The sequence below is a fragment of the Lithobates pipiens genome, unplaced genomic scaffold (genome assembly GCF_037356315.1).
Source record: "Lithobates pipiens isolate NorthernLeopardFrog02 unplaced genomic scaffold, aLitPip1_a1.2 Scaffold_27, whole genome shotgun sequence".
NCBI lineage: Eukaryota > Metazoa > Chordata > Amphibia > Anura > Ranidae > Lithobates > Lithobates pipiens.
Window position 1 is genome coordinate 96,668,649 of NW_027507788.1, and position 288,358 is coordinate 96,957,006.

The 288,358-nt window shown below is 44.5% G+C and overlaps 1 protein-coding gene across 1 annotated transcript; it reads left to right on the plus strand.

Moving 5' to 3' along the window:
* The first annotated feature begins 28,544 nt into the window (after positions 1-28,544).
* LOC143934018 (cell adhesion molecule CEACAM1-like) lies at positions 28,545-184,093 on the plus strand. The gene is made up of 9 exons (XM_077457252.1): positions 28,545-28,792; positions 44,726-45,082; positions 107,432-107,686; positions 111,001-111,252; positions 119,479-119,614; positions 132,820-132,851; positions 162,724-162,752; positions 169,608-169,667; positions 178,655-184,093. Exons 1-9 carry the CDS (start codon positions 28,753-28,755, stop codon positions 178,736-178,738), a joined length of 1,245 nt encoding a protein of 414 aa, XP_077313378.1. The 5' UTR covers positions 28,545-28,752; the 3' UTR covers positions 178,739-184,093.
* The last annotated feature ends 104,265 nt before the right edge of the window (positions 184,094-288,358 follow it).

The window sequence follows — 288,358 nt, forward strand, 5'->3', positions numbered from 1 at the left end:
GCTCCAGTGCTGTGATTGGCCGGAGCTGTGATGACGTCACTCCCGTGCATGCGCGTGGGAGCCGCTACTAACGGAATGTTTGCCGTTAGCAGTGTGCCTGCGCACCGCAGACATCAGTGTCTGTCTTTTGCAAATATCTCCTAAACCGTGTAGGTTTAGGAGATATTTCTTGCACCTACTGGTAAGCCTTAAACTAGGCTTACCTGTAGGTAAAAGTGGTCTGTAAGGGTTTACAACCACTTTCAGAGTGGTACCTTTTTGTATTACTGGAAGTGAAGCAACAGGAATCTAACAGTTTTGCAGTAGAGAATTTATACAGGAGGAGTGATAATCTGCAGGAGTGAGTGCAGAGGAAGAGAAGCAATACTCTACATTGGAGATATGCAGGGGAAATAGACTGTGAATGTTAGAAGCAGAGCCGATCTGCCCTTTACGCTCACTACGCAAGCTGCGTAGAGCTCTGCTGCTGTGGGGGAGGGCCCCCAAGGGCGGATTAGCTCTGCTCCTAGAGCTCCAATCTTAATTGGCAAATTCTTATATTGCCGATTATTTTTATTTTTTTTTTGCCACTGTCGCCACTAGAGGTCCGTGGCCGACGGAGACAATGTCTCTACCCGCCGCCATTTTCCCGAAGACCAAAACAAACAATTACTGTTTAGTAATGGCCAGGTGGCTGCCAATAGAATTTGAGCTGTGGCACCGCCCACCTCTGCCCCACCGCCATTTGTCTGTGACCTGATGTGGGAAGGGGCGGGGGTGGGTTCAATTGATATTGGCAGCCACCCGGCTATTTTGTCCCTTTCTCTTTAGTAATGGTGGCGGAGAGATTCTCCACTGCTGGGAATGCCTGATGTAAGGGGGGACTCCATTGGCAATGTCTGATGTAAGGGGGGACTCCATTGGCAATGTCTGATGTAAGGGGGGACTCCGCTGGCAATGCCTGATGTAAGAGGGGACTCCGCTGGCAATGCCTGATGTAAGGGGGGACTCTGCTGGCCATGCCTGATGTAAGGGGGGACTCTGCTGGCCATGCTTGATGTAAGGGGGGACTCTGCTGGCCATGCTTGATGTAAGGGGGGACTCTGCTGGCCATGCTTGATGTAAGGGGGGACTCTGCTGGCCATGCTTGATGTAAGGGGGGGACTCTGCTGGCCATGCTTGATGTAAGGGGGGGACTCTGCTGGCCATGCTTGATGTAAGGGGGGGGACTCTGCTGGCCATGCCTGATGTAAGGGGGGACTCTGCTGGCAATGCCTGATGTAAGGGGGGACTCTGCTGGCAATGCCTGATGTAAGGGGGGACTCCGCTGGCAATGTGATGTAAGGGGGGCTTTGCTGGGAATGCCTGAGGTACGGAGGGACGCTGCTGGGGACACCTGATGGCATCTGGTGGTAGGCAACGTGGCAAGTGACACACTCAGGGCTTCCACTGATTCTGCATTATGGTGAGTTGAATAATTTCATTCTATATTACAATGTAATAATATAAATAATGCACTTCAATCATCCTGCCACCATACCAACCATGGTGGGATGGGGGCATTATTATATGTGGGGTGTATATTATCAGTGGGGGGCACCGGGCAGTATTACTGTATATGTGGGGTGTATGTTATGGGTGGGGGGGGCAGGCTTTGGTGACTAGAGACCCCCTTTACACCAGAGTCACAGCAAAGTGTCAGGTGTGACTGTGTGGCAATGGCAAATGGTTTGCGGGTCAGGTAGAGGGCCCCTTAGCAGAATTTTGCTTAGGGCCCCAGGGAGTTCAGGAGCGGCACTGGTTAGAAGTGTATCATTTTCAGGGCTAAAGCTGCTAATCAATGTTCTACAAATGTGATGACAATTCAAAGAGTGCTATGGGCATCCCATATCTTCCTTTTCCCCAACCAAGTTGTACGCCACAATAAAGCAACAAAACTACGCAAATGACTGCTCATTGTCTCAGAAGTGATAGATGGGGGTCTGGCAGCAGGGTGATTTGGTGGATTGTTGTCAGGAGTGCCCACACCATGGCTACATATGTTAAATACACTGCCTGTATGCCACTAACTAACCTGCCTGCCTAATCTTGCTCAATTTATCTCTGTCCACACACTATACACGGCTGCTATGTAAGCAGGCTTATATTATATATGTGGGGCATGGACATAGTCCCCCCAAGCTATGACTGGCCAAAGGCACCTTGTACTTAAACTGGCCACTCTGTATGTAGCTTCTGACAGGCTGCACACAGAGCCCCGTATCTCTGGAACCATAAGTTGTAGAAGCCCCAAATTTTGACCATTGGTGGGGTGGGACTTCAACTCGAAGCCTCCCCAATGCGACAGTACAAAAACACATATCTCCCTTCAGGGCCTACCTTGACGGCATATTCCTGGTAGTCCAGGGACCTATGTATCACAACACTCACACCCTGAAAGAATGAGGTATGGGTGGAGTGGTATGCCCAGCTTATCCATGGGTATTTCAGGTAGCTCTTAGTGTCTGCCATCAGATGTGTTTCCTGAAAAGATAGCAGGATAGAATTTTTTCAAGCATGTAAAAATCATTGTACGTTTAAAGGGAGAATTTGTTACCGGCCTCAAAATGTGAATTAAGAGAGCCGATGATTGTAGACGCGATGAGATAAGGTGATCAGCTTGGCGTGGACTGCAAAGAATCACACAAACAGCATGAGATATGACCACTGACTTTATGGCTGGAAGTAGTTTAATTTTTACATAACAATACATCTTTTACATTTTTATAGTCACATGTTTATAACCATTAACAATATATATAATACCGATTTTAACTAAAGTATTTTAAAACGTAGTTATAACAATGAACATTACTATATTTTAATAACATATATATCCCTGTTATTCAGTGTTATAGATGATTATCTTTATCTCTCTGGTACATTTTAAGTGTGCAATAATCATACTAGCAATGCATTGCTTTAATACAAATATTTTCATGGTAGTACTCTTTTTTAACCACTAGATGGTGCACATTGCATGTCTGTATGATGCAATACATAAGCTTTACATACAATAGGTTTTTTTCTATATTAAATAACAGAAAACATGTGCTTCTATAAATCTATGCCATTTTCAATAAATCAGGTTTAAATATACCTGTTTAGAACGGTTTAGTGTTTATCATAGACATTTGTTCTGACTAATGCAGTATTTTCATGTTCTTATGCACTTTTCACTTGTTTCTGACACATGCTGTTCTAAACTTCTAATTACAGCAAAACTATATCATAAAATCTGCTGAGACTTTTTCTGCATCTGCTCAAGATGTTTAGGAATCTTTCTATCACAGGTTAATACAGATTAGGAACGATTTAGAGTACATACCTGCAAAGAATCACACAAACAGGATGAGATATGACCACTGACTTTATGGCTGGAAGTAGTTTAATTTCCAATCACATGGTGTGTGGCCTTATATAGACTCTGTTTGTGTACCTTCTCTGCCATCTACTGGTTATTAATAGAATAGAAGGGACATGTTTAGAAATATAAAAAAAAATGAATATGTACTTTGCTTTGGGTGTCTGTTTTGTGACCATATAAACCCCAGTCCGTCACAAATTCATGCCCCTGATATTCCAGGAGATCACCGGAATGCCCATCATTTTAAGTGCATAGTTAGTATCCAAATAGGGCATGCAGTCTCCCTAGTGAAGCAGTAGTCAGCAAGGATGTATTGGAAAATGTGGTAGCTACATAATAGAACATTTTGGCTAAAGAAATGGACACTATTATTTAGTCTAGTCTCTAATCTCCAGCTTGAAAAGCAACATGGTACAACGGTGCCAACAGACAAAACTGTATTGGTGTTGAGGTATCAAGCTTCCAGGTACATAGCAGTCGGGCTAGAAAAAACTGTTAAAGAAACAAAAGAAAAAAACAAAAAGTCCAGAGCCACCAACCAGGCAGGTCTGAAAGCACTAACATAGCTTAATAGTAAGAGGACGGATTGGCGTCTCATAACAATAAGTAACAAATAGAGCCAATCAAGTGTTCATAACCTTCAGACCTTGACACCAAAATAAACTGTTGGATCAGTCCCCATCTGCTCCAACTCGGCAGTGACACAGGGCCTGTTCATTGTGGTCTAGCCATGCGGACGCTTCTCTAGCCGAATCAAACAACCGAGCATGTCCTTCGGCCGTAACATGCAATTTAGCTGGGTGAAGCATGACATAGGGTAATTTCAAGGAACGTAGATGTCTCTTCACATCCCCAAATTTAGCTTGGTTTGTCTGCACCTCAGCAGAGAAGTCTGGGTAAAATGATACTCTGACTCCATTATACTGAATAATAGCACATTAACCAGCACAGTGCAGTACTGCCTCTCTATCTCGGTAATGAAGAAGATGGGCTAGCATTGGTCTCGGGGGAGCTTCCTGATGAAGTGTTCCATCAGGGGTTCAGTGGGCCCTTTCCACTGTGAAAAACGGTGAGAACGCCTCCCTGCCAAAGACATCTATGAACCAGTCCTCCACAAAAGTAGTAGGATCTTTGCCCTCTGTTTTCTCTCGGGAGCCCGACAATACGGATATTGTTTCTATGTAAACAGTTTTCTGTATCTTCTACTCTGTTATTGGTTTCTTGGGCCAGACTTTGAGCTGCCCCAGGCCTCCCTCTCTATAGGTGGCAGCTTATCCTTAATATCACCGACTTTGCTCTCCACTGTTATAGCTGTTTCGCTGACCTTCTGAAGATCTTGTCTGAGCAGTGACACCTCTTCACGGAGGCTTCCAAAGTGGTCTTTCAGGATGTTTACTGAGGCTGTGCACATATGGATAGCAGGCAAGATTTTTGCTAATGTGGGCTGCTCTTGTTCATCCTGTATATCCTCTGGAGTGGAGAGGCAGGGTGTGCTGCATCCACAGCCAAGTTGTTGGGGAGGCTGTCTGTATCCTGACCCACCCTGCCTGTGTATTGCTACCTGCACCCCCATCGCCAATTTCACCCTTCCCACTGTCTGTTGCAACAGTCCCCTGTAATTTGTGGGCATAATAGAGGATATCCTGCAATTGCTCCTTACCCTGGGCCTTCAGTGCTTTTTTATTGCTCCCTTCCTTGAGCTTCTCGTTTGCCCGTGGTTTTTGCTGGGCAAGGGTGGCAGAGGCACCATCTTGGAAGTCCGGGCCTGCCATCTTGGTCTGGCCTTTGCAGATCTTCCCCCATGTACAGAGGGCCATCGGGGGTCCAAAAGGTGTAGTGGGTCAGTAGCCAGCTGGGGATCCGGGGGAGTATCGATGAATGGATCAGGCATGGAGCTGTGAGAAATGTGTCCTCTCACATGCCGGTCTTGGCCACGCCCAACTACGAGTCTTTTAAATGTTATTCAACTATTTTTTTTTCTTCAGGAATGTCATTTTTGCTGAAGCATGTTCTATGCATTATTCAGATGTGTCACTTTACAGGAAGACTAAGAGGACCCCTAGTCACTATATTTAAAGGAATTATTTATTTTTATTGTTGCACTTTAAGCATCATTGACCACTTAAGCCCCGGACCATTTGGCTGGCCAAAGACCAGAGCGCTTTTTGCGATTCGGCACTGCATCGCTTTAACTGACAATTGTGCTATCGTGCGACGTGGCTCCCAAACAAAATTTACGTCCTTTTTTCCCCATAAATAGTGCTTTCTTTTGATGGTATTTGATCACCCCTGCGGTTTTTATTTTTTTGTGCTATAAACAAAATAATTGTTAGTATTTTGAAAATAAAACGCATTTTTTACTTTTTGCTATAATAAATATCCCCAAAAAAGATATAAAAGAAACATTTTCTTTCATCGGTTTAGGCCAATACGTATTCTTCTACATATTTTTTGGTAAAAAAAAATCACAATACGCGTTTATTGATTGGTTTGCGCAAAAGTTATAGCACCTACAAAATAGGGGATAGTTTTATGGCATTTTTATTAATATTTTCTTTTTTTCTAGTAATGGCGGTCATCAGCGATTTTTATCATGACTGTGACATTATAGCGGACAGATCGGACTCTTTTGGCGCTATTTTGGGACCATTCACATTTATACAGTGATCAGTGTGATTAACAATGCATTGATTACTGTGTAAATGTGACTGATAGTGAGGGGGTTAACCAGAAGGGGGTGCTGCAGAGGTTAAGTGTGTCCTAGGGATGTGTTCTAACTGTGGGGGGATGGACTATGTGTGACATGACACTGATCACAGCTCCCTGTAATCGGGAGTGGTGATCAGTGTCAGTGTCACTAGGCAGGATGGGGAAATGCTTGTTTACATCAGCATTTCCTCGTCCTTCCTCTTCGTGAGACAATCGCAGATCACACTCACGGAGTTTGCGACAGGGTCGCGTGCGCACTGCAGGCGGCACGCACGTGACCACGTGGCAGATTTAAAGGGACGTACCTGTACACCAATTTGCCTGTCCATGCCATTCTGCCGATGTATGTATATGTACATGCGGCAATCGGCAAGTGGTTAAAATCACTGCTCCTGAAAAAACAATAGTTTTTGAAAAAAAATAATAATTGCCTTGATAAATGTCCCACAGGGCAGTACTCAGACCCCCATACCCCTTTTACTTGCATATAAGCCTTCGAAATGGGAACTTTTGATTTTTCCTGTTTGGCTCCCATAGACTTCAAAAGGGTGCGCCATTGGGTTAGAACTTTTCCCTTGTTCTGGAGTTCTACTGTGAACCGAACAAGGGGGTGTTCAGCCCATCTCTAGTCACCAGGATAGGAAGTTAGGGAATACTTTCTCAACAGGGGCACAAACAAAAAAGAAAACACATGCCCCTCTTTGCTGACTCAAAATTAAATACAGATGTAGCTGAAGTTGGGCTAAATTTAATGTTTTTAGGGTGCTACACAATTACAACATTATTTGCATTTAGCAGACACAGCTTATATGTATATAGGAAAACATTCTAAAGAAAAACGTAATTTTCTATAAATGTACTGTTATAAAAAGCATCAGCAATGCAGATTTTTAAATATAGGCACTATTCTGTATTTCTAAGAAAGTTTACTCAGAGGGGGTTTTTCCATATACAGTATGAAGTCAGTGTCAATAGTAAATGATTTCCTGACTTAGATGAACTCTAACTGATGATGGACTGTGTATTTATTCATGCTGAGTCTGTTGCTGTAGAAAAATGATAGTCTATTTAAAGGGGATGTTAGTGCTTAGTCAACATTAGTGCTTAATTTCCACATAGAGTATGATCTTTCTCAGGTTTTGGAATAAGCAAAATATATGCTTCCATTCTTTGTGGGGCAAAGGCTCGAGAGGCAGATACAGAATTGAAAGTTCTATTTATGATAGGAATCAATAATTCTTTAAATTTCCTATAAAACCATGGGGTAAAACCATCTGGGCCTGGGCTTTGACCTATTACTAGTGAATCAATTTCATTCTGCACTTCAGCCTCGGATATGGAATTCTCTAACTCGTTTGTCTCTGCTGCCATAAGCATTGGTATGTCTGTTTCTTCTAAATATTGGCGCACATTTTGCCGAAACATTTCAGGATCCATTCCTACCAATTAGTTTGGTATATTATATAATTTAGTATAGAAGGAATGGAATGATTTTAAAATTCCTTTTGGATCGTGCGTCATTTCTCCTGATGCTGTTTTAATTTTTACTATAGAGGTCGTAGATATAGGTTGACGTAATGCTCTTGCCTACAGTCTACCTGGTTTATTTGCATGTTGATAATAGAGCGCCTGGCTTTTATCTTTGAGTCATAGAATCTGTTCATTTAATAATGTTTGTAGTTCTGTCCGTTTATCTGTTAAATAATAAAAATAATAAAACTATTAAATTCTCTGAGGTTGAATTTTGTTTATACAATTTTTCAAGTTTTGAAATATCCATTATAAGTAGGGAAATTTTGTGCCCCCTTATTCTTTTAAAATTTCGCCCTGTGTTTACTCACACAGTTTCGGGTTCTCCGTCTGCCCTGACCGATCACGGGAGCCCGGTGGTGATTGAGACCGCCGGGCACTCGCATCGGCTCGGACAGCAGTACAACTGTGGTGGCTGGTCGGCAAGCGGTTAAACAAACAAGATGGTGACCAGAGGCCTCCTACCAATTTGTGTTCTGGGCAATCCCTGGGAGGCGGCGAAAGGATCCTCCCTCTTGAGCCAGCTCTCTGCAGCTGTAGCAGGCAGTAGTTGCTGGAATACATACACAGACTCTTCTCCCTCACTGCAGACAGTATGTAGGCATATGCAGTCTGAATTCTCCATGGCAGGTGGCACTCAACTGCAGTGGGAATGCAGATGGGGGAGGAAATTGACAGGAACTTGGTTCCTCTCTGATTTCCTCAGTCCGGAGTTATTTCCTTATGTTACACAGCATGTGACCTGGGCTAGCACCTGACTAGTGTGTGTGGGGATTAACCAGAGATTCACTCACATGGACGGCTTTTCTTGTTTCATCTTGGTTATTTAATTGAGCGCTCAAACATAAAGGCCATGTCACTGGCAGACTCCCTACATTCTTCCTCTAGCAAATGATTAGGTAGGGCATCTCTGCAGTACGTAGGCCGTATTACTTATGCAAAAGCCATACATATTGCTGTACTGTGTTGGATTGTTATCTTACCCCAGTATTGCTCATGCCTGCCTAGTACATGTTTTTGCACTGGTTGCTTCTCAGGCGAACGTGGTGAACAAACAGTGATATCCTGTTAATTGTGTTGCTTAACAAGGTACCTGCATTACTGTGATATTGGAAACTTGCCTAACCCATTCCTTTTTAGGGCCCTGGTGGGTACGCAACATCCCAAAAAGTATGTTTTGCAGGTTGAAATATAATTGTATCAGGAATGAGGTTTATGTAGAACAGAGCCTTGTGCTCAAAAGAAAATTTCCTGACAAGGGCTATCCGGCTGAGTTAGTCGAGGAGGCTTATTCTTTTTATCTGAACTCATCCCATTAGCAAGATAAAAGCAGCCATGACAATGCTCAGCCTACCTGTAGATTTATAACACAGTATTATGCCCAGTTTTACAAAATGGAGAGGGTCTTCTTTAAACATTGGGCTATACTGAGACAAGAACCACACCCTAAGAATTCCGTTGGTGATCACCTAAGATTCTCTCATAGGAAAGCCACCAATATAAATAATTGGATTGCACCCAGCAAAGTTTCTGGTCCTAAATTATCATCCCCTACATCCCTCAACATGTTTAGTCATCTTACAGGTATGCATCAGTGTAAGGAAAAACATGAACCACATGCAAACATTGTTCACATGAACAAAAGACCTTTACCGTAAATGGTAAGGTGTACCATATCCGCACATTTAAGAACTGTTCCTCACAATACAATGTTTATTGGTTGACCTGCCCCTGTGAACTTTTGTTTGTTGGCTATACTATTAGAAAATTGTTCGCCTGGTTTGGAGAACATTGCAGGTTCGTAGAAGAGGGTGCCACAAAACATGTCTCTAGACATTTTGCCACCACACACAAAAGATCGTCTATTAACCTAAGAGTTTGGGTTATAGATCCCATACCTAGACATTTCCCCCTCTTTAAATGTATCAAGTGTTTATACAAGAGGGAAACTCAGGAGTCCCTTTTGGCAGGGGGCCCGTGGAACCCAGCTTACCTTAGAGAGCTCTGGAAACCCATTTTCAAGCTCCCCCCGGCCCCTCATATGTATACTTCACCCTGTGTCTATTCGGGGCACAGGGTGACCGAGAACCCCAGTCAGGTCTGCCCTAACCAGACTCCTAGTACAACCACGCTGGACTCAGCATTTCATTTTACCCCTGTTAACCTGGGTTCTATATGTGTGGTTTGTGTTGAAAGAATGAAGGAGCTCTTTCATTTGGGACAGTAATAGTTATGGACCATATCCCTCAGGAAATATGTGAAGATAAATAATTCCACCTTTCAGACTGCTAGACTATTGTAGGAGTGTCTCATAGACCATTTCTCAATAATGGCTGTATCCTATTGTTCTATTGTTTCTGTCTGCCTTGGGAGAAAGCGATTATGGGATATATATGTTTATGGGGATTAGCTCACGAGTTAATGAAATCACTGCCAGCTATTAGTTGCTAGAGGGGTAGGGGATTTCTCCAACAGCTCTATCTACTGATAAGACTGTCTACTGATGTTGAAAAGAGGGAATATACCTGTGTGTCATGTTACTAAATGTACAGTTTACCCGCCCTGTGTCAATATGCAAAGAAGGGAGGATTGTCCCCTTAGTATATACCTCTTTGTACCTGTGTTTTAATAAACAGTTCAGGTTTTTGCCCCCCCCAGACTGTCTTGACAAGTGAATGGGTGAGCTAAGGGATCTTGTATTGTGCTGGTACTGGGCAAGGGAAGCTTATACGGCGAACATACTCCTCTTGAGTACGGGGACAATCCCTTGGCTGGAATTCTCCTTTAATTGATGTACTCAGGTTCCAGCAAAGTTGGCTGAGTCACTGCCTTTCTTTTGAGAGTAGTATGATCAAAAAGTAATATATTTTAAACTTGATAAAGAAGCAGAAGCATTTAAACACGTAATCATTCCCTTCCTGCGGCTCCTTGGCGATGTTACTTACGTGCCAAGGGACAGGAGGAACACGAGTGCCTGTAGATGTTGGTTGCAGAGTTTGTGGTAGAAGTTGTAGACTCAGTGATTCAGGCAGAACGTCATTTCAGGAACTGTAATGATGCTGGGTAGATCAGCCAACATTAAAGGGGAACTCCACCAGGCTTGCAGGTTCTGGATAGGTGGCTTGCTGAGACTTCCAGCAGTCTGGATACAGGAGTGTACTGTGTCAAATAGAGCTTGGATGAGAGGAAGCCAGCTCAGGTACTCAGAGGTTGCTGGAGCCAGACAAGAAACGGGAACAAAGTCAGAGGATCAGCCAGAGTCAGCAGCGAGCGAGTGAGCAGCGATGTACCAGGGCGCCAGACAGGAGCAACGTCAGGAGTAAGCCGGGATCAGGAACCAGCAATAAGTAGTATAAACGGAATCCATAGGTTAGGTCAGTGGTAAGCCAGGTTAGCAACAGATAGTAATCAGGATACAGGCAGGACACAGGGAAAAAGCTGAAGACCAGTCAGTGTTGAGCAATGGTCAGAGCATCCTTTAAATAGGCTGTCTGGTGCCAAAGGGAACTGTGGAGAAGTTCCCGTGAGCACGCACATTGGTGAACCTGCGAGTTCGTATGCGCGTGTGTACCCAATGCAATGCAACCGTTCTCTTACATTGCCCCCTCCTTATGGGCAGCCTCCGGATGACCTTCAGGGACTTCTTTTCTGGGTGACGTGGATAAAAGGCTCACACCATACATGGGGCATGCACATTTGAAGCTGATTCCCAAGAATTCTGTTCTGGGCGTTAGCCCTTCCACTTGATAAGAAATTGCTTTTTGCCATTTTTAATTCTACAATCCAGTACAGCTTCTACTTTGTATTGTCAGAATGTTTATACTGAAATATTAAAAATATATTGTAATTATGAAAATATGCAAATCTTTGATTTGGGAGATTTACAATTTTCTACCAATACCAACAAGAAATTCAAGGTCGTTTATCTGTGCTATTTTGAAAACAAGTGATACAAATGATATTGCTTAAAAATATATATTTATTAACTAAAATACAGTGCAAAATAATATCAGGTATATTTTTGTGATCAAATAAAAGGATATACAGTACTTCTACATATCAGAGATAGATGATTATACAGATAATATTATTCACATTTCTATTATTCAAGTTCTTATAACAAAATACCACATTTAATTCTTGAATAACTGGGTCATATTTGAGACTTGGTAACTTGTGAATATTTTCCCGTGTCTTCACGGGCTAATGTAAGCATACTGTTTCACTTTAAACACGATGTTATCTCTTCTCAGAACAAACAGAGCTTCATCTTACACTCTTAAATGTGCACAAATAAAATTGTTATATTGTGCACAGCTTGATAATTTGATCAAGGCTTCTGTTAAATTTAGAATGAATTTGTTTTACACAGATCTCGATAAAATCATTTTACAAATGTCTGCTTTTAGCTTTTTAAAGACAAATAAAACTGTGTATGTCTTTAAATATTTGGAATTAATTATTTCATACTGCAGTTAATAATACAACTCCAATTTGCTTTGCCATATATTTAAATGGTCTTTGAATTGTTTTTACATATACATTACTATTACCAAAAGGTATCATATGGAAAGATAAATATTTTACCAAAACTCGAATGCAGCGTACACATGATCGGACTATCTGGCAGACTTAGTCTGGCGGATAACCCGCCGGTCTTTGCAGCAGAGGTCCGCCGGACTTTCTGAATGAGCGGACGAGCGGTCCTGCCCCCACACGACCGCACAATCCGCCGGACTATGACGGGAGTCCACCGGACTTTTGAAATGAACGGACTTGCCCACACACGGAGTAAAGTCCGTTCATTTTGAACGTGGCTCCAGGTAGACGGAACTAGCGAAGGAAGTCAATGTTGCCCCCTCCATCGGTGAGATTGACACCTCGCTAGCCCCATCACTTGGTATGGATTTAAAGGGAAACCGCTATTCCTAAAAAAAAATGGCGTGGGGGTCCCCCCACAGTCCATAGCAGACCCTTATTCGAGCACGCAGCCCGGCCGGTCAGGAAAGTGAGTGCCCCCCCACCATAGCCAGGTGAATGGGTAGGGGTACATCATACCCGATACTCATTCACGTAGGGTGGGGGGCAGAATACGGGGGCCCCCTTATTAAAGGGGGCTCCCGGATTCTGATAAGCCCGCCCGCAGACCCCGACAACCAACGGCCAGGGTTGTCGGGAAGAGGCCCTTGTCCTTATCAACATGGGGACAAGGTGCTTTGGGGTGGGGGGGCCGCGCGGCCCCCCTTCCCCAAGGCACCCCCATGTTGAGGGCACGGCCTGGTACGGCTCGGGGGGTATGCTCATCCCCTCCTTTTCCTGGCCGCCAGGTTGCGTGCTCGGACAAGGGTCTGCTGGGACTGTGACATCATAATAGGCGGGGACATCATCCGGTGATTTCCCTATATAAGTCGCCGTGCGCCCGGTCTCCGTCATTGTGAGCGGAGGGAGCGACGAGTCAACATCTGAAGAGAAGAAGAGAAGGACAGAACAGCAGAACAGAAGGCGGCGACGACGACAGCGGCGTCAGAAGACCGGCGTAGTGACCCGGCAGAAGAACCGAAGAGGGGGACAAGACCCCCGAAGTCGGAAGAAGAGGCCGCGGCGAGGAAGAAAGCCGGGCTCCTCCGCTAGCAAAAGAGCTAGAAGAAGATAGCGGAGGAGTCCGGCGAGAAGACCCCCGAAGACGGAAGACCCCCGGAGTTATTTAATAAACTATTTTATCTTGTGTGTTGTGTTTTTTTATTTTACAGGTGAATGGGTAGGGGTACATTGTACCCCATACTCATTCACATAGGGTGGGGGGCCAGTATCCGGGGGCCCCCTTATTAAAGGGGGCTCCCGGATTCCGATAAGCCCCCCGCCCGCAGACCCTGACAACCAATGGCCAGGGTTGTCGGGAAGAGGCCCTTGTCCTCATCAACATGGGGACAAGGTGCTTTGGGGTGGGGGGGCCGTGCGGCCCCCCTTCCCCAAGGCACCCCCCATGTTGAGGGCACGCGGCCTGGTACGGCTCAGGGGGGGGGGCGCTCGCTCATCCGTTGCTGACCGGCCGGATAGCGTGCTCGGACAAGGGTCTGGTGTGGACCTGGGGGGGACCCCCACACCGATTTTTTTTTTTTTTTTTTTTTTTTTCGGCGTTGGGGTTCCTCTTTTAAGTCCATACCAGGTGGCGGGGCCAGCGACGTCTCCTTCTCGGGCCCCGCCTACCTGGAGACGCGCTCGAAATGAGCGGACTTTCCTCCACGTGTGTGGGCGAGTCCTTTCATTTCAAAAGTAGGGCGGATAGTACGGCGGACTTAGTGCGCCATATTAGTCCGCTGAAAAAGTGCAGTTTGTGGGCAAGTAGCCCGCTCAGAAAGTCGGACGGACAGTCTGGCGGGAAGTCCGCCAGACTAAGTCCATCTGATAGTCGGCTACGTGTGTACATGGCATTAGAAGTCTGTCATCTTGAGAAGTTTCAATAGGCAAGTCCCAAGGGGACTCCTTCCAATCTCCCTACATCTCTCCGTCTTACAGTGAGCCATAGACTGCTCCCTGGAGATCTTTCCTTCAGCCTCTATATAGATAGAATCGTTCAGCCATCTTCCAATCTCTCTCCCATCAGACCTCAGATCTGTAGTCTGTAGCTACTTTGATCTCACCCTAAAAATAGGTGTGCATGTGTCTCATTATTATTGTCAAATGACAATGGAGATTCCACATCACCATGACAACATGCATGCGCGGCCATCTTGGATTCTTACTATTTTCCCCTTTAGGGGACAGTGTTGTATCAGAAAATACTTGAAATTTGATTGACATGACCTTCTGACCTTGGCTTGGCAAAACACCATTAATTGTCTAATACTGTCCAACATGTGTCAATTTCCTCTAGTTATTCTGGCGCTTCTTAAAATATATGGGTATGAGAACATGTAGCCACACAATTAGTTAATGGCTTGTACATTCCTAGAACCTGAAGTCACCAGAATATAACTCTTAACCGAAAAAGTTATTCATGAACAAACTCTTCATAGGAACTCATATTTGCACCCTTATAATAATAAACATATTTATATATAAATAACTAATATAGATATACTATAAACATATTATGAAAGAAAAACATTATTTAAGATAAACATAACACAACAGCAATTGTGAATAAGCCCTCTGGTTTCTGTAGCTTATTCTGAAAATACTATTTAGGTTTGTGATCTGTGTTAGTCTGTACCAACTCCCCTTTAGTGATGGCCGAATGGTTCGCCCGGCGGTCGTTTCGCGGCGAATTTTGGCTGTTCGCGGTCCGCCCGATCAGCGGACTATTGCCGCCGTTTGCCTGGCGGACTTCCGTGTTTACTGTGTAAAAGAACTTTGACCTATGATGACACATCCATCATGGGGTACAGGACAGCCAATTGAGACATTACAGCACATGGACACTTGGACATTCCCCCTAACTTATAAATACACCCGATCCGGCGGCCATTTTACATTCTTTCTTCTGTCACTATAGGGAGAGGTTGCTATGTGGAGCAGGGAGAGATTGCAGTGACCCAAATCGCTAGCTATTTGGTACACAAAAGTTTTTTTCAGTACTGGTATAGGTGTTAGGTGTAGTTCAGGATATAGGTTTGAGGCACTGCTGTGCTACTGATTGTTGCAGCAGCCTGAGTGTCTTTTGTCAGTTTAGAGAAAGGGACAGGACGGTGTGTGCTGCAGGGACAGTCAGTTTAGTCATTAGCTGTTACTATCAGGTCCACAAAAGTGCTATTCAAGTTATTGTTCCAGTAGCCTCTGTTTTGTCAGTTTATATAGGGACAGGCAGGAAGCTGTGTGTGAGGCAGTGAGGGTCAGTTTAATCAGTAGCTGTTACTATATTAGGTCCACAAAGGTTCTTTTCAGGACTGGTATCAGTGGTATGGTAATAGGCTTGTACACGTATAATATTCTTTTTTCCAAATATAGAAAGAATATTATACTTGACTGCTGCCCTTCTGCTGCAGTCTGCTAATCAGTCACAACCTACTTGTTCCACAAAGGTCCTTATAAGGACTGGTGACCTGGTGTAGGGTGCTATAGTACATGAGTGAGGTACAGTCTGCTATTCTATAAGGACTGGTATAGGTCCACAATACATAGGGTTGAGGTGCACTACTGCTGACCGCTGCCATATACTGCAGCAGTCCTTTATCAGTATAGGGACTGAGAGTTTTGTCACAGGGTCATTTAAAAAATTACAGGCAGAGGAAGAGGCAGGCCCTTCCGCGGGGGTGGTAGGGGTAGGGCAGGAGCAACAGGCTTGAGACAAAGTGGGAAGTTGCAGAAGGTGCCTTCAATTCATTTAAAGGACGCACCAGACATGGTTGAGTGGCTCACTCAGCCTTACTCTTCTGCACTCTCCTCATCCTCTCGATCTGCACCCTCTTCTTCACTCTCTGCTATATGCACCCCCAAAGACACTACCACCAACAACACCACCACCACATACCTTCCGCTTGAGTCACAGGAATTATTTTCCGATCCATATCAAGACATTTCTGATGCGCAGCCACTCTTGGTATTGGATCAGGAAGAGGAGGTAGCAACAACCGCTACTCAGCAGTCTGACGACAGTACCCAGATCAGCCCAAGGAGGAGGTTGGTCCCCGGTGTTGCTGCCTACTCCGAGATCTCTACTTATAGCGGTGGGGAAGGTGACATCGATGATGACGTGTCTAGTGATGTCACGTGGGTGCCCACAAGAGGAAGAGGAGGGGAGTTCAGAGGGAGATATGGACCAGCAGATAGGGAGGAGAAGCAGGAATAACTTACATTGCACAGGAGGGCCAAAGCAGACTGCAAATGTATCAGGAGCGAGTCATCGACCATGTACGTTCACATCTGGCGCTCCCAGGACACCAGCACATGGCTCCGCAGTGTGGGCTTTTTTTAACGTGTCCGCTGCTGACAATAGCGTTGCCATCTGCAATCTTTGCAGTCAACGCATTAGTCACGGTAAGCCCAACACTCACCTAGGGACGACCGCCTTAAGAAGGCACATGAGCAGCCATCACGTGGGCCTAATTTTTCGAGCGTAAAAAAAATGATGACGCCGGATAACCCTCTTGCCCAACGGTTGACGGCTGGCTTGTCAGAACTTATAGCCCGCCAACTACTGCCATATAAACTGGTGGACTCGGAGGCCTTTTGCAAATTTGTGGCCATTGGAACACCACAATGGAAGGTCCCAGGAAGGTATTTCTCAGAGAAGGGCATCCCAGAGCTATATGGCCATGTTCAGCGGCAAGTGAATGTATCTCTGGCACACAGTGTCGGTGCCAAGATACATCTGACCACAGACACGTGGTCTAGCAAACACTGGCAGGGAAGGTATATCACACTTACTGCCCACTGGGTGAACCTTCTGACGGCCGTCAAGCATGTAACCCGTGGCACCCGTGTAGATTTGGTTTTACCGCCATGGATTGCATGCAGGCCTGGCCCTTCTCCTCCTTCTCCATCCTCCTCCCGCTCCTCCTCGGCTGACTCCTCCTTTTCCGCTGCTAGCGTCTCTTCCGCTGCGCCGCCCAAGCTCCCCAGAACCTATTCGACATGCCAGGGGAGACGTTGCCATGCCGTGCTGCGTCTGTTGTGCCTGGAAGCCAAGAGCCACACAGGCCCGACTCTCCTTTCAGCTTTGCGTTCACAGGCAGATCAGTGGCTAACACCGCTCAATTTGACAGTTGGTAAAGTGGTGTGTGCCAATCTGCTTAGCGCATTGAAACAGGGCAAAATCACGCACGTGCCATGCATGGCACACGTCTTAAACTTGGTCGTGCAGCGATTCGTTGTCAAATACCCTGGGGTCCAGGACATCTTGCGGCAGGCAAGGAAAATCTCGGCCCACTTCAGAAGATCTTACACGGCCATGGCTCGCCTTGCTGACATTCAGCGGCGACACAATCTGCCGGTCAGACGTCTTATTTGCGATTGCCCGACGCGATGGAACTCAACCTTCTATATGCTTGATAGGCTGCTCCAGCAGAAACGTGCAGTTAACATCTACCTGTATGAACTCTGCGGCAGAACAGGTTCTGGGGAGCTGGGTTTTTTTTCACAGCGCCAGTGGCTGCTCATGCGCGACGCATGCAGACTTCTGCGCCCATTTGAGGAGATCACCAAACTGGTTAGTCGCAGCCATGGCGCCATCAGTGACATGGTACCTTATGCCTTCTTTATGGAGCGTGCATTGCGTCGTGTCATTGATCAAGCTGTGGAGGAGCAGGAGCGGGAAGATGAGGAAGTCGCAATGCTGGATGAATTCCCAGGGGGGGCTACTCTATCTGAGACAAGTGAACAACAGGAGTCTGAAGAGGAGTCAGAGGAGGATGGTGCCGGGGCGGATGAGGAGGAGCAAGAAGAGCATGCTTTAAACCTTTCTGGGATCCCTGTTGTGCGTGGATGGGGAGAGGAGAATGAAGAGGACGAAATTATCCTGGATGATGAGCAGGAGCCAGGCCACCACACCGCTTCAAGTTTAGTGTAAATGGGGGCCTTCATGCTCCAGTGTTTTAATAGGGACCCCCGTATAAAAAGCATAAGGGTCAAGGACCAGTACTGGGTGGCAACGTACTTAGACCCCCGGTACAAACACAAAATGGCGGAAATGTTACCGCCGTCACAGAGGGCTGGCAGAATAGAGCACTTCCAGGCCTTGCTTTGAGAAATGCTGCATTCTGCTTTTGCGTGCGCTGGCAGAGGAGCAATTCCCACTCCCAGAGAAGGAGTTGCGGGTACCAATCCAACAGTGCCTGCAAGAAGAGGCCGGTTTGAAGAGGTGTTGGTGACTTCGGATATGAGGTCATTCTTTCAGCCGACCCATCGACAGGTGTCATGGGGATCCAGCATCAGGGAACGTCTAGACCGTCAGGTGTCCGACTACATCGGGTTAACGGCCGATGTGGACGCTCTGAGGAGTGACGAACCCCTGGACTACTGGGTGGGCAGGCTTGACCTCTAGCCAGAGCTTGCCCAATTTGTAATCGAACTGTTGGCTTGCCCCTCGTCCAGTGTCCTGTCCGAAAGGACGTTCAGCGCAGCAGGGGGGATCGTGACCGATAAGCGTACTTGCCTAGCTCACAACAGTGTTAACTACCTCACATTTCTAAAAATGAATGAGGCATGGATCTCGGAGGAATTCAACACATGTGACCAGTAGACCATGTACATGTCGCTCTTCTTTCTTCATTTGGCTCACTTCCTTTTCCAAAAAAAGCACACCGTACTATATGCCCGTACCCCCCTCTTTGAAGAGGTTGAGCGGTGCCATATTTCTACTGGGGCTGCCTTTTATGAGGGGCTCCCACCATCCCTGTGCTGTGCTGACTTCCTCCTGGGGCTGTACCTCTGCTGTGCATATTATGAGGGGCTCCCACCATCCCTGTGCTATGCTCATTATGAGGGGCTCCCACCATCCCTATGCTATGCTCATTATGAGGGGCTCCCACCATCCCTGTGCTATGCTCATTATGAGGGGCTCCCACCATCCCTGTGCTGTGCTGACTTCCTCTTGGGGCTGTACCTCTGCTGTGCATATTATGAGGGGCTCCCACCATCCCTGTGCTATGCTCATTATGAGGGGGTCCCACCATCCCTGTGCTATGCTCATTATGAGGGGCTCCCACCATCCCTGTGCTATGCTGACTTCCTCCTGGGGCTGCTTACGGTGAAGGTGTCAGTGCTGTATATCATGGTGCTGATGTCAGTACTCTCTATCACGGTGCTGCTGTCAGTGCTGTATATCACGGTGCTAGTTTGAGTGCTTTATGTCACGCTGCTGATGTCAGTGCTCTCTATCATGGTGCTGGTGTCAGATGACTCTATAACGGTGCAGGTGTCATTGCTGTATGTCACGCTGCTGGTGATCATCTCCTGCACCCTCTTTGCCTACCCTGACCTTCCCTCTCCTCCATTGCCTTCATGCGCTCCACAGTCCTGAATTGTCACAACAATTTCCCATATAAAAAAAGAATGCTTGTAGTTGTCGATCCCAGATTCACCTCATACATGTGTTATGTCATTGGCCATGTGGTGGGACTATGTTTGCACAGCTATTAATTATTTTGTGGCTGCAAATTTGACCTGTAGGTTTTCAAAGTTCGCCTCCCATTGAAGTCAATGGGGCCCGCCGCGAATGTTTCGGTTCGCGAACTATCGGCCGCGCTCGCAGTCCGCGTTCGCGAAACGTCCCGTCGGAAGTTCGTCCATCACTACGCCCCTTATCTATAAGTGTCAACTATAAGAGATATATAACCTCAGAGTATGGTACCATCCTTACAGACTCACATTATAAGACAGAAAATAACATTTATAACAATGCCTATTCATAGACCATTAACTCCTGATTCAACTCCAGAGCCAAAATGGCTCCTCTCATGTCCAATAAATATGAAAAATATGAAAAATTATACAATATGCGACTATATATATATATATATATATATATATATATATATATATATATATATATATATATATACATACATACATACATACATACATACATACATACATACATACATACATACATTCTTTTAACCCCAAATGTTCTGACAGTATTCCTCATTGCCTTCGAGGAGCCTGGGTCTCTAGCTCCCTGTTTGGAAAGGGATTTGGCACTGTCGGTTTTAGTAAAGAGATATGGAAAACAGGGAGAATCTTCAGATTCTTAGGTAACACTGGCTCAAAGGCCACAGCATTCATTTTTCTCTTCATGGGACAAGACCCCAGATATCTCGGGCCAAGTTTCTTTGAGGGACATCTTCATTTTAGGTTTGCTGTAGGCAACCAGACTTTGTCCGCTGGTTCCAGATTCAAGTTGCCTCTCTTCTTCTTGTCAAAATTGTGTTTATTGTTTATTTGGGCCTTAGAGATGGTGTCCTGTAACAATTCATTGTTGGGATTAAAAAAGCTCAATCTGTCTTGAACAACAAGTTCCACAGACAACTATGATGCCCTATGAGTGACAAAACTGATGGTGGAGAGCAGTCTTATTCCATTGGGTGTCTGCACTCCTTACACGGAAATTGGTCACATAGTCCTTGACAGCCCTTGTTGCAGTCTGCCAAGCCTGAATTCTGCAGTCTAATGGTGGAAGGGATCATCCTATAACTGGGATGTGGGCGAGAAGAAAGAGTCAGTAGCTGCCAAGGCAGGATCATGTTGCTCCCGGAGATGATGAGCCCAGAAAAGGGGTTCATTTAGAAAAAGCATGATAATAAACCCCACCTTAATGTCCTCAGATGAAAAGGTTTGGGGTAACGAGGAGAAATATAGTTCACAGACATTTCGGAAGGTACAGAATTTCTTATGATCTCCAGAAAAACATTCAGGTATAGGCACTCTGAGTTCCCGGAGGAAGAGCAGACTCGCAGAACAGGTTGAAGTCAGTTTGCATGAATGCGATCATAACTGTATGGGGAACAGAGGCTAGTGAGAGATCCATCTTGTTCGGTAGTGACCTTCCATGCGGTTGAGATTTTTTTTTGTAAACTCTGCACGATACATGATAATGCAGAGATTGAACAGCAAATGTCCTCTAAAGGCGAGGCCTCCCTTTCAGACTCCATCCATGGCTGACTGGCACTGTCACGTACCTGGTGGGAGACTGAAATGATGAGGTCGGCCTCCCTTGTATCTTCAGCCCTGGCCCCACTTAGAGGGGAACAGAGGGTGCCAAGGGATAGGAGGAACACGAGTGCCTGTATATGTGGGTTGTAGAGTTTGTGGCAGAAGTTTTAAACTCTGTGATTCAGGCAGAACATCAGGTCAGGAACAGTGATGATGCTGGGAAGATCAACAGAGATTAAAGGAGAACTCCACGAGGCTTGCAGGCCCGGATAGGTGGTTTGCCGAGACTTCCAGCAGTCTGGATACAGGAGTGTACTGTGTCCAATAGAGCTTGGATGAGAAAAGTATCATTTCAGTGTTTACAGATGGCACCAAGCTATGCAGTGGAATAAGGTCCTTACAAGATGTCTCTAACTTACAAGCTGACCTTAAAGTGGTTGTTAGCCACTCTAACTTGTATACACCATCAGCACTGCTTCATATTGCAGTGTCCCCCTCTGTGTGTGAAAATAAATGCTGCAAATACCTAATTTCACTGCTTTCTCCTTTCCTCCTCTCAGAGATGCAGTGGGCGGGGCTGAGATTCCCCTCCTGATGTCAGTCTGGAGAGGAGGAGAGAGCTGGCTGGTCATGTGATTGCAATCTTGGCAGTGAAATTGGATATTTACAGCATTTATATTTATAAATCACACAAAGAGGGGGACACTGCAATGGGAGACAGTGCTGATGGTGTATACAGGTTAGTGTTATGAGAGCAGCAGGAGGGGGGAGGGGCGGCTCCCAAGCAGACAGAGGGGAGGGGGGGATGAGGACACAGGTGCAAAGAGTAAAGCAGATAACAGGCTGCTGATGACAGAGGCACATAAACTGACCACAGTGTCAGGGCTCAGCAGCCATGATACACCGTGGTCATTTTACAGAGGGGTGGGAAGAAACTGGCATAATCAGACAGGTTTTTTAGGTGTTACAGGGGGCTAAATGACACAGGACAAGCACTGTGTCATATAACATGCTTTAAAGGAGCAGGGTCCATTTTATTTATTTTTGGTAAACAAACGCTTTAATGCACTGTTTAATTGGACAACTGTGTGGCAAATGGGGTTTAATGTTAAAAAATGTAAAGTTATGCACTTAGGGGCTAAAAACATGTTCTCCTCCTAGTATGTATGATGCATACATAAGTGGTCCATATAGTAAACTTGGTGTAATGTTATTCACTTCCAGGACATTACAGAGGACAAGGGGGCACTCTCTACATCTGGAAGAGAAAAAAAATAAATGCCCTGTACACGCTGTCGGAAATTTCGATGACAAAATCCGTCGGATTTTTTCAGACGGATTTTGGCTCAAACTTGTCTTGCATACACACAGTCTCACAAAGTTGTCGGAAAATCTGATCGTTCAGAACGAGGTCACGTATGTCGGAACTATAAAGAGGCCAGTAGCCAATAGCTTTCGTCTCATAATTTATTCTGAGCATGTGTGGCACTTTGTCTGTCGGAATTGTATACACGCGATAGGAATTTAAACGATCGGATTTTGTTGTCGGAAAATTTTAGATTCAGCTCTCAAACTTTGTGTGTTGGAAATTCCAATGGAAAATGTGCGATCAGATCGTGTTGGAAAATCCAATCGTGTGTGGGCTCCCTTGGACTTTTTCCATCGGAAAGTCCATCCATGTGTACAGGGCATTATCTTTCACATACGGAAAGACTTCTTCACAGTAAGATCTGTGAAAATTAGGAATAGACTTCCCCAAGAACTAGTTCTGGCCAGCTCATTAATTTGTTCTACTAAAATGCTAAATACATTCCTAAATATAACTGGATACTAAAAAAAATTTCTGTCATTGCTTCCTTCCTTAACTGCTTCAGCCCCAGAAGATTTTATCCCCTTCCTGACCAGAGCACTTTTTGCGATTCGGCACGGCGTCGCTTTAACTGACAATTGCGCAGTCATGCGACATTGCAGCCAAACAAAATTGACATCCTTTTTTTCCCACACATAGAGCTTTCTTTTGGTGGTATTTGATCACCCCTGCGGTTTTTATTTTTTGTACTATAAACAAAAAAGCATGACAATTTTGGAAAAAAAACAATATTTTTTACTTTTTGCTATAATAAATATCCCCAAAAACATATAAGAATACAAATTTTGTCCTCAGTTTAGGCTGATATGTATTCTTCTACATATCCTTGGTAAAAAAAATTGCAATAAGAGCATATTGATTTGCGCAAAAGTTATAGAGTCTACAAAATAGGGGATGGATTTATGGCATTTTTATTATTCATTATTTATTAGTAATGGCGGCGATCTGCGATTTTTATCATGACTGCAACATTATGGCGGACACATCAGACACTTTTGACACTATTTTGGGTCCATTGTCATTTATACAGCGATCAGTGCTATAAAAATGCACTGATTACTGTGTAAATGACACTGGCAGGGAAGGGGTTAAACACTAGTGTGTCCTAGGGAGTGATTCTAACTGTGGGCGGGATGGGCTTTCACTTACATGACAGAGATCACTGCTTCTGATGACAGGGAGCAGTATATTCCTGTCATGTCACTAGGCAGAACAGGGAAATGCCTTGTGTACATAGGCATCTCCCCATTCTGCAGCTACATGACACAATCGCTGGGACAACAGCAGACTTCATGTCTGCAGGTCCCGCGGGCACAGTCACACTGTACATGGCGGACGCGTGCCCGCTAACTCCGCCAATTAAAGGGGACGTACAGGTATTCCCATTTGCACACTGCTGGTATTGTGCCAACGTATATCAGCATGCAGCAGTCGGCAAGTGGTTAAATTGGAGTGCTTGGCGCCAGTTCTGGAACTGGACGTGCACGTGTGCGCAAATGGACACGTCCAGTTAGTATACTGGCAGACGTGCGAGGTCTTTGTCTTTCCACATGTGCATCTCTGTTCTGAACAGCAGCCTGACAGTCTACCCTAAACTAAAATCCTGGACTGATCATTTAAATGGAATCTGCATGGATCTCTGTTGTTTAGTGCTATGTTGAGTTGGCACAATAAGATATTATTAAACACCTATGCTTTACAGGCAACAGTTTTACAAGCACCTATTACCATTTATAGAATGTCTGTATACACACACATTCTATGGATTTACATAGATCATTTATAGCATCAACACTCTTTACTGGGAACAATAGATATATCAAGTTGCTTTATAAGCACAAGGAAACAAGACAAACAATATATCCATTTACAGAGTTAGTTATGCAGTTCCATTGTATAATATAAAATTTTCCTTTAGCTAGAGATTCAACTTTCATGATTCAAAACTTTAAGCACTGCATATACAACATGAAAAAAAAAACTTTTGGCTTTAGATGGAGTATGGAATGGTTTAACCACTTGCCCACTGGGCACTTATAACCCCCTTCCTAACCAGGCCAATATTCAGCTTTTCAGCTTCACATTTTGAATGACAATTACTCAGTCATTCAACACTGTACCTATATACATTTTTTCATTTTTTTGACACAAGTAGAGCTGTCTTTTGGTAGTAGTTGATCACCTCTGGGTTTTTTATTTTCTGCGCTATAAATGAAAAAAAATTAAAATTTTGTAAAAACAAAAAACAAAACAACATAATTTTTCTTTGTTTCTGTTTCAAAATTTTGCAAATTTATTAATTTTTCTTCATAAATGTTGGCCAAAATGTATACTGCTACGTATCTTTGGTAAAAAAATAACCCAAATAAGTATAAATTATTTGTGAAGGTTATAGAGTATACAAACTATGGTGAAAGTCACTGAAAATTGAGCACACTTGATACTTGTACTGTCTCATTTCTTATGACTGGGTAAGCCAGGACAGTACAATACCCCCCAAATTACACCTTTTTAGAAAGTAGACAGTCCAAGATATTTAGTAAGAGGCATGGTGAGTTTTTTGAAGTTGTAATTTTTTTCCACAATTCTTTGCAAAATTAAGATTTTTTTTTTCACAAAATTGTCATATTATCAGGTTATTTCTCACACACAGCATATGCATACCACAAATTAAACCCCAAAACACATTCTGCTCCTCCTCCTGAATATGGCGATACCACATGTGTGAGACTTTTCCACAGCCTGGCCACATACAGAGGCCCAACATGCAGGGAGCACCATCAGGCATTCTAACAGCCTACATTTCAAATCTAATTTTAATTGCTATTACACTTTTGTGAAGCACTGATGGGCACTGTAGTGGCATGGATGTGACATGGATGAGCACTGATGTGGCATAGATGGGGCATGGATGAGCACTGATGTGGCATGAATGTGGCACGGATGAGCACTGATGTGGCAGGGATGAGCACTGATGTGGTATGGATGTAGCACGGATGATCAAAATGATGAAAAATGGGCTCTGGTGAAGACACCGCTGGATTTGTGGATAAGTAAGTGCCCTACTGTAAGCCCACAGTATTTATCAGTAACCAGTATTTTAGTTGGGAGGTTGACTACAGCCAGCATTGGGACCAGTAATTAAAGAGTATCTTTAGTAGTCATTCTCATATGGATTACAGTATTCAAGCCTGATTGCTGTGATACACAATACTATGCTCCTGGCCACCTGGAGAGGTAAGCGCTATATACTAATCTAATTCTGACTTTTGGACCCACTGATTATTTTTGCAGAGAGCAACAAAAACTTGACAACAGTTCTATCCCTTCCCTTCTCCCTATCGAAATAATAAAAAAAGTTTTGCTTTTAACCACTTTAGCCCCAAAAGTATTTTCCCCCTTAAAGACCAGGCCTTGTCCTTTTTCCCCACAAATAGAGCTTTCTTTTGGTGGTATTTGATCACCTCCTGCTTTTATTTTTTGTGCCATTAACAAAAAAAAGCAACAATTTTAAAAATATATATATTTTTTACTTTTTGCTATAATAAATATCCCCAAAAAATAAATGTTTTCATCAGTTTAGGCCAGTATGTATTCTTCTACATATTTTTGTTTAAAAAAAAATCACAATAAGCATATATTGATTGGTTTGCGCAAAAGTTATAGTGTCTACAAAATAGCAGCTAGATGTATGCCATTTTTATTATTATTAATATAATTAATAATTTTATACATTTTTTTTTTTTTTTTACTACTAATGGTGGTGATCTGCGATTTTTAGCAGGACTGTGAAATTGCGGACGACATTTTGGACACTTTTGGGCCATTGACATGTATACAGCGATCAGAGCTAATTTCCCTGGCAGGGAAGGGTGAACACTAGGGGGCGATCAAGGGGTTACGTGTGCCCTAGGGGGGTCTTTCTAAAGCTTTGTACACACGATTTACGGATGACCGAACATCCGTTTTTTTGTGGCATGCTAGTCTCATGTCAAAAGTGAAGAAGTTACTCACAATATGAAAATGTTCATACAACAGAATTCAATGTCAGAAGTGACGTAATGTGTTGAATATTCTTTCGTTTCTGAGCATGCACTGTCTTGCTCTTACGATTTTTTTCATACGATAACAATACTAATGAAATGAAAAATGCATTAGTGCATTGAGGTGATAAACCTCCTGTAATGCTACAGCCCCCCCCCCCCTCGAGCCCCCCGTTTTACTTACCTGTACCCCCTCTATCTAGTCCCGGGGACGATCACACCAGCAAAAGCCAGTGTCTCGGGTCATGATTGAATAGATTGATAGCAGCACAGCCATTGGCTCCCGCTGCTGTCAATCAAATCCAATGACCTGGGGGTCGGGGCTGAGTCATACATTAGGCTTCTGTGGACGCCGACTGAATGACGCAAAAGCACGCCCACAAGGTAACTGCCCGGGAGTGTGCTTCTCCAAGGGGGGTTATCTAGTCACGAGAGCTGCCGAGGGACCCCAGAAGAACAGGTTCGGGGGCCACTCTGTTCAAAACAAGCTGCACAGTGGAGGTAAGTCTGACATGTCAGTTTTTTTTTTTTTTAAATAACAAAGCTTTAGGCTCGGTTCACACAGGGGGCGACACGACTTGCCGTGCCGCGACCTGCCGCGACCTCAGCGGCGACTTGCAAATGACTTCTGTATAGAAGTCAATGCAAGTCGCCCGAAAGTAGTACAGGAACCTTTTTTCTAAGTCAGAGCGACTCGAGTCGCTCCTCTTAGAAAGGTTCCGTAGTACAGAACGGGGGCGACTTGTCAGGTCGCGGCACGGCAAGTCGTGTCGCCTCGTGTCGCCCCCTGTGTGAACCGGCCCTTAGTGTCATTTTGATCCCTAACTATTAAATATTATTATTTTAATTTTTTTCTCATAATAATAAAATAACAAATAACTAAAAACCATAACCCTAATTATTATTATTCATTTTTATTATTATTATTATTTTTTTTTTATTTTTTTTTAAGTCAGCGGCTACAAATACTGCAGCTGCTGACTTTTAAAATATGGACACTTGCCTGTCCAGGGCGCCCACAATGTCGGCACCCAAAGCCAATCTGTCGCTCAGCTCTCGGGTGCTGCCGCCGCCATCTTCAGTATGGGAATCAGGAAGTGAAGCGTTGAGTCGCGCTGCGCAATGCGGACGGTCCCTGCTGTCTCTGGGATCCGTGGGTTTCCCAGCAGACAGTGGGGGGGGGGACAGGAAGTATAGTAAATACCCGCAGATTCTGTGGCTATCTATGCCCGGAAGTGGGTGCAGATACCTGTATTATACAGGTATCTGTACCCCCCCTGAAAGGTGCCAATTGTGGCACTGGAGGGGGGGAGGGTTCCAATGAGCGGAAGTTCCACTTTAGGGTGGAGTTCCGCTTTAAGTATTACTACATATTAGTAATTTTTCTTTTTCCATTTATTTATTCATATATTATTACTAATTCTTTTCTTTTTTTTTTATTTGTGCAGAAAATTGTTCAGAAACACAAAAAAATTTGAATGTGCACAAAAACACGCAAATGGATTGTTTCCATTCATTCCTATGGTAATAAAAAATGTGCAAATCTGTCCAATTTGAGCTACACAAAAAGCTCCTTAATGTTTTTGAGCTTCAGGCGTTTGGATTCAGGCGATTTGGAGATGAGATGTGAATCAAATCCATAGAGAATAATTGATTTTTTTTCTCCTCCATCATTTTGGAGCTTCGAGCTTCAAGCTACAAAATGCTGAAGTGGGAATGGGGCCTTACGAATAATACAAGCACTGAAGTTACAAACTAATAATAAATAGAAATTGTAAATGCAAACAATCTTAGGAGTGTGTGCAACTGGAAATGCTTTGTATAGAAGCAACTCTATACAGAGAACAGCTGACTGTGGAGTATTGCATGACTTCCCCTTTTGCACCTCCCAGATATATTGAGCTGCTCAGTACACAGAGAGTCACACAGACACAAGAGAGACCGAGGAGAACAGGGAAGGGGAAAACACAGATTTACCGATCTAATAAACTCTGCATTTAGACAAAACCATCCAGGAAATCTGAACTGACATTGAAGACAGCAGATGAAGGAGATGCCTGGATTGCAGTGAATGGAAAGTTTGGTGTCTAACTAGTACAGTACGTCTGAGTTGTGAATTAAAGAAAATGATCTCCAAGCAACATCTCAGCCTCTGTGTTGTATCAGGTAAGATCAAGTAGCTCCCAACTGTCCCTGATTTCGAGAAAAGTCCCTCTGTCCTTCTTTCCTCCTCATTTGTCCCTCATTTTGGTCTGATCTATATAATTGTTTATAAAATGCACCTTTTATCTTTCAAAAACTGTTTCCCAGTGCTAAACCTTTCATCCAATTTCTAAATTGCTGCATTTAAAAATGGTAAAAGCCAATATAAAGGAATAGTAATGGTAAAAAAAAAAAAAACCTTTGTGGATTTAAGTAACTTTTTTGGGGGTTAATTTTCCTTTAAGGGGGTGTGGCAGGGGGCGTGCCCTATGCCTACATACGTTTGCTAGTAGGTGTCCCTCGTTCCCATCTCAAAAGGTTGAGAGGTATGAGATCAGGAGTTGGGAAGACAAATAGAGATTCACTGGCTAAATTTAAAAAAATATATATATTTAGTAAAAAAAAATTTCTCTCACTGTTTATTATTCTTCTATCTACTTGTGTGATCTGTTTTATTTATTCTGTAGTTTATGATTCAGTTCTTAAAGAGGAAGCAAAGCCTCGCGGAAGAAAAAAAAAATCCACCCTGCAAGGCAAAGGCATAATGAGCTCATTATTATTATTATTATTATTATTCAGGATTTATATAGCGCCAACAGTTTGCGCAGCGCTTTACAATATGAGGGCAGACAGTACACTTACAATACAAATCAATACAGGAGGGATCAGAGGACCCTGCTCGTTAGAGCTTACAATCTAGAATAACTTAGCTGAGATCGAAGCCCCTGAAGCGACCCTTGTTCGCCTCCTCCGACGCCGCCATCTATCGCAGAGTGACTTCCAGGGCTCTGTGACTGACCGGAGCCGCGATGAACGCCGTTAAAAGCAGCATGCTCAGTTCGCTTGTGCCCAATGTCTACGGTGCATGTGTGGTTATTTCTGAAAATATCTCCTAAACCGTGTAGGTTTAGGAGATATTTCTTGCACCTATGGATAAGCCTTAATCTAGACTTAACTGTAGGTCAAAGTGGTTGTAAAGGGTTTACAACCACTTTAAAGCCCATCTTCAGGCAAAAGGAAACCTGATCACCTGTATTGGATATGCCCAGACACTGCAAGGGTTTAACACTCTTTTAGGGTTAGGAGGCAGCAAAAAAAAAAAAATTTTACTTGCCTATTTTCTATTCCCCCAGCAGCCAGCACTTTCTCCCACACCCTTATGCTTTGGGGGTGGACTGTTCCTCATCAACCTCATGTCCAGTGTAAAGCCCCATACACACGGTCGGACTTGTACAAACTTTTCCGTGGACTTTTGTACAAAGTGTGTTGTCCACAAGTTTGTATTGCATACACACGGTCGGACTTTTTGACAACAAACACGAACGTAATGACGTCACAACGTACTGACGCCGCTTCAAAAGAGGACGTTCAATGACTCCAGCGCCACCTTTGGTCAACTTCTGTATTGTAGTCTGATCGTTTGCAATGGTTCTGAGCATGCGTGTTTGTACCTTGTACAAAAGTCCGATGCTTTTGCATACACACGGTCGGACTTTGCTCCATCGGACTTCTGTTGTCAAAAAGTTTGTCCGTTCGCAGAGCCAACAAAAGTCCGATGAAAACAGAAAAAGTTTGTCCGATGGAGCGTACACACAGTCGGATGTTGCTCCAAAACAGCTAATTTGCATGTTTGTTGTCAAAAAGTCCGACCGTGTGTACGGGCCTTAAGGCTATAGGTGAGTAGAGGCTGCCAGCACCAGTCTCACAGCCTGTAGGTAGCTAGTTGTTCAGAAATGGCCTCACGGGTTGAGAAAGCAAAGACTGACACTGGAGTATTACTGAATGTCACCTCCTAGTCACAGCATGAGCAGGCAAGTATCAGATTATGGAAAGGGATCACCTGCACTCAGGATGACATCCCAAAATTTTAAGTATATATTAAATATGTACAATGCTTTAAAAACAGCCTCTGGTTCACTGCCATAAGCGACTTACCACATCCGTATACAAGTCACCAGGCCCACGGCCATGACTAATACCCGTACACACGATCTGACTTTCTGACAACTAAACCAGGGATTTTTGTTTGCAAGATGTTGGCCAACAATTGTGTGAACGTGGTGACGTACAAGACGAGCCAAGAAAAAGAAATTTTAATGGCCAGTGCAGCTCCTTCTGCTTGATTCCGAGCATGTGTGAACTTTTTTTTTTTTTTTTTTTTTTTAACAATTCGTTTTTATTGAAAATTTTGCATGACTTATACAAGTAGAAAGTGACATATCCAATAAACAGATATACAAACACCTATAATAAGAAAAGGCCATGTTGAGAATAACCCGTAAGACAAAATACCTGAAAATGCCAGTTCTCTGAAATGAAAAAAAATATACATATAACAACCGTAAATATAAAAGCCTAGATTCATTTTCATCTAAGGGAGCTGAGATAGGATATTTAACTAACTGACATACCTCACAAATTAGTGGGAGCTATCCTCACTACAAAGATAAATACTTATGGGTATTCTGCTTAGAGGAACAAGGAAGGTGGGGGAAAAGAAAGAAACGGGGAGTAAAGGAAAAGGGAAGAAAAGGGAAGGGTAGGGATAGGAATAGTAGGTCCACTGACCAAGGTCTGGCGGTCATCTCCAATCTACACTTATGTAACACTCATTAAGATCAAGTAGGCTTGTACCAATCTTTCCATATTCGCCATTTATGCAACATCTTCATTCTATTACCTTGTCTGCTAGCAATTAATGTTTCATATACACAGTGAATTTGGGTGATAGCTAAAACCTCAGATATTTTGGGGGCGTAGTTTGATTTCCAGTGTTTCGCTATCAACGAACGAGCCACCAATAAGATGTGTGTTACCACCACTCTAGACTCAGGAGGAAAGATGTCTATTCCTATGTTCAATATAGCAAGAGCGGGGTTAGGTTTAGTTAGGATCCCCGACACACCGGACACTATACGGAACAGGGAGTTCCAGAAGCTAGTCAGGCTCCTGCAACTCCAGAACACGTGGTACACATTTCCAATGTCTCCGCACATTCTCCAGCAAAGCGGGGACCCCCCACAGACAAATTTGGATATTTTGTATGGGGTGAGGTACCATCGTAGGGCGATTTTTTGTGATAGTTCCCAATGATTGACGGATTTGGGGGAAGCATATACAGCTTGAAAAGCTGCTTTCCATTGTTGGGGTGTGAAGGAAGTATTCATATCCCTTTCCCATAATTCGTATGGGCGAGACTTAGCAAATTCCAATTTGCTTTGGTAGATGTTATAAAAGAGGGAAATCCCACCCCGAGTTAGAAAGTTGGAATTGTAGAACTTCCAAGCAACTTTAGGCAAACGCACATGATGCGTCTTTGCTGCCCTCAAGCAATGCAACATACGGTAATAGGTAAACCTATCCTTGGATGAAAGTCCATATCGTTCCTGAAGTATGTCGAAGGGAATGGGCCTGGCCTCAGTGTATAAGTCGGTGACAAATTTGATTCCCTTGTCATGCCATGCACCCGTAGGAAGGTCGGGGACTATATAGGAGAGAACTTTTAAGGGTACAGGGAGCTCCATGGTCTCCTGCGCCTCTGAGGCCACATTGGTGAGAGTCCTCCAGGCCAACAAAGAGGCCTGGATGGTGGGGGGAAATATGCGCACAGAGTACGGCTTCAGAGAATCTAATAGGAGCAGGTTTGTCAAGTCATCTGTCGGGCACAGGGCTCTTTCCAGCTCGACCCAAGGGGTCGCCCATGAGGGATTGAGCCAATGTTTGACTTGAGTAAGTAATGAGGCCCTGTAGTAGTCTCGAATGTCCACTAGCCCCATACCTCCCGCCCTCCTATGTTTCACCAGTATTGATTTAGCACATCTAGGTTTCTTACCTCTCCATAGGAACTGTCTGAGTATCGCATTAAAGGGTCCAAAATGAACCTCTCCCAGAGGGATTGGGAGGGTACGGAACACGTACAGAATCTGCGGCAATATAATCATTTTAAAGGTGGCTAACCTTCCCGTCCAAGTCAGTTCGGTTTTGTTCAGTTGGACAATGTCAGTTTTGAGTTTTGACAATAAGGGGGAAAAGTTGGAAGGGGCCAGTTGTTTCAAGTCTTTAGTAACTTTGATGCCCAGATAGGTAATGTGTTCTGGGCTCCAACTATAGGGAAACTCCTTTTTCAGTACGGCCTCTAAGGGGGGGGGCACTCCCAGTCCTAAGATTAAGGATTTAGTCGAATTAACTTTATAGAAGGAGATGTTCCCAAATTCCTCCAAGGTCTGAGTGGCTCGCCTAAGAGAGATGTCTGGGGAAGTTAAAAATAGGATAATGTCATCCGCGAATAAATTCAACACATGCTCCCTTTCTCCCACCTTAAAGCCAGTGATGGAGGGGTCAGATCTCACCCTCTCCGCCAATGGCTCGATTAGAAGATTAAAAATGGAGGGGGACAAGGGGCATCCCTGTCTCGTACCGTTTGTTATTGCAAAAACAGAGGACAGCATGTTGGATGTATAAACCTGTGCGCAAGGCGAGGAGTACAAAGCTAACACGGCCGACAGAATCGGGCCTGAGAAGCCAAACTCCATCAACACCTGTCTCATGTAGCCCCAGTGGATCCTGTCGAACGCCTTCTCCGCATCCAAAGATAGGAGCAGAGAAGGCGTCCGACAGGCCCCTGCATGTTGGACAATGTTGATGACCCTTCTAGTGGCATCCGATGCCTGTCTACCTGTAGTAAAGCCCGATTGATCGGGGTTAATAATAGAAGGGAGTATCGGGAGCAGTCTGAGCGCTAATATCTTCGCGTATACCTTGACATCGGTATTAAGTAGAGATATCGGCCTAAAATTCGCCGGGGTAGTAGGGTTCTTACCAGGCTTTGGGATCGTTACAACAAATGCCTTAAGCATCTCTTTAGGGAAAGAGGCCGAGGACACTGCAGCTGCATATACCTGTTGCAGCGTTGGGGACAACTGCTCACCAAAGGCTTTATAATAGTCATTAGATAGCCCATCCGGGCCAGGGGATTTTCCCAGCGGAAGAGTGCTTATGACCTTTTCGATCTCAGACTTAGTGACCGGGGAGTTAAGGGAATCTAGCTGGTCCTTCGTAAGTTTCGGCAGCCTAATCTTAACTAAGAATGCTTGTATGGCGTCGTCAGTGGGCTGAATGGTGTGGGGATCTTTGCTCAGATTATAAAGTGTTGCGTAGTATTCAGCAAAAGATTCTGCTATCTCCTGCGGGTTAACAATTTTCCCCTTGCCTTGAGGCCCTAATAAATACGGTATTCTAGATTTAGTTCTCATTCCTCTAAGCCTCTGTGCCAAGAATTTGCCCGCTCTATTCCCGGAGGAGTAGAAGGACATACGCAATGAGCGCACGTATTTTTCATTTTGTTCAATCAGCATAAGTCTGAGATCAGAACGAGCCCTAGATAACTGTTGAGCTAAATTTGGATCAGTATTAGATTTATTAAGGGATTCAAGAGTTTTTATAGTGGTGAGCAGTTGGTCTACCCTATGTGTCCTCCGCCTCTTCTCTCCTGCACAAATCTTAATCATTACACCTCTAATATATGCCTTATGGGCACACCATAAAACCATCGGGTCATCCACCGAGCCGGCATTACAAGCAAAATAGTCCTTCAGATGCGCTCTGATGCTGGTAGCATGTTCTGGCATTTGAAATATACGGGAATTGGCTCTCCAGATGTAAGCTGGACCAGGGGCGTGACCTTCCATCACCACCATAGATACTGGGGCGTGGTCAGACCACGTAATGTCATGGATGGAGGATTTAGAGATTAACTGCAGCAACTGTTTGTCAACAAGCATTAGGTCAATGCGGGAATACGAGTTGTGCCTGGGTGAGAAACACGTGTAGTCCCGCTCATCGCCGTGCTGACATCTCCACACGTCATATACATCAGCGGCATGTAAGAGAGACTGAAGCTTAGGAGGAGACCTTTTGGCAACCGTAGTAGAGTCCAAAGTAGGGTCAGGGGTGACATTATGATCTCCACAAATAATCAGGGACCCCCATCGAAGATCCTCAACTCTTCTATACAATCTTTGCAGGAACCGAATTTGGTGGGTGTTAGGGGCATATAGATTGACCAGGGTATACTGCTTGCTGTTGAGCTCTCCTTGTACGATTAAATATCTACCTGCAGGGTCCGTGTGGAGCTCTTTTAACACAAAGGAGACAGAGTCTCTAAAAGCAATAAGGACCCCCCTGTGTTTTTTCGGTGCGCAGGACATAAAGATAGTTGGGAAGTTTTTGTGTTGGAATTTTGGTATATTACCAGCTTCAAAGTGTGTTTCCTGTATAAGAAGGACATCAGCCTTGAGTTTGAGGGCCTCTTTCCATGCTGTGGAGCGCTTTGCTGGATGATTTAGCCCGTTTGCATTAAATGAAACAACATTAAAAGACATATCTATTAGTTAGTGGAGGGTACTCACGAAACCCGGAGAATATGGTACCAGTAGCGGGAGTCCATAATTTCTGTACGTTGCTCTCGACAGATGAAGAAGCCGACCAGACCATGGGAGATGCACAAAGGAGGGGGAGAAAAATAGGGGGAGAGTCATATCCAAAAAAAAGGAAACAAAACATTATTAAAAAATCAAGATTCAAGAACCAGAGGGCGGAAATACCGTCCATTATAACGAGGGGGGGAAGAAACGCACTAATGCTCCATAGTGCTACAGGCCCCCATATGTATCCGCATATTTCTCAGCGCAGGGAGGGAACACGTTAAGGCTAACTTTTCCTGGGGTTTTTCTTCTTCTTACGCGACACTGTGTGCCAGCCTTCAGGGGAGTGTGCCACTCTTGACAATGAGGGTTCATCTGCTGCTGTCGCAGGTAGTATGGCCAGGGATCTTAACAGGGCCAAGCCCTCTTCAATGTTGGTCACCACGGTGGTGTTGTCCTCGTGTGTAACCGTCAGTTTCACCGGGTAGCCCCATCTATACGGGATGTTGTGGTTTCTCAGAGCTTTGGTCACCGACACCAACGACTTCCGTTTTTGCATTGTATACTGCGAAAGGTCCGCAAACAGTTGAATGTGAGTAAATTTTTCAGGAGGAACTTGCTGTTTGCGGAACGCCATCATGAGCTTCTCTTTGGTTTGGAAGAAATGCACTCTCATTAACACATCCCTAGGGATATTATCTGGCAAATGAGATGGTTTGGGTAATCTGTGGATGCGGTCCACCTGCATCTCCGCTTCGTCAGTAGAGGGAAGGAATGCGCACAGAAGTTCTTTGGCATATTGCTGTAAATGCGCAGGAAGGACGGATTCGGGGACTCCCCTTATCTTTATATTGTTCCTTCTCGACCTATCTTCAAGGTCTGCGATTTTGCTTTTAAGCCATGCGATTTCATCCGCTTGCTCGTGAAATGCATCAATTAAAGTGTTATGGGAAGTAGCGAAGTCCCCCATTTTGGCCTCTATATGTTCCACCCTGCCACTCATCTCTCCAACTTCTTTTTTAAAGGAGCTGACACACTGCAGCATGTCAGCATGCATAGATGTGCGGAGGGAGAGCAGCATCTCCTTTAGCATAGTGTCTGAGACAGGTTTGTCAGCAGTAGGGAAAGCGTTAAAGGGGTCTGTTAACTCTCTCGTGTCTTCCAGGGAGTCCTGGTCTGTGCTCACCTGTCGGCAGTCTTCTTCCAGCCTTGGCTTGGATTTTACTGGGCTGCAGGAGTTCGGGGTGGATGCCGCTGGAGACCTTCCGCGCTGCGCTCTGTTCATATCGGTGCTCGAATCATCCGACCGGGAACTGCATGAGGGAGGTGGAGGCGAATCAGCTCCGCCGGCGCCATCTTGCTTTAGGCCGCGCTCCGCCGGCCTGAAGAAATCGACCAATTTCTTCGGTTTGGCCGCCTCTTTCCTCCTACGGGACATAGCTCCGGGATCCACAGATGTTCCGGTTACCGGGTATGTATGCGGATTTACGATCCGTCGCTTCGTTGTTAAGGGACCGTCGCTAGAGCGGAGCACACTGTTCAGGCGTCCATTCACTAGCGCGCGGTAGCCACGCCCCCATGTGTGAACTTTTGTGCGTCGGATTTGTGTACACACGATCGGAAATTCCGACAACAACGTTTTGTTGGTGGAAAATTTGAGAAGCAATCGTGTGTATGGGGCAAAAGGATTAATGTCCGAAATGTGTAGGATGTGTTTACGGCATTGTACATGTTTACTTAACCACTTAAGGACCGGAAGAATTTTCCCCCTTAATGACCAGGCAATTTTTTGCGATACGTCACTGTATCACTTTAACTGACAATGCCTGGTCCTCCAACGTTGTACCTAAACTAAATTGATGTCCTTTTTTTCCCCTCTTAAATAGAGCTTTCTTTTGGTGGTATTTGATCACCTCTGCGGTTTCTATTTTTGCGCTATAAACAAAAAAAAGAGCGTCAATTTAGAATCTTTTTTTTACTTTTTGCTATAATAAATATCCCCCTAAAAAAATGTAAAAAACTAATTTCCTCGTAATTTTAATCCCATATGTATTCTTCTACATATTTTTGGTAAAAATTTTGCAATAAGCGTATATTGATTGGTTTGTGCAAAAGTTATAGTGTCTACAAAATAGGGGATAGATTTATGCCATTTTTATTTATTTTACTAGTAATGGCAATGATCTGTGATTTTTAGAGGGACTGCGACATTGCATCGGACAAATCGGACACTTTTAACACATTTTTGGGACCACTGACATTTATATAGCTATAAAGATGCATTGATTACTGTGTAAATGTCACGGGGGGGGGGGGGGGGGGAGCGATAATGGCGTTAAATGTGTTCCCTGGGAGGTGGTTCTAACTGTGGAGGGATGGGACTGACTGGAGGAGGGGAGAGAGATCGTTTTTCCTAATCACTTTTAACAGACGATCACTCTCAACTCCCCTGTCAGAACGGAGATCTATCTGTTTACATTGACAGATCCCCGTTCTGGCTCTCTGTGGAGCGATCATGGGTGGCCAGCGGCCATTATGGCCGCTGACCACGCGCATCAGCTCCGGCATCGCACCACAGGCATGCCCCCTGTCGCTCTTAAAGCATTGACGTACTCCTACAGCGGTTCGCCCAGGAGAGCCAACCTGCCACAGTATAATGACGGGGGGTGGTCCTTAAAGTGGTTGTAAACCCTTACAAACCACTTTGACCTACAGGTAAGCCTAGATTAAGGCTTACCTGTAGGTCCAAGAAATATCTCCTAAACCTATACGGCATGCGCCGTAGACAGCGACGCGCAGGCGCACTGAGCGCGGAATTTCCAACAATGGAGCAGCCGCGCGTGTCGGCTCCCGTGCGCATGCGCGGGAGTGACGTAATCGCGGCTCGGCCGAATGACAGCGGCGGTGCTGCGAGACCCCACCGAAAAGATGGATGCGCCGGACTACAGGGGACAGCGGTGACATCGCTGGCTCCTGTGTCAGGTAAGTGACACATAATGGGCTACTATGCGATGCATAGTAGTCCATTATGCTTTGCCTTTGCAGGGAATGAAAGAGGAAGTAAACCCATTAGGGTTTACTTCCTCTTTAAGCTCTTAATAAAGAAATACTATTTTTTGGATGTCATCCTGAGTGCCGACCATCCCTTTCCTTACATTGGTATGTTGGAGGTGTCAGCAGCCTCAAGGTCTGAGCGTGTGCGGAGCTGTTATGTGGGTAAGGTTGTAACACCCATACACCTGTTTTCACCAGTAACAGATTACCTGTAACCAGTATAGACTCTCCGCAGATGCAGGATGCACTACAACGCATCATGGAAATGGATCCTCTGGCATACCTTCAGTTTCTTGAGTGCCAGGATGACAGAGAGGCTGTGGAATGCCAAACTGAGAGGGAGGCTGATCCCCAGCATGAATTGGGGATGTCTAGGCTCCAGCAGCAGGGACTCAGAACCTCTGGTCCCTAAAGCACAGGGACGCCTCCCGGTGAGCTATGCAGCCAAATTTCCAGTCATGGTAAAGGACAGTGACATGTAGCTACTGTCATTTGAAAAAACTTGCCATCCGTACCATCTGTCCCAAGCACAATGGACCCGGTACCCAATGCCAGGGCTGCGAGGCAAGGTCCTGGATGCTTATGTCGAATTGCCAGCAGAGCAATAAAGGCTGCGATCATCCAAAAGTATCAGTTAACCCCGGAAGTGTACTGGAAGAGATTTAGACCCTTGCAAAGGGGCCTGGGGACTCTTATATGGATGCGGTAAGTTGCTTACGCACCACGTTATGGTTGTGGACAAGAGTCTGAGTCCCTGGAGGATCTTATGATTGAAGATCAACTTTTACACATCTGTCCTACAGACATCAGACAGTTTGTGTTGGAGCCAGCCTCTGCAAAAGCATCAGCAGAACTGGCAGATGCCTATATCAACACTCAAGTATCTGACTATCGCGAGGCTCCTCCAAATGGCTGGAAAGGAGGGAAATCACCTATTGCAACCCTTCCTACACCCGGGAGTCATGTTTGCCAGCAACCCGCACCCGCAGTCTCTGGTGTCACACCAATCACAACTGACACCTGCTGATGCTACACCTGAGGGAAACCCGGACATCTCAAGATGCAGTGCCCTAAGCAGAAGAAGACGATATCACCTGGCCGGCCAGCCAGCAACTCTTCCTCGTGCTGTTTGTCCATAGGAAAGTTTGTGTAACCGCCGCCAACTTTCAGCCAGTTACCGTGGGCAACCAGACCATAACTGGTTTCCGTGACACAGGAGCTGTAGTCACCTTGGTCAGACCAGGAGGTTATAGAAAGAAGGGAGATCATCCCAGGAAAGTTTTTACCCTGACCAGAGTCAAGGTGACTCACACACAAGTACCCTGTGCCTATGTTTGCATTGCATGAGGTGCTGGAAGTGAAATGAGAAAGGTGGGAGTCTCGGCCATGATCCAACCACCATAGGCGTGCACAGGGGGGTGTGCCAAGTGTGCCTGGGCACACCCTAATCGCCGACTGTCTCCTGAGATCTGCCCACTGAGCTTAAGTGAAATGTTGCTTCCAACCAACTGCCTGGCTGCCTGTGAGACAGTTTCACACTGATGGTGCTGCTCTGTGTGTGACACTGTCATGCAATGTAAATGCATGCAGGGAGAGAGAGGAGCTGTCAAAATTCAGTGGTGAGGTCGGGGGTGGGCGGGATTGAGCAGCTATCAAACACCAGCCAATGCTTGGGCTGCTTAAGAGAGAGGGCAGAGCCACATACACTTAGCCGCCGCCTAAACCCCATTTCATTGGCTGATGTTTAATACCTGCTCGGTCCTGCCCATCCCCCGACATCACCGCTGAATTTTGAAAACTCCTCTCTCTGCATGCAGTTAAATTACATGACAGTGTAACACACTAAGCGGCTCTTACAAGCGGCATGATCTTAGTGTAAAACTCCTCTGTCAGTGCTTCCAATCAGTGCCACCTGTCAGTGCCAGTACCGCCTGTCAGTGCCACTCAGTGCTTCCCATCAGTGCTGATCAGTGCTTTCTATTAGGTGGCACTGATGCCCACTGATAGTGCCGCCTATCAGTGGCCATCAGTGCTGCCAGTACAGGGATGTGGAGATGAACTCAGCAGCCAGGCACGTTGTCCATGGGGGGGGGGGGGGGGGCCTGGCCTGGTGGACTGAAATCTGTTGATATTTATTAATGCCACATGCCAATAGTACAATAGGTAGTCGCCACACTACTATTTACAATAAACGAATGGAAGGGGTGGTGGTAGCTTAAGGCCCCTTTCACACGGACGATCCGTTCAGGTCCGCCTGTCAGTTTTTCAGGACCTGAGCGGACACGCCATAGAGGTCTATGGAGTGTCGGATGTCAGCGGTGACATGTCCGCTGACATCCGATCGGATCGGGTGACGACGGACACTGCGGTCTGTCGGCACCCGATCTCCCATAGGGGAGAGCGGCACTGTGACAGGTCCGTCCCTGCACAGTGTGCACGGACCTGTCATCTTCCTGCTCAGCGGAGATCGCTCCGGCGATCCCCGGTGAGCAAGCACTGATCCGCCCCGTGTGAAAGGACCCTAAATGGTTAATTGCTTACTTAATTTAATCTAGTGACAATCACTCTCAGGCTGCTGGCACCTAGATTGGGTCCCACAAGCTGGAAAATCTTTGTGCAGGGTGCAGTAGAGAGTGGCATTGTTATGCAAGTGACAGTGCAGTGTGAGATTAGCCAGTCCTTTGTCACGAGTTGGTGAGGAGGGCAAGGATCTGACACCCGTGTTCGTCACAGGACCCACTTTAAAGTTTATATGCACCACAGCTTAGCTGCAGCATACATACACACTGCATACACATACATCAACATGCACATAGAAACACACATTTCAACACTCTGTCTACAAATACAGGACATACAACATACCTACACACTGCATACAACAAACATACAAACAGGGGTTACCTAGAGTATTTGGCTACAGGGTCAGATCCTATATCTGGCACCCCCACTCACTGTTAATGCCTGTACGCACTCTCTCCCCTTAATACCTGTATGCACTCAGCCCACTCGTACCTGTAGGCACTCAGCCCCCTTTGTACCTGTACGCACTCAGACCCCCTCGCACCTGTACGCACTCAGACCCCCTCGCACCTGTACGCACTCAGACCCCCTCGCACCTGTACGCACTCAGACCCCCTCGCACCTGTACGCACTCAGACCCCCTCGCACCTGTAGGCACTCAGACCCCTCGCACCTGTAGGCACTCAGACCCCCTCGCACCTGTAGGCACTCAGACCCCCTCGCACCTGTAGGCACTCAGACCCCCTCGCACCTGTAGGCACTCAGCCCCCTCACACCTGTAGGCACTCAGCCCCTTCATACCTGTAAACACTCAGCTGCCCCCCCACCTCATACCTGTAGACACTCACACAGAGAGCCATCACAGCTACAGAGCACCTCCTGCACCAGCCACTGCCTTGTCCCGGTGTTTCATCAGATTTGGCAACCCGTCAGATTGTGTAATGGAAGTTGCCGCCATCTTGCTACACCCCACACTCCTCCACAATAAGGATACACTGAGAAGGGGGCAAGCAGACATCTTGTTAAACCCATGGGAGTTTTGCATTTCACACTTCTTTTCCACAGTAAACAGAGCATATATGGTGAAATACAGGATTTAGAAATCCGTCTGACTGTTTACATGTTGAAATAAAAGCAGCGGTGTTTTGTGAGATTAGCAAACCTCTGAGATCAGCAGGTTTGCGGCTGCTTTTAAAATTCAACATTTAAACAGTCTGTCAGATTTCTAAATACTGCATTTCCCCTTATAAGCTCTGTTTACTGTTAAAAATAAGTGTCAAATGCAAAACTCTGGTGGGTGTAACAAGATGACCGCTTGCCCCTTCTCAGTGTATAATTACTGTGGAGGAGTGAGGGGTGTAGCAAGATGGCGGCAACAGAACGTCCCTTCCGTTACAAATTCTGACGGGTCGCCAAATCTGACGAAACACCAGCTCTGATAGCTGGCCTGTTACCCCCCAATGTGTGGCAACTGGGGGGGGGGGGAGCTGCTCCCCCCCCACCCACTTGCATAGAAAACAGTTGTGATCTGTTTTGCTCTTGTGTTATGTTATACGGTAATGCTTCTTGAAACTCGGTTGTTATAAAATGCAGAGGGCATAATTTCTGTTTTCAATTTCTGTTTTAATATAACATGTAGGGGCATTCAATTGAGAGGGATATATATATATATATATATATATATATATATATATATATATATATATATATATATATATTGCCTTTGCAAAAAAATTAAGAACACTTCTTTGTAGTTCTGTAGGTAACTACAGAGTCATAGACCCCTTTCATGGGACCGTTCTGATCAGGTCTGCCTGTCAGTTTTTTAGGTGGATCTGATTGAAAATCAGTGCATTCTTATGGACAGGCGTATGTTAACAGACTTTTTTCTGTTTACACCCACCTACCTCCGGGTCTGATCGGGTCCTCTTAAAAAAAAGAAAAAAAAAAAATATTGGGGGAATCTGCCCCCTTCCATCTACAGGTCCTTCTCAAAAAATTAGCATATTGTGATAAAGTTCATTATTTTCTGTAATGTACTGATAAACATTAGACTTTCATATATTTTAGATTCATTACACACAACTGAAGTAGTTCAAGCCTTTTCTTGTTTTAATATTGATGATTTTGGCATACAGCTCATGAAAACCAAAAATTCATATCTCAAAAAATTAGCATACCATGAAAAGGTTCTCTAAACAAGCTATTAACCTAATCATCTGAATCAACTAATTAACTCTAAACACCTGCAAAAGATTCCTGAGGCTTTTAAAAACTCCCAGCCTGGTTCATTACTCAAAACCGCAATCATGGGTAAGACTGCCGACCTGACTGCTGTCCAGAAGGCCATCATTGACACCCTCAAGCAAGAGGGTAAGACACAGAAAGAAATTTCTGAATGAATAGGCTGTTCCCAGAGTGCTGTATCAAGGCACCTCAGTGGGAAGTCTGTGGGAAGGAAAAAGTGTGGCAGAAAACGCTGCACAACGAGAAGAGGTGACCGGACCCTGAAGAAGATTGTGGAGAAGGACCGATTCCAGACCTTGGAGGACCTGCGGAAGCAGTGGACTGAGTCTGGAGTAGAAACATCCAGAGCCACCTTGAACAGGCGTGTGCAGGAAATGGGCTACAGGTGCCGCATTCCCCAGGTCAAGCCACTTTTGAACCAGAAACAGCGGCAGAAGTGCCTGACCTGGGCTACAGAGAAGCAGCACTGGACTGTTGCTCAGTGGTCCAAAGTACTTTTTTTGGATGAAAGCAAATTTTGCATGTCATTCGGAAATCAAGGTGCCAGAGTCTGGAGGAAGACTGGGGAGAGGGAAATGCCAAAATGCCTGAGGTCCAGTGTCAAGTACCCACAGTCAGTGATGGTCTGGGGTGCCATGTCAGCTGCTGGTGTTGGTCCTCTGTGTTTTATCAAGGGCAGGGTCAATGCAGCTAGCTATCAGGAGATTTTGGAGCACTTCATGTTTCCATCTGCTGAAAAGCTTTATGGAGATGAAGATTTCATTTTTCAGCACGACCTGCCACCTGCTCACAGTGCCAAAACCACTGGTAAATGGTTTACTGACCATGGTATTACTGTGCTTAATTGGCCTGCCAACTCTCCTGACCTGAACCCCATAGAGAATCTGTGGGGTATTGGGAAGAGAAAGTTGAGAGACGCAAGACCCAACACTCTGGATGAGCTTAAGGCCGCTATCGAAGCATCCTGGGCCTCCATAACACCTCAGCAGTGCCACAGGCTGGTTGCCTCCATGCCATGCCGCATTGAAGCAGTCATTTCTGCAAAAGGATTCCCGACCAAGTATTGAGTGCATAACTGAACATAATTATTTGAAGGTTGACTTTTTTTTGTATTAAAAACACTTTTCTTTTATTGGTCGGATGAAATATGCTAATTTTTTGAGATAGGATTTTTGGGTTTTCAGGAGCTGTATGCCAAAATCATCAATATTAAAACAAGAAAAGGCTTGAACTACTTCAGTTGTGTGTAATGAATCTAAAATATATGAAAGTCTAATGTTTATCAGTACATTACAGAAAATAATGAACTTTATCACAATATGCTAATTTTTTGAGAAGGACCTGTATGTGGATTGGATCAGAGGTAGCTGGGTGTAAACGACACTAGGGTCTGTTTATTCCTGGCCGCCCATAGAGCTCTGTCTGTGTCCGCTCTGCAGGAACTGCGCAGACACAGATGTGCCATCCGCCCATTCTGCTCCGATCACCTCACAGGTTAGAATGGATTCTGCCCCGTGTGAATGGGGCCATGAGGTTCATCCACTCCAGACAAATCTCTAATATATTTTAATTGTACAATATTCTTTTAAATTGCTATATATTTTAAATATATGTGATCACTAGTTTTCTTATCTGTCACTGTCTCTTGCAGTTCTCCTCGGTGTGTTGGTGGATGTGTCCGGTGGAATGAGGAGTATTCAGCTGATCCCTCAGAATCCGATCATCGGAGGATCTGTCACTCTGAGTGTTCCTGGGATTACTGGGAGAATTCGTTATTTTATTTGGTTTAAAGGATTAAACACAAGCAACAATGATCATATAATCTTTACATATATTCCTGATGATAAGTCCCCACTGTCTCCTGGACCTCTGTACAATATTAGGATGACACCTCTCCTCAATGGATCTCTACAGATCTCCAACCTAAATAGAATGGATGAGGGAAATTACACGGTGAAGTTACAAGCAGATAATCAAAGCGATACAAGGGTACACCTGAACATCTATGGTGAGTAATACATCAGCGTATTGTCAGATAACATTTTCCATAAGTAAATTTTTTTCCACTTTGCAAGCAAGAAAATGTAGTAATTTTATTATGATTGGCATTAGGCTTGATCTAGAAAATGCAAACATAACCTGCCAGGCAATGTGAACAACCCACACTATGTACAGGCTTATGAGTATTTGCAGCCAGGATAAACACAGTGAGACTTGGGATGGGACTGGGATGTACTGTAGTTTAAAACTAGATCGTTTGGATGTATAATAAAAATATCCATCCATTCATAATAAATTGAAACACAAGGAGTTTTCCAATTATTTTTACAATATGCATTTGCTAGTGAACAGCCAATCACTAATATTCGTAGAAGAGGGATTTTCGTATCAATTAGGCCTCAAAATACAGATTTTACGAAAATGTTTTTTTTTTTGGAATAGTAAAGGGTTTTATGGTGTGTAGTGGTGCCCCCCCCACACAGGAGCTGCTTGGTATATTGGGTTCTCTGTTCTTTTGCCTCAACCCAGTGAATTACTTTGGCCCCTCTAAATCACCAGTGCGTATATAGAACACTCCCTGAAAGTGGAGTTCCACCCAGAAATGGAACTTGCGCTGTTCGGATTCCTCCCCTCCTCCGGTGTCACATTTGGCACCTTTCAGGGGGAAGCAGGTACCTGTTAAATCCGGGTATTTTCTCCCACTTCCAGAGGAAATTTGCAGCACACTGTCTGCCAACTACCAATGCGCCCCCCCCCCCCCCCCCCCGGCCCAGAAGTCAGCAGGGACCAAGCAGAATGCACAGAGCGACTCGTGCATGCGCAGTAGGTAACCAGGAGTGAAGCCAAAAGTCTTCACTGCCTGGCTCCCTTACTGGGAATGGCGGCAGCATCACCTGGGAGTCAATCCAAAGATCGGCTGGAGTGCCAACATTGCAGTCTCCCTGGACAGGTAAGTGTCCTTTATATTAAAAGTCAGCAGCTACAGTATTTGTCAAGAATGTCAAGTGTAAGCACCAAGTATATATAAATGTACCCCTTGAAGTTAGTAAAACGTGAAAAAAAAAAAAAAAAAAAAAACACTACTGTGTACAATATACCTATAACAGATAAATGCAACGTGACCCCAGGTATGGGGATATCACAACAACATGTATGAAAAACAAAAAGGTGAGTATATAAACATTGAAATCTATATATCGATAGGACTAAACGTGTAAATATATATCATAATAACAGAAAAAAGTCCCACTTTACTGTGACATAGCCCCGAAAAAGGGGGTGGCAAAAAAGTGTGTAGTGAACATCAACATAAACATAAACATATAAATAATAAAAACACTAAAGTTCATAAATTAATGAAGCAAAAGGCGTATATAGTGCAAGTCCCAATAAACTTCGGTGTCCACAAGCGTCCCACTTTACTGTGACCAGAAGTAATTTCACCCAGTGTAGCTCCCACCACCTTAAGAAGCACAGGCTTACCAGATGGATATGACCCGGATAGACATATGCCTAAGGGGTCAGTAATAGCTTGTAATCCCAGTTACTGCAACTTTAGATTCAGCAATCCACCATAGGGGGAGTCCAAACATAAATGATTCATTCAGTACGACAGGCTGCGTGTGATCACCGTTTTTGTATATATAGACAGCTCCGGCAACAATTCAGGCATGAAAGTAAAAAGGTAGAGCCGACATAGCGTAATAACGTTTTTCAAAAATTGGCTTTAATAAAAATAAAATATCAAACTCCTATTTCCATTGTAATCAATAAGCATGTCAGAGGAAAAATAGGCAGTGGCGGAGTCCTCCCGACGCGTTTTGACCTACAGGTCATCATCTGGGCACCCTATCCCGCCCCACCCCAGATGATGACCTGTAGGTCGAAACGCGTCGGGAGGACTCCGCCACTGCCTATTTTTCCTCTGACATGCTTATTGATTACAATGGAAATATGAGTTTGATATTTTATTTTTATTAAAGCCATTTTTTGAAAAACGTTATTACCCTATGTCGGCTCTACCTTTTTACTTTCATGCCTGAATTGTTGCCGGAGCTGTCTATATATACAAAAATGGTGATCACACGCAGCCTGTCGTACCGAATGAATCATTTATGTTTGGACTCCCCCTATGGTGGATTGCTGAATCTAAAGTTGCAGTAACTGGGATTACAAGCTATTACTGACCCCTTAGGCATATGTCTATCCGGGTCATATCCATCTGGTAAGCCTGTGCTTCTTAACCACTTTCAGACCGGACCATTTTGCTGGTAAATGACCAGAGGTCTTTTTACACTTTGGCACTGCGCTGCTTTAACTGGTAATTGCGCGGTCATGCAATGTTGTACCCAAACAAAATTTGCGTCCTTTTCTTCCCACAAATAGAGCTTTCTTTTGATGGTATTTGATTGCCTCTGCGATTTTTATTTTTTGCGATATAAACGTAAAAAGACCGCAAATTTTGAAAAAAAATGATATTTTCTACTTTTTGTTATTAGAAAAATCCAATAAACTCAATTTTAGTCATACATTTAGGACAAAATGTATTCAGCCACATGTCTTTGGTAAAAAAAAAGTCAATAATTGTATATTTATTGGTTTGCGCAAAAGTTGTCACATCTACAAACTAAGGTACGTTTTCTGGAATTTACGCAGCTTTTAGTTTACGACTGCCTATCTCATTTCTTGAGGTGCTAAAATGACAGGGCAGTACAAAACCCCCCCAAATGACCCCATTTTGGAAAGTAGACCCCCTAAGGAAATTGATAAGAGGCATGTTGAGCCCATTGAATATTTTATTTTTTTGCCTCAAGCGATTGAATAATGACAAAAAAAAAATTTTTTTTTTTTTTTTACACAAAGTTGTCACTAAATGATATATTGCTCACACATGCTATGGGCGTATGTGAAATGACACCCCAAAATAAATTCTGCTGCTTCTCCTGAGTACGGGGATACCACATATGTGGGACTTTTTGGGAGCCTAGCCGCGTACAGGGCCCCGAAAACCAAGCACCGCCTTCAGGCTTTCTAAGGGCGTCAATTTTTGATTTCACGCCTCACTACCTATTACAGTTTTGAAGGCCATAAAATGCCAAGATGGCACAAAACCCCCACAAATGACCCCATTTTAGAAAGTAGACACCCCAAGCTATTTGCTGAGAGGCATGTTGAGTCCATGGAATATTTTATATTTTGCCACAAGTTGCGGGAAAATTACAAACTTTTTTTTTTTTTTTTTTTTTTCACAAAGTTGTCACTAAATGATATATTGCTCATGCATGCCATGGGCATATGTGAAATGACACCCCAAAATAAATTCTGCTGCTTCTCCTGAGTACGGGGATACCACATATGTGGGACTTTTTGGGAGCCTAGCCGCGTACGGGGCCCCGAAAACCAAGCACCGCCTTCAGGCTTTCTAAGGGCGTAATTTTTTGAGTTCACTTCTCACTACCTATTACAGTTTTGAAGGCCATAAAATGCCAAGATGGCACAAAACCCCCACAAATGACCCCATTTTAGAAAGTAGACACCCCAAGCTATTTGCTGAGAGGCATGTTGAGTCCATGGAATATTTTATATTTTGCCACAAGTTGCGGGAAAATTACAAACTTTTTTTTTTTTTCACAAAGTTGTCACTAAATGATATATTGCTCACGCATGCCATGGGCATATGTGAAATGACACCCCAAAATAAATTCTGCTGCTTCTCCTGAGTACGGGGATACCACATATGTGGGACTTTTTGGGAGCCTAGCCGCGTACGGGGCCCCAAAAACCAAGCACCGCCTTCAGGCTTTCTAAGGGCGTTACAGTTTTGAAGGCCATAAAATGCCAAGATGGCACAAACCCCCCCCCCCCAAATGACCCCATTTTAGAAAGTAGACACCCCTAAATTTAGGGGTACACTAGTGAGACTAGGTAATAAATGGCGGGTGCCCTGAAACTATAAAAAAATAACTAACCAACCAGCGTCACCTGTAACAGTTATATGGTGATCACTGGTGAAAGGGTTAACTAGGGGGCAATCAGGGGGCTTTATGCGGTAGTATATGGGGGTCCCTGGCGCTATAAAAAGCTGCGGCGAACCTAAATACCTACCTGCCTAACTAGCGTCACCTGTGACACTAATACAGCGATCAGAAAAACGATCGCTTATTAGGCTGGGTTCACACTGGAGCGATGCGGGAACGCCACGAATGCGCGGCGGGTTCCCGCATCGCATGCCTCCCGGCGGCAGTTCACACTGCCCTATGCGAACTGCTGGGAGTGTCAGTGAAATGTTAATGACACCCCCAGATCAGTTCGCATATCGCAGTGCGATCTGCAAACTTGGATCGCATGGTGTGAACACCCATGCGATCCGATTCTGCTGCGGACCAAAAAAAGGGTCCCGTGCGAGTTTGCGGCGGGTGCGACACGAATTCAGCCATACTATCTGTATAGCTGAACTCGAATCGCACAGAGATCGGATGTGATTTGCACTGCAGTGCGGTGCGAATCACATCCGTTCTCATAAACCGCTGCAATGTGAACCCAGCCTTAGTGACACTGGCGACGGGGGGTGATCACGGGGTTAAACCTTTATTGGGGGGGTTAGGGGGGTACCTTAGAACTAAAGGGGGCTAACCCTAACTGCCCTAACAGTTATTAGTCACAAATGACACCTGCCGGGTGATCAGGGGGTTAAACCTTTATTAGGTAATAAATGGCGGGTGCCCTGAAACTATAAAAAAATAACTAACCAACCAGCGTCACCTGTAACAGTTATATGGTGATCACTGGTGAAAGGGTTAACTAGGGGGCAATCAGGGGGCTTTATGCGGTAGTATATGGGGGTCCCTAGCGCTATAAAAAGCTGCGGCGAACCTAAATACCTACCTGCCTAACTAGCGTCACCTGTGACACTAATACAGCGATCAGAAAAACGATCGCTTATTAGGCTGGGTTCACACTGGAGCGATGCGGGAACGCCACGAATGCGCGGCGGGTTCCCGCATCGCATGCCTCCCGGCGGCAGTTCACACTGCCCTATGCGAACTGCTGGGAGTGTCAGTGAAATGTTACTGACACCCCCAGATCAGTTCGCATATCGCAGTGCGATCTGCAAACTCGGATCGCATGGTGTGAACACCCATGCGATCCGATTCTGCTGCGGGCCAAAAAAAGGGTCCCGTGCGAATTTGCGGCGGGTGCGGCGGGTGTGGCGGGTGCGGCGGGTGCGGCGAATGGCTGAACTCGAATCGCACAGAGATCGGATGTGATTTGCACTGCAGTGCGGTGCGAATCACATTCGTTCTCATAAACCGCTGCAATGTGAACCCAGCCTTAGTGACACTGGCGACGGGGGGTGATCACGGGGTTAAACCTTTATTGGGGGGGTTAGGGGGGTACATTAGAACTAAAGGGGGCTAACCCTAACTGCCCTAACAGTTATTACAGTCACAAATGACACCAATGCAAAAAAAAAAAAAAAAAAAAAAAAAATGACATTGGTGTCACTGTGACTGGGGGGCAGGGGTAATTGGGGGGGTGATCGGGGGGTAAAGGGGGGGTGTGAGTGTGCCTGGCATGTTCTACTGTGTGTGGGATGTGTTGGTGCAACTCACTGATCCGCTCTCCTCCGTGTCGGAACGAAAAATACCGACACGGAGGAGAGAATACATCACTTCCTCTCCTGTGTTTACATTACAGGAGAGGAAGTGATGTCACCGGGGATTTCCATTCGTCGGGAGCGATCGCGAGGGGGTGGCCATGAATGAATGGCCGTCCCCTCGTCCGGGATCGCTCCCGAACGAAAACCGACCGCCGCAGGCACCGGGCGGGGGCCCGATCGGGCCCCCGACCCGCGGGAGGCAAAGGACGTACATATATGTGCTTATGCCTGCCCGTGCCATTCTGATGACGTACATCAGCGTGAGGCGGTCGGCAAGTGGTTAAGGTGGTGGGAGCTACACTGGGTGAAATTACTTCTGGTCACAGTAAAGTGGGACGCTTGTGGACACCAAAGTTTATTGGGACTTGCACTATATACGCCTTTTGCTTCATTAATTTATGAACTTTAGTGTTTTTATTATTTATATGTTTATGTTGAAGTTCACTACACACTTTTTTGCCACCCCCTTTTTCGGGGCTATGTCACAGTAAAGTGGGACTTTTTTCTGTTATTATGATATATATTTACACGTTTAGTCCTATCGATATATAGATTTCAATGTTTATATACTCACCTTTTTGTTTTTCATACATGTTGTGATATCCCCATACCTGGGGTCACGTTGCATTTATCTGTTATAGGTATATTGTACACAGTAGTGTTTTGTTTTTGTTTTTTTCACGTTTTACTAATTTCAAGGGGTACATTTATATATACTTGGCGCTTACACTTTACATTCTTGACGTCTTCTGAGCTAAAAAGATCCCAGTTTTAGCGTGTTAGCAGCCTTGTTTTCAGTTTTCTTTTCTCAGTTTTCCTCTGTTGTTGACTATTGCGCAGTGTTATTGTGTACATCTAGCTACAGTATTTGTAGCTGCTGACTTATTTAAAAAAATAATAATTTCGCTGGCGGAACTCTGCTTTAAGGGCCGCAAGTAACTGGGATCCCAAACCTTGCACAGCCAGGCACTCCAGATTTAGAGAACAGTCCAGTGGAAATGTGCCGCATTGCAAAGCACATGATTGCATTGCCACTAGCTGTGCTGCATTGGCCTCAGCAACAATGCATGTAACATATGCCATACATTGCAGCTAAGTACTCAGTAATGCATGCATTGCTACAGTGTGTACGTAATGTAAACAATAAAAAAATCGAAATAATAAATAAAGATTTAAACGAAATTGGGCTCAAATATGCCTTTTATTGCATGAAGAAGCAGTAAGGCTACATCTACACTAGCAGATGTCACTGCTGCACCTCTGAAAAATGATGTGCAGTCAGATTGCTTTTCAGAGGCATTTGATGAGGTGCTGAAATGTCACACCACCACTTGTTTTAACCCTGTAAGAGGCAATAGAATGAGTTGCATTTACATACCTCCCAACTTTCTGAGATGACACCTATTAGAAAATGTATGTAGGCATAGGACACACCCCCTTAAGGCTGCATTAACACCTGAGTGTTTCAAATTCGTGCATTTTTACCATGATTTTTGCCTTTATTTTTGTTCAGGTCACCAATGTAAAAAGCAAAAAAAAAAAAAAACACCTGTAATCAGCCCCAAAGAAGCTCATGTTCTTTTTTGAGCTTAAGGTGTTTTTTAGGCATTTTGCTTCAGGTGAAAAAACGCTCAGATGTGAACAGGTGCCATTGAAATGAATGGGATTTTGCTTGTTGGGCATTTTTCAGGCATTTTACAGGCATTTTTCGAGTGTTTTAGGAGCTGAAAATGCCCAGGTGTGAATGCAGCCTAAAGGAGAATAATAAAAAAAAAAATGTGTTAAACCCACAAGTTCTTTTTACCACTACTATATATTGGCTTTTGGAATTTACAAATGTAGCAATTTAGAAATTGGATGAAAGGTTTAGCGCTGGGTAGGGATGAGCTCCGGCGTGTTCGCACACTCCACGTGCAGAGCCCGTCAGGAAGTCAGCTGCAGAGATCAGGAAATGGTGCAGCGTTGCGCTAATCACAGGCAATGAGATGACTTCCTGGCGGACTTTGCACGTGGAGTGTGCGAACACGCCGGAGCTCATCCCTGTCGCTCCGTCATCTCTTCCGATCTCTTCTCCGGCTCTTCTGCCTCCTCCACTCGTCCCCATCCCCTTTCCTGAACCGCTGGGCTGTGTGCTCAGATAAAGGGTTTGGTGTGGATTTTCAGGGGGGACTCCACACCGTTTCTTTTTTTTATATGGTGTAGAGTTACCCTTCAGGATCATGAGAGCACAAGTTGCATGCCAAAGACGGTTCAGTTAATACGATAATCCAACTTTGCTCTGACTTCAGTAATATTCAATGGGCTGAGGTAGGATTATAGTCTGCCCAAAGTAGTGCAGGGACTACTTTGAAGTCAGCACGACTTGAAGTCGTACTAATATGAATGGCTGTCATTGGAAATCATGGGGAATGACTTGTCATGCTACTTTGCAGTCCCAAATCGTGGGACAAGTCGTACAAGTGTGAAAGGGGTCTAACAGGCAAGGTCTCTGTCCCCGACTTACCACTTACTCTCCATGTGTCTGAATGATGTGGAAACTGTTTTATAAGATACCACGCCAAGATGACTTCCAGTGATCTTGAGAGGTTTCAGCTAGCAGTCAGACAGCTGGATCCTCAGAGATACTGGTGGAGTCACTAAGTGGACAATTCTCCCAACAGACTAAATTCCAGCTGTGATAATGACACAGGGCCATATGCATACAAGAGGGGAAACCTGCACCACCTGCCTACTTGTGGTTACATAACATGCCATGAGCAGGGAGGTGCAGTGAGGTTAGTGGCTGGTGAGTCACTGGCTAGTATCAGAGCCAGATACACAGAGGTTACATACGCCACAAACATTATAGAGGAGGTCTTGTGCTAGAATCATTCCTCTTGCTCTAACCTTTTTTTCATCTTTTTCTTATTCATGAAAGTTTCTTTAAAAAAAGAAAGAAAAATGTTTCTTTGAAAAATTGCTACGCAAATACCATGTGATACAAAAAGTTGCAACGACCACCATTTTATTCTCTATAGTGTCTGCTAAAATATATATTAATATTGTTTGGGGGTTCCAAGTAATTTTCTAGCAAAAAAAAAATAAGTAGGATTTTTACATGTAGGAGGGAAGTGTCAGAATTTGCCTGGGTGGCAAGGGGTTAATTACTAGAAGTAATACACAAAGAATTATTATATATTGTTTTTTAAGGTAATTTACTATATTTTTAAAAATCTGTACTTCTGTACTCAAGCAGGTGGCTTAACGGACAAATTACTGAAGCTTGAAGTTATAACATAATTTATTATTTATCTATTTACTGTGAAATTACTGGTTGGAAGTTATAACATATAGCCTATAAATACGGTATGATATAGCTTGATTAAAACAGTAACTTTTCAACAGCAGCAGATTCTCATTCTCCCTCTTAACTGTGTGAGAAAAACATGGGATTGTACACATAAACCCATACACTTACACATAAACCCATGTGTTTTCCCTTGTAGTTAAAGAGGGCTGGGCTGGAAGGGAGCATTTGTCTTTTTTATACACATCCCCCCCCCCCCCCCCTTCTATGGCACTGCAGTGAGAGGAGAGCCTCCACTGCAGCATTTTTATTGGACAGCTGGGACCAATGGTACTTTACCATTGGTCCAAGACTCCATGCTGTCCATTGAGCTCAGTGTCTCTGACAAGAAGTGAGGAGAGGCACTGTGGGCTCATGTTCTCAGTCTGCTGCAAACAGACGGTCAGCTTGTATTTAACCACTTGCCGCCCGCCCTATAGGCAATTGACGGTGGCAAAGTGGTTGCATAATCCTGATCGGACGTCATATGACGTGATCAGGATTATGAGCCGCTGCGCGCCCCGGGGGCGCGCGTCGCGGCGATCGTTGTTGCGGGGTGTCAGTCTGACACCCTGCAACTACGATCTCGGTAAAGAGTCTCCGACGGAGACTCTTTACCACGTGATCAGCCGTGTCCAATCACGGCTGATCACAGTGTAAATAGGAAGAGCCGGTGATCGGCTTTTCCTCACTCGCGTCTGTCAGACGCGAGTAGAGGAGAGCCGATCGGCTGCTCCTCTGACAGGGGGGTCTGTGCTGATCGATTATCAGCACAGCCCCCCCCCCGAGGATGCCCACACTGGACCACCAGGGACGCCACCAGACCACCAGGGATGCCCAGCAAAAGGTAATCCTCCCTAGATCACCAGGGATGCCAGTCAGTGCCCATAATGGGCATCACTGATTGGCATGCATTATTGTTTGGCACTGATTGGCATCCATTAGTACAGTATAACAATACAATGCCGCCTATCAGTGCCCACCTGTGGCGCCTATCAGTGCCCACCCATGCCAGCCATCAGTGCCAATTTGTGCCACCTATCAGTGCCCATCCGTGTCCCCAATCAGTGCCACCCATCAGTGCCGCCTATCAGTGCCACCTATTGGTGCCACACCATTGGTGCCCATCAGTGCCCATCAGTGTAGCCCCATCAGTGCCCATCAGTGAAGGAGAAAACGTACTTATCTACAAAGTTTTGAAACTGAAACAAAAAAAAACATATTTTTTTTTAAATGTTCGGTATTTTTTTATTTGTAGCGCAAAAAATAAAAACCGTAGAGGTGATCAAATACCACCAAAAGAAAGCTCTATTTATGGGGAAAAAATTATAAAAATTTCATTTGGGTACAGTGTAGCATGACCGCGCAATTGTCATTCAAAGTGCGACAGTGCTGAAAGCTCAAAATTGGTCTGGGCAGGAAGGTGTTTAAGTGCCCGGTATTGAAGTGGTTAAACTGGCCATTCTGTATGTAGCTTCTGACACAGCCCCAAAACTCAGCTACCTACCCCCTACTACAGGTCACCGAGCTAGACCCTTGAAGCTTGATCCTTTTTCTCTTTTTTTTTTTTATTGTTCATGGCTCTGCTTCCCCTGACTGCACATCTCTGCCCATGAGCATAGATATATGCTTCGAACACAAATAGTGTTTCGTTTGGAGCATACACCCATGCATGTGAATGACTTAGGCTGCTTTCACACTGGGGCGGTATTCAGGCGTTACAGCGCTAAAAATAGCGCCTGTGTAGCGCCTGAAAAAAACCGGCCCCTTTCACTCCAGTGTGAAAGCTGGAGGGCTTTTACACTGGAGCGGTGCGCTGGCAGGACAGTGAAAAAAGTCCTGCTAGCCGCATCTTTGGAGCTGTGAAGGAGCGGTGTATTCACCGCTCCTATACCGCTCGTACCCATTGAAATCAATGGGACACAGCGCAATACCGCCGGCATAGCGCCGCTATACGGGCGGTTTTAACCCTTTTTCGGCCGCTAGCGGGGGTTAAAACCACCCCGCTAGCGCCCGCAGACCGCCGCTAAAACGACAGTAAAGCGCCGCTAAAAATAGCGGCACTTTACCGCCGACGGCCGCACCACCCCAGTGTGAAAGGGGCCTAATGCAACCCCCAGCCCATAACCACGCACAGTCACATCTTCTAATTAATCTCAAACTGTGTCTGTATCTAGAAAGAAGAGTGATTCTGCAGGCTCAGCACACTTTACAGCTGTATGCCTGAACACTAAAAGGAAATGTAGACCTTGTTGTGAGGGTTTGCAAAACTGAGAAGGATTATATAGTTCCCCTGTTCATACTTATAGCATAGCTAAACCCAAAAACAAAAATGTAATATATTGCAGCTTATCAGTCCTTAGCTTGAAAGAAAGAAAACAAATGCAGCCACCATGTCTAAGAATATCTTTTACATAGCTCCCAACTGTCCCTGATTTCGAGGGACTGTCCCTGATTTGGAGCAATTTCCCTCTGTCCCTCAGTTGTCCCTCATTTTGGTCTGATCTATATAGATGTATATAAAATGCACTTTTTATCTATCAAAAAGTATTTCCCAGTGCTAAACCTTTCATCTGATTTCTAAATTGCTGCATTTGTAAATTCCAAAAGGAATAATAGTGTACACTAAAATACACTCGTGGGTTTAACCAATCTTGTTTGTATAATTCTCCTTTAAAGGGGCGTGGCAAGGGGTGTGCCCTATGCCTGTATACTTTTGCTGATAGGTGTCCCTCATTCCCATCTCAAAAAGTTGTGAGGTGTGCTTTTAACCACTTAAGCCCCGGACCAAATTGCAGCCAAAGGACTAGGCCCCTTTTTGTGATTCGGCACTGCGTAACTTTAACTGACAATTGCGTGGTCGTGCGACGTGGCTCCCAAACAAAATTGGCGTCCTTTTTTTCCCACAAATAGAGCTTTCTTTTGGTGGTATTTGATCACCTCTGCGGTTATTTTTTATTTTTTTAAACAAAAGTAGAATTTTACAACATTTTTTTCCTTGTGCTATAATAAATATCACCAAATTATATATATAAAAAACATTTTTTTTCCTTAGTTTAGGCCGATACATATTATTCTTCTACATATTTTTGGTAAAAAAAAAAATCGCAATTATTAATTGATGGGTTTGCGCAAGAGTTATAGCGTTTACAAAATAGGGGATAGTTTTATAGCATTTCTATTAATATTTTTTTTTTTTTTTTACTAGTAATGGCGGAGATCAGAGATTTTTATTGTGACTGCGAGATTATGGCAGACACATCGGACATTTTTGACGCATTTTTGGGACCATTGTAATTTATACAGCAATCAGTGCTATTTAAATGCACTGATTGCTGTGTAAATGATACTGGCAGTGAATGAGTTAACCACTAGAGGGCGAGGAGGGGTTATGTATGACGTTATGTTTTATTTTTATTGTAGGGGGCGTGGCCTGGCATGTGACTTCACTGATCGTCTTTCCCTATAACAGGGAACAGACGATCGGCGACAGCCACAGTAGGAAGCACGGGGAGAGGTTTGTTTGCACAGACCCTCTCCTCGTTTTTCAGCTCTGTGACCCGATCGCGGGACACCAGTGGCGATCGGGTCCCATGGTCACGGAGCTCAGGACTGGGTCACGAGCGCGCCGCCGGCGGTACGCTCCCAACCCACGGCTGGGCACTTAAAAAGCCACGTACAGGTACGTGATTGTGCCCAGCCGTGCCATTCTGCCAACATATATGTGCAGGAGGCGGTCCTTAAGCGGTTAAGCAAGTACCAAAAATACCTGTTGATATTGCCAGAAATTACCGTATATATCTGTAATTTTTTCCCCTTAAAATCAGGGGAAAATTGTGGGTGCGTGTTATACGCTGATCCCCTGGGGATTGTGAGCCTCTCGGCCATTTTCGGCGGCTTTCAGGGCGCTCTCTGTCCCACATGAGCCGCCGAGAGCGGCTGAGAGCCACCGAGAAAGGCCAAAATTGGCCAAGAGCCGCTGGGGACCAGCCAAAAGCCGCCAAGAACAGCTGAAAGTGACTGAGAATGGGTGAGAGCTACCGAGCGCCGCTGAGATACAAAGGACATCTGGCTCTTTATCTCGGCGGAGCCATTTTTCAACGGCAAGGCTGCAAATGACAATGACAAGGCTGCAGATGGACATGGCTGCATTGATGGGCATTTAAATGTACATTTTTTCCCTTAACCACTTTCAGACCGGACCAATTTGCTGGTCAAAGACCAGACCGCTTTTTGCGTCGCTTTAACTGACAATTGTGCAGTCGTGCGACGTGGCTCCCAAACAAAATTGACGTCCTTTTTTTCCCACAAATAGAGCTTTCTTTTGGTGGTATTTGATCACCCCTGCGGTTTTTATTTTTTGCGCTATAAACAAAAATAGAGCGACAATTTTGAAAAAAACGCATTATTTTTTACTTTTTGTTATAATAAATATCCCCCAAAATATATATATAAAAAAAAAATTTCCCTCAGTTTAGGACAATACATATTCTTCTACATATTTTTGGTAAAAAAAATCGCAATAAGCGATTATTGATTGGTTTGCGCAAAAGTTATAGCGTTTACAAAATAGGGATAGTTTTATAGCATTTTTATTAATCATTTTTTATTATTTTTTTTTTACTAGTAATGGTGGCGATCAGCGATTTTTATTGTGACTGCGACATTGTGGGGGACCCATCGGACATTTTTGGGACCATTGTCATTTATACAGTAATCACTGCTATATAAATGCAGTGATTCCTGTGTAAATGGCACTGGCAGTGAAGGGGTTAACCAGTGGGTGGCAGTGTAGGGGTTAAGTGTTCCTAGGGGTGTGTTGCTAACTGTGGGGGGGGGGGGTTGGGCTTTCATTTAGTGAACATAGATCAGTGTCACTAGTTGCTAGGCAGAATGGAGAAATGCTGTTTACAACGGCATTTCTTCATTTGGCCGCTCCGTGAGACGATCGTGGGGATCGTGGGAGCGCGCCGCCGCCGACGCGCTCCCCATGGCAGGGCGGCAAATTTAAAGGGACGTACATGTACGCCCATTTGCCTGCCTGTGCCATTCTGTCGATGTACATCGTCGTGCACTTGTCGGCAAGTGGTTAAACCTCCCTCCTAAAGATTGTTTCCTTAAAATTCCCTCCTAAAATTGGGGTGTGTGTTATACTCCAATAAATACGGTACGTGTTTTCTTTTTAGTTAAGTGACAAAGACATAAGTGTCTCTCATGTGCACACTTGTGTTTTGGCTCCTTCCATAGATACAATGGAGGAATAAGTGTAGCCACGAAGGGACAGAATTGTGTTGTTTGCTAGTACTCACACTTCATGAAAGAGGAGCAGCACTGTGAGCCAATCAGGGCTCTCCCTTTTCTTCTGTGCTGTAAATCAGTAGTTAGGGCATGTTTACTGGAGGAGAGAGAGCAGACTATAAGGCCTCATGCACACTCAGCGTTTTTGGAAGTTTATACAGCTGCTGTTTTTGGCTGTAAAAACGCTCGAACATCAAAAAATGCTGATAAATGCTCATAAAATTGCGACTTGCTTGCATTTTCTAACATTTTTGATCCATAAAAAAAAAAAAAAGCTAACGCTAAAAAACGCTATTGCAAAAATGTTGAAAAGTGTTGAAAAACTCACTGCAAAGTTACTGCCATTTTTAGAACATTATTATGACATCCAGTGTGCATGAGGCCGTTATCGATATAGTTTTCTTCAAATTTTTACAATCGCAAACTGAAGGCAGGTTAGTGACCAATATTGTATTGTGGACTGACCGCCATCATTGTACGTTAGCTGTTTTAAATGGAATACCGTTGTTATGGCAGCAGCTAGATGCCATAACCCCTGTAACCTCTTCAACAGCAGGCAGTCCGCTTTCAGATATAAGTGGTCTCAGCAGCTGATTCGCCTCTGCCGCTTACCGGAGCCGTCGATATCGGTGGAGACGATCAGGTCCTCTCACCTCACAGGCTTGATGTCGAGTGAGGGAAAGATGGCCCCCCGCTCGGCTCCACACCATTGGATGGCAGAAGCAACGTCAAACGTCACTTACACCCAATGGTTTTAAATGGGACATTTTTTTTTCACCAAAAAATAATAAAAAGACATACATTTTTTTTTTATTGCATTTTAATGTGAATGTTAGATCTGAGGTCTTTTTGACCCCAGATCTCATATTTAAGAGGTCCTGTCATGCTTTTTTTTTATTATAAGGAATGTTTATGTTCCTTGTAATAGGAATAAAAGTGACCCAATTATTATTATTTTTTAAAGGACAGTGTAAAAAAATAAATAAAAATAAAATAAAAAATAAAGTAAAATGCCCCGTCCCAACGAGCTCACGCGCAGAAGCGAACGTATATGTAAGTCACGTCCACATATGAAAACGTGAGGTATCACCGCGATCGCTAGAGCGAAAAAAATAATTCTAGCACAAGGCCTCCTATGTAACTCAAAACTGATAACTTGTAAAAAAATTGTATACGTAGTCCATTTTTAAGGGTCAAAATTTGTCGCCATGCCACGAGTGGGTGCAATTTTGAAGCATGACATGTTAGGTATCAATTTACTCAGCCCAATTTCTTTCATACTGTGAAAGATAATGTTATGCTAAGTTTACGGTTGTCTTATTTTTTTTTTTATTCCAAAAAGTGTTTTTTCTCAAAAAACTGTGATTGTAAGACCGCCATACGGTGTGACAAAGTATTGCAATGACCGCCATTTTCTTCTCTAGGTTGTCTGAAAAACATATATAATATTTGCGGATTCTAAGTAATTTTCTACCAAACAAAATGACTTTAACTACTTAAGGACCAGGCCTATTTTAACTACTTAAGGACCGGGCCTATTTTAACTACTTAAGGACCAGGCCTATTTTAACTACTTAAGGACCGGGCCTATTTTAACTACCTAAGGACCGGGCCTATTTTAACTACTTAAGGACCGGGCCTATTTTTCAGACTTGATGTTTACAAGTTAAAGTCAACAGAGAAAAGATCACAAACTTGGGTTTGCGTTTTTTTTGGGTTGCCTGGATCACAAGAGCAGCTGACTTAAAATACAAGTTCTTTGGTAGATAAAGCAGTTCTTGTATCCGTATTTCATATGTACATTTAAATGTATAGAGTTCAGTTCAGAGGCGTAGCTTGAAGCTTGTGTGTGCAGATACATCCATCGCACGCCACAATACTCAAAGTGGCTTAAGAGTTTTGAGTTCCCAGAGTTCCTCTTTACATCAGAGGACAGGGACCCGTGGCAGGTCACTTGGCTGTATACAGCTCCCTCCCCCACACTACACAGGGCTGGAATCACATTCCATTACACAGTCTGTCAGTCTTCACAGAGTGTATTTGGCTTTTATGTTTCCCTTCTGACCCGTGAAATTCTCTGATCGGAACAGCAGTGTAGTTGCAGTAGGCAGATACACCCTGTGCAGATCATGGCTAACTGGCTGTGTTGTAAAGGAATGTGATTTCAGCCCTGCGGAGAAGGAACAGGTCAGGGGGCTTTGGGGGGGGGGGGGGGGGGGGAACTTAGATCTGGGAGGGAAAGCCATGCGACACAAAATCTGAAGCTGGCAGCCCTTCAGGGGCCCCCTGAAGAGGTGTTAATGGATTTGTTTTAGCAATTTCTGAAGGTTTCTCTGTCGGTGTTGGCAGGTGTTGGGGGAAGGTCACCTCCCGGAGGTGTGTGTCTTTTCTCTGGTTGTCAGGGAAGTGGGGTAAGTAGACACCCCCGGGTGGGGGGTACAGAGAATCCCAGCTGGTGACTAGGAGACACTGAGTAGTGTCATACCTCACCAGTGACATCAGTCCCATCGTGGCTACAGGATGGCACTCTCCTCCTCTTACCTCACTGAGCTTGGTTACAATTCTATGTTTCCAGAGCACAGCACAGACTCTTCCCCATCCTGAGCTGTTCTCACCTTGTGCTCCTCTCCATTCAGGAATTGCCTCACAGCTTCTCCCCAGCCAATAGGAACAGAGGGGTATGGACTGTGGAAGGCAAGTAGCAGTACTGGAGCGTGGCTGTGGTGCCCTAAGGCAGATCGGACCTGAATTTTGTGGAAGATATGATATGACAGGGAGGCTGCAGGGGCCCCCTGGAGCTTGGGGTGGGGTTGTGATTGGGACCCTTGCAACCCCCTTATGCTACGCCCATGGTTGAGTTTAAATAACATATGAGGTATTCAGAGCCAACAGCATTTGGTTTGTTTTCTCCATTCTCCTAGAGGTAGTGATAGTTCACCAAATTTTAGGATTTACTATGGATATATACTTTTACTGAAATTGCAATTTGCTGCATCAGTTATCTTTTGGAGATTCTGGCTATTATAGGCAATGCTACATAATATTGTGCTTATTCCTATGTTTAGTCCTAGGGCCATTTACTTATTCATTTGTTTTGTCTTTTTGTTTCATTCATTTTTATTAAAGTTAAAAATACATACAAGTAAAATTGATGACAGAATTTGCTATTTATTAGTTCGCTTTCTTTCTGATGATTTTTTGCTCAGAAGTCAGGGGGTAATAAGGAAAGTGGACACTGTCTTCTATTTTTTTAGCAGATTCACTGAAATCCATTAATATATGCCAGTCAGTCTACATACAGTATCCCACAAAAGTGAGTCCCCTCACTCAATGTCTTTTAGGTACTAATACTCATTCATGTTCTTACTTTTATATATTGTCTTTCTATATATCACAAAATCTACCTTCAATAACATGCCCCTGCCTTCCTCTGTTGTCTCTGCCTTTATTTCCGGGTTTGCGGTTCGCGTTCATGACAGGCACGGCACGGTGTAAAAAAAAACACTACAATTCCCATCAGGCTTAGCGGCATTGCACGTGCGCGCATGCGCACTCTTTGTTTTTAATTTCACCTGGTTACCGAGGACGAGCAAAGTTCTCGTGTAAAAACGCCCCCAGTTAACACCCATTCCTGCCCACACAGACCATAAATTAATGCCCATCTCCACACACCGCCCCCAGTTAACACACATTCATCTCCACACACCGCCCCCAGTTAACACCCATTCCAGCCTCCAGCAATAGAAACAAAAGCAGCACGGTAAAAGCTATAATCTATACAAAACTATTGATTAATGATAAAATTGTAAATCACCCATTTCCCAGTATATGTAAACCTTACCATGTCTGCGGTTACTATTATATATACATATTATAATTTTTTCATTATTATTATACATGATTTATATAGCGATTACAATTTATGCAGCGCTTTACTATATATATATATATATATATATATATATATAATATATATAAATACATTTTTCTCTGGATTTCAATTTATTTAAAAAAAAACTCATATTATAAATTTGTTTTAATGAAATAAATGTAAACTTTATTGGAATAAATCATCGTATCTTCTGTTATAATTACAGTATAATTACATTTTTCGATTACATATAAAAAAAATTTATATGTAAGAAGGCCAGTATGGTGGCCTGAATTTATGGGAGGAGCCCGGGGGGTATTTAACCAGCCCACTCGCCTGTGGTCTTTGTCGGTTTCCTGTGCGCAATACTACGTCACTAGGCCGACTGCTCGAGTTTCGTTGCCATTCGGATAACTTCTCTCTACTAGAAGTCTCGTGGTTTTCGTTCCCGTTCGTGTTTTGTACAACGTCTCTGGCTCGACTGCCGCAGGTAAGGGTCTCGATTGACCTTCCTTTACTAGAAACATTTATATTTTTGAGTATCGTTAAAACTTGAAATATCTCGAGTCATTCGTTACGAAACCGGGTCGTTTATCACTCAAAATGCACCATTTTCGCAGCGCCCTTCATTTCACGGGCCTCATTTCAGTAGGAATTGCTCGAAGAAAAACTGCACTGTTTTCGTAACTTGTTGTGTTGTCTGCCTCGTCACCGTGTTCCACAGACAAATCGTTGCCAGTCGCATCACACGGCACAACGATTCGTACCTCTGCCACAGCTGGCTCACGTAGGTAATTTCATCATTTCACTCATTTCTGTCACTCACTGCGCTCCGATTCGAATCCAGTCGCATCCGCTAAATGCGCCGATTCGTTCCGGTGTGCCCCTAGTTGCTCGGCCTCATTTCGGTACATGCTCCAGAGCCCGCTCGTTGCTAATCGATCCGGGTCTCTGTCATGGGAATCATTTCACTGTCACCATTACGTTCCGAATCGAAACCAGTCGCATTTCTCAACGCACAGGTTCGATCGACGTGTCCCAGTTGCGTTGGCCTCATTTCAGTACATGCTCTAGAGCCCACTCATTGACGGTCGCAGGCTGCGTCCTCTCCGATTCGTAGCTCTATCATGGGAAACATTTCATTGTCACATAGTGCGTTCAGTTCGAATCCGGTTGCATCCCTGTGCATCGATTCGTCCGGACGGCCCCAGGTATTTTTTCAGCCTCATTTCAGTGCATGCTCCAGAGACCGGTTCGGTTCCAGTCTCAGTTCGGGGCCGGCCGATCCAGGCCTCTGTCATGACAGAAGTCGTTCATTTCATTTCACTGTCACGCTCCGCGCTCCGGTTTGAATCCAGTCGCACCTTCACATGCACCGATTCATTCCGGTTCGCCCCAGGTTATTTCCCACATTTCAGTACATGCTCCAGAGTCCGCTTTGTTGTCAGTCGCACTTGCGACACGACCATTTCGTGCCTCTGTCATGGCAATCATACTTCATTTTTCTGTCACTTACAGCGCTCTGACTCGAATCCAGTAGCATCCGTGATGCATCGATTCGGTTCAGTGTGCCCCAGAGGGAACGGCCACATTTCACTTTCTCCACAGGTTGCCTTATTGTACGGTCACAAATCCAGCACTTATTTACGCTCCCGCATTGGACACAGGTCATCCCATCCTTCATGCAAATGATACGTCGGATTGGGACAGCAAAAAAAAAAAAAAAAAAGGGGGAAAATGATGAACAAATGGTGGTGATAATGAAAGGAACTACGACGAAACTGTCTACTCACCGGTGCACCTCGCTCGTAATAGCCAACCGTTTGCGTCACTCTTCAGTTTACTTGTTAGGCTCCTCACCAGTTTGTCATCTGTTATTTCTCTCTCCAGGTCAGTCAAGTTCAGTAGGTCCACCCTGCACCAGCTTGGACGTTATCTTCCCAGGTAAAAAAAAAAAAAAAGAGAGAGAGGGGAAGGCGTCAAAATGCGACAGCAACCATGCTGGCATATATATATATATATATATATATATATATATATATATATATATATATATATATATATATATGAAGGCCGTGACAATATATATATATATATATATGTATACGCGTTCGCTCCCGCCTTGGCACTCAGCAACAGGTGGATTCACTTAGTAATATAGAGAAACAGTCTTGACTTATGTCACCCTCTATAGGTTCCGGTCGTCCATCCTTCGTCCCCAGAGATAGGACATCACTCCTAGGGCAGGATTCACCTGGAGCCATGTCCCAAGTCGGCAGCGAAGACTTTACCCCCCACTTGTCTCCTCGCCCACCTTCAGTGAGCGACAGCCTGGGGATAGTCCAACCCCTGTAGGACTGTATGCTGACGGCAGAGCTGAGACGCAAGGGCATTCCCTTCCCCGCTACCGCTAGGAAGGCAGAGCTTTTCAGGCTCCTCTCCACCCCTCCAGCTACAGCCGGGCCCAGTACCCCACCTCAGGCTTCTCTTCAGTCAATCTCAGCGGCTATTTCTCAGCTGCACTCAATGGTGTCGTCCTTAAACAACACGGTCACGGACGTCCAGACCAGAGTGACGCTTCTAGAGGCTCACCCAGCCACAGCCGCCCCTGTTCCAGTTACAGTCCCGCTACCACTGTCGACGGGTAACGCAGGGACATGTCCCGTTGTCCACCCAGCACATCTGGTGCCGGCCGGCATAAGGAAGGACATCTTGGACGGCAAGGATATCAACCTTGCCTCCCTGCTTATCTCAGTCCACGACCTGGCTGAGAACAAGGCCTACACATGGGGAGACGTCTCCGTAGTCCTCAAAGCCAAGGATCCCAGGCTGAACCGCAAACTTTCCATCCCAGAGTTTGCCCTAGCTTTTGGGATGCTTCGAGACGTCATTTGTTCAGCATCCCCCGCCAGAAGGGAAGAGCTGGACTTGTACCTCCACACAGTGGTGGACCTAGGTTACAAATACTGAGGCTTCGCCTTCTATGATTACCATCGCTCCTTTTCCGCCAAAGTAGCCGCTAAACTGGCACAGTTCCAATCACCCACGGACTGGAGCCTGATGGACACCGAATTGTTCTGCCGGCATTTTGCCGGCCTTCGTTCACCTCTGTGTGCCATCTGCCAGTCCTCCACCCATACCGCCCCCTGGTGCGCCAACGTCACGGCTAGCCGCCCGGTAGAGTTCCCCTCCACCTCTGGCACAGGCCAAGGCCCATCAGGCCCTACACCGAAAACACAAGTGGACAAGTTTGGGCGTTCGGTCCGAACCATGGGGGGTGCGGCCATTTGTAATAATTACAACTATGGCTCATGTAATTTTAGCCAGTGCCGCCTATTGCACGTCTGTGTCATATGTCACAGAGCGCACCCCAGAAATCTCTGTGAGGTTAAAGCTCGCAAGGGCTCATGACTGAGCCGCAAAGACGTCCTATGCCTGGGCTTCTACCTCTCCATGCACCCCACTCCTTCACTAGCCACTTTCCTCATCGGTGGCTTCACTACAGGCTTCCATACCGGCCTCATCTCCCTGCCCCACACAACCTACGAGTGCGGAAACCTCCGCTCAGCAGCTTCCGACGAGCAGGCCATTGATCAGTTGCTGCATACCGAGGTGGAACGAGGCTTCGTCATAGGCCCCTTCACACAGCCCCCCTTCAATATGTGGAGAGTTAGCCCTATTGGGCTTGTCAAGGGCAAGTTTTCAAATAAAAATCGTTTGGTGTACGACCTGTCTGCGCCTCGTTCTTCCCACATTCCCAGCCTAAATTCCCTGATTCCTTCAGAAGAGTTTTCATTAAAATATGCCTCTGTGGACATGGCGATCCAGGCCATCCTTGAAGTAGGCACAGGTGCGTGGCTGTCCAAAGCCGACATATCCGATGCCTTCAAACTGTTGCCTATTCACCCATCCCTCTGGTGCTGGTACGGCATTAAATGGAGAGATCAATATTATTTCGCCACTAAGTTAACATTTGGCTCCAAGAGCAGCCCCTGGCTGTTCGACACGTTCGCACAGTCTCTTGCTTGGATCCTTCGGCACAAGGCCTGTTGTCAGCAAGTTATCCATTACCTGGATGACTTTCTGTTGATTGAACAGCCAGGCGTACCTCCAAGGGACCTTGGTAAGTTAAGGACCGTCTTTGGGAATCTCAACGTCCCCATCGCCGAACATAAGGTTGACGGGCCCGCACAATTTATCACCTTCCTCGGAGTCAATCTTGACACCAGCGCCATGCAGGCCAGCCTGCCCTACGACAAACTGACCTGCATCAGGGCAGTCCTCCACGAATTCACCTGCACCAGGGGATGTACAAAGAGGCAGCTACAGGCGCTACTAGGCATGCTGAACTTTGCCATGCGAATTATCCCACAAGGTCGCTCCTTTATCTCACGCCTGTTGGTCTGCCTTTCTCAGGCACAAGACCCGGATCAAGTCCTTAGCCTGGATGTCGCAGCTGTAGCAGACTTAGTGTCACGTACCTGATGGTCGAGCCTGGAGTGCAGGGAGCGGCCCCTCGTATCCCCTGGCTATTGAACTCCTGAAGGTGGAGACAGGTATTCAACAGTCCAGAGGGCACAAGTGCCTGGTAGGCGGTATTAGTCCGGGAGGTCAGCTGGGCACAGGTAACAGGCTGGTATAGCGGATGGTACTTGACTGTCGCTGGCAGGCACAAGTGCGGGAACTGGCTGTGAGCAGATGTTCCGTAAAGCAGGAACTCAGATGGGTAGCAGGAACAGCGGAATCAAATACAGGCCGGGTCAGCAGGAGACGATCAGCAAGGTACCAAGGGATGAGGCAGAAGACGTGGTCAAACAGGCAGAGGTCGTAGGCAGGCAGCAATCAATCAGAGTCAAGGAACAAGCCGGATGTCAGGAATCAGATAACAGGTTTAGGATACAAGCAGCACGGATCACGGACACGCTGTAGGCTGGACAGCACAGATGGAAGGGAGCCAGTGACTAAAGAAGGCTTCAGGGCGCCAAGCGAACGTACGACGGGTCAGCGCGCCCTCGCACGTAGACGTGCACCCGTTCGTGACCTACGTGTGCGCGTGCGCGCGTTCGTGTCGACGCGAGTGCGTTCGTTAGCTCTGACGCGCGTTGACGGGGAACGACGGACTCTCCACGACAGGCTCCGGCGGGTAAGGTTTCTATGTCTAGTCGAGACGTTAGGGCGATCGTGACATTGCCCCCCCCCCAAGGGGCAGCCCCCGGATGCCCAACCGAGCCCACTTGTTCGGGTGAGAGTTCTTGAAGGCGCGGATAAGTCTCTTGGCATGAATATTAGCCTCTGGCTCCCAGGAATTTTCCTCGGGTCCGTAGCCCTTCCATTTAACTAAGAATTGGACCTGGTTTCCTCTTCTCCTACAGTCCATGATGGCCTCAACTTCGAACTCGATCTCTCCATCGACCAACACCGGTTCCGGAGGGCAGGAAGTCCTGTCAGAGAAAGGATCCTCAACTGCAGGCTTGAGGAGCGATACGTGGAACACCGGGTGAATTCGGAAAGACTCAGGGAGTTCCAACTCAAATGCCACATCATTTAGCTTCCTTTTGATCGGGAAGGGACCCAGGAATTTTGGACCCAATTTCTTGGAGGGACAGGTTAACTTGAGATTTAAGGTGGACAGCCAGACCCTATCCCCGGTCTTGAGATCCAGCTCCCCTCTTCTTCTTCTGTCAAAGACTTTCTTATTATGTTCCTGCGACTTAGTCAAGGTTTCCTGTAAGAGTTTATTATTCTCTTCAAAGAAAGTAAGTCTCTTCTGAAGCGCTGGCACCGGACATTCAGGAAGATCGCCAGACAAGAACAACGGATGGTACCCGAGATTTGCATAAAAAGGGGACTGTTTGGTGGCTGAATGGACGGAATTATTGTAGGCGAACTCGGCCATAGGTAGCAGGGAGACCCAATCGTCTTGTGAGAAGGACGAGAAGCAACGCAGGTACTGCTCTAAGGTCTGATTCGTCCTCTCGGTCTGACCGTTGGTCTGCGGGTGGTAGGCCGAGGACATGCAGAGTTCGATCTTCAGAGTTGCGCAGAGTGCCTTCCAAAATCGAGATGTGAACTGCACCCCCCTGTCAGACGTGATATTGGTGGGGATGCCATGAAGCCTTATAACTTCCTTTATGAAGACGTTAGCTGTCTCCGCGGCAGAGGGAGTGCCCTTCATGGGCAAGAAATGAGCCATCTTCGTGAACCTGTCGACTACGACGAAGATCGCTGTATGGTTCTCCGAAGGGGGGAGTTCGACGATAAAATCCATGGAGATCATTCTCCATGGTCTATCAGGGACAGGTAGAGGTTTTAGTAAGCCCCAGGCTCTGGACTTGTTGCCCTTACTCCGAATGCAGGTCGTGCAGGTCTGTACGTAACTCTTGCAGTCGTTCTTCATCTTCGGCCACCAGAAGTTACGCCTGAGTAATTCTAATGTCTTGAACGTTCCAAAGTGGCCAGCCATGGGATGGTCATGACAGGAAGCCAGAACTAAGGTCCGAGCTGTCTGGGGGACGAAGATCCTGTTCCCATGCCACATAAGATCATCGCTGGAGGACAGCGGGATACCGGGTGGAGGTGAGGCGCCTCTGGAAGCCTGTTTAACTTGGGAGACCACATCTCCTTGGAGTAAGAGGAAGTTTCCAGCAGGAAGGATGGTGTCACTGAGAGGTGGATCTTCCGGCTGGCTAAACATGCGAGATAAAGCATCTGGCTTCGTGTTTTTGGATCCGGGGCGGAAGGTTATGTGGAATACGAACCGTGAGAAAAAGAGTGCCCACCTGGCTTGACGAGGCTTCAACCTTTTAGCTGTCTTCAGATATTCGAGGTTTTTGTGATCTGTATAGATCAGGATTGGGTGGATAGCCCCTTCTAACAGATAGCGCCACTCCTCCAGTGCCGACTTAATTGCCAGTAGCTCACGGTCGCCCACGTCATAGTTTCTCTCGGCTTCGGATAGTTTGCGGGAGAAGAACGCAACAGGGTGGAGCACGGACTTAGGTCCCTGCCTCTGGGACAGCACAGCTCCGACTGCCACCTCCGAAGCGTCAACCTCAAGGGTGTACGGCAGGGTAGGATCAGGGTGTTTCAGAATCGAAGCTGAAACGAATAGCTTTTTCAGGGCTTCGAAGGCCTCTTGTGCCTCAGGTGTCCAGCGGAACTTGGTGCCCAGCTTGGTTAGCCCGGTAATGGGGGCGATGATGGAGGAGAATCCCTTTATAAATTTGCGATAGAAATTCGCGAAGCCCACAAACCGCTGAACTCCTTTTCTATCGGATGGGGCAGGCCAGTCCTGGATTGCGGTTATCTTCTGGGGATCCATCTCGACCCCTCGAATCGAGATAATCAGACCAAGGAACTGGATACTTTCCTTCTCGAAAACGCATTTTTCTGGCTTGGCATACAGGCCGTGAGAGCGGAGGCGAGTCAGGACCTTCTTGACATGTTCTCTGTGGGTGACTAAAGTGGAGGAAAAGATTAGTATATCATCCAAATAAATGATAACAAACAAATCTAAATAGTCTCTGAAGATGTCGTTCACAAAATGCTGGAACGTAGCCGGGGCGTTACATAACCCGAAAGGCATCACTAAATATTCATAGTGCCCGAAGCGGGTACGAAAAGCTGTTTTCCACTCATCGCCTTTTCTGATACGGACGAGGTTGTAAGCCCCCCGGAGATCCAGCTTGGTAAAGAGTCTAGCGGAACCCAGTCTCTGGAAAAGCTCAGGTACTAATGGCAGAGGGTAGCGATTTTTAACTGTGATTTTATTTAGTGCCCGATAGTCCACACACGGACGTAAGGATTGATCCTTCTTCTCGACAAAGAAGATCCCAGCGCCAGCTGGGGAGGTGGAAGGTCGGATGAACCCTTTTCTAAGATTATCGTCCAGGTAGGTCTTTAGAGTACTTAATTCGGATTCGGACAGTGGGAAGATCCTTCCGAACGGAATTTCTGCCCCCGGGAGCAGTTCAATAGGGCAATCATAAGGCCTATGAGGAGGGAGAGTCTCTGCGCCCTTCTTGCTGAAAACATCGAGAAACGCATGGTATTGCTCGGGTACAGCCTGTCGGGTTTCTTCATCCGCATCCAGACAGAGAAGGACTGACGAGTCACCATTGGGAGTCGGACAACAATGCTGGTGGCAGTAGTCAGAGGGGAACTTGATTACTCCGGTGGCCCAGTTGATGTGCGGATTGTGTGCCCTCAGCCAAGGCATGCCTAGGATGATGGGGAACAGGGGAGACTGGATGACATCCAGGCAGAGGAGTTCTTGGTGGGACCCGGCGATGATGGCGGGTAGAGGACTGGTCTCCTGAATTACTGGCCCAGATTCCAGAGTAGACCCGTCAGCCAAGTATACCGAAAGCCCCTTTTCTCGTGGTCTAAGAGGGGTCCTGTTCTTTCGGGCGAAAGATGAGTCAATAAAGCCACTGCATGCCCCGGAATCAATTACCGCGTGGGTTGATATAGTCCTTCCTGGGAGCTGCAAGAGAACAGGAACAGCTAGATGGGAGATGTTATCTGGCAACATAGGAGACGAGACAGGTGGAACACGGAGGCACTTACGCATCTTCGCCGGGCAGGAACGAACCAAGTGCCCTGGTTCCCCGCAGTATAGGCATAGATTATTGACCCGACGACGCTGGCGTTCTTCCGGGGTCAGGGACGGGCGTAGTAGCCCCAGCTGCATAGGCTCCGGAGCGTCCGATGTGGATGCAACTGGAACAGGCGGAGGTGGGTGACTAGGCACCCGTGGTAACATCCAAACCGGACGGGAAGTCGTGGTGGATCGTTCTTGGCGGCGCTCCCTCAAACGCCTGTCAATCTGGATAGCAATGTCAATCAGGGCCTCCAAGGTCTCAGGAACACCCACTCGTGCCAGCTCGTCTTTCAGGGCCTCGGAAAGCCCCATGCGGAACTGGTACCGCAGGGCCGCATTGTTCCAGTCCGTGTCTGCACTCCAACGTCGGAATTCGGAGACGTAGTCTTCTACGGGTCTGCGTCCTTGTTGTAGGGCATGTAGGGCTGCTTCAGCAGTGGCGGCTAGCTGGGGATCCTCATAAAGCCTGGACATGGCCCGGAAGAAGGTGTCCATGGAGTCTAGGGACGGATCCTTCTGTTCCAACAGTCGGTGAGCCCAGGCCTGGGGTTCATTGCTTAATAGGGAGATGACGAACCCCACCTTCGTTGCCTCAAGGGAGAAAGTTCTGGGCTGTAGGGCGAAGTAGAGTTCGCAGGAGTTGCGGAATGCCCTGAACTTGCTCCGGTCTCCTGTGAACCGTTCCGGGGTTGGGACCCTGGGTTCCGGTGGCAGCATTACGACTGACGGCGGGGCATGGGCCCCAGGAGCCGCTGGTGCAGAGGCAGATAGCGCCTGGATTTGTTCCTCCAGTCTGCCGTAGCCCTCTTGTAGATTCTTAACTGCCTGTGTAAGGCCGGCCAGATGGTGGCAGAGTTCATCCATGGGGGAGGCTCCCTGCGCAGGCTCGGACATGGCTGTCCAGTACTGTCACGTACCTGATGGTCGAGCCTGGAGTGCAGGGAGCGGCCCCTCGTATCCCCTGGCTATTGAACTCCTGAAGGTGGAGACAGGTATTCAACAGTCCAGAGGGCACAAGTGCCTGGTAGGCGGTATTAGTCCGGGAGGTCAGCTGGGCACAGGTAACAGGCTGGTATAGCGGATGGTACTTGACTGTCGCTGGCAGGCACAAGTGCGGGAACTGGCTGTGAGCAGATGTTCCGTAAAGCAGGAACTCAGATGGGTAGCAGGAACAGCGGAATCAAATACAGGCCGGGTCAGCAGGAGACGATCAGCAAGGTACCAAGGGATGAGGCAGAAGACGTGGTCAAACAGGCAGAGGTCGTAGGCAGGCAGCAATCAATCAGAGTCAAGGAACAAGCCGGATGTCAGGAATCAGATAACAGGTTTAGGATACAAGCAGCACGGATCACGGACACGCTGTAGGCTGGACAGCACAGATGGAAGGGAGCCAGTGACTAAAGAAGGCTTCAGGGCGCCAAGCGAACGTACGACGGGTCAGCGCGCCCTCGCACGTAGACGTGCACCCGTTCGTGACCTACGTGTGCGCGTGCGCGCGTTCGTGTCGACGCGAGTGCGTTCGTTAGCTCTGACGCGCGTTGACGGGGAACGACGGACTCTCCACGACAGGCTCCGGCGGGTAAGGTTTCTATGTCTAGTCGAGACGTTAGGGCGATCGTGACACTTAGCAATGTGGGACGAGTTCCTGTCCTCCTGGAACGGTATCTCCCTGTTCATCCCGTCCATCTCACCACAGGTAGTAACAGATGCCACAGCCTCCATAGGATTTGCGGCTATTTTTGGCCACCATTGGTTCGCCGGACCCTGGCCTTCTCAAATACTCTTGATCCCTGGGTTTAGTCAGTCTTCATCCCTTTTCGAGCTCTACCCCATTGTAGCAGCCGCCCAGCCCTGGGGTCATACCTGGACAGGACAAACCGTAGGTTTTACCACCGATAACCAGGCCACGGCCGAAATTATCAACAAAGGCAGGTCTAAGTCTCTCTCCGTGATGTCCTTCCTTCGCAGGCTGGTGCAGCTGTCTCTGCGACATCAGTTTAATGTGTACTGCACGTTTATCCCTGGAAAGCACAACCTTGCCGCTGACGCACTGTCCCGTTTTAATTTCCTGTCCTTCTTCCGGCAGGTTCCCGGAGCAGATACGGTGTCAGCGCCTATCCCACACTGGTCTCAGTTGACCCTGGACTAGAGCCGCATCTACACGGAGCCACTCGGCTCATCAACCAATCACTCGCAGATAACACTTTGAAAGCCTACCAGGTAGCCTGGAAAGCGTTCAATACATTTCTGGTTGCCTCCTCAGTAGGCACCCCAACTGATGCCAGGCATATACTAGCCTTCACCTCGTACTGCCATAGTCAACTGGCCTTGTCCTTCAACACCATCCGGTTATACTTAGCTGGCATACAGCACTACCTCTCATTACAGGATCCTACCAAACCGTCCATCTTCTCATCTCATGCTATCCGAGCCGTCCTGCGAGGCATTCAGAAACGGCAACCACCACACAAGGTCAAGCGGCTGCCCATCACCAGTTCCATCTTCAGGGACATGTCCAACATGCTTATTAGCTACCCCTTCGGTGTTCTCCCCAGTATGGTCATACAGGCGGCCATTTATCTAGCCTACTACGGCTTTCTACGACCCAGCGAATTCACCCATAACACACACAGTCCAGTCCTTAGCAGACGTCATCTGATCCGTCACCAGGACCACTTCATTCTCCACCTCCCGGTTACCAAGACTCAGCAAGCAGGCACCGGCGTAGATATCCACCTCTATAAAACCAACAACGCCTGGTGCCCGGTCACTGTACTTTCACAGTTGCTCTATCTTCTACCCGAGCTCCCGGACTCTGGTCCTCTGTTGCCCTTCCCGGTCAAACCACTAACGAACCACTAGTTCATCAAGCATGTAAGGGTTCTTCTCCGCAATTTGCTCCTCAATCCCGGTGAGTACTCCGGTCATTCCTTCCGCATCGGAGGAGCTTCATCTGCATCCCGGCACGGGGTCCCGGACCACGTCCTCAAAAGATTGGGCAGGTGGAAATCGGCCTGCTTCGCTCGATACATCCCTAACCCACAGGTAGAAATGTCTCGGGCATTCTCCCAACTGGCTCAGTAAGATAAAGCTGAAAACAATAAAAATCTCTTACCCCTACCTAAGTGTTTTTGCCCCCTTATTTTGGTATACCGTCCATTAGACCAGGGCACACTTTCAGGTCCATTTCATATAGGGTATCTTATCATAGACTTGTATTGCTCAGATACGTATCGGACATAGGGCTTCGACCATAAATATTATATATATATATATATATATATATATATATATATATATATATATATATATATATATATATATATATATATATATATATATATATATATATATATATATATAATATTATAACCCTAAATAGTTTAACCACTTCAATACAGGGCACTTAAACACCTTCCTGCCCAGACCAATTTTGAGCTTTCAGTGCTGTCGCACTTTGAGTGACAATTGCGCGGTCATGCTACACTGTACCCAAATTAAATTTTTATCATTTTTTTTCCCACAAATGGAGCTTTCTTTTGGTGGTATTTGATCACCTCTGCGGTTTTTATTTTTTGCTAAACAAATAAAAAATACAGTTTCAAAACTTTGTAAATAAGTACGTTTTCTCCTTCACTGATGGGCACCGATGGGGTTACACTGATGTGCAATGATAAGGCGGCACTGATGGGCACCAACGAGGTGGCACCAATGAAGTGGCACTGATGGGCGGCACTGATAGGCGACACGGATGGGCACTGATAGGTGGCACAAATTGGCACTGATAGCTGGCACAGATTGGCATGGATGGGCGGCACGGGTAGGCAAGGGTAGGCGTCACAGATGAGCATGGATGGGCACTGATAGGTGGCAGGGATGGGCACTGATAGGTGGAACAGATGGGAACTGATGGGCGGCATTGTATTATAATATATTGTACTAATGGATGGCAATCAGTGCCAAACAATAATGCATGCCAATCAGTGATGCCCATTGTGGGCACTGGCATCCATTATGGGCACTGATTGGCATCCATTATGGGCACTGATTGGCATCCATTATGGGCACTGATTGGCATCCATTATGGGCACTGACTGGAATCCCTGGTGGTCTAGGGTGGCATACCTTGTCCTGGGCATCCCTGGTGGTCCAGTGTGGACATCCTCGGGGGGACTGCGCTGATAATCGATCAGCACAGACCCCCCCGTCAGAGGAGCAGCCGATCGGCTCTCCTCTACTCGCATCTGACAGACGCGAGTAGAGGAAAAGCCGATCACCGGCTCTTCCTATTTACACTGTGATCAGCTGTGATTGGACACGGCTATTCACGTGGTAAAGAGTCTCAGTCGGAGACTCTTTACCGAGATTGTAGTTGCAGGGTGTCACACTGACACCCCGCAACAACGATCGCCGCGCGCAGCGGCTCAAAATCCTGTTTCACGTCATATGACGTCCGGTCAGGATTTTGAAACCACTTTGCCAAAAACCACTTTGCCAAAAAGGAGCATCCAGGAGGATGGATGAGCAGACATTGGGATGGATGAGCAGACATTGGGATGGAGGGATGGATGAGCAGACATTGGGATGGAGGGATGGATGAGCAGACATTGGGATGGACATGAGAGAGATGTGAAGCTGGGATGCATGTAAAAATAATATTACTGCCTAGGCAATGTGGTGGAGGGGGGCGTTTTTGTTTTTATTGTGTATGAGGAGGAGACACAGTACATGCTTGCTGGTGCATGAATACAGTAAAGGAAACCATCTAAATAAACTTTATATTGCAAATTGACAGTAATTAAATAGTCCCCTATAATGTTTGGTTAAACATTACCTTGTTGGTTAATATAAAGTTTAGAGGCTGCAGCTGTTTTCTTGTCTAAGGCCCCTTTCACATGGGACGGATCAGTAATGATCCGCCCCGTGATAATCCGCTCGTTCAGCGGGGATCGCTCCGTTGTCCCTGCTGAGCCGGCTGTGGACAGGGCGGTCTCCGCACACTGTGCGGGGACCCCCCTGTCAGCTCTCCGCTCTCCTCTATGGGGATCGGATGAACACGGACCGTCTGTCCGTGTTCATCCGATCCGCTATGCAGACGGATAGAAAAATAGGATTTCCTCCGTCTGCAGAATCGGACAGTAGCGGAGGCGGACGAAATCGGGTGTCTGCGGATGTTCATTCGCAGGCACCCGCTATCCTATAGGGATGAATGTATGCCCGTATTTCATCCGCAAACGGATGGATGAAATACGGACATATCGTCCGCATGTGTGAAAGGGGCCTTAGACTTTAGTTTAGAAGATCTTCCGTTTATGATTCCTAGTCTGCAGATGGCTAGGGGGCGGAGTCAAGGCGGGGCTGTGTAGATCAGTGCAGAATCCTAATAAGGAATAGAAGGAGGTGCTGCATTACTGTGGACACACCCACAAACCACCAGCCCCTGTGTCTCTGTTACGTACAGAGCGTCTCCACGCAGGGCTGTAGTACTAGCCTGGGGGTGAGCACGACTCTTTACCACCACACCAACGGCTCCAGAAACGAGCACCAGGAAGTACTACAGGAAGTGAAGATTTTGAAGAATGACCAGTGACAATTGGAGAGGAATAGAAGGAACAGGTAAGTGAAAATGCTCTGCCTCAGCTTAGAAGAAGATAATTAGCTAATAAAAAAATAACTTTACAACCCCTTTAAAGAGGAAATCAACTCTGATGGGTTTTACTTCCTCTTTTGCTCCCTGCAAATTAAAAGCATGATGGGCTATTATGCATTCCATACTAGCCCATTATGTGACATTTACGTGCAAACAAATCCAGCGCTGTCTCCGTTGCAGACCACCTCCATCTTCACCCTTCTTCTTTCCAGGACTGTGGACTCTGGCTCTGTGACTGGCCGGAGCCATGTAACTTCACTCCCACACATGCACGCAGGAGCCCTCAGTCACGGCACATGCTGGGGAAGAAACGTCACGAAGGTCCGTTTCTTCACAGCGCATGCGCCGATTACATATTTGGCGCACTACAAGGGAAATATCTCCTAAACGGTGCACGTTTAGGAGATATTTCCACTACCTATAAGTAAGCCTTATTCTAGACTTGCCTATAGTTAAACGTCAGGAAGGAGGGTTTACAACCACTTTAACCCTCTTGGGCATGGAGTTCACCAGAGCTTTATAGATTGCCACTGGAGTCCGCTTCCACTCCTCCATGACGACCTCACTGGTGGATGTTAGAGACCTTGTGCTCCTCCACCTTCCATTTGAGGATGCCCCACAGATGCTCAAAAGGGTTTAGGTCTGGAGACTTGCTTAGCCAGTCCATCACCTTTACCCTCAGCAAGGCAGTGGTTGTCTTGGAGGTGTGTTTGGTGTCGTTATTATGTTGGAATACTGCCATGCGGCCTGGTCTCTGAAGGGAAGGGATCATGCTCTACTTCAGTATGTCCCAGTACATATTGGTATTCATGGTTCCCTCAATAAATTGTAGCTCCCCAGTGGTGGTAGCACTCATGCAGCCCCAGACCATGACACTCCCACCACAATGCTTGACTGTAGGCGAGACACACTTGTCTTTGTACTCCTCACCTGGTTGGCGCCACACACGCTTGACACCATCTGAACCAAGTACGTTTATCTTGGTCTCATCAGACCACAGGACATGGTTCCAGTAATCCATGTCCTTTGTCTGCTTGTACTTGGCAAACTGTTTGCAGGATTTCTTGTACATCATCTTTAGAAGAGACTTTCTTCTGGGACCCATGCAGACCAATTTGATGCAGTGTGCTGCGTATGGTCTGACCACTGACAGGCTGACCCCCCACCCCTTCAACCTCTGCAGCAATGCTGGCAGCACTCTTAAGCAGGGGTCAAGTCCTGGGGAAAAAAGTGTGGGAACTCCCACCCAAGATCCACTCCCCCACCAAAAAAAAAAAAAATGATACGCCCATATGCACGAAGGCTTCAAAAGTGGTATTTTTCATCCAATTATCGTATTGTGTGTATGAAGCTTAACTGTTAGTGCATAAAAAAAAACAATCAATAAACATAAATATGGTAATTATTTGAATAAACAGCATTCATTCAATTGTACTTCCATGCAAATGTGAACATCATATTCTGATCTTTATTGGGAATTTTGTATATAGAGTGTGGTGAGTTTACACTTTTGATTGAACAGAGTTTGGATAACACAGGGTTAAACAGGTCATAAATTAACTGCACACTATCTGGACATAACGCTTGGGATAGTGATGTGTTCCTGCTTAGGAGATGTATGTTAGCTTGGGGGGTGGCAAACTCTGCAGGGCTCCAACACACACTCGCTGCTATTCCAACCCTTCACATATTTCCACACAAACTTCCCTCCAGGCATTAAACGTTGCCAGGTATTGTGCTCAGCTTACCACCCCAAACTGATGTTCCTCCCTCAGCTCACCTCTCTCCCTGCATGTCCTGTGAGCAGAATAGCTGATTTACCCTTCAGCTAGACCTAGAACTGATCTACCGGTCAGCTAGCTGTGATAGACGGGTAGATCGAAGCGGAAGCTGTCATGGGGCCCCCTACTGGCAATGCCTGAATGGTCAGGTGTGCGGCACTTACTATTGTGAGCTGTGTTGGCAGCTGCTGGTGTAGCACCTGCCACACAGCTTGCATACTTCAAAGTCTTGCAGGACACGGCTGCTAATGGGAACTGAATTCCTGTTGTGGAAAAGGTATAGGAACTCCATTCCCATGCGTTACCGCAGGACTTGAGCCCTGCTCTTAAGTCTATTCCCCAAAGACAACCTCTGGATATGACGCTGAGCACGTGCACTCAACTTCTTTGGTTGACTATGGCAAGGCCTGTTCTAAGTGCAGCCTGGCCTGTTAAATCACTGTATGGTCTTGGCCACCATGCTGCATCTCACTGTCAGGGTCTTGGCAATCTTCTTATAGCCTAGGTCATCTTTATGTAGAGCAACAATTTATTTTTATTTTTTAAATCCTCAGAGTTCTTTGCCATGAGGTGCTATGTTGAACTTCCAGTGACCAGTATGAGAGAGAGAGCAATAACGCCATATTTAGCACACCTGCTCCCCATTCACACCTGAGACCTTGTAAACTAATAATTCACATGACACTGGGGAAGGAAAATGGCTAATTGGTTCCAATTTGGACAATTTTACTTAGGGGTGTACTCACTTTTGTTGCCAGCGGTCTAGACATTAATTGCTGTGTGTTGAGTTATTTTGAGGGGACAGCAAATTTACACTGGGGAGCATGGGTCCCTTGACCTTACTTATCCCCTAGACCAGTGGTCCCAACCTTTTTGGCAGCAGGGACCACTTTTGGTGTAGCCAGTTTTTCCAGGTTTCAGGGACTGTGGGGTGAAGGGGGTCGGATAGGAAAAGTGGTTCACAGAGTCTAACAACCCTCCTGCACTGCACTGTACAGAAGCACTGTAATATAATGGGGACTGCACTGTAATGCTTACAGTGCAGTCCCCTTTATATCACATTGCCCTTGCAGTCACGGGTCCCCATCCCAATGCCCATTTCAGTCATGGCCCTCCATCACAGTCCTATTTGCAGTCATCCCCCCCCCCCCCCCTCACAGACCTCCTTGCAGTCATGGCTCCCCATCACAGTCTTCTCTGCAGTCATGCCCCCTCCAATCACAGTCTTCTCTGCAGTCATGCCCCCCCCCCAATCACAGTCTTCCCTGCAGTCATGCCCCCCCAAATCACAGTCTTCCCTGCAGTCATGCCCCCCCAAATCACAGTCTTCCCTGCAGTCATGCCCCCCCAAATCACAGTCTTCCCTGCAGTCATGCCCCCCCAAATCACAGTCTTCCCTGCAGTCATGCCCCCCCCAATCACAGTCTTCCCTGCAGTCATGCCCCCCCCCCCAATCACAGTCTTCCCTGCAGTCATGCCCCCCCAATCACAGTCTTCCCTGCAGTCATGCCCCCCCAATCACAGTCTTCCCTGCAGTCATGCCCCCCCAATCAGTCTTCCCTGTAGTCATGCCCCCCCCAATCACAGTCTTCCCTGCAGTCATGCCCCCCCCATCACAGTCTTCCCTGCAGTCATGCCCCCCCCCCCAATCAGTCTTCCCTGCAGTCATGCCCCCCATCACAGTCTTCCCTGCAGTCATGCCCCCCCAATCACAGTCTTCCCTGCAGTCATGCCCCCCCAATCACAGTCTTCCCTGCAGTCATGCCCCCCCAATCACAGTCTTCCCTGCAGTCATGCCCCCCCCCCCCCCAATCACAGTCTTCCCTGCAGTCATGCCCCTCCAATCACAGTCTTCCCTGCAGTCATGCCCCCCCAATCACAGTCTTCCCTGCAGTCATGCCCCCCCCAATCACAGTCTTCCCTACAGTCATGCCCCCCCCATCACAGTTGTTCTTTCAGTCATGATCCCCCATCACAGTTGTTCTTTCAGTCATGGTCCCCCATCACAGTCCTCCTTGCAGTCATGGTCCCCCATCACAGTCCTCCTTGCAGTCATGGTCCCCCATCACAGTCCTCCTTGCAGTCATGGTCCCCCATCACAGTCCTCCTTGCAGTCATGGTCCCCCATCACAGTCCTCCTTGCAGTCATGGTCCCCCATCACAGTCCTCCTTGCAGTCATGGTCCCCCATCACAGTCCTCCTTGCAGTCATGGTCCCCCATCACAGTCCTCCTTGCAGTCATGGTCCCCCATCACAGTCCTCCTTGCAGTCATGGTCCCCCATTACAGTTCTCCCTGCACTTAAGGCCCCCTCCTTTCCTCTTTAAAAGCACAAAGCCCCTTCCAATCTCTGTCTTCCCTGCAGCATCTTACCTTTAGGCAGAACAGAGGCAGTTAGCAGCATGTGTCTATTCTCCCAGGTCTCCTGCCTGAGAAGCTGCAGATCAGGACAGAGTGGGAGCTGCCAAACGTATCATATTAACAAGGGGGTAATTACCCGCTTGTTTTTTTTAAAAGTCTCCTGCTCTTTGTCCCGCCCCCTGCCTTGCTAATAGGATGACATTGCAACTGCATAGGAGATCTGGGAGAATACTAAACTTATGCACAATGGAAAATTTTGTTTAGTCTTGGTTCGCTGTCATTTGTAAAATACATTGTTTCATTCTGTTATATTCGTTATGTTACGTAAATACGTTTTCGGATAATTCATTATTTCTGTAGAATGTCGATATTCGTTATACTGAATCTGGAATCATGTCAAATTCATTCATTATATGTGCTATAATTTCATTTGTATTCGTTGAAATTCATTATTTATGTATGTATATATATATTCGTGATAATGATTCCTAGTTTGGAAAGTCTTTATTGAATCTTTTAACACACACAATGACAATGTCTCTTCTCCTCGGCTCAAATACAATACAACAACCTTCTCACTCAGTTCTCAGGAATGCACTTTTCCAGTAATCCAACCTCCAGCACATAATTAATCAGCTGATTGGACTGTAAGATTTTCTTTGAGTTGATCTTTTGTTTCATTAAATCTTTAACGAATTACCGTATCACGTCAACTTCATTCGTTATAATTTCTTTCGGGTGCAAAATTCTGCCGAAGTTCGATTTATTACAAAACGAATTGCGCAAGCCTAGAGAATACACACAGGTTGCTGAATGGCCCGCGGTCTGTGAGGACTCTGCTGTGCGACGGCCACCCGGTTAACAACAGGCCACGGACCGGAACTGGTTGGGACCCCTGCCCTAAACAAAATGAGCATATAAAGTGTGGCTAGGCCAATGATTGCAAACCTTGGCACCCCAGATATTTTGGAACTACCATGTTGCTCAACTATACTGCAGAGTGCATGAGCATCATGGGAAATGCGCAGCAGCAGCCAGCTAGCCAATTGGCGGCTGACATCTAGCAAAAAAAACTGTCCCACTGGCTGTCTGTTAATTTATATTTTTTTTAAGATAATGTAGGCGGCTTGGGGGGGAAATTTCCACCCTACCCCCCCCGGCCCAGCCCACCGCTGCAGGGGGGGGTTGCTGGGTCTTGGTGGGCTCCCCCACAGGGCGGGGCCCTACACAGCTTGCGTAGTGAGCATATAGGGCGGATCGGCTCTGTATCTATATAATGCCAAGGCTGTGCAAACAGAACTTGTCAAAGATCTTGTCCTGCAGATTGGGAATGCTGATATACTACAAAGTATGTAGTCATAGCTCCCAACTGTTCGTGATCTGGAACAAAGTCCTCCTCATTTGTCCCTCATTTTGGTCTGATTTATGTAGTTGTATATAAAATACAATATTGAAGGACTGGGAAACATTTTTTTAAAGATAAAATTTTTATCCAATTTCTAAATTGTTTCATTTGTAAATTTCAAAAGCCAGTATAAAGGAATATTAGTTCACAACCAGGGCATTTCTTGTTATTTGGCAGTGCGCTACTTTAACTGGCACCTGCGCAATCCTGTAACACTGCACCCAAATTAAATTTATGCCCTTTTTTCACAAAAATAGAGCTTTCTTTTGGTGGTATTTGATCAACAATTTTTATTTTTTTATTCTTTATTATATAAACAAAAAAAACAAAAAAAAAGACTGAACATTTTGAAAAAAAAATCAAGAATATTTCCTACTTTCTTTTATAAAATATATCCAATGAAGTCAAATATCTTCATAAATTTAGGCCAAAATGTATAATGCTACATGTCTTTGGTAATAAAGAAAATCAGAAAAAGTGTATATTAATTGGCTTGTGTGAAAGTTAGAGGTTGATTTCCTAAAACCAAAGCGTGCAAAATCTGGTGCAGCTGTGCATGGTAGCCAATCGGCTTCTAACTTCAGCTTGTTCAGTTAAGCTTCGACAAAAAAAAATAAAAAACTGAAACCTGATTGGAAACTATGCACAGCTGCACCAGATTTTGCATTCTACCGTTTTAGTAAATCAACCCCATAATCGCTATAATTTATGATGTGAATATATGTATATTTGAAAATTGATCAGTCCTGACATACTAAAAACGCCAGGACAGTACAAATACCCCCCAAATGTCCACTTTTTGGAAAGTAGATAGCTTGAGGTATTTAGTAATGCCCTGTACAGACGGTCGGACATTCTGACCACAAAATCCGTTGGATTTTGGCTGAAACTTGTGTTGCAAACACAGGGTTGCACAAAGTTGTCAGAAAATCCGATTATTCAGAACGATGTGATGTCAAACACGTACGTCAGGACTATAAACGGGCCAGTAGCCAATAGCGTTCATCTCTTAGTTTATTCTGAGCATGCTTAGCACTTTGTCCGTCGGAATTTATGCGATCGGATTTTGTTGTCGGAAAATTTTAGATCCAGATCTCAAACTTTGTGCGTCGGAAAATCTGACAGAAAAAGTCAGATGGAGCCCACACACGGTCGGCTGTACTGTCATCATATGACTGGTGTGGCGTTGATCAGGGACACTGACTGATGACAGTATTAAAATTAATAAAAGAAAAAAAATGTAATCTTCTCAATTTATTAAACTTTTTTTTCTTTAAAGTGATTGTAAAGCTTTGTTTTTTGTTTTTTTGTTTTTCTTTCTTTTTTAAATAACAAACCTGGCATAATTACCTCCCACTGTGCAGTTCGTTTTGCACAGAATGGCCCAATCATTCTCTCCTGGGGTCTATCGACAGCGCTATCAGTTCTCACGCATTTTATAACCCCCTAGGAGATGCGCTTTCCCGGGGGGTTACCTTCCGTCAAGCATTTGCGTCCATAAATGCAGAATGTAGGATTCGGTCCCGCCCCTTGGCGCCTGCGTCATTGGATTTGATTGACAGCAGCAGGAGCCAATAGCTGCGTTGCTATCAATATATCCAATCAAGACCTGAGAACCCCGGACAGAGAGGAAGAGTGTGTCTCTGCCGTGCAATTACAGGGCTCAGGTGAGTAAAATGGGGGGGGGGGGGGCGGTCACTGTCAGCTTGCTTTTGATTGTGATCTGTGATTGGCTAAGCTAGTCACATGGCACAGGTAGCCAGCTACCCTGTGACTCCTCTGGACCAATCACAGATCACAAAAGTAACATCAATAGAAAGCCATTCATGACAGTGATCACATGATAGCAATGTGAACAACCTATCACCAATCATAGCAATCGCATGATTCCCAGTTACTGGTAACAGTGATGCGCTGTGTCTGGTGGTAACAGCAGTCACAGGAGGGGCATTCAGCATGCTCCTAAACCACCGCAGGCTCTAATGCATGTATGTATATGTGACTTAGTATTAACTACTTGCCACCCCTGCCACAGTACACTTACTGTGGCGAGGCGGCATGCTCATACTAATTAAATGTATGTTTGCATACAACTAGCATAAGTACCTGAATCTGTCTTGATATCAGCCTGTTATCCACTGCACAGCAGCATTCAGATTGGCAGAGGGAGGGGCAGAACTAGCAGACAATCAGGCTTTACTGCGTACACATGTGCTGGGCCATTCTAACCGTAGGAAAGAGCATAGTGAGCAAAGTTTATGAATTATTAGTTTGTCACTGTTTCTTATTCACTTATGCCGGCCATTTCAAAAGGATTTTCTTTCGAAAATCGTATCTAAAAATTTTCTTACGAATTTCGCACCATTAGTGGGTTGCAGCAACAGCCGATTTTCGTGCAGCGATCAAATTTGAGGGATCGGACATGTTGGAATTTTTTTTAAAAACAAACGTTTTTCTAATCAATGATGGGACAATCGTGTGAGAAATAAGAAAAAAAAATGCGCAAAGAGAATTTACGGAGAGAAAAGATTCCCGGGCAAGAAAATTCTTTCAACATGAGGTGAAATTGAAAACTTGGTTGGCCAAATTTCAAAAATCAATGGTGGCACCATCAGATCACAAAAAAAAACTTTCTGAATTTGAAAAGAAAATTTGTTTGAAATTCGACCATTTATGGCCTGCTTTAATCAACAGTTTGCAGGCAAGAAATTGACAACAGTATTCATTCACCAAGGTGGTGGCTGGAAAAAATGTATGAATAACAGAAGTAGGTATACAGAATAGGGATGAGCTTGATGTTCGACTCGAACATCGGCTGTTCGGCGAACACCGAACGTTATGGGGCTCACGGCCCACAATGCACTGTGCCATCGGATGCCTGTGGCCAATTATAGCTCAGGGGGTTTAGTACACACCCCACACTATATAAGGCCGCCAGAGCGGTGGCCTTGTGTAGTGTGTTCCGGAGTGCAGGGAAAGAGCAGCATAGGCAGGGACAGTGTGTTCTTTTCTCAGGCATCTGCAGGAGTTAGTGGGTGTTGTGTGCTTCCAGCACAATATACACTACCCAATTGCTGGTTTTCCCATCACCCTGTAGGCCATTACTATGTCTGGAAGGCCAACAAGGAGAGGCAGACAGTCATGAGCCAATAAAAGAGGGCAAGCAGGCTCTGTGTCTAGAGAAAACAGTGCTGGTCTTGGACACGGTGCATCGTCATCAACACGCGGCCATGGGACACGCTTGACCTTATTTTTGGCAGCTGGACGTGTTGAGCCACATCATGCCGAAGACTTGGTAGAGTGGATGACCAAGCCCTCTTCATCCTCCTCATCCTCTCTCACCCAGGCTCAGGGTACTAGCAAAGCAGCTGCCAACACGTCCTCTTCCCTCCTCTCAATATCATCATCAGTCACTCCTTCCCTAGACCCACCACGTCCTCCTGAGGAGTCTTCCGAACTGTTTGAGCACAGTGTTGGGTACATGCTCCAGGAGGATGCCCAGCGTTTTGAAGGCTCTGATGATGATACCCAGCTAGAGGAACGCAGTAGCGTGAGCGCAGAGAGAGGGGATGCTCAAGAAGGACAGCAATCTGGCAGTCATGTTCCACCAGCTGCAGCATACTGCCAGGTTTGTTACAGTGATGAAGAGGGAGGGGATGATGAGGTCACTGACTCCACGTGGGTGCCTGATAGGAGAGAGGAGGAGGAGGAGGAGGAGGCACATCTCCAATGAGGCAGGATGCCCTCCGGGGGCCAGCTTAGTGGCAGCACACCGACTGAATCACACCGCAGAGCTCCGCCTGTGCAGGGCGCTGCCTCTGCGCGTTATTCCAAAAGTTCTTTGGTGTGGGCCTTTTTTGAGACGAGTGCATCAGATCACACTGCTGCAATTTGCAACATATGTCTCAAGCGTATCTCGCGTGGCCAAAACATCAGCCGCTTGGGCACCACATGCTTGACCAGACATATGTTGACATGCCATGCAGCTCCTTGGCAAACGTACCCTAAAGACCCACACCAAAGAACAAAGAGGACCTCTCCTTGCTCCTCATCAGCTGGGATCTCCAACCCCACTAGACCTTCAGTCCTCTCTAAAACCTGCACTGAGAGGAATGAAGGTGTAGAATTAGGTGTGTCACAGCCAAGTACTTGCGGGCACTCTGCTAGCAGTACACCCACGTCCGATTGTAGCAGGCAAATTTCCCTGCCCTAGCTGCGGGACCGTCGAAAGAAGTTCACTCGCAGCCATCCACATGCCCAGCAGTTGAATGCTAGCTTGGCTAAATTGCTAGCACTTCAACTGCTGCCTTTTCAGTTGGTAGACTCGGCCCCCTTCCATGAGTTTGCGCAATGTGCGGTTCCTCAGTGGCAGGTCCCCAAACTCCACTTTTCTCACGGAAGGCGATTCCGGCTCTCTACTGGCATGTGGAAGGCAAGGTGCATATTGCCGCTGACTCATGGTCCAGCAGGCATCGACGGGGATGTTGTCTATCTTTCACGGCCCATTGGGTCACTCTTCTGGCAGCTAGGAAGGATGCAGAACAAGGTGCAGTAGTGTTGGAGGTTGTTTCGCCACCACGCCTCTAAATGCTACTACTGGTTGTGACACACCTCTCTCCTCCACCCCCTCCTCCTCTTATTCCTCCATGCCTCTTCCAGTACTCTGTCCTTGGAACCAGCGGTGCTCCATAGGCGTTCAAGGGGCTATGCAAGTAGGCAGGCAAAACAATGCCATGCCGTGCCTGCGCTGGTTTGTTTGGGGGACAGGAGCCACACTGGGGCAGATATTTTGTGAGCTCTGCAGGGGCAGGCCGAGAGGTAGTTGACGCCATGCCAGCTTAAGCCAGGAAATGTGGTTTGCGACAATGGCACCAACCTCCTCTCCGCCCTCCGACAGGGACAACTGACCCATGTGCCCTGTTTGGCTCACGTCCTTAACCTGGTGGTGCAGCGGTTCTTGGGCAGGTACCCGGGCTTACAGGATGTCCTGAGGCAGGCCAGGAAAGTCTGTGTGCATTTCTGCCGATCATTTAGTGCCAGTGCTCGGCTGGCTGAGCTCCAAAAGGAGTTGAACCTGCCCAAGAACCGCCTTATATGTGACATGCCCACCAGGTGGAACTCAACGTTGGCCATGCTGCAGCAGCTGCACACGCAGCAGAGGGCCATCAATGAGTACCTGTGCGACTACGGCACCAGCACAGGGTCAGGGGAGCTTGGTTTTTTCTCACCACCCCAGTGGGGCATGATCAGGGATGCGTCCTGCCACTGTTTGAGGAGGCCACAAGGATGGTGAGCAGTGACAGTGCATGCATCAGTGACACTGTACCTCTGATCCACCTGTTGGAGCATACGCTGCATGGAATAATGGACAGGGCACTTGAGGCAGGACAGAGGCAGGAAGAGGGCCTCTCAAGGCCCCTTTATCCAGTGTTCCTGCTGTCCCACCCATCACACAGGAAGAGGATGAGGAGGAGGAGGAGGAGGAGGATGATTGTGTCAGCATGGAGGTGGAGCCTGCCACTCAGCAGCAGCAGCAGCAGTCTTTTAGGGATGATTTGCAGTCCCAAGAAACCCGTGGACTTGTACGTGGCTGGGAGGAGGTGGCTGTGGATCATGTTGTCCTTAGTGACCCAGAGGACTCCGGACCAAATGCCTCAGCTAACCTACGCTGCATGGCCTCCCTGATCCTGCAAAGCCTGCGGAAGGATCCTCGTATTCTTTGGATCAAGGAGAGGGACCATTACTGACTGGCCACTCTCCTTGATCCACAGTACAAGGGTAAGGTTGCGGACCTTATCTTGCCGTTGCAGAGGGAGCAGAGGATGAGACCTCTCCGGGAGGCCTTGCAGAAAGGTCTGTGCAACACGTTCCCAGAGACTGGGAGGTTACAAACTCCTGGTCCTGGACAACGTGTTGCTGAGGCTTCGGTCACGGAAGGAGCGGTGGAGAAGTTGGCTGTCTGACCGATGCGTTCAGACAATTTTTTAGTCCGCAGCCCCAAGGTATGATTGATTCCAGCAACCATCTCCAGCGTCTGATTTACATGGTGCAGGAATACCTAGGGGCAAGGTCAGACATGGACACCTTTCCCACCGAAAGTCTTCTGGCTTACTGGGTCTTGAGGATGGATCACTGGCCAGAGCTTGTACAGTATGCAATTGAGCTACTGGCCTGTCCTGCATCCAGTGTTCTTTCGGAACGCACATTCAGTGCTGCTGGTGGCTTTGTAACCGATCACAGGGTGCGCCTGTCTACCGACTCGGTTGATCGACTTAATAAAGATGAATCAGTCTTGGATCACCACTAGCTACCAAGCACCTGAAGCTGAAGTAACCGAATGATTTTTTTTGAAATGGCACATCCCTTCTAGACTGCCTATGTTGATGCTGAGTGACTGTCCTGTTATGTTAACTGACTATCCTCTTCCTCCTCAATGATCCCGCTGATATCTTGGAAGAACATTTTTGGTTCTGGGTGATGCCACCAGCCCAATTTTTTAGCCCCTGTTTAACAGGGGAGGGTAATTACAATTTTTGATGCAATGCTTTGCAGCAGGGCTCATTCCTGCACTCCAACTAGAGTGTATGGTAGAGGTTGCAGTGTACAGGCCCAATTTTTCAGACCCTGTTTAACAGGGGCATGTAATACCATTTTTGATGCAATGGTTTGCAGCAGGGCTCATTCCTGCACTCCAACTAGAGTATCTGGGAGAGGTTGCAGTGTTGTGGCACCAGCAAGCAGTGCTTAAGGCCCAATTTTCAGCCCCTGTTTGACAGGGGCATGTAACTACAATTCTTGATATAATATTTCATGGCAGGGCCTGTTCCTGCGACCACTGAGAGTAACTGTGGCACCGGCACCACCACCACAACCACCAAAGGCCCAATTTTTCTACCACTGTTCAACAATGGCATGTAATTACAATTCTTTATATAATCGTTCACAGCAGGGCGCTCCAGTGCCCACCAAGAGTCACTTTGAGGGCTTACAGTGTTGTGGAAACACCAACACCTTAAACCCCCATTTCTGCAGAGCATATAGGGCAGGCCCCTACTTTCAAACATCCAGCTTACAAACGTCTCCTACTTGTAAATGGAAGGAGACAACAGGAATTGAGATGAAAAAAGACGGACGGACAAAAAAATTATACAGGGGTGATAACCCTTCCCTATGTTTTCCAAAAAGCTTAAAAATAGATTTTTTTGACTGGCGCTACACTTTAAAAAAGTACCAGTTCAAAATTACAAACAGATTCTACTTAACACAACAAACCTACACAGTTCCTATCTTGTTTGTACCGCCTGTATACTGCTGTTCTGAGTATATAGGGCCTGGGGTCCCCACGCCTTTCCTTTTTTTTTATTTGGTTACGATGTTCCCCTTAATATCCGTCAAGACCCAAAGGGGCTGGTAATGGGCAGGAGGGGCTACCCATGCCATTTTTCTCAATGATTTTCATCCGCATTGCCGGAACCAGATATTACATTAAAACCGCAAGCAGTTTAAATGACTTTTTTTCCGTTAAATGTCATTTTGTGCAGGGACTGTACTAAACACGGGAAACACGTGGCACTTCACAGGCATACTATAGACACCCCCCAGGCACGATATTTAAAAGAATATTTCACTTTTTTTTTCACTTTAATCGTCATTAAAATCAGTGCTCTCGAAAAAACAGACGTTTTTAAAAAACCTTTTAGGCATTGACCCATGTCCCTGGGGAAGGGGCCTGGTCCCCAAACCCTTTTTAGGACAATATCTTGCATATTAGCCATTAAAGTTAGCACTTTTTATTTCAAACGTTCGAGTCCCATAGACTTCAATGGGGTTCTAAAGTTCGCACAAATTTTTGGTCCGTTCAAAAGTTCTGGTGTGAACCAAACCAGTTCGGCTCATCCCTAGTACAGAACTGCAAATACTTTATCAGATAAGACAGGTCACATGTTTGCATTTCAATTTGGTATTAGCTGTTTGGCTGGAGTTCAGTTTTAAAGTGCCACAAGCATGTGATATGTTATAATGTGCTCCATCAGCTGTGTCAAATGCATGCCTTCTTCCCCCAAAATCTCAAGTCTAAAAACATGTTGAAGACACATGGAAAGCAGTGACAAATGACTGTTAAAGGAAGATCAGATATATTTTTGAGTTGTGGTCTTTAAATGACAGCTCAGGTTTACCTTCTCTATGTTGAGTGTGAGACAAGATGGTGGTGGTCAGTGGGTAGGCACAAATGGCAATGGGTCCAAGCACAGCAGGAGAGCTGTCAATATCGCAGTCTTCAGTTCTGATCCTCTTGTCTTGTGGTGGGTGGGCGGGCACAGAGCCCACAGACAACATGTCTGTACTCTCTGGCTCTCTGCACTAGAACTCCTATAATTTGTGTGCTCTCCTCCGGTATGCCAGAGAATTGTAATCCATGGCTCCATCAGCCCACATTCACTTGCATTATATTTTTACCCTTTTAGGACTACACATCCCATGATCCTTAGTAGATGTCCTCCACCCATTTGCAGGCTTTCAACTGCAGCTGCAAGGAGGAAGGGGGTGGTGGGATCAGGGGATATTACATAGCTTCCAACTTTCCCTGATTTGGAGCAATGTCCCTCTGTCCCACTTTCCTCCTCATTTGTCCCTCGTTTTGATCTAATCTATATAGATATAGATGTATATGTATATAAAATGCACTTTTTATCTTTCAAAAAGTGTTTCCCAGTGCTAAACCTTTCATCCAAATTCTAAATTAATGCATCTGTAAATTGTAAAAGCCAATATAAAGGAATAGTAGTAGTAGTGGTAAAAAAAAAAAAGCCCTTGTGCATTTAATTAACCATTTTTTAAATTGTTGGTTAATTCTCCTTTAAGGGGGTGTGACAGGAGGGGTGGCAGGAGGCGTGGCCTATGCCTACATACGTTTGCTAATAGGTGTCCCTCTTTCGCATCTCAAAATGTTGGGAGGTATGGATGTTACACAGAGCCACTCTGATCACAGTGTGGGAAAGCAGTAGAGAAGTGAGGGGTGAGAGCTGGCTGGTACACACACACACACACGTGATTTACTTCCACACAAGTTACAAAATGCTTACAAAAGTTGTACATTCAGATACAAAATAAATGTTAAATACATTCAAGACGTGCTCAAAGATGGCTGATGTGTCCTTTGTTCTGAGAGCATCTGTAAAATTGTACGCTGAGTTTCTGTATATATATTGGCAGTGTAGTGGAAGAAGTGTGAAAAAGCCCTTCCTGCCAGCAGTCCTTCACTTAAATAAATGTGATCCCTTTGTTCAATTTCGCACCAAATTAACCACTCCCATATTACTTCCATTATCACCTCCCATCTACTCCCCACAATGGTGGGAGCTAGGAGTAAGAAATCCATTTGACCAGCATGTCTAATCAATACCAGACACAAGAAATGGGGGATGATAATCTACCTGCCACAGAATGTGTATACACAATTTGTCAAACAGAATATCCAGGGCCGTCTTTAAGGCAGGTTAAAAGGGGCAGCTGCCCTGGGCCCTGTCATTGTTGTGGGTCCCAAAGCAGTTGCCTCATACTTGGCAGCTGTCCCAGTTTAAATTCCCTTGTCCCTTGAAGTTTTAGGCCCCTTTCACAGGACCGTATGTCCATATTTCATCCATCCGTTTTCGGATGAAATACGGACATACATGCATCGCTATGAGATAGCAGGTGTCAGCGGATGAAAATATGCTCACACCTGATAGCATCCATCTCCGCTATGGTCTGATTCTGCAGACAGAGGAAAATCCTATTTTTCGAATTGTCTGAAGAGCGGATCAGATGAATACGGACAGACGGTCTGTGTTCATCCGATCCCCCATAGAGGAGAGCGGAGATCTAACAGGGCGATCCCTGCACAGTGTGCAGGGACTGCCTTGTCATCCACCGGCTCAGCGGGGATAAACGAAGTGATCCCCGCTGAGCAAGCGGATGTTCACAGGACGGATCATCATGTGAAAGTGCCTTAGTCCCGTGCTCTGTCCTGATATCTCAGTGAGAAGTTCTGTTACTAATGCTGCCCAGCTCTGCCCTATTGTTGTGTACAGATGACTCACCTGCAGACCCTGTGTTTACATGTAAATACCAAGAGTGATATGTAAATAGCGACGGCATCCATATGTAAATAGCAGCTGGCCGCAGCATTCATATGTAAATAAAGGCGGCATATATATGTATATAATGCACCCCGAGGTCAGATGCACCATCATCTATACTGAATGCTGGCCACTGGGGAGGTAATGGAGCATGCTTGAAAATCCTGCCTACAACTGTGGTCATTAAGCCTAATGGCAAATGTGGGGCCAAGGAAGATGTTTTCCCAGGGTCCAATCAATATTAAAGATGGCCCTGAGAATATCAGTTACATAGGAATACCTGTATGGAAATATAAACTTAGAATATCAATCAAAAATGATTTGACAGCTTCTTGAAATTGAAAACTCAGTTCAAATGTCAGATCTGCAAGCCATTAGTTCAAAAGTCCTCTCATATACACAGAATTACAGGGGATCTCATAACCTGTCGCGTACCTGGTGGAGATCGAGCTGGAGAGAGGGCTTCTCTTCCACCTCCTGTCCAACACCCCTGATAGTGGTGACAGGGAGTGAAGGACACAGAGTGGCACGAGGGCCAATGTAGTGGACGGTGCTGGCCGGACCTTGACAGGAATCAGATGGCTGTAGAGCGCTGGACAGGCTCTGAGAATCGGAGCTTCGTATCGCTGGGTCAGCAGATGGAGGCGTAGCTGGGACATAAGCCAGGAGGTCATTAACAGCCGGACAGAGCAGGTACCGAGATGAAAGGCAGAGACGGGACACAGCCCGGGTTCGGTACACAGATGGGCAGCAAGGTACAAGAGCATCAGGCAATAGCAGAGTCAAACACAAGCTGGGATCAGGTAGGCAGGCGGAGGTCAAGGAGAAGGTTCAGGTGAAGCTGGGTCAAGATACTGGAAACAGATCAATGTTCATGTGTCAGTGCTCAGTTTAAATACTACTTGGCGCCCATACGTGCACATGTGCGTGCGCGCGTGCCAATGCAAGTCCTTCTTTACACTGGTGCACCCGTACATATGCGCAGGCACGCGCCTGTTAGCCGGACTTTTCTTACAACCTCAGTTCTGCTTATATGACCGAATTTAGATATAACGAAAATAACAGTCGCCAAAACAGGCATCAGGAGGTGACAGGCTTGTCTCCTGAAAGTTTGCTGGTCACTATTCCACACTTTGAGAAGTGATCCACTGTAGATCACTGTTCAGATGGTTGTAAAACATTACTGTCTGTCTGAAAGAGCCCCAAGTGTGTTACAAAGTTTGTGCAGACTATTCAATACTGTTGTGCTTTTTAAGGACAGTTTCCCGCACAAAATGTATTACCGTATATACTCGAGTATAGGCCGCCCCGAATATAAGCCGAGGCCCCCAATTTACCCCCCAAAAAACTGGAAAACTTATTGACTCGTGTATAAGCCGAGGGTGAGACATGGCTGTCCATCCCTGTGTGTCCGTCCATCCCTGTGTGTGTGTCCGTCCATCCATCCCTGTGTGTGTGTCCATCCATCCATCCATCCCTGTGTGTGTGTCCGTCCATCCATCCCTGTGTGTGTATCCATCCATCCATCCCTGTGTGTGTGTGTGTGTGTGTGTCCATCCATCCATCCATCCCTGTGTGTGTGTCCGTGCAGCCTTGTGTGTGTGTCCAGCCTACCTGTGTCCCGAGCCTGTGTCCCGAGCCTGTGTCCCGAGCCGCCTCCGTCCCGAGCCTCCTCCGTCCCGAGCCGTCGTCCCGAGCCTCCTCCGTCCTGTGCCTCCTCCGTCCCGTCCCGTGCCGTGCTGATGGATCGCCGCTCCAGGATCGCCGCTCTTCTCGGCGGCCATTCTACAATTCAAAAGCCGCGCCTCCGCCTGTGATAGGTGGAACACTCAATTTCCCAGCAGCCTGTGTTCCGCCTATCACGGACATCCTCTCATCCTCGTCCGTAGTACGAGGATGAGAGGATGTCCGTGATAGGCGGAACACTGACTGCTGGGAAATTGAGTGTTCCGCCTATCACAGGCGGAGGCGGAGGCGCGGCTTTCGAATTGTAGTATGTCCGCCGTCTGTCTGCTCGATACGCTGATCGAGCAGTCAGACGGCGATGACTCGAGTATAAGCCGAGGGGGGCACTTTCAGCCTCAAAAAAGAGGCTGAAAATCTCGGCTTATACTCGAGTATATACGGTAAGTAAGATATTTTTAAGATACAAAATCAATCTATATGACACAGTCTATATATGTGAAACTTATTCACGGAGACAAGTGATCATACAAAATAGTTACATTTATTGGATAACAAAAGACAAATATTTTTATGAAATTAAAATATCGATTGCGTCACATGGACACCTTGACAATTAATGGAAACACCCACAAAATGGGAGTGTCGTACTTTGGACTTAATTATCACCATTATCACTTCTCGGTAGAATCAATAACCTTTTGATAATTGACAATTAAACAGAACGTCTGTATTTCACACGTCCAACCGTTACTATACTGCAGGTAAGTAAGTGGTTAACAATGTGAAATAAATTAGACGCTTGTTTGTCAATAAAATTGGCAACTATGCAAAAAAAGAAATTTATAATGAAAAATTAAATTTAGAGAAAAAAATCTAAAAGGCGGTTATTGATTCGGGAGAACGATTTTCAATAATAGAATAGTCAAAACATCAATATTTAAGAGAACATAGATGATATAATAAACAAAATATTTACCCATTCCAATATGGCTATTAGTGTGGATCGTTGGTTACCAGGATTTTTAAAGATGTCTGCCGTGGCATTCAACATGGATTCTCTTAAATTACTTTGTGTGACCTCTGAGTTCCAAGGAGCAGGGATCTTCATGAATGTAAAAGTGTGTATTCATGCATGGTGCATGAGGGTCAGTTTGTCTGGGAGTCTTTCAGTGCCTTAAAAAACCTTAAAAAATAAAAAAGTGGGTCAAATTGACGTTCATTTTCAACCACAGTGATGGGAAAATTTGGAAATAATAGAAAACTGCTTGGTCAAAGGAATTTTCAGACAATGTATGTGGTTTTCATTCAGAAATGACATTCATTTTAAAAACAGAACATTAAAAACAAGTGAAAATTTCAAACAAAATTCTTTCATTCAGCGAATGTACAAAGATTTTTCGTCTGAATATTCTCATCTGAAAATTGATCTTTGTGGCCAGCTTGAGGCTTGGTACACACCTATGCAGTTTGCTTTTGATCTGTTTCTGCAGTGCTTTTTGCGATGCGTTTTTGATTTCTGCCCATGTGATTTTACTGCAATTTGCATTTTTTTGCATTTTAAAAATAATAATAATTTACTGCAAAAACGCATTACATGCTTTTCTGCAGCTTCTCCATTGAAGTATATTGAACCAAAGAAGCCCCGTTTTGCGTTTAAAAGTCCCTGACCCTTTCCAAATTAGCAGCGGCTGATAAAAGCACAGATATGAACGTGTCCCATGGGAAACATTTAATGAACTGTAATGCGTTTCTGCAAAAAGCACCAATAAACATATAGATTATATGTTATAGATTATAGCTATACCAGGTCTAAGACATTTAGTAGCATAAAGGAGTTAAAAATACTAAAATGAGGCCTTTATAGTGTAAAAAAACAAAAACAAAACAAAAAAAACAAACAGATAATCACTACTTTAAGGGGTTAATTTTTTTTTTTACTGTAGAACTGTGAAAGTAATATTTACAGTAGCGATTATTTTCTTTTTGTACTATAAAGAGTTAATTTTAGTTTTTTTTTAACCACTACAGCCCCGGACCAATAAACACCTTAAGGACCAGAGGTCTTTTTACAATTTCGCACTGCGCTGCTTTAACTGGTAATTGCGCGGTCATGCAATATTGCACCCAAACGAAATTTGCGTCCTTTTCTTCCCACAAATAGAGCTTTCCTTTGATGGTATTTGATTGCCTCTGCGATTTTTATTTTTTGCGATATAAATGGAAAAAGAGCGAAAATTTTGAAAAAAATTATATTTTCTTCTTTTTGTTATAAGAGAAATCGAATAAACTAAATTTTAGTCATACATTGAGGGCAAAATTTATTCAGCCACATGTCTTTAGTAAAAAAAATGTCAATAAGCGTATATTTTTTGGTTTGCGCAAAAGTTATAGCGTCTACAAACTAGAGTACATTTTCTGGAATTTACACAGCTTTTAATTTATGACTGCCTATCTCATTTCTTGAGGTGCTAAAATGGCAGGGCAGTACAAACCTCCCCCAAATGACCCCATTTTGGAAAGTAGACACCCCAAGGAAATTGCTGATGGGTATGTTGAGCCCATTGAATATTTATTTTTTTTGTCCTAAGGGATTGAATAATGACAAAAAAAATAAAAAATAAAAAAATTTACAAAAAGTTGTCACTAAATGATATATTGCTCACACATGCCATGGTTATATGTGGAATTGCACCCCAAAATATATTCCGCTACTTCTCCCGAGTATGGGGATACCACATGTGTGGGACTTTTTGGGAGTCTAGTCGCGCACGGCACCCCGAAAACCAATCACCACCTTCAGGATTTCTGAGGGTGCAAATTTTTGATTTCACTCCTCACTACCTATCACAGTTTCGAAGGCCATAAAATGCCAAAATAGCACAAAACCCCCCAAAATGACCCCATTTTGGAAAGTAGACACCCCAAGCTATTTACTGAGAGGCATGTTGAGTCCATGGAATATTTTATATTTTGCCACAAGTTGCGGGAATATTACAAACTTTTTTTTTTTTGCACAAAGTTGTCACTAAATGATATATTGCTCACACATGCTATGGGCATATGTGAAATGACACCCCAAAATACATTCTGCTGCTTCTCCTGAGTACAGGGATACCACATGTGTGGGACTTTTTGGATGCCTAGCCGCGTACGGGACCCCGAAATCCAAGCACCACCTTCAGGATTTCTAAGGGCATACATTTTTTATTTTACTCCTCACTACCTATCACTACCTATCACAGTTTTGAAGGCCATAAAATGCCAAGATGGCACAAAACCCCCCCAAATGACCCTATTTTGGAAAGTAGACACCCCAAGCTATTTGCTGAGGGCCATGTTGAGACCATTGAGATAGGTGAGAGAAAGAGAATAGATATGGCGCTATACCTTATTAAACTCACTAAAAAAGGATATCATAAAACTGTACAAATTTTCCAGCTTGCTGGCTAATATTTTTAAAACCAGGATAGAACTAGATGGACTAAATAATAAAATCAATAAATGATAAAGTGCTGGGAATCAATCAATATTAAATAGTGAATGCAAAGTGAATATAAATTTTCCAGCGTGCTGGTTAGTAAAATGAAATAAAGATGTAAAATCCACAAAAAATTTGATAAAATGAATAAATGAATAATTAGTACTAAAATACCATGAATCAATCAATATTCAATAGTGAAAAATACTCAAAGTGCTTGTGACTGTGATTATGGCACAACCAAATGAATGGCCATAATGGGTGCAAACACACTGTGTCAAATCTCAGAACATGCCAAAATTTGCACAATGAAATAAAAGTAGAAAAAAAACATAAAGATAAGAGAATATCCTCCTCTTTTCTATCACATGTAAACGAGGTACAACATCCCCACGGAAGAACGAGGGATCTCCCCAGCATCACAGCAGAGACAGCCCAAGAAGCGACACAGTGGCTTATACTGTGGAGGCTGATCCACCCCGGACGGGGTCATATCTCTGGTGAGAGCAAAATTCATAAACGTTCACTGCAAACGTTCACTGCGAACGGATATCGAAGTCACTCCCTCCACTTCTCTCTTATACACAGAAGACCTTTTTCACCATCAAATACTCATTTCATGTTTTAATTTTTAATTTTTAACGCTTATTCAATTGGACTTTCACATCTGATTTGTCACCGCAAGATTTTTTTCACTTTCTGGACTTAATTTTTATTCTTATTTTTATTTATTTTTTCTACTTTTATTTCATTTGATTTTATTATTTAGTCCATCTAGTTCTATCCTGGTTTTAAAAATATTAGCCAGCAAGCTGGAAAATTTGTACAGTTTTATGATATCCTTTTTTAGTGAGTTTAATAAGGTATAGCGCCATATCTATTCTCTTTCTCTCACCTATCTCACTGTTCCATCCATTTGGATAGAAACATAATAGAGGCTGCTCTTACCTACATTACATTACATACTCTCTGTATAACAAACTCCATAGCGCATCCTATCCCTTTGTTTTTTATTTCCATGTTGAGACCATTGAATATTTTTTTTTTTTTGTCCCAAGGGATTGAATAATGACAATAAATTTATTTTTATTTTTTTACAAAAAGTTGTCACTAAATGATATATTGCTCACACATGCCATGGTTATATGTGGAATTGCACCCCAAAATATATTCCGCTACTTCTCCTGAGTATGGGGATACCACATATGTGGGACTTTTTGGGAGCCTAGCTGCGTACGGGGCCCCAAAAACCAATCGCCACCTTCTGGATTTCTAAGGGCGCAAATTTTTGATTTCACTCCTCACTACCTATTACAGTTTCGAAGGCCATAAAATGCCAAAATAGCACAAAACCCCCCCAAATTACCCCATTTTGGAAAGTAGACACCCCAAGCTATTTGCTGAGAGTCATGTTGTCTGAACGAAAAAAAAAGAGATTGATCGGTGGGTATGCCCACCATTAGAATACCTCCCTTCATCCACCCACTTCTAATGATGGACATACATGCACTATTTATATATGCCGAAGCATGGGGGCATCCTGCCGCAAAAAAGTTATGCCGCGTACACACGGTCGAACTTTTCCACGGGCAAGCATGCATTGGAATTTCGACCGTATGTACGCGGCATTAGGAGCAAAATCGCTCCTCCACCCCTTATGCCCCCATGCTTCGGCATATATGCTCTTTTTTTTTAACTGTAGTGGTGAAATCACCTCCTACAGCGTTGGAGACGCGGCTTTATGTATCGTGGGAGCAAACGCTGTTGCTGTCAAGATAAATAAATCCGTGCTGCAGCTGAATGGCGTACCTGCTAAGCAAATTATGGTTAACGTTAAAACAAAGTAACATCACAGTATAACAGTAAAACCTTACCATACCATACCTGCAAAGCAAATGCCAAAAAAAACAGTAAAAAAGAAAAAAAATTTTAACACAACCTGTGCCTAAAATATATATATATATGCCGAAGCATGGGGGCATCCTGCCACAAAAAAGTAATGCCGCGTACATACGTTCAAACTTTTCCACGGGCAAGCCCTCCGTCGGAATTTTGACCGTATGTACGCGGCATTAGGAGCAAAATCGCTCCTCCACCCCTTATGCCCCCATGCTTCGGCATATATGCTCTTTTTTAACTGTGGTGGTGAAATCACCTCCTACAGCACTGGAGTCACAGCTTTATGTATCGTGGGAGCAAACGCTGTTGCTGTCAAGATAAATAAATCCACGCTACAGCTGAATGGCGTACCTGAAAACATGAAAAATGGTTAACAATAAAACACAATAAACAGTAAAGTATAAAAAATTAGAGAGAAGAGAGAGAGAGAGAACAATAAAACAACAACAATTTTTGGTTTTTATATTCTATATATTTTTTTTTTTTTTTTATTTTACTTTTTTTTTTTTAATACACTTTTTTTTGAACTGTAACAACTGTAACATTTCGGGTCTCTCAAAATGCGATGGCATCTTGGGAGACTCTGTGTTAGTGTGCCTAGCCTGTGAAATGCTGTACCCTACGCTAATACTTCACTAGTGTGTGGTAGCGTTCAAAACACTCACCAAGGCAAAGACCAGGATTGCCAGGACAGCGTGGACAATAACAACGGGTGTCACGCCTAAATCCGCGCTTGGTACAGACACGACATCTTTTTTGGGGGGCTCGTTGGGTAGGGGTACTCAGGATGGCATAAGAATAATGCCTCTCATGCAGCCGGCTTACTGCATTTGGTTGGGAATGGTGAGGTGCAGAACCGTCTGGATACAGAAGCTCTGTGACAACCTCTCTTTGGAAGAAAAGAAAGGTTAAAGTCCCGCCTGAAGTTTTGTATAGCACAAAAGCATTCAGCAAAGTCAATTGAAATAAGTAAGCAGACACTTTTTTGTACCAGCGTCTGGCCTTACGGGAAGCTAGATACGGCGCCAACAACTGGTCATTGAGGTCCACCCCTCCCATATTTTTGTTATATTCGTGGACACAGAGGGGTTTCTCCACAATACCAGTCGCCGTAGAAATTTGGACCGTCGTGTCTGCATGAAGGGAGGTAAGAACGAAAACATTCTTATTATCCCTCCACTTCATAGCGAGCAAATTATTACACCGATAGCAGGCTCTCTTCCCCCAGCCTAAGACGGGAATCTACAAGCCGCTGGGGAAAGCCCCGGCGATTAGGTCGCACGGTGCCACATGCTCCAATCTGATTATCAAACAAGTGACTAAACAGTGGCACGCTGGTGTAATAATTGTCCACGTACAAGTGGTACCCCTTTCCGAATAAGGGTGACACCAATTTCCACACTATCTTGCCAGCGCTTCCTATGTAGTCAGGGCAGTTCTCCGGCTCTACGTAACTATCTTTACCCTCATAAACCATAAAGCTCTATGCATAGCCTGTGGCCCTGTCACAGCACTTATAGAGCTTGACCCCGTATCTGGTACGCTTGTTGGGAATGTACTGTTTGAATGACAAGCGACCATGAAACTTAATCAGGGACTCATCAACGCAGACAACTTTTTGGGGAGTAAACAAGTCTGCAAAACATTGGTTGAAGTGGTTTATGAGGGGCCGAATTTTGTAGAGCCGATCGTATTCAGGGTCTCCACGATGACGACAAAGTTCATTGTCACTGAAGTGCATGAACCGCAAGATCTGCTCGTATCGTTTCCTGGACATGGAGTTAGAGAACACTGGCATGTGGTCAGTTGGATGCGTGGACCAATAAGCCCGCAACGTCATGAATTTATGTGTGCCCATGTTGAGGGAAAGGCCCAGAAAGGTCTTAAATTCAGAAACCGTAACTGGTTTCCAATCTCTGGCAAGAGACGGCAACTGGGGATTAGCGGCGATGTGTTGACCAGCATATAAACTGGTTTGGTCCACAATAGATCTATAGAGATCTTCCATGAAATACAAAGAATAAAAATCAAGTGGCGTAAAATCATCTGTATCCACCTGAATACCGGGTTGGGCAGTGAATGGGGGAAGTACTGGTGCTGCAGAAGTGGTGGGCACCCAATCAGGATTGGCGAATTCTGCAGGAAGGGCACTATGGGAACGACGGGCCTGTCTTCGTCTTCTTCTTGGTGGCAGCAGGACACTACTTGTGCTTGCCACCTCGCCAGCTTGAACTGCACTTATGGGACTCGCCACGTCACCACGTGATACTGCAGTGCTGGATGTACGTCCAGGGTGTACTAGGCCGCTGGTGCTTGCCAGTTCACCAAAAGGATGAGCGGCGCTAGTACTGGCTCTATACTCCATACGAGGGACTTCCGGTTCCTGCACCTCAACAACATCAGAAGATCGGGTCGGGTACGCCTGACTTTAGCAGGGACCTCTTCTTCGTCGTCAGAGCTATCTGACATGGAGACGCTGTCCTCTACAGGTTCGTATTCTGAGCCTGAATCTGACAGATCAGTGTCTTCCTCTTCACTATCTGTCATGCTCAGAAACGTGTAGGCCTCTTCACTAGTGTACCTTCGCTTTGCCATTTTGGGCTCTAAATTTAGGGGTACACTAGTGAGACTCACAGGTAAAAAAGCACCTAGCCTGTCAGCGACTGTATAAAACGCTACAAAAAAAAAACTGTTAGCGATCGCAGGGATCAAGCCTGACTCTGCGAACGCTGCAGTTATGTGTGTTGTGTTTTGTAAGTGACAGTGATCGATTGATACTGCACTTGGGTGGGCTGGGCTGGGCGGAGGGGCAAAACGCAGGTGCTAGCAGGTATCTGGATTGATCCTGCTAACAATGCGTTTTTTTAGAACCCTAAATTGCTGGGCACGCTAGTATAGATCTGATCAGATATTGATCTGTTCGGATACTATACCACTAAGGGAGGTGTATGCTTTGCGCGTGGGTGTTAGCGGTACTGGCACTAACCTAGCACTGCCTGGGGCGACGCAGACCCTTTCTGACCCTAAAACCAAATTTATATCACCCGCCGGGTGATCAGGGGGTTAAACCTTTATTAGGTAATAAATGGCGGGTGCCCTAATGCTATAAAAAGCGAACTACCTAACCAGCGTCACCCGTAACACTTATACGGTGATCACTGGTGAAAGGGTTAACTAAGGGCAATCAGGGGGTTAAAACCTTTATTGGGTATTTATATGGGGGTACCTGAAGCTTTATAAAAACCTGACGGGAAACCTAAATAACTAAATAACTAACGTCATCACCCCAGATGACGTCTTTTGAGGACGAAACGCGTCGGGACTCCTACTGCAGCTGTGCTTTTTTATATGATATAAGCGCTTGATTCATTGGATACATGTAAGTTCATTACTTGTTTTATTAAATTTCTTTTAAACGGATTTACACTATTGTGGCCCTCATTTCCTTTTTGTATGAGTTCTACAATGTGCGTTGGAATATATGGCGGAAGATTCCTTCACTATTTGAGTACTTGATTGAAAGTTCCCTGAAGAGTTCTTTATGTCGGAGAGTTCTACCTAAAGAGTGTTTAAAGTCTGAGCGATCCTTCGAATATATATTCGTTTGGATCCATCCACGGGGTGTCTGCATGCTGTCTTCATAGAAAGAAGGTGGATGGTTCTTTTCCCTTCACGTGTGGATTGGATCTAAGAGACTTTTTTGTGTATCTCTTTCTGGACTGTTTTGCAACAATTGATGCTTTTTATTTTTTACTTTTTCACAATTCAAACTGTGCACATGTGGTGTGCTTTGAGAAGCATCATGTATGAATGTTATATAATCCTGACATTTACATAATATTGTCATATCACTATGTGGTTATAAATAAGGTCACTTTACTTTCATAGTGCTACACTATAGTTTAATATTTGTAACTAACTGGCTAACCAGCGTCACCAGTGACACTTATACAGCGATCGCTGGTGAAAGGGTTAACTCTAGGGGCAATCAAGGGGTTAAAACCTTTATTAGGTTATATATCGGGGTACCTAACGCTATAAAAACCTGGAGTTGAACCTAAAAAAAAACTAGCTTCCTAGCGGGACCAGTGACACTAATGCAGCGATCAGAAACACGATCGCTTAGTGACACTGGTAAAAGGGGGTGAAAGGGTTAACTGTGAGGGCAATCAAGGGGTTAAACCTTTATTAGGTTATATATCGGGGTACCTAACGCTATAAAAACCTGGCGTTGAACCTAAAAAAAAAACTAGCTTCCTAGCGGGACCAGTGACACTAATGCAGCGATCAGAAAAACGATTGCTTAGTGACACTGGTAAAAGGGGGTGAAAGGGTTAACTGTGAGGGCAATCAAGGGGTTAAACCTTTATTAGGGGGGGTAGGGGGCTACCCTGGACCTAAAGGGGCCTAACACTAGCTGCCCTGACACTTTTTACAGTCACAACTGACACTAAATGCAGTGATCAGTAAATAAATGAACACTGCAATTAGAGACACTGTGACTGGGGGGGGGGGGGGCGGGGGCCGATCGGGGGGTGACTGGGGTGAAATGTGTGCCTATGTGTCAGTGGACTGTTGGTGCACTTACTTGTATGTCTTCACTCCGCGCTGTCCGGTCAAAAATACCCCCACGAGGAGTGTGACATCACTTCCTCCTTCCTGTGTTTACATTTTCACAGGGGAGGAAGCTCGTCATTGGCCAGGAGCGATCGAGAGGGGATGACCAGAAACCAACGGCCATCCCCTCATCACGGATCGCTCCTGCAGTGAACCGGACCGCCGTATCCAGTGGGAGGGGGTCCGATCAGACCCCCCACCCGCTGGAAGGCAGGCACGTACATGTACGTGCTTGTGCCTGCCTGTGCCATTGTGATGACGTACAATGGCAATACGGCGGTCCTTAAGTGGTTAATCCCATGTTACTGGCCGATTAATTGATTTATGAAAATAGTAATCGATTAATTTCATAATTGATTAGTTGTCGATTAATCAATTAGTTGTTTCAGCCCTAGTCTTAACAGAGTTTTAAAACAAAATATTTGGCAGAGTTTCCACTTCAGTTATAAAGTTAGTGAAATATTGTATAACATAAATAGTGCTGTTTTTAAATCCTCATTTAACAACAAAAACAGAAAATAAATAAAAGTCAGTGCTATGGGTGTGGCTATGGGGCACTAAGTGGTGACTATGAATGCGAACCTATCATATATCAGTCGTACAGTATACTGTATAATAGAATATTCGGCGGAAATAATCATATGTGACATTAAATAAAGCAAATCATACTGCAAGCAAAAAAAAAAAAATCCACAAAAAAGAATATATTGTGATCCAAAAAAGTCTGTAAACTCAATAAAGCAATCTTTTTGGATCACAATATATTATTTGTGGACTTTGTTTTTGTTCTCAGTATGATCTGCAGTTAATTTTTGTGTTTTTTATCATATGACACCTATGATTTTTGATATACAATCAGGCAATTTACTGCCCCTCACCTGCCCACTGAAAACCCAATATAGCAGCCAGACATGTTACACATGCTGTAGCTGCGAGGCTTTTCTTCACAACCATGGCAAAATTAACCTGATTTGTCAAGTCTGACAGGCTGTGCCCCCTGTCAAACTCACTCACTGAAATCTATAGGACTACAGTAACCTCGTGGTCATGGCGTGGCATATCAATGCAATATATAGTAATATAATAATGGGGTATATATGGCACAATTAAGTGTGTGTACATAAATGTCTATGCAGGACAGCAAAAAGTTTATGGAGTCCACTTGGAGCATTCAGGGTAACTTTCTGCTGATTTTACTACACCAGATGCAGCACCTTTGTTTGCCTAGAGATACTTCAGTCTCTTCAGATAAGAACAGCAATGCGCAATCTGAGCATAGTATTTTAACAGATTTATTGTGGTGAAAGACCATTGGCAACTCACATTGTGATAGTTAAAATCAGGCTCATCACATAGTAAGGGCTTCCAATGGACAGTCTCACAACAACAGGGAACCAATAGGGATACTGGGTGGATGGATACACCTGCAGGACCAAGAGAACATGCCGGGGGGCACCAAACGTAGTGCAGCATTACTTCGGTAGTGGCACGTTTCTCTCCTTTTTGTTTATGCATGGTTTATTAGTAGGACCCTCCTCAGATCCTGCTTGGAAGAGAAACTGCTGACACAGTGGGGTTGATTTACTAAAGGCAAATCGACTATGCACTTTGCAAAGTGCAATTTCACACGGCAAGTGCAGTATCTCCAGATCTTAGTAAATGAGGTAAAGCTTCACTTTGCAAAGAATACCCAATCACGTGCTAGGAAAATTTAAAAAAACAGCCTTTTTGCTTGTATATGATTGGATGATGGAATTCAGCAGAGCTTTTCCTCATTTACTAAGCCCTGGATTAACTGCTCTTGCAGATTGTAACTGCACTTTGCAAAGTGCACAGTCAATTGACCTTTAGTAAATTAACCCCACTGTGAACTTCATACCACAGCGTTTTTATCTGGACTTTTCTCAAGGACTAAAAAGACTCTCTCTTCTTATGTTTTATCATTTCATGCCTATTGTCATCTTTGGCAGTTGCACTAGTGCCACCCTTTTCTTGCACTTGGACATGTTTACCCTCCATAGATACAGTGGTTAAATAAGTGTATGAAGGGGCAGGAACTGTGTGTTATTTGTAGGATTACCAGGTGAAAATAAAAGGAAAGCACTGAAAAAAACAATGTAGCCACCATATGTTATGTATTGCAACTTACCAGTTCTTACATGTTTATTTTGGAGTTTAGATAAGCCTTTGCTTTGCTCTAGTCAGAGCTTACATGAATTAAAGCATAAGACTTTGGTCCAGCAATGTCACATGGGGTTGCGTACGAACACCACTGGTGCTGTCACATGAGAAAACAAGGAGTGACACATGTTCCCCATTCCTGGAAGAAACAGGATTTTTTTTCCATCTCCTGGTGGCTGAACAGAATGAATGGGGGTGCAAAGGAAGAGGCGTACGCAAGGGGAAGGTTTTAAAGAAAACCTGTTTTTTTTAACCATGCATTGGCAAAGCAATGGTTTGCTTTGAAGGTTTGGTGCAAACCATGCAAAGGAGAAACGTATAATTATGATTTGGTATTAGAATATGTTTCTAAAAACCCTATTTTAAATTTTGACCAGTGTGACTTTGTGAACTCTGTTAATTGTCCCTATCTTCCTCCATCTACAGACATGGTTGGCAAACCTAACATCACAAGCTCCACTTTATTTCCCAAAGAAAATGATACAGTAACCCTCAACTGTACCTCTACTAATGCCGAGCGGATAGTATGGAGCAGGTTCCCTTATGGGGCTACTCTATCTTCAGATAACAGAACTCTCTCCTTCTCCAGAATAAATCGTTCAAACTCAGGAAATTATAGCTGCGAGGCTAGTAACCCTGTCAGTATGGAGAACAGTGATCTCATCACTATAACCGTAGCGTGTAAGTCTGTTTTTCTATACATTATGCTGTTATATACTCCAAAATTTATAGGAAATATTTACAACTTATGGTGTGTGTCAATTTTAAACATTATTTGCCACCCTATTTAGCATAAAGCATGTATAGCCAACATTTTTTAGCTTTTCAATAGAGTAGGGAAGGGTTCAAATCCCTAACAAGTTTTTTTTTACTGTCTGTTTCCCACTGGATAGTTTTCCCTTCACTTCCTATTTGGAGATACAATAAAAATGAGAGAAAATCAAACCAAAGTAAGGAATATTCCCATTTTAGACAGTTGTCCCCAGAAGTTGTGTCCCTATTGGAAGATTTACACCCACCTTCTGCTGTGGTGACAACTCCAACAACGTTTTAGATCTTACTTTTGTCTCAATGACCGTGGACACAAGGATGAAAAAAGGAATGATTCTCCCAAGTGGGGACACAGACAGAAAAAGGACCATGACAAAGGGCCAAACTCTTCATCACTCTTCTAAAATTAAACATTATGTCTTTACTCATACTTTAACTTGTTTGAGATTAGAGACAGAGCACAGAAGCCCCCTAATATTTTACAACTGTCACTTTGCCATCTGTTTGACATCATGCTGTTAAAGCAGAACTGTAGTCATAAAAATATTGTTACTTAATTCAATGGTTCTCAACATGGGGTACCTTGGTACATATTAGAAAGTAGCTCTGTGGCTGCTTCCAAAATGCTGGATCATTGGTCTGCTCACCAGATTGCTACATGAACTGGTCCAAAAGTCATGCTGTGATTGGTGGTTCTAAATGGTTCATCATATTATGGGCAGAGTATACTGTATATGCAAACCTTGCACTGACCATGAGATGGGTAACTGTTCCAGGTTTGGATAAAGACACTGTGTGGTACTCCTATTAAGTGAAGCCTGATTGCCATGCAGCTGACTGCAGATTTTATACATTGTGCATAGAAAGCAATTTGGCTTCATGATTGCGGTGTTGTCAGAAAGTTTAGAGCAGCCTTTCTCAACTTTTTTTTTACCCCAAAGGGACCCTTGACAAAATATTTAAGGTCTTGGGGGACCCTTTCTAAAACGAATTTATTGGAGATTAGTGGGAAGAATTATTTATTTTTTATTTATTACAGATACAGCACCGTCAATTTACACAGCACTTCACATATATATTGTACATTCACATCAGTCCCTGCTCTCAAGGAGCTTACAATCTAAAGTCCCTAACTTACATTCATACATACAGGGGCCAATTTAGACAGGAGGCATCCAATTAAGCTACCAGAATTACCACCCCCCCCCCCCCCCCACATATAGCTAAAATGATCATTTATATCATGCAGCTGATTCTGCCAAGTGGTGTAGGCTCCATAACTATGCAGGCATCATTAAAGTATAATTAAAGGCAAAAGTTTTTTTTTTTTTTTTTTTTTTTTTTTTTTTTTTAGTTTTGGATAAGGAGTGGAGAGGGATTAGAATGCTTGTCAGTTTTTACTGCTCTCTGTGCCCCTATTAGGGAGGTTCACTCTTTCTATTAATCCTATTTACCATCATTATTAAAAGTGAAAGTAAAAGAATAGAGGGGAAACCTTCCAATGGGGACACTAGTTCTGGTGACCTGGGGGTCTCCAAGGAATTCTGTTAATTTCCTCTCACTTCTTGTTTGGCTATGGCACAGGAAGTGAATGGAAATCTCTGCAATGGGACACAGATGGCAAAAAAAAATCTGACAGGGGTTATAAACCCTCCCTTGTGATATACAAAATGAAAAAGTTTTGCCTATAGTTCGACTTTAAATGTAAGGTCAATCAGCTGCAGCCCAAGGAATCCCTAGAAACATCTGGAAGAACCTTGATTGAGAAAGACAGGGTTATAGAGTAAAGATTAAATCAGTTATTCAGAATGTTTTGTTAACTCAGGGTGATGAAGGCAGAGAAGAAAGCACAGTAAGGATACAAATTTAGGAGCTCAAGAGAAAAGCAGACTTGATGTATCTGCGCACATTCACTATCACCTCTGACAGCAAATTACATCAAAATTGGGTAAAACTTACATCCAAAGGTTCATCATTAACTTTGAAAAGGAAAATGCATTTCTTCTGTAAAAACAAATATCTCCATACATATAGTATGCATATATGGACTTAGTAGATAAATAAAAAAAATAAAATTTTTTAAAATTGAGCTCATAGATATTTAGGGTGTAACCGAGGTTGAAAATGTGCTTTGAGGAGATACATTGGTCAATAAGAAACACTCATTTAATTGACCAGAGGAGCTTAAAATAATAATATTTGTGCAGACTCTTTGGAAATAAGGGGTTGCATGTGCAACAAATAACATGTCCTTGAGAAGCTGCTTTGAGGAACCCACAATGTAGATGTGGCAAATGTTACCATTGCTTTCTATTGCTTTGGCAATAATGGTGACAAACCTCTGTCCCTGGCTTCCTGAAATGTACTTTGTGTGCCCATCATCTCTGCAGGTCTGCAATTCAGAAAAAGGAACTCAGGGAAAATGGCAGAACTGACAAGGGTGCCAGCATCGGCAAGGCACAGGAGTGGTGAGCAGGCAGGCATTGGTACAGGCTTTGATGGAGTTATGTTGTTGATAAAAGGCACCAACTATGGGACCTCAAAGGCTTCCTCAAAGTTCTGCCTCTTTGTTCCAGATAGTAAATAAAGGGCACACATTTTTAATTAATAATACTGCTTAATGCTGAGCATTTAAAAGATAATTAAATGCATTTAAAAACATCTGCCAGAAACAGGCTGACCATGCATACCACTGACCGCACACAATTAGCTTGTAATTCCAGTAGTGCCACCACTACACTACGGGTATAGATCAGGAAGCCATCACAATCTGAAACCTCTGGGTGGCCAATGAGCATGATTACTACTACTAATTACTACTACTAGTACTAATTACTACTAATAATAGTGCTTATGGCCTCCAGTGTTGCTGGCTCTGTTTGTGGGGTGCACCATGTGAAAGAGTTTGGCTTTTGTTAACAAATGTAGAGTTATTCTTTAAGCCTGAACATTTAATTTATTGAATTAGCCTGGTTGTGACTAGTTTTATTTAGTACGTCCAAACAATCTGAATATAAGGATATCCGTTTTGATTTATTTTTAATCTATTTGTTTTGATGGTTGTTGCATGTCATGGGGTTGTCTGATTGAACAGGTTGAATAGAATATTGATTGGACAAAGAGGGTATTTTTCCTTTTTTTTTTTAATTATCCTGACCAGTTTGCAACAGATGTAGTATGCTCTTTGATTGTGGTTCTGATGCCAGGGTTTTTTGTTATTGCAGATGGCCCAGAAAACGTGAAAATAAAATCCAAGTCATCTTCAAATTCTTTAATATTATTAGACTGTTCTTCTGATTCTGTCCCACCAGCCACTTACCATTGGAGACTAAATGGGACAGATATAAAAACAGAGCAGAACCAGCTTCAGGTAGCTCAAAAGGAGGCTGAGAATGAGGGGACTTACACATGTGTGGCCAATAATTCCGTGACGCAGCTTACTGCCATGGACTCTATATATGTGAATGCAACATTTGGTAAGTGCATTAATATGTTTTCCAATCCACTCTGGTATTGGGCAACATTGTCTTGACTCCACACAAGAAGAAGCTTGCAAAAAAAAGTGCCTGAAGAAAGAGCTACACTTGTTTTCTAAGACAACCAAGCAGATTCTTTGGAAGAGTTGTACTTCTTGCAGACATATATTAGAGGTCTGTAGTTTTGTAAACATGAAGTGTACCCTAAAGTCAAATTTTTTCCATTTTGGATAGTGTAGGGAAGCAGTAAAACTGCTGCTGTTTTTTTTTTCTTCTATTTGTGCCTCATTAGGGAGATTTCCCTCGATTTCTTGTCTTGTAGACACAACAAGGAGTTAAGAGGAGCTCTTTCCACTGGGAGACACATCAGTGTCCCTATTGGGAGATGTCACATCCATTCCTGTTCTCGTGGCAATCACAGTTTTGGATTTCTCCCAAATTTTATTCTCAGTGACATTGGTGATCAAGACAATTAGAGAGAATGAATCTCCCTAACGTGGACACAGACCGTAATAAAAATGTGACATTTTTGGTTCTAATCCCTCACCACTCTGCAAATCTAAACAAATAAGTTTTGCCTTGTGTTATACTGGATTTTGGATAGCATGACAATGAGTTACAACACTTTTTATTTTTATTTATTGCTGTGTCCCTGATGGGGCGAGTTAGTTTCTCTTTGTTTCACTCTCAGTGACAATAGTCACCAGGACAAAATGAGGGAAAATCCAAAGTTTTGAGTTGTCGCAAGAGCAGCTATAGATAAAAAATGAGGAAGCTTTTTTGTTGTAACAAATTTCTAAGAGGGGATTTCTTTTATTTTGGAGAGACAGTCACTCACTTCCTGACTAGATGACTAGAAATAAAGCAAAATCTCCCCAATGAGACATAGCAAAAAATATGCTGGAGTTGAACAGGAAGTAAGATGGATTCTCTACAAGGTGAGGGGAAATCCCATCTTAGTTAGCAGGCACATGGGGATATCTCCATGGGGATATTTATCTTCACCTAATGTTCCGGTGACAACTGAAAAATTTTGGATGTCCCATCAACTTTGTAACTTTGCATCCTGGTGACCATTGTCACACAGGAAGTAAATCTGCTTAGTTGGGACACAGATGGCAATAAAAAAGGGTTGCAATCCTTCCCTTCTCTATCCAAAACTAATAATACAACACAGTTGTATTTTATTTGTAAAGTTCATAGAAAGATCCATCATCAGAACATTCTTTGTTGACATTACTGAGAGTCAAATTTCTACTGGTGTATGACCAACCTTCGAGTTTGTGTGTTTCTTGGTGGGTCAGTGATGACGTGCAGTAATTCGCATCCTTCTTGTTAATTGTTAATGTTGCAGTTGATTAAAGGGATGACCTCTGGATCTGGTATGATAGTGATGATCAGTGGAACTTGGCAATATATTGTAGACTTTGGAACTTTGTTTTATTTTCACTTGTTGAAATATTTAGTATAGTTTTAGTTAAGTTTAGTTTCATCTAGGTGTTTTTTTTTCTGTCTATGATACATTTATCCCTACTACCATTTCCTATCTTAAAATGAAGATTTGTCATCAAGAGGTGTACTGGCTACACTTTTAGAAGAACTTATTACATGTCTAGCCACCCTGGACTTCTTTCTGTGGTCTGTATACCATGTGACAACACATTTTTAACTCAACCCCTCCTTTTTAGAAAAAAATTTTTTTTGTTCCAGCTGAACTCTATGCCAATATTAAAGAGAGGAGAACAAAGAGAAGAAGCGCCACTTAAGTAAAGCTGTAAAGTTTCAATAAACAAGATGCATTAAAACACTCACATGGAGGTATCTTTATAACGGCATAATGAAGTCCAGTGGAACGTCAGTCTCCTGTACTAACTGGAGACATCAGAGTCTTCCTGTGGGGCTGTGTGCAGCAGAGCCGGAGTCCTGTTCACCAGGTTACTTCCATCTTTCGGGCGGTAACCAAAGCCAGGCTGGAGAGCAGTCAGCAGGCCTAGGAAGAGGGCTGGAACACAGCGCATGGCGGGATGGTGTCAGACGTGATGCAACGCGTTTCAGACCACTAAGCACGCTCTGAAACGTGGTCACCACTGCCACCCCCTGTTCAGGCATCTGGCCCCTTTTTGGATTTAGAGCGGTTAAATTCCAGTGGTGGGTGTTTTTTTTTTTTTTTTTTTTTTTTTTTTTTTTTTTGAAGCATTAGAGCTATAGGCTTCAAAAAAGGTGGACTCAGAGTTCAGAGCATTGTGCTCACAGTCCACCCATGTGTTAGAAAAGCAAATATTAATTTGCTTTTCTAACACTGAACGACCCCTCCGCCAAACCACTCCTTAAGGCTGGGTTTACATACAGTATGTGCGGCCGTGATTCACCGGTTCATGTCTGATTCATGCCTGAATTTCTGCATAAATTCGCACCTGAATTGGACCCAAAAAAAGCACAGGACCCTTTTGGAATCTGCACTTTGGCCACCCTGGACATGCGTGAACCAGCTCCATTGAGAGCTGGTCACGCTCTCATGTCACATGAATAGGATGCGATAAAAAAAAACAAATCCAATTCGCAGATATGTGAACCTGACCTGATGCACACAGCCATTATCTCCACACAGAGATTCTCTCAATGGCAGCAACTCCAACTGCACTCCCCCTCCACCTGCAACTCTCACCAGACCATCATTATAAGGGTTATGTACATCTGGGCACATACCCTGCTGGTTGGAGATTTCTTCCCTCCCAAGGCACTTTGAAATATCCAAACTACGTAGCTCCATCCAGAAATACCAAAATCCGGAGAAATCTGCAAAAGCAAGTTTCTCCATTCAAAATGAATGCTCCATAGCCCTGCACTCTGCAAAGGTGCAAACCTTGTATCCTTTTCCTGACCAACTTAACAGTGACAGAGGCTTGTGTTGTCACAAAAAACATTATATATGTATAGATATACATAACTGAAAAATTGTAGACACTCCTGAAACCTCTTTCTACAAATTCAAGCGCTTATGGAATAAATAAGGCAATATTAAATAATCCGTTAATAATAGCCAATTTAAGGCACAGCCAGCTGCTACTATAAAGGCTTACTCAATGCAAGCTTCCACATAAATTTACATATACACAAAAATTAGATGAAAGCTGGCTAGAGAAACTAATCTGTGTAAGCAGTGCTGGAAACAACTGTAATCAAACCGTAATCCACTGCAGAAATAAATAAATTACTGAATAATGACTATAATAATAAATTAATAAAAGTCTCTTTAACTGCAGTAAAAAGTGTAAGTGTGACAGTTCAAAGTGCAGGTAATGAGCATATATTAATAGTCCCGTGAGTGAGATTGCTAGGAATAATCCTTTCAACCACTGTGCAATCCTGGATCGAGGAGAATATATCCCCTATAGATTAAATTCTTGCCAGACAAAGCTGGAACTTGAGCTTATACCAATGGATCGTTCATGGCTCCGGATCTCGGCTCAGGTTGCTGCATACCAGGACGGGCTGCTGGCGGGATGAACAGCTCTTTTACTTTATGGGCTCGCTCATATAAAGGAAGAAAAGAAAACAGGCTCCATTGCGTAATACTGTTTAAAAAAGTTTATTACAGAATTTCTCCCTTTACAGTATTGCACTTACACTTTTCCTGAATATAAGAGGCATATAACTAGTAACCCTTAAGCCCCAGTATAGGGAAACGGTGCGGTATTCAAACTAGAGCTGAAACGATTAATCGTTATTATCGATAATAATCGATAATGAAAATCAACGATTTTCATTATCGATTAGTTGGTCCGTACCATGCGATCCCGCGCTTCGCCCTAGCTCCGGAGCTGGCGGCCATCTTGGTACACCCGGCGGCGGCGAGCTGCTCGCTGACGCCACCCCCAGCGCGGCGTTCAGCCTGTGTCAGCCCAAGTGAAGGAATTCTGGAGGGGGGTCACGCTGGATGCCTTGCCTGCCCTCATTCAAAACTTCTTTTATGCAGGTACCACTATGTTAATTATTACCTAATCTAACCTAATAACTAACTACTATCTATTAGATAGTAGTTAGTTATTATCTAATCCTATCTAAGCCTTTCCACTTGCTCGGCACAGCCACAGTTGATTTAAATAAAAGGTAAAACACTATCTCTCCCTCCCAATAAAATGCAGCATAAAAACATAGCATATCACTGATGATTTGCGCCAGTAGGCATCCCGAGACTCATCACGGCCGTCTGTTTGGAGGAACTTTGATCGGTGGTGAGCTTGGCGCAAATCATCAGTGATATGCTGACTATGTTTTTATGCTTGTAATAAGCTGCATTTTATTGGGGGGGGGAAATAGTGTTATACCTTTTATTTAAATAAACAATGGGGCTGTGGGGGGCGGGGATAGTGTTATTTTTTTTGCTGATCCGATCCATGACTCTGATCCGAGGAACGATCCGATCCGTGAGTTTTATGAACCGTTGCACTCCTAGTCTGCACCTTCCCCCCCTGCCGGTCCGTTAGAATCCTGTGAGGTGGGGCATTGACACCATGTGAGAGGGGAGGAATGTGTCATCTATACTGGGGGGACACGTGTGTGTGTGTGTGTGTGTGTGTGTGTGTGTATAGATTTCTCCCCTTTTTCATTTTTTTTAATCCGATTAATCGAAAAAATAATCGGCTGATTAATCGATTATGAAAATAATCGTTAGTTGCCCTAATTCAAACCCTGGTATACAGACACAAGGTATTTCTTTCAAAGGTTCTCACTCAATTCAAATGCTTGTCATGTAGCCACGTTCTGTCGCGTTTAGTCATTGGTAGCTAAGGGTGTGGATATACATAGATTCAACTTTTTTTTTTTTTTTTTTTAAGCAAAGTAGAGGATTGAAGCTTGTTGCTGCTCTCTGTACCTGTCCCTTTTAGGAGATATTCCCTCACTATTTTTTGCAGTCATCGCATCTGATATGTTCGATCTTTGATCACCGTGTGATATCTGCCAGGGTCCGTTCAGGCTGCGATGAATACAACCCAACAGCATAGTTCCCAAAAGTGAATGTCTGCATCATAACTGCTTTAAAAAACAACCAGGATCATTCACACATTTTGGAACTTTATATACTCATACCAACAGTTGTCACTATTTACATCTGTCATTTCCCCTGCCAAATCCTTATCAGCACTCAGGAAATGCTATAACATGGAATCCTGTTCATTTTCCTGCCTAGTGTTCATTATATTATACATGTGTTGGTTGGCATGAAACAGAAAATCAACAATGACAGGAAATGTGAAATAACACACTTATCCAATTTAAATGTATATTACTTTATAGTGAGAGTCCATTATACATGGGGTATCCCTTCTGCAAATTAGAAGGTTATCATTAATTCACAGGGCAATTCCTCAACCATTCAAATATACAAGGCTGAGTGCGTTTGGAGTTCAGTCATCTTTACAAAGTAAATCCTGCTTGTATTTCATTTTCTGACATTTTTATCAATACATTTTTATTGACATTTTTCACATTTCAACAATACATTTTGTATGGAGTGACTTTTTTTAAATATTAGCAAAAGTAGATTCCAGAATAGTGGCTGTGTGTCCATAAAGGGCGCGGGAGCGCTGCCCCCTCTCTCCTGCACCACTCTAATCGCCATAGATTCATGCATTGCATTGCATGAATCTATCTATAATCACTGCTGACACCGCCTATTCAGGTGTCCGTCCCATTTTCGGGCACCGGGAATCTGAATTACAGAGGTGGGGGTGTTTTTTGGAAGCACCTGATTAGAGCGATAGGAGAACCGCTGGCGCAATACTGTGCATTCACTGTTCACTCAGCTGTGTGCTAGCAAAGGAATTCTGAATCTGCCTCTCAGCCAATCAGTTTGCCGGGTCTGTTACCGGTCACCTGATTGGCTGAAACATCAGGCGCTGTCATTGGATGCCTAAGAGAGGACGAGACCGGTAAGTGCCGGGTAAGTGCCGGGTGGTATCTGATGGGGCACACTGGCGGTATCTGATGGGGCACAGTGGCGGCATCTGATGAAGCACACTAACAGCATCTGATGGGGCACAGTAGCGGCAAATGATGGGGCACACTGGCAGGATTTGATGGGGCACAGTAGCAGTAATTGATGGGCACATTGGCTGCGTTTGGCGCAGTAGCTGCGTTTGATGGCACAGTAGCTGCGTTTGATGGGCACAGTGGCTGCGTTTGATGGGCACAGTGGCTGCGTTTGATGATACAGTAGCTGCATTTGATTTGTTTTGTTTTTTAAATTGTTTGCGCACCCCAAAAATGTTGATCCCCATCCACCACTGTTCTGGAAGGACTCAGACTAACAGGTTAAGAGACATTAAAGCAGTATTAAACCCAAAAAACAAAATGTATTATAATACATACATAACTTACCAATTTTAACATTTGATGGCTGCATTAGATTCATTTTGTAGTTTTTTTTTTTTTTTTGCTTTATTTTTACCTGGTGATCCAGTCAATATGTCTGTTATTCTGTCTTGAAACAAACCATTTGGGGTATTTACAATAGCCGGCTCTTATTTATTTATGAGTGTAAAAAGAAAAACAAATGTTGATGTAACTGCTTAAATAGTGTTAAAGGATAAGTTCACCTTTTGGAAAAAAAAAATAAAATGCAATTTTTTTTTGCAGGTAAAAAATGTTGCATATTTTTTTTCTGGATCCTGTAAAGCAGGGATGCCCAACCAGTGGCCCGGGGGCCACATGTGGCCCGCGGAGCCTTCTGATGTGGCCCGCGACCTCCTGCTTTGGGATAGCAGGTTCTCAATCCCTGATCATGGGTTGTCGACCTACGATCCCAGAGTATCAGTGTTTTAAATTAAGCCAGCGGTATAGGAAGCAAGCAGCTGCAGAGGGAGCAGAGACACATTTGCAGATGATTACTGTATAGCGCTGGCCCCTGTCCCAAGCAGAGTGATACCAAATGCATTCTGCCTAGGACAGCAACAGCCAGTGATACTTGAATGGAAGACTCCTATTAAAGCTACGTTTATTACTAAAAGCAGTGTATATATGGGCATTTCAAACTGATCCGCAGGTGCAGTGCATTGCACCTTTGGGTTACCTGCACTGAGCCATAGACTTCTGTTATTATCTGCGGGTTTAGTGTGCTTTCAGAAAGTGCACCACACCGGCAGGATATAATAGACATCGATTGCAAAGTGCAGCTAACCTGCAGGAAAGCCACAGGTGCACTGTACTGTACCCGCAGTGCAGGTAAACTGCCGCACATCAGTGTGAAAGCAGACTTTCACATGATCGGTTCAACCCATGCGGACCCTCTATTCACCTCTATGGATGGACTTGTGTCCATTTGCACCCACCTACCTCCAATCCGATCTACTAAAAAAAAAAAACAGAAGGGGATCCCCTTCCATCTGGTTGGATCAGATAGGGAAGCCCACAGAGTGGGCTGTGTCCATGTCTGTTCTGCATATACAGCGCGGACATGGATCGGTCTTCTGCCCACTCCACTTATTGTGGCCCGCGACCAGTTACCAAGTCGCTTAAGTGGCCCTCGCTCTTCAAAAGGTTGGGTACCCCTGCTGTAAAGCATTGCATTAGAGATCAGCAGATAGCTGGTGACATGCAGATCTGCCAGTGTATCTGCTTCCCCGTACATCCTGTACGGCCAAGCAAATACATTCTGACAGGAAGCATGAATGAACTACCATGACATTCCACAGCGCCATTGTAGTTCATTGGAAACTACAAGCTGATAGTCGCACAGGCTGCCAGACCTTTGCAGCCAGAGCCAAAGCCTGTCAATCAGTGACTTGGTCATGTGGGTGGAGCCACGTTTTTTAAAATTCTGACAGCTAGCGGGGAGGGAGAAGAACCCCGCTAGCTGTCACAGCAGGGATCGGGGAGGAATGGGGGCCGGTCCATTTGTAACATGTGTGTAGTAAATATGTGTGTAACGTTACGTAAGGTGAATTTACCCTTTAACTGGAGTTTAGCTTTCATTTTGTTAGATGCACTAGCCAATTAGATTAACTTGACTAACACTCCCCTCTACCAAGGTTGATAATTATACTGTACATGGGTGGCCCTGTTGCTCCTCTATAGAATTACTTCTAAAAATTGGTGATAAGAAGGCTGCTGTTTATAGCGACAAATGTGTTCCACATTCTGTTTTCCATGCCTGCATGTCACAAAAGTTTTGAAAAAATAAATGTATAATGTGTCACTAACCTTCAAAATGTGATCTTTTATCAGAGTCTACAGACCCAAACAATGACAACAATTCAGGGACTCTGGGACTGACCATTGGAATTGTGATTGCAGTCATCTTACTGCTGGTTCTTGTTGCTGCATTAGTGTACCTTTTCGTTGTTCACAGACGGCGCAAAAAGTAAGTCTATTCGACAAAATAGTGTCAAAGTATTAAGTGATAGAAGATGTCCTTGACATTACACCTTGCTATGTTGAGCAGCTTATGCTTGCTGAAATTACCAATAAGTATGGTTTGGCATCAATATCTACCAAGAAGGAGGCCTCACCTACACTGTGTGCACAATTATTAGGCAAATGTAATTTTACCAAATCATCATTTTTATGCATATTATCCAACTCCAAGCTGTATAAACTTAAATTCTTATTGGATTTAAACATATCAGGTGATGTATATGTAGCACTACCTCCGTAGGAGCCGCTTAAAGTGTTAACCCAAAAAATAATAATTCAGATTCTGGTCCCTTAAACCTGCCACTTGCTGTATGCCCCTCTCTAAACTGACCACGATAACTCAGCCTTGATCACCGTTGGTCAAAGTGTGTCCCTCCATCAGACGTAGCTGTCCTCTTTGCTCTCCTCTCTCCCCCCTCACTTCCTCCTTTTCTTCCTGCATGTCAGCATCTTCTCTCTCTCTGTCTCCATGTCATCCCAGCCCCCCCCCCCCCCCCACACCACTATTATTAAAAATAAAACCCCTAAAATTGTCACTGCCAGCCCCTCTATGTGTATATGCATATGTGTGTATAAGAGCTGTTTATGTTCAGGTATTCGTTATATTTGATCATTTGATATTCTTCCATAATGGTTGCCATTTTACTATTGGTGACATTCAACCTGAAATATTATTGTGAGTTTATGTTGTTCACCTTTAAGTGCCTTTATCATATCAGTAAACATACCTTATATTATACCACGATTTGTGTTCTTTCTACTGCTGAGTGTTGCCCTAATACTGCATATTAGGTGTGCCAGAGGGGTTGGAACTGTTCTTGGGGTTGAGGCAGAGTACGGAACCAAATATACTTAGAGTGCTTGTTAACTCTAAAATATTATTCACTGCCAGCCCCTCTATTAGAGGCTGGCATACCACACTATCCAAGTCCTTTGTAAAAAGAGCGTTCTAAATACCTCTTTAGAGCTGTCTTCAGGCCAATCATGTGACTCGTGGCCACTTTACAGCTCCAAGACATCGCTTCTGCAGGAGGTCACGTGATCTCCCTGGCTGACGTCTCGTTTTTACAAAGGACTTGGATAGTTCCGACCCCTCTACAGCAGTAGAAAGAACACAAACTGTGGTATAATATAAGGCATGTTTACTGATATGATAAAGGCACTTAAAGGTGGACAACATAATCTCACAATTTAGAATAATATTTCAGGTTGAATGTCACCAATAGTAAAATGGCAACCACCATGGAAGAATATCAAATGATCAAATATAACAAATACCTGAGCATAAACAGCTCTTATAAACACATATGCATATATACGACCTATGTGAACAGGCAGCAGAAGGGCAGAGGAATGGCTTTCAGCTGTGTCAGACTGCTCTCTTCTATTCCTCAGCACACAGGTACAAATAATGAATGCAATATCATAAACATTCAACAACAGCTAACTGTAAGGAAATTTAACCTGCTATTTTCAGAGTTCTAGGCAAATTCAAGCTCTGAGCACAGTGAAGGCAATCCTTGTAATGGGTAGGGAGGATTTAAGGTAATCCTGTATTTCAAAGATGCAATTCTTTGATCTCCAGATAGTCTTTATGAAAATTGTATGGGAAGAATTCCTGAATAGCAGAGCAAAGCAACTTGGCTGTAATAATCAGAGAAACAGAATCTTCCTGTGTTGACAAGATGCAAATGAGATCACGACGACTGCTGGTTTAAAGGTGAATGAAGACAGTGGTGTCTGTATACAATACATGAATGGATGGCCTTATCCTTTAGCCCTATAGGCAATAGCCAGTGGATGGAGACAATGGTGTCTGTATACAGTGTCTATATGAATAGATGGGCAGATGCCCGCTCACCAAATACTGCAACAGATGAAGCTAGTAGTGATGAAAGTGACTTTACAAGCTTTGATGCCTGGCTCAGGGGATGGCGTTCGACCTCCGCCGCAGGCTACCTGGATCAGCTCCTGTGTGATTCAGATGAAGCAGAAGCGGCCTCCAGGCTGCCGCTGGACAGTAAAGCAGTGCTGTTCGCTGGTGCTCCAAAGATGCACTTGTGGTGACTCTTCTTGTGCAGGCCGCAAATTAGCCTCAGCACCCTCCAACACAGAGCCTCTGCTTGCAGATCGAGGCCAGCATCCCAAGAGAGAAATCTAGGCCTAGCCAAGCCTTTTTATAAGCTCTCCCAGAAATCTGTTCTTCTTCTCTGCCAGCCGGCTGGTAGTTGTAGTTCCCCAGATGTTCAATAGAATGTATCACTTGAGCCCTGAGACTACAGTTCTTTGTATGCTTTGCTTCCTGGTGATAATGCTGGCATGATGTGATGACACTGAGTCTTAGCTGGCACTAGAGGGAAATGGTCTCACTGGAACAATGTTGCTGAGTGTCTTCTGATACTGCAGGTAAGATAGCCAGCTCCCTGCTACATATATTTGTGTAATGAGGGAGGGTGTGGCCTAAGGTGATCAACACCCTATATCAAGGTGTGAAAAAAAATTGGGGCATCTTGCCTATGGAAAAGAAGCTCCCTAATAAGCACTTACTCTGAAAAGTCAAAACATTTTAAAAAATTCAAATCAGGGGCACAAGAAATGTGTTGAGAAAAAAAGGTGCAAATTAATTGCCAAAGATTTGAAAAGAATCAAACGTGAAGCTATCAGGAACCCATTATCCTCCAGTGCTGTCGTTTTCCAGAACTGCAACTTACCTGGAGTGCCCAGAAGTACAACATGGCTAAGATAAGGAAGGCTAAAACCTCGGCACCACTGAATAAGACACATAAGTTGAAACGTCAAGTCTGGGCCAAGAAATATCTGAAGACAGATTTTTCAAAGGTTTTATGTACGGATGAGATGAGTGACTCCACCTCAACTCAGATTCCAGCAAGGTGGACATGGGGTACTGGTATGGGCTGGTATTATTAAAGATGAGCTAGTTGGACCTTTTCAGGTTGAGGAAGGACTCAAAATCAACTCCCAAACCTGCTGCGAGTTTTTAGAAGACACTTTCTTCACGCAGTGGTACAGGAAAAAGTGAACATCTTACAAGACCATGATATTTGATGCATGCGATGGAGCATTGTCCTGCACAAAGTACTCCACAGCTTAGCTAGCCAGTAAAGGCCTTACAGATGAAAGAATAATGACATGGCCTCTTCCTCACCTGACCTAAACCCTGTTGAGAACTTGTGGCTCCTTCTTAAACGGGGGATTTACGGTGAAGGAAAACAGTACACCTCTCTGAACAATGTCTGGGAGGCTGTAGTTGCTGCTACACAAAAAGTTGATCGTTAACAGATCAAGAAACTGACAGACTCCATGAATGGCAGGCTTATGTCTGTTATTGAAAAGAAGGGTGGCGGGGCGTGGCCTGGTGATGTGCTAGAGCAGACGTGTGCTCTGTGAGCTCCGAGGCCGACACCGAGAAAAATACCTAAAATCATCCAAAAATCCATATTTTTGCTACCTGAGCGATGGGCTGGCGGACGGGCAAGTCTCTGCCCAAGAAAGGAGCCTCGACGGGGTCAATTAAACGATTCCTTTCCGTGGAACCGGACGAGGTGGAGGAGCAGGACGACCTAAGCCGCAAGCCGCGGGGTGGAGTAGATCTCGCCTCCCGCGATGGGCCGGACCGGAGGTCGTGCTCGCCCGAGTCCTCGGCGGGCTCGGGCGATGAAGGGGAGCAACATCTTTCCGCCGGAGCGGCGCCGAGAGTGAGTGGTCTCCCTACCACCTCCGATCTCGCCTCCATGCTTCTGAACCTCAAGCGGGTCATTAAGAAGGAGGTCTCCGCAGTTCGTTCGGATCTCTCGCAAGTATTGGTTCGTGTCGAAGAGTCGGAGCAACGTCTAGATCGCCACGCGAACGCTATCCGATCCTTACAGGCGACTACACGACAACTTGCCATTTCGCATCGTGCGACCGTTTACAAGATCGAAGATCAAGAGAATCGTAACAGACGTAATAACGTTCGGATTAGGGGACTTCCCGAAGCGACTGGGGACGACGACCTGTTACCGTCCGTTCGGGGCATTTTCAACAGTCTTCTGGGCCGAGCAACGGACGCCCCCTTGAAGATTGACCGGGTGCACAGGGCACTCCGACCACGCAGTCTTGCTACAGACGTCCCACGGGACATCATTTGCCGGATCCACCATTATCCTGAAAAGGAACTGATTATGCAGAAAGCTAGGGGAGCTAATCCGTTTGATTTTCATGGAGCGATGTTATCCTTTTTCCCGGACCTAGCTAAGGAAACCTTGGATCGACGCAGGGCCCTACGACCCCTCACGGAACTGCTTCGGGCGGCGTCCATTAAATATAAGTGGGGCTTCCCTGCGGCCTTGATCGCCTCTAGAGATGGCAGAACCGCAATACTTCGATTCCCGGAGGAGCTGCCCAAATTCTGCACGGATATGTCCGTTCCTATCCCGGAGCTGCCTGGATGGCAGGACGGCATCCCGCCCCTGCCCGCTGGGGCCGACCAGGGCTGGCAGAGAGTGAGCCGTGCCCGCCGCACTTCTGCACCTGATTACCGCCCTTGAACTGGCAACCTGCCCTTCAACTAGTTTACCTGTTCAGGATGTCTACTTGCATTTGTGGGACATACCGCCTGAGCGCGATTGGGGGGGCTCCCTTACCAAGTTTGTGTGAGGAAGCTGACCGCCTCTGGCGACAACAAGTTTTTGCAATGGCCACGGCTGTGTCACCCTTGGCCATGTGGCCCATACCCCGGTACCTCCTTGGGGGCCTCAGTCTGGATGCGAACATTGCTGTTCTTTTGCCTTATTTAATGGCGTGTTATTTTTCCATCTCCCTCTCTGTGCCTTTGGAGCGTGACTGACTCGCGGTACCCCCCCCCCCCCATTGTGTATCTTACCGCCTTAGCTTCATACCCATATTGTTCTTTCCAGGCGTTTTACCGTTTTATGTTTTGGATGATGTTATCTCTAGATTTTTATGCCTTGGTGTCGGCACCGGACCGCGGGGCGCTACTTTGGACCTTTATGGTGTGGTTTGCGCCCGGCTGCCTGAGTCCCGTCTCCCCCTTTTTGAGCGGGGGCTGCCCGGCGCGGGGCCCTGGCGTCCGTTCCCCTGTTGGGGTGGCGGGCGTGGGGGCCCTGTGGCGGTCACGCGGCCCGCTCTCGCACGGCATGGAAATGCGTGCACTACTAGCTGTTCTCCGACAGCACCTTTTTTGGTTCATTTTGTTTTTCCCACTAAGGTGGGGTCTTTCATTTTCTTGTTGCCTTTCCTTCTCCTTTCCTTTTCTCTTTCACCTTTCTTGTCTATTGCCTCCACCTCCTCTGATCCCCTCCCCCCTATTTGGCGGCAGACCGCCTCTGTATTGCATCAGTAATGTTGTGGTGATCGCGGTTCCTCCTCCTGAGACCCCATGGCTACTGTGAACCTTGTATCTTTTAATGTAAGGGGCCTTCACGCCCCGGGGAAGAGACACAACTTATATAGGGAGCTGGACCGTTTGCGGGGGGACGTGGTCTTCCTCCAGGAGACCCACCTCACGCAGACGACTCGAGTTAGACTGCACTCACGAAGTACCCCACGTGGTACTACAGCCTCTCCGACATTTCTAAAGCAAAAGGTGTGGTCATTGGGATTCGTAGGGGAACCGCGTTCACGTTTGAGGAAATGTTGTGTGATCCTGCGGGACGTTTTCTGTTTCTGCGGGGCACCCTGGGCAGCATGCAGTGTACTTTGGCCACCTTATACTCCCCTAACAAAAACCAGGTGCGTTTTCTGGCTTCCACACTCAACTCCCTGCGGAATTTTGCACGTGGATGCATTCTTCTAGCGGGCGATTTTAAAGGGGTTGTAAAGGTAAATTTTTTATTTTCTACATAGGTTCCTTTAAGCTAGGGCATTGTTTGTTCACTTACCTTTTCCTTTGATTTCCCTTCTAAATGTTTTTTTGCTTTGTCTGAATATCTCACTTCCTGTTTCTCCTCAGTAAACTTCTCACCATCATCCGAGCTGGTGGTTAGTCAGCCAGAACAGCTTACTGAACAGCTTACTGGGGTGAAACAGGAAGTGAGAAATTTAGACAAAGAAAACAAAGAAAAAAAACATTTAGAAGGGAAATCGAAGGAAAAGATAAGTGAACCAACAATGCACTAGCTTAAAGGAACCTATGTAGAAAATAAAAAAATTACCTTTACAACCCCTTTAATGTTCCCTTGGAACCTACTGTGGACACCTCTAGAGGTGGTTCCTCGCTTTCCGGCAGGGGAGTGAGGTATATACGTTCTCGACTCCATGATCTACAGTTGATGGATGTCTGGAGAATTAATCACCCGCGGGAAAGGGACTTTACCTACTTTTCTCCGGTGCACCAAACCTACTCTAGAATAGATTTATGCTTCATTGATCACCAGCACCTCCCGCTCATAGTGAAGTCAAGCATTGACTCATCCCCCATTTCGGACCATGCTCCGATTTCCTTAACCATTAGCGTGGCGTCCGTACCCCTGAAATCCACTAACTGGAAGTTGAACGAGGAACTCATAGCCGAAGAGGCGGATAAAAAGGTGATGGGTGACAGTTTGGAGTTTTATTTTAAGACTAATGTCAGTCCTGAAGTTTCACCGGGAGTGCTATGGGCGGCCCACAAGGTGTATATTAGGGGAAAGTTCATGGAATTGGGTTCTAGGAAAAAGAGAGAGCGCTTAACTCAACAGTCCGACTTGTTGCGTGACATCACAGACTTAGAACGCCGGCATAAGCTGAACCAGACTCCGGCCCTTTTCCACGCCTTAACGGAAAAACGGGAGACCCTGAAGTCCCTCCTTCATTTAGATCACAAGCGACGCGCGCGGATAGTAGCTCACCGATTTTATGAGTGGGGAGATAAGCCCAGTAGGCTGTTGGCCAACTCGGTGCGACAGCGTAAGAACGCGGCGTTTATTGCTAAAGTTAAGACCCCCTCGGGAGACCTGGTGTTCGAGACCCCCCGTATAGCCAAGACATTCAGGGACTTTTATCAGCGCCTGTATCAGGTACACCAGGGTGTCCATGACAGAGAGGCTCGGGGACGCCTTATTGGGGACTATCTGGCCCGTGCCGCCCTCCCGAAACTCTCCGAGGAGGTTTTGGCTTCCTTGGAGGGGGAGTTTACGGCTGCGGAGCTCCTGGGCGCCATGAAAGCTATGGCGCGCGGTAAGGCACCGGGACCAGACGGCCTCACGGTATCTTATTATAGAGCGTACGCTGACATACTGTTGCCGTATTTGACCAGATATGCTAACGTGACCTCGGACGGCGGGGACCTTCGCCCGGAGACCACTCATGCTCACATCACGGTATTACCCAAGGAGGGCAAGGACCCTAGTGACTGCGCGAGCTACCGCCCTATTTCGCTCTTGAATATTGATGCGAAGATTTATGCTAAAGCCATAGCGAATAGGCTGCTCCCCTTGGTGCCACAGTGGATTTCACGGGATCAGACAGGATTCATCCCCGGGAGGGAGGCACGGGATAATTCTCTCCGCACACTTTCCTTGATGGCTTATGTGCGGCGGACTTCCCAGCCCACCCTGTTACTTTCCACGGATGCTGAGAAGGCGTTTGACAGGGTGGACTGGGCCTTCCTTATGGCTACGCTGGCACACTTGGGTATAGGACCCACTTTGCACTCCAAAATAGCGGCGTTGTACCACTGCCCCACAGCTCAGATACGGATTAACGGTACCCTCAGTGACCCCTTCACCCTATACAACGGCACTCGCCAGGGTTGCCCGCTCTCGCCGATTTTATTCGCGATCTCCCTGGAACCATTTTTATCCCTTATTAGGCGAAACCCGAATATACGTGGCGTAACAATAGGTACGACGGAACACAAATACGCGGCTTACGCGGACGATATTTTGTTTTATGTGCAACAGCCTCTGATCACCCTTCCAAATCTTATGTCCGAGTTTTCGGCCTACGGCGCGGTGTCAAATTTTAAAATCAATATGTCCAAATCGGAAATGTTAAACATCTCTGTCCCCGCCAAACAGGTATCTCACCTGAAAAAGAACTATCCCTTTACCTGGCAGTTGAGCTCCATGAAATATTTGGGCATTTAACTTACGCCCTCACTATCGTCCCTTTTCCGCGCTAACTTTCTGCCTTTGCTCAACACACTTAGGTCAGATATCCAAAGGTGGTCCCAGCTACGACATTCTTGGCTGGGTAGAATTGGTCTGGTTAAGATGAACTTGCTGCCTAGGGTGCTCTTCATGCTTCAGATGGTCCCGTTTGGGATACCGGTGGGGTTTTTTACAATCTTGACATCTTTGGTATACCGGTACATATGGAATAGGAGAAGACCCAGGCTGAATAGATCTCTCCTCATCCGCCCTAAGTGTAGCGGGGGTTTAGCTGTACCAGACTTTAAGCTTTACTACAGGGCCATTGTGCTGACTAGGCTCTCTGACCTGAAGTATTGCAAGGACACGAAACTCTGGGTAAACTTAGAAACGGACCTCTGTGGCGCTGAACCTTCCACACTGATGTGGATCCCGAGGAAGTTCCGGACCCTTTTGCCTACCACGTCACCGCTTACACACTCCTCCTTGATGGTGTGGGACTCTATCTGTAAGATGTATGGCTGGTTGTATAACTCCCCCCTGATGCCCCTGGTGGGTCGCGATTTTTTCCCACCGGGTAACATGGACCCTCAGATTCACCCGTGGCGGCTGGGCACTAACACATGTCTACATCAGTTCACCGGCCCATCCGGGGTGTTGCCTCTTTCTTCCATCATGGGTGACTGCTCCATATCCTACATGGATCGATGGAAACATCATCAACTATTGAACTTTGTTCGCATGCTCCCAAAGCCCCTGCGCACCTTGGCGGAGCTTACACCTGTGGAAACCGCATTTGCCGAACCTGGCCCGATTGAGCGGCCGGTTTCGTACTTTTATCAGGCATTGCTGTCCCTCACTTCTACGGGTACTCCCTCCTTCCTACGGTACTGGGAAAGGGAACTACATACGGCGCTGTCTCCGTCCCAGCAGTCACAAATCCTAACCCTGGCTCATACCTCCTCTGGATCCTCTAAGACATCAGAAATGGCGTATAAACTTTTGACCAGATGGCACTACACACCGGTTGTTTTACATAGGTTTTCTCCTCAGTCCTCCCCACTCTGTTGGCGGGAGTGCGGGGAGGTAGCCACTCATGCTCATATTTGGTGGTACTGCCTGAGGATCCGCCCATTCTGGCTGGCGATTTTCTACACGATTAAAGAAATCCAGGGGTGGGAGATACCTAATGACCCGTGGTATGTTCTGTTCCATTGCACGGGGAGGCCGACGGGCCCCTATAAGAGGTCGATTACACCACACCTCTTAAACGCTGCCAAAACCCTCATTCCTCAGTTTTGGAAGCTGAAGACGATCCCCACGCTCCGGCGTTGGTTACTCAACGTGGATACCACATATTACATGGAGGACATGACTCTCTCCCTCCGGGGTAAATCTGAGTTGGCAACGAAGATCTGGGCATGTTGGGTTGCCTTTAAATATTCATCTAGTTATGCAGCCATAATGTCTCAACCAGTGTGATGTGATCATAACTCTTGTTCTTACTATATCAACTGTAATTTTGCAATTGTTTGCCTGAGGGTGGTCTGCCCCCCCCTTCCCCCCCCCCCCCGCCCCCCACATCCCCCCCCCGCCCCCCACATCCCCCCCCCCCCTTCTTTCTCTTTTTCTCTCTCTTTCTGTTTATTTTCCCTTTCCTTTACTCTCCCTCTATTTCTGTCCACTATATTCCCTCTTTTATAATGGAAGAGGTGGGTGTATTTGTCTGTGCCATTGTAACTAACGATATAATGTTGCTGCCCGTGATATTGGTTTATGTATTGATCGTTATGCTTTGTACACGCCTCTCTTCTTTCATAAACATTAATTATAAAAAAAAAGAAAAAAAAAAGAAAAGAAGGGTGGCTATATTGGTCGCTTTTTTAAATTTTTTTTTTTATTTTGTTTGTTTATTTGTAAATTTTGAGTGGCTTGATTATTTTCATCAGTTAAAGTGAGAATAATGAACAAGTGAGATGGGAACATTTTCATTTTTCATTTAGTTGCATAATAATTATGCACACTAATAGTTGCCCAATAATTGTGCACACATACTGTAGATATTCTCCTTAGAAAGCCAAAACCTCACTTTTACTTTCGTAATAAACCTCAAACCTGAATATTTAACATTTTGGATTGCACTGTAGTTGTTCAATAATGAAATGAATTCTAATAATTGTGTACACAGTGTATAAGAATAGTGATAAGACGCTTCAACAGTTTAGGGTTGTTAACGCCAGATCCGTTTGGACCACATTGACAGCTATATCCAGTGCAGCCAGTACTGCATGCAGTACTTTTTTTAGTGCACCGTGTGGTGGAGCAAACAACCATATCGCAATGCAGCTGTGGTGAATATAACTCTATGGCAATGTCACGAGGGACATATCAATAAAGTTCTGTGAAAAAAGTAAGCAGTACAATTCACCAGGATCAACGCATTGACTTGTTTATATCAACTAGCTGTGCTGAACACACGGCCACAAGAAAATTCACACTATAGCTCAGAAGTAAAATATTCTATACCTGGGTCATGTTGAAGAACCTGCTTATGCCAAGAAATGTGTGCTGGCTTCAGTGGCAGCTGATGCTCCATTTTTTTTTTTGTTGGGGGGGGGTGCAGCAAACAAACCCCCTCCCCTCTTGGAGGTCGGGCTCTAGCTTGTGTGTTGGCGGTGATGCCTAGCAGAGACATTGCTCCTATGAGGATGGGCATCTCCCGGAGCTCCCCGAACATACTCCACGGTACCGGCCAATACAGTCGCTTCTCCTCTTAAGACCCGCTTCCTGATTGGCCGGGAGGAGAAGCAGCAAGACAATAGCGAAAATATTAATTCGCTATTGTCACACAACTGGATGGGCTCTGCGTCCCGAGCCCACCCCTTTTGAAGTCAATTAGAGCCTCAGGCTCTACTCATGTAAAAAAAAACATGTGTCCGGTGCCCTGCGTGTAGATTCCCTCACTGACACAAATTTCCAGCTGCTTTTATCTTGTGGGTCGGAGAGCTTGTCAGAAGTTATCATGCTGATAACAGAGGAACAGAGCAACAGAAAGACACAACACTTAGGGCTTTGGAAAGAGATAAGTAAACCCTACAAATATATGTGCCCAGATCAAATTTCATGAATGGGGTTTACAACCACTTTAAAGAATGTTTTTCATGCCTGTAGCATTCAACGGGACTCTTGTTTCATTTTAAGCTCTGTACTACAGAAATGTCAGTTGGAAATTTATTGGGTGCTATGGTCAACACAAACTTTTGTTTTTGTCAACATTTTCAAATATAAGCCCTTATATGCATGGAGATTATACACCAATCATAGATAACATTATGACAACTGATAAGATAATCAATGTTATTCACTTTACCTGTTACAAAGTGGGTGGGGATATATTAGACAGCAAGTGAACATATTGCCCTGATGAAAATTTTTGGAAAGCAGAAAAATCATTAAGTGTAAGGATTTGTATGATTTTGACAAGGGCCATATTGTCATGGCTATGTGACTGGGTCAGAGCAACTTCAAAATTGCAGCTATTGCCGGTTGTTCCTGGTCTGTGGTGGTCAAAAGTGATAGTCCAAGGAAGGAAAATGGGTGACACAGATACAGAGTTTCCAAATCTCAATACAATCAAACATCTGTGGAATTTTCTGGAAAAACAGGTCAGATCAATGGAGACCCTACCTTGAAACTAATAGGACTCAAAGCAGAGTTCCACCCACTTTTTTTTAACTTAATCTTATTTACTATATAATTTGCAATATTTTCTTCATTCATCATTTTATTTTTTAATTTTTTTCCATTCAGCTTACCATGTTTCTAAGCTGTTCCATTTTACTTCCTCCTTCTCCCACCCGTGGCTAATCACATCATTTCCTGTGGCGCACTGTCTCCTGGTATCTTGGTGTCATAAATCGCAGGAGTCAGTGTGGATCGCCGCTGCTCAGCATCGCGAGATTCCATCACAAGATATCTTCATTGCCATCACAACGGGGGGACATTTCCGACAACGCCGTCCGTTGTGATGGCAACATGAGAAGTTTACGGCAACGCGAGCCTTTCATACTGCGTGTGCACGAGAACGACGGGGCATGCTGGTCGCTCAACTACACCGTATTCCGGAAGATCATGCTTGTGGGCTTCACATGCCCACAAGCAATATGGGAACTGCCAGGATAGGAGAATATAAGTTATTTTTTCACTCAAAATCATTAATTGAGCGGCGATATATATACAAAAAATGTGAGTGGTATATTTATAAGTTATGATCGGGCAGCACAGTGGTGTAGTGGTTAGCACTCTCACCTAGCAGTAAAAAGGGTCGCTGGTTTGTATCCCAACCAAGACACTACCTGCCTGGAGTTTGCATGTTCTCCCTGTGCCTGCATGGGTTTCCTCCGGGTACTCCGGTTTCCTCCCACAGTCCAAAGCCATGCAGGCAGGTTAATTGGCTTCTGTCCAAAATTGGCCCTAGTATATGAATGGGGACCTTGGATTGTGGGCTTCTTGAGGGTAGGGAATGACGTGAGTGTGCAATGTACAGGGATAGGGACAATTGTAGACACTCACTCAGGTTGAACTGGATGGACTGGTGTCTTTATTCAACCTAACAAACCATGAAACTAACTATGAAACTATGAAGATATTCACCAAAAAAAAAATCAATATATTGTTGGAACTCCGCTTTAAAGCTAAAGCTACTGACAGCTTGGTGCCAGATAGGGTAGCATACCTACAGAGTTCTAGTGAAGTCCATGCCTTGATGGGCTATGGTGGGTGGTTATAAGGTTATGGCTGATTGGTGTATGTTCTTCCTTAATTTGTATTTTTTTATACCTGAAAATTACTTAGCATCTACCTACAGTGGTTATAGACTGCATTCAGAATGTGGATGGTAGGTGTATTATTATTAATTTATATACAATATGTATGCTGTTTTATGGTCAGACTGCAGTCCTTTGTGTACCAACCACAATCAGCATTTTTAACTAATTTTGATAACTTGCTCAAATGTATTTATGTAGTTTATTGTCAACTAAAATTCTTGTTTTATTTGCAGGCTTTTGAAAGACCAAAATTCAACAATTAAAAGTAAAGAAATTTATCTATCTATCTATCTATCTATCTATCTATCTATCTATCTATCTATCTATCTATCTATCTATCTATCTATCTATCTATCTATCTATCATCACAATTTTATAGAGAATATATTTGCAGATCAAAAAGAAGCCTATAGGCCAGTTCCTCTTCACAAAACAAGAAGTTGTGGCTTTGCGTAGGTCAGTCTGTTGGGAAGGATAGTGTAACACATTTCTGGGGAAGAGACTATGTGAATTTACAATGTGGAATTGGTGGCTGCACACCTACAACTTTGCCCACTGTGTGGTTATTATAAAGTTATGTATGTTCACCAGCATTGTCCTGATTGAGATGAGGAATGGAATAGTCAGGTAACACTGGTTTCAAGGTTGCATTTGGTTCCCATTCTTTGTCTAGGAAAAATTACACCCTACATGCAGCTTTTTTTTATATCAAAGTTGCTGGCATTGCAAGGTGGTGGTGACTCCAATTGTTATTGGAGTACAATGCCTGAATCATGTGCCCCCCAGGTAATTCCAATTTAGAGTTTTGTTCTGAAGAATGGGATATATCCCCCAAAATTCATCAGTTGGTAATAGGATGTTCATTTGGACCCTATGAATTCCATCGAGTGAAAGACCTTTTTGGGTACTGGGTCATGTATAACGCTGTTTTACTGTTTGCTCTAGTGAGTATCTACTCTTTTATCCTTAATAAACCCCTTCCCGCCGAGCATACGCAGATGTGCGTAGTTGGCTTCCGGGGGTTATACCGGGATGATGCCCACACCTGCAGGCATCATCCCGGTACCGTTTTTTAGAGCGGGCGATCGGCTATCCAGCCATAACAACCGATGCGGCTAAAAGCCGCTCATCTGTTATGCCGTAGGAGCGGGAGGGGACGTCCCCCCTCCCGGTGCTCCCGTTCAATCGGGAGCACCGATCTCACATCCGCCACTTCCAGCGGCTAGGGAGGGACTGGAATGAAGCCGTAAGCGGCTTCATTCCAGTCTCCTAATAGTAAACACGGAAGTGACGTCATGACGTCACTTCTTGTTTACTCGGCTGCCAATGGCACCGGTTTTAAAAAAATATACACTATTCAGAATCACCGTTTTCGGCGAGCTGAATACATTGAAGTGTAAAGGAGTGATCAGGGGTCTTTTAGACCCCCGATCCCTCCATAAAGAGTACCTGTCACCACCTATTACTGTCACAAGGGATGTTTACATTCCTTGTGACAGCAATAAAAGTGATCAAAAATGTAAATTTAAAAAAAAAAATATTTATTAATTTTAAAATAAAATAAATAAAAACATTTTTTAAAGCGCCCGCCGTCCCTGCGAGCTCACAAAGCAAAGAAAACGCATATTGAAGTCGCGCCCGCATATGTAAACGGTGTTCAAATCACACATGTGAGGTATCGCCGCGATCGACAGAGCGAGAGCAATAATTCTAGCACTAGACCTCCTCTGTAACTCTAACCTGGTAACTGTAAAAAAAATTTAAAGCGTCGCCTATTGAGATTTTTAGGTACCGTAGTTTGTCGTCATTCCACGAGTGCATGCAATTATAAAGTGTGACATGTTTGGTATCTATTTACTCGACATAACATTATCTTTCACATTATGCAAAAAAATTGGGCTAATTTTACTGTTTCGTTTTTTTTTAATTCATGAAAGTGTCCCTTTTCCCAAAAAGTTGCGTTTAAAACACTGCTGCGCAAATACCGTGTGACATAAAATATTGCAACAATCGCCGTTTTATTCTCTAGAGTCTCTGATAAATATATATATATATATATATATATATATATATATATATATAATGTTTGGGGGTTCCAAATAATTTTCTAGCAAAAAATATGGATTTTAACTTGTAAACACCAAATGCCAAAAATAGGCTTAGTCATGAAAGGGTTAAGCATCGGCTTAATATTTCAGTCCAGGTTGAGCATTGATGGTTACCACACTATGGTGTCAAGATATTACCTTGATGTGTCATTGCTACTTTTCTCCATTACATAGTTTACCCTAGGACATTTTTGCCAGGTGCTCTGATTGGCTGATTACATATGTCACTTGGCTACTCCAGTAGCTTAGCATAAACATGCAGAGACCCTTGCAACACACAAGGTTGCCCTGTTGTACCATCTGGCTCAACAAATTTCCAGTGGAAAATTAAAGAAAGAAAGGTGGGAAATTGTTGGCAAGAAAACAAAGACTGCATCCAATTAGATGGCTGCTTGAATACATTAGTCAGCAGTGAAGATTGCTCTATTCAAGCTGCTTGTGGACAGGTGCAGTCTACTTTCTCCATGGCAGGTGGCACTCTTTTACCCTGGCACTGTTTATGAAAAAGTCAAGAGGAGCAAGGTTTCTCTATGGTTTTCTAGGTCACTGGGGAAGCTATCTGATTGGATGCTTCTGCGCTAGGTGACCTAGCTGCCATCTTGGGTCAGGCAGAGTCTATTTAAGGCCCTGGCTCCCAGGTTTGGCATGCATTTTGCAAGTTGATAGAGTACAGAAAGGTACCCTGCCTGTTATGAACAGTATTGGCTGTTAGGGAGAGGTTCCTGATGAGGAGGGATAGCGTAGGATCATATCACCTTTGACATAATCCCGCTTGGGCACAAGGCAGCCAGGCTGCACTCTCTTTATAGACCCTGTCAATTCGGAAGATACCCGCTCTCTTCTCTTTGCTGGAAACCGTTAGTATGGGTTTGCTGTGAACTGTTGCTTTATTATTTCAATACAAGTTTACCATTGCAACCGACTGTGTGAATTATTGCCACAGCTGCACCCCACTTACATGCTTAGCATGGATTGAGGAATCTACAGATTTTTTTTCTTGAATGAGAGAATGCTAGCTGGGTATGGCTAGTTTATAGATGTAGGTAACTGCAGAGTAGTATATAAGTGCCCTTTATGGTGTTATATTGTTATTTATGTATATAGCTTGTATGTACAACCTGCCAGTATTTGTACCCATACTTTTTTATTTGATGTTTGAGAACACTGACTCTCCCTACTTCTATATTTAAAGGTGAACTCTAGGTAGATATAAATTATGCAAACAAATGCAACTATGTAACTGTTAATACATTATAACATGTATTTTTTTAAACGTAAGCTGTATAAGAACCTGAATCTGACCTTATATCAGTCTTAGCAGTCCCTGTAGAGAAGGACAGGAGTGTAAGAGGAAGAAGGGGCAGTGCAAGGAACCAGTCAGTTCAAGTGCTGACAAGGGGCATGCTGATAGGAAAAGAAACCAGAGTGCAAAATAGATGAGCTCATCAATGTGCTGCTTCTCCTTTCATTGTCCAGTCACAGGCTGAGGGCAAGTCCAGAATGACCTGGGCTCAGAGGAAGTGGGTTGAACTATGCTGGCCATCTGATTAAGGACATTTATTGGCAGAGGAAAAGTACTGCACAGGGGAAATCTCTGCATTGAAGCTGAAAATTGTTGCAAAAGCTGGCTGTTTATCTTCTTATTTTTTACTGGAGTTCTGCCTTAGGGTGTGTTCACACTTTGAGGTTCAGGGTCAGTATAGGCCTTAAAGAACTCTGCAGGGAGACCGTCCTCTCCAGGAGTCTTACCAGCCTGTATGCCACGTACACAAGACCGGACTTTCCGGCAGACTAGATACGACGGAATCAGTCTGTCGGACAATCTGAACGTGTGTGGGCTAATCCGATCGTTTTTCATTTTAAAAATCCGACGGGCCTAGAAATAGAACATGTTTCAAATCTGTCCAAGGGACTCCATTCCTATCGGGAAAACTAATCGACTGTATGCTGGTCTGACGGACCAAAAACGACACAAGGGAAGCTATTGGCTACTTCCTTTTTTAGTCCTGTCTTACGTCATCACGATCAAACCGAATGGACTTAGTCCGTTTGTGTGTGGCCAAGTCCGTTCTTTCGGAAGTCTGTCGGAACTCCGCTGAAAAGTCAGTCGGAAAGGCCGTCGGACCTAGTCTGCCGGAAAGTCCGGTCCTGTGTGCGCGGCATAAGGAACCTACCTCCCTGGATTTCTTTCAAGGTTATACTGGCATTTAGCGATTGTCGTGCCTGATCAGAAAGGATGGGGATTTCAATTTCTTCCAGATAAGAGGTCATCTCCATAGTCTCGAGGAGAGGCAGAGGAGTAGAGGTCAGTGTAATAATTTGCAAATCGAGCAGTGAAAGCCCCTGGGTCAGTCAATAACCTCCCGTAAGCATCTTTAAACTATGGAATATGTGTAGAATTAGATTGCTCTTTGGATGACCACAACGGTAGTCGTCCAGTCCTCTTTCCCTGCTCGAAAATCCTCTGGGACTGGTATAACAGCTGCTTTTTAGCATCTGCCACACGCAAGAGCATCACTTCTTGAAGAGCTACCTGCAGATCACTATACAGACCCTCTATCACCGTTCACTAGGTATCTGGCCTCCAACTCACTGGCCCTGGATTCCAATATAGGAAAGGCCTGTTTGGACTGCCTACAAGTCACACCAATATTTGCTTGATAGTGACCCCGCACATGAACCTTAAAGGTTTCCCAAACCACATCCAGGCTAGCAGTGTTTTTATTATGTGACCGATAATCTCGTATGTGTCCCACCAATACCGGTTCAACCCGAGTATCTGAGATCCGCTGGCAAGTGAGACGCCACATATGTTGATCAACAGTCACTGAGGTGCAGATTTTCACCAGAAGTGGGGCATGGTCTGATATCCCCCTGGGGAGGATAGACACCTCCTGTAATTTGGCCAAAACTGAGCTACTAACATAAACCAGATCTATCCGTGACATTGTGGCATATGTAGCAGAGTGGCACATATAGCGTTTTTAAGGCGTGGGTTTTTCCACCTCCAGACATCAGTAAAACTAAATGTGGAGGCCCACCTGGGCAGTGGATAGTCCATGACCGCATCTGGGATGAATTTATCCCGTTGCGGGCACGGAGTCATGTTAAAGTCTCCTGCAATGATTATATCACACTGAGAAAATGTGGCAGGATATATAAGCCCAACACTGTCATAGAAATATTATAAATCACAGCATGTAGCAACGCATATGTGCCCTCGGGATCCAGGCGCAGGTCCAAAAGCGTAAATGGCAAGGTTTTCCGAACTAGGATACTCACCCCACGGGGATAAGAGGAGTATGTAGCATGATAGTAGTGTCCCAACCAGGGATTTTTTAGACCCAAAATCCTAAGAGTCCCACTTGACTGGAAGCAGGATACATAGGTCTGGTTTGTGAGTTTTTGCTTAAAAACAAGGGACCACTTAATTTTGGAATTTAACCCTCGGACGTTCAAGTATAGTGAAGTTAGGTGAGCCATGAGGGGGGCATCGGAATTAATGCCCATTTGCTGAAGACCTCACTTGGATTCCATAGAGCCCAAACTCATGTCCGAGACATGAGAAGATAACACAGCATTACTGGTAGTATGTCAATACACAGAAATATGATCATTAGTACAGTCATAAAACACAGACCGCACTTCATACTCAAAACGAAACATGGTTCAAAAACCAAACGGGGGTCATGTGTACAACCGTCAGTTCCAAGGAGTGGCGTTACTTCTAAAGCGAGATGCTTGTAAGTTGGGGTAGAAATGTAAGTTGGGGTAGAAACGTTCCCATCACCCTGCCATAGCTCGGGGGGGGGGGGGGGGCACAACACTTAAAAGAAAAGGAATGTTAAGCTGTTGACTATGTTTTTGAAATTATTAACTATATAATAATAATAATAATTAATTAGGAGAAGACAGCTGACATATAAGCTAGAGGAGACTAAGCAGCATAGGAACAATATAAACCAGGTCCCTGGTTAAGTCATCATAACTTCCCCCATTTGTTAGGTAGGGTCAGAAGCTCCAGGTAAGCCATATCAGTAGGCTAGTCACAGGCGATGATAGCAGGACTATTACCTCAGAACCCCAAAAACCACACGATAAGGCACAATGAATAACCACTTGTCTCCTGGTTTCTCCTGATCAGCCTCATTCACTAAGGGAAGGCAGGATGCAGGATCAACCGAGGCCCCACTCTATGAGCCCAAACCAGAGGGAGACAGAAAATGCAGTAAAAATCACACATTTTAATAAAATTGTAAAAATGGTACAACTAGTAAACAGTCAAAACATAGCCAGGGATCGGTAGCTAAATTTGCTAGTCAGAAAAAGCTAGGAAATCAGGAAGCCAGAGATCAGGCGCTGTGAGCAACAGGCTGGCACCATTCTCCACATTTTCTGGGAACGCCCTAAATTACAAACATTCTGGCGACCTGTCCTGAGACTCATCCACAAGTTCACAGACATTTCCTTAGACAATGATCCCGCAGCAGTTCTTCTCAATCTAACTCCCATGTCGAGAAAGCGTTATCATAAATCCTTACTTAAACATCTCCTCAATGCAGCTAGGGCCTGCATCCCAAGTCAGTGGAAGCAGCAATCTGCTCCAACGGTGACCCAGTGGTTCACAAGGGTAAATTACATTGAACGAATAGAAGACCTGACTGCGACAATGAGGGATAAAACGGAGGATCATGGGAACAGATGGTTCTACTGGACCCAGTTTCGCTTTTCGGAAGGATACCTCCGCGAGACTTAGTAAGCTCATGATGATCGCTGGAGATCGCTGTTCCAAACTTTGGCCAGCTAATGAGCTGGCGAGCCGAGGGGGTCTCTTGCTTCCTGAGAGAGGACCCCACCCTATCCACCTTACCCACATTACCCTCTTACCTCTAATTTTCCTTTTCTGCCATTTCATTCCCCAATCTTCTCTTTCCCCTTCTCCCTCCTTTCAGTCCTACTATTTCCCTTCTTAACTTAAAAAAGAAAAAATACGGTATGTTTCGACCCCATTTGACTACTACACAATACTCTTCCCCTATATACAGATATCTAAACTCTTTGAGGGTAGCAGGGCTAGTATCAATAATATTTTAGGTAGTAGAGGATCCTAACGGGATGGAGCTTTAATCTCATCTTGACAAGACCACTATTCTCCTCGGATTTCTTACCATTGGCTCTGATACCCATGCAATATGATTGTTTGTTTGTAACTATTTGTACCACACATTCTGTGAAGTTGCCTTTGCATTGTATGTCGCATACTACTAAATAAAAAAATAAAAAAAAGGAAGCCAGAGATCAGCGTAGTCAGAGGCAGCAGACAGGATCAGGAACCAGAGGGGACATGAGCCAGGCAATTCTTCAACAAGAACACAGCAGAGAGTCTCTAGATATGTTGACCAAGGTAAAGGCATTTGAAAAAATTGACCAAACAGTTTAAATAGCCAGAAGGGGCTGGCTGTGGGCTTGACTGATGAGCAGGAGATGATCAACAGGTGAGCCACTGTGGAACGATGAGTACTGTCAATTAACAGAGAGCTGAGCAACCTGAGCACAGAGAAGGAAGGGCTGAGAGCCCAGCCCTGACAGTACCCCCTCCTCAATGACCCCTCCTGTCTATGGAAAGCACGGAGGAGGAAAAGGGCATGTATGTCTGAGGATGAGACTGAAGAGCCTTCTTCCAGACCGTATCCTTTCCAATGAACCAGGTACTGTATGCACCCACGGAACCTATGGGAGTCAATGATCGATTGTATCTCATACTCCTCATGTTTTTCGACCTGCAACGGGAGAGGACGTGGTATGGAGGTGGTGAAGCGGCTGCACACCAAAGGTTTTAATAAGGAGACATGAAAAACATTTTAAGTACGCTTATTATAAGGAAGATCTAATGCGTAAGCCACTGGGTTGATCCTACGGAAAAAATGGAAAGGCCCAATAAGTCATGGTGCCAGTTTCAGCGAGGGAACAAGGAGTGGGAGGTTACGAGATGACAGCCAGACCCTCTCCACAACCTGGTAGGAAGGTGCAGGTAAGTGTCAACGGTCAGCATGGAGTCTGTACCTCTCACTGGCACGTTGCAAGGACCTGCACCCAAGTGGAATGAAGATCGCGGAGATGCTCCTCTAATGCAGGAATTGTTTGAGGAACAAATGAGTCAGGCAACATGGATGGTTGCAAACCATAATTCGTTATAAATGGAGACAATAGGTATTGACAGTACTATTGTGAGCAAACTCTGCCCAAGGTAGGAAGTCTGACTAGTTGTTGTGGTCAGAAATATAGTAGCATGGAAACTGCTCCAAGGCTTGGTTGGCTTATTCTGCGGCCCCATTGGATTGCGGGTGATACGCAGAGGAGAAGGAAAGCTGAATTCCTAACTGCACAAAAGGCTTTCCAAAACCCAGAGACAAACTGGGTACCCCTGTCAGAGATAACTTTGGGTAACCCATGTAACCGAAAGATCTCCCAAGCAAAAATGGATGCCAGTTATTTGGATGTGGGCAACTTCTTTAGTGGAATACAATGTCCAATCACAGCTGACCACATGGAAACAAATTTGACGGCTATTTCCTCAGGCGCTGTCATTGCAGCCCATCGGTGCTGCCTCATTAGTGCCCATCGGTGCAGCCTATCAATGCAGCCTCATCAGCGCACATCACTGAAGGAGAAAAATTACTTTTCTGTTATAAAATTTTGCAAATAAAGAAAAAATCGGAAACATTTTGAAAACATTTTTTTATTTGTTTAGCAAAAAATAAAAAACCCGGTGGTGGTTAAATACCACCAAAAGAAAGCTCTAGCTGTCTCAAAAAAATTATAAAATTGATTATCTCCCACCGTTCTTTTGGAAGATGGATCGCTGCAAGAGGCTATCTCACCTGCCACATGTACACGCCTACAACAGGCTGCTAGATAGACCGACCTTTGTTACCCTGGATAACCACTGTAACTTCACACTGCATGAACTCTTGTACCATTATCTTCAAACCCCGATATGTTTAGTGACCTGAGCTGTAGACTACCCAAACGTGCTGGTTACTTGCATTACACCCCTTGAATAACTTCAGACCAAGCAAAGGCAAAATTACAAATGATTTTGAATAAATTAGCATGGTGACAAATACAGACAACAGTCTAGAATAAAGTTCAGTCATTTCCCTAACATCCCTAGTCCCTAACTGCAGACTTGTTGCTGCCCCAGCATACCTGCTAAGGATGAGCCGAACACCCCCCTGTTCGGTTTGCACCAGAACCTGCGAACAGACCTAAACTTCGTGTGCACTTTAGAACCCTATTAAAGTTTATGGGACTCGAATGTTCACAATCTAAAGTGATAATTTTAAAGGCTAATATGCAAGTTACTGTCTGTCACGTACCTTAAGGCAGAGCCCAGAGTGCAGGGAGTGGCCTCTCGTAAACCTCTGACTCGGGAGGCCCTGATAGAGATGACAGGGGCTCGGGAGCACAAAGGAGCACAAGCGCCTGACTGGATGGCTGGTGTAGAAGGCAGGAGACCGTCGGTAGTAGGGAGGTGTCCTGTAGTCCAGCCGCAGGATGCAGATGATAGCAGGACACAGCAGGCGGTTCCAACCAGAAGCAACGGACAGCAGGGATGTGCCTTGTAGCCCAGTGGCGGGATGCAGACCGCGGGCTGAATGCAGCTGTCAACAGGGAGGAGTCCTGTAGTCCAGCAGCGGGATGCAGGATACAGCGGACAATGAGAAGGAGTCCTGTAGTCCAGCAGCAGGATGTAGGTGGTAGCAGAACACAGCAGCAGGCACCAGCCGGATACAGAGGAGAGCAGGGAGGTGTTCTGTAGTCCAGCAGCGGTAGGCAGGTAACTGGCAGGTTGCAGAGTAGTTGAACAGTCCGAGTCAAACACAGGCGAGCAGATCAGGTACCAAAACGAAGTCCAAGAGAATAGTCAGGTTCAGAAGCCAAGGTTGGGGGCAGGCAGCAAGCAGAGAAGTCAGGAACAGGCCAAGTTCAATACGGATCAGGTAGATGAAGATACAGGGTAGCAGAGTACACAGGAACGCTGTTGATCGGGCAGCAAGACAGCAAGGCAAAGATCCCCTTTAAATAGCGTCATTGGCGCTTTAAATTTCGTACCTGGGGGTGTCTATAGTATGCCTGTGAAGGAGCGCATGTTTCCCGTGCTTAGAACTGTCCCTGCACAAAGTGTCATTTCGCAAGGAAAAAAAGTCTTTTAAAATCACTTTCCATTGTCGGATCCCGTAATACAGAGAACACTCAATGAGTGTTCTCTGTATTAGCCGACAATTCATTCATTGATAAAAAAAAAAAAAAAATTAAAAAGTGTGGGGTTCCCCTAAATTCAATTACCAGGCCCTTCAGGTCTGGTATGGATATTAAGGGGAACCCCGTGTCAAAAAATAAATAAATAAATTGACGTGGGGTCCCCCTAAAAATCCATACCAGACCCTTTATCCGAGCACACAACCTGTCAGGCCGCAGGAAAAGAGGGGAGGACGAGAGAGCGCTCCCCCTCCTGAACCATACCAGGCCACATGCCCTCAACATTGGGAGGATGCTTTGGGGGTCTGTGACCCCTCAAAGCACCATGTCCCCATGTTGATGTGGACAAGGGCCTCATCCCCACAACCCTGGCCGGTGGTTGTGGGGGTCTGCGGGCGGGGGGGCTTATCAGAATCTGGAAGCCCCCTTTAACAAGGGGACCCCCAGATCCCGCTCCCCCCTGTTTGAAATGGTAAGGGAGTACCCCTAACATTTCACAAAGAAAGTGTAAAAAGGGTTAAATAAGACAAACACACTTTTGAAAAATTCCTTTATTAAAAAAAATAAAAATAAATAAAAGATTCCAGCGGTGGTAATCCACTCTTGCTATGGATGATCATCTCTCCGGGGTCCAGCGATGGCTGATCTGATCCAGCGATGGGTCATTTTCAGTCCAGCGCTGTTCATACATGCATCCGTCTTCTGTCTCCTGCGGAGACACTGCGGGGATCCCATCGCTGACGTTTCTTATATTAGGAGGGCGGGGCCACCCGTCACCTGACCCCGCCCCCTCTGACGCTGGTGAGGGAAGCCATGGGCTTCTCCAGTGACGTATGGGTGACCCCGCCCCCCACTGATGTAACGCTCTTACTGGCAAGCACAGGAAATGATCCGAAGGTTTATGTGGCTGGCCATAGAAGTGAACAGATTGTCTCAGATCACCTTTATGATCTAGGAGGATCAGAGCAACATCATTACATCACTTCCAGTCCAGGGCAGAAGTAAACAAAATTTAATTTTTTTTTTAACTTTTGCTTTCAAAAGGTAGAAGAGAGATTTGGGGGTCTTATAGACCCCAGATCCCTCCACGAAGAGGGCCTGTCATCCCTTATTTCTATTAAAAGGGATGCTTACATTCCTTGTAATAGGATAAAAAGATATACAAAAAAAATGTAAAGCGCCCCATCCCTCCTTGCTCGGGCGCACAAGCGAACGCATACCTAAGCTGTGCAGGCATGTGTAAATGGTCTTCGCACCACACATGTGAGGTATCGCCACAGACATTAGAGCAAGAACAATAATTCTAGCCCCTCCCATTTTTGTAACTATTTTATTATATCTTTTCATGTGACAACGCTGAAGAAATGACACTTTGCTACAAAGTAAAGTAGTGAGTGTACAGCTTGTATAACAGTGTAAAATTGCTGTCCCCTCAAAATAACTCAACACACAGCCATTATTGTCTAAACTACCTGCACCAAAAATGAGTACACCCCTAAGTGAAAATGTCCAAATTGGCCCCAATTTTCCCTCCCTAGTGTAATTTGACTCGTTAGTGTCTCAGGTTGGAATGGGGAGCAGGTGTGTTAAATTTGGAGTTATCGCTCTTAATCTCATGCTGGTCACTGGAAGTTCAACGTAGCACCTCATGGCAAAGAACTCTCTGAGGATCTGAAAAAAATAATTGTTGTTCTACATAAAGATGGCCTAGGCCAGTGATGGCAGAGCTTGGCACCCCAGATGTTTTGGAACTGCATTTCCTATGATGCTCATGCACTCTGCAGTGTACCTGAGCATCATGGGAAATGTAGGTTATAAGAAGGTTGCCAAGACCCTAAAACTGAGCTGCAGCATGGTAGCCAAGACCATACAGCAGTTTAACAGGAAAGGTTCCACACAGAACAGGCCTCACCATGGTCGACCAAAGAAGTTGAGTGCACGTGCTCAGTGTCATATTCAGAGGTTGTCTTTGAGAAATAGACGTATGAGTACTGCCAGCATTGCTGCAGAGGTTGAAGGAGTTGGGGGTCAGCCGGTCAGTGCTCAGAAGTGTTAATTTTGTTGAATAAAACATTTTAGTTGACTAAATGAATACTATTTTAGTCAACTAAAATACGACTAAAGCTAAAACACTTGAGATGACTAAAATACAACTAAAACTAAAATGCCATTTTAGTCAAAAGTCTAAGACTAAAACTAAGTTGAAAAATTTGACTTCAAAATTAACACTGGTCTGTAGTGCATGTTCATACCTCAATACCATAAATAATACCATATTAGATTTTTCACTCCAGCAGTATATAATGAGCTTGGAAATTGTAGAGAAATGTTTAACTAATGCATTACAATTTAATTACACCCATTAGATTTTAGTTTACTGAAACATAGGACATTTTAGTCTACTAAAATGTACTGGAGATTTAGTCGACTAAATACAGCTAAAACTAAAACAATTGCAGAAGACTAAAATGGCACTAAAACTAAAATGCCATTTTAGTCCTAAAACTAAAACAAAATTGAATTCCCCCCCCCCCCCCCCCCCCCAAATTAACAATGGTGCTCATACCATACACCTCACACTGCATCAAATTGGTCTGCATGGCTGTCATCCCAGAAGGAAGCCTCTTCTAAAGATGATGCACAAGAAAGCCCACAAACAGTTTGCTGAAGACAAGCAGATTAAGGACATGGATTACTGGAACCATGTCCTGTGGTGTGATGACCAGGATAAACCTATTTGGTTCAGAGGATGTCAAGCATGTGTGGCAGCAACCAGGCGAGGAGGACAAAGACAAGTGTGTCTTGCATAGAGTCAAGCAGGATGGTGGGAATGTCATGGTCTGGGGTTGCATGAGTGCTGCCGACACTGGGGAGCTACAGTTAATTGAAGGAACCATGAATGCCGACACGTACAGTGACCTACTGAAGCAGAGCATGAGCCTCTCCCTTTGGATGTGTGTTCAGGGTCATTATCATGTTGGAATACTGCCCTGCAGCCCAGTCTCCAAACACAAGACGACAGCTGCCTTGCTAAAGAAGCTGAGGGTAAAGGTGATGGACTGGCCAAGCATGTCTCCAGACCTAAACCCTATTGAGCATCTGTGGGGCATCCTCAAACAGAAGGTGGAGGAGCGCAAGGTCTCTAACATCCACTAGCTCTGTGATGTCGTCATGGAGGAGTAGAAGAGAACTCCAGTGGCAACCTGTAAAGCTCTGGTGAACTCCATGCCCAAGAGGGTTAAGGCAGTGCTGGAAAATAATGGTGGCCACACAAAATATTGACACTTTGCTACAATAAATAGTAGTGAGTGTACAGCTTTTTCCGAATTGGGCCCAAAGTGTCATTTCTAGGTATAATAAATATGAGGGGTGTACTCACTTGTAAGATACTGTATTTGTTCAGTGTAACATCATCTTTTATACTGTATTTACAAACAGTTTACCCATAAGCATATTGCTATTTCCAAAATTGTGTATGTGAGGTGGCCATTATGGTTATAAATAGCGCTTAGAATTTTGTTCATCTTTAGTCTACATGAGATTGTTTTGGACATTAAATGAAAGTGATATTTTTCTAAAGGGGATTTCCCTCCTTATATCAAACAGGAAGGGAATAGCTTTAGGCCAATAGTCCAGTTTCCTGCAAGTCAGGGTTCAGAATGATCTCATCATTTGTCAAGCCTGATAAACAAGCATTGAAATTGTCATTATTTATTGGTGTTATTTGTGTAGAAGAGTTCAAACAGCATTTCCCCCGGTTGTAATATTTTTTTCTCTAGGTGGAAGGAAATTTTAATGTTATGTCACCAATGTTCTGGAGGGGGGGCCACAGTTTTCAGCTTTCACCATATATTGCAAAACCTATTGCTGACTGCCGGCCATTATTTGCACAGTCTTGTTCCTCATTTTTCATTGTGTAACTCAGCAAATAACGACAGACCAAAATTTCAGGGACAGTGACATGACTAGTATAGTAGCAGAACCAAGTTTTGATGCAGTTCAGTGTTGTTTCATCATAAATCCATAGCTGTGTACGTAGTGTATTTGCCATGCTAATTGATATGTTTATATCAGTATTTGGCTGTTCAGTAGGTTGACCAGATGCCTGTAGGTCCTGGGGACAGTCCTTGATTTTAGGAGACTATCCCTGGATGAAAAGTGTTTCAGGTTTTGTCCCAATTTCAAAACTGGCATCCTTGATCTTCTCCCAGTTTTAATAATTGTGTCCCACACAAAGAACTGTGGAGTAATTGATGTCTGCCAAACCCCCACGTCAGCCGTAATATTTATGCATTACTGCACTTCCTGCAATTTCCTAGCCTACAGACAGTGGGTGGCTGTGGATAATAGTGTCTCTGCAGGCAGGAATAGGAGTCCTGCCCTATGCCCCTATCACTTCACGTTGTTTTGAGCAATTTGGGGTGAAGGCTGAAGGCTTTAGATGTTACAAACAGAGTAGTGCTAGAAGAGACTTGCCAGGATGAATAGTGCTGGAAGAGGAGACAGGGGTGAGCAGTGTTGGAAGAAGGATGGGGCAATAAGCAGTGTTCAAAGAGGGGTGCAGAAGTGAGCAGTTTTTTGAAGAGGGTTCCAGGGAGGCGTAGAGGTGGGCATTGTTGGAAGAGAGTTGCAGGGGCTACAGAGATTGGCAGAGCTGGCAGAGGGTTGCAGTGTTGGAAGCTGGTTGCAGGGGTAAGCAGTGTTGGAAGAGGGTTGCATTGAGTGAGAAGTGTTTAAGAGGCAATTTTACCAAAGGTACAGCTGTGCTTCAGGGTACGTTGAAAGACATCAGTGCGGGTTCATGTACAGATGTCTATTGAAATTGCCCCCGAAGTCACCAAAAGTAGTGCAGGAACTACATTTGGAAATCAGTGTGGCGCCTCAAAGTTGGCATTGCACCATTTGGGACAGCGCCGTTGCCGGAAATAGGCTGCGCTTTGGTATGCAATTTGATGTGTCAAATCGGGCCAATGTGAATGGGGGCTTAAAGAGACACTGGTTCCTTGCCAATGCAGGGCAAAGTAGGTAACATTATCTCATTAAAGTGCAACTGTACCTTTTGGCGCAACTGTCCACTGATCATTTTTTCCCACCTCCCTGATTGCAGTCCACCAGCTTAAATACTTAACCCATCCATAGATGGATTAAATCTCAGCCTGTCCATGCTGAACCGGCCGAGAGTTGATCCATCAATGGGCAGGCTGATTGTACCCAAGTCAATCCATCGATTAACTTGGATACAACCAGAATGTTTGTGTAAAAAAAAAAAAGACTGCGCTATTGGGTGAATTATTAAAGCTGCAGCTCAAAGCGATATACTACACAAAAGAAATATTGGAACAAAGGGAGCCACGCTGTGGTAAAACAAAAATTGTGATAAAAAAACAAAAAATGGTTCAAACAAATAAATGCTACAAAAAATATAAAGTATGCGTCACACCAAAATACACATAATATTGATAAACCCTCCCAACCAAAAGTTTATAGTGCTAGATCAGTGACTCTCAACCAGGGTTCCTCCAGAGGTTGCTAGTGGGTTCCTTCAGCATTGGGCCATTTCTGCCTCTCGGATAAGTTCCCACCAACACCATTGATCTTTTTGGCTATCTGTAAGGAGGTAATTCTTCCCAATGACCACAAGTGTAAGGACCATTCTTCCCACTGACCATCACAGTTGTATATTTAAAATTTTTAGCAGGGGTTCCCCAAGACTGGAGAACTATTTCAAGGGTTCCTCTGTGTTGAAAAGGTTGAGAAAGGCTGTGCTTGATGCTCAAATTAAATATGCACAAACACAATAAACAAAAAGTCTATAACAATTGAAGGCAGCCCGATGATGATATTGCAGTACCCAGGATACCAAAACATCCTGTCCCAAGGACACAACAGGAGATTGGAGGACGTCTCTCCAATGCTGCATGATCTACAAGTTAGTGTGTCAGCTGATACTAACCTACTATGATTACTGGATCTTCCAAAGCCGTGACACCAGGTGAACGCCAGTTCTGTGTATCGTTCCTAATGGTTGTTTACAATAGCTGGAGATTCTTACTACCCAAGATTGGGTGACAAGCCTATCTTAGTGGCTATTTGGTAAGCCCTTAAGGTGGTGGAATCACATTCCCATGAAGATTTATCACTGGGTGTTGCAATATCATCATTGGGCTGATGTCAGTTGTTATAGACTTTTTATTTATAGTGTTTGTGCATATTTAATTTGAGCATCTAGCACTACAAACTTTGGGTTCGGAGAGTTTATCAATATTATGTGTATTGTTATGTGATGCACTATATATATATATATATATATATATATATATATATATATATATATATATATACACTTTATATTTTTTGTAGCATTTATCTGTTTGAACCATTTTTAGTTTTTTATATCAGTTTTTGGTTTGCCACAACAGCATGTTGCATGCCAAAAATCCAATTATTGACAGTGGCTAGAGGCACTAGCAATATAGTGTTCTCCCGACAGGAACAGCTTCCTGCACCTCCCCCCTCCCCAGGCAGAACACAATAGCTTAGCGGGAGGACTCCCCCCCATCAACACTGACTGTCTGAATCAAATAATTTCTGCATAATCATTGGCCTGCTTTAGCTTCTTCCTTGACCCAATGATTTTCAATCTGTCACTCTGCTTAGCCTTCTCTTGAAAACAATTCCCACTGGGACAACCTCTTAGTGCATGTGTGCTATGTTCCCATACAAGGTGTACTCATGGCAGCCTGTGGCGGTCCAGCCCAGTACAGCTTACTCATAGGACCATTTTAGCTGACTGTTATGGCTGTGCAGCCACTGGATTGAGGTGGAAGGTAAGTTGATGGGCTGAATTTGGGTGGCTGGAGGAATAGATTAAATATAAATAGATGACCACAGAACTAATTGTACATTCTTAAGAAGATTGGAAAGAGGTAGGTAAGTAGATTTATCGCAAAAGAGGATAGAAATTCTACCGATTGCAGAAAGACATGCTACTTTATGTGTGCAATTGTTTACTTTTTCAGTTTAGTTCCCCTTTAATTTAGCACCAAAGAGGAAGAATTTTTAAGTTTTAGCCAAGCTGAGTGATATTCAGGTGCCACAACAGTAAGAATGTTGTGCTGACAGTATTAAGACACATCGATGTATTGCAGACTTCCACTGATAGCAGAAGAGGAAGTTTCATTGCAAATTAGAAAACCACCAATTATTTGGTGTGAACCAGGTAGGTGAACCATAGCATTATATGAACTAGTTCCATCATTTACTGTATATAAAAATTTTAGAGGGGAGAAAAAGGAACCCTTTGTTAGCCACAAAAAGCCAGTTTTAGTCTCATTCATTGAACCCTTTCTTTATGTACAAAATTTTTTTTTTATTATTAACCACTTCATCCTCGGACCATTTTGGCTGGCCAAAGACCAGATCACTTTTTGCGATTTGGCACTGCGTCAATTTAACTGACAATTGCGTGGTCATGTGACGTGGCTCCCAAACAAAATTGACATCCTTTTTTTTTCCCATAAAAAGAGCTTTCTTTTGGTGGTATTTTATCACCACTGCGGTTTTTATTTTTTGCGCTATAAACACAAATAGAGCGACAATTTAGAAAAAACGCATTGTTTTTAACTTTTTGCTATAATAAATATCCCCAAAAATATATAAAAAAAAACGTTTTTTTATCCTCAGTTTAGGCTGATACATATTCTTCTACATATTTTTGGTAAAAAAAAATCACAATAAGCGTTTATTGATTCGTTTGAGCAAAAGTTATAGCATCTACAAAATTGGGGATCGTTTTATGGCATTTTTATTAATATTTTTTTGTTTACTAGTAATGGCGGCAATCTGCGATTTTTATCGTGACTGCGACAGTATGGCGGACTATTCGGACAATTGTGACACATTTTTGGGACCATTGTCATTTTTACAGTGATCAGTGCTATAAAATTGCACTGATTGCTGTAAAAATGACACTGGCAGTGAAGGGGTTAACCGCTGGCTAGGAAGGGGTTAAGTGTGTCCTAGGGAGTGATTCTGTTAGGGGGCATGGCTACGAGTGACACGTCACTGATCACCGCTCCCGATCACAGGGAGCTATGATTAGTGACAGTTTCCATAGGCAGTGTTGTAGCATCTCCCTGTTCTATCTCTCCGTGAGACGATTGCGGGTACCCCGCAGATATCAAGTCCGCGGGACCCGCAATCCTACTCACGGAGCTCTCGGCAGGGTCGCACGCGCACCGACCATACGGCGGCAAATTCAAAGGGACATACAGGTATGCCCATTTGCCCAGCCATGCCATTCTGCTGATGTATATGTGCATGCGGCGGTTGGCAAGTGGTCAATACTAAAAGGTGAAACTTGGAAAGCTGGTAAACAAAATGTCAGTTTAGATGACGTGGTCCGAATTTATTAAACGGGCTGAAGAACAGAGGGGAATCAAAGGCTCACCCTAACAAATGTAATCCCTTATAGCTGAACTCTGGAAAAAGCCAAAAATAAATAAAATGCCATCTGGGTTCTCACTTGAATCTTGGTGTACATTGTGTATTTCTTCCAGATCTGTGCGGTAATCCAATGCCTCCGTGCAGGAGTTTCCTGCAATAAAGACCGGTCACTGCTGCTCTCTATCCTTGTGCAGGGTGACTTGTCTCCACCCCCTCTTGTAGTTCTCTGCAGGCAGCCCTTAGCTTGTGCAGAAAGCAGAGCTGTGGGAGGAACTTAGCAGGCCCCACCCACTATGTACAGCACAGCAGAGAAGTCACTGATACTTTTACAAGATAATATCTGAGTTTGTATAGGCATTTTCTCACACAAAGTAGATTTATATCCTTTGTGGCTATAGAAGAATGAATTTCACTGAAGCCTTTTGTGTACAGTGTTCAGCTTTAACTGATCTGCTAAAGTATACGCTCTAATTTTTCGCGTATGTATTTTGTAATTCATGTACGGAATTCAATTCGGATTCTTACAAAAATAAGAATTTTCGTTAGATTCGTAAACTTTTTGTTAAAATAACGAAAATTAATTATGATGAATTTATCATTATGAGGGGTTCCCACCATTCCTGTACTGAGTTCCCAGGTCCGAGTGCATACCCGCTGTGCCCATTATGAGGCGTTCCCACCATCCCTGTGCTGTGCTGACTTCCTCTGATTGGTTAACAAAACACCAGTCATGTTTCAGTTAATTTGAATCCGAAATTTTGTATTTCGTATGAAATTTGTAAGCATAGAAATTCCCATAGGGTTCCCAGATCTGTACACCTGCTGTGCCCATTATGAGCGGTTCCCACCATCCCTGTGCTGTGCTGACTTCCTCTGATTGGTGAACAAAATAACAGTCACAATTTTGTTAATGAATTTCGGATCCAAATTAACGGTATTTCGCATTTCGTATAAAATTCGTAAGCATAGAAATTCCCCATAGGGTTCCCACTATCCCTGTCCTGACTTTCTGGGGTTTTAACTTTTAGGTTTGTTAACTTTTGGTAACAATTTCGAATTTTCATTATGAATTTGGATTCGAAATTCGTAAATTTCGTATTTTGTACAGAATTCGTATGCAAAAAAATGTGTATTTCGGATTTGTATGAATTTCCAGAAATTCTTATGAATTTTTGATTTGTAAGAAACGAATCGCACATGTCTATTGAGGATATGCCACTGACTCTAGTTGTGGGCTGGGTGTTGCCCCTGAGCCATAGTTTGGAGACTCCGGTCCCTAGTACACAACACAACTCTGTCTGGCAGGGCCAGGGACCTGTTTTCTTTCTACTGCAGTTACGAAAGATTTGCAAGTCTTGTCCCTCCCCAACCCTGTGACTAGACAATGAAAGGAGAAGTAGCTCATCTTTCCCTCAGCCGCTACTCTTCTATCAGTGTCTTCCTTGTTAGAACATGAATACTGAAATACATTTGACTGATTCCTTGTGTTGCTTCTCCTTCTCCAAGTCTGAACTTTGATGTACAGCAAGTGGCTGATAACAGTTCAAATTCAGAAACTTGCAATTAAAAATAAAATGTATTGATATTTTATTGAATACAGAGGTGCATTCGTTTTTGTTCCTTTGTATTGATATTTTGTTCCTTTTATATTGGCCTAAAATTCAACTTTCAGATGTATTTCCAGCAAAACTTCTTTCCTCGTTTTACAAAGAGATTTTCCTGCTATTCAGGGCTCCAATAAGGAGAGACTTCTGCTGGCAACATTTCACCGGACAGTAAGAACGGGCAAACTCTCTTCCCCACTCTAACCAAAATGACAACACTGTTTTCGGCTTGGCATACATTTTTAAGTGTACATAAGCCTAACATAAGATTACCAGATTTTCAAAATGAAATCCAGGGACACTTACAAAACACACCCCAATGCATAGCCACACACAATCATACCACTTTTAACACATTTTGAAACAAATCTCAGACATTCAAGTTATAAAGACAAAATACCTTGGGAACCATGATTAGAGAAATGATATAAGGAATTAGTAGAAGAGGTGTGTGCAAAGTATTTGATGTTTCTTGGAGTGTGACCTGAAAATGCAGCCAAGTTTTTATAAAAGGCTTTTCAATGCAGTCTGTACATAGCTGCTGGTTTCTAGGCTGCAAAGTAGATCAGGCATGCGGAAACTTGAATCCCATTTATTCTTTCATAGTAGCAAAGCTATTTTTATTCTGTTGCACTGTTTGCGGTCGTCTTGGGTAAGAGATTTATTCTGAATACTATTTTAAAGAAACAAGTTCAAAACATATCAGGATCACTTTGGATTCTCCTAATATAAATTTGGAGGACAGAAAGTCAATTCACAATTATATTGCTGAAATACCATTGCAAATGTTATGTGCATATATTAAAGCTGGCCATACCTTGTTAGATTGTTACTATGAAGAATCTAGACCAGATTTTCTCAACCTTTTCAACACAGAGGAACCCTTGAAATAGTTCTCCAATCTCGAGGAACCCCTGCTAAAAATTTGAAATCTACAACTCATGATACAATAGTGTGATGGTCAGTGGGAAGAAAGGTCCTTACACTTGTGGCCATTGGGAAGAATTATCTCCTTACAAATAGCTAAAAAGACCAATGGTGTGAGTGGGAACTTATCTGAGAGGCAGAAATGGCCCAATGCTGAAGGAACCCCTAGCAACCTATGGAGGAACCCTAGGGTTCCACGGAACCTCGCTTCAGAATCACTGATCTAGACAGTACATTCATTAATGTCATCAGAGACTTTGCAAATGTTATTTGAAAGTACCTCAAAATATTGTTTTGCTTAACATTTGCATTAACATTTAATTTAGGATTTTTGGGGAATTTCCCAAATGAAACATTCATTGTTTAGAATTGTGCCCATTTAAGAAAAAAATTTCACTCCTTTGATTTTTACTAGGAGAGTGGACAAACATTCTGAAAATAATTCTTTCTAACTACATTTTTCTGGTGAATTACTAGTTTAACACAGGATATACTTCTCTATTTTTGGTAGTCACATGAATTCCACCAAGAAGCAAAAATCTGTATGCTAATGTTAACTTTTCTATTAACTTTGCCATTGAACATCAGACCATTGGACATCTTTGACAGCTTGTTGGACATCCGATTACAAAACCATGGCATTAATATGAAATTGCAAGCTCACAATGACTCTAATGCCGCATACACACGACTGGACTTTCCAGCAGAAAAGGTCAGACAGAATCGTTTCATCGGATATTCCGTGTGGGCTTCATCTGACTTTTTTTTTTTCAAAAATTCTGACGGACCTAGAAATAGAACATGTTTTAAATCTTTCCGATGGAATCAATTGTCAATCAACCTATTGGGAAAATCATTCGTCTGTATGCTGTTCCCGAAGGACCAAAAACGACGCAAGGGCACTGGCTTTTGAACTTCCTTTTTCTAGTCCCGTCGTATGTCATTGTGTTCTAAACGAACAGACTTTGGTGTGATCGTTTCAGCTTCATCGGAAAGACCGTATAGTTTTTGATCTGACGGAAAAAACGGTCGTTTGTACACAGCATAACTGCCTCCACCCCTCTAGGGAAACTTTCCACAAGGTTTCGGCATGTCTTAACCACTTAAGGGCCGAGCCTCTTTTTTAGATGTGTTGTTTACAAGTTAAAATTTTTTTTTTGCTAGAAAATTACTTAGAACACCCAAACATTATACTTTTTTTTTTATAACACCCTAGAGAATAAAATGGCGGTCGTTGCAATACTTTCTGTCACACCGTATTTGCGCAGCGGTCTTGCAAGCACACTTTTTTGGGGGAAAAATAAAGACAAAAGTAAAGTTAGACAAAAATTTTTTTATATTGTGAAAGATAATGTTACGCCGAGTAAATTGATACCCAACATGTCATGCTTCAAAATTGCGCCCGCTCATGGCAACAAACATTTACCCTTAAAAATCTCCATAGGCGACATTTAAAAAAAATCTACAGGTTGCATGTTTCGAGTTAGAGGAGGTCTAGGGCTAGAATTATTGCTCTCGCTCTACTGATCGCAGCGATACCTCATGTGTGGTTTGAACACCATTCATGTATGCGTTCGCTTCTGCTCTCGAGCTCCGCAGGATGGGGCCCCTTTCAATTTTTTATTTATTTTTTGTAAACATCCCTTGTAATATAAAAAAAAAAGCATGACAAGACCTCTTAAAAGTTGAGATCTGGGGTCAAAAAGATCTCAGATCTCATTTTTACACAAAAATGCAATAAAAAAAAATTGTCATTTAAAAAAATTATTAAAAAAAAAATGGCCCTTTAAGAGCTATGGGCAAAAGTGATGTTTTGACGTTGCTTCCACCCTGCAATGGTATGGAGGTGGGTGGGGTCCATCTTCCCCTCACTCGTCTCCATGCACAGCCAGTGAAAGAACCGTATAGCTTCCGCCGCTGCGGATGGCTCCAGTAAGCGGTGGAGGGCACCGGAGCGCGGCAGGAGGTGGGGCCCTCTCCCGCCGCTGATAAAAGTGATCTTGCGGCAAATCCGGCGCAGAGTGCAATCCGTCCTCAAAGTGAGGGCGTATATTGGCGTTCGGGGGTTGGCAAGTGGTTAAGGAATTTGAGCCCGTTCATCTAAAAGAGCATTTGTGAGAATAAATACTGACCTGGCTTTAAAAAAAGCATTCTCATTCACCACAAAGCTGTTCAATAGAGTTGAGGTCAAATAATGTCTTTATGAATTTGGCTTTGTGCACAGGGTCACAGTCAACCTGGAACATAAAAGGACCTACCCCAATTTGTTGCCACACGAGTAAAAACAACTATTTGGCATACTTCTCAGTAAGCTGGTTATTTTAGCTGTTGAGAAGTTTCTTGTAATTACTCAGAGTCCGCCATCTGTATTATTTGAAAAAGCTGCAGGCCGTGATGAAGGGGGCACTACCAGACTTCCGAAGCCTGTAGGGATAAATCTGAAGAATTTAAGCACACTAATTTAATGAAAATAAACACCTTTGCATGATTGTGTATACATTATGAGCGTATTCTAGTGCTCTGTATTGTTCTTCTGGTCTGAATCTGAATGTCTAGTAAGATCTTAATTCATATATCGGGGTCTCCAGACTTCCTAAAGAAAGAGCCAGTTTCTGTCCTACAGACTTTTGGGGGGGGGGGGCGACTGTGCTAAGTGGGTGTAAACAATGCCGGATCTGATAATGTCTACTTGAAGAGGAAAACATATTAGGCGGGACCTGATGTAGGATGGAAGCCTGCTAAAAGCTGCGTCCATCTTGACTATTCCATTTTGATACCTGATTTTATTTGATGTTTGTAAGTACGGTTTTTAAATAAAGGAATTGGATCTCCTTAAACGTGTTTCACTATGGAATTTTTTATGTTAATTACTTTGCTGAGCTTCATGTGATCTTGGAATTGGGAGTCTGCATATACAGCTCATAGAAACACTGATGTGAGCCGTTTCACCTGATGTCCAGCGCTGAGGATTGGGGTAGATCTGTATCACGTGAATATTCGACCACTTGAGGGTTTAACGCCTCTGATAAGGAGATTTGCTGGAAACACTGTGGTGCTGTGTGTATCATTCATCACACTGAAGCTGGTGTGAGGCTTTCATCTGTCATATGTAACATCAGATTAGCACTGAATAGGAATATTTTAATGCCTGATTTTTGGTAATAGGGGGAGAAATAGTTGGTGTCGTTGGAAGGAATAGTGCCCCATTTTTGTTGTCAGTGAAAGGAATAGTGCACCATTGTTGATGTCAGGGGCAAAAATGATGCCCCATTGTTGGTTTCAGTGGAAGTAATAATGCCTCAAGGGCTGGATAAAGGCAAGCAAAGGGCCACATCCAGCCCCTGGGCTGCAGTTTGGAGACCAGTGGCATATGTGATCATTGTAGAAAGCACCAAAGTTGATTCACTTTTCAGCAATTAGTGCTAACTGCTGCTTGTTCAGGGAACTAGCGCCATCCAAGAAAAAAACTGTTATAAACTGGTATAAACTAGCGCCATCCATCTGGCACTTCCGCATGGCAGCCTGGAGGCATTGTGTACATTTTTAAGTGCTTTTCCAGATTGCAACATAGAGGAAATAATTTTCTGTAATTGAGCTCCAGTATTATAATGCTTTATTAAAGTTCAATTTAGCAATAAACGAAGAAAAACCGGTCAGTCATAAAATGGGGAGGAGGAGTTGAGGTTTGCTGGTTAGTCATCTATTTAGTGTATTGCTGTTATTTTTTTATGTTTATTGGGTAACTAAGGAGAACAACATTTTCACATCATTTTTATTAGCACCAATTTTCGTTTACAACACTTGGAACAAAAACAACAAAAAACATATTGATTAAAAAAACAAAAACAAACAAAAAAGTAAACAAACCAGGATGCCAACAGACATACACCGCCTATCTTTCTCTTAATTACATTCCCAAATTTTCTATAATTTGAAAAAGAACCATTCAACCCTTGGAGTTCTATCTGTTGCTATTATAAGAGTCATCCCGGGCATGCCCAACCACAAATCCCATATTTTATGAACCTTTTTTTATTGATTCTCTATTTCAACAAAGCTGCCATTCTTTTACTATGGTGTCATTTAACCTCTTGCTCACTGGGCACTGGGCTTATTGCCCAGACCAATTTTCAGCTTTAAGTGCTGTCACACTTTGCATGACAATTGCACAGTCGCACAATACTGTACTCAAATGACATTTTTATCATTTTTTTCACACAAATAGAACTTTCTTTTTATGGTATTTAATCACCATTTGGGTTTTTATTTTTTGCTAAACAAACAAAAAAAGACAGACATTTTGGGGAAAAAAAACGTTTCATAGTTTGTTATAAAATTTTGCAAACAGGTCATTTTTTCTCCTTCATTGATATTCGCTGATGAGGCTGCACTGATGGGCACTGATAAGGCGGCACAGATAAGGCAACACTGATATGCACAGATAAGGTGGCACTGATGGGCCCTGATGGGTGGAACTGACAGATCGCACTGATGGGCAATGATAGGTGGCACTGGTAGGTGGCACTGATGGGTGCTATTGATGGGCAGCACTGGTAATGACGCACTGGTTAATTTATAGGCGGCACTGTGGGCAATGATAGGTGGCACTGTGAGGTGGCACTGAGGGCACTAATAGGTGGCATTGTGAGGTGACATTGTGGGCACTGATGGGTGGTACTGTGGGCACTGGTAGATGGCGCTGGTAGGTGGTGCTGGTGGGCACAGGTGGTTACCTTCACGATCGGGACCCATGTCCCTCTCGCAGCTGCCAGTGAATGGCTTTTTTTCCCTCCTCACTCTATCAGCATGAGGAGGAAAAATAGCCGATTACCGGCTTTGTTTACATCACATGATCAGCTGTCATTGGCTGACAGCTGATCACGTGGTAAGGGGTCGGGATCGACCCCTTACTCCGATCTGTGATCAGGCAAGTATCATAGAGTCGCTGATCACAGAGCGCACTGGCCGCACGAGCATGGGAGGACGTCCAGGGACGTCCTCCAAGCAAATGAAGTCTGCGCTGTAGCCGTCTTTTGGCTATAGCGCGGACGGCAAGTGGTTAAGTGATTGAAAAGCTGTTTTTTTGTTTTTTAAATAACAAACGTCATACTTACCTCCACTGTGCAGCTAGTTTTGCACAGAGTGGCCCGATCCTTGACTTCTGGGGTCCCCCGGTGGTGCTGATAGCTCCTCCCTGCATCGTATAACCCCCTAGGAGAAGCGCTCTACCCCGGGTGTTTTGTTGCGGTCTTCCTCCCGAGTCCAGCATTTGCATCCATATACACAGAATGCCAAACTCAGCCCCGCCCCTGGCGCCCGTGTCTTTGGATTTTGACAGCAGTGGGAGCCAATGGCTGCACTGCTATCAATCTATCCAATCAAGAGCAAGAACCCTGGGCAGAGAGGTACAGCATGTCTCTGCCGAGGGATCGAAGGGGGTCAAGTGAGTAAAACAGGGAGGATGCAGGGGGGCCAGTCACTGTCAGAAGTTTTTTCCCCTTAATGCATTGAGGTGAAAAAACACAAGGGTTTACAACCCCTTTAACCTGTAAGCGCCATTCCTCATATGTTTGCACACTCGAGGAAATACATTTTTGTGTGATTAGCTTGTTAATTGCTATCCTAAATGTTGGTATGTATGTTTCTTTTTCTAGGCACCCCATTAAACATATTTTAGGACCCCTTTGTACCTGTACAAATAGTAACTAAATAATTTGGGACATTTCAATAACATATGTATTAGATCAGCTGAGATTCTCCTACACCAGGGACAGTCAGATCACGTATTACTGAGGTAGACGACATCTAACTGGGGTTATATATACCCTATGGATTATTTATAATTGTGTTAAAGTTAGCTGGGGTGAAACTGATACTGATTGTACTTCTTCCAAAATATTTTTACATTGTTCATCTGTTAGATCTCCTAGGTCCTTTTCCTATCCCCATCTAGCTTGACTGGTAGCCTCCCTTGAGTTGGCCAATTAAATAGCCATATATTTTAGAGATAATCGCAAAGATACAATTAAAAAAGGGCATTAAGTCTATTAATGGTATATTTTGAACTTTTAAATTCTTTCCTTTAAATTAGATCTGTAAATGTCTTAAGTGTAAATATTGAAAAGCTGTTGCGAGGAAGGAAAATTTTATTTTTTTAGATCTTTATATGTTTTTGGAACCCCATCAGAATATAATTGGTCAATATATTGAATCCCTGATCCTTTCCATACCCCGGATCCTTCTAGTTATGCTTTACATTCTGCCATAGAGGGGTATAAACTGAACTGTCTATATATTGCATTTTTTATTTCATTTCCTGCCATACTCTGTTCATCAACACTAAGGTGGGTCTTTGTATAGCGTTTCCAATGGATTTAGATTTCAATTGAGCTATTAAATGATAACAAGAGGGTTGAGTCAAAAGTATCAATTGAATTGGGTCCTTCCTGTCTACACTGTCCCACCTCACCATCTGTTGCAGTTGAAAAGCAATAAAATACATCTTTGTATTGGGCACAGCAAGTGCCCCTTTATTTTTGGGAAGTTGTAATGTAGAAAGCTTAATTCTAGGAATTTTACCCTTCCATAGTAGGATACCGAACAGGGAATCTATTTTTTTTAAACCATTTAATGGGAATCCACATAGGAATCACACTTCCGGACCACCCGCCGTCATTTTACGTCGCTACTTTGAAGAGGAATACCGTTATTATGGTAGCAGCTAGCTACCATAACCCCGATATCCTCTTCAAGAGGGGGCAGCCTGCTTCAATACCTCTTGGTATTCCAGTTTTCTCCCACACTCCCAAGACATGCTGGTAGGTAAATTGACTCCTGTCTAAATTGGCCCTAGTACATGCATGTGTAAATGGGAGTTAGAGACCTTAGATTGTAAGCTCCCTGAGGGCAGGGACTAATATATTTTATGTGTGTTCTTGTAGCCCTGATGAAGGGGAGAGTGGTATTGTACCCAAAACACATTTGTTTTTTTTTTGTTTTTTTTTATAATTAAAATTCTCTTAGGCTCTTTTATTTGGTTTTGGTCTGGCATGCCTTTTTCCTTTTCTTAAAAAAAAAAAAAAAGAAAAGAATTAAGACATGTTTAAATCACATGACTAATTGAACAGAATAACACATGAATTTTAGATGTATTTCTAAAGAATGTATTTGGACAGGATTCTTTTGTTTCCAATTATTTTTTATTAAATTATTATACAAATATTAAACCTTACAAATCATTCCAAAACATATATAACAAGTCATTCAAAAAAACAAGAATGAATCACTCCTAGAATATATTCTTCTCAAAGCTTTCAAAGTTCTTAGAAAAAGTAAAGAAGAAAAAGCCCATATTCCATTGGCTCACTCCGCTTCCCCCAGTTGCACATCTCCCCCACACCCCCCATACAAAATCCCAACTCCCTATTACAAAACGTGAGAAAAAGGAAAAAAAAAAAAAGCAATATTATTGCATAGTGAAACTTTATCTTTCCCCCCTTTTCCCTTTCTTATCCTTCCCTTTTATTTTAAGGGGGGGGGGGGGGTCACAACCCTCCACCCCCATTTCCCCTTATTCCCTCCCAGGTTGTCGAATACCCCTACCAAATGTTCTATTCCCATTCTCCCTTTTTAAACCGTGAATTGTTGCATGTGGCGAAAATGTTATATAAATGTATTTTATTTTTAAAAATTTTAAGAGTATTAAAGAGAATTTTTTTAGCATTGGGTATATTGAATCTCTATCCTTTCCCCTTTTTCCCTTCCCTTTTGATTAAGGGGGGGTCACAACCTTCTACCCCCATTTTCCCTTATTCCCTCCAAAATTATCGAATACCCCTACCAAATTTTCTATTTCCCATCTCCCTTACTAAACCGTGAATTACTGCATGTATCAAAAATTGCAATAGATTTAATTTATTTAATTTTAAGAAGGTGGATCATGGTAGGATAACTACTTATAGCTCCCCCCCTAGATTCCAACCTAGGACCAACCCCTCCAAAAAAAAGGGGGGGGGGGAGAGGAGGAGGGAACAGAGGGAAGGCCTCTAAATAATGCTCTCACTACCCATGTAACTAAAGTAAATCAAGTATTGTTTGAATTCCAACCTGGTCCTGTAGAATCATAATTCAGAATCATTTTGAAAATATATTAGTTCTTCCATTAGCCTAGTTTTATCCACTTCCCTAAACCATTTCTTTATTGTCTGTATTTTCTTTGATTTCCATTGCTTCGGGATTAATGCCTTTCCTGCATTTAACAAGAATGGAGTAATTGCTGCTCTATAGTTTTTCCTTGAGTCACCCATTGTATGGAACAGACATTGCCAAGGGTCTTGCCCAATTTCAGCCCTACTGATCTTCTTAATTAAGTATAATACTTCCTCCCAATATGGCTGGATCAAAGGGCATTGCCACCATATATGAGCATGGGTTACCACATCCCCACATTCCCTCTAGCACAGAGACAAAACATCAGGATTGATTTTATGCTATTTTGATGGAACATAATACCACTTAGTTAATAATTAATTTATTTTGTCCTTGTGTCCGTTGAATTGGAATGTATATAATCAATCATTTTATGTCTGGACTGGATTATTTTCCAGAGTGTTGCTTTAATATAGCTAAAATAAGATATCCATGTACTGAATTAGGCTCTTTGTTAGTGCAGACAGGACTTGCAGCTAGAAATTTGGATGCATAATCACTTCTGCCTTACAACTAAAAACCTGTTCAGTTACTTATGGGTATAAATTGTTTCATATTAATAATGGCCTCTATCTCTATTTAGGTCAGACCAACCCCCCAGCAGCAGCTTCGGTAAGTTAAAATCTTGTTTTTATAATGAATCATAATCTTCTATTTAAGCAGTACATAGAAACAGATGACCTGGTGTGCTATCATTTGTATGTGTCTAGGAAATGTTCTGCAAAAAGAGGAAAAATATGAGGAAGTTCTGGGGTAATGTTTCACAAGCATGAAAGAGGGTTCTGCCCATTAATTCCTGTTTTGAGTGTTCATTTTTAGATCATTTTATCAATTTGTTTAGTTAATGCAAAAAGTTAGAACATATCAAAAAATGTTTTACTATAATATTTTACTGATCTTAAAGCCCAACTCAACTTTGAGTTCAAATCAGCTAAAAATCATTGCCTCAAAACAAAAGGCAGCCAGAGCCTGAGTAGAAAAGGCTGTCCCCTGCCAGCATGCTTCAATGAAGGACCCTTACTCTCTGTATGGAATCTGTGATCTCTAGTCAGAGCTCTGACAATCCCCCCTTTGAGTCAAAGCTACAGCTCTCCAATTACAGGGCAGATGAACATTGCTGGTTGAAGAGCTATAGGTCTGACTGAGAAGGGGATGTGTTGGACCTCTGCAGTAATGTTGACACCTCATCCCTTTAAAACCAAACACATATTAATTACACAGGTTCTGTGGCTGATTAAGGTGGTAATTAAGCTTGGTGCCTAATCTGCAATAAATTCGCCTCAGCACCTGTGCATATGTGTTTGGGTTGAAAGGTATCAGGTGGCACCCCTACACTGCAGATGAGCCACTGCTTATACACTGAGAGCAAGGATATGGTACTGGCAGGGGTTAGGCTGGCAGGGGACAGGCTGGCAGGTGTATGGTACTGGCAGGGGTTAGGCTAGCAGCGGGTTTGACTGTTAGGGGACAAGCTGGCAGGGGTGTGGTACTGGCAGGGGACAATGGGGCAGGTATGTTACTGGTAGGGGACAGGCTGACAGGGGTATGGTACTGACAAGGGTTAGGTTGGCGGGGGATAGGCTAGCAGGGGTTTGGCACTGGTAGGGGACAAGGTGGTGGGTATGTTACTGGTAGGGGACAGGCTGACAGGTGTATGGTACTGACTGGGGTTAGACTGGCAGGGGATAGGCTAGCAGGGGTTTGGCACTGTTAGGGGACAGGCTGGCAGGGGTATGGTACTGGCAAAGGTCAGGCAGATAGGGGTATAGTACTGGCAGGAGACAGCCTGGCCGGGGCATGGAACTGGCTTTTCTAATCAAGTATGACTGCTTTCTAAAGAAAACAAACTTCAAGGACAATTTAAATTAAGGAAAATCTGAAATATGCATCTTGGTTTAAATGTACAATAAACAGATACATTTTAGTTGTTACTTATTTTAATTTGTCTAAAGAGAATAAGCCTGTCAAAAAGGAGAACCTCCTTTGCGAATTCATGATAAAATCTTATTTCAACTTCCGCCTTAAATTTTAATGCTTTCACTGCCAAAACCATTTTTATTTTTTCATTTTTCGCACACATGCAAAAGTGCACATTTAGCAGACAACACAATTAATTAAACATTTGCAACTATCATGGCTTTAAAGAGGGATTCCACCAAAAAAAAAAATATTAAAAGCCAGCAGCTATAAATACTACAGCTGCTGACTTTTAATAAATGGACACTCACCTGTCCCGGGTTCCAGCGATGCCGAGGCCGATCGATCGCTCGGCCCTCGGCTGCCGCCACCATTCTAGGTGAGGGAATCAGGAAGTGAAGCGAATCGGCTTCACTTCCCGGTTCCCTACTGCGCATGCGCGAGTAGCGCAGCGCAATAGGAATTCTCCGCGCTGTCACTGGGACCCGTGTGTGTCCCAGCAGACAGCACGGCAGGACAGGAAATGGCGTAGACTCCCACGGGAGTCTATGCCCGGAAGTGGGTGAAAATACCTGTCTTTGACAGGTATCTCCACCCCCCTCCCCCCTGAAAGGTGCCAATTGTGACACCGGAGGGGGGGAGGGATCCGATCAGCGGAGGTTCCACTTTAGGGTGGAACCCCGCTTTAGGTAGAATAAAACATATCACCTGTTCGAGCCAAGCTGACCTGAGCAAACTATTTCCATTTCTAAATGGCAAAACAAAGCATTTTCTGATGTCACCATGTCGCCTTTGTATTTTCTCTGAGTGGCACATGTGTCGGGTAGCCGAACATTTTGAAAAAATGCATTTTCTTCGTTTGTGTTATAAAATTTAGCAAAAAAAGTATTTTTTCTTCATAAATCTGGACCAAAATTTATAATGCTACATTTTTGGTAAAAAATAGTCTAAATTAGTGTATATTATTTGGACTTTGGCACACAGCTTATAGACTATAACTTTCACAATCATTGAAAATTGATCACACCTGATATACTGATGGCCTATCTCATTTCTTGAGACCCTAACAAGCCAAGACAGTACCCCCCAAAATGACCCCTTTTTGGAAAGTAGACCATCCAAAGTATTTAGTAAGAGGCAAGTTTTTGAAGTTGTAATTTATTCCCACAATTCTTTGGAAAATTAAGAAATTAAATAAAATTTTCACAATTTCTCAAAAATGCCATATTTCTCACACACGGCTTAGGCATACTTGCAACTACACCTCATAACACATAACACATTCTGCTGGCACGTGTGAGTCTTTCTTTTTGTGTGAGTCTTTCTTTTTGTGTGAGTCTTTCTTTTTGTGTGAGTCTTTCTTTTTGTGTGAGTCTTTTTGTGTGAGTCTTTTTGTGTGAGTCTTTTTGTGTGAGACTTTTTCACATGAATGAAAAAAACAGGGAGGGGGGAAGAGAGGCTGGAAAGAAAACTCAAAGGGTCTAAAAGGATTCTTCAGAGGTACACCCAGGTAATGGAAAGATTACATATAATTCTTTACTGAAAATCAATTCCACCCACAATAAATATGAATAAATACCAAAATACCTCCACCACAAAATCTACAATTATGATAAACATTCTCATTAGACAGGTGATCACCACAAACCGCATCCCTCATTCATTCAACCGTTTTCCTACTAATAGCTAGCTAACAAGTAGACCTGAAGAAAAAAAATTAAAAATAGTTAGCTACTAAAAAATGAGCACGCTAAAAAGTAAATCTTCAGTTATTGGAAGCAGCATCAATTTGTGAATCAGTTGATTCAAACCTGCCTTGATACAGTGAACATGGAGGAGACAGATGAAAATCAGTAAACTTCAAGAGCAGTCCTGAATACTAGGGGTAGGGGGAATCCCCTGATCATAGCAGAAATGTGAAGACAAAAATATCAGTACTCGGCAGCAACACTGTTGAATAAGTCAACTTTAGAGAGGCAAGAAAAATTAAGAAGTAGATTCCCTTCTCTTACCCGAAACCATGTGAATTTCATTTGCTAGCTTCTACACGTGCTCGTTTGTAGGTAGATGAGTAGTGTGACTAGTGTCCAGAGCATAGCAACAGCTTGACAGTAATTCCGTGGCTGTATTAGAGCAGCATCAGTGTTTGACTATAACTGGATGGAATAATAGAACACATCTGCAGACCTGCTCAGCTCATCCATGAAGTGTGCTGACAGTTCAGTGCCCGCCACGGACTTGTCCTAGGGCAGGAGTAGGAGGTGGGGTGAAAGACAAGGCAACTTAATGTGAACATGGAAGAAGCCTTGGTTTTAATGTGAACAAGGAAAATACCCTGGTTTTTTTTCATATATTTGCATCTGATTCAGAAGAACCTGCTTTTATTGAGATATATATTTATTTATTTATTATTATTATTTTTTTTTTTAGGCATTTGGTACATTGTCTCTGGATGGGTGTAGTGTTAATAGGTTACTATCGTTAGATATTGATCCACTCCCCTCTGTAGTGACAAATGTATAGTCAAGAGAACACAGTCTATTAAAACAGTTTTTTCTATGAGACTTTTTCACAGCCTAGCCGCATACAGAGGAGTACTGTCAGCCATTATCCACTTTAAGATCAGGCCTTCTGGCCTGTACACGGTCGGACATTCCGACGACAAAATCCATCAGATTTTTTCCAACAGATTTTGTCCCAAACTTGTCTTGCATACACACAGTTGCACAATGTTGTCGGAAAATCCCATTGTTCAGAACGAGGTGACGTAAAACACGTACAACAGGACTATAAAGAGGCCAGTAGGCAATAGCTTTCGTCTCATTTTTTATTCTGAGCAGGCGTGACACTTTGTGTATCGGAATTGTCAACACACAATCGGAATTTAAACGATTGGATTTTGTTGTCGGAAAATTTTAGAACAGGATCTCAAACTTTGTGTGTTGGAAATTCCAACAGAAAAAGTCAGATGGAGCCCACACACGATCGGAATTTCCGACAACACAGACCGATCGCACATTTTCCATCAAAGTCCCGACCGTGTGTACAGGGCATTCTTCTGACACTTTTTGTTTACGAATAAAATTTATATTTTTGCTAGAAAATTGCTTAGAACCCCTAAACATTATATATGGCCATAGAGAATAAAATGGTGGGTTTTGCAAATTTTTATGTCACACATTACACACCTACTGCATAAATGCACTTCAATGCACACGAAGACAATAAAATGCCAACATTTTGTCAAAGGGTGCAGCATCCCCCGCTCCATAGCACTGAGCTCTGTTTGATGGCTGTAACTGGACGCAGCCATTATGAGATGGACATCACAGTACAGAACATGGGTGCTGTGACTGGCCCTCCCCATCACAGAATTGTGCTGCTGTGCGACCTCCCATTCTAAGCAACGTATGGATAAGTCCACTCAGAATGGGGAAGCTCCCACCTGGCCATTTTATCTACATTGGCCGGGTGGGAAACCGTTAAAGAAGCGCATGTAAATCCCAGTGAAAATATAAAATGAGAAACGGCGTCAATTATAAAATGCAAACAATGTTGTGATGCCGCACCAAAAATGAGTAAAAAACAATAAAGCATAATGCCCTGTACACATGATAGGATTTTTCAATGGAAAATGTGTGATAGGACCTTGTTGTCGGAAATTCCGACCGTGTAGGCTCCATCACACATTTTCCATAGGAATTTCCGTCACACAAAATTTGAGATCTGGTTCTCAAATTTTCCGGCAACAAAATCCGTTGTCGGAAATTCCGATCATGTGTACACAATTCCGACGCACAAAGTGCTGCGCATGCTCGGAATCAAGCAGAAGAGCAGTACTAGCTATTGAACTTCATTTTTATCGGCTGAGTTCTTGACGTTCGGAATTTCTGACCAACTTTGTGTCCGTGTGTATGCAAGACAGGTTTGAGCGAACATCCATCGGAAAATCCTATCGTGTGTACAGGGCATAAGAGTGGTGAAAGATTAGGCAAAAAAAACACATATACACATATATAAATATAAAAATCACGTAAACCTGTGTGAGTGGTGAGTGCAACATTTGTGCCATGTAAATCCTAACAATGAATTTCTTCTACTGCATTTTTGGCATATTTATTATTCATTAGCAAATGTGTTTTGGTAGATTTGTTTGATAAGTAAAAAAATGGCCTGTTGACCCTACCAGAAAGCTTGTGAGCTTGTTGGGTGGGTGCAGTGTGGTGTGGCATGCAGTAAAAAGACAGAAGTTGATTTACTAAAACTGGAGAGTGCAACAAGTGGTGCAGCTCTACACAGAAACCAATCAGTTTTTAGGCTTCATTGTCAAAGTTCAATTGAACAAGCTGAAGTCAGAAGCTGATTGGCTGCTATGTAGAGCTGCACCAGATTTTGCACTCTCTAGAGTCCCAATTTGCAAAGAACATTTTATTGAACAATAATTAACAGAAGCTCATCATCCAGAGCCACTTTAAGCATGCAGCAAATTGACAGTAGTCAGAAGACTTTGAGAGCAAAATGCGGCATAGCCAGTCTAACCCAAATATGAAGCTTCCTGAAGAGGTAGACATAGTCCCTGCTCTCTCGCTACTCCTCCAGAACCTTTCTCTTTTGCTGCCACTGTCCCTACTAGACAGGAAACCTGTCCCTAACCTGTACACTCACATAAAGCCAAACTCAGGGGTCAGAGTCCTAAATAGATTCTGCCGGACCCAAAATGGCAACCACATGGGGTATGTGCATTCAATCGGATAACTACCTGAGTGACAAAGGAAATAAGAGCGAGACATAGCTTCTTTCAACATCCTCTCCCATCTGCATTGCTGCTGTGGATGAGCGCCACCTGCAATGGAGAATATAGACTACATCTGCCTACAAGCTGATAATGTCCTATCTTCTATGCTTGTGCTTAAGACCCCATTCACACTGGAGCATGGGCCGTGTCAGTGGTAAGGTGCCGCTAGTTTTAGCGGCACTTTACCGGCGCTGTGTGGACGGGAGCGGGGCACTTTTAACCACAAAGAAGGGGTTAACAAGGGGTTAAAAGCACCCAAATAGTGGCCCTGTTGCTCATTGATTTCAATGACAGGGGCGGTGGTGGAGTGGTGTATACACTGCTCTCACACCTACCCAAAGACGCTGTTTGCAGGACTTTTTTTTCCCGTCCTGCAGGCGCACAAAGGCTTGGGAGGCGCTTTATAGGCGCTATTTTTAGCTCTAAAATGCCTGAAAAGTGCCTTCAGTGTGAAAGGGGTCTTAATGTTGTATTTATTGTAAGGTAGCATTGCTGCCATCTCACTTGTAGAGATTACAGAATCCCCACCCCCATGGGAAACAGGGAGAGGTTCTGTATTCCTAACATGTTTCCTGTTCTTGGATTACAACTCTGCTCTTCTGTAGAGAGGGTAGAGTGGGTTAGAGTTGCCACATTTGCACAAGAACTGTATCACTGGCAGGATCACAATGTAAAAAGAAAAAAAAATGTACATTTGTTTGTTTTTTATTACGGTTGAATTGTCTTCATTTTTTATTGTTCATTTCTCATTTCAGGAACCTGAGCTACAGTATGCTGATGTCGTTTTCAGCAAAAACATGCCAAGAAGACAGCAGGTAACACCCTCATTTTGAGATTGACAATCACTAAAAAAATATAAATGTTAATCACTGAAAAAAAAATCTTAAATTAATTAAAGTGTGACTAAAGGCCAAAGTTGATGGGGACAAGGGCATATGTAAGTAGCTCCTGCATATGAAAATGGTGTTCAAACACCTATGGTATCACCGCAATCGTTAGAGCAGGAGCAATATTTCTAGCCCTAGATCTCCTCTGTAACTCAAAAATGCAACCTGTAGAATTTTTTTAAACATTGCATATGGAGAATTTTAAGGGTTAAAAGTTAGTCGCTATTCCACGAGTGGGCAAAATTTTGAAGCGTGACATGTGGGGTATCAATTTAAGAAATTGGGCTAACTTTTTTGTCTTATTTTTTTAATTTAAAAAATTTGTATTTTTTTTTCCCAAAACAAATGCTCTTGTAAGACCGCTGCGCAAATACGGTGTCACAGAAAGTATTGCATCGACCGCCATTTTATTCTCTAGGGTGTTAGAAATATATATATATATATATATATATATATATATATATATATATATATATATATATATATATATATTATAGTTTAGGGGTTCAAAGTAGTTTTCTAGCAAAAAAATGATTTTAACTTGTAACTTTCCAGCAATGTACATCCATCGATGGGAGGCCTCCCGGCGACTGCTGTCTTTTGGCTTTGACCGCTGTTATATAAGCAAGGGTGGGGCCTCCCGCTGACGTAACTAGATGACCCCACCCCATCTGCCATTACATGACATCAGAAGGGGGCTGAAGGCGATGCAATATTTTTTTTTTTTTACTTTTTGGCTCCGTCAGGGGCGTGATTGAAGACAGATGTACATCGCGGGACACTTTTTTAAATTAAGGAATTTTCAAAAACGGTGGTTTTTACTTTTTGTCACTTTTTTTGGTGAATAAGTAGGGGTACAATGTACCCGATACCCATTCCCATAGAGGGGGAGGGCGGGATCTGGGGGCCCGCTTGTTAAAGGGGGCTTCCAGATTCTGATAACCCCCTACCCACAGATCCCAACAACCAATGGCCAGGGTTTTCGGGAAGAGGTCCTTGTCCCCATCAACATGGGGGCAAGGTGCTTTGTGGGGGACCCCAACGCACCCTCCCCATGTTGAGGGCAAGTGGCCTGGCATGGTTCAGGCAGGAGGAGGGGGCGCTCGCTTGTTCCCCTCCTTTCCTGGCCTGGCAGGCTGCTTGCTTGGATAAGGGGGACGCCAATTTATTTTTTATTTTTGACCGGTTACTTTCTTGCTTGCTCATCCTTTATAATTTAACTTTTACTAAACTGCATGTCTAGTACATTATATCACAAATTAGAAAAGTTTGGTTGTTGATCATGAATGTGATTTATATCTCAGCACTACCCTCCTTTGGCAGGGAGCATTTCTTTGAATGCCATGTGTAATCTTGCTCTGTTTATTTTGTTAGTTTCAGTGGGGGAGGGTTCCTCTACCCAGCAACTGCTGTCACATTTTAAAATTGCCAGTACAGCCACCTCATTCATTCATTCACAGAAATTTGTGAATGAGAAAACTACAAGTCCCATCCTCCATAGCCATAGACAGATTGTAGTTTGAATGGGCCGTGAGCACACTCTTAGTCCAGTCACACTTCTTCCAGCTTGCAAACTGACGGTCCGTACTGAGGTATGGAATGAAAGCTGCAGTCAGTGTCTGCAGGAGCCTGACATTGCACCTGCAATCTGCTGATCACGGGTGCAATACTTTGCAGGCTCCTGTTTAAAACAATAATAAATGCATACTTTTTAACCAGCAAAAATATGCATAGTTATTTTTTGGTAATTTGTCTTTTGCTGTCATTTTCTGACTCTTTTAAAATGAACATTAGAGTAAAGAAAACTCAGTCTTGTATGGAGAAAGATAAGATACCAGAGAGATACAAGAATAGATAAAAAAAAGCAAGAGAGATAAGGGAGAAACAGATAAGACATTTGGTACAGGAAAGTTTGCTAAAGTGTGTTGTATGTAAATCCTAACAACTTCTATTTTCTTCCTTGCATTCTGTTAAATATACCATTGAACATGTTTTATTATATTTGTGCAGCAGTGATCATTGTAATCTGCAAGTGTGGAAGGCTCTCCGCCAGCAGGACACAATAGCACTGTGGGAGGGTTTCCCTCATCAACACTGACCGTGTTGATGGGGTAATCGAGTAATTCCCTAAACTCATCATCACCTTTGGAGTTGTCACCTCACCATCTGGGAAGATAGTTCTTGTCTACTGAAGGTTGTGATGGTTGGGTTGGGGTAAGAATTTGTATATGTATGTGTGTATATATAAATATATACTGTGACCAGTACTGTACAAATATATGAAGTGACCAGATTTTTTTGTCCTTAGTTATTAACCACTTGCGGACTACCCACCATATGTATAATGTGGCTGGGCGGCCTAGCCGCTCAAAATAAAGTTCCTATATGTAATTTCTAATGCGTGTGGTGCAGTGGGGGGGGGGGGGGGGGGGTTGCGTGCCTTTGGAGTGCCGCTTCCGTTGAGGAGCATTAACTGACCACTCTCAGAGACCATGTAAGATCCCACAGTGCACCCACACCAGCCCCCACTTCTAAAGGTAGCACATTCTTATCTGCTTAGTTCTTCTATTATCCTTTCTCTTCTTATTCAGAACCAGAGGTACAGAAGTTCACCTCCCTTCTCTTTCCTCCCCCATGTCCTATTAGGCTACGATTTCAATCTTTCCATATTATTAAGCATCATTAAGCCCAGAAAACCTATAATATTTAAAGCCCAGGAATGGAAGAGAGTGGAGAAAATGAAGGCAACAAATGTGGCATATGGGCATGTTCTGCTCAAAACTTTCTTTAAAAAAAGTATCACATTGAATTTATAACATTTGCGGGTATGCACTGCAGAGCCCCATTGATTTACCACATTTTTCCCCTCACCCCACCTCCACCCCCACCACTGCCTTCCCCCCCTCCCTGTCAAACCTTCATCTGCAGTGTTGCTGTCTAGACAGACCCAGGTCCACCATCAACAAGCAACTGACATCTTGTTGATAGAGTAAAATGTATAAATTTTTTGAGGAAATGAGCTTCCGGCCTGCTAAACGATGCCATAAGTTCCTCCATTCTTATAATTTTATTTACTGTTCTAATCCATTGATATACGGCGATGGGGGGGGGGGGGGGGTGGAGATTTTCAAGCCCTGGCCGCGTTTAGCAAATGCCTTACCACTGATTGTTGATATTTATTTTTGGAAAGGGGCCTGAGGTGAATTGAGCAAGCTGCTGGATTCTGGTCAAGGGGTAGACCAGTAAGCTCTTTGTTTAAATAGTATACATTTTGCCAGTAAGGGGAAAAGCGCCCCTCCTAATTTCTCCGCAGCGCCAGCGGGTGGGGTCTGCATTTGAATACATACAATGTAATTTCTCTGGCGATCTATATAATTTATATCCTGATTCTTGCATTCTGGATGATATAGATTTATGTATAAAATTAAAAATCAAGTCTCATCAGAGATTGTTATGCTCAATTCTCTTTATGATGCGACAATATAAGAGAGAATATAAAATTCTGGAGGCGCTATCAATTTTGCATATGCCCTTGAAAGGCCTCGTCTGATGATTTGACCTGACGCGCATAGTTGCTCAAAGGCAGTAGGCTCCACCACTGCCATTGGTTAAAATGATAAAGATAAAAATTAATGTTGTAGTTTAATTGCCCACCATACAGAAGAGGGGGTGATAGCATTGACTGGATATTTGCTATGGATTTCCATCTTCCCGAGTCCCTAAAGTGTTGCATTCTGATTTTATTAATTTCTATGAATCAATTAAATTTAAGGTCAGTTAATCCTGGTACAAAATTTGCGTTCCCAATCGTTGTTCACAACATGGAGGATCTGATCACCCTAGGTTTAGTTGATTGCGCCTCTTGACAGGTAATGTTAATAGGATGTTCATTTTCCCTGTTTTGGATTTATTACATGTGTAGTGATGGTGGACTATAATTGTAATACAGTATGTTTCCTCATCATTCCCTATCTGTAGTTATATCTCTTTAATGCTGGGCGCCAGTGACTGTCATCACATTGGTGAGCCCAACCCAATGGATTGTGGGATTAGTTGTCTTTTCTTCCAGCAATTCCATTGTCTAATCATACATCGGGACTACACATCCTAGGGATCCTTGCTGCCAACTGAGGAGCCTTCTGGAAAGTCTATAAAGGAGACCATAGATCCGCCCCGCGCTGTCTTTTCCCTGAGCCTTGCAGAATGCACACATCTCTGTGACGGCCGAGAGAGAGGTTGCGGCTTACCAACCAATCAAGTGATTCCAGCCCAGCCTATGAAGGTCCAACTCTGCTTGCTGTTCGTCGGACATCTACAGGGCAGCAACTCAGCAGCTCGACATCAGGCTCATCCACACTCCTCATATGTGGGTTATCGCTGGCAGTTCCATTGACAATGTCTCTTGTCGGGTCGCTGTCTGCAAGGCATCTAGTTCAGTTCAGTCGTTGGTGAGAGAGAAACTGCCCATCGTCTGCGTTCTTTCCCTGGTTACTTTATTGAAACACTGTGTACAGACACCTTTTCCTTGGGAACACTACTGCAATTATATTTGAACACTGTATATGGACACCTTTACCTACAACCATTTCAAGGAGTACCATTAGCCTGTTTATATCCAATAAGACACAGTGATGCATTAACAGACTGACTGGCTTAATCAGTTGAGCTCCAACTGCCGGTGAAGACTATCAGGCCTGCACCTCAGACATTGCTGTTACTATTTATTACATGGTGCCAATGTGCCCCATGACAGCCAGGTCTTCCCCAGCCCCTCCCAGTAATCTGTCCATCAGATCTGTAATGTGCCAAACCCGAGTGCCTGGTAGACAGCATACAGTTTGGCGCTTCGGGTCTTTGTCACAAATTGCCCTCTCTGTCCTTCTAATGCCTTGTACATATGGTCAGACATTCCGACCACAAAATCCGACTGATTTTGTCCCTCTGATTCAGCAGTGCTGGTCCCTGACTGGTTTCACCAATGTCATTCAATGGAGCGTACTTATTGGGATGCTCCAGCCCAGGATCAGCTTCCCTGGCACTTCCCCCTCTACCTTTCCTGACTGTCACCCATCTACTTTTTTCTGGTGCCTGCACCTCTTTGTCTCCACTCGCCTCTGTGCTGACTCCTGCCGACACCTGCCTGGTACGTTCCCATCTATCCTTTAGTATGAAGGGTCTTCTCAGTGCTGACAGTTGCTTCCCTAGATTCAGAACCTGGGCTTCCAGGGAAACAATGTGCTTACATTTTGCACAACAGTATTCACCCTTGGTCAGATAATCAAGGAATGCATACATGCTGCAAGATGTACACTGAGTCGCATCTCCACACCCGCTGGGCATTGTACCTACCAATTTAATGAGGATTGTGATTATACCCTGTCCAAAGGTCATTTAAGGGTGTTTGTTAAAGATGTATAAACCCAGAGTATCAGGTGGGTTGGAAGGTTCACAGGGTCATGGCGATGCAGATGAGCAGGTAAATCAAATCCTCAACAGACCGTGCTACACATGGTAACCATGGAAGGGCCTTAAGAGGGACAGTGGTGATGGATTGTTCACTAGGTATCCAACTCTTTGTCCCTGTGTGGTTACACCAGTCTAGGACTCTAGATAGATGTACTGCTCGGTAATGGCAGACTGGATCTGGAAATCCCATGCCTCCACATTTTTTAGGCATAGTAGGTATATTGCAACTCCTTCCTCTCACCTAATTGAGTTGCGAGGAAGAGGATGCACCTACAAAATGTGTACCTTGATATCCCGTGATGGCAGAGAACACATGTTGACACACCGTGTGCATATTCAAAATTTGGCTTTTAAAATACTTTATAAATTTTTTTTCAAAGCAAAAATACATGATAAAATGGTACAATTTTTGTGTGTTTTACATTCTGCCTAAAACATCAATGATGTTCTTCAATTGTTGAACATCATTGATGTTTTCCTTTATATTTTCTAAATCACGATTGTGCCCCATTCTCTCCCCGATGATGATCTGGGCACTTTCACTGGTGAAATTAGATTCTTCTTCCACAACATCCACATCACCTAAGAAAAAAACACAACATGTATTGGAAATACGCAGGCATAGATCTCTTACCTGAAGCTGTGGTTTCAGACACTCACCTGCTGTGGTGACAATTTCGCCCACTTCATAAACCTCTCCCTCCTCATCCTCTGCTTGTGGTTTTGTGATTTCCCCTTCTTTAGGAGGTGGGGGGTCCCTGGTGTCCTCAGATGTCCCAAATCTTTTCTCCCCTATGTGAATAAAAAAATAGGTATACTTGGCACACAGATATAGGAGGGCAGAAATAGGAATATAAAACATTGCTTGGAAGTGTCGTACAATTGTCTGTTTTGGCAGAATTCTAAGCTGAAGAACATTTCCTTTCTACAGCTGGAATACTTACCTTTTTTGTAGAGACCCCTAGTGTCCACTGGTGTGGGACACCTTAAAAAGTTGGATTCTGGTGTCCCACACTAGTGCTCCTGCGTCCAGATGTGTAAACAGCTGCTGAGTGTCCTCTCCTTACACTGAATCATGTTTGTATTAAAATAAGATTGTTGTCTAGATAGGTCTGTAACTAGAATGAAATGCAAATAGGCAATTGTGGTTAACCTGTATCTGCCAAAAACATCTTATAAGTTTGCGAATAAACTATGTTTTCTACGACCGATAACTGTGCCCATGAACATGAAAGTTGCCATTTTAAACTGTACAACAGTAAAGAAAAGAACATGGAACAGCATGCAAGTAATAATAGGAACACAGGACAAATACTTCATTTTTAGAAGCAGTTACCTGATCTTTCTGTACTGATCATGCTCCCTCAATTTGAGGTCTGACCATCGTTTCCTCAATTGATCCTTGGATCGTCGTACCCCAAAATTCCTGTGCAGACTCTTCACAACTTTAGGCATAATCTTGGCCTTTCTCACATTTGGGTTTGGGTACGGTCCATACTTCCCATCATAGTCGACCCTCTTGAAGATGTCCACCGTCTCCACCAATTCTCTATAAAGGCCATAATAGAGGCCTTATGGCTCCAGCCTTTCGTCTTTCCTGCTCTCCTCTGCATGCTGCTGTTGTCTCGCCGCCATGTGCTCTACCACTGCACTGAAAGACAAGGGGCGGGGAATAGACTAGAAAGAATGTCAGGGGTGGCCAGAGTTTCACGCATGTGCAGTGTATATAAAGTGGAACACACGTGCGTCGTATGTATGATCCGTGAGCTGAGGATGGCGTAACGGAAGTGACGATTGTTATAACGAAGGTACAATTTCAACTTGGTGCATCAGTGGCCTATACTGCTTATAGATTGAGGCCTATATTGGGTCAAGATTAGGAGAGTTTCGCCTGACATTTGAGTTCATCTTATGTTGTGCAAATTTCAGCAGTTTTTCCAGCGTTGCCTTCCTCTTTATTTTGTTATGACCCAGAATAAATGGCTATTTATTTTTCAGAAATACTTGCTTATGTGTTTTACGTCAAAAAAGGACAGTTCGTTTGTGAGTAGGCAGGTACATTTCCTAAATACAATGTCAAATTGACCAATGACACCAAGACATAATAATGGTTTTTAAAGACGAGAGGTTATAGGACCACATGGACAGTTGCTGAGGCTGTACCTAGTGTATCCAAACCGACAAGATTTATAGAGGGTTTATGGACTATCTCGGTACTTAACAAAGGTCAATCAAAAATAAAGAAAAATTTAGAAGAAGAAGCCGGTAGAGGAATTTTGTCAAGCCACCTCTCAACATAAACCTTACGGGGAAACCCGATAGTTATTGTTTGGTTGCGGTGAATGCTTTTAATATTGTTATTGTTTATATGCTCTGTATAATTTTTGATTGTCACTAAAAATTATTTTTATATAACTTTTTATTTTTATTTTTGATTGACCTTTGTTAAAGCACCAAGTCCATAAACCCTCTAATAAATCTTGTAGGTTTTGATACACTAGGTACAGCCTCAGCAACTTTCCATGTGGTCCTATAACCTCTTGTCTTTAAAAACTATTGATCAGGATGATGGTACTTGTATGTATGTTTTTTTTTTTAAACTAATATTTATCTGAGGCCTGAAACTCACATTATTGCAAGATTATAATGGTGTTGTAATTAATATTATTCATGAGATCACGAGAAATAATAAAGAAATCAATTTGTGAGAACTCTGTGTGAATATGAGCAGCAAAACAACTTCATTCTTCTAGCATTCTAAATAAGAAGCGAATGCGCTGCATTTAACTATTTAAAAAATTGCAGCGTGACGTATGTGCTATCTCCTTAACGAACGCTAGTTTTACCAGACCAATCGCTTCGTCTCGTAATTTATTCTGAGCATGCGTGGCACTTTGTGCGTCGGAATTGTGTACACGTGATCGGAATTTACGCAAATGGATTTTGTTGTCGGAAAATTTGAGAACCAGATCTCAAATTTTGTGCAACGGAAATTTCGATGGAAACTGTCCAATGGAGCCTACACACGGTCGGAATTTCTGACAAAAGGCTCACATTTTCCGTAGGAAAATCGGACTGTATGTATGGGGCATTAGATTCATTCATCCCCTCAGATTTTGCATACTTAATTTTATAGTTTGATAATTGTGAAATCATACTTCAATTTTAACACTTATTACAATTATTTGAAAAAAAAAGTGCAATTTGGGTCTTTCTTCCTTTTTTTTGGTGGTAAAATTTTCCTGTTAAAAGAGCTAAAAGAGATTCATCCGTTTTCACAAACAATTCTTTTGCATATTTATACGGTATGTGTGTGTAAGTTAAATATTTTGATAATAATTAAAAATGTAAGCTCATTAAAACTACTGTATAGATGATCTATACATATATATAATGATAGGTCTTTAGATCAACTGTATATTGAAAGCTGTCTCTGTCTTTTCTTTCAGCCCCCTCCTGATGTGCTGTATGCCAATAGAGCCGACCTAGCGCGCCCTCAGGAGACCGTGTATTCCGACCTAAGACTAAACTGATCTTGGCCACCTTGACAGGAAGACACAAACAAATTGTGCTGCATTTCCAGTTAGTGTCCCTCAACTCTCCATCATCATAATTTGGGATGATGTCACCTTTTGTGCCACTATGATGGATTTACGAGGTCAATGGAATGCTTACAGGAAGTGTCCTCAACTAGGATCTGAAATCTTGGCTTAACTTCAGTTCTGAATTCATGCTCAATTTCCAAGTCAATATAAGTAGACCACAGAGGTGTTGACGGAACTGAGATGTGAAGCCAAACTGTAGATACAAATAACCGGTATGGACTATGAACTGTTACTGGTCAACTTGTGTATCTGAAATCATGTTTACCGTTCAGTAATTCATTAACAAAATTTTAACAGTTTTCTTTTATAATTTTTTTTGAACTGAAACCAATTTTGGAGCCAGTCATACTTTTGCCTGCAGTAAAATGCTTTCTGTTTACCACTTAAAATGCATTTCAAATCCAATTTAGATTAAAGTGTTTTTTTTTATGTTGATTTTCTTTTTACAATAGAATGTAGTATTTTTGCACAATAAGAACCTTTTCACTGGGACAGTGGGGGCGGTAGCAGCGCTTTACCGCTAGTGGGGCACTTTTAACCCCACAGTAGCTTTCAAAACGCTTTTAAGGCAGCGCTCATTAATTTCAATGGGCAGGGACGGTGAATACACTGCTCCCACACCGCCCCCAAAGATGCTGCTTGCAGGACTTTTTTTCCTATCCAGCAAGTGCACCGCCCCAGTGTAAAAGCACTTGACTTTCACACTGGGGAGTACTGAGAGTTGCATTTCAGGTGCTTTACAGCTGCTATTTTTAGCGCAAAAATGCCATAAATCCTCCCCAGTGTGAAAGGGGTCTAAAGAGTTTCTAAACCAAAAAACATGTAATATATTGTAGCTTACCACTCCTTGGATGTAGTGGCTGCATTAGTTTTCTTTTTGTTTTCAGGTCCTTTATTTTTTACCTGGTAATCCTGTAGATAACATACACTATATTACCCAAAGTTTTTAGACACCTGCCTTACACGCACATGACCTTTAATGACATTCCAGTCTTATTCTGTACGGTTCAGTATTGAGTTGACCCACCCTTTGCTGCTATAACAGCTTCAACTCTTCTGGGAAGACTGTCCACAAGGTTTAGGAGGGTGCCTATGGGAATGTTTGACCATTCTTCCAGAAGCGCATTTGTCAGGTCAGGCACTGAAGTGGACGAGAAGACCTGGCTCGCAGCCTCTGCTCTAATTCACTCTGTGCAGGCCAGCCAAGTTCCTCCACTCCAAACTCGCTCATCCATGCCTTTATGGACCTTTGCTTTGTGCATTGGTGCGCAGTCATGTTGGAACAGGAAGGGGTCATCCCCACATTGTTCCCTTCACGTTGGGAGCATGAAATTGTCCAAAATGTCTTGGTATGCTGACACCTTTAGAGTTCCCTTAACTGGAACTAAAGGGCCAAGCTCAACCCATAAAAGGCAACCCCACACCATAATCCCCTTGAAAGCACCTTCCATGGATCTTCCATAAAGACATGGATGAGTGTGTTTGGGGTGGAGGAACTTGACTGGCCTGCACAGAGTCCTGACATCAACCTGATAGAACACCTTTGGGATGAATTAGAGTGGAGGCTGTGAGCCAGGCCTTCTCATCCTCACAATTCACTTCTGGAAGAATGGTCAAACATTCACATAGACACACTCCTAAAACCTTGTGGATGGCTATCCCAGAAGAGTTAAAGCTGTTATAGCTGCAAATGGTAGACCAACTCCATATTGAACTTTACACAGACATGAACTTTAATGGCATCCCAGTCTTAGTCCGTAAAGGTAGGCCTCCCAATACTTTTTGTAATCTAGTGTATTTCCTATCCTGGGTTGGCTATGACCTCTCCTCCACTGTATCTACGGAGAGTGCTATGGTTGCCACCCATGCTGGACTTCAACATGACTGCCTTTGTTAATTTCTGGTACATTATAGTCTAACTCCAACTACTTTTTCTTTTTTTTAAGCATTGAGTAATAGCGTGGAGAAGAATTAAAATGTGTAGATAATAGATAATACCCCAGGGTAGCAAAACAAAAGGTATAGAAAACAGCATGACATATAGATGTTACAATACAAAGCAGCTTAACAAATACAGGGTCATATTTGCTGTTATTTTGAAAATAGGCAAAGTAAGGGAAAGGAGAGGAAGGGAAGGGGTTGGATGGCGTGGGATGGAACCGAGGAGAGAGTAGTAATGTAGGTCCCTGAGGATTGGTATAAATTGTTAAGAAATGTTGCTAATAATTACAGGTTACGTTGTCAACTTGTTTGAATTTAACATTTGTTTTGAACAAAGTTGAACTACTGAATTTATTTATGTTTAGTTCAGCGATTCCATATTTTATAACAGTTTTTTCAATTTGCTTTGTTTGCGATAATGTATTTTTCTAATTTCATACAATAAGTTCCTTTTTCCTTCTATTCATGTGTGTACAGGGGCTTAGAGTGGTAAGTCCGTGCAGTTAATAAAAGTGCTAACAATTGCAATACCAGTGATGTAAATGTTCTGTAAATTACCAACACTTGATATCTCAAAATTGGTGCCTAAAACGTGACACAACTGTGTGCCACCTCTTTGCTCTGGGCATGGACAGTGGCAGACGCGGACCGGAAGTGACATGCAGAAGTAAGGTTTTGTTTTGTATTGAAGCGCATTTAACCACTTCCCGACCAGCGCACGACGATGTACGTCGACAGAATGGCACGGGCAGGCATATTGGCGTACAGGTACGTCCAATATTCGATGCCGCCCTGCCATCGGGAGCGCGCCGCCGGCAGCGCGCTCCCGCGCTGGTCGGGACCCCCGTGAGTCCGGTCACGGGACCCGCGGACTCGATCGCCGCGGGCATCCCCGCGATCGTCTCACGGAGCGGCCGAATAGAGCAAATGCTGTGTAAACAACATTTGTCTATTCTGCCTAGCAACTAGTGACGCTGATCTCTGCTCCATGTGATTGGAGCAGAGATCAGTGTACACTAAATGAAAGCCCAACCCCCCCACAGTTAGTAACACTCCCCTAGGAACATTTAACCCCTACACTGCCACCCACTGGTTAACCCTTTCACTGCCAGTGTCATTTACACAGGAATCACTGCATTTATATAGCAGTGATTACTGTATAAATGACAATGGTCCCAAAAATGTGTCAAAAATGTCTGATGGGTCCCCCACAATGTCGCAGTCGCAATAAAAATCGCTGATCGCCGCCATTACTAGTAAAAAAAAAAATAATAAAAAATTATTAATAAAAATGCTATAAAACTATCCCTATTTTGTAAACGCTATAACTTTTGCGCAAACCAATCAATAATCGCTTATTGCGATTTTTTTTACCAAAAATATATAGAAGAATACGTATCGGCCTAAACTGAGGGAAAAAAATGTTTTTTTATATATTTTTGGGGGATATTTATTATAACAAAAAGTAAAAAATAATGCGTTTTTTTTCAAAATTGTCGCTCTATTTTTGTTTATAGCGCAAAAAATAAAAACCGCAGGGGTGATCAAATACCACCAAAAGAAAGCTCTATTTGTGGGAAAAAAGGACGTTAATTTTGTTTGGGAGCCACGTCGCACGACCGCGCAATTGTCAGTTAAAGCGACGCAGTGCCGAATCGCAAAAAGTGGTCTGGTCTTTGACCAGCAAATTGGTCCGGTCTGAAAGTGGTTAAAGATTGTGACAGAAGCGATCCCACACTCCAATTGAGTGCTTCCGTCAGTATACCGCTTCCTAAGTCTGAATATAGATATCAGATATTCCAACCGCTCACAAGCACAAAACAAGATGACACTTGCTTAGCTGCTCAACATGGACCGATTTATTAGAACCAAAACGACAAGTATTTATAATACAGTAAAAGACTAAAACCTAACCTAATTAGCATGAGCTAATTATCTAATCATTGACCCAGACTAGTTGTCTGCGAGATAAGACTTTTCAGGGTAAGACTTTGTCTCCTATCTCACTGACTGACTATTCAATACCCATTACCATAAACATAAACACAGCGTTAATTAGCACAATCAAAAATGTGTGGAATACTCTTTCAAGCCAGACTAGACTCATTTACACAACAGACAGGTGGCTGGAGTTGATGACATTAGCATCTAACAGTTTGTGTCCCAACAGTGTGATTCAGTCTATTGCTAATATGGCAAATACATATCCAGAGCCTGTGTGCCTTGGGAGGGACATGGATCTGAATCCAAGTAACAACACCTCAGGGGTCCCCAGGCATACAGCTCACAAACAGCACCTTTCCCCCAAATGCCAGGGCCCATAATCGCAAGGCAAGAGGCTCACATTCTGTCCCCTCCAACAGCATTTGCATTTTTGCTTTTAATACATTTTTATATTAACAATATACTGTACCATAGGAGGCTTTCTGGTATTTTACCCACATAGGGGTAACTTGTTCTTTGAGGGTAGAGATTGCACTGAACTTGATCGGTCACTATTTGTAGATAGGAGGTCAAGAAGGCAGGTAAGAAGGATTTCCTTCTAAAGATTTGTGGCTTTTTGGGAGGGTGGTGGGCCCTGTTGGGGGGTCTGGACAGCTACCGTGGGGTGTGGCCTGATCGTCACTTCTGTATGTGATCGAGAAAAGTGGGTGTAAAGGAGCCCCTGGTAGATGTAAATATTAAAACGTTTTATTAAGAGTACAGATGATAAGATAAAGCCAATGCGTTTCAGGGGACAAAGGTATCGTCTTTCTTCTGGGATGCTAATGATAGTTATTGGGAAAGGATCCTGGTTAGGTCGGCCTGTGACAAACAGATCAGATCGACGATTGTCTGAATGCTGGCTGTAGCTTCAGAGGCAGAATTACACACACTGTTCTCGATCATATATGGGCAAGGCATTATTGCAGCACGAATAAAATAAAAGGGTGCCGCATTCCCCCTATCACTGGAACCCTCAGGGAGCTTGAACGGAGAGCCCCCTAAAGGCATAGAGGAGGAGGTGATTACCATCTTAATCTGGGAGGGTTACTATATACAGGCCACATATCATCAAACTGGAGGGGAGAGTTCTATGATCACAGAGGTGGCACACGGTGTGTGAAGTTTAAGGCACCAATTTTTAGATCTCAGAGATACATTTTGGTTAATTTACGGAACGACATTTACATTACCGTTATTATGAATGTTAGCACTTTTTTGAACTGCACGGACTTACCGCTCTTATCGGACTGAAATCTTTGTGATATAGTTGTATGATATTGTATGGGTCGTTATTTCAGGATAATGAATTGTGCACATTAAAGTGGATGTAAACCCAGTTTATGAAATTTGACCAGGGCACATATATCTGTAGTGTTTTATTATCTCTCTCCCAAGCCCTGAGTCCCATGTGTCTTTGCTGTTTCTTTTCTATGTTATCAGCATGTAAACGTCTGACAAGTTCTCAGAGACAGGGGCTAAAAGCAACCTGAATTTTGTGTTGTGGGAGGTTGCCATAAATAGATTAGCAGAGAGCTTGTCTTGTCACAGCACAGTTCTGGAAATATCTTCATTCTACCTACAGTGGTGTGAAAAAGTGTTTGCCCCCTTCCTCATTTCCTGTTCCTTTGCATGTTTGTCACACTTAAGTGTTTCGGAACATCAAACCAATTTAAACAATAGTCAAGGACAACACAAGTAAACACAAAATGCAATTTGTAAATGAAGGTGTTTATTATTAAAGGTGAAAAAAAATCCAAACCATCATGGCCCTGTGTGAAAAAGTGATTGCCCCCTAAACCTAATAACTGCTTGGACCACCCTTAGCAGCAACAACTGCAACCAAGCGTTTGCGATAACGTGCAATGAGGCTTTTACAGCGTCCTGGAGGAATTTTGGCCCACTCATCTTTGCAGAATTGTCCTAATTCAGTTACATTAGAGGGTTTTCGAGCATGAACGGCCTTTTTAAGGTCATACCACAACATCTCAATAGGATTCAGGTGAGGACTTTGGCTAGGCCACTCCAAAGTCTTCATTTTGTTTTTCTTCAGCCATTCGGTGGTGGACTTGCTGGTGTGTTTAGGATCATTGTCCTGCTGCAGAACCCAAGTTCGTTTCAGCTTGAGTACACGAACAGATGGTCGGACATTCTCCTTCAGGATCTCTTGGTAGACAGCAGAATTCATAGTTCCTTTTATCACGGCAAGTCTTCCAGGTCCTGAAGCAGCAAAACAGCCCCAGACCATCACACTACCACCACCATATTTTACTGTTGGTATAATGTTCTTTTTATGAAATGCAGTGTTCCTTCTACGCCAGATATACTTGGACACACACCTTCCAAAGAGTTCCACTTTTGTCTCATCGGTCCACAGAATGTTGTTCCAAAAGTCTTGGGGATCATCAAGATGTGTTGTGGAGAAATTGAGACGAGCTTTGATGTTCTTTTTGCTCAGCAGTGGTTTTCTCCTTGGAACTCTGCCATGCAGGTCATTTTTTCCCAGTCTTTTCCTGATGGTGGAGGCATGAACGCTGACCTTAACTGAGGCAAGTGAGGCCTGCAGTTCCTTGGACGTTGTTGTGGGGTCTTTTGTGACCTCTTGGATGAGTCATCGCTGCGCTCTTGGGGTAATTTTGGGCGGCCGGCCACTCCTGGGAAGGTTCACCACTGTTCCATGTCTTCGCCATTTGTGGATAATGGCTCTCACTGTGGTTCGCTGGATTCCCAAAGCTTTGGAAATGGCTTTATAACCCTTTCCAGACTGATAGATCTCAATTACTTTCTTTCTCAATTGTTCCTGAATTTCTTTGGGTCTCGGCATGATGTGTAGCTTTTAAGGATCTTCTGGTGGACCTTACTGTGTCAAGCAGCTCCTATTTAAGTGATGCCTTGATTGTGAACAGGTGTGGCAATAATCAGGCCTGGGTGTGGCTAGAGAAATTGAACTCAGGTGTGGACAACCACAGTTATAGTATGTTTTAACAAGGGGGGCAATCACTTTTTCACACAGGGCCATGATGGTTTGGATTTTTTTTCACCTTTAATAATAAACACCTTCATTTACAAATTGCATTTTGTGTTTACTTGTGTTGTCCTTGACTATTGTTTAAATTGGTTTGATGTTCCGAAACACTTAAGTGTGACAAACATGCAAAGGAACAGGAAATGAGGAAGGGGGCAAACACTTTTTCACACCACTGTATGTGAAGGGGGGGGGAGAGGTGGGGTTGGGGGGTGTGCCTTTCCTCCAATCAGTTGTCTCCCAGTGTAAGCCAAGATTACACTCCCACAGCTGAATGAGGAAGCAAAAACTCTAACCCAGTGTAAGAATTCTAAAGAATATAGAAAGTGAAAGACAGCAGATATGCATGTCAAACTTATGTAGGGAGATTTGTTTTATTTCTGTTTATCATCTGAGGCGGTTCACTTTATTGGGTATATGTGAGGGTTTACATACACTTTAAGGATCATGGACACATATCACCTTGGAGTATTGTAATTTTTATTTTTTTATTTTTATTTGTATATAGGCATTGGAGCACTTAATTTTAGAAGTGCAGCATCAAACACATCCCTTATTTAAACCTATGTTTTGTGTGGGAACACACACTGATGCTAGCAACTGCTTCGCACATATTTAATGTTGGATTAAAAGGCACACACGTGTAGGAATTTACTACTACCCTGTTTCCCCGAAAATAAGACCTAGCGTGATTGTCGGTGATGGCTGCAATATAAGCCCTACCCCCCAAATAAGCCCTACCCCGTTTCCCCAAAAATAAGCCCTACCCTGAAAATAAGACCTACACTGACTTTAACTAGGGCTTATTTGGGGGGCAGGGCTTATATTGCAGCCATCAACAATCATGCTAGGTCTTATTTTCGGGGAAACAGGGTAGTACTGGTAGAGCAAAAGTAACACTTTGTATATAGAGGAGCCATTGCCACCGGGACAGGAAGGGTCAGCCGGCAGAAAAAAAACGTTGTTACCCTTCCTCGCTCTCCTAATAATAACTATGGGGATTTCCTGAATGGCAGTGAGTAGAAATCTCCCCAATTAGGGCACAGAAAGCAATACAGTCTTGACATAGACTACAACCCTTCCACACACTATCAAACATTGAATACAATTTAATCTGTACCTGGTAATGTCCATTCAAAACTGTCTTTGTTGGCTTGGACATACATTTTTTGGTTCCACAATCTTTACTTGCAACTTTTGAACCAGTACTTTGCCAAAGTGAGTCATCTTACCATTACATTTTTATGTAGCACCGATGCCGATACTACTTGTATTATCCTGCTCACATTTTTCACACCATTTGATCACCTAATATACTACATAGATCATCTAATGTACTATCTCTAAAGCCCAACTTAAAAGCTAAAAGGGGACCTTAACCACTTTCATACTGGGAATTTTCACCCCCTTCCTGCCCAGGTCAATTTTCAGCTTTCAGAGCTGTCAAACTGAATGACAAGTACACGGTCATGCAATGCTGTACCTATATGACATTTTATACATTTTTTTAGACAATTAAAAACAAACTTTTTTTTTATATATATTTATTTTTTCAAAATTTTAGATTGTTGTTGTTTGTTTAGCAAAAAATAAAACCCAATGATGATTAAGTAGCACAAAAGAAAGCTCTGTTTTGCAAATAAGTAATTGTTTTTCTTCACTGATGTGGCTGCATTGATCATCAGGGTACTGATGATCAGTGTAAACAATGTGCTAACAGGCTTACTTGTTACCAGCTAATAACCGGCAAGTCTGTTTACATGTGATCAGCTGTGATTGGCAACAGTTGATCACATGATGAAGGGCCACCGTGATTGGCCCTTTACCCTGATATGTGAGGACAGTCACATAGCACTCCCGATGCACGCCGCAGGGAGCAGATTCTGGCAGGAAGTGGAAGTCTATAAATGCCCTCCCAGAAATGGATGAATTCACTATAGGGTGGTTGGGAACTGGTTAAAGTGGAACTGAACTCAAAAAGTTAAGATGTGTTATGTTCTAGTGACAATTTAGAAATTTTATTTGGGACTAAGCAGTACCCTGAAAAATGTACATTTTGCCTGGAATTCTTCCTAAAAAATCGCATTGCACTTCCTGGCATGCGAGTGTGCCTTGGCTCATAGCTACAGAAGGTGTGACAATTTAATTCCTGGAATGCCCGCAGCATAGCACTATGGTGTTAAGCCATACAGCCATTTAAACTGAAGCATATTCTGACATGTTATAACTTGCACTCGCCTGGTTTGCAGACCAGTTGTCTTTACGGAGGAGTAGAAAAAGTGGACTAACAACAAATTTTGCATTGAAAAATAAGCAAAAGTGAAACTTTAGCTCTGTTACAACAGGCTTATAGAGAACATTTCATGAAGAAATCAAATGTTTTTGAATAGCATAGGCAGTTTAAGAAGGGGTGGGAAGATGACGCAAGAGGTGGGCAGCCAAAAACGCAAAGGACAGATGGAAATATGGGCAGAGTGTGAACCCTTTTATGCTCAGATTGAATGATGGCAGAAGACTTGAACATGAACAATGAAACAGTGTGGCAGATTCTAACAGTAAATCTTCTAACAGAGAATTTGGGAATGAGAACGATTTCTGAAAAGATGGAGCCTTTGACAGAAGAACAGAAAGAACAGAGCAGAAAGAACATCATCTTCAAATTTCCTCTGATCTTTAAATGAATACAGATTTAAAAAATGTTTGGGATTAAAGGAATTAAATTGTCACACCTTGTATATCTTCAGTGTGCGATCATCTAAGGCTGCTAATTCTCAGGAGATTTGGAGTGAGATTTGCTGATATGACTACTGTGCTACCCACTGTTCTCCTTGATGGAGGCTCTAACATTAAGAAACAATACCCTGCCTCTACCAAGATGGCCTCCTCTACACAGAGACACAGTTTTGAACAAGGCATAGTAAGACAATGATGGGGGGGGGGAGCTGCAGGGAGGCCACGGGCAATGCTGGTGACTAGTTGACTAGTCCTTTGCCTCTGTTGGCCATTTTTTTTTTTTAGCACCGCTTCCAGAATTTGTTTTTAGGCCCAAATTATCCCTTAACCCGAGTCTTTGTCGTTATTCTACTTGTACCATTATTACAGCAAAATTGATCAATAAAATATTTTTATAATTGTATTAATTCTAGCCCCAATAATACTATCATGCTGAAATCTGGATATGCAAAGAAAACACTGTGCCATAACACAATATATCTGTACATCAATGACAAACATGTGCCAAATCTAGTGCGGTAGAAACTGCAGACAGGGAAAATGTTCTCATGGTACAATAGGAACCTCCTGTTCTGTATTATGAAAATTATATCTGTGACTTCCTCATGTTGCAGCACAAACAGAACTTTGTCATAGCAAATTACATAGTGTGCGTTATTGAACTTTGTAGTATCGGATGATCTCATCAATCCTTACCCATTATCAATATTATATAAGTGTAATTATTTCCATGTATTCATATCCTAAGCCAGGCAGAGAATGCCGGTTAGATACCTTCACCGATCACTGTGACTGTGTTATAGTTTACTAAGATATATTTTTGTGCCTTTGTGCTAAAATAATAATGTGCTTTAGTGTTTTTACTATTAAAGTGTATCTATGGTCAAAATGTGAAATACAATATGGAAATGTATATATGATTTAAATAATTTTTTAGCCTACTCCTATGAATCTGAAAAACGTATCTTTTGAAGACCGCCACACATTTACTTCCTTTGAATTCTGTAACACGTATTCATACATATCACAGAGCCTGCCTTCTGAACTACATACAGTATGTTCTGAGAGGTGGAGTTTCAGGAGGCGGAGTCAGTACAGGATTCACTGCTTGGGACCATGGGATAGGTAGTCCTTAGAAATGGATGAGACTCTGCAAAGCATTTTGGGAATATAGGAAGTTATGGAAAGAGACGACCAGCAGACAGGCATCACTCACAACATGAAAGGTGATTTTTCAAGCAGCTTATATTGGTTTGTCAAATATAACTATTATTTGTATTATTACAATGCTGATGTTATAAAATTAAAGTGTTTGCTGGGACCATATATTTTCGTTTAATTCTACTAATCTGCATTCACTGGAAGGGAGAATTTACTGTGCTGTGTAAATATAACAACCTTTAACACAAGCAATCCGACAGAACTGAGTGCTAAAGTCCAACAGTAAAATGTTATTTCCCTGACCTGGAGCATGCAAGAGCACTGGGAATTTCCAAATGCTTTGATGAGTTTCACGTGTAGGCAAAGGATGTTGACGGGCGTTGGGAGCCCAAATTCGCCTAATGCAACTTGGCTGAACGCTATTCAGGGGAACTATGCTTTTAAAGGAAACCTATCCCAGGACAAATTTACAATGAGTAACAGTAGGCTTGTGCCTATTTATAACAGAAATAAAAAGGCAGCTCTGCCTATTAAGCCTTGTTCACATTATTGTAGCAGGATTGCTTGATTTTCCTGTGATTCTGCATGTTGCATTGTGCCCGCCTATTCACGTGAAGGGGCTGCCCTATGGGCATTTGTCTTCCGAAAAAAAGCTCCTGTTTCTTTTTTGGTAACAATCTTAATGGGATTTTAATAGCGTGGTTTATGGCAATTGTGGCAGAATCACATCGTGCTTGGGGGGCCACTGAAGAATGATGTCACTCAAACACCTGGCGCTTCGAGCTGTGATTGCCAGGCAATTTGGAATCGTGGTGATTCTGCCCACAATTCTAAATCATGAAGTATGGCTGGAGCCCTATAGTTGCTGCCCATCCACGGTGGCTCCATGAGTGTTGCCTCAATTGGCCTAATTGTTGGCATGGCCCTGGTTAATGACCACTGTCAGTATAGATTCTAACTTTCTTGGTGTTTACAACCCAACAGGGACACAGACAGGAAAGGCAGAAGATTTTTTCATAAAATGCAATTGGGTTAAAAAATTGTTGGCATGCAGCTTTCCCCCTTCCCGAGCCGCCCGATCACAAATCTCAATTCAGCAATGTGCATGAGAGACAAGACTCTCTCAGCTCTCTCTCAGCTCATTGGCTCAGATACAGCAGCGGGAGCCATTGACTCCTGCTTCTATCAATCATAGCCATTGACGAGGGAACAGGGGATGGGGCTGGGTCTTATGAGCACACAGAGCGGGGCTCGGGAGCTAGCACACACGAGTGCAAACGGCTTGCTATGGAGGGCACTCGGTGGGGGGCAGGAGTGCTGGTGGGGGGACCTGAGAATAGGAGGATCGGAGCTGCTTTGTGCAAAACCATTGCACAGACTAGGTAAGTATGACATGATTGCTATTTTAACACATATAAAAAAAACACCAGAGACTTTATGATCACTTTAAAGCCGACCTTCACTCAATAGATTCACTAGACATCTTTGCACCCCTCCAAAACCTATCCCTCCACAATAAAAAAAAAACAACTTTTTTTTTTCTTATTCACAGTTCAGCCCACCGTATGGCTGCTATTCTTGCCTAGGTGATAATGACATCTTCTCTTCTCTGAAGACTCCAGGGGATTTGCATATCACATACCCCAGGATGCTTCAGGTTCCATAAAGATGCTGGATGAGGGCAGATCTGGCAGCTTGTCATCAAGGGTCCATTTTTGTGAACCAGTTCAGGAAGAGACATCCAGCTCCCAATGGGAGGAGCGGAACCTGGGCTGCGGCCACATTGCATGCATCATAGAAGGACAGCGGTGGATTTTATGGGTGGGTGAGTATATGAATTGCACGTAATGGTGAAATAATTAAGAGCGGAAAAATTAAGGGGGGATGTGAAGTTTCTCCTTAAGTAATTAAACAGAAGTATAAAGCAGCAAACTGGACAGCTGCCAACCCTTGCATGTTGGCTCCATTCATAGCACTCCTCCAACCTCTGGGAAAGGAACCGCACAGTGGTTGGATTTGCAGTAAGAATGGTTCCAACATACAGCAACAGAGTCTGTTGCTGTCAGTACTAAAATGCTGCATACTCACAGGTGATTGTATGGCACTTGCAGGATGCAATACACAAAGACCGACAGCGCCTGGCACAGGAGGAGGCTGGTAGGCAGTGAGCAGAAAAGAACTAGCAGCAAGGTTCATCACATTAGTGAGAAGTCCCTATACTGTCCCCTTGCCTCTCGAGTCTCTCCCTAACGTAAGGAACGCTCTGCTATGCAGGTCACATATCCCTGGATGCTTCAGGTTCCATAAAGCCAACAAAGAAGGGTGGACCTGGAAGCTTGTCATCAGAGGGAATCCGCTCCCAGTAAGATGCTGTTGCAGAACCAAGGCTATAGCAGCGATGTGCAGCATGGAAGTGAGAATGTAGGTTATTTTTTTTTTTTTTCTAGAACTCCTACTTCTCCTTTAAAAACAGGGGATTTGTGTAATAATGAATAATTAATTTGGATCTTCTGTAGTTTATTCTTGACCAGTCATTTTTTTTGTTTCTCTACAATGCTGTAGTTACTTTTGTTTTAGCCAATTTTATTATTACAGATGTATCATTAATTATTTTTGTGATTATTTTGTATGCTATTTAATAAGGCAATACTGCTAAGTGAAGTAATATCTACCAGCCAACCACATGTCACTTTATCAGTCAAAATAGTAAAAGATCATTGATGATTGCTTGCAGTGGCTTACTGTTTTTTTTACCTTTATTGTATTAATATAAAAGTTTTAAGAAATATCTTAATATAAAATGTAAATATACATTGCACTATGCACTCAAAGAAGGGTATTTTAGTTAATGCTGCAGACTTTTTTAATTCAGGGAATTTTTTGTAGATTATGATTATTGTTTTTGTTTTTTTTAATCAAATAATTTGTATTATATATTATTATTTAGGTTTAGAAATAACCGCTGATGAATAAATGTGTGTGTATATATATATTGGTTGTATACAGCTTGTTTGGTTGTCTTGAAAATTAAATAGAAAAAAAAGTATTTGAAGACATTGTCCTTCATTTTACACTTTTCCAAACCTGACAGCATGTTCCAAGTCACTAGGCGCAAGTATGTAAATTAGGAAAGTCAGAGATCCTTTTCTGCATGCCTGTTCTGACTAAAGCTTGCAAATCAGCATGAGAGCCAGGAAACTAGCATTTGCAATAATTTAATAAATAATAATACAAATTTGCAATAGCTTTCATGTTTCCCTTGGAAAAGTTTCCTTTAGGTAATGTTGCCTGTAAAACTTGGGCAACAGTGCTCTCTAGTGTACAGGTGAGGAATTACAGCAACCTTTCCAAAATGACATTGAACCTATTGAACTATTCCATGTGCATAAATCTGAATATAATTTTTGTGCCTTTTTCTCCTGCACAGAAATACATCATGTAAGTAAGATGGGTATTTCTAGAGAACAGATAAATGCAATGGTTAAGTGCTTGGAACTTCCTTTCAGACCACACATCTTAGAAAATTATCATTGCAGAATCTTATCTGAAACAGGAAATTCTAAAGTTCAAATATATATTTTTGTGCTGCTCAATTTGCTTTTAAGATCACAAGGTTGGTCTACTGATGTACTAATAAAGATTAAGATGCCACTCACCAGTTGCATCGGTTCCGGACTTTCTGCTGCCTTGCGTGCGGTGCACAGCAATGCTTCCTCCAGATCAGATCAAAGCCCCCCAAATGTTAATATCCAGTTATTTTGTTCATTTAGGAATGCATCTAGCTTTTTTTTCATTAAAGTTTACAGGGTTGGTCTATTCCACATTTTCAAGCCTTTCCATACATGGAGGTTAAATCTCTTTTCCCGCATGTGTAAAAAGTCCCCGTTATCCTCTGCAATTACCTGAAAGCGAGTTACTCTACACCAAGTTTACGATTTGGACCACTTACAGTATCTCACAAAAGTGAGTGCACCTTTTTATATTTTTGTAAATATTTTATTCTATCTTTTCATGTGACAACACTAAAGAAATGACACTTTGCTACAATGTAAAGTAGTGAGTGTACAGCTTGTATAACAGTGTAAATTTTCTGTCTCCTCAAAATAACTCAACACACAGCCATTAATGTCTAAACCGCTGGCAACAAAAGTGAGTAAAAATTATGCCCAAAGTGTCAATATTTTGTTTGGTCGCCATTATTTTTCAGCACTGCCTTAACCCTCTTGGACATGGAGTTCACCAGAGCTTCATGGGTTGCCACTGGAGTCCTCCATGATAACATCACAGAGCTGGTGGATGTTGGAGACCTTGCTCTCTTCCGCCTTCCAATTGGGGATGCCCCACAGATGCTCAATAGGGTTTAGGTCTGGACACATGCCTGGCCAGTCCATCACCTTTACCCTCAGCTTCTTTAGCAAGGCAGTGGTCATCTTGGAGGTGTGTTTGGGGTCATTATGTTGGAATACTGCCCTGCGGCCCAGTCTCTGATGGAAAGGGATCATGCTCTGCTTCATTATGTCACAGTATATATTAGCATTCATGGTTCCCTCAATGAACTGTAGCTCCCCAGTGCCGGCAGCACTCATGCAGCCCCAGACCATGACACTCCCACCACCATGCTTGACTGTAGGCAAGACACACTTGTCTTTGTACTCTTCACCTGGTCACCATTATTTTCCATCACTGTCTTAACCCTCTTGGGCATGGAGATCACCAGAGCTTCACAGGCTGCCACTGGAGTCCTTTTCCACTCCTCCATGATGACATCACAGAGCTGGTGGATGAGACCTTGCACTCCTCCACCTTCTGTTTGAGGATGCCCCACAGCTCAATAGGGTTTAGATCTGGAGACATTTTGTTATTTTGAGGGGACAGCACATTTTACACTGTTATACAAGCTGTACACTTACTACTTTACATTGTAGCAAAGTGTCATTTCTTCAGTGTTGTCACATGAAAAGAATAAAATAGTTACAAAAATGTGAGGGGTGTACTCACTTTTGTGAGATACTGTATGCATTTATACATGGTGATCATATCCTCCCTTATTTGTCTCTTTTAAAGAGAGAATAAATTCAGTTTAGCAAATTCTTCCTCAAAGCCGTTTTAAATAAAAAGTTTAGGTCATCACATTAAAATTTTTGGTAAAACTAAAGAAGATTGTACAGTCAGATTGTAATGTTTATGATAAGCGAAACTGCCGGTCTTTATTGTACCTTAAAATAAAAGTAGCACAAAATGCTTACATATTTTTTTTTTAGCTACCAGCCCTTAGGATGTATTTACCCCTTTTTATTTATTTATTTTTTTATTTTTTTTATGATGTATTTTTCATTAAATTATATGGAAACACTTCAAACCATATATTGGCATGTGTTGCTGTGCAATAACACGGAAAGCTTTGCACTTTGCAATACACATCACTGCATGATAATACATACTGGTATGTGTTGACGAGCAGTGTAAAGTGCATTGTAATGCACTTTTAGGGGACATGAACACTGTACTGATGTATGACCTTCAGATTCCTGGCAGAAATTTCCAGTGTAAAGATGCGAGAATGGGCTGCATAATAAATGCACTTATTTGTGTGCACATGTGTATAAATTCTTCTAACTGTTCTTGGGTTGTGTGGTAAGCGTGTAAAATCCTTTCCAGCAATGCTGTTTTTTGGGGGGGGTTTTTATGTGCCTGTATGTACTGGCCAATAAAAAACTGCATTGAGATCATTAAAAATGTCTAAATTCCAAAATTGTGGCGTTTTTAGGCCTGCCTTTGAATTGGGCTTTGTACTTTTTAGGCCTCTTTTAAACATTTAAATCAAGACAGGTGGTTCAGTGCTCTAAGTGAGACTACACAATATTCAAATATACACGTATCACCAATACCAATTTAAATAAAACATATTAGTGCAGCACCAGTGAGACTGTTGAAAATAGTAAATTTAACAAACACAGTAAAAAGATTGTCTATGGAGCAATATAAATATAAGAGCGTGGTGAGGATCTTGCACTATATGCTTGTTACTCATGAACTCAAAATTTCAACCACATGGCTCCCCATATACATAATCAATATATACTTACCCCGTCTGAGATCTCTGAATCATAGGACGTCTATATGCCCTTGATGTTAAATGGATCTTATTTGCCACCATCCCTCCTTCCAGACAGATTTTTCGAGGTGGCTCCACCCTTATTTAAAATCCAGATCTCTCCAGGTGGCTCAGCTCTTATTCAAGCCCAATACAATTTCTCTTGCATGCAAAATATCTTATTCAAAATCCAGATCTCTTCAGGTGGATACACTCTTATTCCATATTCAGATCTGTCCAGATGGCCTTGCTTTTATCCAAAAATCCAGATCTTTCCAGAAGTCTCCACTCTTATTCAATATCCAGATCTCTCCAGAAGTCCCCACTCTTATTCAAAATCCAGACCTCTCCAGATGGTTCCGCTCTTTTTCAAATCCAGATCTCTCCAGGTGGCCGCGCTCTTATTCAAAATCCAGATCTCTCCAGGTGGCCCCATTCTTAAAAAAATCCTTCTCCTCCATTCTCACATCTAATGCTCTTGGTGCATTTTATTTATTAAGATATCGTGTAAAAAAAATCTACTTACATAAAAACATGGGTATACCATCAGCCCTGCATCAATTCACATTAATCCTCCACAATGATTTGGCAGCTGGCTTCAGGGAAGTGTGACAGCATACCTCCACCTAACGAGTTACACCCACTATGGTGGGGCTTCATCAGTGCGCTGAAGTTTAAAAATCTGTCAAGACATGTCATGATGGAAATAAAGGTCCATTTCAAAGATCCGCTGTGTTGTGTTGCTAGTCCAATCAAAACAAATGTGTTCCCCGATTGGGAAGATTCCGCCTTACTTCTTGTCACAGGCGCACAACAGGAAATAAGAGGAGTTCTCTACAATAAGGGGAAAAAATTGCCCTTGACAGTTGTCACAGGAAACAATGTTTCTATTGGAAAATCTCCACTCTAGTTAAAAAAAAAATGGCAAGTATCTCATCTATTTTATACAAGAGAATTTTTTCAGTACACCAATGAAGAAAAAAAAAGTGCACAGTCTTTGCTGAGCTGTTTGCTAACTAAATGTTTGTTGCCTGGCTACTTCTGAGATTTAGAGGTCGTAACGAGGTCATGGGCATTCTGTGTAAGGTGGACGTGTATGAGTCTGGGATGTATCTAATATTCTCATACATTGAACTGATGACCATTTATAGTGGTAGATGCGAACGTGTTAGATTTTGTTCTCACTGTTCCAATTTTACTTTATTTCCTCCTATCTCCCCCCCTTCCCCCCTTTTTGTATTTCCTCTCTCTCTTCTGCATATACCTTATTTCTACTTTTTCGCACATGTTGGTTTCATCTCCACCTTATATCTTTATATTACTGGTAACAGTTTATTGAACTTGTACAAGATTATATTTCCTTATTTTTTGTACATGTTTATGACATTTGAAAAACCTTCAATAAAAATGGATCTGATAAATAAAAAAACATGAATCACAGTTTTAGAACAAGCTTGCAGCTATTAGTCGTCAGAATACCTTATCTTGGGAATCCGTGATGCATTATTAGTATTAAAGCCATTGGAAAATAATTTCTGGGTGTATGGATAGGAGCGCTTGGTATAAACTTTTTTTTAAGTATTTATTTGTCAAGATCATCAGATACTGTCAATGCATTTTAGGGGAAAGCAGCTATTTGGTTTGCTGTTAGGACATGCTAGTCTCATTTCAGGCTTTCTACATTATCTCAGCTGGATTGTATCACAAACTACTGTTCAAGCCAGGGCTGCTGGTAGAAATCACGGGGCCCCATACAGCCTACCTGACAGCCCCCCCTGCCCCCCTCCCCCCAGGCATGTGGTTGCAGGTGTACAGCACCAAACACAAACAGTGTGAATTTGGGCCACTTGCCCACATCTGCATACCTGTCAAATTAGGACCCGTGGCTGAGTTATTACAGCCGCTGTGTCCCCCATAGAGAAACAGGTGGCTCTAGCTGCATGAGCAAACACTCATTCACACTACCGGAGTACCAAGAGATTGAGGACATAGATTTCTCAATCCCCCTTTCTCAGCGGCACCGCAGAATGAATGAACAGGAAGCATTCTGCACAGAGGCTCCTTGTTTATTAACAAACTGAAGCATAGTAAACATAGGGCGTCACAATGGTGTAGTAGTTAGCACTCTCACCTAGCAGTAAGAAGGGTCGCTGGTTCAAATCCCAACCAAGACACTACCTGTCTGGAGTTTGCCTGTTCTCCCTGTGCCTGCGTGGGTTTCCTCCAGGTACTCCGGTTTCTTCCCACAATCCAAAGACATGCAGGTAGGTTAATTGGCTTCTGTCCAAAATTGGCCGGAGTATATGAATGGGGACCTTCGATTGTGGGCTCCTTGAGGGTAGGGACCGATGTGAGTGTGCAATGTACAGGGATAGGGACAATTGTAGACACTCACTCAGGTTGAACTGGATGGACTGGTGTCTTTATTCAACCTTACTAACTATGTAACTATGAAACTATAGTTATCTATGCTTCAGTTATACATGATGATTGGTACCCATTGCTTACTGTATTCAAGAAATGAAGGGACCAGTAAATTTAATATACTTACTGCCCCCCGCCCCATTCTGACACCCAGCAGCGCTGCAAAGGTTGGCACACAGGGCGATTGGTGTGGAAGGAAGCTAGGGTCTGATTTTGGGAGGAGGGTAGGAATAGGGACACAATTACTGTAACCAGGCAGGAAGGAGAACAGGTGGGTGATACAGGGGAGTCACGGGGAATCCGTTCCAGTAATTGCTCCCTACAATGCTTGTCTAGTGAACTACCATAAAGCTGTAATGGGCCCCTTGTTATATGGAGCCTGGGCTCCATACAGAAGGACTGGTGCTACCCCCTTATCAGCGATCCTGATTCACGCCCTGCAGAAAGGGAGTCCTTTACCTTGAAACGCATTGCATGTATCTGATGTTCTTAACACCTTCCCGCCCAGCCAATAGCAAATTGATAGCCAGACAGTGGTTCAGTTATCCTCACTGGGCATCATATGGCATCCAGTTAGGGATGCGGTGATCGTGCAGCTGATGACTGATCCGAGTGCCGGCTCACTACCAGTACCATGTGACCGCCGTGGCCAGTCACAACAGGTCACATGACAGTTGTAAACAATGGATGGCTTCCGTTCATGAGAAGAAAAGGAGGGCGCACCAACCTAGTGCGTTACCACTTAAAAGTTTTATTCAAATCATATAAAAACAATGGTACTACTCACAAACTGAGCGTAAGAACAGGCTTATCTCATGGCAACTGCAGACAGGACATGGTGTCAAAGAAATCGGATGGTACCCTCAAATGACTTGAACGACTGACGCTTTTCTGGGGCACACCCCTTTCATCAGAGCCTGGATGGTCAGTGACTGATCCTTCCTACGGGCCCCATTATATACATCTACATCCACATGCCCAAGCCTCCACTGGGCCACTCCCCAATCAGATCACACCCATCCACATGGGCTGATTTCAAAGAGAGAAAAAAAGGAAGGATACACTAATGATCACCAAAACAGAGGGGGACAGCGCACAAGCAGAAGTGTTATTATTAGATTTGCCTGAGGGTACTGTCTCTATGGCAGAGCCACGCAATAGTTAGAAATTAATAGTTGATTAATATTTAATAATCAATGGATTATTTAACAAATCTTCCAATAGCCAGTGAGCAACCCGTCCATGGCAAGAATGGCCTACACTTTACACATGGGTACAATGTCAAATTCCGTTCATGCCATCCATTGAACACAACTGTGTTGCTAGCTGTAAATGATCACATTGCAGAGACAGGGCCAATCACATTTCAGGCCTCAAGAAATTAGATAGGCCATCAATACATCAGGATTGATCAATTTTCAGATGTATCCCATAGTTTGTGGACCCTAACTTTCACACAGACTAAATACTTTACACTTGAGTTATTTTCACCAAAGAAATAAGCAGAATACACTTTCACCTAAGTCTATGAAGAAAGATTATTTATTTGCAAAATTTTATAACAAACAAAAAAAAAAAAGACTACAAATTTTGAAAAAAAAATAGTTTCTGTTTAGCAAAAAGTAAAAACACCAATAGTGATGAAATACCACCAAAAAAGCACCAGGTGTTTGAACAAAATTATAAAAATGTTGTTTGAATGACAATTCTGCAGTCATGCAACACTGTACCCAAAGTGTGACTGCACTGAAAGCTGAAAATTGGTCTGGGCAGGAAGGGGGTAAAGTGGTTAACAAATAAATATTTTAAACAAATTTCAAGTAAGTTGGAAGTTTGTATTAGGCCTTCTTAACCACCTATTGAGCAACTGGATATTGTGATTACGGAGATAGCAGCCTGGAGGAGGATGTGCAAAGTCTCCTAGACTTAGATCAGGGGTGTCTAACCCATGACCCCTGGGCTGCATGTGGCCCCAGAGACTTTAGCATGCAGCCTGGGCCCATCTGGAGGGATGCTGGACATGGTGTGCAAGCACAGCAGCCACGACGGACGACACATGCCCGGCCCATGCACATCTGTGCATAGCTCCCAACTGGCCCTGATTTGGAGCAATATCCCTCTGTCCCTCATTCCTCCTCATTTGTCCCTCATTCTGGTCTGATCTATATAGATGTATATAAAATGCACTTTTTATCTATCAAAAGTGTTTTCCAGCACTAAGCCTTTCATCTGATTTCTAAATTGCTGCATTTGTAAATTTCAAAAGCCAATATAAAGGAATAGCAGTGGTCAAAAAAGCACTTGTTGGTTTAACAAATCTTCTCCTTTAAGGTGGTGTGGCCAGGGGTGTTTCCTATGCCTGCATACTCTTTCTGATAGCTGTCATTCCCATCTCAAAAAGTTGTGAGGTATGATCTGTGTATATATAGTTTATCTTGTATTCAGATATAGTGGCTGCAGTCTGATTTTTTTTTTACACACCAAGCGCAGTTTGATTCAGATTTTTGTATGGATAATAAACGACTGTGGGGACACTGGGTATTCCGTGCAAAACCATAGCTGCCATGGCAGCCTACATTAACAAGTCAGGCAAATGCACGCCTGGAGTGATGCCAGGGCTGCCATGTTTGCAAGAGCACCCGCAGCAGGGAATGCAGAGGTGCCAGGTAGGTAAAACTGCCTGGTCAGATCTAGGGGGATACTGAAGTGGGTTTTGCCCTCCTCCCCCATTTCAATTGCGCCCACCCAAGCCCCTTACCCACAACACCCCCCACCTCTCCACACAGCACATACATAGGCTAAATTCACACAGGTGATTAGGGCCGGTGTGAATTGTAGAGGCAGTTCCTCTTGGGGCTCTCAACAGGTAGGTGCAGTAGCTGGCCCCTTTCACTATAATGACAGTTTGCTGGCAGTATACCTATTCCTGGCTCTCTACACAGCGATTATCTACGGTGATCAATGCTGGATACACTTTGTGTGTAGTAGGCACCTATTTTCCAGTGATCACCGCTTCCAGGTCCAGTGCAGACTGGCTGCTCTGCTGCTTACTGAATACAGGAGGTTGCCTGCTTGGCACAGGAGCCATTTACAGAACACTTTGCATTAATTAAGAAAATGAAAATTGTTCTTTAAATGGACGAGGTGGAAATTGTGACTTCACCACACCATCTCTGCACATTGTCCAGTTTGAGAATAAATGTTCCTTAAATGGCACCTGTGCTGAGTAAGTAGCAGGGCTGCCACTCAGTATGGGTGTCATGCACCTGTTAGTAGAGCTTAAGATGACGAGGGTGGCCTCTTGCATAACTCCCATCCAAGCACCCTGAGGGTGGAGACAGGGACTGCCAGGGCAGCGGAAGGACCCAGGTGACAGGAAGTTGGTGCAGCAGACTTGGAGATGCTGAGGTGGGATGAGCAGAAGCCACAAGTCAGGTCACAAGCCGAGTTTGGTAAAAGCCAAGCAGATACAAAATCACGTCCAGGTCAGAGGCAGTCAGAGATCAGCAAAGTGCTGGTAGCGAGATACAAAATCAGCAAGCAGAAAAGAAGTTCACAGAGCTGGCAGCTGCAGGCTGTGGGCGGAGGGACGGCATGACATGTGCTGGGACTGCACAGTCGCCGTTTTAAGTATACAAGGGGGGCCTCTTTAAGGGAGGAACAGAAGGCGGGGCTGGGGGCGGAGCCTGTGGTTTCACCGGGAAGCCGAGCGGAAGTCGGGCCGGTCGAGAGCGGAGGAGGACGAGATTTCCACCCACCCTCCCTTGATGTAGGGGGTTGTTTCAGGGCTCGGTTACTGGGGTGGGCAGTTCTTTTGAGTCAGTAGAAGAGGTTAAGTAGTGCAGGTAGAAAATATGTTGTACCCACCCATGGGGATGGGGGTGGTTGGATTGTACTTCCCGGTTACAAGGGGTTAACCTGGAAGGGTAAAAGGGGTAGGTCACTGCGCTGGTTTGGGTATAGCCTCCGAGACAGGGGATTCCGTCTGGAGGTCAAGAGGTAAAAGTTACGGATGTAGTGCGCAGTGACCAGTAGGTTCTTGGGTATACTAATGACCCACGATCCATTACAAATGGAATGTTTTACACTTACAAAGTTATTTATAGAAAGTTTATATTGATATATATTTTGTTAATAAATTAAGGCCGTATGGCCCTTTACTCCAAACATAGTCTGGTCATTTGTTAATAGGGGCCGGGTTTGGAGAGGGTTGGGTATGTGGTAAGGTTGCATCACACTGGGCATTAGTCACTACAGATGTCAAGGATCAGTAGCAGACATTACCAGACACGGGAAATCCAAAGAAAAGTCAGGCGGAGCCATGTCAGTAACAAGAAAAGAAGGCTTTCAGGAACAAAGGTGACAGGGTAAAGCTGAAGACGATCCAGCAATGATACCAGGTAGACCTCTGCTTTAAATAGCCCACCAGGCTCCAGAATCCATGTGCATGCCGTACATCCAGATGTGACCCTTGGTGCATGTGTGCACCTGCACTCATTCTTGCAAGATGCCTGGAGAGCTGGTGACGGTTTGATCTTATCTGCCATTGGAGGTTCCTTTGCTGAATCATGGGGACGCACACCGACAGTTTGTCTGCATTAATCCGCTGTATATGAACCCTGTAATGGGGGTCATGTTAATTCAGTGAGTAGGCTGTGTGACCGGGGATTGTGGAGGAAGATCCTAGTCACTATATTGGTGGATATATGGAATCATATGCATCTTTGGACATCGCCTGATGGGAACATATTGGACATTGTCCACCCATGACATTATCTAATTTTGGACACAATATTAACCGATTTTTTGGACACTGTAATATAAATCACTAAAGCTATATTCACACACTGGAAAAATCTGGTGACACTCATATGTTTAACTATCAATATATTGTATTATTATTAGCACTTTTTTTATATGGTTAGCAACCCACTAAGGACAACTAGTGGCTGCCCATGATATTGCACTTATTTGTGACAACGTCATCATGGATACAAAGGGGACGAGGCAGTCCGCGTTGGTGTGGAGGACTCCGCGTACTGAGGCGGTTTCAAGGAAAGAGACCATTTGCTCCTCCAGGTGCATACGAGACGGGTATTGACCAATAGTATCCTGTCCGACTATTTAAAAGATGGACTTGTTATCCCTCTTTATAATTAATGTTATATCTTTTTAAGTCAGTCTTGATTAAGAAAATAATCAACACAGAATGCATAAAGGGGGCTTGTGCAGAGGACTCAATGCCACAGTCTTGACATGATGAACACGCAATACAAAATCATAGACAAGAAAAGAGCGCAATTGATGAGTTTAGGTAATATACATAAAACACACTATAGGTGCCTGTCATCAAAAAGGAAGGAAAGGAACACAGCAAAGGAAAGGTAAAGAGAACAGGGAGAAAGAACATATGTACATTTTCTCTCTATTTAATATATTTGATCTGCGAGCCCATATTTCTCGATTTTTTTTCTGTTTTTACATCCCGCCAAATTGAAGCCCTCCCAAAAGGGCTTGAAGTGAACTACTTTTTGTTTTTTTATCCATCTGCCTGTGAGTGATGTCACCGTTGTACTTAGGCACGCTCTATTATCAGGTTTGGGTTCAGCTATGGAGGGAGAATTGTTTAATTTTCTTTCTTTCCTTCCCCCTCCTTGTCCCCCTTACATTCTCTTTACATTGATAATCATTATGCTCTCTTTGCTTGTCTTCCCTCCAGATTCCCTATCTACTGGGCCTCAGTGCATATGTCAGCTTTGGTGTCTGTCTGGATACCCAGACTTCATTGGATCTGTTAGGTGTGACCAGGGGATACTTATCCCCTCCTTTTTCCCTCTCCTTTTTTTTGTCAACCAAAATCAACCAGCAATTTAATGGATGGGATCTGCAGGAGATTCTAGGTCACTGTGTTTTTCTTCTTTTTAATCTTTGTGGATGCCCAAATGTACTTGTAAAGTGATTATGTTGTAAGTAGAGCCATGCCCTTATTATTTTGTGTGATTATTCAAGCAATACTTGTTAGGTTTGTCTGGCTGACTGCTTTGCATTTAAACTTCATAGATACTGTACTCCCTGTGAAAATCCCTCATGAAGGAGACAATTCATTTCAGAAATGTCATTGGGTGTAAGGAAGTTTGATGCAAAGAGAAATGATACATTTTTGTACAATTTCTTGCATCCATGGTTATGTGTTATATGTACTTTTTTATTTATGATACTTTAATAAATATTTTCTGTTTTTCTACGTGGTAGTGCTTATAAAGTCCCACCCCCAGGGGGTCCCTTTTTTCTAATCCAGGACTGATTCATTTTGATAAATGTCAGCCAGTCAACGAAGTCTGTGAATAGACACTCTATTTTATCTGTCACAAAACCTCCAGCAGCACTGAATGCCCATTCTGAAAGCATGCTGAATGCAGGGCAGCCCAGCAGCTCATTTGCATAATGGGCAAGTTCTGGCTAGTGGTCTATTCTCATGACCCAGTAACCCAGCGGATCATCTACTGACAAGATCTCCATGTCTGTTTTCAACCCTAGATAATCTTCCACTTGCATATGATGCAGTTGCTGCTGATGGAATATGGAAGCTAACAGCCCTGGGCGCTTATGAATATTTTTTTTTTAAATGCATCACTTAAGCAGCCCACTTCTCCACCCCTCATAATTAGACCAACAGCAGCTTCAAAACTACTTTGTCCATGAAACTGTAACCTACAAGAGTCTGGAAAGGTGTTATATAAACTTCTTCGTAACAGTGGTCAAGGAGGGTTGCCAACTGATATTGATCCTTTTCCTTGATACCACAAATTCTTAGGTCCTTTCACAGACTTTGAAGAATAAGGGAGCTCATGCACCGCAAGTTTGTGCAGGCATTAGAAGCAGAATCCACTGGGTGACTGAGGATTACACTATCAAGAACTACCTGCTACCAGCCACGTATTACTCTTAAGAGGTGGTTTTCAGTCCCCAGAAACCTTAAGATTTGATGTATGTCTTCCTTTGCTTCAATGGCTCTAAAACTGCCAAAATCCTCCTCCTCATCCCACTCCCTCTACCTCTCCTCTTGTGTGTTCTGTGGCCTTGCAAGAATGATGCATGCATAAAGCGGCCTTGAGTCTTCCTCTTCCTCTCACTGTTCTGCCTAGATCACCCTGTCCATAATGTTATGCAGAGTATGCTCCAGCAGCAACACAAGAGGGATAGTGTCACTGATGAATGCATTGTCACAGCTCACCATCCTTGTCACTTCTTCAAATATTGACAGTACAGTGCATGCATTGGCATGGGGAAAAAAGCTGAGCTGGCCTGAGTCTGTTCTTTGCCATACTCCTGCAGAGCTGAAATTATCTCTGCTCTGGTGTGGCTCCTGTCCCCTAGACAGGGTAGCTGAAGCACTGCATGGCATCTTTCAGCCTGACTTGTTGAATAGCTCCCTGATCATTTATGGGGTACTGTTGGTTCATAGGACAATTCAGCAGAGGAGGGCATGGAGGAGGATGGGGTGGAGCTAACAGATCTTGCATCATCACTACCAGCTGTATGGAGATGTGGCTGCAAAACAAGCTCCAGCACTGAGACCTGTCCTGCATCCTTCCTATTTGTGATCAGAGTAACTCTGTGTGCTGTGAACAAAATATATTGTTCCTGACCATGCTTGCTGGACCACGTGTCAGCAGTAAGGGGAACCTTGCTGCTAAGTGCCTTGTCCAACGATGCCAAAACATTGCCTTCCACATGATGGTGCAGAGCTGGAATGGCCTTACATTAAAAAAAAATAGTGACTGGAAAACTGCTATTGTGGTACAGCACATTCTGCAAATTTATAGAAGGGGGCAGAATCCACCAGACAAAGCATGAGTTTTTGCAAGCCAGCAATTTGGACAGGCTAGAATTTAGACGCTGGCTGGCAAGGACTTGTGACTCCCTTTGTTATGTCATCATCCCTGTTATTGGAGGCTCCTGAGGGGTCATGAAATTTAACAGGGGTAGACATGAAAGGTGAAGAGTGAGGAGGATAAGAATTGTACCCCTTTTGCGTGGCTTTCAGGTGCTCTTGCCAAAAGGCTGAGTGGGGGAGGTTAAATGCCTTTGCAAGCATGTGGTACCCAAATGGCTGGTGTTTGCAATCTCTGCCGCAAGCAGATCAAGTGTCGCACAAATTGCAACAGTGCGACCAACTGCACATGTGTTAAAAAAGGTTCACACAGCTCCACAATCTGATGGAATATGATGGCTACCTCTGGTGGACATCCTGCCTTGTTGGGGTTTTACCCTCCCTTCACTTCCCTCCTCTACTCTATCCAGCACCCAAGTTGCATCAGTGACCTCATCCATGATCATCTTCTCCATCCTCATCATCACTGAAGACAACTTGCTGGGGGAACATGATTGCCAATTTGTTGTTTATCAGCCTTTGCCCCTCTTTGTTGGCTCATGTTACTCCTTTCCTCAACCTCAGAACCAAAATCAGAATCAAGTAAGGCACATCAAGAAGCAAGTTTCTGACACTGTGTTCAAATAATTCAGCTGACTCTTCCATGTATGATGCTGGGGCTATGGGAAGAGTAGCTGTGGACAAGGAGGCAGAATAAGCTGTGGTTGACTACACACTAGCCTCAGCTTGGGTGATAGGTTGAGGAAGATGAGGAGGGTTTAGTAAGCCAGCCACTACCTCCTCTGCAAGCTATGGCTGGATAGCATATGTAACATTACTAAACAGAGAAAAACGTGCCCTGCCTGGTGATGTACCACGTCTACCTGTGCCCATTGACACAGATGCTGTTGGCCTGCTCATATTGGCATGGGAACGTCTACCTTTCCTTGTTGGCCTTCCAGACATGATTGGGAGGGCTTATTACCCAAATGAAATAGAGACTGGGAAATGTGTGATTGCGTTTTTTTTATTGAAAAGTGGTGTTTGGTGTACTTTATTTTTTTTTATAGTTTTTACATTTTCTGTCAGTGGCAATCCTCAACTTAAATAAATAAGGGGGAACAACATTGTTGCAGCCAGAAAAACTGGCTGACAATTTAAAAAAATGGGGGAAGGCATTAAACAACCCCCCCCCCAAAAAAAACGCAGCAACCAAAAAAAAAGGGGGGTATACAATAGGGTTGCACCGATATAGATATTAGTATCGGTACCAATACCAAGCATTTGCATTAGTATCGGTACTCATGCAAATGCTCTGATGCTTGACCCGGTATCTGTTGTATCGTGTCAGGCGTCCTCAGCGTAGCAGAGGGTGCTGGGCAGCCTCACAGGTGATTGGTGTGGACAGTTACAGGCACTGATCCCCGTGTATAGCCTTTAAATAAAACAGCTGACAGCCGCTTCCCCTCTTCTCCCTCCCACAGTTGTCAGGTGCTTTATTGAAAGGCTATACAGGGGGTGGTGCCTGTAACTGCCCTCACCAATCACCCCTGCTGTCCCCTGTGTCCTCCCCTGGCTTCTGGTCTTCTTCTCACTCCCTCCGGGTTCTCCTCCGGTTCTCCCCCCATCCCAGATCTGTCAGGATGGATAGCACAGTGATCACCGACTGTCCATTCATAACTGAGCATCGTAAACTACTGCTTCAGTTTATGAATGGAGAGGAGCTGCTGTCTCCTGTCCATTCATCTTCAGTGCAGCTGTTGAGAAAGTGACTCGGAAAGGGACAGAGGACAGAGATTCCCATCTCGAAAGGAAGATGTCAGGAGTCTGTTTAGACCCCAGATCTCTCACCAAAGCCCCCCTCAACAGGGCGAAAAAAAAAAAGAGAATAATAAATAAATGTTAAACTGTAAAAATAATAAAAAATAACAGACACTGTCCACTTCCCTAGCTTTGCTCACAGCTACCCACTGTATTTCTGCATGAGTCTCTACTGAAGCTTTCCCAATTACTTCACCATCCCTGGCTAGTGAACCATTTGTGTTGGCACTCCTTCAGAACTCCATCCTTTCTAAACTTGCCTTCAGCAACAGGATTGGTTGTCTCTCTGGCTACTACTTCTCCTTTACCTCCAGCAATAATCAGGCTCCCCTCAGGCTAAGTCTCTAAACATGTGGTTAGGCCCCAGGCTTTAGGCCTACAACTCTGCTGCTGCTCTTTACAAGAAGCCTGGGTGGAAACAACCCTGATCATCTGACTTCTTCCAAATAAATAAAATAGCTTATCCCAGCATGCAAAGTGGCCAAATAATACTCCTGCTAATTGGCTGAGACAACATATTTACTCATAACCTGAATTCACTGTAATCCATCCCAAAGGCAACTGTGCCACCTATTGACAGAAGATAAAGACTACAAACTAAACTCTACCTTAGGAAAGAACTACCCTGGCTAATTTGTAGTCATGATCCATTGGTTTACCAGATAGCACAACTAAATTTACTAGCAGCCCTGTTTAGCACCAGGGTGTTACATAAAAAAATATGAAAAAATAAAATTGTAAAAAATAAAATTGTAGAAAAAAAAAAAAAAAAACTAAAACTAAAAAAAAATGCAAAAAAAGTATTGGTAATCAGTATCGGCGAGTACTTGAAAAAAGTATTAGCACTTGACTCGGTCTTAAATAACTGGTATTGGTGCAACCCTAGTATACAGCACTAAATGTTATGTAATGCTGTGTTAAATGCTGCACTACACTATACTCACACTACACTACACTATACTCACACTACACTAACACTATACTGACACTCTATACTCAGAGTCCCAATAACACACAAACTCGCCAGTAGCTTCAACAACTTCAACAACACACTGCAAAAAGTTCCTGTGGGAAGAAACCTTTTATAGTGTGGGGTGGCACTGAGCCATGATTAGGCAAATTCATCATGACTTTGCCCAATCATGGCACAGAGCCCAGTCAGAGCCTTGATTGGACAAAGTCTTGCACCTGCATTGCTTCATCCAATTAGGGCGCTATAATGCACTGTGCAGCACATCCCGCAAATTTGGTTGTTTGCTGAATGGGTGAACAGGTGATGTTCAGGTCGAACCTTTCCTCGGCTGAAACTCTTTGCCCAACTCTAACTACTGACAATAGGACCAGTAAGCTAGAGGAGATCACTGAAGTAGCGTTGCCTACCCCAGAGATCCCATGGACATGGTACATGGGTCCTTCTGCAGACTTTTTGTTCTGATGAACCTGGAATGTCTTTACATGATTCAGACTCAAAATTTAGTTAGGCTTCATTTATGACGTGCATCCCCCATTCTGCCCAGATTTAGGGGTAGGGTTAATAGACCCCCTGCCACATAACGTGCTTTGTGCTTGAACAATGAGTCACCATGGATGGAGGAAACTGTTAGATTTTTTTTCTGTTCAGCCTTCAAGCTAATAAAAATCTAGCAGTGTATGACCAGCCTAAGCCTATGTGATACCAGCTATCAGGATGATGCTGTCCGTAGAGTGTCTTTGGGAACTGGAAGTTGAGATGTCAATGAATATATACTTTGGTGCCTTATTTATATCAGTTTATATTGTTAGCCTATGTAGCGCCCTCCTAGGTAGGGGTTAGTGAGTGTATTTTGTTTTGGGGTTTCTCTGCTTAACAGGGAGACAGCCAGGCAAATCCAGGTGCCCCCTGCTTAACAGAGAGCTGTGATTGTTTGATAGACTCTGCTCGGTGTGCTTTGGTGCAGTTCATGCTTTCTTGGAGATTTCACACTGGTCCAAAAGTAATAGACCTATTGGACAGTGGGTGGAAACTTATCAGGTGAGTGCATGGATGTAGATACAGCCCTGGCCAAGTAGAAAGGGAGAGAACATGGGCTCATGGTCCAGGTGGGGAGGAGGCTGCTGCCTCTCCCCAGCACAGGCTGCCATGCCCAAAACACCCCTGCTCATTACAGTGAATGGGCAGTGCTTCCAAAGCCCCTGAAAAGTGCTGCAACGTGGGCGCTTTTAACTCTTTCTTCGGCTGCTAGTGGAGGTTAAAAATGCCCTGCTAGTGGCCGAAAGGAGCCGCTTAAACAGAGCTAAAGTCCTCCCAGGACCTCCTGCTTTCTAGCTCCCTAGTTACCACCTCCCATGCTTGCCTTCAAGACTTCTCCAGAGCCTCTCCCATCCTCTGCCCCATTCTGTCCGATCAGCCCCTACCCTGTCCACCTTTAGGAGATCCCTGAAAACTCATTTATTCAGGGAAGCCTATCCTACACCCACCTAACAACTGTCCCAGAGCTACCCCCATCAAATCATTCTCTACAGCTATTACGTTTTGTACCACCCCCTCCCTTTAGAATGTAAGCTCTAGGAGCAGGGCTCTCCTGTATCTTTTGTATTGAACTGTACTGTAATTATGCAGCCCTTTACAATGTACAGTATAAGGGGGGGCAACACAAACTGTTGGCGCTATATAAATTGTGTATAATAATAATAATAAAGTGCTGCTATAACGAACAGTGCTTTAGTGCTAACACACTGGCGGCCCCAGTGTGAAAGTAACCAAAATGTTATAAATGATTTGTTTAAAAGATCAGATCAAAAATTACATTAATTAATAATCAACATAGTATTTGTTCTGATCTTTCAAATGAATTAATACAATTTTGGGGTTTTGGATAATAATAATAGAAAAACAGGATATAGAAAAACAACCATCAGGTAAAACCACATATGGGAGAGGTATACATTTTTTTATGTAAGTGGTCTAGTTTCTTTTGGGATGATAGTACTGTAGGAACGTACAATTTTCAGAGACCATGTTTAATCAGCGAATTCCCCTAATTGTAGGAGATTTAATAAAAAAATAAAATAAAAATGGGGATAGACAGTTATCAATACAAAATGCATCCCTATTGGATGTTTTCTCTTCTATTTCTTCTCTGGCAGCAACACAAAATTGTGGATGTCCCATGACTTTTCAATTCACTGATAATGGTTAGCAGGACAAATAAAGTGTAAATCTTCCCTCAGACAGGGGTTCTAACCCTTCCTCGCTCCACTGAAAAAAAAAAAAGTTTTGTCTATGCATACACTTTAAATAGGTGAAGTAAGGTGATATGCAAATTTATGAAAAACAGTAATAGTGGTTGTTGTAGGTTATTGCAGTTTGTCCTATAAAATAATGTTTAAATCTACACTTTAGAATTTTGTTGTTTGTGGGATTTCAGTCCCCTTCCTTACTTTCTGTTCTTGGTTGGATATATTAGATGGCCAATAGATGGTGGTGTAGCTATTCCTCGAGTCTTCCAGACAAAGTGTAATGTTGATTATATTGCTCAGTGACGATAATGTGCATACGAGCAAATAGAACCAAACTCTCCTTGCCTCAATGACAACACTGTGTATACAAGGAAATAGAAAAAGTCTTTATTTACCCCAAGGGCACAGGCGTTGATTTACTTAAACAACAAAGTAGTTTTCCAGCTGTACTATGGATCATATGTGAACCTTGTGTGCATTAAGGGTGCTCAAATAAATGAGATTATGGTGTCCTATATCCTTATTTACAATGAAGCAATCCAATTGAGGAAAGAATTCTAAGTGTAGCCATGGCCCCAACCTCTGCAGGCCTAGTGAAAACCTTCAGAGTCGGGGAGAGCTGACATCCTTCTTCACAGTATGGGCTATTAGGCATGGTGGGTGTAGTGCAAGTAAGAAACATAGGCGCCAGTCACTTTTTGGCTGCAAGAAAAAGATTTATTGTTTCTTAAACAGAACTGGCGGAGATAGGGTTAGGGCCAGGACACCCTTGGGCAGATGCAATAGCAATGGTACGCTAGGTAGAATTGTATATAACACCTCTTAAATATATTAAATTATCATTAAAATACAACTACACACATATCTTTGTGGAGTATAATGGCCGCTGCCTTTATTATAGGTTTAAATAATATTATATAAAAGCCATTTAATCTTTGAAATATAAATGCAAAACATATTTAAATTATCAATAACATCACTAAGGCTTAGCTATCAAAAGCTCAAGCCAAATAAACAACCAATAAAGTCCCTTTTTTCCTGAAAAGAAAAAAAGGACACACAACCTCATAATAGGCCTGCGACATGGGAAGGGAGGGTGGGATGCGTTCTGATCTTCTTTGTCCGGTACATTGCAGCTTCTGACGCACTTTTTTCTTTTTTATAGGGCATCAGCTCGTGGCAAAAACGTTAATGATCCCGTGGACCAATCAAAGATAAGTACATTAAAAAACGTTTAACTGTAAATAATAATTTATTTAATTAAATCTATCTACCAGCGCCCCATACATAGTGGGAGGGGCAAGCATTGTCCCCGCCCACTATTATTATTCGCAGACTCTGAGACAAAAATAAGAATAGAACAGCTATACAGTTCAAGGGCCTTTAGCTGAATTGTAGTAATCTGTATCTGTGCAGGGACACTGAGATGTAAAAAGGCACTGCAATGATTACAGTGCTGTCCCCTTTAAATTACAGTGTGGTGCGGGTACAGCGTGGCCCTCTAATGGTGCAGGTACAGCGTGGCTGTCTCTGGTGGTGCAGGTACAGAGTGTCTCTTGCTTTCTGGTGGTGCAGGTACAGCATAGCTCTCGTGGCTTTCTCTGGTGGTGCTGTACAGCATGGCTCTCTCTGGTGGTGTGGTACAGCGTGGCTCTCTCTGGAGGTGCGGCTACAGTATGGCTCTCTCTGGTGGTGCTCGGGCTATTAGTTCCTCCAGCACAGTCCTCTCTTTCTTTTTCCATGTCTCCTGTAGTAGCTGCTACAGTGTAGCACTCTTCAGCTTGTTTCCGGGTTTTCTCTTTTTCCCCCAACAGAGTGCATGCTGGGGACTGTAGCTTGCTCCCTGCTGAGAACAATTGGGCCACCTATCTCTGGGACTACACAAGCATAGCAGTAGGTGTGCTGTGGCTGCGGCCTGTGTTAACCTTGTCCAGGCCCCGGTCGCAGCTTACCACCCGCTGTTTGGCCTGATCTTTAACATGCCATGGTGCGGGCGGCCCTGGCCCACCAGGCAAATGCCTGGTCTGCCCTATGGCCAATCCCGGCCTGGCTACAAATGAAGCTCTCACCAAGACCAATTCTTGGATGTGCACTGGGGAGCACCTGATACAGAAGTTCATCAACTATTAAACGTTTCAAAAAGTCCTTCAATTGAAAGTACAGTACACGGCCGACGCCCGTTGTACAAAAATCCACAGGGAAGTTTGTACAAAGTCTGATCGTGTGTGTGAGGCTTTAGAATGCTGTGCAAATACAGTCTGACAGAAAGTATTGCAGTGACCGCCATTTTATTCTCTAGGGTGTTAGAAAAAATATATAATATTTGTGGGTCCTAACACCCTAGAGAATAAAATGGCGGTCATTGCAATACTTTCTGCGCAGCAGTCCTATAAGCGCACTTTTTTTTGGAAAAAAATATACTTTTTTAAATTAAAATATTTTTTTTCGCTAGAAAATTACTTAAAAAAAATATAGGTATAGGTATATATTTTTGAATTTAAAAAAGTATTTTATTTTCCTAAAAAAAGTATGTCTGTAAGACTGTTGTGCAGAAAGTATTGCAGTGACCTCCATTTTATTCTCTGGGGTGTTAAAAAACTATATATATAATGTTTGGGGGTTCTAAGTAATTTTCTAGGGGAAAAAAAAGATTTTAACTTGTAAACACCAAATCTCAGAGGCTAGTTCCTTAAGTGGTTAAAAAGGTGGGGTATACATAGCCATACATAGGCAGGGCAAAGGGGGTGGAATCAGGACTGGAGCCGGGGGGGGGGGGGGGGGGCAAAATTAGGTTTTTCCTAGAGTGTCAAAAATCCTTGCCCTGGCCCTAACTTGCTATCACTGCAGTAGAGAAAACTCAGGCTGCCAGCTTGGCTCTGCCACCTGGCTATGCTGTCTAAATCTCAGGACTGGATGGAAATACAAACCCTTTGGCAGGTAAAATAGATGTTTACAAAATACTATATATGGGAGCTGTTTGTCTGAAGTTCAGCTTTCTTCTCTTTCAGTGATTTGTAATAAATAACGCCCTAGTAAGTCATTGCAGTCAAATAGAATCCATCGTCCTAGATGGAACAGACAACTGAAATCTCAATTGTTGGTCACTATTGCTCTATGTTGTAAAACGGTTTATTACGTTTCACTGATTCATTTCCTATGTGCTCATCCGAAAATAGAGGCAGGTTTCAGAAAGTTCTATTCCGGCATATTTTCATTTATTGCAGGCAGCATTGGCTAATATTTGACTTGATGACTGTCATTATCTCAGTTTCTGCTTTATGATCCCTTGAACTTCAGCCTGTGCTTGCTATCATTCAGATCAATGTCCATGTTCTGCTATATAGACATACAAATTTCCTGGTGAAACTCGCTCAAATTTTTAGTTAATCCTTCACCTTCTTCACCTAACGTATCTTTGATTCATTGTAAATTTAGAGTACATTTCCTTAAAGCAAGCGACTTTGATCATTCCTCGTTCGTGACAGATAACACAGTGTGAATGTACAAAATCAGCATTGTATCCTGCTTAAAGCACTTGTTACCCCAACATTTCATATTCCTGATATGTGCCTCATGTACGATGTACTTGTATCAGAAAGTATCCTTTAGTCTTTGTATTGCTTCTTTTTGTGTGAAATCCCTGGCATTCCAGCTAGTCCCCTTGCTTTCCTATTAAAAACTGTCCACACTAAGCAGGAGAACACACTGTGGTCAGTTCTCTAGCTATGCAGCACTGAAGGGCACTGATAGGCGGCACTGATGGGCACTACTGATAGGTGACACAGATGACACTCCAAAGACATGGTGGTAGATTAATTGGCTTCTGTTCAAAATTGACCCTAATATATGAATGTGAGTTGGGGACCTTGGATTATGGGCTCCTTGAGGGTAGGGACCGATGTGAGTGTGTGATGTAAGTGTGGAGCGCTGCATAAATTGATGGCACTATATGGGTACCTTAGCTACATAATAATATAATAGATGAGCATTTAAATAAGACACAATGTACAGGGATGGGGACAATTGTAGACACACACACTCACTCAGTTTGAACTGGATGGACTGGTGTCTTTATTCAACCTTACTAACTATGTAACTATGATGGGCACTACTGATAGACAGCACTGATGGGCACTACTGATAGGCAGCATTTATGAGCACTGATAGGCGTCAATAATGAGATGGCACTGACAGGCATCACTGAAAGGGCTGCACTGATTATAATTGCACTAATTCTCAATGCAGATGACCCCAGTGAAGAAAGATGCTCATTGGCTCTCCTCGCGCGCTGATAACTGGCACTTCCTATTTGTACTGTGATCAGCAGTGATTGGACACAGCTGATCACATGGTAAAGAGCCCACGTCATAGGCTCTTTACCCTGATCAGAGATGTGGTTTATCCAGGGTTGTGCATTACTACCCAGACATGTTTATTGCAGTCTTGATTCTGGTCAGCACACAGGCTTGGTTCCGTTGTGCTGTGCCCCACTGGTGGTTGCGGCTTGTTTTGCCTTCCGGGAGATGCAATGTACACACGGGGGTCGTTCTCCCTTGCTGTACCCTCCTCTTCATGATCCGGAAGGGCGAGGCCGCCAGTACATTACCATGCTTCTACATCCATTGTGGGACTTCCGAGGGGGGTGTCTCCACGTTTAGGAAATAGTACATCATCCAGCTGCCTGAGGGAGTTAGCACATACATGCTTCCACAGGGGGGTGAGCATGCTGCGTGCTTGCATCATAGCCACCTGATGCATGGCATTAGGGCCAGAGCCCGCTGCACCAGCCCAGGGAATTAGGCTGGAGGGTTGATATGGGGTTACTTTTCTTTTCCATTTGTATCTTTACCTTGCAATCGTGAGGTCATATCACTTCGGTAAGCACTATTTTATTCATCACATTGGTCATTGATGGCAAGACTCTTACACTTCCTACTGACGCACACACTGTTCACTGTTGTGTGAATCAGACACTTCCCTTTCTCACTTTTGGTTCACTTGTGCATCCCTGTCCATATTGTTGCGGACTCAGTACACTACATGGATACAATTTGACTCCTAGCTAACTCTTTAGTAGCTTTTAACGAACTCAGTATACTCACATATTTTTGTTACAGTTGTTACGCTGCCTATGGCCAATGGGGGACTTCAAGGGACACTCTCTTCCCACTCATTTTTCTGCCATGCTCATCCTCTGCCTGGTCTCTGTCTGGGTGTCAAACATACATTGGTCCAAAGAATCCCGTTTCTGAATATCAATTGTGGTATGGGGGAAGGTTCATAAGAACTGGCCATCAGAAGGAAGAAGACAGCAATGGATGTGTTTCTGAAGCCATTAGTCAGGTAATTGATGATTATTTGAGACCCCATGTTATGAATTTTGACATATATTACAAAACCTAGAAATTCCCAATTCAGCTTTGTTGGTCACGATTGACGGTGAGTCTCTTTTCAAAAGTATTCCGCTTGACATGGGTGTAGTGGCTGTTGGAAGAGTTCTTCAGCATGTCAGGGTCGGCTAATTTCCAGCTCCTATCTCTACACAGTTACTCAGCTGTTGATAATATCCTGCTAATCAGTCCTGCCTACTTAAGCCGTTCAGCCCAGTGGATCTCTGCCTTTGCCTTGGTCAACATCACAAGAAACTATCTCCTGTGTTCTTGTTTAAAGACTGGCTTTGCTGACATCCCTTCTGGCTCCTGATCCTGCCTGCTGTACCACTACATTGATCCCTAACTTCTGGCTTGGCTGCCTATCCATTCCAGTTACTGAACTTTGGCTAAGTTTTGACTACGTTTGTTCTTTTTACTTTTATATTAAACAAGTGTGCTTTAACTATACTTCTGTTTCGGTCTGATTCATGGTTTCCGACAGGTTGTTTGCCAGAAAAGTATTATTCAAAAGTATATATTTAAGACAAACAAGTTTATATCCTTGGTTGTTTCAAATCTGTCAATGCTTTTATTTGGACAGTATAATAAACCCAAGGATAATATTTGCTCCTCTATTGGTGTGAGTATATGTGATGAAAGATTGATAATATTCTATCTTCCTTGTGCGTTATTGTCATTTTTAGGGAATCTGCTTCCTTCTGTGTGATCTGTGACTAATTTGAGTTGGCTTTCTCTAAAAAAATCACCGTATGGGTTTTTTGGTATTTTAGGGATAGCTCCCTGATCTTTACTCAATCTATTGGGTTTGCTTCAAATTTAATTTTTGGCACCATTCATTGTTGTGTTATTGTGTCTCATGGTATTGTGACCACCACCCTTATCACCCCGTGAAGATTCTGTTTGCTGTGCCTCTGTAGTACTTTTTTTATTGGCTTGTTGTAAGTGACCTACTTCATTTTTTTTTAGAGAAGGGGCCCTTTCTCTTTCAGAACTGACGGTCCGTGGGAGACAAAGCCGAGGATGACAAATTGGAAGGTGTATCTGACAAATAATCCTTATTTTTATTCTTTTTTCTGGCTCCATCTATATGGCCTGCCTTTCGCCAAAAGCATTTTTATCCCTCCAATATTTCTTTTCTTTTTTCTGAAGTATGGATTTCCCATATTCCTCCAAATGCTCCTTTAATTTCTTTTCAAATTTAGCATAATCCTCATGCATATAAGGCCCCAATATCGGTATCTAATTTTATTAGTTGTTGACGATATTCATCTTGCAGTAGCAATATCAAATTCCTGGAACAGTCTTTTCATTTTCCCAGTTCATTTTTAAATCACTAGAGATGTGTTCTAAAATAGGGAATATCTGGACCCTCAATCCAATTTAGTTGATACAATACCTGGAAAGATATATTAGGGAGGACATGTGCCAATTTTTGGTACAAAGGATCCCACTACCTCCAGGTACAGGGTGTGGCTATGGGGACATGTTGTGCCCCCTCTTACGTCAACCTGTACCTGGAAGAGTGGGAGAATCAATTTCTGGCCAGTGAGGAGAATTCCATGTATACACAACATATTGTCATGTGGGAAAGATACATTGACGATCTGTTTTTAATATGGGTTGGCCCTGAAAGCAAATTAGTGAGTTGCCTTAGCCATATGAACCGTAACAACCTTAATCTTTTATTTACAATGACATATGATTCTCAGAAGGTTGATTTTTTTGGATATTGGTATTTTAAAGGACAGAGTGTAGAATTACCAGCAAATTAGCCAGGAAGGATGTTGCATGTCACATGTTGTTGCATGCCGACAGTTTCCATCCTGTGTCTTTAAAAAAATTGCGAATTAAAAAAAATTAGCCAATACTTTGCGCATTAGATGCAATTGTACTACAGATATTGACTTCCAATTGAAAGCCGATGCACTTACCAGTAGATTATTAGCTAGAGGCTATAAAAAAACTAGCCTAAAACAAAGCAATCATGTCAAAAGTATTGAAAGATATGACCTTATTTTCAACAAAAAAGTAAAAAAAAAAAACGGAAAGGCTGAGGAAAACAATACAACCAGCATCATTCTATGATATTTTAATTAACATGATAAATTGGAATTGCCCAGTATTTTGTGAAAATTCTTCTAACTGAGGATCCCACCTTGAGGAGTTTAGCAACCAAAAGTCTGCAAACTACTTATAAAAAAGCGGGCTCAATTTGTGAAAAACGTATTCAAAGTGACTACAAAGGGGATTTAAGGGGGACCCCTGTAAGACTTGGGGAACTTTCCCATGTGGGTAATGCTCTCAGTGCCCTGTAATTGGAAGAAGGATACAATTTTCTTTGCCCAGTAGTGATTCTTTTCGGTTGAAGCATTTTGCTAATTGCAAGATGCAAGGTGTGGTGTTTCTTATGCAGTGTCAGTGTGGGGCGTTCTATGTAGGTAAAGCCAAACAAGAACTAGGCCAACTGGTTACCAAGCACATGCACAGCATGAGTATTGATAATTTATATTTACCACTTGGTCGACATGTGGCCAAGGAACACAACTATAGGATGCCCAAAGTGAACTTTACTGTTCTTGATAGAGTACATATTCCAGCCCATAGAGGGGACTGGAACAAGATACTAATCCAGCAGGAAATGCGCTGGATTAGATTCCTTAAGGCAACTACACCCCAGGCCTTGTGCATGTGAGAGTTTTAGGCCTTTTTTGGACATTTTTTCCTCTGGAAGAACTGATTAAAGACCATATACTGTGAATATATGCTTTTGCATATGTTTGTGCATTTTTCTGCCTCCCTGTTACAGTATGTCTTATACACATATATACAGTGGTGTGAAAAAGTGTTTGCCCCCTTCCTCATTTCCTGTTCCTTTGCATGTTTGTCACACTTAAGTGTTTCAGAACATCAAACCAATTTAAACAATAGTCAAGAACAACACAAGTAAACACAAAATGCAATTTGTAAATGAAGGTGTTTTATTATTAAAGGTGAAAAAAAATCCAAACCATCATGGCCCTGTGTGAAAAAGTGATTGCCCCCTAAACCTAATAACTGGTTGGGCCACCCTTAGCAGCAACAACTGCAACCAAGCGTTTGCGATAACGTGCAATGAGGCTTTTACAGCTGGAGGAATTTTGGCCCACTCATCTTTGCAGAATTGTCCTAATTCAGTTACATTAGAGGGTTTTCGAGCATGAACAGCCTTTTTAAGGTCATACCACAACATCTCAATAGGATTCAGGTCAGGACTTTGGCTAGGCCACTCCAAAGTCTTCATTTTGTTTTTCTTCAGCCATTCGGTGGTGGACTTGCTGGTGTGTTTAGGATCATTGTCCTGCTGCAGAACCCAAGTTCGTTTCAGCTTGAGTACACGAACAGATGGTCGGACATTCTCCTTCAGGATCTCTTGGTAGACAGCAGAATTCATAGTTCCTTTTATCACGGCAAGTCTTCCAGGTCCTGAAGCAGCAAAACAGCCCCAGACCATCACACTACCACCACCATATTTTACTGTTGGTATAATGTTCTTTTTATGAAATGCAGTGTTCCTTCTACGCCAGATATACTTGGACACACACCTTCCAAAGAGTTCCACTTTTGTCTCATCGGTCCACAGAATGTTGTCCCAAAAGTCTTGGGCATCATCAAGATGTGTTGTGGAGAAATTGAGACGAGCTTTGATGTTTTTTTTGCTCAGCAGTGGTTTTCTCCTTGGAACTCTGCCATGCAGGCCATTTTTGCCCAGTCTTTTCCTGATGGTGGAGGCATGAACGCTGACCTTAACTGAGGCAAGTGAGGCCTGCAGTTCCTTGGACGTTGTTGTGGGGTCTTTTGTGACCTCTTGGATGAGTCGTCGCTGCGCTCTTGGGGTAATTTTGGGCAGCCGGCCACTCCTGGGAAGGTTCACCACTGTTCCATGTCTTCGCCATTTGTGGATAATGCCTCTCACTGTGGTTTGCTGGATTCCCAAAGCTTTGGAAATGGCTTTATAACCCTTTCCAGACTGATAGATCTCAATTACTTTCTTTCTCAATTGTTCCTGAATTTCTTTGGGTCTCGGCATGATGTGTAGCTTTTAAGGATCTTCTGGTGGACCTTACTGTGTCAAGCAGCTCCTATTTAAGTGATGCCTTGATTGTGAACAGGTGTGGCAATAATCAGGCCTGGGTGTGGCTAGAGAAATTGAACTCAGGTGTGGACAACCACAGTTATAGTATGTTTTAACAAGGGGGGCAATCACTTTTTCACACAGGGCCATGATGGTTTGGATTTTTTTTCACCTTTAATAATAAACACCTTCATTTACAAATTGCATTTTGTGTTTACTTGTGTTGTCCTTGACTATTGTTTAAATTGGTTTGATGTTCCGAAACACTTAAGTGTGACAAACATGCAAAGGAACAGGAAATGAGGAAGGGGGCAAACACTTTTTCACACCACTGTATGTGAAGGGGGGGAGAGGTGGGGTTGGGGGGTGTGCCTTTCCTCCAATCAGTTGTCTCCCAGTGTAAGCCAAGATTACACTCCCACAGCTGAATGAGGAAGCAAAAACTCTAACCCAGTGTAAGAATTCTAAAGAATATAGAAAGTGAAAGACAGCAGATATGCATGTCAAACTTATGTAGGGAGATTTGTTTTATTTCTGTTTATCATCTGAGGCTGTTCACTTTATTGGGTATATGTGAGGGTTTACATACACTTTAAGGATCATGGACACATATCACCTTGGAGTATTGTAATTTTTATTTTTTTATTTTTATTTGTATATAGGCATTGGAGCACTTAATTTTAGAAGTGCAGCATCAAACACATCCCTTATTTAAACCTATGTTTTGTGTGGGAACACACACTGATGCTAGCAACTGCTTCACACCACTGTATTTATTCTGTTTTCCCTTCCTTATCTCTGCTTTGTCTTGTGCTCACAACTAGGGATGAGCCGAACACCCCCTGATTCGGTTTGCGGCAGAACATGCGAACAGAGCAAAAAGTTAAAGTCTATGGGACTTAAATGTGAAAAATCAAAAGTGCTAATTTTAAAGGCTAATATGCAAGTCATTATCATAAAAAGTGTTTGGGGACCTGGGGTCCTGCCCCAGGGGACATGAATCAATGCAAAAAAAAGTTTTAAAAACTGCAATTTTTTCATTAGAAGTGATTTTAATAATACATAAAGTGAAACAATAAAACTAAATATTGTGCCTGGGGGGTGTCTATAGTATGCCTGTAAAATGGCGCATTTTCCCCATGTTTAGAACAGTCCCTGCACAAAATGACATTTCCAAAGGAATAAAAGTCATTTAAAACTGCTTGCGACTGTAATGTAATGTTGACCCCCCCCCCCCCCCCCCTCATCCCATTACCAGTTCCTTTCAGTGTGGTATGGATATTAAGGTGAGTCCTGCACCCAAATTTAAAAAAAAAGCTTGGGGCCCCCAGGCTCTATATACTATGAATAGCAGCAGTATACAGGCGGTCCCCGGGTTACAAACAAGATAGGGACTATAGGTTTGTTCTTAAGTTGAATCTGTTTGTAATTTGAAACAGGTACATTTTGTAAGTATAGCTCCAGACAAAAAAATTATTTTTAAGCTTTTTGGATAACATAGGGAAGGGTTATCATCACCCCTGTAACATTTGTTTTGCTGTCTGTGCCCCTGTTCAGAAGATTTCACCTCACTTTCTGTCCCAATGAGAATTAGATTTTGAAAATTTTGGGTTGTTGTAAAAAAAAGGATTGGTGCTAAAGCATCAGTGGAGTCACCTTTTTCCCATATTAACTCTTACAGGAGAGAATTTCCCTTCCTAGGGGTAGATTTCCATTCATTTCCTGTTGTCTCCCTCCGTTTGTAATTGGGCCTTAGGTGTTGGCGGTACCACAACACTCTAAGCCCTCACAGTTAGTCTTGGTGGGTGCTGGAACAGGCCTTAATTACACGCCCCTGTTAAATAGGGGCAGAAAAATTGGGCCTTAGCCAAAATCAATTAGTTACATCAGCATCAGGTGCTTGGTAGCTGGTGATCCAAGACTGATTCATTTTTATGAATGTGAGCCGATCAACAGAGTCTGTGGACAGGCGTACTCTGTTATCGGTTACAAAGCCTCCAGCAGCACTGAATGTGTGTTCAGAAAGAACGCTGGATGCAGGACAGGCCAGTAGCTCAATTGCATATTGAGCAAGCTCTGGCCAGTGGTCCATCCTCAAGACCCAGTAACCCAGTGGATTCTCTGTTGGAAAGGTCTCCAAGTCTGATCTTGCCCCTATATATTCCTGCACCATATAATTCAGATGCTGGCAATGGTTGCGGGAACCGATCAGACTTGGGCGCTGAGGACTGAAGAATTGTCTGAAGGCATCGGTCAGCTGGCCACACCTTCTTCACCGCTCTTTCTGTGACTGCACAAAGCCTTGGCAACACGTTGTCCAGCACCAGGAAATTCTAACCTCCCAGGCTCTGGAAACGCATTGCACAGACCTTTCTGCAAGGCCTCCTGAAGATGTTTCATCCTCTGCCAAGGCTGGATAAGTTCTGCAACCTTACCCTTGTAACGTGAATCAAGAAGGGTTGCCAGCCAGTAATGATCCCTCTCCTTGATACCATGAATCCTAGGGTCCTTTCGCAGGCTTTGCAGTATCAGGGATGCCATGCAATGTAGGTTTGCAGAGGCATTCGATCCTGAGTCCTCTGGGTCAGTAAGGATCACATGATCCTCAACCAGCTCCTCCCAGCCACGTATAACTCCATGGGTTTCTGGGGACTGAAAACGATCCCTTGAAGACTGCTGCTGATGCTGAGTGTTATCCTCCCCCTCAATGCTGACACAATCCTCCTCCTCCTCTTCTTCCTATGTGATCGGCGGACCAGCAGGAATACTAGTATCTGGATAAAGGGGACCCTGAGAGGTAAGGAAGTCCTCCTCTTCCTCCCACTGTTCTGCCTCAAGTGCCCTGTCCATTATTCCACGAAGCCTGTGCTCCAACAGGAAGACAAGATCACTGATGCATGCACTATCACTGCTCACCATCCTTGTGGCCTCCTCAAATGGTGACAGGACAGTGCATACATCCTTGATCAGCCACTGGCATGTCAAAAAAAACAAGCTCCCCTGACCTTGTCCTGGTGCCATACTCACACAGGTACTCATGGATGGCCCTCTGCTGCGTGTGCAGCTTCTGCAGCATTGCTAACATTGGGTTTCACCTGGTGGACATGTCACAAATGAGGCGGTTCTTGGGCAGGTTGCATTCTCTTTGAATGTCAGCCAGCCGAGCATTGGCATTATATGACCAGCAGAAATTACCACAGACTTTCCTGGCCTGCCTCTGGAGATCCTGTAAGCCTGAGTACCTGCTCAAGAACCGCTGCACCACCAAATTAGGATGTGAGCCAAACAGGGAACATGGGTCAAGTGTCCTTGTTGAAGGGCGGAGAGGAGGTTGGTGCCATTGTCACATACGACCATTCCTGCCTGAAGCTGGAGTGGTGTCAACCACCTCTGAGCCTGCATCCTTCCCAGCTGCCAGCAGAGTTACCCAGTGCGCCGTGAAAGAAAGGTAATGTCCCTGTTCATGCCTGCTGGACCATCAGTCAGCAGTAATATGCACCTTACTGCTGACCGCCCTGTCCAACGAGGCCAAGACATTGCCTTGCACATGCTGGTAGAGAGCTGGAATGGGCTTCCATGAAAAGAAATGGCGTTTGGGAACCTGCCACTGAGGTACCGCACATTCCACAAATTCACAAAAGGGTCAGAGTCTACCAGCTGAAAAGGCAGCAGTTGCAGTGCTAGCAATTTAGCCAAGCTAGCATTCAGATGCTGAGCATGTGGATGGCTGGGACTGAATTTCTTTTAACAGTTTAGCAACTGGGATAGGGAAATTTGCCTGCTAAAATCCGATGTTGGTGTACCTCTAGCGGATTGGTACTTGGAATACCTATTTCTATACCTTTATTCCTCTCAGTGCAGGTTTCTGAGAGGACTGGAGGTATAGTGGGGTTGGAGATCCCAGCTGATGAGGAGCAAGTAGAGGTCCGCCTTGTTCTTTGATGTGGGTCTTTTAAGTGCTATTGCCAACGGACTGCATGGGAGGTCATCATATGTCTGGTGAAGCATGTGGTCCCCAAGCAGCTGCTGTTTTGGCCACGCTTGATAAGCTTCAGACATATGTTACAAATAGCAACAATGCAATGTGCTGCACATGTTTCAAAAAAGACCCACACCAAAGAACTTTTCAAAATATGTGGGGAGTCAGCAGCGCTCTGTACCTGCTTAGCTCTGCGGTGTGATGCAGTAGGGGGGCTGCCCCCTGGAGGGCATCCTGCCTCGTTGGAGATGTGCCTCCTTCTCCTCTCTTCTATCAGGCACCCAAGTAGACTCAAATTAAACCAAAAAAACACTGCGCTATTAACAACACCGCAAAAAAGAACTAGTGGGACTGTGATTGCTTCTCCTTTTCTTTTCACTAAGAGACATTTTATTTTTATTTTTTCTATATACAGTGCCTTGCGAAAGTATTCGGCCCCCTTAAACTTTTCAACCTTTTGCCACGTTTCAGGCTTGAAGCATAAAGATATAAAAATGTTATTTTTTGTGAAGAATCACCAACAAGTGGGACACAATTGTGAAGTGGAACGAAATCTATTGGATTTTTGAAACTTTTTTAACTAATAAAAAAATGAAAAGTGGGGCGTGCAAAATTATTCGGCCCCCTTGCGTTAATACTTTGTAGAGCCACCTTTTGCTGCGATTACAGCTGCAAGTCGCTTGGGGTATGTCTCTATCAGTTTTGCACATCGAGAGACTGAAATTCTTGCCCATTCTTCCTTGCAAAACAGCTCGAACTCAGTGAGGTTGGATGGAGAGCGTTTGTGAACAGCAGTTTTCAGCTCTTTCCACAGATTCTCGATTGGATTCAGGTCTGGACTTTGACTTGGCCATTCTAACACCTGGATACATTTATTTGTGAACCATTCCTTTGTAGATTTTGCTGTATGTTTGGGATCATTGTCTTGTTGGAAGATAAATCTCCGTCCCAGTTTCAGGTCTTTTGCAAACTCCAACAGGTTTTCATCCAGAATGGTCCTGTATTTTGCTGCATCCATCTTCCCCTCAATTTTAACCATCTTCCCTGTCCCTGCTGAAGAAAAGCAGGCCCAAACCATGGTGCTGCCACCACCATGTTTGACAGTGGGGATGGTGTGTTGAGGGTGATGAGCTGTGTTGCTTTTACGCCAAACATATCGATTTGCATTGTGGGCAAAAAGTTCGATTTTGTTTTCATCTGACCAGAGCACCTTCTTCCACATGTTTGGTGTGTCTCCCAGGTGGCTTGTGGCAAACTTTAGACGAGACTTTTTATGGATATCTTTGAGAAATGGCTTTCTTCTTGCCACTCTTTCATAAAGGCCAGATTTGTGCAGTGTACGACTGATTGTTGTCTTATGGACAGACTCTCCCACCTCAGCTGTAGTTCTCTGCAGTTCATCCAGAGTAATCATGGGCCTCTTGGCTGCATCTCTGATCAGTCTTCTTCTTGTCTGAGCTGAAAGTTTAGAGGGACGGCCAGGTCTTGGTAGATTTGCAGTGGTCTGATACTCCTTCCATTTCAAAATGATCGCTTGCACAGTGCTCCTTGGGATGTTTAAAGCTTGGGAAATCTTTTTGTATCCAAATCCGGCTTTAAACTTCTCCACAACAGTATTACGGACCTGCCTGGCGTGTTCCTTGGTCTTCATGATGCTCTCTGCGCTTTCAACAGAGCCCTGAGACTATCACAGAGCAGGTATATTTATACAGAGACTTGATTACACACAGGTGGATTCTATTTATCACCATCAGTCATTTAGGACAACATTGGATCATTCAGAGATCCTCGCTGAACTTCTGGAGTGAGTTTGCTGCACTGAAAGTAAAGGGGCCGAATAATTTTGCACGCACCACTTTTCAGTTTTTTATTTGCTAAAAAAGTTTAAAATATCCAATAGATTTCGTTCCACTTCACAATTGTGTCCGACTTGTTGGTGATTCTTCACAAAAAATTAAAATTTTATATCTTTATGTTTGAAGCCTGAAATGTGGCAAAAGGTTGAAAAGTTCAAGGGGGCCGAATACTTTCGCAAGGCACTGTATATGTTCACATTGGAATTGTTTAAAAAAAAAAAAACGTTTAAATTGTTAATTTTGTTTTCACAATTGTCACTGTATATACTAGGTACAATATATTTATCACGCATTTGATATTTACACATAATATGTTTTTCACTTTAGCGCAACACTTTTTCTTTACAGGCACCCAAGTAGAGTCAGTGACCTCATCATCCCCTCCCTCCTCGTCAAAGGAGCAATATATGATTGGCGAAAGGCCCCCTGCCTTTGGCCAATTATGGCTCTCTTAGCTGAGGGCGCTGTGATTGGCCAAAGCATGCAGGCCATGGTGCATGCTCTGACCAATCATCATACAGCAGTGCATTATGTGGCGTTACGCTGTGCGAATGGCCCATAATGTTCGGTTTTCTGCGAATGGGTGAACAGCCAATGTTCAAGTCGAACAGAAAGCTCATCCCTACTCACAACTATGGTTCAATGTTGTTTGGCCTAAATGATTAGCAAGACATGGATTCTGGGGGGTTTCCTTTCCTGTCCTAACTCTCTGTGTGGACTTCCCATTAGTGGGTTGTCTATTTTGAATAGGGTGATTCATCTTTTTTGTGTTTTTGATAATATTGTTAATATTTATGTATACAGAGATCATAATGTTTGGCAATTTCTAGTATGTATAGTTTCTAATAGCAGAAGCACCTTTCCTCTTGAACCATAAGTGATTTTGCGCCAGTGGGGGACTTTTTTGTTTTGTTCTAATCAAAGCTGCCGCCCTGGTCTCCGATTGCGTCACTTCCCCCCGCACATGTGCAGTATAATAGGGAAACCACCGGCATCTCTCAGTGCCATTCCTCCTGCCTCATCAATGTGAAGCCTTGCTGTCTTCTTCCTTCTGATGGCCAGTTCTTAGGAACCTTGCCCCATACCAGAATTGATATTCAGAAATGGGATTGGTTGGACCAATGTATGTTTGGCTCAAGGGGGTCTTTCAAGTAAGTAATTTTAATTAGTTAATGACCCAGCCTTTCGGAGAACAACATTCAGACTGACCGAGTATCTCCTGGACTTGCGACTAATTTTCTTCCGGGGGATTTACCATAATTTTTTTGTTTTGTCTTGCCCCCCCCCCCCCCTTCCATCCCACAGTGCAAAGCTTTCCACTGTTTTCTGGGGCAGCCCATACCAGGCAATTAATGGATGCTGACACCTTGGGGTCATCAATGGCCAAAGAATGGTATCCTTGCCATTTCGCGGAGTGCTTCTGCTAAACATATTTTTATTGCAAGTGCATGTGGATGACAAATTGCATGTATTTTTCATACAATTATGTACCAATACTTCACTAATTTGAGCTGTTTTTTCAGAAGTGGTATTATGCCCTAAAGAAGATTTAGAACAGTATATTTTGAAACACGTTGGATATCCCCTCTATTGTATTCCTTGGCACAATCTATGACGAAGGGAACATAAAGTAGATGGGGACTGTTAACAGTCAAATGTGCAATATTGATAAAATCATTGATGCAATGTTTTGTATTCTCAACATGAAATTTTTATGCACTTTTTCTACAATAAATATACATTTTATGTACATGAAATTCAATATTTTTTTAATTGCCCACAAAATCAAATTTTTGAGATTTATTCTATGTATTACTAAGAGATGGTGGCAATTTACATGTGTGGCCCGGTGAATCACTCAGCCCTGTCTGCGTGTGCTGGGTCACGCTCCTTCAGTTTCTGGTTGGGGATTAGCGCTCAGATCCAATCTTCCGATGTAAGTATGGGATGTCCTACTAGGCCCCCTGTCTTTTGTCTGACCACAACCAATATTTTATGTCCTATCTCATTGACATTTACCTTTCAGACATTTTTTGCAGACATCAACGCCTGAAGAAGCGAGCCAAGTATACAGATATATACAGGACTCAGGAGCATGCATGCACCTGTGTCCCCATAGTAAACGGCTTGCTATTGGGGGTACTGGTCAAGTGAGAGGAGACAGGAACGCCAATGGGGGGGGGGGTGACCTGAGAAGAAGAGGTTTGGGGCTGCTCTTTGCAAAATCACTGCACAGAGCTGGTAAACATGACATACTTGTTAATTAAAGGTTTGGATTTTTCTTTTAATACCACTTTAAATGTATAGTAGGTTCTTCGGAGCTGTATGAATCTACATTCTCTTAGAGGAACTCAACGATTTTTAGGAACAGGTTAGAGACAGGTTAGTGTATTTTTTTCAATGAATACAAGTAATTTTATAGATTGGATGAGGTGGAAAAGAGAGGAGATGGCATCACAAGATCCAGATTGTCCAATCATGCTTAGTTTTCCTTGAAAAAATACAAGGCACTCTGAGAATGGAGGCAGTGCCGACAGAGTGATTAATGTGAGAAAGGAGCGTGACTGCCGTGTCACACAGTTCACATGCTTGGAAACGCATTGCATTTGAGCTCAGTGACGTCATCACGCCCTATGTCACGCTCTAGCCCTCAGTCCGGTTTACTTCTACTGCACTATCGCATCCATGAACCAGGATGATACACCCCGGCTGTTCTTGGTGTGACAAATCCCACTGCTGGCTCCCGCACGGACACCTCTTTTGACATGCTTGTTACTGGTCAAATGTGAGTTGCCACTTGTATGAATTACTAATATAAATGCTTTTCTGTCTACACTTAGAGGGGCCTCTCCTTCTCTACTGACAGAATGATGCCACATGGTCATTTCTCAGAGGTGAGTCCACTTGGCACAGGACCCCAAAGTTTTGCAGTGATCACTGTCAGCTTTCCCAGCAGTAATCAGGTATGAAATATGCATACTCACATTACACCAAGCTGGACTAATAAAACTATGCAATAAAGGTCATACCTGGAGTCCAATTCTAACAGCTTGAGTAAAAAGCAGAGGGCGCACCAGACTTCCCTTTCCAAGGGTGTACCCTCTTCCTTAGAGCTCTGAAGAAGGCTGCTTTCACACTGGTGCGGGAGCAGCGTCGGCGGTAAAGCGCCGCTATTTTTAGCGGCACTTTACCGTAGTTTTAGCGGCGGTGTGTGGGCGCTAGCGGGGTGGTTTTAACCCCCGCTAGCGGCCGAAAAGGGGTTAAACCCGCCCGCAAAGCGCCGCTGCAGCGGCGCTTTGCCGGCGGTATTGCCGCGGTGTCCCATTGATTTCAATGGGTAGGAGCGGTATAGGAGCGGTGAATACACCGCTCCTTCACCGCTGCAAAGATGCGGCTAGCAGGACTTTTTTCACCGTCCTGCCAGCGCATCGCTCCAGTGTGAAAGCCCTCCGGCTTTCACACTGGAGTTAAAGGGGCCGGTTTTTTTCAGGCGTTACACAGGCGCTATTTTTAGCGCTGTAACGCCTGAATACCGCCCCAGTGTGAAAGCAGCCGAAGAGGGGACACCCTTGAAATGCATCAGGTGTTTTTGGGCTATACATCCCACCACTGTTACTTGCCAGCTGATCTTGCTGGATGATGCAAACTATAGACTTTATATTTTATGCTTGAATATGTTACTCGTTTGTGAGTATGCATTTTTATCAGGCTAGGGTACCCTCTCTTCTTATCGTCACAACCCTTTAGAGTTTTCTCTGGGTTCCCCCTGACCTGTTGTGAGTGGCAGCACAGCTGATGTGGTGGTTTGATTAATGAATACTTTTGCATCTCTTTTCCAATCAACTGCATGACAACTGCATGACAATCTCTCAAGCGCAGGAGTTTTTTTAATTTTCTTTTTTAATAGCTCGAGTATCTGATCAGATCGAGAATGCAGATAAGGACTTTATTTTGACTTTTCTAATTTGAATACCAGTGATTAGTGATGGACGAACTTCCGACGGGACGTTTCGCGAACGCGAAACGCGAACGGACACAAACGTTCGCGAAAACGACCGTTCGCCGCGGGCTCCATTGACTTCAATGGGAGGCGAATTTCGCAAACCTTTAGGTCGAATTTGCGGCCACGGGGTAATTATTAGGGGGTAGCACGTAGTCCCACCACCTGGACAATAGCATAATACATGTATGAGGTGAATTTGGGATCGATAACTACAAGCATTTTTTTTTTATTTGGGAAATTGTTCTGACAATTCAGGACTATGGAGCTAATGAAGGCAATGGAGGAGAGGGAAGGTCAGGGACCAGGGTAGGCAAACAAGAGGGTGCAGGAGATACAGAGCACTGACAGCAGCACCGTAATACAGAGCACTGACATCAGCACCGTGACATACAGCGCTGACAGCAGCTCCGTGACATACAGCGCTGACAGCAGCTCCGTGACATACAGCGCTGACAGCAGCTCCGTGACATACAGCGCTGACAGCAGCTCCGTGACATACAGCGCTGACAGCAGCTCCGTGACATACAGCGCTGACAGCAGCACCGTGACATACAGCGCTGACAGCAGCTCCGTGACATACAGCGCTGACAGCAGCTCCGTGACATACAGCGCTGACAGCAGCTCCGTGACATACAGCACTGACAGCAGCTCCGTGACATACAGCGCTGACAGCAGCTCCGTGACATACAGCGCTGACAGCAGCACCGTGACATACAGCGCTGACAGCAGCTCCGTGACATACAGCGCTGACAGCAGCTCCGTGACATACAGCGCTGACAGCAGCTCCGTGACATACAGCGCTGACAGCAGCTCCGTGACATACAGCGCTGACAGCAGCTCCGTGACATACAGCGCTGACAGCAGCTCCGTGACATACAGCGCTGACAGCAGCTCCGTGACATACAGCGCTGACAGCAGCTCCGTGACATACAGCGCTGACAGCAGCTCCGTGACATACAGCGCTGACAGCAGCTCCGTGACATACAGCGCTGACAGCAGCACCGTAAGCAGCCCCAGGAGGAAGTCAGCACAGCACAGGGATGGTGTGATCCCCTCATAATAAGAACCCCCAGGAGGAAGTCAGCACAGCACAGGGATGGTGGGAGCCCCTCATAATAAGAACACCCAGGAGGAAGTCAGCACAGCACAGGGATGGTGGGAACCCCTCATAATAAGCAGCCCCAGTAGAAATATGACACCGCTCAACCTCTTCAAAGAGGAGGGTAGGGGCATATAGTACGGTGTGCTTTTTTGGGTCAGGGAAGTGAGCCAAATGAATTAAGAAGGTCTGTGTGCTTGATTCCAAAAATTGTTTATAGACATATACATGGTCTACTGATCACATGTGTTGAATTCCTCCGAGATCCATGCCTCATTCATTTTTAGAAATGTGAGGTAGTTAACACTGTGGTGAGCTAGGCGAGTACGCTTATCGGTCACAATCCCCCCTGCTGCGCTGAACGTCCTTTCGGACAGGACACTGGATGAGGGGCAAGCCAACAGTTCGATTGCAAATTGGGCAAGCTCTGGCCAGAGGTCAAGCCTGCCCACCCAGTAGTCTAGGGGTTCATCACTCCTCAGAGCGTCCACATCGGCCGTTAACCCAATGTAGTCGGACACCTGACGGTCTAGGCGTTCCCTGATGCTGGATCCGGATGACACCTGTCGATGGGTCGGCTGAAAGAATGACCTCATATCCGAAGTCACCAACACATCTTCAAACCGGCCTCTTCTTGCAGGCGCTGTTGGATTGGTACCCGCAAATCCTTCTCTGGGAGTGGGAATTGCTCCTCTGCCAGCGCACGCAAAAGCAGAATGCAGCATTTCTCGAAGCAAGGCCTGGAAGTGCTGCATTCTGACAGCCCTCTGCGACGGCGGTAACATTTCCGCCATTTTGTGTTTGTACCGGGGGTCTAAGTACGTTGCCACCCAGTACTGGTCCTTGACCCTCATGCTTTTTATACGGGGGTCCCTATTAAAACACTGGAGCATGAAGGCCCCCATTTGCACTAAAGTGGAAGCGGTGTGGTGGCCTGGCTCCTGCTCATCATCCAGGATAATGTCGTCCTCTTCATTCTCCTCTCCCCATCCTCGCACAACAGGGATCCCAGAAAGGTTTAAAGCATGCTCTTCTTGCTCCTGCTCATCCGCCCCGGCACCATCCTCCTCTGACTCCTCATCAGACTCCTGTTGTTGACTTGTCTCAGATAGAGTAGCCCCCCCTGGGAATTCATCCAGCATTGCGACTTCCTCATCTTCCCGCTCCTGCTCCTCCACAGCCTGATCAATGACACGACGCAATGCACGCTCCAGAAAGAAGGCATAAGGTACCATGTCACTGATGGCGCCATGGCTGCGACTGACCAGTTTGGTGATCTCCTCAAATGGCCGCAGAAGTCTGCATGTGTCGCGCATGAGCAGCCACTGGCGCGGTGAAAAAAAACCCAGCTCCCCAGAACCGTTTCTTTCGCAGAGTTCATACAGGTAGACGTTAACTGCACGTTTCTGCTGGAGCAGCCTATCAAGCATATAGAAGGTTGAGTTCCATCGCGTCGGGCAATCGCAAATAAGACGTCTGACCGGCAGATGGTGTCGCCGCTGAATGTCAGCAAGGCGAGCCATGGCCGTGTAAGATCTTCTGAAATGGGCCGAGATTTTCCTTGCCTGCCGCAAGATGTCCTGGACCCCAGGGTATTTGACAAGGAATCGCTGCACGACCAAGTTTAAGACGTGTGCCATGCACGGCACGTGCGTGATTTTGCCCTGTTTCAATGCGCTAAGCAGATTGGCACCGTTGTCACACACCACTTTACCAACTGTCAAATTGAGCGGTGTTAGCCACTCATCTGCCTGTGAACGCAAAGCTGAAAGGAGTGCCGGGCCAGTGTGGCTCTTTGCTTCCAGGCACAACAGACGCAGCACGGCATGGCAACGTCTCACCTGGCATGTGGAATAGGTTCTGGGGAGCTTGGGCGGTGCAGTGGAAGAGACGCTAGCAGCGGAAAAGGAGGAGGCAGCTGAGGAGGAGAGGGAGGAGGATGGAGTAGGAGGAGGAGAAGAAGAGTCAGGCCTGCATGCAATCCGTGGCGGTAAAACCAAATCTACACGGGTGCCACGGGTTACATGCTTGACGGCCGTCAGAAGGTTCACCCAGTGGGCAGTAAAACTGATATACCTTCCCTGCCCGTGTTTGCTAGACCACGTGTCTGTGGTCAGATGTATCTTGGCACCGACACTGTGTGCCAGAGATACATTCACTTGCCGCTGAACATGGCCATATAGCTCTGGGATGCCCTTCTCTGAGAAATACTTCCTTCCTGGGACCTTCCATTGTGGTGTTCCAATGGCCACAAATTTGCGAAAGGCCTCCGAGTCCACCAGTTTATATGGCAGTAGTTGGCGGGCTATGAGTTCTGACAAGCCAGCCGCCAACCGTTGGGCAAGAGGGTTATCCGGCGTCATCATTTTTTTACGCTCAAACATTAGGCCCACGGAAGCCTGCCTTTTTGCAGAAAAATGTGAGCTTGGCGTGATGGAAGGTGGAGTGGAGGACAATTGTGAGGAGAGAGGAGAAGGAGAAGTAGAAGACGAGGCTGGACGGTGAGAGCCTGCAGTGTGGCTTTGTGTGTTCCGTTGCTCCCACTGGGCTCGGTGATGGCTGCTCATGTGCCTTCTTAAGGCGGTCGTCCCTAGGTGAGTATTGGGCTTACCGCGACTAACGCGTTGACTGCAAAGATTGCAGATGGCAACGCTATTGTCAGCAGCGGACACGTTAAAAAAAGCCCACACTGCGGAGCCATGTGCCGGTGTCCTGGGAGCGCCAGATGTGACCGTACATGGTCGATGACTCGCTCCTGATACATTTGCAGTCTGCTTTGTCCCTGCTGTGCAATGTAAGTCATTGCTGCTTCTCCTCCCTATCTGCTGGTCCATATCTCCCTCTGAACTCCCCTCCTCTTCCTCTCTTGTGGGCACCCACGTGACATCACTAGACACGTCATCATCAACGTCACCTTCCCCACCGCTATAAGTAGAGTAGGCAGCAACACCGGGGACCAACCTCCTCCTTGGGCTGATCTGGGTACTGGCGTCAGACTGCTGAGTAGCGCTTGTTGCTACCTCCTCTTCCTGATCCAATACCAAGAGTGGCTGCGCATCAGAAATGTCCTCTTGATATGGATCGGAAAATAATTCCAGTGACTCAAGCGGAAGGTATGTGGTGGTGGTGGTGGTGGTCGTGTTGTTGGTGGTAGTGTCTTTGGGGGTGCACATAGCAGAGAGTGAAGAAGAGGGTGCAGATCGAGAGGATGAGGAGGGTGCAGAAGAGTAAGGCTGAGCGAGCCACTCAACCAAGTCTGGTGCATCCTTTAAAGTAATTGAACGCACCTTCTGCAACTTCCCACTTTGGCTCAAGCCTGTTGCTCCTGCCCTACCCCTACCACCCCTGCGGAAGGGCCTGCCTCTTCCTCTGCATGTCATTTTTTAAATGACCCTGTGACAAAACTCTTAGTCCCTATACCGCTGAAGGACTGCTGCAGTATAGGTGAGCGGTCAGCAGTGGTGCACGTCAACCCTATCTATTGTGGACCTATAGCGGTCCTTACAGAACAGCAGACTGTACCGCACTCAAGCCTATGTACCGTAGCACCCTATACCAAGTTACCAGTCCTTATAAGAACTTTTGTGGACCAAGCAGGTTGTGTATTAGTGTTTAGCAGACTGTACGTCAGTCCCTATACCGCTGAAGGACTGCTGCAGTATAGGGCAGCGGTCAGCAGTGGTGCACGTCAACCCTATCTATTGTGGACCGATAGCGGTCCTTACAGAACAGCAGACTGTACCGCACTCAAGCCTATGTACCGTAGCACCCTATACCAAGTTACCAGTCCTTATAAGAACTTTTGTGGACCAAGCAGGTTGTGTGTTAGTGTTTAGCAGACTGTGCGTCAGTCCCTATACCGCTGAAGGACTGCTGCAGTATAGGGCAGCGGTCAGCAGTAGTGCACGGCAACCCTATGTATTGTGGACCGATAGCGGTCCTTACAGAACAGCAGACTGTAACGCACTCAGGCCTATGTACCGTAGCACCCTATACCAAGTTACCAGTCCTTATAAGAACTTTTGTGGACCAAGCAGGTTGTGTGTTAGTGATTAGCAGACTGTACGTCAGTCCCTATACCAATGAAGGACTGCTGCAGTATAGGGCAGCGGTCAGCAGTAGTGCACGGCAACCCTATGTATTGTGGACCGATAGCGGTCCTTACAGAACAGCAGACTGTAACGCACTCAGGCCTATGTACCGTAGCACCCTATACCAAGTTACCAGTCCTTATAAAAACTTTTGTGGACCAAGCAGGTTGTGTGTTAGTGTTTAGCAGACTGTGCGTCAGTCCCTATACCGCTGAAGGACTGCTGCAGTATAGGGCAGCGGTCAGCAGTGGTGCACGTCAACCCTATCTATTGTGGACCGATAGCGGTCCTTACAGAACAGCAGACTGTACCGCACTCAAGCCTATGTACCGTAGCACCCTATACCAAGTTACCAGTCCTTATAAGAACTTTTGTGGACCAAGCAGGTTGTGTATTAGTGTTTAGCAGACTGTACGTCAGTCCCTATACCGCTGAAGGACTGCTGCAGTATAGGGCAGCGGTCAGCAGTGGTGCACGTCAACCCTATCTATTGTGGACCGATAGCGGTCCTTACAGAACAGCAGACTGTACCGCACTCAAGCCTATGTACCGTAGCACCCTATACCAAGTTACCAGTCCTTATAAGAACTTTTGTGGAACAAGCAGGTTGTGTGTTAGTGATTAGCAGACTGTACGTCAGTCCCTATACCAATGAAGGACTGCTGCAGTATAGGGCAGCGGTCAGCAGTAGTGCACGGCAACCCTATGTATTGTGGACCGATAGCGGTCCTTACAGAACAGCAGACTGTACTGCACTCAGGCCTATGTACCGTAGCACCCTATACCAAGTTACCAGTCCTTATAAAAACTTTTGTGGACCAAGCAGGTTGTGTGTTAGTGTTTAGCAGACTGTGCGTCAGTCCCTATACCGCTGAAGGACTGCTGCAGTATAGGGCAGCGGTCAGCAGTAGTGCACGGCAACCCTATGTATTGTGGACCGATAGCGGTCCTTACAGAACAGCAGACTGTAACGCACTCAGGCCTATGTACCGTAGCACCCTATACCAAGTTACCAGTCCTTATAAGAACTTTTGTGGACCAAGCAGGTTGTGTGTTAGTGATTAGCAGACTGTACGTCAGTCCCTATACCAATGAAGGACTGCTGCAGTATAGGGCAGCGGTCAGCAGTAGTGCACGACAACCCTATGTATTGTGGACCGATAGCGGTCCTTACAGAACAGCAGACTGTACTGCACTCAGGCCTATGTACCGTAGCACCCTATACCAAGTTACCAGTCCTTATAAGAACTTTTGTGGACCAAGCAGGTTGTGTGTTAGTGTTTAGCAGACTGTGCGTCAGTCCCTATACCGCTGAAGGACTGCTGCAGTATAGGGCAGCGGTCAGCAGTAGTGCACGGCAACCCTATGTATTGTGGACCGATAGCGGTCCTTACAGAACAGCAGACTGTAACGCACTCAGGCCTATGTACCGTAGCACCCTATACCAAGTTACCAGTCCTTATAAAAACTTTTGTGGACCAAGCAGGTTGTGTGTTAGTGTTTAGCAGACTGTGCGTCAGTCCCTATACCGCTGAAGGACTGCTGCAGTATAGGGCAGCGGTCAGCAGTAGTGCACGGCAACCCTATGTATTGTGGACCGATAGCGGTCCTTACAGAACAGCAGACTGTAACGCACTCAGGCCTATGTACCGTAGCACCCTATACCAAGTTACCAGTCCTTATAAGAACTTTTGTGGACCAAGCAGGTTGTGTGTTAGTGATTAGCAGACTGTACGTCAGTCCCTATACCAATGAAGGACTGCTGCAGTATAGGGCAGCGGTCAGCAGTAGTGCACGGCAACCCTATGTATTGTGGACCGATAGCGGTCCTTACAGAACAGCAGACTGTAACGCACTCAGGCCTATGTACCGTAGCACCCTATACCAAGTTACCAGTCCTTATAAGAACTTTTGTGGAACAAGCAGGTTGTGTGTTAGTGATTAGCAGACTGTACGTCAGTCCCTATACCAATGAAGGACTGCTGCAGTATAGGGCAGCGGTCAGCAGTAGTGCACGGCAACCCTATGTATTGTGGACCGATAGCGGTCCTTACAGAACAGCAGACTGTAACGCACTCAGGCCTATGTACCGTAGCACCCTATACCAAGTTACCAGTCCTTATAAGAACTTTTGTGGACCAAGCAGGTTGTGTGTTAGTGATTAGCAGACTGTACGTCAGTCCCTATACCAATGAAGGACTGCTGCAGTATAGGGCAGCGGTCAGCAGTAGTGCACGGCAACCCTATGTATTGTGGACCGATAGCGGTCCTTACAGAACAGCAGACTGTACTGCACTCAGGCCTATGTACCGTAGCACCCTATACCAAGTTACCAGTCCTTATAAAAACTTTTGTGGACCAAGCAGGTTGTGTGTTAGTGTTTAGCAGACTGTGCGTCAGTCCCTATACCGCTGAAGGACTGCTGCAGTATAGGGCAGCGGTCAGCAGTAGTGCACGGCAACCCTATGTATTGTGGACCGATAGCGGTCCTTACAGAACAGCAGACTGTAACGCACTCAGGCCTATGTACCGTAGCACCCTATACCAAGTTACCAGTCCTTATAAGAACTTTTGTGGACCAAGCAGGTTGTGTGTTAGTGATTAGCAGACTGTACGTCAGTCCCTATACCAATGAAGGACTGCTGCAGTATAGGGCAGCGGTCAGCAGTAGTGCACGGCAACCCTATGTATTGTGGACCGATAGCGGTCCTTACAGAACAGCAGACTGTACCGCACCCAAGCCTATGTACCGTAGCACCCTAGACAGACCAAGTTACCAGTCCTGATAAAGAGCTTTGTGGAACAAGTGAGTTGTGAATGATTAGCAGACTGCAGCAGAAGGGCAGCAGTCAAGTATAATATTCTTTCTATATTTGGAAGAAAGAATATTATACGTGTACAAGCCTATTACCGTACCACTGATACCAGTCCTGAAAAGAACCTTTGTGGAACTAATAGTAACAGCAAGTCTTTAAAATTATCCTCACTGCCTGACACACTGCTTCCTGCCTGTCCCTATACAAATTGGCAAAAAAGAGTAGGCTGGAACGATTAGCTGGAACAGCTCTTTTGTGGACCTGATAGTAACAGCTAATGATGATGATGATGATGATGATGAAGAAAGACTAATCTGGCTGAGCTGTCCCTAAAATAGCAGCATACAGCGCTCTGTCCCTTTATCTAAACTGACAAAAGAAACTCAGGCTGCTGACCTAACACCTATACCAGTCCTGAAAAGAACTTTTGTGTACCAAATAGCTAGCGTTTTCTCTGTCCCTACTCCACACAGGATCCTTTCCCTACAGTGACAGAAGAAAGAATGTAAAATGGCCACCGGATCGGGTGTATTTATAGGTTAGGGGGAATGTCCAAGTGTCCATGAGCTGTCATGTCTCAATTGGTTGTCCTGTAACACATGATAAACGTGTCACGAAAGGTTAAAGTTCTTGTATACATTAAACACGTAAGTCCGCCGGGGCGAACGACGGAAAAAGGCGTTCGAACCCGCGGACGGCGAAAGTCGGAAATTCGCCGCGAAACGACCGCCGGGCGAACCGTTCGGCCATCACTACCAGTGATTTCGAAAGCCTAAAGCCAAGAGCATAACCGCCAGACAACTACCATTTTCAGAACTAGCTCAGCAACTGAAGGCCCTTTCTCTACTGGTTATTGTGAAATAGATATTCTCTATTCATATGTGACCGCCATATTTTTTATTTAATAGTCACAGCTAAGACAGAGATCAGTGTTCCCATGCTAAGTATTTTAATCCTTCTTGTTAATATTGTTTGTTAATATATCATTTTACCTTTTACAATGGGCCTAAAATGTTAAATAAGATAAACAATGCACCACATTAAACATATCCGTAAGAGTGAAACTTCATGGAGCCGTGAGCAGACTTCGCCCCAAAGCACAAAACAACTTCCTTGTCAGATACAGGGAAATTCCCACCGCCCTCTGTCATTGCCTTTCTAAATCCAGGATCTCACAGTTTTTATGACATGCAGTTAATATTAACTCAGTCTTAAAGCCAAATGTTACAGGCAAATGCAAATTCGGAAATATTTGCTGTATAAGCAATACATGTTTTCTATTCAATTACTCTCCACTTTTTTTGTTTGTAATAGATATTTATTGTTAGGATTTAGTCTCCAGTGGGTTTTTTGTTGCCTAAAAGGGACTCGATCTTATGCTGCCCTCCTCAAGAGGAGAAACTGCAGCTAAAACTGTAAAAAGACGCAGGTGGATGCAAACGTCCAATGCCTTACCACCAGGGCTGATGCTACCAATAGGTGAACTAGGCAGCGCAGCAGCCACGGCCACTGGTTTCCCTACTTTCTGCCACAGGGATGTAGATAAACACCCTGTTCAAATGCCTAGTTAGTCCCTGCTGCCACATGGAGCTGCGCCTCTCAACTTCAGTTATCAGGAGCAGCAGTGGTGTGGTCCCCAGACTTCCTCCTCCTCTGTTCTTTCCATCCTCCTTCTCTGAAAGTTGAGGCCTGGGGGTGGGGCAAGCATGAGATTAGTTGCTAGAACATTGGTGGTCAAAACAATCAGTCATGTGCATGCCCCGCCCCCAGACCCAGACAATCAGAGAAGGAGGGCAAAGATGGAACTTCCTCCATCAGACCTAACTGGAGAGGGAGTGACATCACTGCAGACAATGGGCGGGCTCTGCACAGATGTTCCAAGCTGACCAACAGCACTGAGGGACTCAGGAGAGCTGAAGATCCTGCTGCTGGTACCTTTAAAGATGTATTTTCACTGCCTCACCTACCCCTCACCCCCCCCCCCCTCATCATGAGGGGCGGGGTGCAAGTAGCTGGTCTTGCCTAGGGCACAAAATAGTCTAACACGGCCCCGATTACCCCTAACAACGTTTATTCAATACAAAATACAAATGCATACAAACATGGGATGGGACAAGCGTTTCACAACTCCAGTTTTAGGTGATACCATATTCACTGCCGTTGGAATGTTGGCGTGCTTCGGGGACATTCCCCCTTCTGTATTCAATAAAAGTTGTTGGTGGTAATGTACTCGGTGTGTGCTCCCTCTTGTGTCTTTTACATTATTTCTCACTAAAGCCTCATACACACAATCGGACATTGTGCAAACTTTCCCATGGATTTTTGTACAAAGGGCGTCGGCCGAGAACTTGTATTGCATACATACGGCAGGATTTTTTCAGCCAACTTTCACCAAATCACGTGGTTTTTCTGCTCTTTACCGCCACCTTTAGCGAACTTCTGTATTGTTGTTTGATCTTTTGCATTGGCTCTGAGCATGTGTGTTTGTACTTTGTACAACAGTCCTATGGTTTTCTGTACACACAATCAGACTTTGCTCCATCGGACTTTTGTTGCCAGAAAGTTTGTCCATTTTCACAGCCAACAAAAGTCTGATGAAAAACTGAAAAGTTTGTCCGATGGAGCGTACACACGGTCGGATGTTGCCTTAAAACAGCTAATTTGCATGTGTGTTGTCAAAAAGTCTGATCGTGTGTATGGGCCTTTAGAGTATCAATTAATCACTACACAGATAGAACAAATTGCTTTCTATGGGGTAAGCATGTTAGAGGGGGGGTTAGTATTTTTAACAGAAAATCAAACCATTAACGGAATCATGCAGAGCACCAGCAGGTGGTGGTATTTCCTTTGAGTGAGCTCCAGTTCTGGATCTAAACAGTTCATTAGGAAAAGAGTCCCTGGCTGGACATTTCATGAATAGGCAGTTTTTGGTTGATTGCTACTTTGATAAATGTTTGTAGCATGACTAATCTACCATAAAAAAATAATAATAATAAATCACCTGCGTACTTCTAGCCAAAGTAAGATTCTTCCAAAGCCTTATTGTCTAACTTTAACTTATTTCTCTACAGTTAGGAAGCAATAAAGAAATCTGATATGGGATAAAATCTCATTATATCATGCATATAGGGATTTGGGTAGTTCAAGGTGAATGAATGGGCCTAATTACCAAAAAGGTGTGCTACCATTTGGCTGGCCAAAATCAACTTTCTGCAAATACCTTCATTGCAGCCACTTAACTTCAGTCACACCTTGTTTTCATTATCTTAATAATCCACTTACTAATGTGTGTGAACCTTTTTATTAGAAAATATATAACTAGGGTCAAGCTTTTACTGAGTTATCAATGAAATATGCTGGAGAATAAAACTGAACATAGGTTGTTGGTAGCAGATTGGTCTATATTGCATTTCCACTTTTAAGTCCGGTACACACAGGCTGAATATCGGCCGAAATCAGCTGGTACAGTAGATATCAGCCAACATTCGGCCCATGTGTAGAGGTCCTTGTTCAACATTAGCCAGTCATGATACCAATCGGCTGCTAACAGTGTGGTTTGGTGGGGGGAGGGCAGTCCCCCTGTCTCAATAGTTCAGCGGGAGAGCTCCTTGCAAGTTCCTCAGTTTGTTTTTGTTCAGCCCAGCAAAAATTTACTGTGTGTACCAGGCTTAAATCTGCATACAATTTCCTGGTATGCTTAGCAGGGCCAAGCTATGCAGAATGTTTTCACTTTTCCTGATGAACTGGAGAAGACTGGAGAAGCGAGACTTCAGTCTGGAATGAGGGCAGGTATATATTACATCAAGGAATGCTAGAAGGCTTTATATATATACTTCTAAACTATAAAACATGTCACTAATCTTGACCTGGCAAACTAATCTTTGAATGGAGAACTAGGTATCACCAAATACCATTTGGTGTTTATCACCTATCAAACCGTTCCTGTTGCACACAAAATGTAGTATGCAAATTTTGGTTTTCAGTAAAGTCAGTACTGAGGCACATGCCCCTGCCTCAGCAGCTTATTTAGCAGGTCCTTGCACTGGATTGTTGGAGATGGTGGTGGTGTAGGGGTCAGCCCCTAGGATTACTGAACTATATTGCACTGTGTTCCATCTATAATATATACAGCCTGCTATTTCCAGTTTAGCCACAAGATGTCACTGTTGCTGCCGACCCTTCAGAGGAGAGGAAACAGGAAGTGGCAGTGAGAGAGAACTGTGAGGAGTGTGTGGGCAGCTGAGGAATTCCTGTGCGGAGCTGAGGAAAAGTCAAGTCTGCCCTGAGGAGAGGGAGACTTTGTGTGGATAAAGAGTTGCAGTATCCAGCTAAAGATCGGGCACCTCGGGCAGAGAGAGAGAGCTGTGGTGATTTTGGGCCGCATCTGTGTTCATCCATCCGTCCCAGACGGGCAAGCTGCAGCACTAGGAACTGGACTTCACCTGCCTCATGAAGGAGGCCAAGACAAGGGATCCTCCAGCTGTCTAATAAACTGTGAGTGAGCACCGGTGCTGGATTGTGATAGGGAATAGTACAGTCCCTACTGAGATAGTACGTTGTAGAAACGTGTCCCGATAAGCGGGAATCAGGCAGGACATATTAGAAGAGGGTAGCCTGTATCACTGTGCATGTGTTGGCGGGAAAGCCATTTTGTGTACCACATTCCAGTTAGCCTTACTGTAAACTACTGTGAATTGTTAATACTGTTATCCTCCTCCTCCGGCCATTATATCTTACTGTTTAATAAAGCCGGTTTTTGTTTCAGCCTCCTTGTCTGCTGTCCCGTACTTGAAACCTGCATTGCGGTCTCCTATACCTCTGACCGCTACAAGTGGCGCTGCGAGCAGGGTACGGTTACAGAGATGGAGGCGGCTGAAGGCAACGTACCTGATGTTGATGTGAATGCCTTAGGTAATGGTGGAACCCCTACAAGGACCCTCCCTATGGGCATGCTTTTTAACTTGTTGCCAAAATTTGATGGCCAGAACATGTCACTGTCAGACTGGGTGACGAGATTACAGAGCGTTGCTAGAATTTACAATGTCAGCCCAGAGCTACAGGTGGAAATTGCTTTGGCTGCCCTGGAGGGTGAAGCGCGGAAAACTGTTTGCTTACAACCGGAAGCTACGCGCAGTACCTTGAAAGAGATTGTGCGCTTTCTAGAAGAAATATACGGTGAAACAGCTAGTGCGGGCCACCTCCGGGCAAAGTTCTTCTACCGGGTACAGCAGGAAAATGAAGGGGTCTCACAATATGCAACGGCTCTACAGGAAGTACTGGCTGAGATACAGAAAAAAGAGGCAGACGGGATAACCGCCATGGGATTCGCAGACCGGATACTGAGGGAACAATTGATCCTGGGACTCTACAGCTCTCACCTGAGACAAGCCCTACGGGAACGAGTCAGAGTGGACCCTACACTGAATTTTCGGCAAATATTGGCTGAGGCCGTGGAGCGAAGTAAAGAAGAAATTTATGCCTCTGGAGTGATACGGACCCAGACCGCCTCCCTCGGGGTTGCGAAGAATGAAGAGGTCCTGGTTAGAGTGGTGCAGGACCTACAAAGCTCCCTGGGTCTCATGCATGAGAAGTTGACGCAAATAGAGAGACGGATGGATTTGAGCTACCCCCCTGAGGTTGCATATCTGGGGCAACAACAACCTTATCAGACTGCCTCGATGGTTCCTGCACCAGAGCATCCTTACCCACGTATTCCCACCTACCGAGTCCCTCAATATCCTCCAGTGAGCTCGGCCAGTCCAGGCCTACGGGCGCCTCCCGCACACAGACAGAGAGAACAACGCAGAGAGGCTCAGTGCTGGCGGTGTGGAGAAAAAGGACACTTCGCTAGAGAATGCCGGAGGGACCTGCCTAGACGCCCAGAGCCGGCGTTAAACTTCAGGCCCCCGCAGTAATGAGGCACACTGCGGGGGAAGTAGAGTGTCAGGCCACTCAGCACAGCTCCGAACACCTGGTTGCAGGATGTCCCACCATAAGAGCCGAGTTTGAAGGCATTCCAGTCAACTGTTTAGTGGACACCGGATCACAGGTAACGACCATGCCTCAGTCATATTTCAACCGTTACTTTCAAGCACTGGCCAAGCCAGAACAGGGGACATTGATCCGGGTCACAGCAGCTAACCAGCAACAAATCCCTGTCACAGGTGTCGTATGGATGAATGTACGTCTGTGTGGACAGGAAGTTGGAAAAAAAGGTATCCTGCTGGTCCCTGAAACCTTCAAAGAAGATGTACCGGTGATAATGGGCATGAATATCCTGCGAGAGTTGGATCAAATTATGTTCACTAAAAGGGGGCCGGGCTATTGGAAGAATGCCACTCCACACAAACCAACGCAAAAGGCATTTCAACGGTTAATCCGGTTTTGTGGGACACAGAAGAGTGTCCCAGTACATCAGTCTGTAGGAAATATTCGAGTGCCGGGAAGGGCTACCCTTACCCTCCCTCCTGATCGGGAGACTATACTGACTTTGCCCGTGGGAACCTCCCGCAACCTTGAAGGTATGGAGGTGATCATTGAGCCTGCAGGCCTGGGAGAGTTAGGTCAGGATGTCCTAGTGGCCCGGACACTGGCAGTAGTCCAAAATGGACGAGTACCCATAAGAGCTGTAAACGTTGGACAACGGGAAGTCTCTCTGGTGCCAGGAGTGGAACTGGCTCGCGTGTACCTACATCGGGGAGAAGTGCTGAGTCAGGGAGAAGTGACTCTAGCTCCGATAGGCAATTCTGCTTGGACCTTGGCAGTTACTGCAAAGCCTGCAGAGGCACCGACCCCAGAATGGAATGGGACAGTCATCTTGGAACAAATGGAGATAGATGTGAAAGCTCTAAGTCCGGATCATCTACGAGCAGTTGAAACCATGCTGTGGGAGAATCAAGCTGCGTTTGCCCGCAATGCCAATGACTTTGGTTGCACAGATGCTATCACCCATGAGATACCGACGGGGGACACTCCCCCCAGCCGAGAGAGATATCGACAGATTCCACCCAAGTTGTATCAAGAGGTGAAGACATTGCTGAAACAGATGATCGATTCAGGAGTGGTTCGGGGTAGTCAAAGTCCCTGGGCAGCCCCAGTGGTGCTTGTCAAGAAGAAGGATGGCACCATTCGATTTTGTGTGGATTACCGGAGATTGAATGCGTGCACAGTGCGGGACTCATATCCTCTGCCTCGCATCGAAGAGTCCCTAACAGCCCTAGGGCGGGCTAAATACTTCTCCACCTTGGATTTAGCAAGTGGATACTGGCAGGTACCGGTGGCTGAACAAGACAAGGAAAAGACAGCATTCATACTTCCCATGGGTCTGTTTGAATTTAATAGGATGCCATTTGGGCTGTCTAATGCCCCAGGAACCTTTCAGAGGCTGATGGAAAAATGTCTGGGAGATCTAAATTTTGAAGCTACCCTGATATACTTGGATGATATTATAGTGTACTCTGCTACTTTTGAAGAACACTTGGCCCGATTAGGACAGGTACTTGAGCGACTGCGGGCCCATGGCCTGAAGATAAAGCCAAAGAAGTGTCATCTCTTCAAGAAGGAGATCGAGTACTTAGGCCATACGGTGTCCAAAGACGGGGTGCTGCCATCCCAAAATAAAGTGGCTGCCATTCAACAATGGCCGGAGCCTAGAACGCTGCGTGAGTTGAAGGCCTTCCTTGGTCTGACTGGTTACTACCGGCGGTTCATCAAAGACTATGCAAAGATAGCGGGCCCTCTGAATGAGATTTTGAGAGGAACTGCTGGGCAATCCAAGAGTCAAAGTGTTCCCTGGGGACAGAAGCAAGAGGAGGCCTTCCTGACCTTGAAAGAGGCTCTGACATCGGCCCCCATCTTGGCTTATGCTGATTTTGACAAACCATTCTTCTTATCTACTGACGGTAGTCTCTACGGACTCGGGGCAGTGTTGTCACAGATGCAGGACGGACACGAAAGAGTGATTGCCTATGCCAGTAGGTCCCTGCGGGATACGGAGCGAAACCCTCATAACTATAGTTCCTTCCGGCTAGAGCTCCTTGCCCTGGTGTGGGCCATGACAGAGAAGTTTGCCGGTTACCTTACAGGGGCTAAAATCTTTGTACGGACTGATAACAATCCCCTGGCCCATCTGGATACTGCTAGACTGGGAGCCCTGGAGCAACGTTGGGCAGCTCGCCTTGCAAAGTATGACTTCTCAATTCGCTATCGCTCTGCTACAGAGAATACCAATGCTGATGGTCTGTCGAGGGTTACTTTTGAAACTCCATTGGGAGAGCTTGATGAACAAAAGGAAGAGGATGAAATTCCAGACTTCCGCAAGTTTACACCTCCAGCAGTCGCAGCACAGACAAGCGGGGAGGCCCGGTCCCTGCCTAAGGCATTAGCAAGAACTAATGAGGAATGGGGGCGAATACAAGATGAAGACATTGGACTGCGACAGATAAAAGGTTGGGTGGCTCGGCAAAGAAAACCAGACAGAGAGGAAAGGGCTGATCTTGATGCTGAGATGAAGTCAATTCTACATCAATGGGACAGACTAGAGGTTTATGGAGCTGTTCTATACCGCAAGTGGCAGCAGCCTGCCGATCTGGAGGCAAGATGGCAGGTTGTCATACCAAGGAGTCTGGCACTAGAGATAGCCAGGGAAGCTCATGAATTTGGAGCTCATTTCGGGCCAGTCAAAACTTACCAGTGGCTGCAGCGTTATGTGTATTGTCCACGACTGGAGGTCGTAGTTGAAGAAGTCTGCCGACAGTGTAGAGTGTGTGAGCTTACTAAAAGCACAGAGCAGAGGGCACCCATACAGCCCATACAGACCAAGGAACCGCTGGAGGTATTGCTGATAGATTATCTCCTCGTGGGACAGTCAGCCAGAGGCCCACAATACTGCCTGGTCATGATTGACCACTTCTCCAAGTTTGCAGTGGTCACTCCAACTCGGGACCAGACGGCTGAGTCTGCAGCTCGGGCCATCTGTCAAGATTTCATCCGGGTCTATGGATGCCCGAAACGGATTCACTCAGATCAAGGAGCATGCTTTCAAGGGAAAGTGATGGAGGAGTTACACCGACTGTATGGCATTGGAAAATCCAGGACAACTCCATATCATCCCCAAGGGAATGGGGCCTGTGAGCGCTTTAATCGGACTCTGCTTCAGATGCTGAGGACCTTAGAGGAGGACAAAAAGACACACTGGCCAGAGTCTGGGCCTACAATAATCGTGTCCACACTACCACCGGCTATACCCCATACATGCTACTGTTCGGTAGAGCCGGACGAGAAATTGTCGAATTGAATTTGGAACAGCCAGAAGATGTGATAGAGCGATCAACCACCTCATGGGTGAAAGAACACCGCAAGCGACTCCAGACCATCTGCCGGTTAGTAGGCCAGAGATTGCAAGAAAAGACTTATACTGACCGTCCTCCCATCCAAGAGATTCCGTTGCAACCTGGAGACCGGGTGCTGGTTCGAGAGAAACGGCCCAGAGGCAAGTTGAGTGAGCGTTGGGAGGTACAGCCGTACAAAGTGATCAAGAGAGTGTATCCCAATGGTCCAGTTTACGAAGTTCGTGTTGAGAATGGGGAGTCGGCTTCAAGGGTTCTACATAGGAATATGCTACGGCCATGTCGGTCAGAAGATCGGATACCTGCACAGAGGACACCACTCCCTGCCCCTTCCTCAGAATTTGTCATTTCCGATGGGAATAATATTGAAGACTGGTGGATTGTTCCTGACTCTGCACGTGATGAAGCCCCTGTTATAGAACCAGTACCAGCTCCAAGGGAGGAAGGACAAGTCCTAACAGAAAGACAAGACCTTCGGAGATCTAGTAGGTCTACTGCAGGGGTTCCACCAAACAGGTACAATGCTGATCAGTTTATTTGGTCTAACTGTATGTATTATGAACAATGTTGTGCTGCCGTTAAAGATTGATTTAACCCTTTTCTTCCCCATGGACTATATAGCAAGGCCGAGGACGGCCACCTTTAAGCGGGGAGGCATGTAGGGGTCAGCCCCTAGGATTACTGAACTATATTGCACTGTGTTCCATCTATAATATATACAGCCTGCTATTTCCAGTTTAGCCACAAGATGTCACTGTTGCTGCCGACCCTTCAGAGGAGAGGAAACAGGAAGTGGCAGTGAGAGAGAACTGTGAGGAGTGTGTGGGCAGCTGAGGAATTCCTGTGCGGAGCTGAGGAAAAGTCAAGTCTGCCCTGAGGAGAGGGAGACTTTGTGTGGATAAAGAGTTGCAGTATCCAGCTAAAGATCGGGCACCTCGGGCAGAGAGAGAGAGCTGTGGTGATTTTGGGCCGCATCTGTGTTCATCCATCCGTCCCAGACGGGCAAGCTGCAGCACTAGGAACTGGACTTCACCTGCCTCATGAAGGAGGCCAAGACAAGGGATCCTCCAGCTGTCTAATAAACTGTGAGTGAGCACCGGTGCTGGATTGTGATAGGGAATAGTACAGTCCCTACTGAGATAGTACGTTGTAGAAACGTGTCCCGATAAGCGGGAATCAGGCAGGACATATTAGAAGAGGGTAGCCTGTATCACTGTGCATGTGTTGGCGGGAAAGCCATTTTGTGTACCACATTCCAGTTAGCCTTACTGTAAACTACTGTGAATTGTTAATACTGTTATCCTCCTCCTCCGGCCATTATATCTTACTGTTTAATAAAGCCGGTTTTTTGTTTCAGCCTCCTTGTCTGCTGTCCCGTACTTGAAACCTGCATTGCGGTCTCCTATACCTCTGACCGCTACAGTGGTGTTCCTCAACACTGGGTTTGAGCTTGCATGGGGCTAAGAATCCACCCCACATAGCGCTTAGAACTGGATGCCCAGGCTGCTCCATAACGAAACTGGCAATTTGACCCTAATGAGAAAAGAATGTGTTAATGCTAACACCGGGGGGAATCCACTTTGCACTACAAGTCCTCTTTGAAGTGCAGTCGCTCTAGATCTGAGAGGGACATGCAAGAAAAATAAAAAAACATTTTTGTTTGTACATAATTAGATGATAGAAATCAGCAGATTCCCCTCATTTCAGATCTTCCCCTAAGATCTACAGCAACTGAACTTCCAAGTGTACTTGAAGTGCAAAGTGGATTTGCCTTTACTAAATCAACCACCATGTGTCTTTAATTGCATTTCATGGTCTTAAACGTAGTTAGACAATCTTATGGAAGTACAGTAGGCCACAACAAAGGTCAGCAAGCAGTGGGGCTTTCTCAAAATACAGCTCCAACAACATACTGGAACCCTTCAAAGTTCTTAAAGTGGTTGTATACCCACATTTTTAACTTTTACCTACAGGAAAGCCTATAATAAGGCTTACCTGTAGGTAAAAAAAAAATATCTCCTAAACCTGTACGGTTTAGGAGATATTCCCCTCGGTATGCGCCGCTGACTGCAGCGGCGCATGCGCACAAGGGGTTTCTCGCCGTCAAAATCCGGCAGCAGCCGAGCGGCCGGACTGAAATCTCCCGCGCGCATGCGCGGGAGTGACGATATTGCGGCTCCAGCCACTCACAGTGCCGGAGCCCCGATACCCGGAAGAAACGCAGAGGGAGCATGTCAGCTCCCTCGGCGTGGATCGGGCCAGATGTCGGGGCCTCGTTCTAAGGTAAGTATTTCATAATGGGCTAGTATGCGGTGCATACTAGCTCATTATGCCTTTTGCTTTGCATGTTTAAAAAAAAAAAAAAAATGTGCAGGTTTACTACCGCTTTAAGCAAATTCCACCTTTTTTAAGACTTAAAGCATAGGTAGATACCCACCAAACCACCACCATCACCGTCATCACCACCACATCTATAACAAAGTTCTCAACATTGGTCTATATTTTGTATTTGCATGTTTCTGGGTTTGGGTGTTCAAAAATTCAGAGCTACTTTAATAAAAATGTACAAATACCTTGTATTGATTAACCTTGAGTTATTTAGTAATTATCTTCCTTTGTTTTCTCCTTTTGCTTTGTCTAAAAGTTACCCACAAATAATCACATAAAGTAGAAAGCAAGGATAGAATAAAAATGAGGGCACTGCAAGGTGTCAAAATGTCCTACTTAGTTATTATCGGGTGTTTTATTTTTTTTACGTATAAAACAATTTTTATAATATTTGCAGTAGTGATTTTCTGAAAGCCAGAACATAGACATGACCCTCCCAGTTCTTCAAACATTATTGTCCAGGCCCCTTAATAGGTTCCTATCCTGATGAAGCATATGAAAGGTATGCAAAATGCATTGGCGCAAGCTCCATCGCAGGATGCCGAGCTGAACGCTCTGCCCAGCTGGGCCGGTATTATACTGACACACAGTCCTGACACCCTGCCTTTGCTGGGTGTCAGAGGTCAGCGCTTTCTAGATGGGACAGCCTGCATTCCAGGGAGTCAATCAAGAGGAACTTTGTTTGCTGTGAGCCACAGGAAGACAGCTCCTCAGTACTGATCACACAAGAACACCTTTCCTCCAGTCCCTGCTAAGTTAGTTTCCTGTGACCTGCCTTCAGAACCCTCCATCTGTCCATTTGTCCTCCTAAGGAGCGGTATGTACAGCTGGTCCTGTTCCATGTGATTTTAGCTGTTAATGTGATTTTGGATCGTTGATACCACTGTTTTACCTCCCATCCTGGGGTTTTGGCTTGTTAATGCAGCCATATACTTGGCAATTACCTCCCCGCTCCTATTACTGATCAGTCCATACAGTTTATAGCCACCCATCACTGGGACACCTGTCTCTGGACTTTGATTGGTATGTGGATGCCATTTAGCAACAAAGGAGAACCAGGGGGGAGTATTACACACCTTTACCAAGCCCTGATACAGATCCACATTCAATTATGGACTATTAACCATCTTAGCCAGCCCATAAATTTTCAACTCTTGAGAGGAGTACTCTTATGACGCGCACACACGATCAGAATTCTCCTCGGAAAAAGCTCCGATGGTTTTCCTGACGGAATTCCGATGGAATTCAGCTCAAGTTGTCTTGCCTACACACGGTCACACCAAATTCCGATCGTTTATAATGCGGTGACGTACAACACATACGACGGGACTAGAAAAAGGAAGTTCAGTAGCCAGTAGCCAATAGCTTCTGTCTCCCAGTTGAATCTGAGCATGCGTGATTTTTGGCATGTCGGAATTGCATACACACGATCGGAATTTCCGATAGAAAGTTTTTCCATCTGGAAAATTGAGAACATGCTATCAATTTTTGGCTGCCAGAAATTCGGACAGCTAAATTCCGATGGAGCATACACATGGTCGCATTTTCCGATGAAAAGCTCTCATCGGTCTTTTTCTGTCCGGAATTCCGATCGTGTGTACGCGGCATAAGACTGTCCGGTATTGCCCGTTTAATGTTCTGGGCCATTCATCTAGCTGCTACCTATATATTCTAATTTTGCTATGCAGTATGGGTTACTTACACAAATGTATCACTTTGCCTGAGGATTGTGCCACAATGGCCAGGTCTAGGGTGTTTAGAGGTTAATGACACCAATAGCATATAACAAGCCCCGAACGGAACAAGTATTGTTTGGTACCTGACCACCTTACACCCAGATCTCCCGGGCTTAGATACCTGGAAGTTTCCCATTAAGGTTGTTTGAGGTTTGATTGCACATGTGAGCGACGGCTTGTGTGTTTTGTGAAGTGACAATGATGTCTCTTTTTTTTAAATCTATCTTAATAGTGATTAGAGGGGTGGGCCATTGTGCCCTTGTTTAAATTATATACTATTTGTATTCAATAAAGTTTATATCACCCATTACATACACTGTGGCTGGTCCTCCTTTACAACTCTTCTTGTCCCTTTGTCCCCTATCCCCCTTTTTAGATATAGTGCTATAGTTGTGGAAGTACCCCATCCAGTTGGACAAATCGGTTTTCAATATTGGTTGATAATCTAGTAGTTTCAGATCCATTTTTTACCATATGTTACAAACCCTTAATAGGTTTCTCAGACATGGAGCACAGGCATATCGCCTGCTCATGTCCCTAGGTGCACCAACTTTTACAGTGTTGGGATTTGTATAGGAAGTTCTATGTCTTTCATGGTGCTTCGACAGATGGGTCAAATCTCTGCACAGCTCTGCAACTTTCTGCATATCAGGAGAGGGGGTGTGTACCTTTCCTCAAATCAGCTGTCTGGGCTGTATGCCAATAATCCACTCCCAGTGCTGAACAGGAAGAGAAAATATCTAACACGATGTGCACTTTCTAAAGAATATATAAAGCTGAAGACAGCAGATATGTAGGGAGATTTGTTTTCATCCCTGTGTAAGTTTTACATGTATATCATTTGAGGCTGTTCACTTCACTGGGTATATGTGAGGGTTTACATCAGTGGCAGTCCATCCATAGGGGGCGCACAGGCGCCACCCCCCCCTCCAGGCAGTCCCCCCCCCCCCAAAAAAAAATAAGTTTTTAAAAATGGCCCTTTAAAAAAAAAAGAAAAAGAAAAAGAAAAAAAGTCCTTAAGTGCACTGTGTCCGGGCGCCGGACACAGTGCACTATGGGAAGCACCACATCTATACAATCACGAGATTGCAGATGAAGCTCTTCATTTGCGGGCTGTTAACCTGCCTTGCGTCGCAATCATCGTGCTGAGCAGCATCTGCCTGTAGTATTACCACAGGTGGATGCTTTGTTGTTCAAGTTACTTCCGGCTTCTCTGTTCCAGAGACCAGATGGAAACCGGAAGTGACGTCGGTACCTCACACGGTCCGAGCGAAGCACTCTGCACTGTCTGGAGAAGAGGTGTCCCGGCTCGCACTGTGTCCCCCCTGTGCCCGCTGACCGGCTGACCCACCGCTACTCCGAGTAGGGCTGCCCCACTAGTAAGTTAATAGTCTCTTATATCATAGCCTCATGGAATCTGATCAGACTGTGCTATAGATTCACAGACATATTAAGCCACATGGATGGGTACAAACTTATTTTTTTCTATACATCACAAACAGTTACAGGCAATGTAAAAAGGTCAATGATTTAATAACCCTGTCACAAGAGGAATATGATGTGAATGTACAATTTTTATGTAAATCGCTGCGTAAATTGACGGCGCTATATAAGTACCTGAAATAATAATAATAATAATATGGAGGCTGCAGGTTCTGACATTCTTCTGATGCTACTTCTGTAACTGTTATGCAGGCTGTCTAACTGTTAACTTTTAAATTATTGACCTGAAACAAATCTGCACATCAAGAAAGTTGGAAGAGTGTCAGAAGCCCTATCTCCATAGGGCCGTACCAGCACAGTCATTTAGTGCATTGAAACATTGTGCAATTTACAGAGTGCAGAATCCAGACATGTGCGATTTACAGTGCACAGAATGCAGACATGTGCTATTTACAGTGCACAGAATGCAGACATGTGCAATTTACAGTGTGCAGAATGCAGACATGTGTGATTTACAGAGTGCAGAATCCAGGCATGTGCGATTTACAATGTGCAGAATGCAGTTGACTTAAACATTAACATTTTCTATATTTTATCCAGCAGTAATGACACATAATCACCTGATAAATGCCTATTTAGAGTCCTTCATTACTAACCATGTAATTTTTCAGTTTGTTTGCGCCAATCTGTGAGGCTGTGCTATATACCATATGCTGCAAGGCTGCGCTATATATCATGATCTGAGATGCTGAGATATTTACTCTGTCCTGTAATGCTGGGGCTGTATACTCCTGACACTATGGGTAGAAGCAAGTGGAATACAGGGGACCGTGTGGGTGGATTATATAAGGGGTGGGGCTTATGAGAAGTGGGAGGGGTCAAAAAGGAAGAGCGGGTCTGGTGCCGCCCATCTTAAAACTTCTCCATCCGCCACTGGTTTACATCTAATTTAAAGTAAGAACCAGTTTAACCAGTTGCCGACCGCCGCACGCCGATGTACGTCGGTACAATGGCACGGGCAGGCATAAGGACATACATGTACGTCCCTTGCCTCCCGCGGGTCGGGGGCCCGATCGGGCCCCCGCCCGGTGCCTGCGGCGGTCGGTATTCGTTCGGGAGCGATCCCGGACGAGGGGACGGCCATTCATTCATGGCCACCCCCTCGCGATCGCTCCCGACGAATAGAAATCCCCGGTGACATCACTTCCTCTCCTGTAATGTAAACACAGGAGAGGAAGTGATGTATTCTCTCCTCCGTGTCGGTATTTTTCGTTCCGACACGGAGGAGAGCGGATCAGTAAGTTGCACCAACACTCTACACACACAGTAGAACATGCCAGGCACACTCACACCCCCCCTTTACCCCCCGATCACCCCCCCAATTACCCCTGCCCCCCAGTCACAGTGACACCAATGTCATTTTTTTTTTTTTTTTTTTTTTTTTTGCATTGGTGTCATTTGTGACTGTAATAACTGTTAGGGCAGTTAGAGTTAGCCCCCTTTAGTTCTAATGTACCCCCCTAACCCCCCCAATAAAGGTTTAACCCCGTGATCACCCCCCGTCGCCAGTGTCACTAAGGCTGGGTTCACATTGCAGCGGTTTATGAGAACGAATGTGATTCGCACCGCACTGCAGTGCAAATCACATCCGATCTCTGTGCGATTCGAGTTCAGCCATTCGCCGCACCCGCCGCACCCGCCACACCCGCCGCACCCGCCGCAAATTCGCACGGGACCCTTTTTTTGGCCCGCAGCAGAATCGGATCGCATGGGTGTTCACACCATGCGATCCGAGTTTGCAGATCGCACTGCGATATGCGAACTGATCTGGGGGTGTCAGTAACATTTCACTGACACTCCCAGCAGTTCGCATAGGGCAGTGTGAACTGCCGCCGGGAGGCATGCGATGCGGGAACCCGCCGCGCATTCGTGGCGTTCCCGCATCGCTCCAGTGTGAACCCAGCCTAATAAGCGATCCTTTTTCTGATCGCTGTATTAGTGTCACAGGTGACGCTAGTTAGGCAGGTAGGTATTTAGGTTCGCCGCAGCTTTTTATAGCGCCAGGGACCCCCATATACTACCGCATAAAGCCCCCTGATTGCCCCCTAGTTAACCCTTTCACCAGTGATCACCATATAACTGTTACAGGTGACGCTGGTTGGTTAGTTATTTTTTTATAGTTTCAGGGCACCCGCCATTTATTACCTAATAAAGGTTTAACCCCCTGATCACCCGGCGGGTGTCATTTGTGACTAATAACTGTTAGGGCAGTTAGGGTTAGCCCCCTTTAGTTCTAAGGTACCCCCCTAACCCCCCCAATAAAGGTTTAACCCCGTGATCACCCCCCGTCGCCAGTGTCACTAAGGCTGGGTTCACATTGCAGCGGTTTATGAGAACGGATGTGATTCGCACCGCACTGCAGTGCAAATCACATCCGATCTCTGTGCGATTCGAGTTCAGCCATTCGCCGCACCCGCCGCAAATTCGCACGGGACCCTTTTTTTGGCCCGCAGCAGAATCGGATCGCATGGGTGTTCACACCATGCGATCCGAGTTTGCAGATCGCACTGCGATATGCGAACTGATCTGGGGGTGTCAGTAACATTTCACTGACACTCCCAGCAGTTCGCATAGGGCAGTGTGAACTGCCGCCGGGAGGCATGCGATGCGGGAACCCGCCGCGCATTCGTGGCGTTCCCGCATCGCTCCAGTGTGAACCCAGCCTAATAAGCGATCCTTTTTCTGATCGCTGTATTAGTGTCACAGGTGACGCTAGTTAGGCAGGTAGGTATTTAGGTTCGCTGCAGCTTTTTATAGCGCCAGGGACCCCCATATACTACCGCATAAAGCCCCCTAATTGCCCCCTAGTTAACCCTTTCACCAGTGATCACCATATAACTGTTACAGGTGACGCTGGTTGGTTAGTTATTTTTTTATAGTTTCAGGGCACCCGCCATTTATTACCTAGTCTCACTAGTGTACCCCTAAATTTAGGGGTGTCTACTTTCCAAAATGGGGTCATTTGGGGGGGGTTTGTGCCATCTTGGCATTTTATGGCCTTCAAAACTGTAACGCCCTTAGAAAGCCTGAAGGCGGTGCTTGGTTTTCGGGGCCCCGTACGCGGCTAGGCTCCCAAAAAGTCCCACATATGTGGTATCCCCATACTCAGGAGAAGCAGCAGAATTTATTTTGGGGTGTCATTTCACATATGCCCATGGCATGCGTGAGCAATATATCATTTAGTGACAACTTTGTGAAAAAAAAAAAAAAAAAAAAAAAAAAAGTTTGTAATTTTCCCGCAACTTGTGGCAAAATATAAAATATTCCATGGACTCAACATGCCTCTCAGCAAATAGCTTGGGGTGTCTACTTTCTAAAATGGGGTCATTTGTGGGGGTTTTGTGCCATCTTGGCATTTTATGGCCTTCAAAACTGTAATAGGTAGTGAGAAGTGAACTCAAAAATTTACGCCCTTAGAAAGCCTGAAGGCGGTGCTTGGTTTTCGGGGCCCCGTACGCGGCTAGGCTCCCAAAAAGTCCCACATATGTGGTATCCCCGTACTCAGGAGAAGCAGCAGAATTTATTTTGGGGTGTCATTTCACATATGCTCATGGCATGCATGAACAATATATCATTTAGTGACAACTTTGTTAAAAAAAAAAAAAAAAAGTTTGTAATTTTCCCGCAACTTGTGGCAAAATATAAAATATTCCATGAACTCAACATGCCTCTCAGCAAATAGCTTGGGGTGTCTACTTTCTAAAATGGGGTCATTTGTGGGGGTTTTGTGCCATCTTGGCATTTTATGGCCTTCAAAACTGTAATAGGTAGTGAGAAGTGAACTCAAAAATTTACGCCCTTAGAAAGCCTGAAGGCGGTGCTTGGTTTTCGGGGCCCCGTACGCGGCTAGGCTCCCAAAAAGTCCCACATATGTGGTATCCCCATACTCAGGAGAAGCAGCAGAATTTATTTTGGGGTGTCATTTCACATACGCCCATAGCATGTGTGAGCAATATATCATTTAGTGACAACTTTGTGTAAAAAAAAAAAAAAAATTTTTTTTTTGTCATTATTCAATCGCTTGAGGCAAAAAAATAAAATATTCAATGGGCTCAACATGCCTCTTATCAATTTCCTTAGGGGGTCTACTTTCCAAAATGGGGTCATTTGGGGGGGTTTTGTACTGCCCTGCCATTTTAGCACCTCAAGAAATGAGATAGGCAGTCGTAAACTAAAAGCTGCGTAAATTCCAGAAAACGTACCTTAGTTTGTAGATGTGACAACTTTTGCGCAAACCAATAAATATACAATTATTGACTTTTTTTTTACCAAAGACATGTGGCTGAATACATTTTGGCCTAAATGTATGACTAAAATTGAGTTTATTGGATTTCTCTAATAACAAAAAGTAGAAAATATCATTTTTTTTCAAAATTTGCGGTCTTTTTACGTTTATATCGCAAAAAATAAAAATCGCAGAGGCAATCAAATACCATCAAAAGAAAGCTCTATTTGTGGGAAGAAAAGGACGCAAATTTTGTTTGGGTACAACATTGCATGACCGCGCAATTACCAGTTAAAGCAGCGCAGTGCCAAAGTGTAAAAAGACCTCTGGTCATTTACCAGCAAAATGGTCCGGTCTGAAAGTGGTTAATGCAGTAAAAGGTTCCTATGTGTAGGATCAGAACAGGGACAACGCCTGCCTTCCGGAAGTGCCAGAAGTGGGCATTTTTTTTTATACTTTCCATGTTTCCTGGTATTGAAGATAGGTTTTCTTTCTGATTTGAGCTGTCTTGTAAATTATCTTTTTTTGTATGAGTGAATTTTGTGGCAATGTTTGTATGTTGTAATATTTATTAAAACAATTTATTCTTTAGAAAAGTGGACCATCGGTTGCGCAGATTATAGTGTGAATCCAGAGGAAGCAAATTAATTGTGAAACGCATTGTTCTAAAATGCCATATATGGATGAAACATTTTGTAGAACTTGACAATTCATGATGGTTCTTTGCATAAATTCATTTATGACCGCATTGCATAACATTTTGATTGTTTTAACCTTTATGTATATTTGTTTATCTCTATCTTGTTCCTTTACCCTTGCCCCGCTTTGTCTTTTGGTGAAGAAAAGGGATATTTGGTAATGATTTAAAGAAGGGATGGTACCCATGGAGTATATTATATGTATGATATGAACCAGCCCTTTGTGGAAAAGTTAGAACCCAAACCAAAAAAAGAGAAAACTTTATATATACACTTTAGAGTTCTGCTCTATATATGTATATATACCCTAAATAAACAAAAAAGAGAAAACACATTTGGGGTATATATACACTTTAGAGCAAAACTGCAGCCAAAAATAACAAAAAAAAATAGTAGATACAACAAAACCAGCTTTTTCTGCAACATTCAACTCCAATCCAGCAATTTTCCTGCAGTACTTTTTCTGCCACCAGATGTCCTCAGTCTGATGTCCAGCATTATTCCACCCACCTCCTCTGACCCCAGGTTGTCCCCGACCTTCCCAGCCTGTGATTGGACAATAATAGGAGAAGCCGTAAAGTGATGATCTCATCTCTCTGCTCTCTCCTCTTATCAGCTTGGTTCTTGTCAACACATGGCTCCTTGTAATGCTGCTTCTTCTCACACTCCTCCTGCTGTGCAAGGGCTGCAAGAGACTGATACCAGGTCAACATCACATATGGGTATTACCTAGGGTTGTCTGTATGCAAGCGCAGCCTGCCTAGGAATGCCAACTCCTCCACCAGTCTCCTCCCAAAAACAGTCCACTGCTTCTATCAGAACAGAAGTGGGGGTTCTTAAGAGGAGTACTGAGGTAAGGTATTGTGTCTTCAGAAAGGTACATACAGCACCCTGCTGGCCTCTCCTACCAGCCGTGATCTGCCTGCACTGTGTGGAGAAGCATAGAGACCCAGTGATGGGTTATTTAAAAATGTCATTGGAATGTCCATGAGAAGCGGAAGAAGGAATGTAAACTATAAGCAAGTTAAACTTCAGCTTTACAGATTCAAATCCTGAACATGTTATCTGCTCTGTCCTCTTTCATATTGTTTTCACAATTTGTAACCTACTGATATGCTATCACTCAGTCCTACATGAATTAAACTTCCTCATTTCACTGTGTACCGTACTAAGAAAAGAAAGTAAAAGGTTTGCCTGCAAACTAATTTTCTTGTCATCATAAATTTTTTTATCATTTTTTCCCCTAAAGGAATGTATATAATATTGTCAGCAATGGAATATTTTAAGTTTATATACCGTAAAGTCTAATTTGTTTAAAAAAAAAAAAGAAAAATTGTTATACTTTCCTCCTCTGTGCAGTTGGTTTTGCACAGAGCAACCCGGATCCTTCTCTTCTCGGGTCCCTCTTTTGTGCTCCTGGCCCCTCCCTCCTGTCGAGTTCCCCCACAGCAAGCAGCTTGCTACGGGGCACCCGAGCCAAGTCACAGCTCCGTGTGTCCATTCAGACATGGAGCCCCAACCCAGCCTCGCCCCCTCTCACCCCTAGTTGGCTAACTGACTTTGGCTGAGAGACAGCAGAGGTGCCATTGGCTCCCGCAGCTGTCAATCAATCAGGAGAACAGTCCCGGGTGGCTAAGACACTTGTGGACATTGCTGAAGAGAGATGGGGCTCAGGTAAGTAATTAGGGGGTGCTGGGGAGGCTGTTACACACAGAAGGCTTTTTATCTTAATGCACTAAAATAAAAAACCTTCTGCCTTTACAACCACTTTAACCACTTGCCGACCGCCCTACAGCAGTTTTACTGCTACAAGTTGGCCACTGTGCGTAGGATCACATGTGTGTGTGTGTGTGTGTGTATATATATATATATATATATATATATATATATATATATATATATATATATATATATATATATATATATATACACACACATACATACATACATACATACATACATACATACATACATACATACATATATATATATATATATCTATATATATATATATACGTGATCCTGCACTTCTGGGTAGGGGGCGCAACTCAATGTCTGCTGCCACCAGCCGATCATTAGCCACAGAGAGAGGGAAGGCATGGATTCTGTGTCTCTGCAATTAATGTACCGCTACCCTTGTGAGGGCTGCTGATAGAATCTGTACCCAACTGGTTGCCCCGATTCTGCAAGTACTCCAACATCTCTGACACCATGCATTCAGTCATTTTTATTGACTGTCACCAATAACAAGAAACGTACATAATACCAGTGAAACAGTTCAAGTTTGTTTACTGTAGTAGAAAGGACACACAAAGTGCAGTGGCATAGCTAGCACATTTGGCAACCGGGCTCGTCATTTTGTGGTATGGTATATGGCAATAATGCGGCTCCACGCCAAAATTGTGGGTGTGGTCAGATTGCACCAATAGTGGGAGGGGCTTAAATGGCCATATGCTTTCATTACTGTGCCAAGGGAGTGTGTAACAGATAGTACACACCTCAGTACATTCATTTTAATAACATAAAACTGTTCTATTGCATATCCTTTACTACACACAGCTAACCTTAAAGTAATATTAAATACTTTTTTTTTTATAACAAACATGTTATGCTTACCTTCTCTGTGTAATAGTTTTGCACAGAGCAGCCCTGATCCTCTTTTTCGGGTCCCTCGCTGGCCCCTCCCTCCCTTCTGGGTGTCCCCACAGCAAGCAGCTTGCTATAGGTGCATCTAAACAGGTGCACTCCCACCCACTCTGTCTCATAATTGGCAGCAGTGGGAGCAAATGGCTGCTACCAAAAGCCATTCAGGAGCACAAGCCCCTGGAGAGCCAGAGCTCTTGTGAACATCGCTGGATCAGAAGGGGGCTCAGGGAGCACTGTCAGTCTCTAGTTCTAATGCCCCCCGCCTCCCCCACACTCACTGAAACACTGGGCTGTGGAGGGGATGGGAGTGGCCAGCTCAACAGGCTGTCAGCTGACGTCACAGAGCCAGTCCAGGCTGGGGAAAGATCGCAACCATATGGTCAGGAACCGCTCACATGCCTGGACCAGCTCTGTGACGTCAACCGACAGCCATCAGTCAGCTGAAAATGGGTCACAGGAGTGCTGAACACTCTACCCTGCTGTGATCCAGAGGACAAGTACAGCCAACAAGCAATAAATTGACCACAGGACCTGTCTCTCTGCTCCTGTTTGACATTACTTGCAACAATTGATAAATGTCCCTATTTATGTTGTGCCCCATCCAGGGGCCTTTGCCACACCAACCACCATTTCCAAGCAACGTCACTTTTCAATTCCAGGGCCTCCGGTGTACTCCCTTCCTAGTCCAGGGCCTTCTCTGCACCTCCCAGTCCAGGGCCTCCTGTGTACTCCCCATCTAGTCCAGGGACTCCTCCGCACCCCACCTCAGTCCGGGGTCTCCTCTACACCCCCACCAGTCCCCCCAAACCTCTGCCATAACAACCCCAACTTCCTAGTCCAGGGCCTTCTGCACACAAACCCCTCTCCTTGTCCTATTAAATGCCTTCAAGTTCCACAAAGGCTCTCCCATGCTGAAGCGTCACTCTGGAATGCCTTTCTATAGTGCTGGCCAGTGGGAGGAGCAGAGTGATTCAGCAATAGTATAGCTGTGCAGTCTCCCTCCTATTTGGTTCTCTGGTATATGGCAAACTATGCAGAGGCACTGCCTGTCTATTACACTTGATTAGGCGGCAGTGACACATTTAGAGCAGCGCTTCCCAGTGCAGGTGGGGGTGACGAAACCTCTGGCGTCACCCTCCCAGATACGTTTTGGCCCTGCGAAAGTGCATAACATAACACTGTAGATCATAGAGGTATTCTATATGAATAATATAACACTCTTTATGAATTGCTATATGGTCATTTAGAACCTTTCAGTAGTAAGGAGAAATACAAAGTACACAGTAGAACCCAAATTCAGTTAGACATTATTCCTGTTACAGTAACATGTGTGAACAGGTCGGCAGAAGGGTAGAAAACTGACACTCTAGTTCCTATGTCAGGTTCACTACCCTCTGTTTCCTCAACCCACAGGCCATTAACATCATGTATGAGGTATTGTCCAATTTTAGGCCTAACCAAACCCCATTACCCATAACCCCCTGAAATAAACAATACCAGACACCTGTATTTGGGTTTAAATGGCCATAGCAGCCTTTTATTAACCAAACATAACATAAACACTTTAAAACATTAAACTCAAATTACCAGAAACCATATATATATATATATATATATATATATATATATTGCCGAGGGTTTTTGAAGGCACCAATGTCATTAATTTTCTGTATCCGGCACACCCTTTTGCCTCTTACCCGGCCCCTAGCCGTAACTTACGCCAGCACAGAGACAATAATTGGCAAAATTCACCCAGCCGGTACAGCCACCTCTCACTTCTGCCCTCCTTAGGGCAGATCCACTTGTTTCAGTGATGGGCCCAGCCCATCTTCCTCCGAATACCTTTTACCATCCCCGCCTTCAAAAACCCTCCGACCACCGCCAAAGCCGGAAGGCGTGACACCTTACGCCCGGCCGGGCCGCCACACTGCTATGGCCCTTTGAATGCCTTCCTCCAAACTCAAAAACCACATCTCAATCCCTACTGCATTCAGATGTACCCAGTCACCCCGAAGGAACAGCCAAGGCTCCTTCTCCAATTCCCGGTGTCGAACGGCCAGACCCCCATTACGTAAAAAGAACTTGGCCACTGCTTTATTGACCTTTATGCGGGCCCTATTCACACCTTCCACTGACACCGCCAGCCGCCAAGTCGCTCTAGCCACCATGTCGGACCACACCACCACTGTGTCAGGGAACATGGTCCGTAACCGCAGGAAATCATATTTAATATCCCTACACAATTCCCGGGATGCCCGCAGCCCAAGGTCATTACCCCCCACATGCAGAACCAGGACATCAGGGGGCCTATCCAACCTTGCATAACGGTGAACCTCAGGGAGCACCCGTGACCATAACATCCCAGGAACTCCGATCCAGCGAACCTTCACCTGGTCCCTCGGGAAACCCAACTGGCGCCCTTCCGGCCTAACATCCGCCCTCTTGGCTCCCCAGAACACAAATTAGTGGCCCAGGATCCATACCAAACATTCCGTACCTGCAAAAGAAAATGGACATTCCAGAACCCCGAAAGGCCCTGACACGAACAGACCACAACATCACTAACACAAGACGCTAAGACACACATAGAAACAAGGACAACCACCAGCGCCCCTGTATAAAAACCAGAGCCAACACTAATCACCAAGATCACAACAACTGCGGCCGCACGTACGACCTAAAACGATTTGACTCCCAACGCCCTATGCGTTTAACCAGCTCCTCCTCCGCCCCCCAGCGGAACGCCTCCGTGGCCACGCCAATCCGGAAGGAATGTGAAGAGTAGTTCTGCACATCTATACCGGCCGCTCGTAAGCACTTGTGAAAGACCGCCCCGAATTGGAAACGAGACAAGGCCGACCCATCCTGGTGGACCAACAATGGCCCGGGCCCCGACCCTCTTACGCCCAACCAATGGCGCAAAACCTGAACCGGGCATAAATGCGACCCCGGGACCGACGCCAAGACCACCCACTTACCTTTTCCGTCCCGATCAGTCTTGGAAAAGGGGATACGCATGGACAACACCTCCCCCCTGATACGCACATCATCCAAAGCCATACCCCCACCCCCTTTCTTGGATGCACTAACCAATTCCCCCAAGCGAAACGCACCAAAAAACGCCAAAACAAACGCCGTCCGAAAAAGAGTAGTCTCGTAAGCCGAAGAGCAAACCCTTTCCAGGGCATGAGCAACTGAGCAATCCAGCAACTAAAAGGACACAGGGCGGCGCCAGTCCCACGCCACCCTGCCCCTGCGGTATCCCCGCAGAACCTTCTTCACCAAGGCACGCTTGGTCACGTCCTCCACCCCCGACACCTGAAAGAGAAAGGCCAAACCCGCTATTTTCTTCCCTAATGCGGATAAAGAAATTCCAGCTTCCGCATTCTTCCCAATGAATTCCAACAGGAAACACAATCGCTCCGTATCCGAAAAACGACCCCCCTTTTCAAAGTTCAAATTATTCCATTCAGCCCAAACCTTCTCATAAGCAGATAAAGTGGCTGCGCACACCGACCTCTTCAGCAAACCCGCTACCGTTCGAAAACGACGTCCCACAAGAATGCCGGGCAAGGAATTCTGTGCCGCTCCGCTGCCGGTGCCAACACGCAAAATCTGTCCCACTGTTGACGAGACAACGCATCAGCCACAGTATTACGGACACCTGGCACATGCACAGCACTGACAAAACAATTAAAACACAAACACTGGAACACCAATTGCCTAAGCAGCCTGACTACCGGAGGTGATGAGGCCGACACCTTGTTGACCACCTGCACCACACCCAAATTGTCGCAATTAAAACGTACCCGCTTGTTCCTGAATTCATTTTGCCAAATCTCCACTGCCAAAACAATCGGGAACAGTTCCAAAAGCACAAGATTACCCAACAAACCTGCCACCCTCCATGAATCAGGCCAACTAGCAGCACTCCAGTGCTTACCCAAAATGGCCCGGTAACCCACTGCCCCCGCAGCGTCTGTGTACAGCTCCAAGTCCCAAGCCGAGACCCATTTGTCCATCCATACCGACCGCCCATTAAACTGTACAAGGAACAAACAACCACACCCGAAGGTCGGCCTTGAGCTCCTTGGACAGCCGCACGAAGTGATGTGGCGCCTGAATCCCGGACGTGGCCGCTGCCAGACGCCTACAAAAAACCCTGCCCATGGGCATAATTCGGCATGCAAAGTTCAATTTTCCCAACAGAGACTGAAGGGCACGCAATTGAATCTTGGGGCCCTTCAGAGCCAGCGCCACAGAGGCCCGCAACTCCTCCACCTTATCCAGGGGCAACCTGCACTCCATCCGGAGCGTGTCAATAACAATTCCCAGGAATTTGATCGTCGTAACCGGGCCTTCCGTTTTTTCGATCGCGAGCCGCACACCAAACGAACGAAAGATGTACTGCAAAGAAGCCAAGAGGGTCTGACAAACCCTGCTCCCCGCAGGGCCGATCACCAAAAAATCGTCAAGATAATGGATTATGGAGTGCAACCCGGACACGTCCTTCACCACCCATTCCAGAAATGAGCTAAAAGACTCAAAGAAAGAGCACGAAACGGAACAGCCCATTGGCAAACACAAATCCACAAAATACTGGTCCTTCCACTTGCATCCCAGCAGCCTCCAGCTGCTGGGATGCACCGGAAGAAGGCGGAAAGCCGACTCAACGTCGGTTTTCGCCAAAAGTGCCCCTTTACCAAACCTGCGGACCCATGCCACCGCTTTGTCAAAAGAGGCGTATGAAACTGCACAAGACTCCCGGTCAATGCCATCATTGACCGATGAGCCTTTTGGATGGGAAAGATGGTGAATCAACTGGAACGAATTAGGTTCCTTCTTCGGAACCACCCCCAGCGGCAAAACGACCAGGTCCACCAGGGGGGGCTCCCCAAACGGACCAGCCATCCTACCCAAGGTCACTTCTTTAGCCAGCTTCGCCGACACCACCTCTGGGTGTTGCCGCGCAGACATCAAATTTTTAGGAACAGGCGGGACCGTCGCTAACTCGCTCGGGATGACAAAACCAAAAGAAAAACCGCGCCACAACAAATCCGCCGCCACCCTATCCGGATATCTACTTAGGAAGGGGGTCAATCTTTCCACTGGCGTCCTCCCTCTTTTCCTCCCAGTTTCACCGGATTTTCCTTTCGTTTTGCTAAAACACTTGGAGAATGGGTGCGAACCCTCGCAGCCGGAGCATTCATGCCGGAATCGGCAGATACCTCCAAATTTGCAAGTCCCGTCGTTAAACTGCCAGCAGTAACCTTTCCGCTTTCCGGCCGATGACGACGAGGTTCCTGCAGCGCCACCAGCCCCCCCTGAAAAGGGGGGACCGGACGGTCTCGCCTGCGTCATCAAACGCAGCCACAAGCTAATATCCTTGTGGTCCCACCGAATAGAAGGCCTCACAGCCTTCCGTTGTCGGAATTGCTCGTCATAGCGCAACCACGACAACCCCCCATACACACGCTGCGCCTCCCCGATCGCATCGGCGTAGCAGAAAAGGGCCGAGCATTGCTCCGGCGCCTTTTCCCCAATCACACTTGCCAAAATATTAAACCCCTGTAACCAATTCCCAAACGTTCGTGGAATCAGCCGGAACCGCCGCTTTTCCTCTTCCTCCCTTTTGCTCTCATCCGGTCTAACCTTATCCAGGTTAAACTTTTCCAGAGGCAAGAGGGAGAAAATCTCAACATACTCACCCCGCCAAATCCGTTCCTTCACGTCCTGCTTCAGGTGAGCACCCAGCGGGCCCTCGAAGCACACATATACTTCGCACCTGGCCGCATCCGCCAAACGTAAACCCTCAGCCTCGCCGGACCCTCGCGCCACTGGCTCCTGACCTTGTTCCGCGGCCTGACCCGAGCCCCCCTGCGCCCCACCACCAACTACCTGCTGTATTATCCCACCCGGGGAAAGCGAGCACAATCTCTCCCCCTCCCCAAGGCCCGCAGCAGACTGGGCGCCGAAGACTGCAGCCCTTTGACCACTTGGAGCAACCGTGGGCACCACCCCCCAGGCCCCCGCAGGGCAAACCCCGCTCGCGGTACCCCCAGTCGCCTCACAGCAGGCCAACGCCTCGCTGAAACCCGCCAAAAAAGCGCGCAAAAACCCCGTCACACCTCCCTCAGCAGCAGCCGTCCCCGGCAGCGCCTGCTGTGGAACCCCCCGGAAAGCTACCTCGGACCCCCCGTGTCCAGGTGACCCCTCGGCTGACATACAGCCAGGAGAGCCTCCCTGTACAGCCTGCTCCTCCCTCCCCAACACTGACATAACAGGCAGCACATTAGACAAAGACTTAACAGGCAGCACATTAGACAAAGACAGATATGACAGTGCACACTCACCAGGCTGCCCCTCCTCCGCAGCCGCAGATCCCGAGCCAGGCCGACGTTCTGCACCGCTGGGCTGGATGTCCTCGTCCGACGAAAGCTCCCCTTCCGAACGTCTCTCCGGGTCAGCTGGAGCGCCCCGGGCACAGCGCATGCGCGGCGAACGTCTCCGGCTGATGACGTCACTCCCCGCCGTCACTCCGTCCACGGCGCTTCCTCTCCTCTCCCGCTGCGCTCTCTGCCTCCACTCCGCTCTGTTAGACGCTGCAGGCACGTCCCGGGCCACAGCACGATCGTCGGCCTTGGTTCCCTCCGCACCTCCGCTTCTCCGCTGGCCAGCCCCGGCCGCCCCAGGTAACAGGCCGGCACTGGGTGACCTTCTCCTCCTCCGCTGGGCACCTCTGCTGACGGGCAAGGCCTCCGCAGAGGCCGGCTGGTCCGGGAATGCAGAAGAGGGGGGGCACGAGTGGGCCAAAGACCCACAGCGCCCCCCAGGGGCACGCCTCAGATGGGGATTCCTCCCAGCCCCCCCGGCCTGCGAGGGCGTCCTCTTAGGCGCGGAGGCTGAAGAGTCCTGAACAGGGCTCCCAGCGCGGCGACAACCCCTTGGGGTCAATTGTGGGCTCAGACGCTCAGGAGGCCGTGACCTCCTAGCACGTTGTCGGACAGGGGCAGACGTGTTAGCCACCTGTCCTGACCCCGGCAACATACCCTGTAGTTGGGCACGCAGCCATTGCGGCCCGTTGGCGACCGCAGCCTCTCTAAAAGTCGACAGCATGGCCTCCAAATCCTCCATACCAAAAAACTAACTGCTGGCTGAGAAATGGAGAATGTCCCTAGATGGCTTTTCTGTCCAAACCCCATCATGCAGGCCCTCCACCTACGTTTCACTATGGTTCCTGGCCTATACTATACAACATAACAAACACTATTCAAAATGATTGCGTTTAAAGTGTCTGGCTCCTTTAAATAGAGTTCAAGTAAAGTGAGAGCAGATCCCTTTGTGCTAAAAAAAAAAACTTTAATAACTTGAGCAAATGAAAGGGGTTTGAATATTACTCCTTCAAAGCTATCTGAAGATTTGCTAGATTTAACATATATCATGAATAGGTTGATCCTTGATGGTAGAACAAATTTAGTTGATTTGTGGTTAATCCTTGTTTTACTTCACAGCTCTACCATCTGTAATCTTATTGGATACAATAATATTAAGCTACATAGGAAGAGTTTGAACAGGGCACAGATGTCTGCATACAGTATTCAGTGAAGAAAATGAACTGGCTTCAGTAGTACTACAAGTACCAGGAAATTGGGCTGAGTACGTGATGTCTATATGCAGTGTCTTAAAGAAATAATCGGCAAATGCCCGCTCACCAGCAGCATCACAGAGATAGCTGGTAATGGTACAGATAAGGATGCCTCCTTCAGGAACTCCCTTCTGGATTATGGCTCTGTCACACCACACGGAGGCCTACCCGGATCTAAAGTGCATGCATCGATGGAGGTGCTGTAGGTGGGAAGAGACACTCTTCGCAGGTGTTTCTCTGGATGCAACTGTGAAGCTACCTTCTGTACAGGCCACAATTCAGAAGCAGCTCTCACTGACACAGAGCTCCTTCTAGCAGATCCAAGCCAGCATCCCAAGAGAGCGATGTAGGCCTCAGCCTTTATATCCCAACCAGTAGTCTGGTAGTGGTAGTTCGGATCAGTCTTTTGGAATTGAAACCCCAGTATTTGGAACTACACATCCCATGATGCTCTGCTTTGCTCTAAGTTTTGTCCCAAAGGAAATGACACATGGAGCCCAAGCCAACACTAGAGGTCCACATTAATAACGCTGCACACTGCCTCTGAATTGCAGGCATAATAGCCAGCTCCTGTCTACGATAAAAAATCATAATATAGCAAAAAAATTTATAACGCAACCGTGTAATACAAAATTGCTGCAATCACTAGAAAGTGCTAGAACATACTTTTTTCAGACCAAGTGTAGAGATCCTGAGATCACTGTGCAGATCTGCTAAGTCAAGCTCTCTGCTAATCTATCTATAGTAACCGTCCCCTAAAAATTTCAGGCTGGTATTATCTTGGTTGACGGAGAACTTGTCAGAAGTTATCATGCTAACAGAGCAACGGAATGGAAGAAACACACGGGGCCAGGGCTGGACTGGGACAGAAATTTGGCCCTGGGCTTCATCCAGACCGACCCACTTACATTTTGAGCGCCCCATCAGCACTCCCTTACATCAGAGTGTCCCATCACCAGCCCCTTACATCAGAGTGTCCCATCACCAGCCCCCTTACATCAGAGTGTCCCATCACCAGCCCCCTTACATCAGAGTGTCCTATCACCAGTCCCATCAGCAGCCCCCTTACATCAGAGTGGCATACTGAGCCATCGGCCCACCGGGAAACTCCCGGTAGTCCTGATTGCCAGTACATGCCTGCACGGGGCTCAGGGAATTGGAGAGAGATAAGAAAACACTACAGGTATATGTTCTTAGGTCAAATTTCATGAATCGGGTTTACATCCACTTTAGCCTCTGTTCCTGACCTACATCTCTCTCCAGGTGCGCCTCAATGACACAAATACCCTATTTAACTGCTTTAAGTCTGCCCTATAGCAGTTTTGCTGACACTTCTGGGTAGGGGGCGTGCTTGTGCATTGATGGCTACTCGCTTCCACTGTGTGTAATTACACACAGCGGAACCTGATTGGTGGGTGCAGGGTACTTGATGTCCTCCCGCACCCGCAAATCATCAGGCAGAGACACAGAACTGTGATCTACCTATGTAAACAAGGCAGATCGCCATTCATACGAACGGGTTAGGGAATGCCGATTTGTTCTTAGTTGTAAATGTTCGTAAGTTGGAAGCGCATGTGCAGAACGGCAAAGGCGTAGTTTTCCGATGTTCTGTCAAGTAGCTGCGCATGCGCAGATGGCGTTTTCTGAGGTGCCCGCCATCAAAAAGTGGCCACGAATGCGCAGGACATCATGCCGCCTCCCGTTCGTAAGTAGGAGTCGTTTGCAAGTCAAGTGGTTAATAAGGTCCCACACCAGTCTTCCAGTTCCAGCGTCCAATCAGTCAAGTCTTTCAGATTTGATTTGTCTTGTAAATTTTGTTTTTGGATTTGTGAATAATTTTGTCTAATCCTTTAGAAAAGTGGACCATCAGTTGCGTGGATTATGGCTTGGATCCTGAGGAAGGTAATGAATTTGGGAAACGTGGTGTACTAAGATGTCATATATTGATGAAAAACTCAGTGGAACAAGACAATTCGTGATGATTAATTGATAGCCACATTACATAACATGTTGATTGTTTTTTTTTTGTTTTTTTTTGTTTTTTTAAGCTTTATGTATATTTGTTGCTCTCTGTGTGTCACGTACCTGGTGTTGGAGCCCAGAATGCAGGGAGCGGCCTCTCGTAAGCCTCTGGCTCAAGAACCTCTGGTAGTGGAGACAGGGACTCAAGAGTTCAGAGGGCACAAGTGCGTGATAGATGGCAGGTATGGGACTGGTCCGGACCTCTGAAGTAGCAGGAGAAAGGCAGGCAGGAACAGCAAGCTGGAACTGGTGACTGGAACACCGCAGACAGCTGGGAGGAGTTCTGTAGTGCAGCAGGAGCACAGGATCTGCAGGCTGCGAAGTGGTGCACAGGAACCTGGCAGGAACACTGGAACAGCGGAAATATGGAGGTGCCAGAGCTTGGCAGGAACTCTGAAACAGCTGACAGCGAGGAGGTGTCTTGTAGTACGGCAGGAGGGCTGGATCTCCAGGTTGCAGGAAGGTGCTCAGAGGTCAGGCAGTAACACAGGCAGAGTCAGACAGGCTGGATCAATACTAGCGGGCAGAGCAGGTACCAAACAGAGGCAGAAGGGTAGACGAGGTACAGGCCGGGTTTGTAACAGGCGGGCAGTGATCAATCCAAAGGAAGAGGCAGAAGAGTAGTCGGACAGGCCACGGTTGGAGGCAGGCAGCAAACAGACGTCGTCAGGAACAGGCCGGATAGACAGGAATCAAGTCAACTGGTAACAGGTAGCAGGGTCACAGGAAACGCTGTAGACTGGACAGCAAGGAGGCACAGTGACAGATTCCCTTAAATAACCCTCTGGGCGCCAAAAACAGACACACGGCGCGTCTGTGCGCACACCCGTGTTAAAGTTTAGACCCCCTGTCAGGTTTTACAGAGGGATTTCCTTCACTTCCTGTCCTGGGGAGAACCTTTTTTTTTTTAAGCAGCCAGGAAGTGAAGGAATCGCTCCAACAAAACAGCTTACAGCAACAGGGGTTTTTATCGTTCCCCAAAGCATCCAAAAAGAAAAATAAATAATTCTGGATATTGATACACTTTAACCCCTTGCCGACCAGTGCGCGATGATATACGGAGGCACAATGGCACAGCTGGGCAAATGGGCGTACATGTACATCCCCTGTAAGATGCGGCATTGTGGGCGGGCACAACCGCGGGTTTCCGCGGACTCAACGTCCACCGGGTGCCCCCGATCATGTCATGGAGTGGAAGAACGGGGAGATGTAAACAAGCCATTTCCCCGTTCTGCCTAGTGACATGACAGCGATTAGGAGCAGTGATCGCTGTCATGCGAGTAGCAGCCCACCCCCCCCCCCCCACAGTTAGAATTACACCCAAAGACACACCTAACCCCTTGATCGCTCCCTAGTGTTTAACCCCTTTCCTGCCAGTGTCATTTACACAGTAATCAGTGCATTTTTATAACACTGATCGCTGTATAAATATCAATGATCCCAAAATAACCAATTAATATACGCCTATTGCAATTTTTTTTTTAACAAAAATATGTAGAAGAATACATATCGGCCTAAACTGAGGAAAATAATTTTTATTTATATATTTTTGGGGGATATTTATTTTCAGCATTTTTTTGTAGCAAAAAGTTAAACAATATTGTCACTCTTTTTTTTGTTTATAGCGTAAAAAATAAAAACCGTAGAGGGAATCAAATACCACCAAAAGAAAGCTCTATTTGTGGGGGAAAAAAAGGACATCAATTTTGTTTGGGTGCAATGTCACACGACTGCGCAATTGTCAGTTAAAGCGGCACAGTGCCGAATCGCACAAAGTGCTCTGGTCAGGAAGGGGGTAAATCCTTCCGGGACTGAAGTGGTTAAATTATTACTTCTTATTATTATTAATTCTCTTCTTCCATTCCCTCATTAAATAAAAAAAAGTTTTATATAGTCTGAAATGGATGCAAATCAGAAATTCAAATATATGTGCGGTAAAATGCGTCTCTGTCAGATTGTAGAAATATGATAAGATATTATCACATCTATGGATAATGGTGCTACAGAAACATTTGATATCTTGTTTGGGAGCGAAATGAGGACTTGAAAATGGGAAGTATACTGATATGAGATCAGCTACAGGACAAAGCTTCATGCACTTCAGTCTAAGGTGGAAAACTGGCAGAACTTGCTGTCATGAATATAATTACAAAATACTCCAACACAAGCAGGATACAGTTTCTGAAAACAAATTAATAAAACAAACAAGAATAATGGTGTTATATATCGTATGAGAAATATCTTTTCTCTTATGGCACCTTCTCAGGTTGTTACAATGGTTAGGTAAATGTAGTTTTTGGCTTTTCTGTACGCAGTGGAGCAGTTTATGATTGCTTTGGACTGTTCTGGGCTTCACTGGTTGCAGGTTTGAGTATTTCCCCCTGCCTTCTAGAGGATTCTGGAATGTAATGGGCTGGAAAAGCAAATCAACAACCTGAATATTTATTCTGTCTCAGCCAATCCCTGGTGGAAAAGGGGTGCCCTGAAGGTGGCTAGGTGAGGGCATAAATAGTCTGGGGTCTGGAGCTGTCCTGGCTTATCCAGGAGGAGAAGTCACCAGCCTGAAGGGCTCCTGCCCTTCTAGGCAGCCCAGTGGAAGTTCTACATGTTACATGTCCACATCCTGCATCGAAGGGTGGCAGAGCTCTCTGTGCTGAGAACGCACTTCACTGTGTGCTTCTAGCACAGTGACTGAGCTGTCAAAGACAGCTGTCAGTCCATGCTAATATTTGAGAGTTGGCAGGGTTAGCGCCTGATCATGTGACCACTCTGATGGCCAATCACAGTAGTCATGTGATTGGCTGATCCTTCCTGCTCCTTGAGCATACAGACCCTATTAAAGGGATGCTAGAGCTGTGCAGGAAGGGTTTAAAGAGACCCTGTCACAAGCTTAACATTATGGCCTACTGTTGTTGTCGGTGGGAGGACTAGTGCTCCAATGATTGGATAAATAAAAAGAGGCGAGTTTGGGACTTTAAATGAGTCCTCTAATATGTAAATCAAAATGCATCCATCCCGGGTTTGCAAAAAGCAAAAGAAGAAGAGGGGATTTGGGACTTTGTGTGAAGCATGCAGCTGGAAAGCAAAAAAAACACTCTAGATTGTAAAAATGTATTTATTCCATGAATGTAACATACATTAAAATACATAATTTGGCACAGTAATTCATTATAAACTGCAATCCATATTTTCTTAGATTGCATATGAATGTAATATGCAGTATAAGTTGGTAAAAAATATATACACACGTCCAACATGTATGTAAACACATGATAATAGCAATTGTAGCTCAAACATCTGAATGTAAACCCATGATTATAGAATCTGAAGCTTGACGCGTTTCGTGACTCACTGTCACTCATCAGGAGCTGAAGGGATGTCTAAAAAGTATGAAAGTGAGCAGTAGGTAAATGTAACATAAAAAGAGGGGGAGAGGGAATTATGGAACATACACCCATACTTGCAGACTGACAATGATTAAGGAGTGTGGCAGTGAGTGCTCCCAGCGTCTCATATGGGAGCTGAGGCGGCAAAGCAATGGGAAATCCTGAAGGGTAAGGTGTGACTGGGAGGGTGGACCTCACCAAACAATCGATGGGAATACATGGTTTATCCATTCACAGATGGCTTTGGGTACAAACATTGTGTATAAATATATAAGGAGATTGGGTACATTAATAGTGGGGGAATGACCCAGTGATTGTACTGAGGAGTGATGGGAGATGTGGAAAGATGAAGATGAGTGAACCAAACCATAGGTAGAAGGCAATCTAACAGAGTGACCAATAGTGGTGATGTGCCCCAAAATTAAGGTGATTAGAGGTGATAGCAACAAGGATAGAAACCTAAACACCAAGGATAGTAGGGGAAAGGACGAAAAGAACTAGTATGAACATTACATCATATGCTAATGAAGAAGCATATGTGCTAACCGTGCACTCTATCACAGGGATACTGACCCAAAGGGTGTCCATTCCAAAGGGGAGGAGTATGAATACTCCTCTCTAACCAATGTTTGCCGCCAACGTCACGCAGGCGGATATGGGAGAGAGGTTGGATAAAGGCTAGCAAATGGCTGCAGTTTCGAGGCCACTTGTGAGTGGGGCTTAGGCCCAAAGTACTCATTCAGGGAGAGACCAGACACAAAGTTCTTGATGTTATAATTTATTGTACAGATAATATCAGTAATGAATAATGACAGCAATGAAAGGTATTGAGATGATGCAAAATAGCTGTTGATGTTTACACAGTCTTACTAGGCTTGGGCCTGTATTATCGGAGGACAGCTTCAAGTCAAGGGGTGGTGTTTGGTGGTGAATTGGGACACAACAACAGTGCTGCTGGGAAGAGCCCCACATTTCTAATGTGAATACCAGGATGTTTCCTGAAGGCAGGCTTTGTGCCCGTTCTGACCCAACTCACAGGAACCTTTTTCCTGCGCTATAGTCTTACCCTAACAAGCAGGGTTTATTTCCCTGACCTACCACTCATTCCAGGCATTCCCCAATGACATAGGTATCCTATATGCAAATGCTGGTTACCATCTTGGTGTGGGACCTTAGTAGTGTTCAATCAGCCACCAGGTTGCTCTGAGACACCAACAGAGTCCATAAAGGGACATTTCCCCAGACTCTGCTCCATCTGTGTCATGGCACAGTGCCACCTACTGGTCAGAGGAAAACCTACACACTGGTCTAGAAGTATAGGCCTCATTAAACTATAACAACACCAATTTAATATGCTGAACCTTTCAGCCTTCCTCGGAATTCTTACATTTGTTGTTTTGAACAGCCCTTAAAGTTATTGTAAAGTCTTGGTTTAAAAAAACGAACAAACAAATATGTTATACTTACCTCCTCTGTGCAATTGGTTTTGCACAGAGCAGTCTGGATCCTCCTCTTCTTGGGTCCCTCTTTGTTGCACTTTTGCCTTTACAATCAATTTAAGAAGAGAATTTGTGAGAAAAAGGATTTTTGGGTCTACGTATTAATGCTTTATGATAGCTAGGTCATGGCAGAGGTTGTCTCTTTCACCTACTGTAGGAGTCCCTCTTTTCCTTCTCAGAAAGTTGACTGAGACATTTTCTTTGAGGACAATTAAACTGATAATCTCTTTAGTTTTTCTCAGAGAAGGAGACAGGTTTCATTTTGTTGTACCCCAGAGTATGTGACAGAGGCTATAACTGGGGATATGCGACTGGCGAGTCTTTCCAGAAGCAGAAGAAAGCGCATGCGCAGGTTTTGATCCAGGATGTGCACACAGGTGATCATGAGGAAAACTGCCATAGTCCCGAACATAGAAATGTAAACATTGGAAGTGTCTCAGCCAGGTTTGGGGTGACTGAAAAGCCCTACAGGTATGACATTTGAATTAAATAGTATTTTTTATTAGACCCCTTTCACACTGAGGCGTTTTTTAGTCGCTTTAGGGCTAAACATAGCACCTGAAAACCGCCTCCCCTGCAGCCCCAGTGTGAAAGTCCGAGTCCTGCAAGCACCATCTTTAGAATGTATATATACACCGCTCCTAAACTGCCCCGCCATTGAAATTGCAGGCGCTTCGGCAGCGGCGCTTTTAAAAGGGGTTGTAAACCCTCATGTTTTTTCACCTTATCCTATGCAAGGTGAAAAAACTTCTGACACTGACCAGCCCCCCCCCCCCCGTTTTACTCTCCTGAGCCCTTCGATCTCTCTGCAGTGACGCGCTCTTCCTCTTTGCTGGAGGTTCTCAGCTCTTGATTGTATAGATTGATAGCAGTGCTCCCGCTTCTTTCAATCAAATCCAATGCCACGGGGCCGAGTCCGGCATTCTGTGTCAATAGACGCAAATGCTGGACTCGGGAGCGCACCCGCAAGGTAACCCCCTGGGAGAGCGCTTCTCCCAGGGGGTTTACCAATGTGGGGAGGAGCCACAAGAGCCGTCGAGGGACCCCAGAAGACGGTGATTGGGGCCACACTGTGCAAAATAAACTGCACAGTGGAGGTAAGTTTAAAAAAAGAAGAGGATTTACATACGCTTTCCTCAGCCGCTAGCAGGGGTTACAAGCATACCACTAGCGGCCAAAAAGCATCAGTAAAGCGGCCCGCTGTCAGTGTGAAAGGGGTCTAAATGACAAATTGTAGAATGCAAAATTTGGTGCAGCTCTTCATAGAAAGCAATCAGCTTTTCTTTTTTTTTTTTTGTCAAAACTTAATTGCAAAATCTGGTGCAGCTGTGCATGATAGCTGATTAGCATCTAACTTCAGCTTGTTCACTCTCTGGTTTTAGTAAGGCCGGGTTCACACTATAGCGATGCGGGAACGCCGCGAATCCGCGGCGTTTACCCGCATCGCACACCTCCCGCCGGCAGTTCACACTGCCCTATGCAGACGGCTGGGAGTGTCAATGTTATGTTAATGACACCCCCAGATCCGTCGGCATATCGCAGTGCGATCTGCCGACTCGCACAGGAATCGGATCGCATGGTGTGAACCCCCATGCGATCCGATTCTGTTGCGGACCCAAAAAAGTTGCGAGTTTGCTGCGGGAGCGCTGCGAATTCAGCCATACTATCTGTATGGCTGAACTCGCATCGCTACGGAGATCGGATGTGATTTGCTGTGCGAATCACATCCGGATCTCCCCCCGCAGCGGTGTGAACCGGGCCTAAATCAACCCCTTTGTATTTTAAATTCTTCCTTTCCTCATTTGTTTATTTCAAATGTGCCCCTGTACTTGTTAGCACATTTATTTCAACGATTTAGTTTGTTTGTTAGTGAACATTTAGTTCAGAGTCTGTTTCTGTCACAGATCTCAGGTCTCCTCTATTTCTCAAAATCAGCAGGAATGCTGGTACATGTACGTTCATTAATGGTTTAAGGTTAGGTTCACACAATAGAGAAATGGATGAGTTTTGTACCGCATCCAATTCGCATGACATGTGAAAGAGCATTGCTTTCTATTGTGCCTGTTCACATATGTCCGGTACAGCCTGAGTGTGGATTCAGTGCGAATTGAAAAAGAGTTCTGTCAGTTTTCTTAAAAGTAAGGTCCGGCTCTGGTGCAAATTCAGGCCCATTGGCTTCTATGGGAGCGACTCTGAATCACACATGTCATTTAAGCTCGGGCCTAAAAAAAAAAGCAGCGGATCTCACAGGAACATTGTGCATCACTGTTCTCCATTCCAGGATCCAGGGATGAATCTTTGCCTGAATTCGACCCTGAAATGGAGCCAAAGATGCATGGCATTCCTATGCAAGCTGCTCCGCAGCCGCCCTGGAGATATGTGAACCGGCTCCATAGAGAGCCAGTCACATTCTCCTGTCATGTGAATTTTAATGTGGATGAAATTCGCATAGGTGTTAACCCAGCCTTAGTTGTGAATAATATAAAATCCTGACCAGATACTGATGCAAACCTGACCCTGATCAAAAAACAGACCTGAAACACTGGGTTCACACCTATGCGATTTGGATGCGGTGTAATTTCCAGAACATATTAAAATCTATTACTTTCAATCAGTCTGGTTCACATATGTGTGTTGCAGTAGCACTCCACATTGGCCAAAAAACATGTGCGTTTTCTAGGCAGTTCAGTGTCAATTGCAGGGGCATATTCTTCTATGGGAACACATCTGATTCGCAGAACAGGCATTCTCTTCCCCCTCCTCACTACACCTCCCCCTCTCCCTGCTCAGCTGATCCGCTACAATGGAGAGAAAGTGCTGAACAGCTGCTTTTTCTCTTCGCACAGAGAAAGGAGCTGGAAATTGCATCGGGCTGGTGTGAATCCAGCCTAAACAACTACTTTGTCAATTAGCTGTGAAGAAGGAGCTTCAATTTGCATGGCACATGTTTTAACCCAGCCTTTAGGCTATTTTCACACTGGGGCGGGGGATCGTTAGCGATAAAGTGCTGCTAATTTTAGCGGCACTTTACCGCTGTTATAGCAGCGCTTTTTGGGCACAAGTGGGGTGCTTTTAACCCCTGCTAGTGGCCAAATAATGGGTTAAATGCACCCCTGACTAATCGCTTTGTAGACGATTCGGCTGCGGTGCCCATTGATTTCAATAGCAGGGACGATGGAAGAGCGCTGTATACATCGCTCCCAATCCGCCCGAAAGATGCTGCTTGCAGGACTTTTTCTAGCATCCTGCAAGCACAACACCCTGCAGGGGAGGCGTTTTTCAGGTGCTATTTTTAGCCCAAGATTGCCTGAAAAACGCCCCGGGGTGAAAGGGGTCTAAAGGATAAGTTCACCTTTCATAACATGTTACATCCATGTTCAGGGTGTAACATGTTACGAATGGACTGCTCCCTGCACCTTCCCGATCCCCCCTGCTAGCTGGCACAATTTTAAAAAAACCTGGCCGAGTGGGGCTCCAGCTGCGTCCTTCATTCACAGTGTTCTGTTGCGGCTGCTGGCTTGTAGATTTCAATGAACTACCTCAGCGCTCATTCATTCTCTCTTCCTGTGAGATTGTATTTGCTTGCCCATATGGGATGTATACAGATACACTGACAGATCTGATGGAGACCTGCATGACACCCATGATCTCTTGATTGCTGGCTTTACAGGCAAAAAGAAAAATGCAAATTGTTTTTTTTTTTGCAGTTAAAAAAAAATGCATTTATTTTTATTCTAAAAAGTGAACTTATGCTTTAACTTGTAAGATGCTGCTATCCCATAAGACTTCAAAACTGGTTATCCACCTAATGTGAATTTAATTAGCTACACACCCAAAGGCAATTTAAGTTTGTCTTATTGCCTCAGCCTCAGGCTCTGCCTGAGAAATAACTAGCAGAGTAGTGGCCTAGTATTGTCTTTGCTTGCTAGTGGAGACGTTACCTAGTGTACCCCTAACGCTTTCTGAGAATATTTATTGTGACCCTGGCCTCCTGAGAAGATTGCAAATGACTGACTCCTGCATCCCTAGCGTTTCATGTACTCTTAGTTACCTTCAGTGTTACTGTAGCTAGATCCCCCTTGTTTCTAGCATTTTTTTGCAAGCATCTTCCAGTGCCTTCCAGTATGATCTCAGTACTCCCCAGTGTCTTCAAGCCTGTTCCCAGTGATTCTTTGCTTTCCTGCTGCCAACATGTATCCTTGCGCTTTTGTCCTTTGAGCATTCCAGCGTCTTTGTGCCTCAGTTCCCCTTGTATACCTTTGTTAGCTTTCACCCTCCCGGCCCCTCTTTCATCTCCTGTGAGTTTCAGCCTGCCTGTATCCCTGTTTACTACTACTTCTGTTTTCAGAGCCTTTGTGTGTCTCTGTGATCCTGTTCCTAGGGTCTATGTGTTTCCATGAACATCTGCTAGCTTGATCTACTGCCCTGTAATACCAGGGTGCTGTAAGGAATTCCTATCTGTTGGCGCTTAGTTCCCAGTAGCTACCTGCTTGGTTGAGTCAGAGTGCTGCAACCCATCTACACCTTTTAGGCGTTCTGGAGAAGATGAGGCAGTTCCCTAAGCTGGCCTACACCTATAGATTATCTGCAGATTTTCTATGGTTAGATGGAAAAGGTGGGAGATTCCTCCAGCTACACAGTTTACATGGAGAAATCTGTTGCACTTTTTCCATCTAACCATAGAAAATCTGCAGATAATCTATAGGTGTATGGCCAGCTTTAGACTCTGTGCCGTAATGACACTCCCTTGGTTCCTTATCTGCATTAAATTAGCCTCAGAACCTTTGTAATTTATATGTGTTCAGGTTTAAAGGGATGAGGTGGCAACCTTAGTCTAGGGAAGCCCGAAAACGCAGGCTGGACGGAGGTGCAGGGCTGGCATGACTGATGCTAGGTAGCCCCTATAGGGTTAATCCTAGTGAGAAGACAGAAGGAGGGGTGGAGCTGCAGGAAGGGAAGAGGAGAGGGCGGAGTGATATAAAAGTAAGGGGAGGAGTCACGGCAGGAAGCGTGGGGTCACAAGGAAGAAGTTGCCCGCCCACCCGCCCTTTAGGTTAAGATGCTATGTTTGTTTTCAGGTGGTTGTCGGTTGTCTCATTTTTCTTGCAGGTTCGGTTGAGGAGGTCGTCATAGCAGTGGAAGGCGGTGTCTTTGGTCTTTGACGGGGTAAAGGAAATTAGGTGATGGAACGGTGTGGGGGGCTCATAGGTGGTATGTCCCCCTTTTTGGTGTATCCCAGTGGAAGGGTAGGCTGGGATACGGGTTTTTGGTGACACTGCGGGAAGGTGGGGGTTGTCTCCGGGCTGTTAAACGGCCGGAGGCCTTGTATGGTACAAAATTTGGTCCCGCAGTGGGTTTGGAAAAGGGTAACGTTAAAATGGAACCGAGGTACCGTCAAAGACCAAACGACTGGGAGTTGTAATTGCTGCTGCAAGATATATATATATATAAGTATGTTCTATTTAACATTAAAGTTATTTATTTTATTTTGGTTAAAGGTTTTTGGTTAAAATAAAAGGCTGCTATGGCCAATTTATACTCCAAACTCCGGTGTGGTCTATTTATTGGGAATGGGGGAGGGAAAAATGGAACGGTACAGGTATGAGTAGTAAAAGGGAATATTTACGGAAGGGGTAATTACCGAATGCATAGGTCATGGTCCTTCTAAAGGTCTTTACCATGTGTGTGCATAGGTTGGGTTACCCCCACATAGTATCAATAGGAATCATTCATGTTCTAGACGCCTCCTGTACCTCCACTATATCCTGTGTTCCTGAATTCCCTGGGGCCAGTGGCCACCTCTGCATTCTTCATATATATTGTCTTCCTTTAACCAATTCCCGCCCACCCTATAGCCGAATGACGGGCATAGAGCGGGCGCTTTCGTCCGGGAGGCCGTCCCTGGACGTCCTGTTGTTTACTTCCGTAATGCGCGCTGCCGCGGGCGCTCATCAGGGAAGTTCTGTGTTTGCCGTGTACCCCGGAGACAGGCAAACACAGATCGCTGTAAACGGCCAATCACAGCGGCCGTTTAGAGCACGATGGGCGTGTCCAATGTGAGATCTCTTATGTAAACATATGAGATCATCTCTCAGCGCCGCTCTCCCTCCTCACACAGACAGATGAACGGGTGCAGCGGCCGTGAGTGTAAAAAAATAAAAAAAATAAAAATAAAAAATAAAAGTTAAAAAAAGTGCCATCCTGCCCCAGTGCCATGTCCCCAGTGCCACCTGTTAGTGCTATCTGTCCCCAGTGCCATCTGTCATCAGTGCCACGTGTCATCAGTGCCAAATAGTGCCATCTGTCATCAGTGCCACATATTAGTGCCATCTGTCATCAGTGCCACCTGACATCTGTTGTCAGTGTCACGTATCATCAATGCCACTTATCAGTGCCATCTGTCATCAGTGTCACGCGTCATCGGTGGCACGTATTAGTGCCATCTGTCATCAGTGCCACGTATAAGTGCAACGTGTCATCAGTGCCACGTATAAGTGCAATCTGTCATCAGTGCCACATATTAGTGCCACCTGTCATCAGTGCCATGTGCCATCAGTGCCACGTATAAGGGTCATCATTGGCATGTATCAGTGCCATCTGTCATCAGTGCCACATGTCATTGTCCTGGTGCTCCAGGGCCTTCAAAAGTGTAATAAATAGTCAACAAGTTAGATGTGTAATTTATGCTCCTAGAACACGTGATGGCGCCCCCTGCATGTTGGGTCTCTCTATGTGGCCAGGCTGTGAAAAAGTCCCACACATGTGGTATTGCAATACTCAGGAGGAGTAGAAGAATTTTTTGGGGGTGTCATTTGTGGTATACACATGCCATGTGAGAGAAATAACCTATTACAATGACAATTTTGTGTAAAAAAAAAAAAAAAATAAAAAAAATCTTAATTTTGCAAAGAATTGTGGGAAAAAAATGACAACATCAAAAAGTTCACTATGCCTCTTACTAAATACCTTGGAATGTCTACTTTCCAAAAAGGGGTCATTTGGGGGGTATTTATACTTTCCTGACTTGTTCAGGTCACAAGAAGTGAGATAGTCCACCAGTACATCAGATGTGATCAATTTTGTGTGATTCGCACCACAGCTTGTAGACTCTCTAACTTTCACAAAGACCAAATAATATCCACTAATTTGGGTTATTTTTACCAAAGATATGTAGCAGTATAAGTTGTGGCCAAAATTTATGAAGAAAAATTAATAATTTGCATAATTCTGTCACAGAAACAAAGAAATATGCGTTTTTTTTTTTAAAAAAATTCATTTATAGCGCAAAAAATAAAAACCCCAGAGGTGATCAAATACCACCAAAAGAAAGTTCTATTTGTGGGGAAAAAAAGTACAAAAAATTCATTTGGGTACAGTGTTGCATGACTGAGTAATTGTCATTCAAAGTGTGAGAGCACCGAAAGCTGAAAATTGGTCTGGGCAGGAAGGGTGTTTAAGTGCCCAATAAGCAAGTGGTTAAGCGCCGCATCCCACTGCTAAGATACTCCTGTCTCCCTATGAGTCTTGCACCTCAGGGCAGTAAGACCTCATGCTTCTGGCATTTTTTTTCTTTCTGCCCCTGAATGCCTTTGCGTGTTAGCCTATGTGTCCATGCACACATAGGCATTTAGAAGCAGAAAATAAACCCCACTGCATACAGAAGCAGCAGCGTTTTTGCAGGAAAAAATGTAAACGTGTTAACGCTAGGCGCATCAAGCAACTGAGCGTTAATTCATTTCATTGAGCACAAATATTTATTCTGGCTATTGAAATTAACACCAAAATGCTTGACACGCCTAAACGCATTACATGTGTTTACAAGCATCGTGTTTTTTCTGCCAAAATGCTGCCGCTAGGAAAGATGGCCAAACATCCAGTGTGCGTGAGGCCCAATTGCGTCTTATGAGTAGATTTGTTTTTAATAAAATAAAGAACAATCTGAATTTTACAAAGATTGTGGTACATATTCAAAGGGTAACAGACTAATTACTTCAGCTGAAGAGAAAGCATCAAATGTCAAAAATGTCATATAATTCAAAAAAAGAGGTACACTGTTGACTGTCTAGTACAGCCATTTTCAACCAGGGTTCTGTGGAACCCTAGGGTTCCTTCAGAGTTGGCTAGGGGTTCCTTGAGCTATGGCTAATTACCTCCTGATGGTGCCTAGATAGTTTTGCGCTAATGACACTTGGAGGAGTCACCAGGTATGGTATGGCATGACACCAATGATCTTTATAGCTCTCTGAAAGGGGGCCATTGTTACCACCACTGTAAAAAAAAAAAGGACATTCTTCTCACTGAACACCAAAGTAAGGGGCATTGTTCCCACTGACCCCCAATCAATGGGGTTTATCAGGGGTTCCCCGAGACCTGAAAATTATTTGAAGGGTTCCCGTGGGGTAAAAAGGTTGAGAAAGGCTAGTCTAGTATAAGGTGATTAATCAGTAAAGCAAGAGTACTTTTCAATGGACCTGGAGAAGAACCCTGTGAGTACCACATAAGAACTGATCAAAGGGGAAAAAGGGTAATAAAAAGGAGTAAGGCTTGATTCACAACTATGCATTTTTAGTGCTTATTGCAGATTTGCACTACGGCCCATTTAACGTAAAGTAAAGAAAAAGGGAAAAAATACAGCGGGAGTAAAGTTTAAACTTGATAGAGGTAGCAGTGGTGTCACTATGGGGGTGACGTTTTTTTTTCAACTTGAACATGGTGTAGAAGATTTCCACCATCTACGGCGCTGGCCTTGTGCTTTCCTTATAATCTTAGAAGTATTCCATGTCCTGCCAACACCTTAGCTCCCAACTGTCCCTGATTTGAAATAAAGTCCCTCTTTCCTCCTCATTTTGGTCCGATCCATATAGTTGTATAAAAAATGCACCATTTAGCTTTCAAAAAGTGTTTCCCAGTGCTAAACCTTTCATCCAATTTCTATATTAAATTGCTGCATTTTTAAATGTCAAAAGCAAATATAAAGCAATAATCGTGGTAAACAAAAGTACTTGTGGGTCTAACTTTTTTTTTTTTTTTTTTTGTATATGCCGCTCCTCCACCAACCGTGCCCATTGAATTGAATGGGCAGCGCTCCCGAAGCACCTGCAAAATGCTTAGGCAGCACCAAAACATGGACGCTTTTAACCCTTTCCTCGGTCGCTAGCGGGGGTTAAGGCTGGATTCACACTTATGCATTTTTAGTGCTTTTTGCATATTGCAGATTTGCACTAAAGTCCATTTACCATGGTTTCCTATGGAACACGTTCTGTAGTGCAAAATGCAAAAAGCACTAAAAATGCACAGGTGTGAATGCAGCCTAAAGGCGCCACTAAAACTAGCCGCTATCACCCCAGTGTGAAAGGGCTCTTAGTCTTTTTTCGTTTGTTTCAAAAAAATTTAAAAAAGCCTAGTGGTGATTAAATATCACCAAAAGAAAGCTCTATTCATTTTTAAAAAGATGCAAAAAATTTTATATGGGCACAGTATTGCATGACCACGCGATCTTCGTTGAAAGCGCAATAGCACTGAAAGATGAAACTTGGCCCGGACAGGAAGGGGCTGAAATTGCCTGGTATTGAAGTGGTTAAACTGTATATTGTTGTTATACAGGATTTATATAGCACCAACAGTTTGTGCAGCGCTATACAACATATTTCAGACAGTACAGTTACAATATAATTTGATACAGGAGTAATCAGAGGGCCCAGGTTGTATGAGGATGCAGGGTTCGCTTTGCTAACAGCCCATATCCCTTAAATACCAAACAATAAAACCATTACATGTTTTTTTTAAGCAATAAAAAAAACACTTCTCAGGCCCCAGCTTTTGTTATGGTAACCTCACTACTTTTCCCAGGGAAAACTGGGTGCTTAGCCACTTGTCAACTGTATACTGTATATATCCGGGACGTGCGGTGAGGTCATTGGATGGTGAGGCACTGGCTAGTATCAGAGCCATATACAAACAGGTTACATTTGCCGCAGTCGCTAGAGCGAGAGCAATAGTTCTAGCACTAGACCTCCTCTGTAACTCTAAATGTGTAACCTGTAAAAAAATTTAAAGCGTCACCTATGGAGATTCTTAAGTACTGAAGTTTGGCGCCATTCCACAAGTGTGTGCAATTTTAAAGAGCACACTGGCATGGCATATACACAGTATACAAAAAAAAAAAAATGGGCTAACTTTAGTGTTCTTTTTTTTATTTTATTCATGAAAAAATGCAATTGAAAAATTGCTGCGCAAATACCATGTGACATAAAAAGTTGCAGCAACCACCATTTTATTCCCTAGGGTCTCTGCTAAAACCCAAATTATGGTGGTTAGCACTTTCCACCTGGCAGAACTAGGACTGTTTGTTTGAATCCCAACCATGCACTACCTGCCTGAAGTGTGCATGTTCTGCCTGTGTGGGATTCCTTTAGGTACAGGTACATATAAAGAAAACATGTAATCATCAAAAAGTAAAAGGGTAACTCTACTTGGGCTTCAACAACACCTCAGCAGTGCCACAGGCTGATCGCCTCCATGCCACGCTGCATTGATGCAGTAATTCATGCAAAAGGACCCCCCCCCCCCCAACAAGTATTGAGTGCACACTATACTGTACATGAACATGCTTTTCAGTAAGCCAACATTTCTGTATTAAAAATCTTTTTTTTTATTGGTCTTATGTAATAATCAAATTTTTCTGAAATACAGAATTTTGGGACTTCACTAGCTGTAAGCCATAATCATCAAAATTTAAAAAAAGAAATGCTTGTGTAGCTCCCTGGAGTTTAGGCAGGGTTGATCCTCAAATTTATTTGCCAGGAGTAGTTATCCTGGTCTATTGCTAGAGCTCTATTGATTCCTCCCTAAGTTTGGGCTTGTTGTACTTTTTCTCTTCCACCACTAGGTGGTCGTGTACTTGGTGGTACTACATATGAGAAGGGCAACCCAAGGTCAAGTTTTGGGTATTTGGGTATCTCAGCCAATGGGCAGGGGTTTTCTTGAATCCCTTGGCCTGCTGGGAGCGCCTATATTCGGATGGAGTCAGGTGATCTATGTTCTGTGCCACCTGGACGGCTGTCTTGGTGGAATTATGTTGTGTGCCCTGGGCTGCTAGGCCAGGGATTGGGCGTATCATGGGGGGTGTCTGGCTGCTAGGCTGTCTGAGGGGCTAGGGCAGTGATTTGCGAACCTTGGTACCCCAGATGTTTTGGAACTACATTTCCCATGATGCTCCACTACACTGTAGAGTGCCTGACCATCATGGGAAATGTAGTTCCAAAACATCTGGAGTGCCAAGGTTCGCCATCACTGGGCTAGGGCCTATCCAGAAGCAAGAGAGCAGCGCAGGGTTGGGATTGAGGCTTGCAGTCCAACCAGAATAGACGATTCTGCCGGTCGGAGGTAAACGGGAAGCTGTTGCCACTAAGGGACCAACCACCATATTACCAGGAACCACAGTGAATAACAGAAACAAGTACCAGGGCAGTATTCTCACCAATCGGGGATGGTGGACAATCTGGAAACTTCAAGGCGGTGATCAAGTCAGGGACCCAGCCAGCAGAGGTGATGCTTGCAGAGCAATCTTGTGTATCAAGCCAGGGACCAAGCAGGCCAGAGTGGGTGAAACTTGAAAGGTATCTGGAGTACCAATCTAGGGACTCAGCAAAGAAACAGGGGTGAAGCTTGAGGAAGATCCCACCGTGAAGATCAGAGGAGCGTAATGGATTCAGTGGTACTGAATTAGAGGGTCTAGTAAGAGCCTGGGAGCTCAGCGGGGTGAAGAACTACAAGGAGAAGTTTATAGTCAAGGTGAAAGAACTGTTAAGCATTGTGTTAGGAACTGTTAGACTGTTGCCATAGGAGACAGCATACCTGCATGTGCAGATGTGGCTTCTTACTGGAGGCCTTTGCCTGCACAATTGTCTTCCTACTGAAGTCTCAGTGTCTGCTAATTGAACTTGCAACTGGGTGTCCTAGCTCTAACCCTCTTTCCCCCATAAAAGTTTGTAAAGGAAATACACATCTATTTTGCATTAAAATGTCTGGTGCCCAATAACTTCCACCTTGCACCCACTATGCCTCACAAACCACCATATACAGAAGAATGTCAGCTATCCCTGGCCCTGGAGGTTCTCATTAGATCAAAGGAGGCCTGGAACCTTGCTACACTTGAAATATATCACTCTGTGTGTAATGAATCTATATAATATTAGTTCCATTTTTTAATTCAATTACTGAAATAAATTAACTTTTTGATATTCTAATTGGTTGAGATGCATCTGTACTCTGTTTTCCTCCCACGTTTCAAAGACAAGCTGGTAGGATATTGGAATCCTGTTTAAATTGGCCTTAGTATATATGAATGTCAATTAGGGACCTTACATTGTAAGCTCCTTGAGGGCAGGGAGTGATATGAATGCACAGTATATAAAGAGATGCATAAATTGACAGCACTATATACAGTAAGTACCTTTAGGAATAAAAATAATATGCAAATGCTGACGTTTCTTGTAAAAGTCAGCTTTGAGTTCTACGGGGCCCCATTGACTAGCAGGATAGAACATTTTCTGAGATTGTTCCCCCATAGATAAATTACACTTGCTGCTTTAAGGGGGGGTCTGATCATGGAGAATACCCATCTGCCCTCTAAAATCTATAGGCAGCATAAAGATTAAAACAGATGGGCAAATATCTCCCTGGGAACAATGACAGTAATATATCTACACACTTAAGTTTCATTTGTGCTGAGACTTGCCCCTTTCTCTGACCACTAAGGTCTAGTTTACACATGCGTGTGTCACTGCCATTCCTCTGAAAAGCAACCAGTCATTGCTTTTCAGATGAGTG

Excerpts from the sequence above, each read along its gene's own strand:
- LOC143934018 (XM_077457252.1), top strand. The coding sequence starts at position 28,753 with ATGATCTCCAAGCAACATCTCAGCCTCTGTGTTGTATCAG. Across the intron at positions 28,793-44,725 it reads CAGCCTCTGTGTTGTATCAG|TTCTCCTCGGTGTGTTGGTG; the intron begins GTAAGATCAAGT and ends TGTCTCTTGCAG. Across the intron at positions 111,253-119,478 it reads ATATGTGAATGCAACATTTG|AGTCTACAGACCCAAACAAT; the intron begins GTAAGTGCATTA and ends ATCTTTTATCAG.